Raw genomic sequence first — 251,068 nt, 5'->3', positions numbered from 1 at the left:
ACAGTCTCTGTGCCAGTGTCTGCTGCTGCCTCAGAGGATAGCTTTTGAGCAGCAGGGCTGTGCTGAACACAGCAAGGGTACTGCTGGAGAAGCCATGCCTCACCCAGGGCCTCCACCAGGGGCCCTTCAAGCTGGTCATCTCCTTGCTCTTTCTCCAGTGCCCCTGCACCTCCCTGGCCCCGTGTCCCAGGGCTACACAGGTTCACACCCCACCACCACCCAGAAAATCCCAACACCACCCATAAAACCCCTGTGTGGAGAGGCCAGTGCTGTGGGAGACAGAAGAGCATGTGCTATGAAAGTGGCCAGTCCCTCAGGGTCCCAATCCAAAGACCTGTTCTCCAGACCTGGAGCTTCTCTGCATGCACATGTCTGCAGCAGTAAAGTGCTGGGCACAGTAGCACATGTCTGATCCCAGCTGCTGGGAGGTGGTGGTGCTGGGTCCAGGACCAGAACTCAGGGGTAGAACACATGCCTGGTGTGCATGAGGCTTTGGGTTCATTCCCAGCACCACAAAAAAGGTATATACATAAAAAGTAAATAAAAAGGGCTGGGGATGCAGCCCAGTGGTAAAGCATCCCTCGGTTCAATCTCCAGTACCAAAAAAAGCTAATGAACATGCTATGGCCTTGGTGGCCTCCCTCCCCATAACATCTCTAGGCGCCTTGGATTCAGTGGGTCCAAGACAGATGTGCTGCTTTATTTTCTACCCTGAATCTGCTCCTTCTTGTTGCTCGTCTCTGGGGAGGGCAGCACCACTTGCCCAGCTTCAGGCCCCCTCTCTGCCAGTGCCCTTGGAGATGCACCCTGCTCTGCCTCTTTCAGGCTAAGATGACCTCTCCCTGCTCCAGCATCTAGCTCACACTCCCTACTGCCCATTCTCCATGTTGTGGCCTCTCTTTGTCATTCAAATGCTGACCCTGCCAGGACTCCCCTCTTCTCTGGAGAGGGCTGTACCCTTAGTAGTGCCTTGTGATATCTACTTCTGATACTTAGAGTTCATAGCTGCAGAATGTGAATGTATAAGCTCAGAAGAGTTGGCTCTGGGCTTGTTTCTCCCAAGGGGACGTCCCTGGGGGTCACTTCAGCAATGGCCACTCAAGGTCAAGGACACAGGAGTGGAGGACTGAGCAGTAGCTGCCTGTCTCACCAGGGCTTCAGAGCCATAGAAGACAGAGTTCCCATGGGGCTGGCACTGAATGAGGGTCTACTGTCTGGGTGGACCACAGTCTCCTGGTCCATGCCCTCTCAAGGGATACCTAGGTCTCACCAGGTTTTGGCTACTGGGAATAAAGCTGCTGTAAACAACCATGTGCAGGTTTTTGTGTGGCTGTGGTCTTCAACTCCTTGGAGTAAATGCCAAGGAATGTGACTGCTGGCTTGCAACCTGCCTTCCAGAGTGACCGCATTATGGTGCACCCTCCCAGAGGCAGATGCCATGCAGTGGTGCTCCCAGGAGTGGGGGCCCTGTGTCAGGTGTGTGTGGGGGCTCCTGTTGCTGCTCTGCTTTGCATCCCCAGTGACCTTTGTGGAGGCCTCTGAGTGCTACTCTGCACACTTCTTTGTGGAGGCCTCTGTGTGCTTGCTGCTCTGCACACCTCTGGGAGGCGCCTGTTCAGGCGGGGCTTTTGCCCACCAGTTTTGTTTATATGTTATAGTCAGACACAATACATATTTATTAATTTATTTATATGTGGTGCTAAGGATTGAACCCAGGGCCTCGCACGTGCTAGGTGAGTACTCTATCACTGAGCCACAGCCCCAGTCCCCAGTTTTATTTTCTTATTGCTGACTTGTTTTGTTCTGGGTTGCAGGTTTTTGTTTTTAATCTTGAGATGGGGTCTCCCTGTACCGCCAGGCTGACCTCAGACTCCTGATCAAATGATCCTCCTGCTTTTATCGTTGAGTTTTAAGTTTTAGGAGGTTGGATGGTTGGTTGGTTGGTTTTAATTCATGTGTTTTGTATATTAGTACTTTATCAGCTATGTCTTTTGCAAGCATTTTCTTCCAGGCTGTGGCTTGTCCTCATTCTCTTATGAAAGATGTCCTCGTCTTTCACAGGGAAAAATAAAGTCCCATCCCTTTTTTGTGATACTGAGGATCAAATCCATGTCCTTGCATTTGCTAGGCAGACTTTGCCACTGAACTAACCCCAGCCCTCTTCTTGGAGCTTTCCAGTTTGGCGTCTCACACCTGGCTCCATGGCCCATCCTGAGTGATCTCGTGGAAGGCCAGGTTTGTGCCTATGTCCTCGCCATTGTGGTTTTTTTTTTTTTTTTTAATATTTATTTTTTAGTTATAGGTGGACACAATATCTGTATTTTATTTCTATGTGGTGCTGAGGATCACATCCAATTCCTCATGGATGGTAGGCGAGCACTCTACCTCTGAGCCACAACCCCAGCCCGCCATTGTAGTTTTGGTATGTGGATATCCACTTGTCCAGCATTCTTTTGCTAAAAAAGGAGTCTTTTTTTTTTTTTTTTCTATTGCATTTCTTTTGCTCCTTTGTCAAAGATCAGTCAACTGTATTATGTGGGTCTGTTCTGGGAGTCTCTGTTCTACTTGACCATGTATTTATGGTCATGTATTTATCTATTCTTTTACCATACTGTTTTGATCACTAGAGCTTTATATTAAGTCTCAAAGTTGAGTAGCTTCTGTCCGCTGTCTTTTATCTCTATAAAGTCTATGATCACTTTGTTGGCATCCTCAAGACAATTTGCTGGGATTGCCTCAAATCTATAGTTTAACATGAGTGCTTTATACATTTAATAGGATACTACCCTTATGCAGTGGTCATGCCTATAATCCCAGCAGCTCAGGAGACCGAGGCAGGAGGATTGCAAGTTCAAAGCCAGCTGGGCAACTTAGCGAGGCCCTAAGCAACTTAGCAAGACCCTGTCTCACAATTAAAAAAAAAAAAAAAAAAAAGGCATGGGGGATGCTGGGGATGTGGCTCAATGGTTAAGTGCCCCTGGGTTCAATCCCTGGTACCAAAGGAAAAGTTAGGACACTAGCTATCAGTGATCAGTGCAACTTCTTGCTTAGGTTTTCAAGTAAGTGTAAACACATTTAGTAGGTTGAGCAGTCAGTCAGGAGATGGTGGCTCATGGTTCTGTACACACGGAGAAGTAGAATGGAAGGTTCAGAGTTATTACATGCAGTAAAGATGGTATTTTGGGAATTTTTTTTTTAAATTCTGGAGGTTGAATACACGCACATTTTACTACTGAGCTATATTCCCAGCCCTTTTTTTAGGAAAAAAAATTCTTTTAATTGTGAAACAGGATCTTGCTAAGTTGCCCAGGCTGGAGTAGACTTTATGACCCTCCGGCCTCAGTCTTCTGAGTTGCTGGGATCACAGGTGTGCATTACAGGTGTGCCTGGTTCAGGAAACTGTGATTGCAGATCCCAGTTCAAGAAGTAAAAAATATTCTTTTTTGGTGGATTTCATCCTTCATTAAGCAGTGTCTCTTCTTTGATTTATCTTGTGTTATTTGGTTTTGCCCTAAATTCTAGTTTGATGTTAATATTGCTATGCTAGCATTTATTTATTCATTTTTGATTGATAGAAGCCTTTCATATTTTTTTTCTTTTTTATTTGTTTTTTGTTGTATCTATGGTAAGTCACAAGTACTGTATTCTCTTTAATTTATTTGTTTTGTGGTACGGAGGAGCAACACCCAGCGCTTCACCACTGAACTACATCTACAGCCCTGTTAAAAAATTTTTTTTAAAAAAAATTGAGTCAGGGTCTCAATAAATTGCCCAGGCTGGCCTCAAATTTGGGAATCCTCCTGCCTCAGCCTCCTGAGTAGCTGGGATTACAGGCATGGATCACTGTATCTAGCTTTTCTTTTTAAATCCATCTTGTGATCTTTAGTCTATTACTAGGATAATTTAATCCTTTTACATTTATTGCAGTTATTGGTTTATTTGGATGCATGTCTTTCATTAAGTTGTTCCATAGGCTGAATTATTTTTGCAGAATTTTCTCTCTCATGTGCTTGTCTGTGCAGTGCTGGGGGTCAAACCCAGGGCCTCACACATGCTGGGCCAGTGCTCTACCGCTAAGGTACACCCCTAGACCAGGAATTTTCTTGACTTATGTTTTTTTCTGCATTGGACTCTGCCTTTTCTTTCTTTTTTTTCCTAAAGTGCTGATGACTCTTGACTTTCTTCTTTCATGTGATGGCTTTAAAAAATTTACCAGGTATGGTGGTGCCTCCCTGTTAATAAGTAAATATATAAATAAAATGTTCATGAAGTATATGGCACGCCTCCCACAAAAGTTGGGGGTCTAATTCCCCACCCCTTGGTTTTGGACCAGCCTGGTGACTCTTTTTTTTTTGGTACTGGAGATTAGACCCCAAGCCACACTGAGCCACATCCTGTGCCCCTTTTATTTTATTTATTTATTAGTACCAGGAATTGAACTCAGGGGCACTCAACCACTGAGCCATATCCCCAGCCCTATTTTGAATTTATTTAGAGACAGGGTCTCACTGAGTTGCTCAGTGCTTCACCATTGTTAAGGCTGTCTTTGAACTTGCGATCCTCCTGCCTCAGCCTCCAGAGCCTCTGGGATTACAGGCATGTGCCACTATGCCTGGCTTATTTTTAATTTTTGATACAGGGTCTCATTAAGTTGCTTAGGGTTTCACTAATTTGCTGAGATTGGCTTTGAACTTGTGATTCTCCTGCCTCAGCCTCCGTAGGTGCTGGCATTACAGGAGTGTGCCACCACACCTGGCCTTGGGATTCACTTTTGAGGACTAGAATGTGGCAGCAATCAGGTTGGACTGGGAGAAGATGGTGGAGTTTCCATTCACCCTTTCTCCCCTGCCCACCATTTTGGACTTCAGCTGTTATTTTGGGTGATCTCGTAGAAGTGGAGGTAGGTGCTTAAGGAGCCTCAGGTGCCTCCTACTGCAGAATCCACCTCTCTGGCTGAGGATCTGGGTATCATAAGACCAGCTGACTTTTGAGTCTGTGCCTGTGTCTTTTGTGGCCATCATGGAGGGTTGTTTTATGTCTGGGTTTTGGGTCACTTGTCATAGTCATACTGACTGGAACTTGCTGTCGTAATCAACTTTCCTTCTGAACCCAGGTCCTGCTCATTGTTTGGTACCTGAGGGGATGCTCCGTGGTGTGTAGTGCTGGACCCTCTCTGTGCAGAGGGGTTGGCATGGGGCAGTTCCACCTGGGCCGGTTGGTTCTATGTGCAGCTCCTGCACCATGAGGGTAGAGTGGGTGTGTGCAAGTTCTGATTGCTGCCTCTGGCCTGGATGGATGCCTTGCTTGGTGGGCAGGGTGGGCTGCCCAAGGCCCTGTCAGATCCATCTGGCTCCAGCTCCTGACTCCATGAGGGATGGGGTATGTGGCACCTTGGGCTCCCCAAGCAACCAGAGGCCAGTATCGACTTGAGGCCGGCCGGCTGCACTCCTGGTGCACTGTTCCTTCTTGATATCTGGGTGAGCAGGAAGTGCATAGCCACACATGCACACATACAAATTGTGCTATGGTGAAACGTACGTTCAGTGAAACACACTGAACGTACGTTTCACCACAGCACTCCGGAGGACTGTGGCTGAGTCTCGGCGATGGACAGGGAACTGTGGCCCTGGCTGAGGTAGGGCATTCCCTCCTTCCCCTTCCCAGCCACTCCCCACTCTGCCACCATGAACTGGTTCACAGCTGCTCCTTAGCGTCATGTAATGCAACCATACATCGAAAATGTCTGTGTGTTGTTGGGCTCAGTGGCCAGGTCTGCATCTCAGCTACCAAGGAGGCTGAGGCAGGAGGATTGTAAGTGCCAGGCAGGCTGGTAACTTAGCAAGATCCTGTCTCAAAATAAAAAAGTAAAAAGGGCTGGGGTGTAGCACAGTGGCAGAGCACCCCTGGGTTCAGCCTTCAGCACCATGAAGGAAAGAAAAGGAAAGAGAAAGTGCAGATGTGTTTCATCTCCTTGGGCAGGTGTGGTAGGCATGCAGTTGTTTAGTCATGAGGTCAATGTTCATTTGACTTTGCCAGAAACTTCCAAACTGGTTTCTGAGCTGGCTGCACCATCTGGTGCCTCCTCCATGCCTGGGAGGGTCCAACTTCATCCAGGTACACAGCCTCACCTCAGGAGCTCTGGTTTGTGTCTCCAAAGGACTTTATGTGGAGTGTCTTTTTGTGCTTTTGGTCATTTTTATATTTTTTGTGTGAGGTGTGTCTCAAATATTTTGTTCATTTTTAGAAACCAGCCTTTAATTTTTGAATTTTAAAAATTTGAAACAATCTCAGGCAAGGGGTTAGCTCAGAGGCAGAGCTTGTCCAGCATAGCAAGGCCCTGGGTTCCATCCCTAGCACCCAAAAAAAACAAAGCAAAACAAAAAACCAATACCTGCTCTGGATTCCTTAGTTCTGTTTATTTTTACTATATCTCCTCTGTTGATAGTTTACCTTTTCATTTTTATCACTGATGTCCTTTAAAGAGCAGGAGTTCTGATATTTGTGGAAACAATTTACCAATTTTTCCATCAGTGCTTCCATGTCCTTTCAGAGAAGGGGCTGCCTCCCCAGGCTGTGAGGAGCTCTGGTTCCCACCATCTCACTCCATGTTCAGTTGGTCCTGGGAGCCCTTGAGCTGGGGTGCAGGTCAGGCCCGGCTCCCCGCCCCCGCAGCTTCAGCTCAGTGGTCCCAGCACCATTGTTGAAGACACCCTTCTGCTTGGCCCTCGAGGGGATTCTAGCTGACACCTGGGTCTGGGCTGGCTCCCCACACTGGCAACTGTGTCCCATCCAGCTTCTACAAGCTTGGGGTCACCCAGGCAGCCACACTGGGCCACAAGTAGCTACACAGTTCTTCCTGTCCTCTGCACACTGGCCAATCCCCAGTCACAACCACAGGCCCTAGAGGTGCCTGGTATGCACAGGGAGTGGCAGTGGAGCAGACACCCTGGAAGGTAACAGGCAGGTATCACAGTGAGGGCTGAGGCCAGAGGCCAGGAGTATGGACTTGACCCTCTGGGTTCCTAGAGCAAGCCACGTCTAGGTGTCCAGGGAGGAGCAGCACAGGGAGGCTGTGGGGGAAGGGAGGGTGGACTGTGTCCACTACCTGACTTCTTCCTCTGGGCATGTCATCCCACAGAGCATGAGGGGAGCCAGGCTCTGCAGGACCAAATGTCCAGGAATTTGGAATGGTCACACCCCAGCCCCAACAGAAGGGATCCCCCATGGCCTCGTTGGGCCTGCAGCCGCAGGCTGATGTGGTGGGATACTCCTGCCCACCCGTCTCCTTATACTGAGCGCATCCCCTCTCCCAGTCATTCTAGAGAGTTGGCCATGGAGTGGAGCACTCAGAATGACAAGGCAAGATGCCACCTGGGGGCATGGGCCCTTGGGGACACCCATGACATGCTCTTAGGAGGGTTTTGATCAAGCTATGAGTCTAATGGGGGTGGGGAAGCCCAGGCTGGCCACTGTGGGTGGGGACTAGCAGGGAAGTACAGCCCCCCCCTACTGGGGACTGATTTGAGGCATGCAGTTTGGGGAGGAGTGAGGTTGGGTTGGAGGCCCTGCAGAGATGCTGAGGGGGCAGGGCAAGGGGGCATCTGGGAGCACCCAGGGCCTAGGCGCTTCCTTGGCAATGTCTGTCTGGTACAGATACAGCCCCTCCCCTGATCCCAGGAGGAGGGGATCTGTGTCTTTCCCTGGCCTAAGCCAGGATCCCCGGGTGCTGACAAAATCTAGACATTACCACACCACAGCCACCACACTTGGCCACCTGGTCACTCCTGGATGAGCTTCTGCCAGAGCAGAAGTTACTGGGTGGGGGGAGGGGGACAGGTATTGGGTGCTGCTTAAGTGTCACAGCCAGAGCTGCTTAGAGCAAAAGATGCCCCTCAGAAAAGCTGGGCCTTGCCCCCAGACCACAGGAGACCTGGGCTGAATTTCCTCCATGGCTCCTAGCACTGGCAGAGGGCAAAGCCAGGCTAGGCACCGTTGACTCTGGGAACAAATGGTTCAGGAGATGAAGCTGAGTGGGGGATGGGAACGCACTTTGTCTCTTTTTAATTTGATTTTTTTCCCATACTGGGAATTAAACCCAGGGCTTCACATGTGCTAGCCAGGAGATAGGCAGGTGCTACACCACTGAGCTACACTCCCAGCACCTCCTCTTTTTTTTCAGTACCAGAGATTGAACCCAGGGGTGTTAACCCCTGAGCCACATCTCTAGCCCTTTTTTATATTTTGTTTAGAGTCAGGGTCTTGCTAAGTTGCTTAGGGCTTGGCTAAATTGCTGAAACTGGCTTTGAACTCATAATCCTCCTGTCTCAGCTTCCCGAGCTGCTGGGATTACAGGCGTGCACCACAGTGGCCAATTTCTAGTTCCTTTGTGGTGCGTGCAGTATTGTATCACATGCTTTGCCTACTTTTCTCTTAGACTGGATATCTTTCTGAATTTTTAAGATCTTTGAAATACTAAATCTTTAGATCTCTAAAATACTAAAGAATTGAGAATCTCACTGTGACATGAGCTAGGCTTGCTTTGCTCTTGTGTGGCTGGACCTGTCAGCAGCACACTGGTAGATGTTTAACAGCTGACTCTCTGAGAAGGAAAGAACTATTGAACACTGTCCCTCATGGTCTGCTCGGAGTAGAGTCCCTGAGTCCTGAGTGGGAAGGAGTATGCCCAACATGCTGGCTGCAGGGATGGGACCTCCTTTGGAAGGCCAGTCCTATACAAGACTACTGACTGGCAGACACGTTCTGCCTAGGTTTCTTCCAGGGTCTCTGTGGTGGTTGCGTTTCCTGTTTTAGTCTTCTGCCTGTCACTATTTGCATCAAGGCCTTCCCCACTCTGCTGTTTTTGTTTCAGGATGTGAGGATCGTTAACCAGGCTTGAACAATCTGACTTCCCCTGTGGTCTGAAGCGCTGCCACTCTTCACAGGTGACACTGGCATGTGCTTGGGTTGGCTTCAGGGCTCTCTGCTAAGCCCTGAAATCTGCTGATGTGCTTGTGCTCGTGCTCTCCCTTCAGGGGTTTGCAGTGCACATGCTCGGGATACTCTTTCTAGTGATTGTCCTGCCTGTTCTTGTTTATGAGATGCTTTCCCAAAAGAATCTTACAACCAGCATGTCTACTATGCCCCATTTCCTTTGGCACTTCATTGTAATTTGCATTATTCAGACAGATTTAGGGTTAGGTCTTCCTGTGTGAGAACAGAGCCCTCTTGCTGTCTCAGCAGTGCCCCATGATCCCCAGGAGTACCCGAAGATCTTGCATGTTTCTCAACTTCATTTTTTGTGCTGCTCCTGTTTGGGAATCTCTTTCTCATCCTCTCTTCTGATATCTGTGTGTTCAGAGGCTCCTGGTTATTGGTGTGTGCCCAGAGGTAGAGCTTCTGCTTGTCACTTGCCTGGTGGGAGGGAGATTGGAGACAGATGTGCCTTATTGTTTGAGGGACCACAGTGCTGCATTAGCTATCAACTGCCGTGTAACAAGCCACCCAAACCCAGTGCTTAAAACCACAGTCAACATTTATGATCTCGCTGCTGGAAGTGACAAGGTCTGGTTCCGGCTTGGCGTCTACTGAGGCTGCAGTCAGGCTGTCGGCCAGGGCTGGAGGTTGGCAGGAGCCTCAGTTCTCCCCGATATGGCTCCCCTCTGGGAGCAGTGGTCCTGGGGTGTCCCCCAACATGTGTGGTCAGAGAGAGCAGGGAGGGAGGAAGTTGGCAGTCTTTTTTGATACCCAGCCAGTTTTGTACCAGGCTCCCTGGCTGCTCAGGTTGGCCTTTGGAGTGGGCGAGATCAGGATCCTGTGCCCACAGTTTCCTGGCTCAGCTGGGGATCAGCTGGCTGTGTAGCCTTTGGGGTGACTGCTGCGCTCAGCTGATGGTGGCCCTTCTCCACAAGGCCAGGAGGTTAGGCACAGCTCAAGAGAGGTTGTGTAATGCTCCTGGCTCTTCAAGTCATAGCTTGGACCTCTTCATTTGTTTTAATGGGTTGGATGTAGTCACTAGAGCCTCAGAGGGATGTTTCCTTTTAGGAAAGGGCCCCTCCCCCTGCAGAACTCTCAGCCCGTTCCCCCTCCCCAGTACTCCTTCCTAGCCAGAGTGCACTTGTATGGGCTCCGGGGTCTGCAAGAAAGTGCTCCTCACCTCCACTAGGAATACCTTTTAAACCCCAAATGGGCATGGCACCATTAGCCATCTGCCCAGGTTGAAACGCCCCCTCCGTACATCCAAGGCTACAGAAGAATGTGTGTGTGAGGCTGGGGCCAAGAAGAGCTGACCCCAGGGTACCCCAGGACTCTTCCTACTTTCATCCACAGTCCAGGGAGCTCCACCAAGGCTGGGAGGGGAGGTGTCACTCGGGGGCGGGGCGGGGCGGGGGCGGGGCAGGGGTCAGTGAGGTAATTTCCGTGATCAGGCATCTGAGGTTTGAGCCGCCCCAGGGGCAGAATCGAAAGTGATCACTGCTGGAGGTTGGTGCTGGTGAGTGCAGGGTAAACCCCTGGTGGTAGCTGGAGCCCAGACGGGAGGGCCTGCTGGGGAGGGGAGGGATGCTAGCGCCCCGTGAGTCCCGGGAGTGAGCCAGCTGCCTGGAAGGCCCCCCACCCCACCCACAGCAGCACAACCAGACTCCTTTGCATCTCCTGCTAGATCCAGCACCTGGTTGGGGTCTTGGCTCAGTTGGGCTCAGAAATTTCCACTTGGGTGCAGGGGTTTTTCAGACCCTGGGTGGCTGCCCTAGTCATTTTCCTTTCTTTATTTTTATTATTTATTTTTTAGTTGTAGTTGGACACAATATTTTATTTATTTTTATGTGGTGCTGAAGATCGAACCCAGGGCCTCGCACGTGCTAGGCGAGCTCTCTACCACTGAGCCACAACCACAGCCCCAGTCATTTTCTTTTAAAACATTGTCTTCGTATTACCCCAAAGTTTCCTGGCCAGCAGAGTGTGCAAGGAGCTTTCACCTCCCTCGTCCCAGCTGGGGTGGCCCCAGCTAAAACTCTGGGTCCTGGGCAGCCCCCTCTCCTGGCATCCCTGTAGGAACTCTGTTATCTGTCCTACCTGGAAAGGGTTGGTCCTCTGCAGGGCTGTGTCCTCCCCACCCTGGGTCCCCACTGCCAAGACTAGGGGTGCAGTCACCCTAAGAGACACTGTGGACTCTCAGAAAAGAGGTATAGTGTCTGTAAAGGAGATGGAAACCTGGGAGTCCCAGGCCTCACTGGGCCCAGCTTCTGTAGCCTCCAGGGTTCTCCTGCATCCCCAGCTGTCACTTCTGCTTCTCTTGAGCAAGCTGGAGACCCTTCAGGGGGAAGGGGTTTGGTGGGTCAGGCCAATAGCCTTAGCTTCTCCATCAGTCAAGGCCACTGCCAAAAGTTCTCTCTGTGGGTTGGGTTAGGCAGGATTCTTTACCCTGGCCTGGGGGAATGTGTGGGTGACCCTCTGACCTCTGCCTGACTTGGGTCTCCTGTCCCAGTGGGCCAGGGAGTCTTGAATGCCGCCCTGAAGAGCCTGGTCAGCTTCAGACATGGCATCCCCGGGGCGTGGTCCGTTGCCCGCCAGCCCTCTGGCCACCAAGGGGCCATCTCTAGCCAGGCTCTACGCCCAAGTGGACCTCTATCTGGGTTGCCCTCGCTGTGCCCAGCGCCTCAACGAGACCACCTATGTGCTGCAGAAGGTGGAGCATGGCTGCCCCCGGGAGATTCTGCTGGCCCGCTGCAAGTGCACTGCCAAGAGTAAGGTCTGGCGCAGGGTGGGCCGCAGGCCCACCTTCCCAAGGCCTCTGTACTACAAAGTCTGTCGCTACTACAGCCCAGAGCTGGGCTGCCGGCGCCACCGGAACCAGTGCACCTTCGCCCACAGCCGTGAGGAGGCACTGGTCTGGACCTTCGAACGCAAGCACAACCTCTCCCGTCTGTGGCTGAAGGCTGCCTTGCAGGGCAAGAGGGCCCAGGGTGGGCCACCTGGGGCGGCTGACACCATCTGTGCAGAGTTCGGAGGCCATTTCCAACTTCTGTGTGCCCACTGCTTCAGGCGCTGCCCCCCACACCTTAGCCCTATGGGCCCCCAGGGACGGTGCCCTGAGCATGGAACCTGCCACTCACTCCTCACCCATGTCAGCACTGAGGGCCGCAAGCGGCAGTTTGTAGAGGTGCGGCCGCAGCCCCAGAATCGCCCCCTGCTGAACTACTGCATGTTCGTAGGGCGTGGGCAGCCGTGCCGCCATGGCGCTGCCGGCTGCCAGTATGCACACAGTGCTGTGGAGATGGCCGTGTGGAAGGCCGAGCGGCTGGATGGGCTCCGGCGGGAGGACCTGCTCACTCACCCTGTCCTTGGGGAGGCACAGTGTACAGCGCCCCAGGGCCAGCCCCCTGGGGTCCAGCTGTACTGTCACACCTGCCTGGTCACCTGCCACACTCAGGAAGCCTTTGAGAACCACTGCTCCTCCCTGGAGCATGCACAGATGGTGGCCTACGACCAGGCTGTGCCCTGGGAGTACCGCAGCCCACCCATGGGGTTGTCTACATTTGAGCTTTGCCCAAGGTAAGGACAGCTGGGTGGGAACCTAAGGCGGGGGACGAATCCCCACCAGCCAGCACCAGGAAATGCAAGACTCATGGTCCTGGGGCTCCCTGCACCTGCCTCATCCTCTCCCAGTGGGTCAGCACTACCTGGCCTCTGAGGACCTGTGTAAGGAAAGTCCCTTTCTTGGAGCTGCGTGACAGGCCTTGTCCTAGGGGCATGGGAGTAGACATCAGCAGGCAAGGTCCATGCATGCCCCTGGCCTGGGAGGCCTGCCTTTTAGCCCACCTTTCGGCTGCACCTCCATGTAGCCCTGATGACCTCCCTGCCCCCAGGCCTGACCTCTGTGAATATGGGGACATCTGCACCAAGGCACACTCAGCCCAGGAACTGCAAGAGTGGGTCCAGCGGGCACAGGCCCTGCGGCTGCGGGAGCAAGAAGCCTGGAAGGACGGGTTGATGCCCTACCGGGCGCAGCTGCTGGCTGAGTACCAGCACAGCAGCAGCGAGGTCCTGGTGGTAAGTGGGGGCTGTGCCAGGGATAGGGGGAAGGTTCAGGCTGCCCTGCTAAAGGCCAGGTCTTCCCTGCAGCTGGCTGAGACCGTCCCTGGAGTGTCTATTACTTGCCACCAGCCCCTAGTGCATCAGGCCCAGGAGAAGAAGACCCAGCACAGCTGGACGTTCACTGTCCACTCTGAGGTGAGGGTTTAGCATAGATCCAAGGCCTCGGACCTTGTGGGCCAGTCTATCCCTGGGTGAAGGATGCCCCAGGAGGTGAGTACCAGAGATGGGTAGATGTCAGAAGCCTGGGATCTGGACCTGGGCAAGTTCCTTAGTTTTCTGCCTTGGTTTCCTTACCTGCAGACAGGGCATCTCAAGAGCCCCCACCCTGAGGGTCCCTCTGCAGCGTTCATGGGTTAGCAGTGTCTGGTGCCCCAAGAGGGAGGGTGGGGTGGGCCCAGGCTGCCCATCCTGCCTATGCTCACATCCACAGGGCCTAAGGCACGTCCCATGACCGCCCCCTGCAGAGGAGACCAGGGAGGTTAAGCAGGCATAGGTTCTACACCCAGAGAGTGGCTGGAACTGCCTCTTGGGAGGGAAGGAGACTGGGATGATGCCCAGAGGTTGGGTCAGGGCCTGGGGGTGCACCTCACATCCAGTCTCTTCTCCTAGGACCCCCTGCTCCACGTGGCCCTGCTCAAGCAGGAGCCTGGAGCAGACTTCTCGTTGGTGGCTCCCTCCCTCCCACGGGGCCAGCTGTATGCTCAGGGGCAACACTTCCGTGTGCCTGACACCTCAGCTGAATTCCAGGTGGAGGTGCATGTGCAGGCTGCCTCCTTTGGTACCTTCGAGCAGTGGGTGGTCTTCGACTTTGGCCACCGACCAGTTGTGCTTCAGAAGCTGGGGTTGCAGCTGGGCCAAGCACAGAGCCTAGGATTCTGTGGAAGGCCAGCACCTACCTTCCTCGAGGAGCGGGGCCGCTGGCACACAGGCAACCGCCACGTGGTTCCTTGCATGCCACGCACAGCTGAGCAAGTAGCCCTGGTGGCCAAGTACAAGGCGCCGGCCCTGGCCTTGGAGTTCAGTCACAGCAGCCTGGCCTCAGGCCCCATCTCTCTTAGCAACTATCGGCAGAAGATGCACAACTTCCTCTATGAGGAGGAGGCTGCTCAGCAGCGGCTGGTGGCTAGGTGAGGCAGGCAGCAGGCGGGTGGGCAGCTGGGCAGCTGGGCAGCTGGGAATCTGAATGTGAAGCCAGGTCTACAGCTGTGACCTGGGAGCTCAACACCAGGTGCTCCCACCAGGCTGACCATGCAGGTCCAGGTGTCCCTGAAGGCGGCTCTGCAGACACCAGCACTGGGCATGCTCTTCGCACCACAGGGAGCCCTCTACGCCGAAGTCCCTGTCCCCTCCTCTCTGATGCCAGATACAGACCAGGGCTTCCTGCTGAGTCGGGCAGTAAGCATGGCCCTCATAGCCCCTGTGCCTGCACCTAATGACACAGTATTCGAAGTGCAGCTGGAGACACGGGCCAGCTCAGAGCAAGCTCTGTGGCTACTGCTGCCAGCACACTGCTGTGTGGCCCTAGAGCTAAAGCCTGAGGACAACCCCCTCTTAGAAGTGCAGTTCCAGATTGACCCAATGCCGTTCCGCCTCTGGCACCAGGCAGTGGACGCACTGCCCAAGGAGCACCTGGTGGTACCGGACCTGCCCAACTGCACTGTGCCCCATCCCAGGCCCATCCCATTCTCACTGTGTGGAAACCACAAGCAGAAGATGGCTGTGGGGCTCATTGCAGGCAGCAGCCCAGGAGGCATGAAGCCCGTTCCCCCACTACTCATCTATGGGCCCTTTGGCACTGGCAAAACCTACACACTAGCCATGGCCTCTCTGGAGGTGGTTCGGCAGTCCCACACCAAGGTACTCATCTGCACACACACCAACAGGTGAGCCCAGGCCTGCCCAGTGTCCAGCCCTCTGTGGGGACTCTCCTGAGGGCCAGCTGCCCTGGGGTGATGGGTCTGTTATTGGCTGAGGGACCGGAGAGCCACCAAGAGGCCATGTACCATAGAAGGGGAGGTGGGTGGCAGTGGTTGGCTTGCTCAGCTTTACATGGCAAGGCCCTTGATTGATTGTGTTTTCTATAGAAACACAGATTTCTCAATAGGGAAGTTCCCCTCTGGTTGATGTGGTTTTCTTGGTTCTCTAACATCATATGCTGGCAGGTTTCTGGGTCTTCCTCAGCCCGGCATCAGGAGGGAGGATGCACAGGACAGGGCCACATGCCCTGGGCCAATCTTCTGGGCTTAATGTGGGGATCACTGGGTCTTGGCAGTGTCTGGGGGGCTAGTGGGGCCAGGTATGGCTCACCTGGAAGGTGCCAACAGCCTTTCCTTTGCCTCTTGACCCTTGGACTCTGCCCCTGAGAGTTAGGGTACCAGTTCTTGCTGCCTACTGCTGACAGAGCCCAGGAGCCATGCTCAGGTCAGGCCAGCCTCTGGTCACCCTGGGCTACTGCAGGCCATGGCCAGCTCCTTCACCTTCCTCCCTGCTTTGCCTTAAACCGCTCCCCCTCTGAGCCCTCCCTGACCCCGCAGGAGCTTCTGCTCCTCCCATTCCTGTCAGGCTCTGACCTTCCTGCATCTTTGCCGTGTGTCTGTTCCCTCTGGGGATGCCAGCATGCCTGGCAGGACTCTGTCCACCTCCTTCCAGGACCTCCAGGTGGGGCCAGGTACATGGGGCATTTTAGCAGACAGTGGGAACAGCTGCATGCCTTGTGCCCCCGCAGTGCTGCAGACATCTACATCCGGGAGTATTTCCACGCCTATGTCAGCAGAGACCACCCTGAGGCAGCTCCGCTCCGGGTGATGTACACAGACCGCCCGCCCAGCCAGACTGACCCGGCTACGCTGCGGTACTGCTGCCTGACAGAGGACGGCCGGGCCTTCCGCCCACCCACCAGGGCAGAGCTGGCACATCACCGCCTGGTGGTCACCACCACCTCCCAGGCCCGAAAGCTGCAGGTGCCGGTCGGCTTCTTCTCCCACATCCTCATTGATGAGGCTGCCCAGATGCTGGAGTGCGAGGCCCTCACCCCACTGGCCTATGCCTCACCCCACACCCGTGTGGTGCTGGCGGGGGACCACATGCAGGTCACGCCCAGGCTCTTCAGCGTGCCCAGGGCTAGGGCGGCCAGGCACACACTGCTCTACCGCCTCTTCCTGCACTACCAGCAGGAGGCCCACAGGGTTGCCCAGAAGAGCCGCCTCATCTTCCATGAGAACTACCGCTGCACCGGGGCCATCATCAGCTTCGTCTCACGCCACTTCTACACGACCAAGGGCAACCCCATCCAGGCCAGTGGCAAGGTCCCACGCCACCCCCAGCACTACCCGCTCATGTTCTGCCATGTGGCGGGTACCCCTGAGCAGGACCTGTCCAGGACATCCTGGATCAACGCAGCAGAGGTCGCTCAGGTGGTGGAGAAAGTGCAGGAGGTCTACAACACCTGGCCCCGCTGCTGGGGTGGCCGGGAGCAGAGACACATCTGTGCTGTCTCCCATGGTGCCCAGGTGAGCCCAGCCTCTGGCCTCCTTGGAAGTTTACCACCTGAAGTTCCAGAATGGGTGCTGCTTGGCGGCTGAGGGTGCCCAGGTCTCTGGGGCCCATCGCTGGTGGGGCACCGACCCCTCATGCTCTGACCTGTTGTCTCCAGGTCGCTGCCCTGAGGCAGGAGCTGAGGAGAAGGAACCTGGGCGAGGTGTCTGTGGGCAGCTTTGAGATCCTGCCAGGTGGGTGGTCAGTGGCACGGGCAAGGGGCACCTGGCTGTGGGGCAGTTTCTGACCTGCTCCTCAGTCTTGCTCCAGTGGGGGGTGCAGCTGAAGATGGAGGTCTGTCCACTGTCCTGCCTAGCAGCTTGACCCCTATGTCCCCTGCAGGGCGGGAGTTCCGGGTGGTGGTACTGAGCACTGTGCACAACTGCCTCAGCCTGCTCGGCCCCAGGGCACCGGCCTCCGAGTTCTTCACCGAGGCCCGTGTGCTGAACACGATCATGACCCGAGCCCAGTCCCAACTGGTGGCCGTGGGGGATGCAGTGGCCCTCTGTTCCTTTGGAGCCTGCAGCAAGCTCTGGAGGAGCTTCATCCACGAGTGTGTGGAGCACCGCAGCATCTGTCCCGAGAGCCTGTCGCTAGAGCAGATCGAGCAGAGTGTGGCTCAGAGGCGGCATTGGGCCCCTGTGGCCCCCAGAGCAGAGGCAGCTGGGGCAGCAGTGGCCAGGGACATTGTCACAGAAGAGACAGCTGGAGGCCCAGCCACAGAGCACGTGGCTATGGCAAGGGTTCTGCCCGAGCCCATGGCCAAGGGGCGTGAGGTCGCTGTGAAGGTGGAGGCAGGGGACGCAGCCCCTGGGGATGCAGCAGCAGGGCGGACCCTGGAGGGCAGGAGGCCTGCAGACCCCGAGGACTGGGAATCTGACTTCTGGCCTTCCCACGGGGAGCTTGACGCCGAGGATGCCATCCTGCAGGAGCTCCTGGATGAGAGCCGACAGGTGACAGTGACCGTTGGGGAGGATGGGTTGCTGGACACCGTAGCCAGACCCAAGTCTCCACAGCAGACCCAGCAGTACACCAACCTGCCCCCAGCCATGCTGTGGGAGCTACTGCACTCAGAGCCTGAGCTGTACCACCACTGCACGTTCCTGAAGGAGACCTTCCAGCGGGCGTCCGCCATGCCGCTAAGCAATGCAGCCTCCAGCCCCATCCAGATCAGGGGCCGTCTGAACTGTGGGATGGCCTTTACGGGGGATGAGGTGCTGGTGCAGGTCCTGGACCGGGAGACTGGTGATGGGGACATGACAGGACGGCTGCAGGGCCGTGTGGTGGGTGTGCTGAAGAGGAGGAGGCATGCACTGGCCTTTGTGTGCCGGATGGACAAGTGGGATCCCCGGATCATGATCCCTGTGGACAGCTCTGTGACCAAGATCTTTGTGGCTGAGCTGAAGGATCCGCTGCACATCCCCATTCACCGCCTGCTCCAGGGCCGGGTGCAGCGTGTGGGGCACAAGACCCTCTCAGCTGAGGCTCGGCACACCCAGCTCTTCTGGGTCCACATCGTCCTGTGGCGTGAGCGTTTCTACTACCCACTGGGCATAATCCTGGATGTGCTGCCTGAGGCCACCACCTGGGAACAGGGCCTCCGCATCCTGGACCTGGAGCATGGCCTCAGGACCCCCATGCCTGACCTAGCCTCCATCACCAAGGTGCTGGAGAGATACCAAATGGAGCTGGACTCTGCTACTGGTGACCGAGAAGACTGTCGCAGCCTCCTGACCTTCACTGTGGACCCCCAGGGTGCCTGTCACCTAGATGATGCCCTCAGTGTCCGGGATCTGGGCACCAGGTGTGAGGTAGCTGTGCACATCACTGATGTAGCCAGCTTTGTGCCCAGGGATGGGACCCTGGACGTGGAGGCCCGCCGGCAGGGCATTGCATTCTATGCTCCCGATAGAGAGCCAGTGCTCACGCTACCAGTCAGAGTCTGCCAGGAAGTGCTCAGCCTCCTGCCAGGCCGGGACCGCCTGGCTGTCTCCCTCTTCCTCACCATGGAGAAGGGCAGTGGCCAGCTCCAGAGCCTGCGCTTTGCCCCCTCTGTGATATGCTCTGACCACCAGCTGTCCTATGAGGAGGCTGAGGCGATGATCAAGGGATTCCCAGGCGCCGGCCTGCAGCTGCCAGCCCACCTGGGCTCAGTGGAGGCCTGTGTCACAGCCGCCTGCTACTTCTCCCGGGTGCTGCGCCGACACCGCCTGCAGACTGCCTGTGACTACGAGCCCCCGCAGGAGGACAGTGAGCTGGGCTTCCGCGCAGCCCACATCATGGTCAAAGAGTACATGATCCAGTTTAACAGACTGGTGGCTCAGTTCCTGGTGCAGTGTGAGCACACAAGGACTGTCACACCCCTGAGGTGGCAGCCCACACCTAGCAGTCTCCAGCTTAAAGCCATTCGCGAGCGGCATGGAGAGTTGGTGGCCCTGTCACCGCGCCTCCAACACTATCTGCATGACCACAGCACCCCGGGCATGCAGTTGCATGTCCTGGCCTCCCTCTGGAAGCATGTCCAGCTCGCTGCCCGTGCCCAGGACTACGACCAGATGGTGGACCTCATTGCCACGGATGACATGCACCCTTCTCTGGCTCCTGCAGGCCTTGCCTTCCGAAAGGCCCTAGATCGCTCGGTGTTTGGCCGCTCCAGCCAGGGTGAGCAGCAACTGGCCAGCCACTACTCACTGCAGGTGGACTGGTACACATGGGCCACATCGCCCATCCGCAGGTACCTGGACTTGGTGGTGCAAAGGCTGCTGCTGCTGGCGCTGGGCCATGGGGGGCCTGAGTACTCCACCAGGGACATCGATGGACTCTGCCAGGACTTTGGCAGCCAGTATGCATGTTCCCGGAGCTATCAGCGGCGGGCCCGAAGCCTGCACCTGGCCACCCAGCTCAAGGCCCAACCCCAAAATAAGCTGGGCTTCGTGGTGGATGTGGAGATGGGCACCCACTGCTTCAAGCTCCTCTTCCCAGTCAACCAAGAGACACTGCCTGATCCCTACCCTGTCCACTATAGCTCCCTGCAGCTGGCTGACCACCCCCGAAGCCTGGAGAGTCGGCCAGGCCTGCGGTTGCTATGGCGACGCCGCATCTACTCGGTGCAGAGGTCCATGCTATCCTCCCCACTGCCTGGCACCTTGCACGACCCATACACCCGGGTCATGGGGGCAGCCCTATGGAAGCAGCTGTTGGTGCTGATGGAGGAGCAGCGCTGGCCGGAGGCAGCTGCCCTCATCCAGGAGCAGGGCCAGGAGGAGTCCCCAGGGCGGGAGCCTGTACACGTGCGCCAGAGCCCCTGTGGCCATTTCATAGAGGTTGTCCGGGAGCTGGGCAGCGGGGACACCCTGCAGGTACAGCTCAGCACCAGCCTGCAGCGTGGCTTTCTGGCACCAGCCCTGCAGCTGTGGACTGTGGTGCCCGGCCTCAGCCTCTGCCTGGAGCACGTGGAGCGGCCTGGTGACTGCTTCTCTGGGCGTGTGCTCCAGGCCTCGCAAGACTGGTACCGTGACGAGGATGAATACTCCCGCGTGTGGGAGCCACTCTGCAGCCTGGAGTCGGCCACCAATGCAGTTGCAGAGAACAGCTCCATCACGCTGCAGCATGTGTGCATCAACTGGGATGCGGAGCGCACCCCCCAAGGGCAGCTGAGGGGCACCTTCCTCCTGGACGCTGCCTTCCTCTGGGAGAGCTGCATCCATGTCAACTTCAGCTGCTGCTACCTCTGCATCCGGCTGGAGGGGCTCCAGGCCCCTTCTGCCAGGCCCAGCAGCCTCAGGCCCATACTGAGCATCGATCCCCCTGGGTATGCCTGGGTAGCGCACGGGTTGACTGAGGACTTGGACCAGGAGGGCCAGGAAGACCGGCAGGAGGCCTTTAGGCGGGTGCACTTCTTCATCCACCAAATGGCCATGGAGAAGGTTCCAGAAGAGGTGCTGAGGCCCGGCACTCGATTCACTGTGGAGGTGATGCCCAAGCAGCTTCCCGACCTGTGAGTGGCTTCCACCAGGCTTGCCCTGTGAGGCCAGGGCAGGTGTGAAAGGTGAGCACGGTCTCTTCCTGGGTGGGGGTCCTCTTGACTTCCCTGTGTCCCTCTCACTCCCAGGCGCAAGGAGGAAGCCGTGCGTGGGCTGAAGAAGGCATCCCCCCTGGTGGTCAGCATTGCTCTGGGCTGGTCCAGCCCCAAGCCCCACCCCAGCTCACCCTCCTGCCCCCTCCCTGCCCTGCATGGGTGCTTAGGGAGGCCTGGTCCCCAGCTCCCAGTGGCTGCCAGCAGGCTCCTGGAGCTAGAGGCCTATGACATCCCCGGAGGTCACCACAAGTTGAATTCTAGCCAGATCGAGGCCGTAAGGAAGGCTCTGGAGAAGCCCTTCACAGTCATCCAGGGCCCACCAGGTGGGCCCACATGCAAGGGGAGCAGGGCTGTCCTGGGCAGGCTGGGCCATGGGCCATGGGGATCCTGGGAAATAGGGTGGGCTCTGCTTACCCTGTGCTCTGACTGAAGGTACAGGGAAGACCGTGGTGGGCCTCCACATCATGTTCTGGCTGCATCAATCACACCAGGAGCAGGAGTCCACCAGCAGTAGCCCTGGTGGGGCAGGGCAGCCGAGGGGCCCACACATCTTGTACTGTGGCCCCTCCAACAAGTCAGTGGATGTAATGGCAGGTATGCTGGGTACAGTGCATGGGGTGGCCAGGGGCTGCCTGCACAGAGGAACAGCCTAAGCTCACACCCCACCCACCCCCAGGACTACTCCTGAGCAGGAGAGCAGAGCTGCAGCCCCTGCGAGTGTACAGTGAGAAGTCCGAGGCCACTGAGTTCCCAATTCCAGGTGTGGGCCGCAGAGGCCTGCTCAACAAGGCCCACCAGGAGGGGAGGCCAAACCAGACCCTCAGGTGCGGCCTATCTGTCCTTCTGAGCATGGGTGGAGGCTGGGCCTGAGCTGGCCCTACAGTGGACTGCGGTTTACTGAGGCTCTACCCTGCAGGAGCATCACCCTGCACCACCGAATCCGACAGGCTTCCAACCCATTTGCACCAGAGATCAGGGCATTTGACGCCCGGCTGCAGAGAGAGGAAGTCTTCTCTAGGGAGGACCTTGCCTCGTAAGTGGTGGGCTGGGAGGTAAGCCTCCTGCTGGGGCGTCAGGATGACAGGCTGTGGCCCACACAGGTACAGGAGCATCCTGGGAAAGGCGCGGAAGTTTGAGCTAGACCAGCACTCCATCATTCTGTGCACATGCTCCTGCGCAGCCTCAGCCAGCCTCCAAAAGCTGGACATCCGGCAGATCCTCGTGGACGAAGCGGGCATGGCCACCGAGCCGGAGACCCTCATCCCCTTGGTGCGCTTCTCCAAAGCTGAGAAGGTGAGGGACAGTCAGTGGAGAGCCTGTGCCCGGGCTGGAGGCCGAGGTGTGAAGGACCGCACTGAGCAGGGTCTGGAGTGGCCCACAGGCTGGGGTACCTCTGGGCCAGGTCAGGACAATGCCCCTTGTGCTTCCAGGTGGTCCTGCTCGGGGACCACAAGCAGCTACGGCCTGTGGTCAAGGACAAGCAACTGCAAAACCTGGGGATGGATCGGTCTCTCTTTGAGCGGTACCACAGGGACGCCTTCCTCCTGGACACACAGTACCGCATGCACCAGGCCATCTGCACCTTCCCCTCCATGGAGTTCTATGGGAGGAAACTGAGGGCCTGGCAGGGCCTGAGGCGACCAGCCAGCATTCTGGGCTATGCTGGCAAGGAGAGCTGCTCTATCATTTTTGGCTATGTGCAGGGCCAGGAGCAGAGCCTGCTGGTGTCCACAGATGAAGGAAATGAGAACTCCAAGGCCAACCTGGAAGAGGTGGCAGAGGTGGTAAGCATGAGAGAGACCCTCCCTGGTGCCCCCATGGGTCAGGACTGGGGTGTCTTCCTGGAGGAGGAGGAGGAGGAAGAGGAGGAGGAGGAGGAAGAGGAATGAGGGAAGACTTCCTGGAGGAGGAGTTGGGGTTAAGAAGGGCTCACTGGATGAGGGGAAGGAGGAGGAAGTGTCAGAGAGGCCTTCTAGAAGGAAGAGGGGCCAAGGGAACTTGAGGGAAGCTCATGTGCCCTAGGCCCAGATGGCACCATGGTCCAGCTCCACCTGCCACTTTGTCCGCTCAGGTTCGGATCACCAAGCAGCTGACCCTGGACCGGACAGTAGACCCCCACGATATTGCTATCCTCACACCTTACAATGCACAGGCTGTAGCCATCAGCAAGGGCCTTGAGAGGGAGGGTGTCACTGGAGTAACTGTGTCCTCCATCACCAAGAGCCAGGGTGAGGTTGGATTTGGGGGAACCCACACCTGGGGGTCAGAGTGCAGTGGGTGTGGGAAGCACCTGCAAGCTCACCTCTCACCCCAGGGAGTGAGTGGCGCTATGTGCTGGTGAGCACTGTCCGCACGTGCCCCAGGAGTGATGTGGACCTGCGACCGACCAAGAGCTGGCTCAAAAAGTTCCTGGGCTTCGTGGTGGACCCCAACCAAGTTAACGTGGCCATCACCCGGGCCCAGGAGGGGCTCTGCCTGATTGGTGAGGGTGTGGGGGCCCAGGAGAGGACTGGGGCTGCTCCCTGTGGGTACTCAGATGGGCTGGAGCTGCTTTCCTCTGCCCACAGGAGACCACATCCTGCTGTCCTGCTGCCCTCTCTGGTGCCGTCTCCTGGACTTCTGTGCAGCCCAGCAGAGCCTCGTGCCTGCTAGCCAGGTGCAGGTCCGAAGGAGGCCAGCAATGTCTTCCTGAAGAGTCCCTCTCTGCCTAGCTCAGGATATGCTGGTGGAGAGCACGGCCCTCGCCCTACGGTGGACTGGGGCCCAGGGCAGGTGGCCGTGTCAACTTGCCACCGTGGCTGCTGGGAAGGCCCAGGGGGCTGGCAGCAGCTGGTGTTGACCTCTTCCTGGGGGTGATCTTCCTGTTTGTGCCTGAACTTGGAAGGAGAAGAGGGACTGGAGTGAGCCCCTCTCTGTCTCTGCTGTGCTGCTCTCCCGGGATGGGACTTTGGGTGATAGGACAGCCTCTCAGCAGCCGACCACTGAGACCATATTGGCAGGAGACACCCCTGTCACCGGGAGGCCTCAGATAGGAAGGAGACCGCTTTGAGGCTGCATTTTGACCTTCAGACCCTCTGGGATCACCCTGGCATGGCATTTGACTTCTTTTCTAGTTTTAAATACACCAAAGCCAGCGTCTTCTACTGGGACCACAGGCAGGGCCAGAACCTCCCTTGGAGAGGGGCCATTTCTCTGCCCTCACTGCCACTGTCCTGTAGAGACACCTGCCTGTCGGGGGAAGCCAGTCAAGCCAGACAGCATACAACACTCCTGCGGGTGGGTGGGCCAAGGGCCAGGAGCAAGGTGCTCCAGACACTCTGGGTTGCCTCCACCCCAGCCACACTTGTCCAGGCCCAGAGCCCTCAGGACAACCTGCCTGGGAGCCCCTTTCTCTGCAGGGTTGAGTGGGTGCAGTCTCCCTGCTTGAGCTTGCCCCCACCCACCCACCCACCTGGAAGCAGCTCTCCTTTGTTCACCCCTCTCCTGAGTCTTGAGGTGCTGACAGCAAGTCCAAGGAGGTCCAAGAGCCCTCCCCTGGCCTCTGCAGAGCCTTCTGTGGGGGAGTGCCTGTCTGCTGATGTTTTTTACAAACCAATTTCTATATTCCAATTTTCAACCTTTTCTCAGATTCCACCTCATGATCAAATTTTTTAAATATACTTTTTGTTGTTGATGGAACTTTATTTTATTCATTTATATGTGGTGCTGAGAATTGAACCCAGGGCCTCACACGTGCCAGGCAAGTGCTTTGCCACTGAGCCCAGCCCCAGCCCCTCATGATTAAATATTAATGGTGTTATAAAGACCCCTCTGAAAGCTGCTCTCACTTCTGGGTGCTTTGAGGTTGGGCAGGGGCAAAAAGTGTTGTCCTTCATCTTCCTCAGGAGGTGGCTGTGGAGGTCACCAGAGGTTCCCAGTGGACAGATGCTGGACCTGGGAGCAAGTGGAAAGGGTGGCAGCACCCAGCTTTATTACCAAGGGCACCAGCTGTACTGCCTGAAGTCGTCTGTGCAGGGACAGTGGAGGAGGGGGACCAAGTTGGCAAGGATGGGGAGCCTTGTCCAGAGCTGTATGGCCAGCCTCATGCTCGGTCCCCAGACTGGGCTGACCCAAAGTAGCCCACGAGGCCAGGGGCCAGGTCCCTGCAGCTGTGGTCTGCATAGCACCCTGCCTTGTCTGAAGTTGCTCCTCAGGCTGTGGGCACCCCCAAGCAGACCTGGGCTGTGACAGCATCCTGCTTGTTTGTGGCTGGCTCTCCCTGGCCTCCCCTGCACCCTCTGTACTGCTCTCCCTTGCCAGCAGAGAGATCAGATGGGTGGGATGTGGCAGAGAGAAGCTGGAGGGAAAATAGGTCCCCTGGAGGGAGGTGCCGTGGGAGGTGCTGCTCAGAGAACACTTCTAGAGCAGCTGTAAAAGAATTGCAGAAGCCGGGCACAGTGCCTAGGCCTGTACTCCCAGCAACCGGGGAGGCTGAGGCAAGAGGATCACAAGTTTGAGGCTAGTTTCAGTAATTTAGCCAGGCCTTCAGCAACTTAGCAACTCTGTTTCAAAAATAAATAAATAAAATAAGAAAGGCTGGGAATGTGGCTCAGTGGTTAAGTGCCCCTGGGTTCAATCCCTAATGTGACAACAAAAAACTACTGCAGAGTTTTGGGGTATCTCCTGAGACTGGAAGGTGCCCCCAGGCAGAGGCAATTGGACCTCACCAGCCATGAGGTGCGCTTCCGGGGAAGGTGTCTTGAAGACCAGGGGGAAGCCAGGACTGGACCACTGCCAGCAACAAGGGTTTAAGGAGACCATGTTGGAGTGAGAAAGGCGCTTGGCTCCTGCCAATTACAAAGGTGGGAAGCCCCATGGAGTGAGTCTGCGGGAGGGAGCAGTACCCAGGGGCAGGACCTACTCAGCATGGCTCCGCTCTGAGCTGCTGCCTCGGGGCCTGCTGGAGGCATGAGGCTGGGCCAGAGTGGGGGCCCAGGGCAGAGGGCAGAGGGGCCAGGACCCACCCGGGCAGCCCTCCAGTGGGCATGCCGGAGTCCTGGACCCAAAGACACTTCCCTTGGCCAGCCCTACCCAGGCCTCCCCTCTCCAGTGGGTTGGGTGTGACACAGCACAAACCCCAGTCCTCACTCCACAAGCAGCACAGGAGCAGTGGCATGCTGACCCTGGACATCTGGGATGGCCTATCCCTTAGGACGGCCAGAGGCAAGTCCCCAAAGCCACATGATGCCATAGTGACAGGCATGGAGGGCTCACAGGAACCATGGGTGGGCCTGCAGCTGGAGAGCCCTAGGAAGGGAGCTGGGCTGCTGAGGCCTTTCTGACCCCGCTGGGAGCTGCCCATCCTTTGCAGCAAACCATTCCTTTGCCAATAGAAAAAGGGGTCCCTGTCCTTAACCATTCTAGCCCCTGCCAGACCTGAGAGCACTGATGTGTGTGGTGGGTGGGAAACTGGACGTGTGTGTGCTGGTGTGGCTCTGGTCCCTGCAGTCCGCCCCCGCCTTGCCTGGGTGCAAGGTGCACCCTGTGGCCTTGGAGGTGACCAGGCCTGCATCCACATCTCCTGAGTCAAGTGGGCTGTGTTTGAGACCATCTTCTGGCTGCACCAGGGTCACACGACCAGGCTGGAGAACATGGACTCTCGAGTCTCCTCGGGTAACATAGGAGTCTGGTCACCTGCATAGGGAGAGACCACCAGCAGCTGGCAAGGAGGGTTGGTGGGCAGAGGGATGGCCACCCCACAGGAGCTATGGTACTGGCTAGCATCTTGGGGAGGCTCCTGGTCAGGCTCCCTTGCCAGGACCCTCACCCACTTTGGGATGGGGGTACCGACGAACTTCAGCTTTTCTTGGGGAGAATATAAGACGTTTATCTTTTATTTTAAAAATAAAATGTGGGCTGGGGATGTAGCTCTGTTGGCAGAGTGCTTTCCTGGAATGCACAAGGCCCTGGGTTCAATCCCCAGCACTACAGAAAATAAATAAATAAAATAAAATGTCCTCTTGGTCTCAGGCACCCTGGCTCCAAGGAAGCTGCAATACTAGCGTGGGGGCTATGACTGCCCCCGTGGTGTCCAGACAGGACCCCAGGGTGTCACCCTCTCACGCAGCCCCAGCCTGCCAGACAGGTGAGAAAGCAGAGACTGGTGTGGTGGTGGGGATGGCAGCCAGGTGCCAGGGGCTGGCACTTCTTGCTCCAGTGGCCATCTGTCCTGGAGGTCCAGACTGTGGCTCCCCTGGAAAAACAGCAGGACTAAGGGGGTCCTGGGGCTTGTGGGGTGCTGGACCATCAGGAAAACACTCATGGCTGCTGCTGCCTTAAAACCTAAGCCGGCTTGTTTAATTCTCTGTGTATACTCCTCTTTATTAGTGGATAAATATTAGAAAATCATCTCTCAGAAGGTGCGGTCAGGGGCGAGCTGGGCTTGCCCAGCCGACTGGGGGCAGGCCCTCCGGGGGGCCCTGGAGTGGTCTGCAGGGTAAGGCTGTCCCGCCATGGTTCATACACCAGTGTGTAGCTCTCTGCCCTCTTGACAGTGAACTTGTAGGTGCGGTTGGGCAGCAGGTTGTGGACATCGAAGGTGCAGGTGGCCACAGGGATGATGCCACACTGCGTGCATTCCTGCTGCGTCCGTGGCTCCAGCAGCTTGAAGCGCAGCTCAAACTGCTCTGGCACCGCTGGCTGGATGGTGACAAACCAGCGCAGGCTGACCCAGTCCTGGTGGGCCACTGACTCCTTTCGGTCAAACATGACTGGCATCTTGGTGCTCAGCATGAGCCGGATGTGTGGAATCTTTGTGGCCCCAATGTCGGATACCAGGCGGTGCTTGATGTGCAGGCGCCCTGGCACCATCATGGCCAGGAAGTTGTCCATGACAGCCGACAAGTCTGCCAGCTGCTGCTCCACCAGCCCCCAGCCAGCCAGGAAGGGCCGTGGGTCTGGGGACTCGAGCAAGGCATCCAGCTCTGCACGGCCACGGTCCAGCTGCTCCAGCAGGTCTCCCAGCAGCAGCAACTGGATCTTGGTCTGTGCTGTGCCCACCTTCTTCATGCGCTGGAACTTCCAGGGGTCAATGAGCTGGAACATGGTGTTGGGCAGCACCAGTGGGTTCTGGTCACCCAGGGCCAGGTGCTTGGGGAGGACCTCAATGTAGTAGGAGCACTTCTTGAGCAACTGCATGCGGGCATGGTGGCGCTTGAGCAGATGGGGGCTCAGGTCTGAGGTCAGGAACTCACGAAGCACATTGCGGTGCTCCATATAGGTCCTCCAAGCTTCTGGCTCCAGCAGCTGCTGATCCTCCCCCTCTTCCACCTCCTCCGTGTCCAGGAAGGACTGTGGACTGTCCAGCCTCATCTTGTCCAGGCCCAGGCCCGTGACCTTGAAGTTCATGGTCTGGAGCTGGGGGTAAGGGCTGGCATGAGCTGCAACAGTCAGGCTGGCTTAGCCGCCCACCCAGGCCCTCTGTCCTCTGCCCTCTGCCCCACACTGGGCTTCTGCCCTTCCCAGAGATACAGCTTTTTGAGAAAAGGCTATCTCAAGGGCCTGACAGGAAGTCTGTGTAGCTGGACAAAAGTGGACGTTGGGGGCAGAAAACCTCTTACCAAGGGGGCAGTTAGTTGTCCTTTGAAGTGAAGAGTCAAGTCAGGGCTGAGAGAGTAGGCTGGGGTCAGAGTGGCCCAGGCGAAACCCCTGTCACTGACCAGCTGTGGGTCTGGTATGAGCTCAGCTCCTCATCTGACACAGGGAGGGTGCCCTAGGGCTGTAGAGAGGACTCAGTGACCCTGAGCAGTCCATGACTCTCTCTTGGGGCATTTGTGGTGCATCCTCACCTACTGGTTCTCCCTGAGGTTGCAGAGCAAAGGAGCAGGTCTCAACGAGGAGAGTGCTCTGAGGAATCAGCATTGTATTAGTCCTAGTACTGAGTATTCCCATACTGAGGCTGGTGGCACAGAAAAAGACCCACAAAAGGATAGGTCCTGTCACCAGCTTTCACAGATGGGAAGCCTGAGGCTAAAAATCTTGGTAGTTTAGTCTCCTTCCAGGTCTTAAAAAAATCAGTTATTTATTTTGAGATGAGATCTCATTATGTTGCCCAGGTTGGCCTTGAACTCCTGGGCTTAAAGTATCCTCCTGCCTCAGCCTCCCCAGTAGCTGGAACTACAGGTACTGCTCCTGGCTGCCTCCTTGATCTGAACCATCAGCCCCAGAGTCTGCCCTCTGCTTCTCCCAGCTCAGGTTCCAGCTCTGTGTTGGTGGGGCTGGTGTACCCCATGGCTGGGTGCTGCCACAGGCTGGCCCTGCTGCCAAAGCTCTCTGGAGAAGAGGCCAATATCCCTGGCTACCCTCAGCTCCCAGCAACCCCTGAGCTGGGCCAGTGGCTTCAGCTGGCATCCCTGATGTCATAGCCTTCTGGGGTGAATGGATTACCTAGGAGCGAACTGACCCAAGGCCATACAGGTCTGTGGTCAGAGGAGACAGTCTTAAGTCCTTAAAGGCCAACCTTGCTCTTCCTGGAGCAAAAGAGCCAGAACAGACCCCTGGAGACCCAGGGAGGGTTTCTGGGGTGAGGTGCAAGCTGAGATCAGGACCCCAGGAGTCCTGGCTGGAACCCTGCTCTGACTGCAGGCCAGCACACCTCACCACCTCCGTGCACAGCAGCCTCCCAGCTGGAAGGCTGCATAGGGCTGCCCATGAACTCTAGGAAGGGGCATCCCCAGACCTATCCTTCCCCACCATCCTGACCCCATTATGCCCCTGGCCACAGGCCACTTCCCTTAAACAGACTACCGGCACCCCAGGCATCTCCACCCTTGCGCACTCCCCTCGCCTCCCAGCCCCCATGCCCACCTCCCGAGTCCCTGCACCTACCCCTCGTTTCCCAGAGCCCTCAGCCCTCCTCTCCAAGTGCCAGCTGCCTCCCCAGCCTGCGCCTGGCTTCCCGGCTGAGCGAAGCCCTGCTGCCGACTGTCAAAGCCCTCCGCGCCGCCTCGGCCCCGCCCACCAGCAGGTTGCCATGGGGACTGCAGGTCATTGTGACACCCCGCGCGACGGGATGCCTGCGGACACGACGTGAGGGTTGAGCGTAGACGCCGCGGGCGAGGGTGTTCAGCGCCCCGCGGACAGAGAGTAGCGGCCCTCAGCCCCGCCCCGTGCGCCACGAAAGCCAGGCTTGGCGCGGGGTGCCCGGAACGCGAACGCGGAGCCTGAGGCCTACCGCCTTCAGCTCGTGTCACTGCTCACTGCCCTCGCGGGGATCAGCACTGGCACCTGCGGACCCTTTTTGGTACTGGGAAGGGCACCTGCAGGAAGTCCCAGCCCTAGCACCGCCTTAGGGGTCTCCGAGGAATTCGGTGGAGGTGACCAGGAATTGGTGACCGGGTCACCTTAGCCAGCCGTCAGCAGGGCCAGGGGTGACCACTTCTCCCACGCAGGCTTCCTCTCCACAGGGATTGCCCAAGCTTAGGCCATGTCTGGTCTGGATAAATGGGGTCTCCATAGCTCTAGGGAAAGTCTCAGGTCCCCATCCCATCCATACACCCTACACCCCCCACCTCCCCCACCTCCCCCTCTAGCCTTCAGACCTGCGGGATCACCACCCATCCTCCTATTGCTGGGAAGACAGCCTGGAGTTTTTCTGGCAATAGTCTCAGACACCTAAAGGTGCACTTGGCCACTTCCGTCCCCACATAGGAGCAACCCCTTCCAGGATAAGACTTTGTCCCCAACTCCTCTTAGCCTGTTCTGTGGCCACAGCCCTTCAGCTCCAGCTGACTCTGTCCATTGGTTTGCTGTGCCCTCCCAGCCTAAGGATGGAAGCCCAGGAACTGACCGGACAGGGGTGGTGGGTGCTGATTCTCTCCTCGCCAGGACACTAAAGGAGCCGGAGCAGGGGTCATTGTTGATCTAGAGATTCAAGGGAGATCTAGATTATTTGAAGAAAAGGCACTGCGGGGGTGGGGGGTGACTGCTTCTGGGAAGGGGAAGTGGGTGAAAATCAGCAGGAGGAAGACCCTCTAACCCCAGGCCTTCAGCTCTCCCCTAGAGGAGGAATGTGGGGACAGAAACCCCTCCTCTTCAGGCATGTCCTGATTTCTGCCCTCTCCTTGTCCCCCCCCCTCACCTTTTAAAATATTTTTTAGCTTTAGGTGGACACAGTATTTTATTTTATTTTTATGTGGTGCTGAGGATGGAACCCAGGGCCTCACACAGGCTAGGCAAGTGCTCTACCACTGAGCCACAACCCCAGCTCTCCAAACCCTTTTTGCTATTTCTAATTTCCCATGTAAATTTTTCCCTAATTTCCCATCTACTTTTTAATCAGCTTTTCATTTGAGATATGTGGATGGAGATATGTGGTTAGTAGGGACTAACAAATCCCACGTACATGTACCCAGTGTCCACAGAGGGAGACCTTTTGGAAAGCTGTAGCAGAGGATCACACTGGGACACTGATATTGACTGACACAGGGAGATCCCTCAAAGGAACTCCTTGGTGACTCACCCACCCTTCCTTAGCCCTGCAACCAATGACTATGAATGTGTCATTTTAAGAATGCTGTACAGGGGCTGGGGTTGAAACTCAGTGGCAGAGTCTTGCTTAGCCCACACACAAGGCCCTGGACTGAGTCACAGTACCTGCAGCCTTTGGGGTTAGCCTCTGAGGTTCAGCGGGTAGTTCCTGACTGTTCGGACTATCCTGTGCACTAACAGTTGCTCTGTCTCATTGCTGAGTGGTGTTCTGTGGCCGGGATGGCCCTGTTTGCTTACAGTCTTGTCTGACCTTGGGTGGGCAGTGAGCTGATGCTGGTGGAAAGTTTCCCTGGGAGCAGTGAGGTTCCACTCCTGGGGAAGGGGGAGCACACCCCAACCATAAAGACCCTGGAAGCTGTGCCCTCTGGATATGGATGGAACTCTGAGCTCCTGCAGCCAGCCTCAGCCTGACACCCAGGATGCTGCCCCTCACACCAGCACACTGATGATGAGCAGCTTTTGCCCCCTCCAGGGACCTCCACTCTCGAGGGCAGCAGGGCGGGCAGCAGGGCCGGAGCTCCAGCCTTTCTCTTGTTGCACTTGCAGGGCGTGGTAGGGAAGCGCCGCTCCCTCCCGCCGGGCCTGCGGAGGAAGACTGGGGCCGGCGCCTGCCGCGGCACCGCCCACTCCATCCCCCGGAGCCTGTCCTCCGCTGCAGCCCCGCCCAGCTGCTCTCAGCACAACCAGACGTCACAGCGGTCCTCGGGAGGGGCTGCGGGTGCTGCCCTTCGCCCCACCCGTCATTTATTCAATCTAGGAAGCAGGCGGGGAGCTGTGTGCCTTGTTTAGGGACCCTCTGGAGTGACCCTGTCTGTCACCCTATACCAGGTGCCAGCTAGGGACCTGCGCAGGAAGTCCGCCCAGCGGTCCCACCTGCCCTTCCAGTTTCTCCTTCGCACTCTGATGGCTTCGGCACTCCGCCTCCTCTGCTGGGGGGCCCTCGGCCGGGTGTGCTGACCCTAGGGCTGCCCCATGCACCTCCAGCGTCAGCCGAGCCCGACGCCCCCCAGGGGCACGGAGCCCTTCCTCGGGAAGCGTCTGGCCTTCCTGTCGTTCTGGGACAAGATCCGGAGGCGGGTGAGCCAGAGGACAGCATCCCCGGGCCCCGGAGCCCTGATGCCGCCGTCGCCGGCCCAGAGCCGTAGCCCCCCGCCAGCCCAGCGACCTAGCCCCCCGCCGGCTCAGCGACCGAGTCCCCCACAGAGCCCTGAGTTGCGCTCTGCGCCCCGCGCGCAGCTCTTTCATGCGCTCTACGACTTCACCGCGCGGTGCGCGGAGGAGCTGAGCGTCACTCGCGGGGACAGGCTCTATGCCCTCAAGGAGGAGGGCGACTATATCTTCGCCCGAAGGCTCTCCAGCCCGCCCAGCACCGGGCTAGTGCCCATCAACTACGTTGCCAAAGCCACGCCTGAGATGCTCTCAGACCAACCGTGAGTACTTGGGCCTGAGCCCCAGAGCCTGTATAGGTCTGGGGAATGGAGTAAGACAGGATTTTAAGTGGGAATGTATGCATGTTCTCTGACCCTCCATGAGGTGCCTGTTGCACCAGGATGAGCAGGCAGGTGAGCTGGCCACTGTGAAACAGATTAACTGCACTTCTTAGAGGGAAGCACAGGAGTAGCAGGTCCAGGTGATGGACAACAGGTCAGGTGCTGAGCATGGCAGCACTCCAGGACCCTGCACTCATGCAGGGACCCACTTCACGAGTGTTTACTGAGTGGCCCCTGCTTAGAGGGCAGGGCTTGGGCTCTGATATGTGCCAGTTGATTCAGGCCTCACACCATTCCAGGAGCTCTTCGGAGGGCTTCAGGTTCCAGGTGTCCATACAGGGACCCCTGGTACTGTAAGGGCACTATACCACCTGTCCACATTCTCCAAACCCCCCAACCGGGGTCCAGACATGCCCTGGCTTGTTTAGGAAGAAGGTGCAAGGGGGAATGGATGAATTCCTGAGGTCCCCAGGGCTGGTACAGACCACCAGTGGCAAGTGGCCAGTGTGGATACCTGGTTGTTTGCACAACACTCTGGGATTTGGAGGGCAGGTGCTCTCCTGGTTGGGTCCTCAGAGAAGCCCAGGCTGAGGGTTCACTGGGCTGCATAGCCTCCTGGGTTGCAGGCAGAGACTAAGCGCTCCTGTGTGCCAGCTCCAAACAGGGCCTGCTATGTGATGGACACAGTGCTGTGGTGTCAAGTATTGGACCCAAGTCCTAGGGTGTGGTTCCTGCCTGCCTTTCCCCTAAATGCTGTTGGTCAGCCCAGATTTTGTGGCTATTGCAGTCGCCATTATCAAGATGTGGCAAGCTCTGGCCCAGTCTGGGGATCCTGGGAGGTTTAGATACCTCCTTCAGCACCAGCAGGTGGGGAGGGTCTTTCATCAGGCACATGCTGGGATGAACAGGTGGAGAACTGGTGGGAAGCAGCTTCCCCTGCTCCAAGGCTCAGCTAGTCTGAGCCCTGGGCCTGGTCTCTGCAAACCAAGTTGTGTCAGCATTGCTCAGGGCCACCTCCAGCCTTCTGGGGGGCCCTTAGTATTCAGTCTCCTGGGAGATTTCATGTGACAGGTGAAGCTGGAGTCATAGGAAGGTGCCTGATGAGGGGCTCCAGCCCTCACCCATGCCAAGGAGGCAGGTCCCAGGTCTCCCTGTTCTGAAGGGAGAGGGTTCACAATCAGTGGATATGGAAGACAGATCCTGTGAACAGCTCCTGGAGGCTGCTGGCATGCCAGGCAGGCAGGGAAGGGTGCCTGGTGGGCAGGGCTGCTCTTGGGGAGAGCTAATGATTGCCTGAGCCTGGAGATGAAAGGCCTGACCACACTTGTGGCATCATTACTCTAACACCTGGCTCCTTGTCCCCGGGAGAGACCTTTACCTCTCAGGGTGCACAGGGTAGTCTCAACTGCATTTGCAAGGGTCCTGACGCAGGCTCCTGGAGAAGGCTGGGGACATGTTGGGGAGACCCTCTTTCTCCTGGCTCCCACACCCTTCTGTTCTGGAAAGGAATGTCAGAGGCCCTTCACCCACAGAAGGTCTTGCTGGCCTGCTGGTGGACCTCCAAGGCAGGGGCTGTATTCAGAAAGCATTCAGTAGAGCCAGCCAGTCTTGTGGGCTGTACCTTTGGCTTCTCAAATGAGTTTGTGGTCTTCTCAGAGCCTGCTGCATGGCCAGTCTCAGGAGGGTCCAGCCCAAATTCCAGCCTTGTCCTTGATTCTGTGCCCTTCCCTCTGACTTCAGCCCAGTCCCTTGCCCTGGTCAAGCCAGTTCCCTCACCCATGGCTCCCCAGGGTAGGGGTGCAGGCTCCTCTGGTCCCATGTGGGCTGCTCTGAGTCGCACTACGGGTCCTCCAGGATCCCTTCTGGCCCTACTCTCTGGGTGGTCTCATGCCCCTTGCTCACTGTGCTTCCTGCATCTGAGTGAATGAGATCCCGTGCTCATAGGGCTGTTCCCACGGGGCTGTGGTCCCGCGGGGCAGGGCAGCATGCTTCTCTTGGCTGGGTCCCTGGAAGGTCCCAGAAGTAGGAGGTCGAGGTGTGAAGCTGAGCCAGGTGTGGATCCCCACCTGGACCCTGGACAGCAGAGTCACCCAATGGGGAGGGGGCTGGGAGCTACTTCTCCCTAAGGATGTCACTGGCTCCCAGGAATGAGGGGACCACATGGCGTGACTTAAACGACTTAGGAGATGGCCCCTGACCTCTAAACTCAAGTTTGTGGACTCCTGTGTCTAGAAATCTGAGGAGTGGGCTGGGATTGTAGCTCAGTAGTAGAGCATTCACCTAGCATGTGTGAGGCACCACATATAAATTAATTAAAGTCCACCAACAACCAAAATAAATGAATGAATAAATAAATTGAGGAGTGGGTGCCGGGGAGCCCCTGTCCCCTGGTGTTCACAGAGGCCCAAACACCTACCTGGCTCAGAGGGGAGCGTTCTACGGACAGAGGTCAGGTAGCTCTGGGCCACCTTCCCTGGGCAGGACCTTGAGAGTGCAAGATGCTGTGAGCTTCTCCTAAATCCCTCACTGGTTGTCTCTCCCGACCTGCACAACCTGGCTCAAGTCACCTGCTCTAGGAGCTCCCAGTCACCATTAAGCCACCTCCCAAGGCACCATGCCCCGTCAGATGGCACCCATGGTCCTCTCCGGTCATACTGGCAGCCCAGAGGGTGCTACTGGGGCAGTTTGTTGGGGACCTGTTCCTGTGAACCCCCATAGGGGATCATCAAAGTTTCAAGTTTGGTGCGTTCAACCTATGGCCAGGGCTGATGGTCAGCCTGTGGCAGGGACTAGTGGTCACTTGATGGGCAGGGAATTGGAGGTCATTTGTAGCAGAGTTAACTGAGAGCTAGTGGTCCGGGTGAGTGAACAGTCTCTCCTGTGGGAGTCAGTGTTCAGTTCACCTGTGGTGGCTGAGTTAGCCCCGTGCCAGCCTCAGTGGTCCCCTTTCCAGCTCTGAGGACTCTTGAGGCCAAGCAGGGGACAGGGGCTGGTGGAGACCCTGAGTGGGACCCCAGATTGGGCACTGGTTGTACCTTGTCCCCAAGAGATGTCAGGACAACTGTGGCCTGAGGCCTGGCTGGGGTCACACAGTGTTGGACTTGCAGTGACCTTGCCCACTGCTTGCAGCTGGTACTTCTGTGAGATCAACAGGACCCAGGCCCAGCAACTGCTCTTGTCCCCTGCGAACGCTCCAGGGGCCTTCCTCATCCGGCCCAGCGAGAGCAGCCTTGGAGACTACTCACTGTCAGGTACAAAGGCAGTGCCTTATGGCTGTCCCACAGTGGGGTGCTGCTCAGCCCCCATCAGCTAGCACCTTGGAGCTGGGTGGCGGGTCCCCAGGCAGTACCAGCCTCTTGACCCACGCCTGGGGAACATATGTGTCCTCTCCTCCCTCTTTCCCTTCCTCTTCCCTCCCTTCACTTAATCATGGACTCCTTCATCCAACAAGAATCTATCAAGCACTGGCTCTGTGCCCCCAGAGCTCGACACTGCCTCTGCCCTGCAGCTGCCACACCCACCCCTGCACACAGGGCTGGCCACCTCAGGAACCCCGGACTGGTCTGAGCCAGGCCACAGGAGAGGTTGAGGTGGGGACGCCTGCAGCAGAGTCCCCAGTGTCCATCTCTGTCTCCCAGTCCGGGCCCAGGCCAAAGTCTGCCACTACCGCATCAGTACAGCCCCGGGAGGCAGCCTCTACCTGCAGAAGGGCCGGCTCTTCCCCAGCCTGCAGTCTCTGCTCACCTACTACAAGGCCAACTGGAAGCTGATCCAGAACCCACTGCTGCAGCCCTGCGTGCCCCAGGTGGGCCTCACTGGACCTTGTTCCTGGGAGCCACCAGGACTCAGTCTCAGAGTCGCTCAGCCAGTTCCTGGGCCTGCCCCACCTGGGGGCAGTGAGAGCCCAGTGACTTCTGTGCCCTCCACTTGGGGTGGCACTCTGGCTGTTGGAGGAAGGATGCGGGGATCACTGTGGGGGATATGGGTGCACCCCACTCTGCAGGGCAGGAGGCAGTGGCAGTGACCAGTTGGGGAAGGCACCCACAGCTGTCCCAGGCCCTGAAGGCAGAAGTGTCGGGAGGAAGTGCTAGCCCTCCCATGGGGCTGCATCCTGGAACTGCACCAGAGCTGTGCTCCAGGGCAAGGGCAGAGCAATCTGGTTTCTGGGTCTCATGATGACAGCCCAGTCAGGAGCAGTGATGAATGTCTGTGGCGGATGTCCGGCCGGCTCAGGAGAAGGCGCCACTTAGGTCCCACAGCAATTAGCTCCTGCATCAGGGCCAGTCTCACCAAAGGCCAGCATTGGTTTCCCTGTGTTCCAGTCCAGGCCTGGGGCGAATGAGTCTAGGGGAAAAGAGATGCCCAAGACCTGATGTGGGGGCTCTGTGCAGGAAAAACCAGGAGACAGGGCCCTGCCAGAAGCCCCCCCTGCCCAGCTCTCCTGTCCACTTTGCCAGGGGAGTGGCTGGCAGGGCACTAAGCTGCCTTCCCTGCAGAGGCCCCCAGCACAGGACAAGTGGGAGAGACCTCGCTCAGAATTTGTCCTTGGGAAGAAGCTGGGTGAAGGCTACTTCGGGCAAGTGTGGGAAGGCCTGTGGCAGGGCTCTGTGCCCGTGGCAGTCAAGACCATTAAGTCAGGTGAGGCCCTCCGACGGAAGCCAGCCTGGGGCGGCAGTGGGGGTGGCATGGGTGGTCCTGGTGCAGTGTCCTCTCCTGCAGCCAACATGAAGATGGCTGACCTGGCCAAGGAGATCGAGGCGCTGAAGACCCTGAGGCACGAGCGGCTCATCCGGCTGTATGCGGTGTGCTCCGATGGAGAGCCTGTGTACATCGTCACGGAGCTCATGTGCAAGGGCAGTCTGCAGTCCTATCTGGGCAGTGAGTGCTGCCCTGCCATGCTGGCCATATCCTTCTGGTTGAGTGTGGATGATGCCCTCCCCTCTGCATGGAGGCTGTCCCTGGGGCCCTTGGTGGCAGGCCATTGGTGGTGGGTCAGGCCTCTTGATTGAACATGTGTGGCCCAGGCTGCAGACACCAGTTCCTGTTGGGTCTCTGGCCAGCAGGGAGTTGGGAGCCAGGATCTGGGCCAGGGCTGGGCTTGGCTGAGGGACAATCAGAGACATGTGTTTCTGAGGCTGGGCCTGGAGTCTACCGGGAACAGGGGTCCCACATGGGTTACCAGCTCTGTATAAGGTCTATGGACCCAACCCAGCCCCCGGGCACCCCATCCTCCTCTCTTGAGTCTCTACCCTAGAGTCTCAGGGTTTTGACTCAATGGCCAAGAAACAGCTTGCATTGAGCAGTCACATGGAGGCACAGGACTTGCTCTTCCTGTCCTGCTCACTGCCCACTTTGGCATTACTGGGCTGTTCTCATGCCATCTTAGAGAATAGGAGACTGAGGCACAGAAGGGTCAAGAGGCTTGAGCAGGCATCTGCCTGCCTGACTCTCATGAAGTCCATTCTCTAGCCTTTGGTCCCTGAGCTGGTTTCCCTTTGCAGGCCCCGAGGGCCAGGCCCTGAGCCTGCCGCTCTTGCTGAGCTTCACCTGCCAGGTGGCCGAGGGCATGGGCTACCTGGAGGAGCAGCGTGTGGTCCATCGGGACCTGGCTGCCAGGAATGTGCTCGTGGGCAATGACCTCACTTGCAAGGTGGCTGACTTTGGCCTGGCCCGACTGCTCAAGGTCAGTGGGGATTCTGGACTCCTGAGCCCACGGTCAAGGAGGGCACTTCTGCTCCTGCCCCACCACTGGCCTCCCCTCACCCCCCCAGGATGATGTCTACTCCCCAAGCAGTGGCTTCAAGATCCCTGTCAAATGGACGGCACCTGAGGCCGCCAACTACTGTGTCTTCACCCAGAAGTCAGACATCTGGTCCTTTGGCATCCTGCTCTACGAGATCTTCACCTACGGCCAGTGTCCCTATGAAGGTGTGCAGCCTACCCAAAGAGAGCCAAGGCCTCTTCTGGAAGAAGTTTGATCTGAGGGAGGAGGCTCATCCGGCCCTGGGAGGGCTGAACCTTGGAGGGTACCTGGCTTCAGCCTGTGCTCTGAGGCCTGGAGGGGCTGGTGGAGAGCAGGCTACTAGGCTGGGCAAGGTCTCCACAGCGAACCCAGACAGAATCAAGGTAGCTCCCACTCCATATCCACCCCCTCCCCAGGAATGTCTAACCAGGAGACACTGCAGCAGATCAGCCGAGGATACCGGCTGCCTTGCCCAGCCGCCTGTCCAGCGGGGGTCTACACACTCATGTTGAGGTGCTGGAAGGACAGCCCTGAGGAGCGGCCCACTTTTGCCATGCTGTGGGAGAAGCTGGGCACCATGCACAGGCGCCTCCACCTGGCCCTCTTGTGACCAGGGCTCTGGCCATGGGTGGCGGCCAGGGCCAATGCTCTCTGCAGGGTGACCCCAGGTCAAGGCTGCACAGCTGGGAACCCAACCAGCCACTCCAGCTGTGGGCCTCCTGTGCTGACACGTAGGGACCTGGACACCTGCAGATGGAGCTTAGCCACCCACACCCACCCAGATGGCAGAGTGTCCTTTGCCTGATGTGGCCTGTGTGCTTGGTGTCTCCAGGACAGAGGAAGCACAGAGTAGAGCCTCAGAGGCACTGGGTGGAGAGGCCGCAGCTGGCCTTGTGCGGGTCCTCCTTGACTCCTTCCCAGGGTGAAGGAGGGGAAGATTCCCCCACGTCCCACTGTGAGTTTAAGTGGCCAGTGCTGGGGCGCCCAGGCAGACCCAATGGCACATGTGTGCACATAGGGCTGGCACTGTCTCCTGCCCCCTGTAGGCACTGGCAAACCTGGCACATGTGGCTACACCCAGTAAAGATGTTCTGATTGACTCAGACATGGGCATGGATGTGTTACACGCTGACCCCCAAGCCCAGAACCAGGCGCTGGAGCTGAAGGAGGTCCATCCTGCTAACAAAGGTGGAAGAGAGAGCAGAACCCCCAGGACACCCTGGTGCCCAAAATGAGCAGCCACAGAGTGAACTCGGTGGATGTTGGCAGGAACTGACAGGCTGTAGGTGTCAGTCACAGCCCTGCTCTGGGCTGGAGCAGAGCCAGTGGGCTGGGCTTGAGGTGGGAAGTCTCAGGACCCAGGAGGACAGGCTGGGTTGCTGGTGGACAGCATGAGACTGTTTCTAGGGCAAGCGAGCTGTACTTGAGGTCTGTTCCCAGGATGGGTAGTGGGCGGAGTGGGGCAGGTGCTGTGTGTGTGCTAGCTGCCAGCTGCCAGCCCACTCCAGGGAAGACCAAATCCCAGATGGGCATACTCTTGTCGGGGGTGGGATTCTTTGGGAACGAGGAGCTGGGCAGGGCCGTGTGGCTGGCCCTTGGCTACCCCACACCACAGGATACCAGGGGTGGCACACAGAGGCTGGGGGTTTCATCCAGGGTTTCCTAAGATCACCCTCTGTCCCTGGGAGCCCAGGTTTGCAGCTGTGCCCCTAAGGCTGTAGGGACAGAAAGATAGCTTCAGCTCACCATCTCCTAGAGGGACAGAGCTCAGGCTTAGCTCTGAGGCCGGTTTGCTCATTATCACTGATGACAGGCCATGCCCATGTGCTGGCATAGGAGGAAGCTGGGAACAGGAACCCCTCTGTGCGAAGTGACCACCCCCCAGGCAAAGCAGTGGCTCCGCAGGGCTGGCACAGTCGGCCTCCTGGAGGGAGGCAGAGTGGTCCCAGGGGACCAAGGGCAGGGCAGCACGTACAGAGGAGAGCCCTGGAGGCTTGTCATTCTGGGGACGCAGCTGAGCCTGGCTGTGCTGGGTGGAAAGGGGAGATCTAAGTGCCTTGGAGGCCACACTGGGTACCAGCCCTGTGGGTGGCGGCAGCAGAGGGGTTTGGGCTGAGCCCTTTTGGGGCCCCCACTCCCGACCTCTGGGCCATACTTCTGCCTGGGCCTGCAGCTCCCAACCCCCCCACCCCAGGAGGGTGGGGCACTGGGCTGGAGAGGCAAGGCCCTGAGCCAAAGTCTCAGGCACCTCCCCAGCACATAGCCAGGGTGGCCTGGGCTCTGGGGTGGCTCAGCCTGTTTCTGGAGTTTGGGGACCTGGGCTGGCACCTGTTCTGGGATGGGAGGCCTCTGCAGGAGGCCATCCCACAGAGGCAGGTTTGTTTGTGGCCTGGGCACATTCCTGGGTGTCCTGTCAGCCATGGGTTGGGCAGGTTGACCCTTCTGGGTCCCCAGCAGGGGCTGGGGATTCCTCCTTCCTGGTAAATCTTGGAATCTCCCACACATTTTCCCAAGGACTTGCAGAGGCTTCTGGACACAGCTCAGGTCCAAGGCTTGAGGGCACTGGAGCAGGCAGGGGCAGAGGCCGGTGTGCAAAATCTGTGTTCCCCGGGCCAGCTGGACATCCAGACACGCCTCCCCTTGATGTCCTTCCCCTCCTCGTCTGACCTCTGACTTGGGTCCTCTGCAGCCCCTTCCTCACCTTGGAGAAAAGTGAGCTGGGCTGCCTGAGCTGTCCATGAACCTGCCAAATAATCCACATTCCTTCGTCTCAGATGAAGTGGGTGGAAGTGCCATTATTTCTCTTAAAAAAATATATGTCTAAAGGCTGAACTGTAGCTCAGAGCACTTGCCTGGCACAGGTGAGGTCCTGGCCTTGTCCTCAGCACCACCAAAAGGAAAAGTTCAATCAGCTTAGCCCGTGATTCCCCTGGTCACTCCGCACAGACTTGGTGACTTCCTCTCCCCACCCCCTCCTGTCCCCTTCACAGCTGACCTCCAAACCCCTGGGGAGGTGCTCCTGGAGGAGTCAGGGCAGGGTCGGCAGGCTAGGAAGATGGTCTAGGTCACCCCGGGAAAGGGAGCAGGGGCAGAGTGTCAGTTTCGCTGCGGGGCTGGGTGGGGGCTGGGTAGTGGGAGGCTGCTAGGAATGGGGAGGTGGGGCCAGGCAGGGTTGGAGGCGGGTGCAGGGAGGGAGGAGGGGTTCCCTGGCAGTGAGGTGCTTCCAGGCCGCAGCTCATGGTCTTTGGACGCCCCCATGTGTCCTTGTCGGGAAGGGTACACCCTCCTGGTCCCTTGGCCCTTCATGTCCCCATCCCCTGTTGGTCTCCCAGCTGCCTGAGCCCTGGCCCAGCCTTCCTTTCCAGGGTGGCTCCGCAGGAGGGATTATCTGAGTGTCCTCACAGGGCGGGCCAGAGCTGCCGGCACCCCCACTGGCTGTATGGACACCCAGGCCCTGGCATGCTGCTCTTGGCCCTGGGCCCCTCCCCCCAGGCGGCCTCTTCCTTGAGTCCACCTCAGTCCCCTCTTGCGCCCCCCCAAGGGTGACCCTGACTGTGGGGGCTGCCCACGGAGGTGCCCCCTGCAGCTCCCTGCGTTAGTCTGTGGTGAAGAGGCAGCTGGCCACCTCCAGCGATCTGCCCACCTCTAGCGATCTGCCCACAGCCCTCACTGATGCCTTCTCTGGCCCCCTCCTACTGCCCCTGGGACCCAGGACTCACCCCCAAAGGTCCCTGGCTCTGCTGACACCTGCATGAGATGTCCTGGTCCGTGGGTGGCTCCGCCTCCCTCCCATGTGGCTGCTGGGCCAGCAGGTGGGCGTGTGAGACTGGTGGGGCTCCAGGGTGGAGCCCGGGATAGGCCAGCCCCCGTGGGTGCGGGTGTGGCTGGCCTGTCTGGTGATGAGGAAGTGACTGGGATTGGCCTGTCAGGGACAGCTTTCTGACCTTCCCAGCTCACAGCCCTGTCCTGCTACTGTGCCTGCTATGGTGTCCCGGGACCAGGTCCACCTAGGCCCCAAGTATGTGGGCCTCTGGGACTTTGAGGCAAGGACAAATGAGGAGCTGAGCTTCCGGCAGGGGGACATCTTCCACGTGACCAGGAAGGAGGAGCAGTGGTGGTGGGCCACCCTGCTGGACTCTGCAGGTGCGGCCCTTGCTGAGGGCTATGTGCCCTGCAACTACCTGGCAGAGGAGGAGGCCAGGGAGTCTGAGCCGTGAGTGTCCCTGGGCTGTGAGGGCTCGTGGCAGGGCAGGCAGCTGTGTGCAAGAGTGGACAGGGGCACTGGGGGCCTGGGGAAACTGGGAGTGTGAAAACCCTGGCTCTGTCCTTCCTGTATCCCATGATGGGCCGTGCATCCAGATGGGCCCTGTCTCTGGACCCTCCTGTCCTGGCACTTGGGAGAGCTGGGGGTGTGTGGCTCTGTGACATTTGGAGACCATGCTTCCCTAGGACACCCCACAGCCACTCTCTGGTCATGGGAACTGCTCTGCTGGACCTGGAGAGGACAGAAGGGTCCAGGGTGGGCTTTTGGGGGACTGGTAACCAGTGGCAAAGTCTATGAGGGAGTCCAGGGCTCTGGGTGTAAAGTCTGCTCACTTTCCCAACAACTGGAACCAGACATGCAGCCTAGTTATGGGAGCAGGAAAGCACCTAGGCACACCCATTGGCCTGCCAGGGCCAGGTATGGGAATGCGTCTGTGAGGTGTCCCCTCCCAGCAGCCACGCTGGCTGTCCCTGTTCCCACCACAGTTGGGTGCCCAGGAGGCTTTGATGGATTACAGGGCAGCTGAGGTGGGTATGTCCACAGTACCTGAGGACCATGGCTTCTGGGGTGCACTTGGGCCCCCTCCCTGAGCAGGGCCAGGCCAGAAGTCTCCATTGGCAGGGCTGATGGGGACATGTGGTCAAACAGAGCCCCCAGCTGGATCCACTTACCTTGGGAAATTACCTTAAAGGCCACTTGGACCTGGTCTTTCCAGCACCCTTCAAAGACCTCCCTAACAGGACGGGTCCCTGCTGCCTGTGTTTCTGAGAGCCCAACTCTCCTCAGCACCCACATTGAGCACCTACTGCATGCAGAAGATTGGGAGTATGCATAGGGAGATGCAAAGCAGTGCATCGAGCTGCAAGTGGGTCATCTCAGAAGCAGAGGGTGTGAGACGTGAAGGGTTGTAGGGTCCAGGTGGCCAGCACACAGGTTCAGTAGCCCTTAAGCCCAGGACCCAGCACGCATGAGGTGTGCAGAAGAGGCAGGGTGGGCAGAGGTAAGCACAGAGGAGATAAAGTTTCATAGCAAATGAGGGGTCGACCCCTAGGGGTTCTGGATCAGGGGTGTCCTCAGGGTGGGCCATAGCTCTTGAGGGAGTCAGTGTCACCCAGGGAAGGGCAAAGGTCACCTGGGAACTCTGAGGGCCCCACCCTGCAGTCCACAGTCCAGGGCTTGTCCATGCCCTCATGCTGAGAACCAGCATGTGCTGTGGGAGGGTGCATGTGAGCAAAGCTACAGCCGTGTCAGTGTGTCTGCTTGTGTGTGCTTATGTGTGCATGAATGTGCAAGTGCATCTGTGCACACGAGCTGAGCGCACACACGCTTTTGCATGTGTGTGTGCCCTGGTGCACTGTGAGCACACTGTGGTCACATGTGCACATGTGTGAGTGCAATGTAAATGTGTGTGGTGCCTCAGTGTACTTGTGCACATGAGTGTGTGTGCTCAAGTGCTATGTGTGCCTGGGAGCCCTGCTGCTCAGCTGAATTCCTAAGGCTGGGGCTGTGCATCTGTGCCCTAGTCCTGCAGCAGAAGGACCACAAGCCTACTGGGGGTTCTGACCACAGACAGGGCATTGGGGCAGGATGGGGAGTGCCTACCTTTCTCCTGCCTGGGTCATTGGTATCCAGAACCAGCTACTGGGGACTGCGTGGGTAGAGGCCTCTGCAGGGTCCGGGCAGCATGGGAGGGCAGCTTGTTCAGGGCTGGGATACGGGGTGGGTGGGGTTGGGTCAGCTGAGACACAGGCTGTCTCCTCCCCTGCAGGTGGTTCTTTGGCCAAATCTCCCGTTCAGAGGCCGTGCACCAGCTACAGGCGGAGGGCAACCCCACTGGTGCCTTCCTGATCCGGGTCAGCGGGAAGCTGGGAGCAGACTACGTTCTCTCTGGTACAGCCTTCTTAGCCCTCCACTCGCCTGTACCTGCTTGCCAGGGCTCCTTGGCTTTAGGACCTCCTGGCCATACACACCCAGCTGCCCTTCGACTTCGAGGTGTGGGACATCTGGTGCTCACCCAGGCAGCTCTGAGCCTCTCCACCTGCCTCCTTTGGGGCAGAAGCCCGAGTGACTCTCACTGATGGGAGAAAGCTCTCTTGAGGTCCTTTCCTGCTGGCCTTGCCTGTGGCCGTCCACTGTTGGGAGCATTGACCCACAGGTGTCCAGCTCTGCAGGGGTGTGTGGGGAGCAGATTAGCCTCCGCTGGCTCTGGAATCTCAGTGGGGCTGGGAGTGTGGGCAGCCATCATCCAGGCAGAGTTGGGAGGTCATCCTGGGGCAGGGCCCAGCAGGGCCCAAGGAGGGTGAGTGCTGTCCAGCAGCGACCGTTAGACCCTAGGCCCTTAGAGCAGGTAGGGTGGAGAGCACGCAGGGTGGGGACGGGCTGATGGCTTCCTCTGTCCTGCCACCCAGTGCGGGACGCTCAGGTTGTGCGGCACTACAGGATCTGGCGGCGCTCTGGCCGGCTACACTTGAATGAGGCAGTGTCCTTTCCCAGTCTGCCTGAGCTCCTGGACTACCACAAGGCCCAGAGCCTGTCCCATGGCCTGCGGCTGACTGTGCCCTGCTGTAAGGTAGGCCCCTGTATTTCCATGGTGTGGTTGCTCAGGGCCAGGCAAGGTACAGTGCAGAGCACGGGTAGAGTGGGACCAGGAGATGCCCCCCTCTCCTGGTCACTTTTATAACCTGACCCACCAGAGGTCAGCTGAGCTCCTGCTGGGTCCTGGCTCTGGGAAGCCAGGGAAGAAGGTCACCCTGGCCACTGGCCTCAGGAGAGTCACTGGTGGGGGCAGGAGAGAGACATGTGCATGGGCCACTCAGACTCCTGAGCTGCCCCAAGGTTAAGGATAGACCAAGGCTCTTCCTGAGTGCAAGCCAGTGGCAGGGCCAGTGTCCCCTCCCTTCCTGTGCCTCCTGCCTGTCCCTCCAGCACGAGTCGGAGCCCCTGCCCCACTGGGCCAACTGGGAGAGGCCAAGGGAGGAGTTCACGCTCTGCCGGAAGCTGGGCGCTGGCTATTTTGGGGAGGTCTTTGAAGGGCTCTGGAAAGACCAGGTCCGAGTGGCCATTAAGGTGATTTCCCGAGGTGAGTGGATCCAGCTGGGGGCTCTGTTTACCACATGTCCCCATCAGTCCTGCCAATGGAGACTTCTGGCCTGTCCCTGCTCAGGGAGGGGGCCCCAGTGCACCAGCTGGGGGTACCTGCAGCATGCCCGAGGGGTGCCACCTGTGTCCTCACCTGAACACACTGATTACAAAACAGAAGGTTGAATTCTCAAGGTAATGGAAAGCCACTCAAATGCATGACTGGAAATCTGAAAAGGTCCACCTGAAATCTGCCACAGTACGTTTGGACCCCACCCTGAGGAATCAGGGCCTGACCCAGGAGGACCTGGGAGTGTCCAGCTCTAAGGCTCTGGCTCAGGCAGGGAGGGACGGAAGCAGATGGGGCCCCCAAAGCCTGGGTGCTCCGGGCCTGACTATGGAAGTCGGTGTTTCCTGAGCGACCGTGTCGGGGCTGGGCCTCTTGCTGGGAGCCTCTCTATGAGGGATGTGCCCACCAAGGCTGTGCGTCCCCAGACAACCTCCTGCACCAGAACACCTTCCAGCGGGAGATCCAGGCCATGAAGCAGCTGCGGCACAGGCACATCCTGGCGCTGTATGCAGTGGCGTCCCTAGGGGACCCCGTCTACATCATCACGGAGCTCATGCCCAAGGGGAGCCTGCTGCAGCTGCTGCGGGGTAAGTGGGCAGGATCCTGGGCCCTCTTTTCCCTGCATGAGAGTGACACGGGCTTGCTGGAGGCCCTGGGCAGCAGGTGAGAAGTGACCCCAGCCAGACACCCAGGGAGCTCTAAGACACACATCATTGTTTTCTGGTTTAAGAAATGACCCAAGAGGGGCTGGGACTGTGGCTCAGAGGTAGAGCACTTGCCTAGCCCGTGCGAGGCCCTGGGTTCGATCCTCAGCACCACATAAAAATAAATTAAAGATATGTGTCCACCTATAAGTAAAAAATAAATATTAAAAAAAGAGAAATAACCCAACATATAACAAATCTACCATGTGCTCCTTGTGAAAGTTTCACTAAGTACAGACAAGAAAAGCTGTGTCAACCGAGGCCATTTCACAGAACACCTGGCACAGCTGGCAGCCCTCACAGAGACCTGCTTCAGTCCCCAGCTCGTCTCTCCTCCTGGACTGTGGTCCCTCCTGCTGGTGTTTCAATGTGCACATGCACTAATGTGCCCCCCCATGTACGCATGTGTGCACACCGACCATGCATTCTTACACACATGCACATGTACATGCATGGACATGCCCACATGCTTACACGTGTGCACACCCACAGCCAACGCATCATACACGTGTATGCAAGAGGACATGCCCACACAGGGACACGTGCCCACACAGGGACACGCATCTTGCTTTCCCAGGTCGTTGTCAAAAAGCTCCCGTTTCCTTCAACACAAAAGCCAAGCTAAATGCTGGCCACTAAGATGGCCTAACTGGACAATGAGATGGGAGGAGACTCCCCAGGGTAGGGTGCCACCCAGCAGTGTGCACCTGGGGTGGATATGTCTAAACACCACCACTCTGAGACACCCAGGCCTGCAATCTCGTAGCCCACATTCTCACGCAGGAAGTGACCACTGCAGGTGGTCTCTGTGGGATCCAGTGTTCTTCAGAAACAGTCTGGAGTGTGGGGAGCCCTGCTCCTCCACCTGGAGGAGCTGCAGGCAGAGCCGGCTGCCATGGTCTCCGCCTCTGGAAAGGCTGCCCACAGCCACACTGTCAACCAGGCCAGCTGCCCTTGGCTCCAGCTGAGGAGCAGCCCCCTGCAGGGCCTCACAGCTAGCAGGTGAGGACTGACCTTGGCCTCCTGTTGCCCCACAGACTCTGATAAGCAAGCCCTGCCCATCTCGGAGCTGGTGGACCTTGCATCGCAGGTGGCGGAGGGCATGTGCTACTTGGAGTCACAGAACTATGTTCACCGGGACCTGGCTGCCAGGAACATCCTCGTGGGGGAGAATAATATCTGCAAAGTGGGGGATTTTGGGCTGGCCAGGCTCATCAAGGTAGGGCCCTCAGTGGGCAAGGCCCAGGGCAGGGACCTCCTTTCCCATGGGAACCCAGAATGGGCAAGATGAGTTGGTTACCACAACTGGCAGGGGTTCTGTCCACACAGCATGGCCTTAAATCAGAGCACTCGGGGTCTGAGCCCTCTGGTCTAGCAGCAGTGGCCACCAGTGGCTCAGACAGTGGTCAACACAGTGTGTTGTTGACTTGCCTACCCAGACCTTAGCTCCTACGCCTGTGTGTGTTGTGGGGAGATGGTGCAGGCAGTCCTCCATGGCCCACCCTACCCTGTCTGATTGCAGGAGGACATCTACCTCTCCCATGACCACAGCATCCCCTACAAGTGGACAGCCCCTGAGGCACTCTCTCTAGGGCATTACTCCATCAAATCTGATGTCTGGTCCTTCGGGGTCCTCCTCCATGAGATCTTCAGCAGGGGTCAGACACCTTACCCAGGTACGGCCCCAGTGTTCCTGACTGGGCTGGTCCTGAGTGGCCAGCGGGGCTGGCAGGAGGTGCTTCCTTGATAGCCTCATCTGGAACACCACACCTGTACACTGGCTGAGCATTCAGGAATGTCCATCCCTGTGTCTGGGGCCACTTCCTGGAGTCACTGTCCAGGGGAGGTCGTTAGAGGCAGACTACGCTGGAAAACGTCCAGCACACAGTGGTGGTCATGCTTCAGAGAAGGCTTCTGGGGAGGGGCGGCAGGCCACTGGGTGTGGCTTCCAGGTGGTGGAGGGTGGGCACTGGCCTCCTGGTTCTTCAGCCCCTCTTGTCCCACTGGCAACAGGCATGTCCAACCACGAAGCCTTCCTGAGGGTGGACGCTGGCTACCGCATGCCTTGCCCCCTGGAGTGCCCACCTCCTGTGTACGGGCTGATGTGCTCCTGCTGGAGCAGGGACCCAGAGCAGAGGCCTTGCTTCCAAGCCCTGTGGGAGAGACTCTCTGGCTTCACCAGGTACGAGAACCCACTCTGAGATGCCTTGGGGGCTGCCTGGCCAGGTCTTGGCTGTCCTGGACCTCAACTGAGGAGAAGTGTGGTCCTTTAGTTTACTGACATGATGGTGGGCACAGCAAACACAGCACGTGGGGACTTGAGGAAGCAGCAGAGCAGCTACAGGACTCTGACAAGCAGCAGGCTGCAGGCCTGGCCAAATGCCCTCACTGGCTGTCTCCCCAGCCACCAGCCTCCAACGTGGTCCTTTGGCCACAGATGAACATACCCAAGACCTCTCAAGAAAAGCATCCTTTTGCCTTTGAAAGCTTTCTATGCCATCTCCTCTAAAATGTTAGTTGTCGTCTTAAACACAGACTTCAGGGAAGTAACCATCGACGCGAGAAAACTGAGATGAAGTCTAAGAAGTCTTTTCCCCAGAAAAGCGGCACAGAGCTTTATCCAGTCTGGGCAATCGGAACCTCTCATTTTTGGACAAAAACACAACTTGGTTAAAAATACGGGTGGAGAAAACCCACCATGTTTGTCTCTGGGTCACTGATGGTCTGAAGGGAGAGCCTGGTGCGGCCTCCCAGATATGAGTGGCACTGCCCTCTAAGGGCGTCCCCACGGTGGTCTATAAAACCCCTGGGAGGAGTTCTACCCAGATTGCTTGGAGAGAGTGAGTGTTCATATAAGTATCCCCAAACTCAGAAACACAGTCAATGATTCTCTTTTTTTTGTACCAAGGATGGAACCCGGGGGTGCTTAACCACTGAACCACATCCCCTGCCTTTCTATTTCTTTAGTTAAGTTGCTTAGGGCCTCACTAAGTAGCTGAGTGAGGCTGAGGCTGGCTTTGAAGTCGTGATCCTCCTGTCTCCACTCAGTGGTCAAGTGTCCCTCGGTTCAATCCCCAGTACCCCCAAAAAACAAAGCAACAAAAACCCACCGGTCACCCTTTACCCAGCACCTGGGTGGCTCCCCTGTAGAACACTAGCACACCGGTGACAGGGAGATGCATGCGCTGGAGCTCCCACTTGGTGTTGGGGTCTCAAGAGATGTGGAGCACTTGAGTGCAAGGGGTCTGTCTGCAGGTGCAGCGGCTGTACTGAGGACGAAGGGATGCACTGGGAACTGGCGTCCCTCTAGTGGAGGCTGGCGGGTGTGGTTCAGTTACTTCCTGGTTTCCCTGAGAATCTAGGGTTTCTGAGTTTGAAATCATGGTTTATAGTAGTTGAAACCATTAGAAATAACAAGGAAACAATCCTGTATACGACGTACACAAGAGAAGTATGATGCTCTTTGATTGGCTGAGAGGTAGCGATCAGCCTGTCCTAAAGCAGAGGGACTGGTTGTCACAGGGGTATTTAAAACATAAAGCATTCACGGAAACAGACCCTCCCCTCCTGTAACCAAAGCTCACTAAATCAGCCTCAGGGGTGACAGCACAGAGGTGCACTGGAGCTGGCTCTGTGAAAGGCCCTTTGTTATGCCTTGGTGACTGGCCAGGAGACAGGACTTTGCTTAAACACAGCTTCTTGGGCTTCACTGCTTTTACTAGGTCTTCGATTACTGAAAAGCATCTTCTCATGATCAAGAGGGCCAAGTATGCTAAGTCTGTCTTTAAAAAAAATCTTTTGTCAATTTGATTAAATCAATTACCAAATCTTTTGGCATGATTGACAACGTCTAAAACCAAAGTCTAAATCAAGTCCCTTTGATCTTGAACTTTGACCTTGAGTTTCCAGAATGCCCCCTGGACACAGCCAGAAGTGGAGGTGTGTACACTAGCAACCCAGGAGGCTGAGCAGGAGGACTGCAAGTTCAGGGGTAGCCTCAGCAATTACAGTGAGGCCCTGACTCTGAATAAAATATAAAAAAAGGGCTGGAGATGTTGCTCAGTGGTTAAGTGCCCCCCAGGGTTCAATTCCTGGTACCCAAAAATAAATAAATAAAAATAAAAAGGGCTGGGGATGTGGCTCAGTGGTGGAATGCCCTGGGTTCAATCTCCAGTATACAGAGGGGTGAGAAAGTCATCTCAGCTTACACAGGAGAAATTAGGTTCACCAGGCTCATCTGTGCTCCCCTCACAGCCAACCCTTCCCTGGGCTGTATTTACAGTAGTCTGTGCTGCAGTTGGTGCTGATGAGTGTTGCAGAAACCTGCTGTCATGTCAGCATGCTGTTGCCATAGAAATAACCACATTTCCTTGTCAACTGCATAACTGATGTAATCAACTCATCAGATCCTTAATCATGGCTTTCTTAAGTTCCTTCACATTCACCGACATCATAAGGAAAACATTTGCAATCAGCTATGGTCCAAATACTTCTCCTTCAAGGTCCCATGGAGACTGACAGGTGCTCTGGTATAGGCTTCTGGCAGTGTCAGGGGGACAAAGGACCCTGGAGAGAACTGAGGGCTCAAGGCTGCCCCAAGATGAACCCACAAGGATCACCAACCCAGAACAGAATCAACTGGTGACCATTTTTTTTTTTTTTACGATTTTAACATTGCTGGTCCCTTACTATAGTTTTCCTGATTTGAGAACCCCGCCTGCAGCAACTTGGGAAACACTTGTGAACAAAGGCAAAATATTTGTGCTTTTTTTCCCTGATCCTTCCAGAAGTCACAAACTATTAGCAAGCATCCCTGCTTTCAGGGCAACATAGCCATCTGTGTGCCAAGGCCCTGCTTTCCCTGGGACAGACACAAATGTGGATGCTGGCTGTTGCCAAACTTGGGCTGTGGTGTCCTGTTTCCAGCTGCAACTAGATACATGGACCTCATGGTCCTTGGGAAGAACTGGCATGGGACCTTGGAGACATGATGGCCTCAGAGTGAAAAAGGATGTTGCTTCCTGCAGGCCTAGAAACTCAGAGATGCATTAGGGAGACTGGTAAGAGGACCCACCCCACCCCACCCCCTGCCACACCCAGGCCACAGGGGCAGGCCCAGGGCTTGGCTTCCTAAAGCAGCAGCATCATGTCCCTGTGTTCTCTTGATCCCGTTATCCTGACTGCATCCTGAATACTTGTCTCCAGTATATGGCTACCACTCTCCACACCAGCATTTCCAAATTCCAAGATTATAGCTTAGAATCACTAAACATTAAATCCGCCCCTTTCCTGAAGCTCTAGAAACTGTAGCTGGATGACTTGGTAGTGACTTAAATCATGACTCATGTGTGGACCACCTTGGTGATACACCAGCAGCAGACCAGAAAGCCTGCCAGGTGCTACCTGAAGATGCTGCAGGCCCAAGGAGTAGAATCTCTGGGCTCGACAGGCCTTCGAGCTACTCTTACTACAGCCTCTTCCTTGATCCCTGACCCCATGGGGCATGCACAGAGCCCAGCTGTGGGGAAGCCAGCACCTCCGAGAGGGGACAGACTGTGTGCTCCCTGCTCTAACCTGTTAGATCTTTGGCTCTTCCCAGGAAGTTCCCAATGGGACTTATGCAGCTTGGAGAAAACAGAGAGGACAGTGGCAGCAGGAGGCGGCAGATCCAGGGGCATCACTCTCTGGCTTTCTCTCCCAAGGCTCTCACAGGGTGGGCCTCTTGTCCTATACTGAGTTGGAGCCCAGAGCTTCGGTCCTGAGCACCTGGGATTTCAGATCACGGACACTTGGCCAGTGGTCTTGCAGATATCTCCATCCAAAAAAATGAGTTTGAAATCAAAAGCATTTCAGGTTAAGCTTTTCTGGATGATAACACCCAGATTACTGTTTTGGGTCTTCATTCTTAAGGATTCCGTATCACACAAAACTTGAACTGTACAACTCTGTATGCTTTTCTCTCGTTAACGTGTCCACTGTTATAGTGTCTCAAGAGGTAAAACTTGGGGTGGGTTTCTACAGCTGCCTCTGAGGGCCTTGTCCAGATGCTGTGGCTAGAAAGACTTACTGGGGCCCAGGCTACTCCTTGGAATACCCTCCCTTTCCTGGGTCCATCTAGGGTGGGAAGGAGTCCCCACTTGCTCCAGCACTAGCCGCCTGGCCTGGGAGTCTGAATGAAGCTGCATCCACACTACAGGAGCCTGGACTCCTACGGGAAGGCAGGAGGGAGGCTCAGCTATCAGGGACCATAGGCCACTGAACTTCCATGGACTCTGGTAGTTATTTCTAGCATAGGGGACAGGAAGGCCTGCTGAGTCCATCCACAGCTCTGTTCCCTGCCTGTGGGGGCTCCCTTACCTCTGCTGGCCTTAAGTTACCCTGCCTAGCTCTTCTGTCCACCAACTACACTGAGGCTACCTGAGGAGCCTCTCCACCCCACCCCTCATGCCTGCAGCCCCCAGTCTCAGCCTGTCCTGAGCATTGTCAAGGTTGGGGACAACACCTCTGCAGAAAGCAACTGAGAAGGCCAGCCTCAGTCCTAACTACCCCACCACCTCCCTGGCATTAAGGGATGGCCTTGTCAAACTCTTCCCAAAGGAGTTCTTCATGGGACATCGAGTTTCTCTAACAGAGGGGTCCCAGACACATAGCCAGGACCCCAACCTCCCACAGTGGCCACAGCAACTGCCCTGAGTTGTCCTTGTCCAGCTCCAGAACTACCTGCCATTCTGAAGCAAGGTACCCCATCTGCTTGGGCCCACTTGTATGGAACATCTCATCAGACCTGAGATGGGGCCTCACTGTAAGGTCCCTGAGAAAGGCCCCCAGGAAGGTCTGGTAAACAGGACCAGCCACTAACAGAGGGATCAGGAGAGACTAAGAAACCTCTCAGACACACCACTGGGGCTGCCCGCTCTTTGGAGTTTATTTTCTGCTTGAGCAAGGCACAGTTATGTGGGTCAGAAAAGCCCACTGTGATTTGGAAAGAAGGGGTCTCTTGCCTGGCGCCTGCCATCTCCATGTGGAAGAACCCAGCTGGTCTCTGCTTGCTGTAGCCCATCTACCCTACCCACTGGAGTGGGCAGGATTTGACCTAGCACCTTGGAAGCCCCAATCAGGTCAGGACTGAGACCCAGTGCTGGCCTGGCTCGGCTGGTTGACTGGCTGCTGCTTCCTGGTTTCTGGAGCCAGGCCGCTGGTGACCATGCTGGTGGAGGCCTGGGTGGATTCCGAGCTGGGGGAGAGCAGGAATTGTGTCAGAAGCTGACTTTGTTTTTGCTGCCCTCCCACCCCAGGAAGGGGGACTCACTGCTCTGGAGACTCCACCACTGTGGCCATGAACGGAAGAGTGGACTTCCCGAAGAAGAAGCTGGCCCACCAGTGACCTGGGTCGGCCTTGGGGAGACCTGAGAGAAGCAGAGTGGGTGACGAGCCTGCTCAGGACTAGACCCCTCCCCATGCTCCGCCTGGCTGTGCACGCTGGACCTGCTCTCACCCGGGTGGTGGGGGATGGCCTCTCCAGGGTACTCGGCACTTCCGCAGGAGCTGTTGCTGGACGCGGAGCCCAGGCGGCCTGGGGACGGGAGGACAGTCAGCAACAGGGACTTCGCCGGCAGCACGGAGCAGTGCTGGGCTCCATTAGGCAGGGGTCGGCAAGGGGCTACTTACGCCGGTAGTAGTCGTGGGTGGCCACGAGCGAGCCGCTGGAGGGGATGGCTGCCATGCTTCGCCTATGGGCTGGTGGAGACCTGCATGGGGCGCGGCCCTGGTCACACGGCTCCCACGAGCGCTCGCTCGGAGGGCCGTCCTCCACCCGCGCCCAGCGGTGCTTCCGGGCGGCTCCAACCAGTCCCGGCCGGTGCGAGTCCGAACAAAGGCGCTTTGTGCGCCGCCCAGCTCGCCCTGGCCCAGCACCCGCCCGCCTTCCGCCCACGCGCCCGTACCTCGGAGGCGACCCCTCGCAGCCCCCGGTGCCCGGTCACCGGTGGCGGGGCCTGGGCGCTAGGCCGCGGAGCCCATCGGTAACAGAGGCCCTAGGACACGGCTCCTCCGTCCAGTCCCGGGCGCGAGGTGCGCACGCGCGGAGCGCTACGGGGCGGGGACTCGTTTGGGCCCCGCCTCTCAAGGCCCCGCCCTGTCATGTTAGCCCTTTCCCGCCCGTTGCGAGGCCCGATCAGCCCCACCCCGTTAGGCTCCGCCCCGAGACCCCACCCAGCCTGTTTGGCTCCGCCCCGGGCTCGCCTGTTTTAGCTCGCCTCCAGTCTGCCTGAGGCCGTCGGGGGCGCGTCCGGGCCTGGACCGGGACTGGAGTGGTTAAAGGACAGACCCTACCCCAGTACTAGGACTGGTCTCTGCTCCCACTCTCGCCAGGGAAAGAGAGGGCATTTGCCCATGCATGTCCCTGATGCTGCATCTCTCTCCCCAGCTGTGCCCACTGCGTGGTGCCCAAAGGTGCTTCAAGTCCTCCAGCTCGACCCTTCTGGGGCTGCCTGTGTGAAGCTGAGGAGCCTGCTGTGTCCCTCACTGCTTTAGAGCCTGCGGCCCAACCTGTTCCCCAGACCCCGTCTGCAACCAGCCGCCCATGGGGCCGGGTGGCAGTAGGGCAGTGGGGCAGTGGGGTGGCAGGGTAGGAAGTGGAGGGCACAGAGGGGAGGTCATTCCTGTGCCTGAGGCCTTCATGCTTGGGGAGGACCAAGAGCTAGTCGGAGCCCCGGGGGAGCACAGGTAGGCTCTGACTGGGACCCTGTACCTTTCTCTTTGTTTCTTGCTCCAATTTGTTTGGACCTGCTGTGTGCCTCCCAGTGGACAGAGTAGGGGTCAGGTTGAGCTGAGGTCTGAGGAAGGAGGGAGGGTAGCTGACCCTTTTCAGCAGAGTGAGAAGCTCAGGCAGACACCCTGAGGCATGGTGCTGGCTGGTGGTGAGGAAAGCCAGGAGGCCAGGGCCTGGAGTAGGATGGGAGAGGTGGGTGGGGCTACCGAGTGCCACTGATAGGGCAGATGGTCCTCTAGGTGATACTGTGAGGGCAGGATTTTTTGCAGCTGCTTGTGTGCAGGCTCTGACAGACCTGCAGCTCCTACTTGGTTTTCTTGGACTCCTGTGGTCTGGCAGAGTGGTCCTGGAGCATGGGGCATTTTCTGTGGCTTCAGGGTCCAAGGAAGCCTTGAGAGGCCTGTCTTGAGAGGCCTGACTGGGACTTGACAACACAAGCCCTCAGAGAAATCCTTATTTTGTTGGCATACAGTAGGTGCTCAAACACAAATGCCTAATGCTAATGTCCATATTATCTATGCCCAGCCTGCTCCTTAACAGCATAGCAGGCTCCTGGAGATGGAAGGAGAAATAGCATGTCCCCATACCAAGCTAGAGACAGGTGTGTCCCCCAAGCCTCAGAGGTGGCCCCTTGGCAGCCCTGGGCTCTTTTCTGTGATGAGAGGTAGGGGCTCCAGCAAAGGTGAGCTGGAAGACTCTTCCTTGCCCATCTTCTCCCCAACTTCCTCCAGCTGTGAGGGCCTGAGCTCACACAGGAGGCCAGAGGAAGGACATTCTCAGAGCTACTGAGGAGCAGATGGGGAACCCCAGGGCAGGCCAGGCCAGGCCTGAACTGCACATGGGAAGTCACTGAGGGTGTAGCCTTTGCACCCCCTAGCTCTGTACCCAACAGAAGGACCTGGCTCCAACCATCCCATGCCCACAGCCCAATGTTCCTTCTGCCACAGGGCCTTGCACCTTCTGGTCTTGCCACCTGGAGCACCACTGCCCTCCAGGTTCTGAGTGCAAAGAGCAGGAACTGTGCTCACCCATTTAGTGAACTTTGACTAGAGTGTGTCCTGCTCACATTGATCTTGCAATTCTGGCTGCCCAGATCCTTCCTCAGCCACTTCAGCCTATATGACACTGGCCCTCTCTGGGTGCAGATGTGTGCCAGGTGTGGATGCTGGGAAGAACTCCTGAACCCATCCTCTGGGTGGGGGTCAAGGCCAGCTGTGCCCCTGGGGTTGCCTGTAGCAGGCCAGGTCTGGGACTCTGTAGAGGTGCTGAGGCCACCTCCTGTCAAGGTCTCTTCCTGTGGAGTATTCTATTCGGGCCAGAGACTGAGATGGGGTTTGGGATGCAAAGGGCTGCTGACCATAGCTTTTACCTGATGGCCAGATGTGCCCACTCATGGGGAAGTTGTTGAGTGGAGGAGAAGACCATGAGCCACTGCTGACCATGCCCAGCATCAGCAATGAAGACTGAGTGGAGGGTTTCTTCTTCCCTCCCTGCTTTCCCCCCTCCTGCCCCTATTTGCCTCACTGGGTTGCCCAGTCTGGCTTCCAGGCCCCCACCCCCACCCCGCTCAAGGAGCCCCCGGTGCTAGGACTACAGGCACTCACCTGGGTTCAGGACACTCTTCAAAATGGAGAAGTACATGCCACCCAGAAGGTGGAGACTCTGAGACCCTGTCCAGAGCAAGCCAGAGATGCTGGATGGTGACCCTGGTGCTTAGGGTAGAGAGGGTAGAGAAGGGTCCTGGGGCCTCTGTCCCCGTCCAGCCCACCCCAGCCTCCACAGAGACTACATGCAGGAGGGCAGGGTGGTGCTCACCCCTTTCTCATCGCTTCCGAGGAGCCCAGAGGAGGCTGTTCCGGCTCACTGTTCTGCTAAGGGGCTGCCAGCCTGTCCCAGGGAGGGGCTCACACTGGGAGAGCCTAGGTGCCCACAGGCCCCAGGCTGGACCTGTTCTGCCTGTTGGGCAGTGTGACTTTGCCAGCAGCTGGCGCTCTGAGCTTAGCTTCTTTGGTGACTGTTTTCATGGTCAGAGGGGACCCACACCAGGTGGGAAGGTTGAGCTTCGGAAAGGTCAGTGTGTCTCCACTGCTGGGCATGTGGGGTGTTGTCGGGTATTCAAGGTCTGCAGGGCTGGCACTGGGTAGGCTGGTGCTGGGTCAGACGCAGGAGCAAGGAATGGACATGTGCTTGAGCCTCCACTATGGGGAAATGGGGACAGAACTACATGGGACAGAGACTGTCAAGCACATGCTGCTGGAGGCTGACTGGCCCAGGTTGCTGTCTGGATGCAGTCATTAGTGGGTGGCATCAGTGGAGATGTCTCTCCTGGGGAAAAGTGGCATAGCTGGTCCCACACAGTGCTGCCTGCGACTTGGGAGCCTCAGGCCTCTCAGACAGGGCCAGGGAGGCACCAGCCTACACAGGGCATTCCTCAGTAACCAGGAACTGTTGCTGCCACCTGCATTCCATCCCAGATATGTAAGGAGTGAGGCAGGAGGTTTGCAAAGCCTGCAGCCGGGGCAGGAGCCCTCAGAGCCTGAAAGTGTGTTTGCTGCTATGATCTCGGTGGCTGGGTCTCTGCTCTTTGTCCTGGTGTTGGGAGGCTGTGCCCTTGGTGATTCTCTGGCAGGCGCTGGTGCCTCCTGTTTTCAAGAGAAGGTGAGATGCCTGAGTAGCAAAGCACTTCATGAGTGCATAATGCAGGAGGCACTTGTGTGGCCACATGAGGTCCTGGGCAGCAGCCTCTGTGCCCTTCAGTTCCTTGTCTGTAAAGTGGGGACTACAGAGTCACAAGGCTATTTTGAGGTGAGGACACACCTCACAAATGCTCAGATAAGTACCTGGCACACAGTAGGTGCTCAGTTAAAGTTAGATATTATAATGGTTTGTATACTGTCACTACTGGGAATAGCCTAGTGTGTTCACTTGCTGGTTAAGCAAGATCTGCGGGGCAGAGACTGCGTCTCCATCATCTGGGGCCCGTGGCTAAGAGAGAATCAGCCAGGCTTTTGATGAACATGCTTGATCAAGAGTGAATCATGTAATAGAAGATGGGTGACTACCAGAGTGCATGGTAAACTTGGAGGAACAATGATTTCAGTACTCTGATTTAGAAAGCCAGAGAGGGCTTATTCATCAAATTTACTAAACTCCAGGATAGAATCCAAAATTACTCAGCATACAAGAACTAGGGAGACCTCCATTCACACAGGAAGTGGCAGCCAATAGACGCTAACACTAGATAACTCAGGCGTCAGGCTCATCTCTCAGAGACTGTAACAGCAGCTATTATAAATAACAATTAATAAGCAATTGCAAACCCTCTTCTATCAAGTAGTGGAGAGTTAGCATTGGATAAAATCCAACATCCATCATGACAAACACTCTGGGCAAAGCCAGGACAGCAAAGAACGTCTCCAGGTGCAGGAGGAACATTACAGCCAGCAGGGGGAGGATGGGGGTCCACGCTCACTTCTGTCATCAACAAAGTAATGCAAGGAAAACACAAGGCACAGAGCTGGAAATGGAGAGCTGACAGGCCTTTCACGACGACAGAGAAACCACGGAGCCTGGGAAGAGCCACCTGGATGAACACAAGGTCAGCAAGACCCAAGGGTCCCCCGGCAATCCAGAAGCAATCGCATGTCTGTAAACCACTTCTGGTTCAAGGCAGAAGAATTTCAAATGACATAAGAAATTGAAGGAGATGGTGAGTGCTTAAGCAGATAGTGTCTGTGGGCTGCAGACAGTGGGGCAGGCTCAGGCGAGCCCGGCAGTCCTCACCAAGTTCACCTCTGGATTTAACAGGAACACTGAAAATCTCAGTGTTTGAAAGATATAGACAAGTAGGTCCTAAATTTAAGTGGAAAGATGAATAAGTTAGAACACCATAACAATTTTTAAAAATAAGAATATAGGGAACTGGTGCTTTTCCAGTTTTGGTGGGGGGTACTAGAGATTGGACCCAGGGGGGCTCTGTCACTGAGCCACATCCACAGCCCTGTTTTATTTTTTGAGATAGGATCTTGCTTAGTTGCTGCAGCTGGCCTTGAACTTGTGATCCTCCCACCTCAGCCTCCACAGTTGCCATGACACCCCATTTTTTATTTTAAAACTCAAAGTAAAATTCACATATCATACAATCCACCATGTTAAAGTGAGCAGTCCAGCTTCGCGATCCTGCCTTCCCTCTCCATGCTAGGCCGTCATCACCTCTGTCTAGTTACAAAGCGTTTTATTGCCCCCAAAGCAGCCCATGCATGAGTTGGCCCTCCGGCCTGTCCTGCCCAGCCTAGGCAGCCCCTCGCCTCTGTCTCTGGTGTTACCACTGCACAGTTCATGTTGATGGAATCACACCATCTGGCTGCTTTGATCAGGTTCAAAGCAGCCTGCGTCCTGCCAGGTGTGGGAGGTCCCTTCTCTCTCGAACTGGCCGAGCCCCCATCTGCAGTGCAGCGGTCTCTGCTCAGCCCTGGACTGCCCAGCACTTTCACCGCTGGTTGCTGGAACATCCCACATTCCAGCTGTGGTCAGGACGCCAGTTTTCGGCCCTTCTGGGTCTCTGCCCAGGAGAGGAAATGCTGGGCTTTGTGGTGATTCGAGGTCTGCCTCTTCGAGGAACTGCCCAGTGTGGTCCGCGGGCTGCACCGTCCTGCGGAAGGCTTTGCTCTCCACACCTCTGCCAGCTCTGGCTGTTTCCACGAGCCTGACGTGGCCATCTTGGTGGGGAGGCTGCTTCTCACTGGGTTTCAGTTCGCGTTTCCCCAGGGACTAATGATGTCCAGCATCTCCTCAGGCCCTTTATTGGTCCCTTGCACGTCTTCTTTGGAGAAGCCTTTCTTCAGAGCCTTTGTTCTTTAGTTGGATTGCCTCTAACAGTTCTGTGAGAGCTTCGGTGCTAGGCTGGCTTTTTTTTTTTTTTTTTTTTTGAGTACCAGGGATAGAACTCAGGGGCACTTGACCACTGAGCCACACCCAGCCCTATTTTGTGTTATATTTAGAGACAGGGTCTCACTGAGTTGCTTAGCACCTTTTTCTTGCTGAGGCTGGCTTGGAACTCGAGATTCTCCTGCCTCTGCCTCCTAAGTGGCTGTCACAGGTGTGGGTCAGTGACTCGGCCGATGGCTGAAGTGGTTGGAGGTAAGGGTCCCACTTAGACCTTTCCCAAGCACCACTGGTTGAAGAAGTGCTCTTTCCTGATTGTGGGAATTGCAACAGTGAGACCTGTGGTGCTGGAGAGGGGAATACCATAGGTCAGCATGGGCCAGTGGAGCCCACAGAGGGACCACACTGTGCTGTGTTGTCACAAAGGTGACCACGTGGGAAAGGACGTCTTTCCAACAAGTGCTTAGGGAGAGCAGGACGTCTGCAGGGGAAAAGAGTCTGACTAGCCTACCCTCAAACCGCCCACAGATGGAGGCCTGCCACCACATAGGACAGCCAGCGATGGCCGTGCAGGGAAACTGTGACACTGCTAGAAGTAGGCTCAGGAGATGACCTTTGTGACTCGGTGTTAAAGGTCAAAAAGAGGATTCATTACAAAATATGAATATATTTGACTTAATCAAAATTAAAAGCTTTAGTGTTTTTATTTTTAAGTTGTCGTTATCACTTTATTCTTAAGAGGCAGGGTTTCACATGCTGCCCAGGCTGGGCCCAGTCTCCTGGTTCCGGGGATCCCCCTGCCTCAGCCTCCTGAGACTCCTGCACTGTGAGTGCTGCTCTATCCTTGAAACCATGCGTCTGACAAAGACCTCACACGGGCCGCGGGCACACTCTTGCCCAGTGAAGCTAACAGAGTGAGCGACCTCTTTTCAGTCTTCTCCAAGGAGCCTCAGCATGGCCGGTCCTCAGGGAGCTGCAAACCCAACACAGAGGGCCCCTCAGACCTGCCGCAGGCCCTGATCACAAGCACCTGCTCCATGTCTGCTGGGAGTTCAAAGCCACCACCCCGGGGACCAGCCATGCTCGCTGATCCCTGATTAATCGCGAAGGGAAAAGGCACAACCATACTGTGAGAAACCCGCAGGCGCAGCCCAGCGAACCACAGGATATGGCGTCAGTGCTGCCAGGTGGGCAGCTCTGGTGCACAGGGAGGGACAGTGTGGCCCCCGGCATGCCTGCCAGAAAGGACCCCTGACCCCGTTAGAGCAGAGGGGTCAGAACACGGGTCGGGAGGTCCTGAGAGAACTCCCAGCCCTGCACACTGAGGGTGGACGGTGCTGCCGGAGCCCAGAGAGGAGGTGTCCCCGAAGGCTGAGTGAGTCGGACGAGAGGGCTCCGGGTGCCAGGGCTGCGCCCAGACCTCCTCAGCGCATGAGGCCCCTGACAGGGACCAGGGTGTGGCTGGAGGAGCGGGGTCACTGGGGGCGGGCTTCGGGTGCGCGTTTCCTGAGGTGCAGCGCCTCTCCCTCCCAGTGGCGTGTCCTGAGCTGCTTTCCTCTTGCACACCCTCTCGCCACCATGTTCTGCTCCGTTTCGGCCCAGAGCAGTGCAGCTGGTGACAGTGGGCCGAAGCCCTGAAACTGGCCAGTGTCCACATCTAAGTGGCTCTTGTCCAAGACAGGAGCCTGCTTGAGCTGCTTGGGCTTGGTCTGTCCCCCAGGGATCATGTGGGGGGACTGTTCCCCAGTGTGGCAGGACCTTGAGAGGCGGGGCAAGGGAAGGTGACGAGTTCACTGGGGGCCGGTGCTGCTCTTGCATGGCTGTTCTCACGGGCCTGTCAGGGCAGCAGTGCATGATGTGACCCTGGTCACTCAGGAGGCTGAGGATCACAAGTCCCAGGCTGTCTGAGCAACTCTCTCTCTGGCTTCCTGTCTTGTCTTGTGGTCTTGCCCTACACATGCATTCCCAATACAATGTGGAAGGTCTCTAGCCAAGTCTCTATCGCCAGAAACTGATCTGAGGGGGCTGCCTGACTTTGGACTTTTTCAGGATCCAAAACTGTGACCCGAATGAACCTCTTTTATTTATGAAGTACTCAGCCTCTGGTACTTTGTGATAGCAACAAAAACACCAAGACAGTGAGACCAATATGGGATCCAGAATTGGGAGAAAATAGAGCTATGGAGGCTCACTGAGGCAATTGGGGTGTAACTCGAAGAAGGAGTAGAGTGTTGAGGACCAAGGCAATGACTTTTGCAGGTGCTTCTCACATGCTTCAAGAAAGAGAATGCACAGGTAAAGATGAGGTAAGGCAGGAGCAGCAGCCCGTGCCCCTGGGTGAAGGGTGGGGTCTTGATATTGTTCTTGAACTTTGTCCTCAAGTTTGGAATCATTTCAAAATAAAACATCATTTCCCTTTTGGTGTGGAACCAACCTCCGCTGATGACTCCACAGGAGCTGCAGGTGCTGGCACCCCCTGCACAGAGAACCGCGGCAGTGGACACAGACCCCAGCCCCGAGGACCCCGCTCGCCCAGCCCCTCTGGAGCACAGCTTCTGACTGTCACTGCAGTCCACCTCGGCTGAGCACGGGGTCCTGTGAGAGGCAGGGGCCAGAACAGGCGTGGCTGCGTGGCTGGGGGCTGAGCTGTGCCTGCTGCAGGCTAATCGTCATCTGTCACTGCCCAGCAAACGACACTTAGTGGCTTTAAAAAATATTCCAGCTTGGGGCTGGGTTGTGGCTCAGCGGTAAAGCACTCGTCTAGCACAGTGAGGCCCTGGGTTCCAGCCTCAGCACCACCTAAAAGAAAGAATAAACAAAGATATCGTGTCCAACTAAAAAATAAATATCTAAATCTATACACACACATGCATACCAGCTGGAGTGGCGGCACACCCCTGTCATCCCAGGCAGGAGGACCACAGCCTGAACAATTTAGCAAGACCCTATCTCAAAATAAAAATAAAAAAGGACAGGAGATATAATCAGTGGTAAAGAGCCCCGGGGTTCAATTCCCAGGATCACAAAAACAAAGCAAAACAAAACACAAAAACACATCCTCTCCTTCTAATCAGCTCCCATGGGGTCAGGGTCCAGGCTGGTTCGACTGAAGTGCTCCGTGTCTCGAGGGTGCCACTGAGGGTGCCACTGAGGGTGCCACTGAGGGTGCCATCGAGGCCTCCTCCTGTGACACAGGTCACAGGGCTGCTGGCAGAACACTGTTCCTCTTGTTGGCAGAACTGGGGCCCTGAAGTCTTGCCGACCGACGGCCTGCACCTTCCCGGCTCAGAAGCCCAGCTCCTGGCCACTGGCCCCCATAGGCCTTCTGACCTGGCAGGGCCTTCACGGCCCACTCTGCAGCACAGTCCTGAGAATGGAGTGGTGGTCCCCACTGCTTCCGCGTTCCATGGGCAGACTGGCCACAGGCTCCCTCTGCACCCAGGCAAGGAGACCACTCTAGGTGGTCCGCAGGTCCACCTCAGGTTGTGTCCAGTGAGGGTGGAGGAGATCCGAATCCAGAAGACAGGAAGTTCTGGGTAGCAGCTTACCCAGTCAGCGAGGGGAGGACATTGGCTCTCAGCTATCCACGGGGCCCCTCAGAGACTGCAGGAGAGACCAGGGCAGAGCTCCTGCAGAACGAGGCCCACCAAGCGGGAGAGTAGGTCTGCACAGGCCCAGGAGAGGACGAGGAACAGGAGCCCCGGTGTCCACAGCGGTCTCTACTCTCCAGTCTGTGAAGGGGGAGGAAACGCCACCAGCGGTGGCAGAGAAAGGCCTGCCCGGGCTGCATCCGAAGCGGAAGGCTGCGTTAGAGCCGAGAGGCGATGAGATGCCCCCGATTCTACCCCTGGGGATAAGCCCGACACCCCTGCACGGTGACACACACGAGGGCTGGTGGCAGGTCTGCTGTGGTGACTCGGACCTGGAAGTGGGTGATGCACAGCCACGAGAGCAAGCCAGTGCTGCTCCATGGGACACAGGGTCGCCACCAGCAGATGCCACTGGCAGACACATGGAACGTTTGATTTAGACCTGGCATGTCTCCACAGGCCACATGTTCCAGGGTGGCAGGACTGGGAGGCGGGACCCCAGCCCCTTTGCTCTCTGCTTCCTGGCCACGAGGTGGACACCATGTCTTTGTGTCCTCCGTGATGTCACGCCCTGGACCCTGGGCCTTCCCAATGAGCCAGAGCCCCTTTTCTTCTCACCTTCGTGCTCCGTGTGTTGGATACAAAGCCACTAGGGTGCCTGTGGGAGGAGCCAGAGGTCGCAGGCTGCTGCTCCACTCCTAGGACAGCTGACGGTGGCTGGACACCACGGTGGGCTGCAACCAGGGCTGGGGGCATGCTCACAGGGCATGAGGGCATGTTCCCATCCTAGTAACTCAGCAAGTGCAGCTGCCCAGGTACCCTCTGGCGTGCTCACCCAGGATGCCAAAGGGCAAAAGCCCCCTCGCGTTCCTGGTCCTCTCCCTGCCGCGGCTCAGTCTCCCACTCTTGGTACTGTGGGGAAGCCTTCCAGGGCGGGAAAGCTCTGGGTCTTCCCACAGATGAGGGGGATGCACCCAGGCAGCTGACTCAGGAGCTCATCCTGGCTGCTGGAGGCCAGTTACCCCTGCTGCATCCCAGCTGACTGTGGAGGGCAGCTCTTAGAAAGGAGTGAAGAGGGCCTGCAGTGGCCAAGCTACTTCTGGGTCATGTCCTACCTCAAGAGACTTCACCTCTCCTGGAAACTGTTCCAGGCCTACAGTCAGAGACTGACCTCTCCCCCTAGGTCCCTGGGAGGAAGCCCTAGGGGACCCACCTGGACTTCTCTGTCCTGTGCTGCTCCACAAGGAAACACAGCTGTTGCCCTCTCCCCTCCCTTCTGTGCAGGGTCCAGAGGAGACTGAAGGGCAGTGGGCCTGCAGATGCTCCTAGAACTCCTGTCTCTGGACACTGGAGGGTACAGCAGCCCTGCTCCACCCTGAGGCTGCCCTGCACAGGCCAAGAGGGCCAACCCTCCCCAGTCAGTGGGTGCCTCGGTTTGGCCTCCCAGGCCATGGTGGGCTGAGTGGGGACCACGCCGAAGCCCAGTGGAGACTCCTGCCGGGGAGGACAGACAGTGCCCTGAGGGGTGCACTCCTCCCCAGGGCTGGCCTGCGCTCACATGGCAAAGGCCCCTGCAGCGCTGGGCTTCCCCACACTGAGCTTTGGGGTGGCGTGTCTGGGGGGCCCTGGCTGGTCTGGCTGCTCTGTGAGTGGCCCCTCCTGGCCCAGCTCTTCTGATTTGGGAAGACATGACCTTGCTTTGAGGAGGGAACCCCAGAGCCAGAAGCTCTTCTCTCCCATGGAGACAGTTTAATCTGCTGCCTCAAAGGTCTGTTCAGTCCCCTGGGTGCCCCGCCCTGAAGCTGGCCACAGGGGAGGGCCTTGTCCCAGGGGCTGTCCCGGATCCTACTGCCCAGCCTGGCTGGTGGATGACAGGCTCCGTGCCCAGGGACTAGAGGTATGCAGACAGGCTGAAGCCAGGGGCGCCCCAGCCTGACCCACCTTGCCCCCCAGCCCACCTGCGCTGTCTTCTGGGCTCAGCCGTCCGGCTTGCAGCCTCCACCTGCCGGGCAGTGACTCCCAGAGTGCTGGCCTGGCCACGGCCGTGAGCAGCACATGCCAGGTGGTTTGCTATGCACTCTGGGCTATTCTTATCCTGACAGTGATGTCACCAGCAGCCAATGGGAGGCAGGTTTATTTCCAGGGCCGACAGATTGATAATGGTTAATTTTAGCTGGGTCTTCATTGCCGAGAGGCTCCTGAAACCTCAGCCAGCGAGGAGGGGGCAGCCTGTGCCTCTCCAACAGCTCGAGGATGGGCTTCAGGCTCCCAGAGGGGCTGAGTAGGGCAGGGCCTGTCCCTTTTCCTTCTATTTTGCTCCCCAGAAGCAGCCCTGGTAGCCCTGGCCCTCCTGGCCTGCCCTTCCCCCACCCTTGGCTGCTCCCCACGGCCACTGTGACCAGTGACTCAGATACAGAAGGAGGGCTACTGAGGGGCCTGAGGCTGGCTTGGGGCAGGGACAGGGGAAGCACAGTCCATGCCATAGGGCTTCTGTCTGGTAGTCACAGTGGTCTGACTCAGGCCTTCTGAGCACCTACTGCAGTGTGACCTGGAATAGGATCTTAGCCTCTCTGGCCCAGATACCTCATGGGTTCACAGAGTCCTGAGGCCTGCCTTGCAGCCCTTACCCCACAGGCGAGAGCGATCAGGACTTGGAGATGGCTGTTCTATTTGGCATGTGATGGAGTTACTCAGCACTGCTCAGTTCCTGGTGGGCCAAGGGCTGCTGACCATTCAGAAGTTAGGGTATGTCTTTGTCTTAGTCTGGTGCTATAACAGAGTTCCTGAGACCAGGTGATTTATAAAAGACAGAGATTTGCTTCTCACCCTCTGAGTGAGTCTGAGATCAAGGTGTGAACATCAGATCAGGCCTTCTTGCTGTGTCATCTCATGGAAGGAGAAGCAAGAGCAGAGGAAGACCCCCCCCCTCAAGCCCTTCTCACAGTGGACCCCTCCCAAAGGCCACCTTCTAGCTGTGCTGCTCTGGTCAAGTTTCCAGCCCTAAACCTGGCACCCAGAGGCAGTAGCGGCTATGGGAGTTGTCCGGTGCTACTCTGAGGCCAGCAGCTGCTCAGTGCTGCCAGTGTGGGCAGGCGCTCAGCACCATGAGCCTGACGTTGCAGTTACCTTGTGTAGACCCCCTTTCTGTGCATTCTGAACATCTCCAGTGCCCGTGGGGGCTCGTGGCGCCCTGCAGGACTGTACAGCTGCATGTCCTGGAGACCCTGGGGGACCCCTGGCCTACTCCCCTGGAGTCAGTGCTCAGGTATTTTGGGGAGGGTGCCATGTCCTGCCACTCTGGCCATGGCCTTGAGCCATTCCAGGCCTGCTACTCCCCAGAAACACACAGTAAGAGCAGTGGCTCAGACCCTAGCCGGGGCCCTCTGAGGCTGAGGGCAGCCCAGAAGCCTGCATGCTGACAGCATCCCAGGGCCCTCTACCCCTTTGTGTGGCCCAGCCAGCCTGCAGAGCCCTAAGCCCGCCTAGTCTTCAGGCAGGAAGGGGGCATGGAATAGAGAGACTGGCAGGGCGGGCGGGCAGGAGGTCTCGCTGTCTGCCAGGCGTTTATTTTTAATTCCTGGCTCCCAACAGACAATATCAGCAGCACTCGGAAGTGTCCGGTCATCTGAGAGAGCAACCCTGACTCAGGCCAGTGTGAGCCCTCCCCTGCTGGAGGACCCTCCCCACCAGCTGGGGAACCAGCCTTCACCTTTACTTCTTCTTCACACTGCCTGCTCCAGCGCCTCACCAGACCTCACCCAGCTGGAGGCACTGGGCCCTGGTCTGGACCTGCCTTGTCTAGACCCAGTGGACATTCACTGGGACAGAGGGGACGGGCATAGAGTGCTGTCACTCACTCCTCTCCCAAGACCCCCTTGCTGTGAGCCTGTCTTCCCAGCCCCTGCAGTGACAAAGACCCCAGTCAGACGGGGATGGGGTGGCAGCCTGGGGGTGAGGGTGAGAAAGAAAACGCAAATGCCTGGGTGAGATGATCAGATGGACGTCTTCACATGAAGAGGCGGTCACTTCCTCTCCTTAAAGCCCAAGTGGATACCCATACCTGGCCATGACCTCAAGGACTCAGTCTTACAGGGCCAGGAAGGAGGGGCAGACCGGCTGTGGGGGCCTAAGGCTGTCTGGGCTTGCTGCCCACTGCCTGGTGCTGTCTGCCTCCCTTGCCCTCGGAGCGGCTTTCAAGGGAAGCACATCCGGGGAACAGGGACCAGGTGGAAAAAGGCTCTTCCCCGGGTCTCAGAGGGAGGAGTTTCTGGGCTGGGCCTGCTGAAGGAGCCTCCTGCTCAGGGGGCCATGCCAAGCCCATGTGGTCAGGCTCCTGGGACAGAGGTCCCCCCAGTGGGCCAGCACACCCAGGCCCACCACATCAAAGGTGCCCCTCAGAACGGGACTTCGTTAGTTCCTTGGGCCTCAATCATGAGCAGGGCTGCGGGGCTGGAGACATACAGACCCCGACCTGACGTGTGGCCTCAGCATCCCGCCTCCCCTCCGCCACCTGCGGCCCACGTCCCCGTGTTCCTCCTCCTCCTCCGCCTGGACGTGTTTAAACACTGGAAGAGCCTTTCTCCGCTCTCCAGCCGCGGGTCTCCGGTCACCGCCCCCCGCCCGCGCCCCTGGCGGTTCCTCCCGGCCCTCTCCTTGCCTGCCCCTCCCTTTCTGGCTCCCGCTCCCAGCCCCCAGCTCTCCGCGCGCCGCGCTCCCTGTTTCTCCCTCCCCGCCCGCGCTCGCTCGGGTGCGTCTTTGCCGCTGGCTCCTCGCTGCACCCTGAGTCCGCGCCGCGCCCGCCCGCGCGTGCGTGGGTGCGCGGCCCCTGCATCCCGCTTCCCTCGCGCCCGCCCGGCCCCGCCCTCCCCCCGCCGGTACCGCATTGCCGTACTGCAGGGGCGCAGTGCATTGCGCCCGCACCGTCAATAGGTGGACCCCCTCCTGGAGAGATAAAACCGCCGGCGCCGCCGCCGCCAGTCCCTCTGGCTGAGACCTCGGCTCCGGGTAAGGACGCTCGGTCTGGGTGCCCGGCTTCGCCCCAGCTTTCCGCAGAGGGACCCCTCCCTGGGGACCGGTCTTGGGGCCGAGAGGGGCCGGCACGGCGTCCGGCGAGCTGCGCAGCTAGACTAGGGGCTACCCGCCCGCTGCAGCGGGATCCACACGGGTGTACCCCGAGGGCTGCCGGGCGGTGGGTCCCCGCGGCACTTGTTTACGCGGCGGCGGCCACCGTCTCCTGGGCCGCGCGGCCGCCCTGCCGCCGTGACCTTGGGGCCCTGAGCGGCCGAGACTAAGGTTCTTGGGGCTAGGGACTCTGCCGGCGCCGCGCGATGCGCCCGAACAGGGCGCGGGGTTGGCAAGACCTGGGGTCTCACGGCCCCACCCGGCGGAGTGCCACCCCTAGGCACCTGTGTTCCTGCCCTTTCCCCCTCTTGCCTCCGGTCCCCTTCCTGGGCTACCTGGGCTCCCCGGGTGAACTCTGGGACCTCTCTGGGGCTGAGACCCAGCGCAGGGACCAGAAGGAAGTTGGGGAGGGTGGGGGGCCCTGGTGCCCCTGTTGGGCTGAGGGCATCCCTGCAGCATTTGCTGAGCTTGGGGGGTGCCCTTTCTTTTCTCATCAGAGCAGCACCCCGCTCCTGCTGTGCCCCCTGCCCAGGTCTGGGGGAGGCCTGGGCTATTCTGGGCCCTACCTGGGCACCACATCTGTCTCCCAATGCCAGCCTGCAGGCAGGGACAGAGAAAGATGGCGCCCTCCCTCCGAGGAGGGGAGTGTGGGTGCTGACCATCTCTCCCCCGTGGCAGCAGGTGGGGGTGGGGTGCAATGTCCCTGGCTGGGGCGGGCAGCATCTAGGAGGACGGGAGGACAGGGCACTGGAGAGCCAGGCAGGGTGACTCATCACCAGCTCTGGGCTGCTCGTGGGGCACCTCCAACCCGCTGTTTCTTGCTGTCAGATGGGGTTAACCTCTCGGTAATGCGCGCTGACACCCAGACATGTACAGCAAATTGGACCATTTTGGCTAATGTGTGGGGTGGGGGGAGCACATGGTCTGTGATCAACTGGGTCAGGCTGCGCTTGGGAGGTGGGGGTCTTGGCCTGGGCTTCAGGGCAAGGATTGAGGGTGGGGTGTGCTCACAACCTGTGCCCGTACACTGTCTCTGCTGGCTCCCTCTGCACCTCTCCATCACCTGCTCCCCCCTCACTGACCCCACAGAATCCCTGCTCAACACCCAATCGCCCTGAGCCAGAGCCCCAATCGTGCCAGCCCCTCTCCCACTAGGGCAAAATGGGCAAGGAGAAGACGCACATCAACATCGTGGTCATTGGCCATGTGGACTCAGGCAAGTCCACCACAACAGGCCACCTCATCTACAAATGCGGGGGCATTGACAAGAGGACCATTGAGAAGTTTGAGAAGGAGGCGGCTGAGGTGAGCTCTAGCCTCCCCCCCCCATGGCTCCTGGGTGGCAGTTGAGCCTGGTTCCCTGACTCCTGGGTGTCTGGGTCAGTTTTCCTCCTTCAGAGCAATGGGCACACGTGTCTCTGGGGGCCATATGGGATTTGACAGCAGTGTGGGGGTGAACGGGGTCAACCTCTCTCAGAATGTGCTCGGTGGGGGTGGTATTGAGCTGCCAGGTCTGCCGCATGGCAAATGAGAAGTGTCCTTTCCGCCCTGCAGGGTCCAGGACAGGGCTCTGTACTCTGCCACAGTGGGCCAGGGCTAGAGGGCCCCTGAGCCTTGTCCCCTTGTCCCCCAGGGGCAAGGCTGGGGCTGGAGGTGGTGCTGCCCTCGGTTGTCCCAGGATTGGGCAGGACTCAGGGCTGCTATTAATAGCTGATTGACGGGCAGTGTGCCTGCCAGCTCCATTTTATTGTGCTGGGCTGTGCAGTCTGCCTGTCCAGGGTGTTGTCCTGGGGTGGGGGTCCTGGTGGCCTACAGAGGATGAAAGGGGCCAATTGGTTGCCTTCTTTCTTTGTGGCTGAGACCTGTGGGTGGGAAGTGGCCATAAATGGGGGCCTGTTCTCTGCCACCATCCCCTCCCCCTGAGCTCTGGGAGAAGCCCACTTGGGAGGGCCTGGGGGAGGGTCTGAAGAACCGGGAGGATGCTCACCTGGCACCCGGATGAGGGGGCCTTGGGAGGGCCTGGGGAGCCTGTGAGGACCCTGGGAGGACCTGGGGGCCCTGGAGAACTTGGGAGGGTGCTCAGCTGCACCCGGATGAGGGGCTGTGGCAGGGCTGGGCCAGGGGCAGCCAGTGTCCTGGGCTGAACCCTGCCTGAGTGGTGGTGGGGTACCCTGCATACTGTCACCCCAATATACATCACTCTACTTGGGATGGTGAGGGGAAGGGACCAAGGGGCTGAAGGACCCCTGGGTCAGCTCCCAGATGGGGCCTAGTCCTGTCTAGGGGAGCCCCTCCAGGCGAGACAGCCTCCCTGGCGGGCAGAGGCCTGTCCCTGTGAGGACCGGGCAGGAGCCGGGCCCAGCTGGGTGACAGCTGCACCTTGGCCCAGGTTGTGGGGTCCCCTAGCCCCAGTACCCAGGTGTTTGCAGACAGTGGCCAGCCTTGCTCCTGGGGGAAGGCCCTGCTTCTTTGCTCAGGGGGGAGGGAGGCACCTCAGAGCCCTCTGGGAGATTTCATTTGCCATAGAAAGAGCTGGAAAGACAAGCCTTCCTGGCAACCTCCTCTGATTTCTGTTAAACACACAGGCGTGAGCGCGCGCGCTCACACACACACGCACACACACACAGGGATTTTCACACTGAGGTTTTCAAACCCAGTGGTGTTATTGGTCTCTGACTTTGAAGGGGTGGGTCCCCCAGCTTCAGATGCAGGGGTGCTCTTTGCTGAGGAGGGGGTTCATTGCGGCTGGCAGGTTCCAAGCCCTTGCGCCACCTGCTGGTGGACACTGGCCATTTGGGAAGCGGTGAGAGGAGGGCCCTGGGAGGCATTGTGTGGACACTTGGCAGGGCAAGGTAGGGTGTGGGTGTCACCAGAGAGGGGGTGCCAGAGTCCCAGGGCCCAATGGGGAGTAAGGGGCAAGAGCCCTACTCCTGCTTCTCAATGCTGCTCCCAGGACCCAGGGCAGCCCTGGCCAGGGACGGTGACCCTGAGTCTTGGGCCCTGTCCTGAGCTGTGTGCCTGCCCTCCAGATGGGCAAGGGCTCCTTCAAGTATGCCTGGGTGCTGGACAAGTTGAAGGCAGAGAGGGAGCGTGGCATCACCATCGACATCTCGCTCTGGAAGTTTGAGACCACTAAATACTACATTACCATCATTGATGCCCCAGGCCATCGCGACTTCATCAAAAACATGATCACCGGCACCTCCCAGGTTGGTGGGGCGAGGGAAACTGGGGACATGGGGGCATGGAGTGGACCCTTGTCACCACTTGCCCCACCTGGCACGGAGTCCCCAAGAACTGAGTCAGTACTCTGCACTTAGCTAGGTGGGTGCCTGCAAGGATACCAGCCAGAGGGGACAGCTGGTGTGCCCTTCATAGACATGCAGATGTAGAGACCAGGATGGGGACAGCTAGAGGTGGGCAGCACTGCACATGATTAGACTGGACAACCGGACATTCCTGGTGTATTCACACAGACAGGTGGGGGAACAGGACTGGAGGCTGAGTGACTTCTCAGGGGACACACAGGTGGTGGAGCCAGTGCCCAAACCTGTGTCTGCTTGACTTGGCCTGATGGGGGAGACTCCCCTGCCCCTGATGAGAGACCCCCCCAGGTTCCTCCCCCAGGACCTGCTCAGGCCCATCCCAGTTAGGGCAGGGCCAGAGGCTCACTATCCCCACCTGCTGGGCAGGCGGACTGCGCGGTGCTGATCGTGGCTGCAGGTGTGGGCGAATTTGAGGCGGGCATCTCCAAGAACGGGCAGACCCGAGAGCACGCACTGCTGGCCTACACCCTGGGGGTGAAGCAGCTCATTGTGGGCGTCAACAAGATGGACTCCACGGAGCCCGCCTATAGCGAGAAGCGCTACGACGAGATTGTTAAGGAGGTCAGCGCCTACATCAAGAAGATCGGCTACAACCCAGCCACGGTGCCCTTCGTACCCATCTCTGGCTGGCATGGAGACAACATGCTGGAGCCTTCACCCAACGTGAGTGCCATCTGGCTGTCCTGCCCAGAGCCCAGAGCATCAGGATGCTGGGCCAGGTAGATGAGGGCTGAGCAGGGACATCAGAGGGCCCGTCCCCAGCTTCCCTCAGTCCAGCTTGCTTTCCCTGAGCACTGGAATGGTGGACACCAGCCTCCTGGGGAGGTCATGGCCTGTTATCAGGGTCCAGAGTTCTGCCTCTCCTGTTCAACCTCTCCATGAGTCCATCAGAGGCAGCTGAGGTTCCTTCTCTGGCTAGGGAAGGACCCCCAAGCCAACCCTGCAGGGGCAGTGGCTCATGTGTCTGGTTTCCAGGATCCCATCACAGAGGGGTTAATTTCCATATCCCCCTGGAACACTTTCCTGGCCCTGCACAACTTGCAGGGTCAGCAGGGATGCAGAACCCCCCTGGGGTCTGGAGTGAGGTTGGGCTTTTGGCAGTGTGCTTATTCCTGGGCTGGTGGGGAAGGCCGAATGCTGGCTCTTGACTGGTCATCTGGGAAGCTGAGGCCCAGGGCCTCAGCCTTGTCAGAGACAGTTTTGGAACCTGGGACTGTACTCCTAGGACTCTGTCCAGCCAGAGGAGATCCCTGTCCTAAAAGGGCAGCCACTTGGTTGTGGCCAGCTCTGTAGCCACCTCAATTGAGAGAGTTAGTGTAGAGCTAGACCTGGGGGGACAGCGAGGTTGTCTTGGACCAGCTGTGTGGAGTGCAGAGCCCATGGCCCAGGAACGTAGCTGGGCAGGAAGGGGCTGCTCCCCACCTCTCTTTCCAGGCTGAGCACCATACCCATGGGCGGGTTCCCTGGTGGCATTGGTGATGGGTGAGTGACCTGTCCAAGGACTCTGTCCTGCACTGCCCACAGGCCTGAGGTGTAATAGGATCTAAGGAGGCCAGAAGAGGCTCCGTGGCAGGGAGGGCTTTCAGCCTACCTCTGGAGAGGCCCCTGAGCTTGGAGATAACATGGTGACCAGCAGAGCTTCTGGGGCTGGGGCCAAGTCTGGACTCTGTCCCTAGCCTGGCCAGCATGGGAGGTCAGGCTGGGGTCTGTTCAGCGTCAGGAGCATTGCCACCGAGTCTGGGCCATTAAGGGGCCTTTTCTCAGTGCTCCTCCCTCTTTCCTAAGAGAAGTTTGTCCAGGGTCTCTGTGGGTTGGGAATGTGGGCTGGGGGTTGGGGGAGATGACAAGGAGATCAGCACCTGGAGGGGCACAGAGCAGTTTAGTGGCAAGAGTCAGGTACCAGCTGCCTGGGGGAGGGCCACTCCCCAGGCAGAAGCCACTTCTAGTTCTGGGGCCCTGGAGGCCAAGGGCCTGTGGTCTGCAAGTGATTGGAGTGAATGGAGCCTCCCTGCCCCCGCCCAGATGCCGTGGTTCAAGGGCTGGAAAGTGGAGCGCAAGGAGGGGAACGCAAGCGGCGTGTCCCTGCTCGAGGCCCTGGACACCATCCTGCCCCCCACACGCCCCACGGACAAGCCCCTGCGCCTGCCTCTGCAGGACGTGTACAAGATTGGCGGTGAGTGAGGCTGCTGTGCTGCCCCACAGCTCCCCTGCAGGCCTCATCACTCCTGCCTGCCAGAACAGGGCCCCAGCTGTCCCACTCCTTTCCCACAGTGCATTCTGGGGGACTGTCCATCCCCTCCGTCCGCCTTCTGTCTACTCACTGTCCTGTCTACTTGTTGACGCATCCTCTCCTCCCACACACCCCACCCAGACACCCATCTGCCCAGCGCTTGCCAGGGTCTCCCTCCCTCCAGGGAAGTGCTTAGCACTGTGCCAGGAACTGGTAGCATAAGTAGGAACACAGAGATGACCCCCTCTTCACCCAGGATGACTGTCTCATGGGACACAGTCCTCCTCTAGGATTGAGAAACACAGGCCATGGAGTGCAATGGAAAACATGGTGCACACCTGCAGTCCTGCCTCTTGGGAGGTTGAGGCAAGAGGATCGCGGGCTCCAGGCCAGCCTGGGCAACTCAGCCTAACCTTGAGACTCTGTCTCAAAACTAAAATCAAAAAGCCTGGGATGTGGCTCTTGCCCAGCATCCATGAGGCTCTGGGTTCCATCCCAGCCCTGCAAAAACAAACCAGCGAACAAAAAGACGAGAGCCCCCAAAGGGAGAATGGTGGGTCCTCCTGGCTAGGGCCTGTGGCCGAGGTGGTGTGAGTGCCACCTCTTCACACAGAGGGAAGCCACCAGCCTCAGGCCCCAGCATATGGAGGCCACAGAGCCTCTGTCCATCACAGCCCAGGGAGGGTGGAGAGTCCCCAACCCTGGAGGAGACAAGAAAGTCTCAGCAGCCATGCAGGTGTTAGCAGCCTGTGAGAAATGCTGGGGTACAGATGCCCCTTAGTGACAGAGACCAGCAACAGTACGGTGGAGCCCACGCAGGGCCACGGGTCGATGGATAGAGCAGTCCCAGAGCTGGTCCATGCCTTGCTCTGGTGCTGTAATCTGGGGGCCACAAGGAGGGGTCCTCAGAAAGAGGAGGCTCCTGTGTTGACGCTGAAGGAATCCCTTCCTCTCCTCCTCTTTGCCCCTCCCTGTCTTTGAGTCCTTGGGACCTTTTTCTCCAGTTTCAGGTTTCCCTAATGGGGTCAGGCAGCCGCTGCTTCTGCTGAACCTCAGTGTTAGCCTTGCCTTGGGTCTGCTCCCCAGATCCCTCCACATGGCCCGAGCACGCAGCCCAAGCTGTGTCTCCAGGGTCTCTGCCCACAAGTCTCACCTTCCCAACTCCTCCCTGCTGCCCCTCACAGCCCCCTCCTCTTGGCCCAGGCATAGGCACTGTGCCCGTGGGCCGAGTGGAGACGGGCATCCTTCGGCCGGGCATGGTGGTGACCTTCGCACCAGTGAACATCACCACGGAGGTGAAGTCGGTGGAGATGCACCATGAGGCGCTCAGCGAGGCCCTGCCTGGTGACAACGTCGGCTTCAACGTGAAGAATGTGTCCGTCAAGGACATCCGCCGTGGCAATGTGTGTGGGGACAGCAAGTCTGACCCCCCTCAGGAGGCTGCACAGTTCACCTCCCAGGTCAGTAGCTTTGTTGGGGTCTGGGGCCTTTCCTGCCCAGGACAGCAGCAGGGCTGTCCTGGGGGAGGTGGCTGGCAGCACTCAACCTGAGGCCTGGGAGAAGACAGCCCCTCCTTCAGCTGCAGGCCACCCAGGCTGGACTCTTGTCACTCAATGCAGTCCTCATCTGCTGGCCACAGCAGCTGAGAGGTCCAGCCAGTGAGGCCTACTTTTGTCCTGAGAGACATTTTTATCAACTCACTGCCTCAAATGTCCCCATAATGCTCTGTTCTCCTCAGTGTCCTGGCATTCTTTGACTGCCTCTTCATGTGGGTCACCTCTTTACTAGGAGTAGTGGAAACACAGTAGTCAGGTCCAGTTTTGCCACAACGTCCAGGCTGTGGCTGGGGTTTGCAGCATTGGTGTTGGCTGGCTCCTCCAAAAATCTAGTCATCAGTTCACTTCAGGGTTTGCCCCTGTTCAGTGAGGATGCTGGTGTCCAGGTCTGGAAGTGGGAGTCCTGTGGCATGGGCTTCCTTCATGGTTAGCAACCCTGGCCTAGAACCTGGGAGATGAGCTCTGTGATGGAGCCCCCACCCAGCGCTGCCCTCCCCAGTGGTCCCTGGGAGCCAGGCTCCAGACATGCTTCATGCTGGTTGCAACTGTGCCTCAGGTCATCATCCTGAACCATCCAGGGCAGATCAGCGCCGGCTACTCGCCGGTCATTGACTGCCACACAGCCCATATCGCCTGCAAGTTTGCCGAGTTGAAGGAAAAGATTGACCGTCGTTCTGGCAAAAAGCTGGAGGACAATCCCAAGTCCCTCAAGTCCGGCGATGCAGCCATTGTGGAGATGGTGCCTGGGAAGCCCATGTGTGTGGAGAGCTTCTCGCAGTACCCACCTCTAGGTGAGAAGGATGTTTGAGGAAGGTGCAGCCATCAGGTGACCCCTATCCCCACTGAGGGCAGAGATGGCTGGGTGGGGTACAGTGGGCCTACTTCTTTATCAGAGTCCTTTGCTGAGGTTAAGCGCAGAGGCTACTAGGAGACAGGGGTCTGTGTGTCACCAGGCAGGCCTGATGGTAATTCTGATGAAGGCAGCTGGCCCGAGGTCTACAGTCAGACTTAGTGACCGCCCAACAGTATGACCTGGCCCGTCCCCAGGGCCAGCGGCCCTATGCAGGGATGCCAGGCTGAGGCCGCTTGTTTACTAAGAGGCTGCGGTCCTCGCTCAGAGGGGGCTTCGCGCGCCCAGTGCGCCTGCGCGCTGCATCCCAGCCTGGGGCGGAGCCGCTGCTCACGCGCTCCTTTCCGCAGGCCGCTTCGCGGTGCGCGACATGCGGCAGACGGTGGCCGTGGGCGTCATCAAGAACGTGGAGAAGAAGAGCGGCGGCGCCGGCAAGGTCACCAAGTCGGCGCAGAAGGCGCAGAAGGCCGGCAAGTGAAGCGCGGGCGCCCGCGGCGCGGCCCTCCCCGGCGGCGCCGCGCCCCGCCCCCGGCCCCGGCCCCGCCCCCGGCGCGGGCCCGCCGCCCCGCCCCCCCGCCAGGCGCACGTCTGCACCTCCGCTTGTAAGAGGCTCTGCGTCAGCGACTGGATGCTCGCCATCAAGGTCCAGTGGAAGTTCTTCAAGAGGAAAGGCCCCCGGCTTCCTCCAGCGTCGCCGCGCTCAGTGCCCGTTCCCCAATAAACGGAGCGACCCGAGCCGTGTGCGCCTGCTGCTGGGGCCCTGCGCTCGCCCGTCACGCCCCGTCGTCCTGCCGGCCCCCTCCCCCGCCGCCAGGTGACCTGGCCAGCTGTCCTGAGCTATGCAGGGTGGCTGGTGGGGCCTGGCCGAGGCGGGCAGCTGGCCTGGGTAGTCCAGGGGTTGGAGGTTGCTCACCATACAGGGCTTGAGTGCTTGGGGTCTGAGGATGGATGAGAGCGAGATTCCTTCCCCACGTGTGCTATATCCGTCACTCCAGTTCCAGGGCTCCCCTTCCTCCTGGCACCCACGGCTGGAGCCAGCACAATGTCCATGCTGTCTCTGGTACTGGGAGTGCAGGAACTGCCCTGGCAGCCAGGAAGACAGTGACCTGTCAGTGAGATTAGGGGCTTTGAGTCCTCACCAGTGTCCCTGGTCCATCTGAGCAAAATGTGCCCTGACTTTGGTCAGCAAGGACAGGGAAGTGGCAGGACAGCTTTGTCCATCCATCCCTGCTCCAGGACCTGTTCTTGACGATGTGGATGGACACCAGATGGGGAGTGAGCAGATTCCTTTAGCTGGGCTCACAGTGCCAGGGCTGGAGTCTCCCCAGGGTCCCAGGCTGTCCTGCCCACAGTAGTACTGAACTGTGCGGGTTTCCTGAGGGTGAGCAGGCAGGCCACCCCTAAGGACCCAGAGTTTTAGTCTCCCAGGGCCACTGTGCAAATGACTGGTCACATGATGTGCTTTCTGGAGGTCAGCCAGAGGCAGCACTGGGGAGCAGAGGTGTGGCCCATGGCTGTGCCCCTTGCTTCTCGCCTCTCCCAGCTTCCATGGCTGCAGTCACACCTGGTTGTGGCTGAGTCACTGTCTCTGGGGTCATGTGAATTCTTCTGTCGGTGTCAAGTCTCTTCATAAGGGACCTATGACTGCACTTGGGGCACCCCTGGACAACCCAGGCTGACCTCCCATCCCCAAATCCTCACCTGAATCACATTTGCAAAGTTCTTTCTTGCACACACAGTTGTGATCACCAGGTCCCAGAGTCAGGTCCATGGTACCTTGGGCAGGGGTGGAAATGGCTCAAGAGAGGAACAGCCCAGTGGGCAGTGAGGAGCCCAGTCCAGGGGCACCCTCCATGGGTGAGCCCCTCAACACCTGATGAAGGAAGAGCAAGAGGATGACCCAGAAGCTAGGCAGCAGTGTGATTTGGGAGCCAGGTCCCCAGGACTGTGCTGGCCACCTCCAAGAGAGAGGGCCAGGCTAGTGGGTACAGGATGCTCAGTCAAAGCTGAACTGCAGATGAGCCCCAAATCATTTTTAGTAGAGTATTTGGGACCTATTTAAACTAAAAGGTTTTTGTTGTGTATCTGAAATTCTTATTTGACCGAGTATCCTGTATTTTTTCTGGGGACCCTACTAAAGGACACCAGGGGTTTTCCAAGGGACCCCAACCTATCTTGGGGCTTTCCTGGACCACCACTGTTGGTGGGTGGGACTTAGTGTGACCCCGCAGAGCCTGTTGGCCCCAGAAGTTGTCCTTACACACTTTACCACTTGGCCCTGTTAGAACTGGGGTCGACCTGGGGAAACTTGTCAGCCTGATGACAGCCAGGATGAGTGTAAGAAAGAGCCCCTGCCTGGAGGTGAAGGAAGCCCCTAGGTAGAGACCCTGAGGGGCTGTGAGGTCCCCTCATCCTCCTGTTCCTGGTTGCTGTTGCAAATTCATGTCCTCTGGGAACCCTTCTCACTCAGATGCTATAGGTCAGCCAGGGTTATGTTCTCTGCCCCGTTATGTTCATTCTGCTGGCCAGCAGGCTGGGCTGGGGCTGCATTGTCCCCCACCAGGAATGCTGGGCATATTCCTGGGGTGGGAAAGGGCATATCCTGATGGTCCAGAAGGCAGGCCTAAGGACAGAGGTGGGGACGCATCTCATTATTCCCTTCAGAGTTCTTGGGAGGGATCATCTTGGCTGGGGGGGGGGGTTCTCTAAGCCCTGGGCCCCCTTTTGGGGTGGGTGATGGAGGCAGACCCAGGAAGGGCCTAGAAGGCTCTGGGCCTTTCTGCAGCCCTGGTGCCAGGTCAGAAGGGACCTCCGAGGTGGGGGTGGGCAGAGCTGAAGGAAACAGAAGTCTGGGCTGAGCTCCTGGCATCTCTCAGGTGCCAAGCCCATTATCAACTCTGCAGAGGGCAGGGGCTTGGCCTGCACTAGGCAGGAGCCCTGGCCCTCTGGGGAGTTGCTGGAACTGCCACGCTTAAGCAGAAGTGCTTCTGAGAGGGCAGGGGACACTGGCCACATATCAGGTCTGAGAGGCAAAGATGGCTGAGATGTGCTTGCCAGTTACAGGGAAGGCATGGTGTTGGCATGAGGTGACCACACAGTGACCAGCATCCTTCTGATACCTCTGCTGCTGCCTAAGCTGGGGCTGAGATGGAGGCAAATTTGGGTGGGACCTAGGAGGCAGGCACCGCATTGAGCCAGTGGGGGGGAGCAGGGAGGGGAGAGAGCCCACAGGGGCTCAGACAGCCCCCTGGACATCATTTTGGGGAGCCCATTGGGCAGCCAGGTAGGTGGTGGTGAGGTGAGGCAAATCACCAGAGCTCAGTGCCCTGGGTTGCAGTTTGGCTTAGGGACCCCCAAGCCAGAGGAGGCCCAGCTGGCAGCCACTGGGGTCCTGCTTCAAATCTAAGGCAGCTGACCTCAGAGTAGCACCTAAGGTCAGGGATTGGGGTGGAACAGAGGCCAGAGGGACTCCACCTTGTGCTAGGTTAGTGGAGACAAGGACTTCGGCCACCTGCACTTTGGACACTTCTGAAAACCCTCACAGTGGTGGCCAGCAGTCCTGCAGGATCTGTCTCCTGGCCTGTCCCCTGGGGGCCTCCAGCTGCCTTCTGAAATCTGGGCAGGAGAGGCCTCCCTGTCCTCCCCAGGCTCCTGGGGTACTCCTGGCAGTGACAGTGCTGTGCCCAAACACAGCTTCTGGGCCCCCTCCAAGGGGCTGAGCCTCATGGCCGCTGTGACCCCAGCCTTGGGACTTGGGTTTCTCATGCTGAGACTATGGGAATGACTGTCCTCCCGATAGTTGTGTCCCCTCCTGTTGCCTTGTAGTGGCTCTCAGAGAGGGACTATAGGCATGTAGGATTAGCGCCTGTCCCACGTGTGTTGTGTGGACCTGGGTGTCTGTGTGCGAGTGGCCAGGTGAAGAACAGTGCACACCTGTGAGGACTGGGGGGCTAGGGGAGTACTGGGGGGTTGTCTCAGAGCCCTTGGAAGCCAGGACAGGGCCTCTGTGCACATGTGTATATGCATGCGTGTGTGTCCCTGTGCACACATGTCTCTGTGTGCTCTAGCTCTGCTGTGCCACTGGCTGCTGAAGTCAGACTGAGTTGCTGGGTGGTTGGACCTGGGCAGCACTGGGCAGTTCCTATCCTGTAGCCATGCAGGGAGAACTAGCAGGGTAGTGGGTGGGACTGGTAGGCACATGAGCCTCAAAGCGGCTCCCAACTCTGGTGGTTGGGTGTCCTCTTGTGAGATGGTCAGTGAGGGACCAGGACTGGCTCCTGGGAGCTGTGAGGTGTTGCTCACTTCTGGCTTCATTTGCCAGTCCTGCTGTCTCACTTTGGGAGTCAGGTGGGGAGGAGAAAGGAGAGGGCCCTGGTATCAGTGAGGCCAGATGTGGCATGGGACTGACAGCCACTGGTGTGGAGTCAGCCAGTGTGGCAGCTCAGCATTCCTGCTTGGGCCAGGGTTGGCCCATGGGGACCCTAAGGCAAGGAAACCAGAAGGAAATGAGAGAGGGTCACTTTCTCCTTGTCCTCTGTCCACTGCCCCCCAAGTCGAGCAGCAGGAGGAAGGAAAAAGAAGGAACCCTTTGCTCCTGGCTGCAGTTATGGAGAAGGCCAACATGGTGCCAGGAGTCAGGCTCCTCTCCCCGCTCTGGGCCCTCGACTCAGCTCACTGTTACTGAGGACTGAGGAGGGCAGCAGCTCCCAAGGTCTGCATCTCCTACAGGGTATGGGCTGGAGCCAGAACTGGGGTGCAGTGGGGCAGAGCTCTGGGGATGGAGATGGAGGGGCCGGTGGGTCAGGAGCAGCCTTGGGCTGGGCTGGTGCTAACTTTGAGCTGATGGACAAGGATTCCTGTCTCAGATGCCCCCCCGCCCCCGGCTCTGGTTGAGGTTCACTGCCACTGCTTTTTGAAGTTGGGCCAAGCCAGTCAGCTGGGTTCAGGGTTCAGTGGTCTAGAAGGTGGGGGTGCTGCACGTAGCACAGGAGGGAGTCTAGAAGGTGGGGGTGGTGTGCATGGCACTGGGTGGGGCTGTGAAGTTTCTCCTCCATCTCCTGGTCCTGAGTACACCTTTTACTCTTGGGGCTGAGGAAAGGCCAAATGGGGTTCCATAGGCCTTCAGGGCTGGGCCCTGGGTTTGGTGGCTCTCTCCTGTGCCTGCCATTAGGGTGCCTCCACCTGACACCATGGCTGCCCTGGGACCTCTTGCCTCTCCTCTTTTCTCCGTGTGTCTCCCAAAGCCCAAGGTCTGCATTTCGAGGAGGAGGCAGGCGGAGCACGGTGGCAGCGGCAGTGGGTTCGTTTATTTTTACTTCCAGGCTTATGTAATGCCTCTTCCTGCAAGGCCCGCTCTAGTGCTGCATGAGCCCTACCCCACGCCTCCATCACAGTGATCCATTTCTCAGGTAAAGGAACTGAGGTACAGAGAAATCCGCCTCAGCCAAGGTCACGTGTGAATCAAACTCAACATTATGAAACAGGAACAGCTCCACTGCCCTGAGGCAGCCCGAGGCAGCACCCCCATGAGGCTACCAACTCGGGAGCCACGCTCTCTAGGGTGACCTCTCACTTGGCCCTCCTCACACTGGACGCAGATGCCTGCCTGCCCTACGCCCCTCCTGGGCACCTTACCCGTCTGGCTCCAGCTTCTTTCCATGAAGATTCCTACCTCTTGGCTTGGGTGTTCTCAGGAGTTACTGGGAGGAAATCTGTTCACTGAGGCCATTCACTGCTAGGCTGTGCATGCTACGACAGGTGTGTGCATCTTAAGAAAGGGCGTAGTTAGCTTCCATATCTTAATATCTCAGCTGGGTGACTCTGTAGGGTGGGGAGGGCGTCCTGTCACACAGGATGTTGAGCAGCACCCCTGTCCGCTACCCACTGGATGCCCAGAGGACCTACCCCCAAGTCTTGACAACCAGGTAGATTTCTAGCCATTGCCAGATGTCCCCTGGAGTAGAACTGGCCTGGTATGGACGACTAGCCTACATGGACATCATCTCCAGGGGGTCGGCAGCAGGAGTGACCAGGTGGAGACTGGTAGGGGTCGAGGCAGGCCATCGGGCATAGGGACAGACACAGTTCTCTCTTCAGGTGGGACCTTGGGAAGGCCTAAGAGGAGGAGGGTGTGTGGCCGCAGGGAGGGAGGTCTGCTGTGTCCTGCTTCCTGCTGCTGAGAGCTGGATGTGGCTGGGCTACTTCCCCAGCTGGTCCGGGAGGCATGTGGTGAATCTGCTGCTCAGAGGGGTACCGTGAGGTTCCCTCCGAGGTGCCGAGGAGGAACCCTGGGAGGTATCCCTCACAGTTCTGGTGCACAAGTCTGAGGGCGAGGTCCCGAGGCTGGATCGGGTGAGGTTGGCCTCCAGGCTTGCTGACCCTTCTTGTGGCCTTGAGTGGCAGACAGCAGAGAGAGAGAGGGCGCAGACCCCTTCCTGGGGCTCTACCTCACGGGCCACTCCCCCACAGGGCCCACCTCCTGCCATCACTTGGGTCAGGACTTCAACAGATGAGTTTTGGGGACACAAACATTGAGTCCAGTGCAGGATCTGGACAGTGACCCAGACAAGCCCATGGCATCTGCCCCCAGGCTGTACTTTGTGACCTGGAAGACAAGCTGCTGGAGGCTGGAACGGAGTCCTCGAGTTGGCTGGGGAAGCTGCCCAGCAAGGCCCTGGGCTCCTGACGTGTCCCTGTCTTGCTGCTCAGCCTATCTGAATTATTTGCCTGTTGTGGCATGTGGTGACCTTGTCCAGGGTGAGGGCCTGGGTGGGGGCAGGAACTCTGACAGCCCCTGGGCCCTGCCTCAGGCTGGCTGGCTTTCTGCCCACGGCCTGCAGGACGTTTGGCCAAGTAATGAGCTCCATGAGCCTGGGCGGGCAGCCAGGGCATAGATGTCCACAGCCTGTGCGTGGGCAGGCAGCTGACCACTCTGCCAGCAGGAGACTGTCTCCACGTCCCTGAGTTCTAGCTGCCCACATCCTCCCAGGGTCTACCCAGCAGCCCTCAGCCACACCAGTGCTGGGCCTCTCATCATCCATGGTGACAGAGGCTCTGGGTGACATCAGCCCAGGTCAAAGTGGCAGTTCCTGTGAGTTGCCTGCTGAGCCCCTCTTGTGGGCTGGGCTGCACTTCAAGGGCTCCTCTGTGGTGGAGGCTAGCTCTACACAACCACATACCTGGAAGATGGAGCTGGGTAGGGGGTGCCCACGCTGTCCACCCCAGACCAGGAGAGGCAGCAGCATTCTGGGCAGAGGGATGCGTCCATGAAAGCCTGCCCACTGGCGAGAGGGGCACCAGGTGGGTGGGAGCCAGGGGCAGAGGTCGGAAGGGTCCAGAGCTGTGCGGGTTGCATCTTGCAGGCAAGTGGCTGTGGTCTGGAAAGCGTTCAGGTAGCGTCAAAGTGCCAGGGAACTGCACAAGGGTCTGGGTCACGCCTGCAGAGCCACAGGCCTCTGTGTCCTCACATTTTATCTGCAGCAAAACGGGGACAGTTTTACAGCTGCTTCTGTCTGGAGGTATGGGAAAGGCAGGCACATGGGTGCCAGGTGTGAAACTCTGGATCACCACCGACAAGATGGGTTTCAGGATGAGGGCCACTGTGGGGAATGCCCTGTGGGAAGCTCCATCCCAGGACACTCCCAGGGCCATCCTAACCCTATGCTGTCTCCAGCTGCCACTGACAATAGGTCTCTGACAGTCAGGTATTGGCAGGTCCATTCCCTTGCTCTACCACATTAGCTGGTTTGCCGGGGGGCTGCGGAACTTGTTTAGAGCTCTAGTCCTTTTAAAAAAACTGTAAATTAAATTTCTATTGATTTTAGTCAATAAGCATTAGTGTGAGATATTTACACTCCCCCCCCCCCCCCCCGCCGCCCGTCCCCAGACACACAGCCTTTCCTCCTCCTTGGAGGAAAACTCTTGTCCAGGTGGGGGACTGGGCCTCTCTGCCCAGGAGGGCACTTCCTGTGGTCCAAGCTGTAGGATTGTAACAATAGCAGCCCTGGCCAGGCTCAGCCGTGAGAACCTGTCCCTTCTCGTTCTCCAGAGTTAGTCTTGTTTCTGGGCTGGTGAGTCTGCTCCAGCTGCTCCTCTGACACCCAGGGCCGTGGCTCTCCTTTTCTTCTGGGAGGAGACAGAGTGGGGACTGAAGTGAAGTGGGAAACTACTTCTCAGTGTTGAGTGTGCTGTTGTCTGTGCAGGTCATTGGCCCACAGGACTCAGGTGGCCGGACACCTGGTGTGGCTGCCATCCCTGTGACAGCAAGGGCCTCCTTGTGGGGTGGTGCTGAGGCACTTTCTCCTGCACACAGTCTACGGAAACTCCCTGGGTTCTCTCCCTTGGTGTGCTGCAGCTAGGCTCCTGGGACAGCTGACCCACCGACTTCCTCTGTGCTCCATGTCTGCCAGGCCAGAGTCCTGACTTCCAGGGTTTCATATCAGCCTGAGCAGCAGCAGAGCAGTGGGTTTGGGGGAGGTAGCGGGCCTGCCCCTACCTGCACCATGAGGAGAGGGAGGCTCACCACGCAGCCTCTCCAAGGAGGAATGATCCAGATGCGCTTCAATTTGACTTCCACCATAAGCAGCCACAATATCAACCCATCTCAGGTCCCTGTCTGTGCCAGGCTGTGGGGGACACTGGGCAAGATAGGCGCAAGCCAGGGACAGCTCGGCTGGGTGGCAGGTGGTCATAGCCTCTACTGGTACATTTCATGATGGGGAAAGAAGGTACAGGAAGGATCTGTGAGCTGCTGGCATTTGCTATGGCAGTAGTAACGTCCATGGTCCACCTTCTTTGGCTGCTGAGTGCAGTTCAGTGAGGTGAGGACAGGAGGAGTCCCACCGCTGCCTGCTCAGAGGAGAAGGCACGAGGCAAGGGCTGGGCTTGGAAGGTTCTGGGAGACTGGGCAGCATCCGAGGTGCTGAAAGGACAGCGCCTGGCTTGGCTGCAGGGCCTCCCGCCTGCTGCTGGCAAGCGCTCTCTGCCAGCAGGAGTGGGGCGTCCTGAATTGGAATCTCTGAACTCTTCTGCTCTGGAATTCTGTCGATGCAGTCTTGGCAAAGATGGATTGAACCTGAAAGCTTTCCCCATCTTCTTCTTCTTCTTCTTTTTTTTTTTTTTTTTTAAGTTTCATCATAAGATAAAACACCTTATTATTATTTTTTTAAAAACCTGTGTTTTATTTGTTTTTATGTGGTGCTGAGGATAAAAACCCAGTGCCTCACACATGCCAGGCAGGCGCTCTACCTCTGAGCCATAACCCAGCCCTCCATCTATTTTTAAATGAAGTGGAATTCCTGTTGCATGCATGAAATTTTCCCTAACTGGGAGCTTCTGTGACCCTGTTCACTGGGTACAGGTTGGGGGACATGGTGGTGGGCACTGCCAAGAATGTAAGGCACAGCATTTTGAAGACATAAATGATCAATGAGCCAGTGTGTTGAAGGACACCCTAAATGGAGGAGACAAAGGATTCCAAGTCTTGCTACAGGGTTCACTTTCTGGAACCTTCTGAGATGCAGCAAAGCTGTTGGTGCAGACACCATTGGTGGAGAAGACCACAGACGGCTGTGGAGGCAAAGATACGGTGCACGCTGAGAAGGTCCCTCCAGCCTCTCTGTGAGAGGAACCCCACTTTCAGCCCCCCATAAGACTGGAGGGGCCAGTTGATGTCTCCTTAACTTCAAGGTTGTGTTCTCCCTTTCTGCTAAAGCTGAGATGAGCAGGTGTCCCTTCCAATGTCCTGGGACCCCAGAGAGCCTTTAGGTTTGCTCTCATCTAAGGGCTGTGCATCTGCTAAAATGACACCTGAGATGCCTCTATCCTCTGTGAAGCAGTCCCAACCGTGGGTCCCATTTTGGTCTGACTTCAAGCCTGAGAGTTGCTCCCAGGAGAATCAAGCATGGGGCTTCCCCCAGAAGGATGGGGCAGCCCAGGCCTCCCTTGGTTTTCACATTTGTTTGGTCTTTTGCAGAGGGAGAATGAGGGTGACCCAAGGGCAAATGGCAAGGCCAGCTAGCATGTGCAGGGGGATGGAGTGGCACCTGCTTCATCTGGGACTCAAAGTCCCTTCCTTACCCTGAGCCAACTGGGCTGAGCCTCTTCCCTTAACCTTTCCTGGGTGGCTTTGTAGGCTTGGAGGGGGGCAAGCCACTTACTGATTGTGGCTGATGCTTGGGCCTGGAGGCAGGGAGGCAGGGGCCAGGCTGTGCCCTGGCTTGTCCTATGCACCGTATGCACACCTGCCTGCAGAAGCTCCAGTCCACCCCAACATTCTAGATAATCGACAAGTTAGCACTGTGCCCACCATATATTTTCAACCTAATTGAAAACAAACAACAACAAAAAAAACCAGGCTCTATAGCCATGAGCTCTGGAAACTAAAGGACTGACTCAGTATGGGGTCTAATGCCATTTTATAAGCAAGGTACTTAAGTACTGCTACGCAAGAGGAGCTTTCTCTGGCCACAACACGTGGTGCTGGGGTGGGATGGAGATGGGAAGAGGCTTGGTGGAGCCAGACCCCCAGGTGCAGAGGAAGGCTCCAATGGGCACTTGGTGAGGAGCTGGCACGATGCGCAGGAGCTTCAGGGTCTGAGAAATGGGTCCCTTGGCATCCCTGCTGCAGGTTCCAGAGGGCCCTCTCCTGGGACACCCCCTGACCTGTGGAAAGGGAAGCTACTTCTGCCCACTCCTCCCTGAAAGGGGACATCCTCCTGCCTCTGACCAGAGCCTGCCCTCTTTTATCCTGCACTAGACACTAGTGTCTCCACTGGCCTGTGTTGGCTTGGGCCTCAAGGCACCAGCTCCTTGCCCTGTGGCAGGACCCTCTGAGTCTGCAAAGTCCAGGTCCCCTGGGGACTTCCAGGCCCTCCAGGGGTGATTCTCTAAGGCCTGGATACTCTGACTGCTCCTCCCACTCCTTTTCCTAGAGGGCCTCCCTTCCAGGACCCTTCTCCAGGTCCCACCCAGGCGACCTCTCAGGAAGAGTCCCCTGATTCTCCTTGCACATCCCAGTGAGGAGTTGGCTTCCAAGTGCCCCGTCTACCCTGAAGCCGGCTGAGATCCATTCAGCCCAGGGAGCAGATCAAATCAGAATTTGGCAAGAGCCAGTACCCTCCTCCACCGGAGGTGTCCACCCTGGAACCCGGCTGGCAGGAGTCCAACCAGGGTCAGGCGCTTGGCACCACTTTGGGATCCCAGGGAGAGCTCAGGCCTGGTCAGATGGCTGGCTTACGTGGCCCCGTTTGCCTCAAGAGTGACCGCGGGGCTGGAATCCCTGTCAATGCGCACATGGCGGGTTGATGGGAGAGAAGAGTCCTTGAGACCCAGAGTGGCCCTTCCCTTCCTTTCCTCCCTTCCGGGGCGCTGCCGCGCGGTGTCGCAGGAGTTAACGGAGGCGGGGCGAGGCAGCAGGCGGAGCCGGCGCGGCCGCGGGCCGGGCACCGAGGCGCGCGCGGAGCGAGGTGGCCGCAGCGTCCCCGCGCGCGGCCGGGACCGGCAGGAGCGCGGAGCCGCTGCCGCCGCTTCTGCCGCCTCGGCCATGCGGCTCCAAGGCCGAGGGCCTGGCCTGGGGCCTGCGCCTCCCCCAGCACGCCGCCCCCGCTGAGCCCACGCCCGGCCGGCCGGGGCGCCACCCGGCACCATGGTGCAGAAGTCGCGCAACGGCGGCGTGTACCCCGGCCCTAGCGGGGAGAAAAAGCTCAAAGTGGGCTTCGTGGGGCTGGACCCCGGCGCGCCCGACTCCACTAGGGACGGCGCTCTGCTCATCGCCGGTTCCGAGGCCCCCAAGCGCGGCAGCATTCTTAGTAAGCCGCGCGCGGGCGGCGCAGGTGCCGGGAAGCCCCCCAAGCGCAACGCCTTCTACCGCAAGCTGCAGAATTTCCTCTACAACGTGCTGGAGCGGCCCCGTGGCTGGGCATTCATCTACCACGCCTACGTGTGAGTGTCCGGCGGGGCGCTGCGCACAGCAGGCTGGGGGCGACCCCGGCTCGGCCGCGGGTGGACTTCGGGCGTGGAGCTGCCGTGGATGGAGTGTCCCCTGTGTGCGTGTCCGCATGCCCGCACGAGTCTCGCGTGTGCCAGGGGTCTGGGTCGGGGCACTGCGTCCCTTGGTTAAGCCAAGGGCAGAGATCAGAGAGTGATTTTGGAAAGCAGTCTGGAAGAAATTCGGGGTCAGGGCGGTTCAGGTGGGGCGGAGGCGCCCAGCTGAATTGCACCAGCCCCTCCCCCGCAGGACGAGCTGCGCTGGCGCCCCAGCCCCCCTTAGCGGGAGGCCCCTCCCCACAGCCCCGCTAGCTCGCGGAACAAAGGGCCGGCGGGGAAGGAGGGCTGCGTGGTCCTGGGTCCAGAAGACTCTGGGGGCTCTGCAGCTGGGCCCCCACGCAACCAAGCGGTGCGGCGGGGCTGGCCTCTCCTTGGCCATCCTTCCAACTTCTCACTCTCCGTGGGAGCTTCTGGGTTGCTGAAATGGGGAGGGGTCTAACTTCACCAGCCCAAGCCCTGGGCCAGTGCCCCACTGGTGCCAGCCCTCATCCCTGATCCTCACACTGAGCACAGTCTTGGCCTGCCTTTGCACAGCAGCGGGTGCCCCCCTGCACATTCAGAGCCTGGGAGGAGGCCCGCCCAGGACCTGGCTATGCCCCTCTTGTGGGGCCTGGCGCAGGCTAGCGGGGGCTGCCGTGTTCTGAGTGTGGTATTGTGGGAGTTGCTGGGTGTGCAAGTGCGTGTGGGAGTGTGTGTAGGTAGTGAGCAGAGCCTCCAGTGTGAGGGCGCTTGCTCTCCCCTTCCAGCCAAGCCAGGGACAGGAAAGAGCCCCGAGACTCGGCCATTTTGTGTGGAAGAGGCATTTTGGGTCTGGAGTGAGGAGCGGATTCTGGGAAGTCTTGGGCCAGCTGCCTGCTTGGGCTGCGAGGGGTGTGTGTGCTAGAATGTGGTTCTGGGACGGGAGGAAGGCCCCTAGAGGGAACCCCGGCTGCCTTCAGGCCCCCAGTAGGCAGTGCTGGTGCTGCCAGTGTGGCCTCCACTTCCCTCAGTGAGAGGGATCTGCTTCTTCAGTCTAGGGTCCAGGCAGGGTCCAGCACCTGTCCTTATTAGTCCAGCAGCACCCTGCTCCCTGCCTTTCTGGGGTTCAAAGGCTTCTGTGGGACCGGCTCTGGCCATCCAGGTCGTGGCCAGAGAAGACTTCTGGGGTATGGACGGGACAGAGTCCCCCATGCAGTATCAGCATTTCCTCAAGGTCCCCTTTGGGTCAGGAGCCCTGTGTGGGTCCCACCCCTGGGTCCTTCCTTAGAGCTGCAGCATCCTGGGTGAGTGGCAGGCTGTGGGGTCTGTGGGTCGTCTCCTCTGGAAAGCCCCGAGTCAGGACCATCCCCTTCAGAGAGCAGCTTCTGCTATGCAGCTGGGGGCGCTGGGGGTGAGACCTTCCCCAGGCAGCCGCTCTAGCCTGCTTCAGGCCTCTGCTTGGCTCCCTCACTGAGGCATGGGACTTCCGGGGCTCCCTGGCAGGGGAGGCTGGTGGGAAGCGGTGCCTTTCTGACAGGGAGATTTCCTCTGGCAGGGGGTAGGCAGGAGGGAGAGTGTCTAAGAACAGGGCCTCTGGGAGGTGCCAGGCCACACGCTAGGGTCTGCTTTCAACCTCTGCAGGCTTCCATCTTCTTGTTGGTAAAGGGGTGCCACCTCTCCCTGTCTCTTGGGCCTTGTGAAGACCCACGGAGAGGGGTTGTCCACCCTCTCCAGGTGCCTGCAGACCCATTGTGCCAGGTGGGACAACTTGTATGGCTGTTGTGGCTCATCACCCATGCCCAGGTCTCCAGGGTGGGACCCTCCGTGCCCAGCATGCCCCTTCCCGACTCAGGAGGACTGGTGGTCTGAGCTTCCTGACCAGGTGGCCAGTCCTCATGTCCCCTGCTGGCCTTGCACGACTGGCCCATGTTATGTATCAGACGCCATTCGGTTTGTCCATTAATTCATAATGAAGATTGAGTCCTTCCTTGGCCCTGGATGGCCAGTGTAGGACAGGGCTGTGGCTCACAGTGGAAGCTAGTCCCACATCTGGCAGTGTCGGGTCCCCTTGGGCCAACTTCCTTCTGCCTTTGGCCACCAAAGCCTGGTTTCTAAGGGGTGGAGCTCTGTCAGTCTCTTGGCCATCCTTGCTGGGCCCCTGAAGGACAGCTGCTGTCCAGGGTGGGAAGAGGCAGCTGCTCTCTGGCCCCAGGGCTTGGTGGGTAAGGTCAGCCAGGCTCACCAGCCATAGGACTCTGATAGGCCTATGGTGGAGCCATCGCACGCCGCCTGTGTGTCTCTAGAGCTACTTCCAAGCTGGTGGACACCTGCCCCCCAGCCCTTTCCCGCAAAGCACTGTAGGGCCTCTTGGAGCCTGAGTGCAAAGGGTGGTCCTTCCTGGGCTGCCTGCCAGGCATGCTGCTCCCGAGGGGCAGTCACTGGTCCCCCAGCCAGCCCCCCAGAGGGGTGTGTGGGAAACAGGCTGAGAGAGCCTGTCCTGCCCAAGGCTGGGGCCTCCACCTGTGCCATGGGTGGCCTGGGAGAGTGGCACTCAGAACAGGCCAGATGGAGCATCTGGAGTTGGGAGGAACTGTGCCTGGGGGCTGACCCACTGCACCAGCTCAGCACTTGGGCTGGTCAAGAATTCCTCCATCCCTAGTGTCCCGATTCCCTGTGGAGGCCTCTGGGGTCCCAGGCCTGTGGCTGTGGACGCCCCACCAGCTTCATCTCCCATTCAAACAGCAAGAGCAGATCCCAGGGTCAGGGCTTTGCTTGACGCTCCTTGGGCACCCAGCTGGGGCTCCTTCCTCTGCCCGGCCCAGGATAACAGTGGGGCTGAGTCCAGGCTGCCCTTGGGCCCCCTCCCTCAGCCCTGCTTGCCTTTAGCTCTGAGGCCTGTGGCGGTGGGCAAGCCCCCGCACATCAGGAGGTACAGCCTCAGCCCCACATGCAGGCCCTCATGTCTGCATGTCCTCCATCTGGCTGCCTGCGAGGGGCAACTGCAGGCCAGGCTGCATGTAGCACACGCAGGAGAGGTGGCCGCTTACAGGAGCAGGCTCTCTGGTCTCTGCTGACCCAGCACCCCGTGTGCTGGGAAGAGACCAGAGTCACTGAATGGCGGGTTGTCAACTTCTCCAGGCCCCAGGCCTTGCTGCGGCTCTCCTGGGAGGAAGTGTCTATCGACTGAGGAGTTGAGAATCTTATGGAAATTTCCCCAAAGGCAGAAATGCCTCAGAGTTGTGGTTTCCAGGGAACCTGCATTTCTGGGGGGCCTGAGCTTGTCTGTCTGCGTGGCCTCTTCACAGGATTTCCAATCCTCGCCAGTGCTTTGAAGTGGAATTACTCCGGAATGGTGGGATATGTTTAACCTCTCTGCTTACTTGTGGAGGGAGTCTGTGAACGTTCTTGAGTTTGCACAGGATTGGAACACACAGTTGACCGCAGGTAGGAAGCTCTCTGGCGGGTTCACAAGTTAGAGTGGGGAGAACATGTGTGTGTGGGGGTCAGGGTGGGTCAGACTTTCCAGCCAGGTTCTAGAGACTCAGGAGGACACACAGCACAGCCAGCACACCTGGAGGCCTTTTATGTGGACCCTGCGTGCCCCCCGTGAGGCCCCTGTATGCCAGCCACGTGGACGGGGGGCCTGTCTCTACTTCTGAATGTTCTTGAACCCAGGATGGTCCTGAAGCGCCTGTGATCCTGGGCAGAGTCCCACAGTAGACACAGCGTCTTCAGTGTTTTTCCACTTTGTGTTAGCCAAGAATGAAACAGTGGACCTCTGCTGGCCTGTGTGCTCCTGGCTGACCACTGTCTGGGCTGAGAGTGTCCATTTGATGAGAGACCCCAAGCACCTGCTGGTGGGAGTGCTGGGCTGGCCCCCAGCAGAATGAGGACCTTGTCCTGGTTGGGATGTGGAGGGCCAGGAGGGATGATGGCTGGCCCTGTTCTGAACAGCCTCCCACAGCCTTCCACCCCTCAGCCTGACCTTTGGAGAGTTCTGGTCCCATTGGGTGATGGTGAGCATTGAGGGGTTGGTTGATTTGGGCTGCTGTTTGCTCAGAGACACATTTGGACCTGACCCAGCTGCTTGTTTGTCCAGCAGGGCTGGCCTCAGGTGCTGGCCATTTCCCTAGGATGGGTGTTGGGATACGTCTTCCGGCTGGGCGCCAAGTGGTCCGTGTTCCTGCATCCTCTGGATTGGGGCATGGAGAAGCATGTTTTGGCCTGAAAAGTGCCATTGTGTGTAGGTTTTGCCAGGGAGCCCCTCAGACCTCACAGGACCAGCCTGTGGACATTTGGTTCCTGTGCAGATTGTGTCCCCACAGCCCTGTAGCTAGCTGGCAGGGCTGAGCCCATCTTAGGACGAGCCTGCCCCCAAGTGCAGGCGCCTGCCAAGCAGGGCGGCTTCCTGCGTGGCGGGAGCTCAGCTGTGGTGACAACGCTTTGCTGACAGCTCCGGGAGCTTCTTAAGACAGCGTTGGCTTGTGGTGACGTGTGGCGCCGGGTGGAGGAGGAGGCCTGCCCGGCGGCAGCTGAAGCAGTTGGCTGGACCTGGGGAAGGGGTGGAAGGCCAGGGCTGCCCTTTGCCAGCCAGGCCCTCCTGCTGTCCCTGTTGTGCCCATGAGCCCTGCTTCTCTGAGTACCAGGACATATGCTCCTGTCAAGAGTAGGCAGGTGGGGGCTGGTGTGGTGACTCAGTGTAGAGCACTTGCCTTGCATTGTGAGGTCCTGGGTTTAATTCTCAGCGCTGCATGTAAGTAAAGTAATAAAATAAAGGTCCATCAGCAACTAAAATATAAATAAAATAATTAAAATAAAAAAGAGTGGGCCGGTGTGAGCATCGCCAGTGGGGCCCGGGGCTAGGAAATGCCAGCGTCCAAGGTTGTGGCCTTGTGTAGTATGTCCTCTGGGAGATTTGCCTTCCCTTCATTATCCCATCCCCAGGTGCCTCTTGCTGTGAGGGAACCAGGGTGCCCAAGGCGAAGGAGTGGGCCCCCCTGAAACAACAGGCCCTCCTCAGCTGGGGTGGAGAGACCTGCCCACTAGGGGGCGCTCTGAACCTCCCCATCCTCCAGCAGAGCTGCAGCTTCTTGCAGAAGAGTGAGGACAGCAGCTGCCAAACAGGAGGGGGAAGTGCTCCCCCACACTCGAGGCCATTGTCTCGGGCACTGCTGGTTACCCCACTGGAACAAAACCAGGTCTTCCGTCTCTTGTAGGATGACTGGGAATTTTTTGAATGTCCAAAAGAGCAGTTGTTCCAGAATATTCTAACAGGAGTTGCTTAGAAACAGCGTCTGCAGAGATGCTTCGACTGCCTCATGCGTGGTCTGTTGCATGAGCTCTGAGCTGCCCGGGATGCAGGCAGGGTCCTTTCTGGGCGCCCTGCTATCTGTGGAGGGGCTGCGTTCTCTCCTGGCCCACCCTGGCCCAGGGCCTGCCTGGTTCGTCCCACCCCTGAGCACTTACCCTGTATCTTCACAGCTGCTTTTCTATTTAGGAAGAAAATGTATGGGGTGAGTAGGAGGAAAAGACCCAGTTCCTCCTGGGGCCCCAGGTTTGGGGAGGAAAAGCCCAGGAGCAAGGTCAGGACTGAGAACTGAGAGAACTCAGAGGGGCTGTGGAATGGAGGGCTTCCACTTGCAGCACTGCTCCTGCTGGTGGCTCTGAGCCTCGCTGCAGACACCCCGAGCTGGGCCGTGAGAGGGACACGCTGGAGACTGGGCAGCCCATCCACCCACCGTGAGCAGCAGACCAGGGCGGGGGCAGGACTAAGCCGCCTGTGCTTGTGTCCCTTGAGGAGACTGACCAGGGCAGTGGGGCTTTTGCAGCTGAGCCTCCAGGGTGGGGTGGGAGGCAGTCTGGTGTTCTCTTTGTAGACCAGGTGGGTTATTAGGGCCAGTAGTGGGGGGAGGCTATCCTCTTCTTGTCCCCTCCTTTCAGAGTACATCAAATTCTCATGAACCCCACACCACACACACACCACACAGGGGAAACTCTGGAGTATGTAAAACTATCTCCAGTGAGTCCCATACCCCTCCTGTCTTCTGCCCAGGTCCACTGTGGCTCCTGGTTTCTTCTTTCTTCCAGAGAAGTTCTTTGCCTGTGGTCTGCAGTGCATTGTGCTGGTCCTCATGCTGCACACAGCTCTGTGCTTGCCACAGCCTCTTGTCTGTCCTTCCCTGAGCTTGGGGAGCCACCTGCGCCCCTCCAAGGTCCCTGCACCCCTGCTCCAGGGTACATCCAGGGTCCCCTGTTGGCAGACACAGAGGCCGTCTCTGGGATTCTGCCAGTGCAGAAAGTGCTGCCGTGAGACCCCCACAGACCTCTTCACGTGTGTCCAGGCCTGGGGCCCGTTCCTAGGAGCTGCCAGCCTACTGCAGAATGTTCTTGTCCCAAAATGTTTTTCTGTGTCCAGATGTGGAGAGTTGCGGATGCCTGTTATGTGTTTGTGGAGAAGTGTCCGAGAGGAGACGGCCGAGGGCTCTGGACCCCGCCGGCTCTCCTCCTGCTCAGGTGGCTGGTATGGGCAGGCCTGCCAGGTAGGAGGTAGGGCTGGGCGTAGTGGAGGGAGGGTGCTCTCCGTGGTCCTCGTCCCGAGCCCAGGTGGCCCTCCTTGTGGGTGGAAGGCCCCACTCCAACCCCAGTGTGTGTGGCTCACCTGCCTGGTGGAGGCCCTGGGGACCTTTGGGGCCAAGACAGGGGCCTTGGTGGGGGCAGCTCTCTGAAGAGTGCTGAGTGGGTCGGAGCTGCTTGTGGACACCGCTGGGGGCAGGCGGCACTGCGTTCCCCAGGGCCAGCCTTGCTTCCTTTCTCCCAGCAGCTCCTGGCTACCGCTGTTTCCTCTGGTTACAGAAGTCACGCTGGCCCCTTGCAGGAGACAGCAAATGCTGGGGAACCTGGGAAGGAGCACTTGGGCCTTCCTGACGGGTTTCCTGGCCGTAGCCCTCTGCACATCTGAACAAGGAGGCGTCAGGCCCTTGCTTTTTCCCGTGCTAAGGGCACCTTGTAGGCTTTCCTCCTGGACTGGCTGTGCCATGGCTTGGCCTGAGACACTGGGGTCAGGTGGGGTGTGAGTCAGGGTGCCGTGCCAGGACCCTGCATGTGTGCCTGTCCTTGGGCGTCCTGTTCAGTTAGGACGCCATTCCTACACCCCCCAGTGACACCTGTAGTGGGTGTTGCCTGGGCACAGAGCATCCAGAGCCGCTGGCACTTGGGCAGTGGCCCAGCTGTGGGTGGTGTTTATGGCCTTGACTGTTTTTAAAAATGGAGGAGAAAGTCTCCTGACAGCCTCTGGGAAGTGAATGGCTCCATAGCCTGGGGCCACCCGCTCATCCAGCAGGGAACTTTGTCATTGCCCTATCCAGACACCCGTCCCCACCAGTGGTCACTGCGCAGCTCCTACCTGGTCCCAGCACTGTGCTCTCCTTCCTGCCTCTTGGATGGGCCTGTACTGGACATTCCGACCAGTCTGTCCTGTGTGTCCAGCTCATCTCCCTGTGTGTGGCCCCTCCAGTGTCCCCCCACTGTGGTGCCTTGGAGTCTTGCTCCCCTGTGCCCATGGATATTGGGTTGTCCCTGTCCTGGGGCTGCGGTGGGCAGCGCTGCCGTGGGTGGAGTGCTGGTGCTCTGGTTGAACGCTGCTTCTCTGGGGACGTGCCCTGTTTTCAGTGGGAAGCTTCTGCCCATTGCAGGCTTGGGCTGGCCAGGCTCCCAGGCCCTGTCCCACCTCCCTCTACTTCCTGTTCATGGGGCCTGGCTGCAGCTGGGCTTGGGCTGCACCTTGTAGTCACCTTGGCAGGGCAGGGTCTTGCTGCTCAGGTGCTCAGGTGGGGAGGCAGAGGGCTGAGGCCCTGCCCACGGTGAGTGAGCACATACCTGCACTGGGCAGTGCTGGGTGGGGTCAGTCTGGAAGGAAGGCGGCAGCAAGGAGGAGGCCTTCCTGTGCCCACGTAGAGGGGCACTCCAGGCAGCAGCAAGAGGCAAGCAAAGGCCCTGGGCAGAGAGTCGGCTTGGTGAGGCTCAGAGCAGGAGGGGAGTGAGGGCAGAGGTGGGCATGTGGGGAGGCCAGGCCAGGGCAAGGGTGTGAGCAGGGCTGCCTCCTTGTGCTTCTGGGATTGAAGTGTGGTCCAGTGGGGGATGCAAGTGGCCTGAGGGGGCTGTGAAGCAGACACAGGAACAGCATGTTGGAGGCAAGAGCCCGAGAAACTCTGGGAGGGTCTAGACCACCTGTGTTGGGTGGAGAGGGTGGTGGACCTGGGGAGAGCATCCAGGCCAGCCCTGCCCTGTGCACCCTGGTCTCTGTCCAGCACCTGTGGTGAATAGGGAGCAGCTTAAGTGCATGGAGCTGCTGTCTCCAGGGACCCAGGCGCCAAACCTGCTGAGCTGGCGCGTGTCCTGCCAGCCCCGGCCCCGCCGGCACCAGATACCCACCCTGTCTGGGGAGGGCACAGGTTGCTGTAGCAGCACAGTGGCCCTGTGAGCCTTGAGTTTCTGCTGGGATGTGTAGTTAGGGAGCCGAGACCCAGGGGAAGTACCTCTGAACCCCTCTCCTGGAGACAGCTGTTGCTGACCACCCGAAGCCACTGGTCGGTGGGCATGGAGAGAGCACCTCTTGCCCTGCCACTGGGAGGAGGGCTGGATGGGGGGCTGGTGGGCCAGGGGTGTTTGTGGGGCCTCGAGGGTTCCTGAGCTGCACCTGCGGGTCCCAGGCACTCACTGAGCACCTGTGTGAGGTGTGCCCCAGGCCTCAGGCTCCCACAGGCGCTGTCCGTCTGGGCAGGTATGAGGGCTACGGCCCACGCAGCCTGTGGGCAGGACAGCTGCATGGTGTGCTTGGGAGAGGCCACAGCGGAGTGTGGCTGCTGCCCTTCCCTGGCCGCAGACCCAGCAGCCATTCTTCATGTCCGGTTTGTGCCCGGAGCGGCCGTCAGCACTCCGCCCTCCCCACTCCTGAGGCCAGAGAGGCAGAGGTCCTGCAAGCCGAGCAGTTTATTAGGGGAAATTAGATTCCAGGCGGCAGTGCCGGCTGCGACTTAGTGGACAAGGCGGGAGGATGTCCCTGGGGAGCCTCCCTGAGTGTGGGCCAGAGGGAGGGACTTTGGCGGCTCACCCCCACCTCGCCCTGCGGTGCTCCCAGCCCCCAGCCCAGGGAGTACGACTTTATTGGAATGAGCCCTGTTCTGAGGGGCAATTTCTGCAGGGGACCCCATAAGAACACAGCATCTGTTGGAAGAGGGGTGCCAGAACAGGGCCGTGCCATTGGCTCAGACCCTCCATTTCCTTCTGAAAAGTGGGGTTGGAGCACCTTCCTCCTGTGGGGACACTGTGTGCCCTGCGGAGTGGACAGTGCTGAGGATCTTAGCCCTCCGGCCAGCCCCTCCCGCCCATCCCACAGCAGCCTGAGGGCACTCCCCGGCCTGGGGAGTAGAGCGGGGTGCTGGGTTGGGCCTGTCCTGCTGCTCCTGCGGTCAGTCTTCACCACATTACATATGTCAGATGGGAGTGGAGCCCCGGCCATCTGGAGTTGGTCTTTGGGAAGGTGCCTGGCGGAAGCACAGTTTTCACAGTGGGGGTCTGGGCAGTGTCTGCGGGCCACTGGAACAGCCTCGGGCTCTGTCCCCCAGCCAAGCCCTGCCAAGGAGACGGGTTGGAATGAGGCGGCAGCGGCTTTGTTGGATTTTCCAGAAACATCAGCTGCAGCAGACTAGTGGGGGGAGGTGAGGGGACAAAAGAGGGGCTGTCCCTCACCAGGTGGGGCCCACTTGCCCTCATGCCTGCAGTCCTGCACTGTTGGTCCCTGTTGCAAGCTGCCCACACAGCTGTCATCTGGCTGGGGTGGGTGTCCCCTGCTCTGTGCTAGGGCCTCCTTGCTCCCTGCCCAGCCTCCTCCTTGCACTCAGGCCATGTCAAGAGGGGACCCCCACCCTGAGCTCAGACTGTGTCCAGAGCCCTCCCTTTCCTCTGGGAAAGATGGTCCATGTGCTCTGGATCCCAAAGGGCTGTGGCCAAGCCTCCCTCGTGGCCTCTTGTGCCTCTTTTTGGGGGTCCTGGGTGGCCTGATCCCCATGGGTCAGTGGGGCTGCCCAGGGCCATCTGAGGCCCGGGAAGCTGGGGCCAGGGACCAGTTGCTTGCAGTGCTGGTCTCCTTGGTGACTGCTACCAGGGGAGCATTGAGTTGGACCTATTGACCATAACGGGTCGGGAAGCCCCTGGTGCTTCCGTTCTGGGCGTGGGAACCCCACCATTCTCTGCCGGAGGCGGCTCCTTTCTGTCCCTCAGGCTTGGCTGGACTGTGGGCCTTTCTGGCTCCTGTCCTGCTGTCTGGCCACACCTGAGTGAGCAGAGCACCAACTCCCAAGTCTGATATCCCCTCAGAAGTAGCTACTGTGGGGTTCTGGAAGGCTCTGAGCACAGGGGCGCCCACGCTGGTCCCTGAACCTCCTGAGGTCTCTCTGCTCTCCCTGGGGAAGGGAAGGGTACTGTGCTGACAGCAGCCCTGCACGTGAGCCAGCATGGGCCTTGTCCCCTGGCTGTCCTTGTGCTGTGGGGCTGGGTCTCAGGGTGGTCACTCCCACGCTGTCCTGCTGGGTCAGTCCTCCCCAACTGGGGGGCTCCAGGGATGGACCCTGTCGGGTCCCGTATCACTGAGACCTCTGTTCCAGGGACCTAGGGCCATAGGACAGGGAGCCCATTCTTACCCCTCCCGGGGACAGAGGCAGGAGGTGGCAGAGTCGGGCACCTCAGAGCTTCAGCCTACATCTCTGAAAAGCAGGGGAGTGTGGGGCGAGACCTCTGCTGGCTGGCACTGGTCACCCAGGCACCTTTAGGTGGGAAGGGGCCCGGAGAGCTTCTCCCACATTCAGCTGGACATGGGGCTGGATGTGGGGTGGGAAGAGCCGTAGTCTAGGGAAGGGCCCTGGCTGCACCTGGGATGATCTCCCCACTCATCTGGGCCTGGAGCCCCGGGCAGCCAGGGCCTCTCCTGGGGAGCCTCAAGCTGGGGAGGAGGCCCTGCAAGCACAGTGGACGCTCCTTCCTCTTCCGGGCCTCCAGGAGTGCGTGGGAGCACTTCCCTGCGTGCCCGCCGCCAGCCACCCCTGCACAGCGCCCCTGCGGAGCCATCTGTGCTGTCTGTTCAGAAAACGTAAAAACAAAGCGTGAAGCGCGGTGGGCACTTCTGGGCAGGCTGCTCGAGGCTCCCGGCACCACCTCTGTGGGCTGGCCAGGTGCTCCCGCTCTCCTCCTGGGCGACTGGAACCGGGCCTTCCAGGGGCTGAGCTGCTGCGCCCCGGCTCTGTGCTGGCTCCATGCTGGCTCCATGCGTCCCAGGCTGCTTGGAAGGGCTCTGATCCACAGGTCACGGCAGTGTCAAAGGTGCCCGTGTCTCTGGGGTCTCCTGAAGGTTCTGAGGTGCCCAGCCAGAGCCCTCTAAGAGCCGGCCTGAGGCCTCCCCTGTGCTTTAACTTAGAGGAATCTTTCCGTGTGAGGAGCTGGACTCTGTGATGCAGTTCGGAGACACTGTGGACTCAGGATCCGGTCTGCGGGCTGTCCTGGGCCCTGCCCTGTTTCCAGGCCTGGCCAGACCCCCCTCTGCTGAATGCTGGACATACCTGTGCTCCCCATCCTCTGGGCATTGCTCTTCTCTCTGCCGGACACCCTCCCTCCTCCTCCCCTGCTGCTTCTGGCCCAGGCACATGTCTCCCTGGGTTCCCTGGGCTGTCTGCAGGGCTGAGCTGGTCCCAGAGCCCTTTCTGTGATGGGGTGGGTGCCTTCAGGGCCCCAGCCTTGGGGACCTGGCTCAGGCCCAGGAGCCCCTGTCCTCCCTCAGGAGATCACACCATCAGGCGGGCACAGTGGCCAGAGAAGGCACACGAGATGTCTGCACTTTTTTTCAGGGCTCAGTTAATTGAATCAATTGACTAATGAGCAGAGGAAATTAATTGCAGTTTTGAAATGTGCCGTTTCTTTGCGCGTGTGGTCTGTGCCAGAGGGCCCCGCCTGTGCTTCTGCTGCCCGCTGCCGGCTCCTCTGCCAGGAGCTGTCCTTGGGGCCACGCCCTGGGGGAGGGGACTGCTCTGGTGGCTGTGCTTCAGGGCCAGTGTGTGTGACAGGGTTAGCCCAGGGGACAGGTGCTGGCAGGATGGTGCACCTTTCCTTGGGCTTCAGGAGCAGGCTGCGTCTCAGAGTGCTTGGTGATGGCGTGCTCCCCCTGCCCTGGAACCAGCGGGCAGGGCTGGACCCGGGCCGAAGCCCATGTCCCTGTGGCCAAGCTCAGGCTGGGCCATGGGGATCCTCAGGGGCCCACTGGGAGACTAGTGGCCCCCACTCTGAGCAGGCAGTGGAGCTGGCAAGGGGCAGTTCCCCTGTGGCCCTCAGGGCCCCTCCATCTTCTGCGGCTCTGGAGCTTTGCGCATCCTGTGCAGCCCTGGCCCCTCGGCCTCGGCTGCAGGGACTCTGCCTGAGTGCCCCCATCCCTACTGTTCACCTTGGGTACCTGCACTGCTGGCCTGGCAGAGGCTCCTGACCCCCAGTCAGCTGTGCTGTTCCTCTTGGGAGCATGTGCGGGTCGAAAAGCAGTGTGCCCGTGGGTGTTGGTGAAGGCCAGTTGTGCCTGGAGACCTGGGCTGGACGCTCCTGGCAAGAGGCCTCCATGCCCCAACTGTCCTAGAGCATCGACTGGGGTGTTCCCTCCTGAGCTGCTGAGTCAGCGGCAGGCCCAGGCCCTGGCTGAGGCCGTGTCCTCTCATGGTGACTGGGGTGTCGTGCCAACATGCCCTAGGAGTCGCTGTACTTTCAAATGTGATTGACACTTCAGCTGTGACTCTGAGCAGAGCTGAGGACCCTCCACACGGTGCAGGCCCTGGGGTGAGGGAACGGCGAGGGACTGGTACTTTGCATGGGCAACCAGCCTGGACACGGTGGGCTTGTGAGAGCAAGTGGGCAGAGGGCCCCAGGGCTGCCTGCTGGGTTGCGGGGCAGCCAGGTGGCACAGTGCAGGAGGGCGGGCCCGGGCACCTACTGTGTGTGGCACTGTCCAGTGGCCTCCTTGAGTTGACTTCCCTGTGGATGAACGCTTGGCTGGGGATGCAGAGGCTGGGCTGGGGGCCGGGCTGCATGGCTGACACCCCTGGGTCTGTACTGCCTGTCCACCTCTGCTGCAGCAGGGCCCAGCAGTCTCCTGGGCAGGGAGCCCAGCTTTGGGGTTTGGGCTGACCCCAGGTCTCCCGAGACACCCATGGGCCAGCTCCCGTGGTGCTTCAAGGGCTTTCTTTTCTTTATTGGTGGTCCTGGGATGAAGCCAGGCCCCTCGTGTGCTAGGTGAGCATGGCACTGGGCTGAGATCAGCCCCAGGGCGCCTTCTTCCCAGAGAAGGAAAAGAGCAGGTCACCAAACACTGGCCTTCAGCCGGTGTGCCCAAAGGCTCCACACACCCAGGACTTGTTCCCACTGACCCAAGGCTGCTGGGCCGCCTGCAGCGTGGCTTGCCCTCAGGGATGAAGAGAGCTCAGCAGCACGGTGGTGTGGGACGAGGTCAGCAGGACCCTCCATGCCTCGGCCTTCACATCCTGGAGAGCTCTGGTCTTCTTTCTGCAAGGGGCAGAAACCATGTCCAAGGGCATGAAGTTGCAGGCTTCCCTAGTCTGAAGTCCAGGCTCAGGCACAGCTGGATGCTGTCTAAAGGCAGGAGTGTTGAGGCCCTTCTCTATCCTCCACTGCTACCTCCCTGTGGCTTCATCCTCCGGGAGGCCTGTGCCTGGGGCCTTGCACCAGGCCCCAGGCTGCAACTAGGGTCATGGGGCCTCTTTTCATGTGGCTTGACTTGAGCAAAGGTCCTGGGGCTGATGATGCCAGTGCTGGCTGGCAGCCTTGGTACCAGGAGCACCCTGCACCCTGGCTGGAGAGGCTGGTTGAGGGGCTGGTGGTGGGTGCTGCACAGGGTGATGTCTAGTGGCATGTTCTGCCTCTCTGGCACCAGTGCCTTGAATGATGGGGTGTGTGGAGCTGGGAGAGACTCCCTGCAGCCAAGGGAGCTTATGACCAGCCCCCGGATCCACAGGTGGAGGGTGCCAGAGGTTTCTTATGTCCAGTGGGGAGAGGAGGCTGGCCAGAGCTTCAGGCAGGCCTGGGAAAGGGACGCTGTGTGGAGGGAATCCGACCCAGACAGGCTGACATGCAGCTGTGACTGCAGCTCTGTGCCCTGGGCTCTGGTCCCTCCACGTCACTGTTAGCAAGGGTCACTGTGGCCAAGGGGAGCCTCTGTGCCATGTGACCAGAGCACGTTCATGGTGAGGATACGCCCCCTGGAGGTGGACACGTCCCTTTCCCATTGCGAGTGGCCACCTCAGCGGCCTCAGTGCAGCAGGAGCTGCGTCCTTGGGAGGAGCTTCTGGCGGTGCCTCTGGTTAGCTGCCTGTGCCCCAGCGGGGCAGCCTGTGGCTCCCAGGGAGAGGAGCGGGTGTGGCGGCCTCCGGCAGGGGCCCAGGAGGCAGAGGGGGTCGGGGGTCACATCCCTCACTCTTCCCGCTGTGGGCTCTGACCTGCGGCTCTCCGTGTCCTCCAGGTTCTTGCTGGTCTTCTCCTGCCTGGTGCTGTCCGTCTTCTCCACCATCAAGGAGTACGAGAAGAGCTCCGAGGGTGCCCTCTACATCTTGGTGAGCCAGCACCTGGGGCCAAGGGGAACAGGGTGGGGCTGAGCCCAGAAGACAAGGCCCCTGGGCTGGAGAACCTACCGGGCACTCTGGCCTCAGCCCTGCTGCCCATGTGTGCCTGGCCTCCTTAGTCCAGGGGGCACCCAAATATGTGGCCTTGCTCCTTCCAGGTGGGTTCTGTGAGGTGGCCCTTGAGGCCCTTCCCAGGCTCTCAGTCCCCAGCACTGGTGACGCCACCTTGGATGACAGCACCCCTCCACCACCTGGTCCCTCTCCTCACTACCCTCTTGGTTGTGCTGGAGGTGTGGGTGCTCCACTGGATGTGTGGGGTGCGCCCCAGCAGATGTGGCACATGGGTGGGGCGTGATGCTCACAGCAGCCCTGTGCCAGGGCAGGGTGGGCCCCAAGGCAACGGGAGTGTGATTTCTGTTGCCGTTGGTAACGGGGGTGGCTCTCAAGGAAAGTGGGCCCACCAGGAGGCCCCTCCCACACCCACCCTCTGTCCCAGGGCTGCCTGAGTTTCACGGAAGCTGTTTCCTCACTGTCACCTGGGACCCTCCCTCAGCCCTGCCATCGCCCCACATTGTCACCAGCTTTGAACAGGCAGAGCCTAGTCCAGCCCAGACAGTGAGGACCCCCCCAGCCCAGACAGGACCCCCCAGCCCAGACAGGAAGAACCCCCCAGCCCAGACAGGAGGACCCCCAGCCCAGACAGGGAGGACCCCCAGCCCAGACAGGAAGGACCCCCCAGCCCAGACAGGAGGACCCCCAGCCCAGACAGTGAGGACCCCCCCAGCCCAGACAGGAGGACCCCCAGCCCAGACAGGAGGACCCCCAGCCCAGACAGGAGGACCCCCAGCCCAGACAGGGAGGACCCCCCAGCCCAGACAGGAGGACCCCCAGCCCAGACAGGGAGGACCCCCCAGCCCAGACAGGAGGACCCCCAGCCCAGACAGGACCCCCCAGCCCAGACAGGGAGGACCCCCCAGCCCAGACAGGAGGACCCCCAGCCCAGACAGGACCCCCCATCCCAGACAGGGAGGACCCCCCAGCCCAGACAGGAGGACCCCCAGCCCAGACAGGAGGACCCCCCAGCCCAGACAGGAAGAACCCCCCAGCCCAGACAGGAGGACCCCCAGCCCAGACAGGAGGACCCCCAGCCCAGACAGGGAGGACCCCCCAGCCCAGACAGGAGGACCCCCAGCCCAGACAGGAGGACCCCCAGCCCAGACAGGGAGGACCCCCAGCCCAGACAGGATCCCCCATCCCAGACAGGGAGGACCCCCCAGCCCAGACAGGAGGACCCCCAGCCCAGACAGGAGGACCCCCCAGCCCAGACAGGAGGACCCCCAGCCCAGACAGGGAGGACCCCCCAGCCCAGACAGGAGGACCCCCAGCCCAGACAGGACCCCCCATCCCAGACAGGGAGGACCCCCCAGCCCAGACAGGAGGACCCCCAGCCCAGACAGGGAGGACCCCCCAGCCCAGACAGGAGGACCCCCAGCCCAGACAGGACCCCCCATCCCAGACAGGGAGGACCCCAGCCCAGACAGGACCCCCAGCCCAGACGGGAGGACCCCCAGCCCAGATGGGAGGACCCCAGCCCAGACGGGAGGAGCCCCAGCCCAGACGGGAGGACCCCCAGCCCAGACGGGAGGAGCCCCAGCCCAGACGGGAGGACCCCAGCCCAGACGGGAGGAGCCCCAGCCCAGACGGGAGGACCCCAGCCCAGACGGGAGGACCCCAGCCCAGACGGGAGGAGCCCCAGCCCAGACGGGAGGACCCCAGCCCAGACGGGAGGAGCCCCAGCCCAGATGGGAGGAGCCCCAGCCCAGACGGGAGGACCCCAGCCCAGACGGGAGGAGCCCCAGCCCAGACGGGAGGAGCCCCAGCCCAGACAGGGAGGAGCCCCAGCCCAGACGGGAGGACCCCAGCCCAGACGGGAGGAGCCCCAGCCCAGACGGGAGGAGCCCCAGCCCAGACGGGAGGACCCCCTAGCCCAGACGGGAGGAGCCCAGCCCAGACGGGAGGACCCCAGCCCAGACGGGAGGAGCCCCAGCCCAGACGGGAGGAGCCCCAGCCCAGACAGGGAGGAGCCCCAGCCCAGACGGGAGGACCCCAGCCCAGACGGGAGGAGCCCCAGCCCAGACGGGAGGACCCCAGCCCAGACGGGAGGACCCCAGCCCAGACGGGAGGAGCCCCAGCCCAGACGGGAGGACCCCAGCCCAGACGGGAGGAGCCCCAGCCCAGACGGGAGGACCCCAGCCCAGACGGGAGGACCCCAGCCCAGACGGGGAGGACCCCCAGCCCAGACGGGAGGAGCCCCAGCCCAGACGGGAGGACCCCAGCCCAGACGGGAGGACCCCAGCCCAGACGGGGCAGATGAAGACCTCTGTGGTTTTCAGGCCCCTCGTGCTCATGGCTGTGGCCCATGGGGCCCTGTGTCCTGTCCAGGGGTAGACCCTTGCTGCTGGGCCCTGGGGGCCTCCTGGCTCTAGGCTCCTCCCTAGGCACAGCTGCCTGTGGGTGTCCGTCAGGCTGGGGCCTCAACTGTGGGCTCCCCGCAGGAAATTGTGACCATCGTGGTGTTTGGAGTGGAGTACTTCGTGCGCATCTGGGCCGCGGGCTGCTGCTGCCGGTACCGCGGCTGGCGGGGGAGACTCAAGTTCGCCCGGAAGCCTTTCTGTGTGATTGGTGAGGCTCATGGGGTGGGGTCGGGGGCGTGGGGTGCAGAGACTGGCCTGGAAGGAGCTGGTGTCCATGCCGGCTGCAGCAGGCTGGCCAGATGCCAGGACCAGCTTCTTCTGGAAGTTTCTTCTCCCCATAGGTAGAGCTCATGATTGGCGTGGGCAGGGTGTCAGGGGAGGGACAGGAGCCAGGCAGCCTGCCCCAGACCCCACAGGCAGGGTGCACAGTGGAACAGCCCATCCTAGGGCCTGGCGCTGCCCAGATTCCTGTGAGGCTCAGCATGCACCACCATGTCCACCTGTCCCTTCGGGGTGGGGGACGGTGGCTCTGAGGGAGGGAGGCCATGTCCACCTGTCCCTTCAGGGTGGGGGATGGTGGCTTTGGGGGAGGGAGGCCATGTCCACCTGTCCCTTCAGGGTGGGGGATGGTGGCTTTGGGGGAGGGAGGCCAGGTCCACCTGTCCCTTCAGGGTGGGGGATGGTGGCTTTGGGGGAGGGAGGCCATGTTCACCTGTCCCTTCAGGGTGGGGGACGGTGGCTCTGAGGGGAGGGAGCCATGTCCACCTGTTCCTTTGGGGTGGGGGATGGTGGCTCTGGGGGAGGGAGGTCATGTCCACCTGTCCCTTTGGGGTGGGGGATGGTGGCTCTGGGGGAGGGAGGTCATGTCCACCTGTCCCTTCAGGGTGGGAGGTGGTGGCTCTGGGGGAGGAAGGCCATGTCCACCTGTCCCTTTGGGGTGGGAGGTGGTGGCTCTGGGGGAGGAAGGCCATGTCCACCTGTCCCTTTGGGGTGGGGGATGGTGGCTCTGGGGGAGGGAGGCCATGTCCACCTGTCCCTTCAGGGTGGGAGGTGGTGGCTCTGGGGGAGGAAGGCCATGTCCACCTGTCCCTTCAGGGTGGGGGGTGGTGGCTCTGAAGGAGGGAGGCCGTGTCCACCTGTCCCTTTGGGGTGGGAGGCCGTGTCCACCTGTCCCTTTGGGGTGGGAGGCCGTGGCTCTGAAGGAGGGAGGCCGTGTCCACCTGTCCCTTTGGGGTGGGAGGCCTTGTCCACCTGTCCCTTTGGGGTGGGAGGCCGTGGCTCTGAAGGAGGGAGGCCGTGTCCACCTGTCCCTTTGGGGTGGGGGTGGTGGCTCTGAGGGAAGCCGTGTCTACCTGTCCCTTTGGGGTGGGGGCTGTGGCTCTGAGGGAGGCTGTGTCCACCTGTCCCTTTGGGGTGGGGCGAGGCCGTGACCCTGCCGTCTCTGCAGACATCATGGTGCTCATCGCCTCCATTGCCGTGCTGGCCGCGGGCTCGCAGGGCAACGTCTTCGCCACGTCTGCGCTCCGGAGCCTGCGCTTCCTGCAGATCCTGCGCATGATCCGCATGGACCGGAGGGGGGGCACCTGGAAACTGCTGGGCTCTGTGGTCTACGCCCACAGCAAGGTGAGTGGCCCGGGCTGCAGGGCCCAGCCAGGCCCAAGGCCGCTGCCACCTGAGTGCTTCCTGGGTCCCTCTGCCCTGGGCCCGCTGCAGGGCTCCTGGCCTGGGAGGAAGGGCTAAGGGCTGGGCCGCTCAGGTGTGGAGCAGCCTCCCTCCCCTTCCATCTCGGGGTTTCTCTCTGGGACTGGACCTGATTTTGTCATCTGCCCCCGGAAAGCTGCTTTCCTGCATGGCCAGCCAGCTGGGCCCCTCCTGGAGCCGCTGGCTCTGTGGTTGGGTGTCTCATTTCCTGGTTTGGAGCGCCTGGATCGATACACGGGTGGAGTCACCTGCCGGCTGGCTGTTTAAGCTGTGGCTTGCGTGGCTGCTGTCTGGGGGACCTGTGGGGTGGCTGCAGCCACATGCCTGTGTTCCTGGGGCCTGAGGCCCCTAGTGGCCAAGACCCCCGTCCTGCCAGATTGTGCTGTAATGTAAACTTGTGTGGCTGGGTTATTTGCCTAAGTGGTCCCTTCCCGTCTTCCTACCTGCCAGAGCCCTGTGTGGCCGTGCCAGCTTTGGGGCAGGAATCAGGCCCTGGGGGAGGTAGGCTCCCTATTGCCTGGCCCCTGCTTCCTCCCTGATGCTGGGGTGGTGGGATGCAGCTGGGTGGGCCAGCCTCCCCTGTGGCGCTGTCTGGAGGGCTTTCTCCAGGCCTGCCTGTGTTGGCAGACACTCCAAGACCTGGGTGGGTGCTAGCCCACGGGCCACGTGCTGCTGTTCTTCCAGGTCTCCAAGTGCAGATGGGGGGCCCAGCTCAACAGAATTGCACAACAATGTCCCCTCCCATCTGGGTTGTAACCTTCCGGCCAACCCCTGCAGGGGCAGTGCTGGTCTGCCTTGGGGGTCAACCCCAAACTCTGGAGATGCAGAGACTAGTAGGCTCCTGGGCTGGACGCTGGCCAGGCTAGCTGAGCACTGCAGTGATGTGGCCCGTCTTCCCTGCAGGAGCTGGTCACTGCCTGGTACATTGGCTTTCTCTGCCTCATCCTGGCCTCATTCCTGGTATACCTGGCAGAGAAGGGTGAGAATGACCACTTCGACACCTACGCAGATGCACTCTGGTGGGGCCTGGTGAGTCCCAGCCTGTGGACCTTGGGTCAGCGTTGCTTCCCTGAGTGTGCACAACTACCTCCTCACACCCTCCTGCCCAGTCCAGAGGCTGCGCCTACCCTCAGGGTCTGCAGAGGAGACCCACCTGCCCTTGAAGAGCAGGCTGGCCACATCTCTTGGGGGCCACCTGCTGGCTGCCCATGGACAGCCTGTGGAGGTGGTGGCAGAGGTTGGGGGTGGCTGTGGATGTGCGCACACACGTATGTGTGTGTGTATGTACACATGTGTATGCATATGTGCGTGGTGTGTATGTATGTGTGTGTGCGGGTGCACATGTGTATGTACATTCATATGTGAGCATGTGCATGTGTATAACATACATGTTTACACTGTGTGTGCACAGGTGTGTAATGAGTGTGTAATAAGTGTGTTTGTATGTGTGCATGTGCAGTGTGTGTTGTGTGTGCAGATATACATATGCACATGTGTTTGCACATGTGTGCAGCATACATGTAAGTGATCTGTATGTTTGCACGTGTATGAGTGTAATGTGTGTATGTGTGCAGTGTGTATGTGTTTGTGTGTATACATGTGCATGCATTCACCTGTGTAATGTGTGTGCATGTATGTGCTTGTGTATGCACATGTGTGTGTGCATGTATGCGCATGAGTCATGTCTGTGTGTGTGTGTGTGTGTGTGTGTGCATGCACCAGCACTGGGAAGAGCTGGGCTCTCTGCCCACTGACAGCTCACCTGCTCTTTACCTGTGTGCCAGGGTGCGTGGGAGGAGAGAGGATGGGGGTTCTGAGAGCCCTGGACAGGTGGGGCTGTCTTGAGGCTCCCAGATCAGGGGCCAAACCCAAGACCTTTCATTCATTTGGGGTAGGGCTGGATGCTTGCCTGTCCCAGGACATTCCTTTCTGGACTCCCAGCCTGGCCCTGCCCCCCATGGTGAAAGGGACACTGCTCTCTGTGGCCTCCCTGGGCTCAGCCTTCCAGGCTGCCCTGTGCAGGGTGGTGTGGACCCTGGGGACCGTGGTCCTGCTTGCATGGCCACCCCTCCCCAGGGCCACCCTCCTGGTCCCACTGCTGCTCTGGTGCCCAGACTGCTGTTCCGCACTGTCCACAGCCCCCAGCCTCTCTCCGTCTGTCCCTCCCTCCTGCTTTTCTATCACCTTTCACTGCCACATGTTGGGGAGTGGCAATAAATCAGTGTTTTGTGTCTTCAAAAATAAGTCTTGGTATGTTAAAAAGCTGCACGCGAGGCCAAGTCTGTGGCAAAGCCTCAACTGGGCGGGTTTGTGGTGGGCAGTGTCCCACTGGCCCACTGTTCCCTGCACCAGCTTCCCAGTGCCCTTGGTGTCCAGAACCTTCTCTGCAGGTCCTACAGCTGGCTGTGAGGGGCGCTTGCTCTCACTGCTCTGCACCCTCACCAGGGCCACAGCCACCTCGGCCACCTGGGCTGCTGTCCCTGACCTCAGACTGCCCAGTTTGCTCTCTGTGCCTGGGGCAGATGCCTGGAACCTGGGCCCCTGGGCCCCGTGAAGGCGCCATCCTCTCAGGGTGGTGGCCCACCCCTGGTTCCAGATAGGGATGTCCTCTGTTGGCCCCTGTGGTCCTGGTGGTGGGGTTGTCGGGTTACCTGCAAGCACCTCCTGTCCTGGCCCCCGTCACCGGGCTTCCTCAGGGTGCTGTCATGAGGGGCCACTCCTGCTGCCCTGGCCTTACTGGGTGGGTGCCGAGGCAGCCAAGGCCCCTTGTTGGTCCAGCTGGGTTCTGAGTAGTCCCCCAGGGGTGTAAATGAGCCTTTGGGTGAGTCCCCAAGTGCTCAGTAGCCCAGGGTGGGGGGCCTCCATGGGAGCCACTGCCTACCTGGCGAACTGACCCAGCCCCTGCCCCACAGATCACCCTGACCACCATTGGCTACGGGGACAAGTACCCCCAGACCTGGAACGGGAGGCTCCTGGCAGCAACTTTCACCCTCATCGGTGTCTCCTTCTTCGCCCTTCCTGCGGTAAACCTCCACGTCTTCCTGTGGGGAGGGACCAGGCTCCCCAGGACCCTTGACAACAGGCCTCCCTTGTGGGGACCTCACCCCGGGCTGCAGTGGAGGCTGCCCTGGCTAGGACCCCGTGACCCTGAGCTGGCAGCCTCCCTGTCGTGCGCTCCAGGGTCCCATGCTGTGACTTCTGACCAGCTCTTATGGTCACTGTGACTTCTGTCCAAACACCTGGATAGACAGCAGCACTGCAGCATGGTGACAGCTCCCCTGTCAGGCTCCCTGGGCTCCAGGCCCACCCCAGGCAGAGGGGTGGGGGCTCTGCTGAGCCTTCACAGCACCAGGGTGGGCAGTGGCCAGTGGCATGGGCTGTCCTTTGGCTTTGATGTGGGCATGCTGTGCCTCCTGTTGGCCAGCGTGTTCCTTGCCCCCAAATCAGAAGGCTAGCCCTGCCTGGTCTCCAGGTGGTTTGGGGTTGGGAGATGGAGGGTGGGACTCTGTGGGCAGGCGGGAGCAGTGGGGTTCCCCTGGGTGTCGGCCGTGGGTTGGGGGTATAGGCCCACAGGCCTGTTCCGACCCTGGTGACTTGCAGGGCATTCTGGGGTCTGGCTTTGCCCTGAAAGTGCAAGAACAGCATCGGCAGAAGCACTTTGAGAAGAGGCGGAACCCGGCCGCAGGCCTGATCCAGGTGGGTCTCAGCCTCCCACCTTGGGGACCAGGGACAGCCCCTGTCTGGCCTTACTGGTGCAGAGTGGAGCCTGCTTGGGGTGTGCCTGAGGGTGGCTGTCCCCAGGACAGGACCACAGTCCCTGTCTCTGCAGGAACATGCGAGGCACCAAGGTTGCCTGGGCCAGTGTGAAACGGGTCAGTGCCTGAGGCTGCGCAGCCCAAGGCCCTTGTCCTGGGGGTGCTCTGCCAGGCCCGGTTGTCCCAGGCCCTGTTCTGCAGCTGTGGGGCCCATGCTTGGTGAGTCGTCACTCAGGTGGCAGGTGGTGCCCCCGCGGTGTCTGTGCACCTCTGAGCCTGACCTGTGCGCGGGGTGTCCTGAGTGCGGCCAGCCCGTCCCACCACGCAGGGGCAGGTGGGTGTGGCGGCCACCTGGATGTGTGGGCAGAAGGGCAAAGGTTCCTGCTGGACCCTCGGGGTGACGGGAGCTTATGGCCGGCCAGGCGTGGCCTGCCTCTGCTGTTTCCTTCTGAAGATGTGGCTCTCTCAGTCCAGCCTGCTTTTACGTGTGTGTGTGTGTGTGTGTGTGTGTGTGTGCACGCGCGCCCAACTTTTACCTCGAAACTCCACATGGCCATTTTGTTTGTAATTGCAAAAGAACAGACACCCGGAGTCAGCCGCTGCCTCAGGGGCTCAGAGGTCACTCAGGGCAGAGTAAGCAGCCCCAACTGCTGCTCCTGGAGGTCACTTTAGCAGCCAGAGAACCCCGTGCCAGCAGAGGGCATTGCCATGCTGTCCCCCCGTGTGTGAGAGGTGAGAGGACACTCACCTCTAAGGCTTGGCTCTCAGGGCTCCCCACGACGCTGGGCTGTTCCCAGGGTCTGAGGAGTGGGCACAGGATGGAGGCCCTGGCAGAGCAGCAGGTCAGAGGGTTCTTCCTCTGGGGGAAGCTGACCAGTTGTGGGGACGGAAGCACAGCCCTCTGAGAGGTGTGTGACCTGGTGGACTCCAGCCCCCAGGGAGGAGACGCCCTGGGGAGGCTCCGGAGGAGACCAGGCACTTCGTGCCCAAGGCATAGGGGCTGCTCCTCCGGGAAGCCAGCCCGCCAGGCCGCGGTCCCGCTGTCTTCCCCCACGGTGCTTGTTCGCTGGGCAGTGTCAAGTGCTAAGTGAAGGCGCTCCATGTCTGTGGCTGGAGACAGTCCCGTGGGTTGGTCTTGGTGAGACTGGTCACGGACTCGGTGGCATCCCTGCCCCGAGCCCAGGGCCCTGTCTGGAGCTGGAGAGGCTGGTCGTAAGGCTCAGGTGGAATTGCAGTGGACGCCAGCTCCATCAGGCTGGAAGCAGGACAGCCAGACTTGCTGCTGCGGCTGGAAGCACTCTGCCCTGGTGGGGACGCACAGGTCAGCGGAACAGTCCGTCGCCGACCCTCTGTCTGAGGGGCTGATCTCCAGCCAGAGCCCCATGTCCACCTGGGCAGGAAGAGTCCTGGCACATGCTACCAGGACAGCTGGTGTCCTAGGGCTGGGCCGTGCTTTTGCAGTGCTGGGCTTGAGCCTGGGCCTTGCATGTGCTGGCCGCGTGCTCCGCCACTCAGCTGTGTCCCCGGCTTATTTTTCAAAGATCCATTTTAAAAGAATGGAACTTGTCACTTACCTCACACCATGTACAAAGATCAGTGGAACGGTCATCAGAAACCTGAACGCAGGAGCCAAGGCCACCGCAAGTCCGTGGAACAGTCACGCCCCCTGGCCTGTGCTTCCTGCGACACAGCGGCAAAGCAGGGAAGGGCCAGAGGCTCCTGGAAGCTGTGTGCTGGGTGGGGAGGGCGGGAGACCGCAGCACAGGGCCCAGCATCCACTGGACACAGCAAGTTCGAAGCCCAAAAGGTCACGAGCAGAGGATTTCCAAGAAGATAAGTGGACAGCCAGCAAGCCAGGTTGCTGGTGGCCAGGAAGATGCAGGCTGTGCCCGTATGGGGCCACTCCCTGCCCACAGGGGAGGCTGAGTGTGGGTGGGAGGAGGTGGCCCTTGCCCTCTGCTGGCGGGATGCACAGAGCCACTCCAGGGCTGCCTGGAAGCTTGGCAGAAAGCTGTGGCTCACCCTGCAAGCTACTTCTAGCCACTGGCCAGGAGAACTGAGTCAGCAGGTGGCGTGCCCAAAGCAAGTGCACAGATGTGCACAGAAGCAGTTTACAGTAGCCCTGGGGGGCAGACAAACCTGTCAGTGGATGAGCGGGTGGTCAGGAAGTGGTGCTTCCACACAGTAGAATACTATTCAGCCATCAAAAAGGAACAGTACCCAGGGGCTGGGGCTGGGGCTCAGCGGTAGAGCACTCGCCTGGCACATGCGAGGCCCTGGGTTCGAACCTCAGCACCACATAAAAATAAATAAATAAAATAAAGGTACTGTGTCCAAGTACAACTAAAAAATAAATATTAAAGAATAAAGAAAGAAAGAAAAGGAGCAGAGCCCAGGCCTCAACGGGGGCCCCCTGAGGACGTTTTGCTCAGCAACCGAAACCACACGGGGAAGGCCAGAGTGTGGGTCTCACACTAGTCAATGTCCAGAACAGGAGTGGGAACGGTGGCTGTGGGTCCTGGGGAGGGGACAGGAGCAGGCATGTACGTGGCCCCCGGAAGGTGAAGCAGCTGCGGGGACCAGCAGGTCACACTTGGTGCCCCCATAGGAGGAAGTGCAGGGAGCACACCCCTAGGCAGGGGTCAGCCTGGAGGACAGGCCCACAGCCTAGCGCTCAGTGCGCCTTCCTGGTCCCTGTGGTGGCCTGTTAGGGCTGGGGGCGGACGGAGGTGGGTGGGGCGGGCGGCCTGGCGGGAGCGGAGCCGCTGAGCTGGCCTTGCCCCCGCAGTCGGCTTGGAGGTTCTACGCCACCAACCTGTCCCGCACGGACCTGCACTCCACCTGGCAGTACTACGAGCGCACCGTCACCGTGCCCATGTACAGGTACCCGCGCCAGCCCCGTCCCGCGAGCCAGGCGTGGTTTTGATTTCCATCTGTTCTTAAGCCCCATTTTCTGTTGTTCATTATTTTGACGGATTTTTATTTCTCTTTTTCTTTAAAATGTATGCATTTTTCAAAAAAGAACCGTGTGTGGTTTATTTCAAAGCATTTATTTGGTTCCTTGTTTCCATGTCTCGGCTTTTGTTTTGCACCCCACCTGCCCCTTTGCTTTCTGTCCTCTGCTATGTGTCCCCAGTACCACCAGCTGAGTGTTGACCACAGTGCTGGGTGCAGAGTCTTCCATGGCCGGTAGGCCCCAGCTGCAAGCTCTGGGGGTGATGGTGACCCCAGCAAGGAGCAGGGGTCCTGTGTGGGGGAGGGGAGAGACCCCCAGACCACAGGGGGGCACTTGGGCTAGGAGACCACACTCTCCAGGGGTCCCAGGTGCCCCCAACAGGACAGAGCACAGGACACCCAGACCTGGGAAGGAGGCAGATGGGCCCCTTGGCCTGCTGGTCAGCTGTCAGGGTAGGATCTGTCTATGCTGGGCTCTTGCTTGGGTTGAGGTCTGGGTGAGAGGAGAGCGTCTGTGCAGTTGGGTGCTGCTGGCTAAGTCCCTCTGCCCCGAGGCCATCCTGCGGGATGGGGTCCTTCCAGCTTTCTCACCTGCTCCGGGGTGTTTCTCCCCACCCGGCCCATTCGGGTGGGTGCAGAGAGCCTGGTGGGGATCTGAGGCGGGGCTCACCTGAGGGCCCTGCAGCCATGGGTGGCCCGGCCCTGCCCTCACATCCACCCGCTGGTGCCTCTGGAGCTGAGCCCGGGAGCCTGCGCCCTGGACCACACGCATGCAGCGACCGTGCGCCGTGCCCGGGCCGGGCAGCGGCGGGGCTGGGCCTTGTGCTAATTCTCTCTGTTCTGTTGTCCCCCTCTTCCCTGACTATTTTTTTTTTTTTCGTTTTCTTTTTCTTACCCCGTTCTCTCCCACGTTTTGGTTCCTTTCCCCTGTGTGTGTGGAAACTTGAAAGCTCACAAACTCAAACCTACGGGGCCTCCAGGTAGGAACTGCATGGCGGAGCTGTGTGTGTGACGCCTCCCTCCAGTCTGCCGGGCCAGCCCCGGGCGGGGTCCTCACGCAGACACCCTCAGGTCTTGCTCCCTGTGGCCCTCCCTGCCTGGAGCCCAGCCCACCCCTCACCCCTCGCCCTGCCCCCTTGGAGCTGCTTCCTGTTGCTGGCCCCTGTGTCCCTGGCCATCTTTCGTTCTTGTTCTGCTTTGTGCCTTGTCTCATAGCTGTGGTCCCCCGTCCCTGCCCCACCTGCACCCCACGGCCCTGCTTGTGAACAGAGTTGTGGATGTGGGGCCACCGTGTGGCTCGGGGACTGTGTCAGGCCCAAGAGCGTATCCCAGACAGAACTCCAGGCAGGGGAGGCCATGCACACCAGGGCACCTGCCCTGGCAGCCTGCCTCTGGGCTCTCCCCGCCCCCCGGAGCCTCTCAGTTGCAGGGTGGAGTCCAAGGCCTGGGAGCCTCCCTACTGGATCAGTGTGCCCACACCTGATGACCCTTGCTGAGTCTTGCCCCCTGTGGGGGCCTGTGGAGTGACCACAGGAAGCTCCTCCTCACATACGGTGCCAGTGCAAGGGCCCTCCCCTGACAAGGGTGTGGGCCTGGGCTGGATGAAACCACGTCCCTGTCCAGCTCCTCTCCAGAGGCCAGCAGGGGCCTGGTCGGTGGGCCCAGGTCCCCCCTGTGGAAAGAGGCCTGCCCAGGCGTGGGGTTGGGTGAGGAGGTCACGCTTAAAGAGTGGGGCTGCTGTGCTGGGCAGAGGTGGGTCAGGCCCCATGGGCATTACCCCCAGTGTCCTCTTCCTGGACCCCTGGGCTCCTTGCTCCCTGGAGTGACGATGCCATGTCTCCCTCGGCCCTTGTCTAGCCAGAACTGCACCCAGAAGTAAGATGCACCAGTGTCTGCAGAGCCCTGGCCTGGCTGGATGGGGTGTCCCCTAAGGCTGGCGGACCATCGTCCAGTCCATGTTCTCTCCGGGCACCCCCACCCCTCCCTAGCACGCAGTGCCCTCGTCCTCCATGACTGCTCCCAGCTACCCTGGGCTCTGCCGGGCTCTACCTGCCTACCCTGGTGCCCTGCCCCTGGTGTCCCAGGCAAGACACCTTCTCTGGCTCCAAGGATGGTGTCACCTTTCTTATCTAAGCCTGCATGTGTGGGGGCCCAGGGCAGAGTGGTCCCCGGCTCCCTGCTCCAGGCATCAGTGGGGTAGGCAGGGAGGGGTGGGGAGGCCAGCTGGGTCCCTGTGGACAGACTCTGCACCCTGCTGCCTCACCTGGTTACTGGCCCCAGCTTTGGGCTGAGCCACTGGACATTGGTAGCCTGGGGGGGGGGCAGGCAGGGGAGAGCTCACAGGACCACCCCTCCAGGGCCTGACTCTGCTGGGGGTGCAGGGGCAGCCGGGCCAGGAGCCGAGGGGTTGTGGGAATGGCAGTGTCTGTTGCAGGTTGAGCCGGGGAGGATCTCTGCGTGGAAGGGCCAGGCAGATGTGAAATGAGGGGGTGACTGTGGGCCAGTAGGATCAGTTGTCCTTTGACTTTGGGGCCAGGGGAGTCACTTAGTGAGAGAGGCAAGGATGTGGGCCCATCTGGAGGACACACTCGGGTGGGGCTGGGCAGAGCAGGTGGCAGTGGTGGGAGGGTCCAGTTGGGGCTTGGCAGAGCAACCAGGAGGTACTGGAAGGGTGTCCCCAGCAGACACTGAGGCCATGTGGGTGTCAGAATGGGTGAGGGCTGGGCAGGGAGGTTAGTCCTGCTCTGCCACTGAGGACCAGGAGGACAGAGGTGAGAAGGGGTGAGGGTTCAGGGCCGGGGTCTCGGAGCTTTGTCGGGGCTCCACGGAGCTGGGGGCTGAGGGGGCAGCGAAGGCTCTGCAGAGTGAGGGTGTCATGATCAGGGTGGAGCTGAGTCAGGCCAGGAGTGAGGGGTGTCGGAGGCCAAGAGCCAGGCAGCTGAGGTGGGTGCAGAGGGAGAGGGTCGCCCAGATACGGGGAGGAGCCCCGCCTCCCAGGCCGGAGTGCATTTCCCCGGTCAGTCTGCAGGACCTGTCCCTGGTTGTGCCAGGGCTCAGGAGTGGCTGGATGTAGCGCGGGCAGGTAGGGCTGGCGCGAGGCTGCTGGGCTGTGTGTGGCCAGATCTGGGGAGAGGGGAGCAGAACCGGGTCACTTGCCTAAGTTCCCAGGGCTTGTCCCCCGGCTGTCTAGGCCACTCATCTTCAGACCTAGAGATGAGCTTCTCTGATCGGGAAAGCCCTGCAGTGGCCTTGGCTCCTGCCCTGCCCCAGCTTCCACAGGGAACGTGGCTCTGCAGCAGGACTTGTGGCCTGGATGTGCTGGGGTGCAGACGTGCAGCCGGCTGCCCCTTGCGGGAGGGCGAGGAGGAGGACCCTCACCTGGGCCTGTTCTCTTGACCCCTCCACGCTGCAGTGCTGGACTCTCACAGACAGCCTGGCACCTTCCCCTCTGCTGTTCATGTTGGGCACTGCCCATCTCCAGGTCACGAGGCCCCAGGGACAGCCTACAGAGTGAAGGTAGTACTGGGGCCTAGAGAGGTGGAGACACAGAGCCCTTGGAGGTCTGGCCACACCCCACATCTCTGGCATTTGCACCTGTTCCGGGTGCAGGGTTGAGCCTTCCTGGAGGCCAGTGTGGACAGGAAACTCACTCCCATCTCCTCTCCTGCTCAGACTCATCCCACCTCTCAACCAGCTGGAGCTGCTGAGGAACCTCAAAAGCAAATCGGGACTCACCTTCAGGTCAGCTGCAGGTCTCCCAGGCAGGGGCTGGAGCTGTGGGGCAGGACGGGCAGCTTAGGCCTCCTGAGGGTCCCAGCTGCCCTGGCAAGTGGCAGGAAGCCTCCTGGGATGTGCTTGGCCATGAGTCTTGTGATATTGGTGCTTTCTGCTTCTGCTGACCTACTCAGCTCCTGTCCCGGAGAAGATGGGTGGGCATAATGGGAGGGATACAGGGTGAAGTGTGGAGCGTGCATGACTGTTCATGGCTGTGCTCGGCACCCAGGTGGTGGCACCTTTAATTACAAGTTCTACTGCTCACTTCTTGCAGTGCTCTGGCACATCACTGATGTGCTGAGGGCCTGTGTGCAGGCAAGCACCATCTGTCCTCAGCAGGGCAGTGGGGTGGCGGTGTGTCTTGTGGCAGCCTCTGCTATGCAGAGGTGGGTTCATGCTTTTGGTCCTATAAATACGACCCTTGGCATCTGTATCACACCTGGGTTGGCCGAGGGGCCCAGGTTCCAGTGGCATGTCCTCATCACAAGGGGGATATTTGAGGACACAGAGAGGGACAGATGTGGGCAGAGGCTGAGGTGATGCTGCCATAAGACAAGAATATCTAGAGCCACCGGAGCTGGAGAGGCAGCAGGGACTCCCCCAGAGCCTTCCTTGGAGAGTACAGCTGCCAACCTCAGTGTCAGGCTTCTAACCTGCCAGGCATGAGAGGGTGGCTTCCAATATTCAGCCACCATTGTGCATTCTGTTATGGCAGCTCCAGCAAACCTGGGGGGCTCTGCTGTGCACCAGAGCAGGCAGGTGATGGGCAGGGGGCTCTGAGGTGCAGCGCAGGGGACAGGTGAGGAGCAGGGGGCTCTGAGGTGCAGCAGAGGGAGCAGGTGAGGGGCAGGGGGCTCTGAGGTGCAGCGGAGCGTGTAGGTGACGGGGAAGAGGTCCTAGGTGCAGTAGAGCAGGCCCTGCTCCCTGAAGGTGGTGGGTGGAAGCTGTGCTGAAGGTGGTTCTGGTGAGCAACATAGGAGAAACTTTATGTCATTGAGCAATTACTTGTATATCGTTACATACAAATGGATGTTGCCAGAATTCTGACTGCTGCAGTGCTTCTGGTGCTGCTCAGAAGGAAGGGAGCAAAGGATGAGTTCCTGCAAACCAAGGAAAGCTGGTTCTCACTGCAGGGTGGCAGAGGCGTGGCTGGGTCTTCTTTTCTGTGGAAGCAGAATCAGTGATGAACTTGGGGACTTGGCCAAAGAGGGTTCCTAGCCAAATGTGGAAGTGCCGCCTGGCTGCTCTGTACTAACAACAGTGAGGCTGGAGAAGAGACGTCCAGGGGGTGCTGCTAAGAGAAGCCAGAACCTGAAGATTTGGGAGTTTCCAGCTGTCCAGGGAGCAAGCCTCATAAATCAGGAGGCACTCTGGGCAGGCTTGCCCAGAGCAAAGCCCGCAGGTGAGGCTGGACAACCTGCAAGGAGAGTGGGCATGTGGCTCGTGGACCCACTGAACCACCTCAGCAGAAGCCAGGAAGGAGCCCTGTCTTACAGCCCTGAGAGGAGCCAGAGGATTTGAGCCACAGGAGCACTGCCAACACCCATGAAAGGAACAGAGGCTGCCGGCTGCTGGATCGTCCGGCAGGAGTGCGGCTGCTGCAGTTGCCCAGCTGCAAACCCCAGCTGCCCTTCAGAACAGGGACCTCCCAGAGCTGGGGGAGCCGATGAAGGCAAATGCCCTGGTTGTTCAGAGCTCGAAGCCCGGACATTACCAGTCACACTTTCACCTTGGGTGCAGGGACCTCCGTTACTTCTTCCTTCTGGAACTGAGATATCTGCTCTTGCTGTCTCTCCACTGTAGCTTTTAAGCAGGAACCTCATTTGGCCATCAGATGGCTCACAGGAGCCTTGCCTACGTGGCTTAAGTGGTTTTAGTTGAGACTTGGGACTTCCTATGCTAGTGGCATTTAGATGACATTTTAGATGGGGAGTTGGCACTGCACTGAGCAGAGACCTCAGGGTGGGGATGGGGCGAGCGCACTCAGGACATCCGTGGATGGGGACTTCTGGGAGCACCCCCAGTAGGATCCTGGCCCAGAGCCTGTGAGTGTGACTCCTCTTGGAGGAGGGTCTTTGTGGAGGTCATCAGTTAAGGGTCTTGAGGTGAGGTTGTCCAGTGAGCCTCAGCTCAAGCATAGCTGTCCTTCAGGAAGATGGGGGACACAGGGCCCAGAAGAGAGCTCTGGGGAAGCCAGAGGCAGGGACGGAGAGATAAGCCAGGAGTCGAGGGACAGAGGGCCCAGAGCTGGAAGAGGCAGCAAGGTTTCTCGCCTGCACACAGGGAAGGTGCCTTGCCCCTGGCACCTTGGCCTTGGGTCTGTGGCCTCCGGACCAAGAGAGGAAATGTCTATTGTTTAAAGTCAGGTTTGAGGCAATTTGTTGCAGTATCCTCAGGAAGTGAGGGGTGACCTGAGCTCCTGGCTGGAGTGCTGGGGCCTGCCTGTGGAGCCCAGCACCCTCAGCCTGCTCCAGATACCTGAGCTTTAGCGTGCCCCAGGATGGGCCTCCTGTGAGGCATGTTGTTCCTGGGGTACAAAGGCCCGCCAAGGTGCTCTGGGCTCCTTGAGGACCCCTGGCCAGGCAGGAGCCTGGCCACACCCTCCTCCTTTGCAGCTGCTCGCTAGGCCCAGGTTGTGGTACCTGTACCAGCTGTGCAGGGTGCTTGAAAGTGCACAGAGGAGCCCCAGTACTGCAGGAGACTGGCCTGAGTGCTCTGAGGGGTCACCCCCCAGCCTCTGAGCTCAGTGGGGGGCATCAGAGCCGCTGGTCTAACGTTCTATTTACAACTAACATTACCAGCAGAAACATCCACCTCAAATTGAACCACCATGAGCAAGAGGGCCTTGGGAGCAAGACCTGGGGTCAACTGGCCACATCTCTGGCCAGTTCAACCCACCGCTAGAAAACTGCATGAAAGAAAAATGGCATTAGGAGCTTTCTTCCGAAAACATTTTCTTTTTGAGATCTGTGAATGCCCAGTGGAAGTGCGCTCTTGGTGGGAAGGTGGCGGGCCCCTTGGGGTCCCTGCTCCCCCTGACCCTCCCCTGGTCCCCAGGCACTGCTCTCTCACAGGGCAGGTACTCTCAGGAGGGCAGCATCTCTGTGCCTCCAACCTGTGGGAGGATGGGGCCTGGGGCATGGGGGAGGCCCTTGGGTGGGTGCAGGTCCCCACTCTGGGCCACAGGTGCTCTGTGGGGGCCAGTCCGAGTGGGCAACTGCTAACTCTCTTGTTCTCTGTTTGAAGGAAGGAGCCCCAGCCTGAGCCCTCTCCAAGGTCAGTGCCTTCCTGCCTCCAGCTGCCTGGCGTGTCTGCTGCGCGCACCGTCTGGCCTTGCTCCCTCTGTGTGCACCGCGTGTCCTGGGGCAAGGGCTGCTGGGCGGACCCTGTGTGTGCTTTTGTGTGCGACCACGTGACTGAGTGTCCTGGCCCACCCTGAGTCACCCCTTGTTCACAGCCCTCTCCCAGTATTTCAGATGTACTGTGCAGCACTGTGGGCCTGAAGGGCTTCTCTGGTGGGCCTCCAGCCTACCAATCCTCCTGGGGACACTGAGGCAGGGTTTTCTAATAGATCATTCCCTCCAAGCACTCGGCCCAGATTTGCAGCTGGTCTGAGCTGAGCCCCAGGTGAAAACTCAGAGTGGGTGGCCCCCTCCTGCCACTCTAGACCAGGCATGGAGGAGAAGCCAGGCCAGAAGCTGGTGGAGGGCCTTCAAGTCCAGCCTTGTGGAGGACCTTTCTCCGTGGACAGTCTGGAGCAAGTGGGAGTCAGTTCCTCCTGTCCTGCAGAGGCTGGGCTGGGCTGCTCTCTCCCCACCTCACACCTCCTCGCTGGAGACCCTGACCTCACTGGGTTTTCTTTGCTGAGGTCAAGGTAGCCAAGGGGCCATCCAGGTGCTCAGCCTGGCTCCCTCCCTTTGGACTTCTGCTGGCCACTATGGGGCTATTTGGCCAGGAAGTTAGGGCTCATGGGGCCAGTGCTGCAGAGGTAGAGAAAGGCCAGAACTGGCTGCTGTTTCCTAGTACTTCACAGAACACCATGGGAGCCACCATGACTCCCTGTGACGTCCCCAGCTCCTCTGAGCTGGGTTGTATCCCCACCCAGTGCCCTGTCCACCCGTTCCTGAGCTCCTCTGAGCTGGAGTGTGTCCCCACCCAGTGGCCCTTCCACACCCAGTGGCCCCTCCACACCCAGTGGCCCTTCCACACCAGTGCCCTATCCCCACCCAGTGTCCCATCCACACTCAGTGTCCTGTCCACACATTTAGAATAAACCCGACACCCAGCCCCTGTGACTAGGATGGATACCTGCCTGGCCCCCTCATGCCCTCCTGGACCACAGGGTGATCCAGCTGGCCGGATGTCCAGGAGCTGCTCTGGTGGGGGAAAGGCAGGACTGGGCCAAACCCCTCCTCTCTGTCCCCTGGAGAAGGAGCTGACCCTTCACCTTCTAAGCCCCACAAGAGGGAAGAATCACTGGTGCCCTGAATTGGAAAGACGGGCAACACTGTTGCCTGATATCAGCTGACAACAACCCCTAGCAGCCCCCAAAGAGGCCGAGAAAGCTGCCCTTGGAGCCAGAGGGGAGGAGGGTCGGCCCCCGGCGGTGCTGGCTGGTATGTGGCTGGCGCTGTTGACAGAACAGGGACGAGAAGGGGGTGAAACAGGAAGGGGCACCCTGTTCACGTTGGGCTGCCGTCCAGAGGGCACCGTTCTCACTGTGGCTGTGGCTGACCTCTCCCACACTGCCCTCCACTGGCCTTGGGGCTGGGCATTGGCTGGAGGGGGGAGCCCTGCACAGCCATGGAGGCTGAGGCTGACCCTTGCGGGGAGCGACTGGCCTGGGGCCTCCTGGGCACCCCACCTCCCGCTTGTTGCCATGGCTTGGGCTCTCCCCGTCTCAGCCTGTCTCTCTTTCTCTCCCTCTCCCGCCCCATCTGGAAAATCTTGCTGTCCCCAAGTGCTTTTAATCACTGTCACTGCCCTTCTGGGCCCCTTTCTCGTCTGCTCTGTCTTTTGGGATGAGGTGCTGGCCCTGAAAGCAGGACTCCAGGTGAGGACCCACGGAGCCCCTGGCTCTCTGGTATGTTCCGTGGCTCCCTGCTCCCTGTCCCGCCACTCCTCTGTCTCCCCGCCTGTCGGTGGTCCCTGCCTGCCTGTGCCTCCCCACGCCCTTCCCGGAGGGCAGCGCCTGCTGAACAGCCCTCCTGGGACGCCCCTGGTAAGTGCTCAGTTGGGGCAGTCGATTTGGGGCTCCTCTGTTGGGAAGCGCTCCCAGGGTCTCAGCAGCTGCACCTGGCTCCCTGCGGGTGGAGGCACCAGGAAGGCCCCTGGGCGCTGTGGGTATGAGGAACAGTTTCTGTCAGTGAAGACTATGCACCCTTCCCCGGGAAGCCCTCCTGCTGGACAGGTAATGGTGGGTGGTGTCCGTCCCCCTGCCTGGGGCAGCCACAGTCCCCTCCAGCAACCAGCACACAGTAGGTGTTCAGGAAGCCTGTTACTTGGGTAACAAGCAGGGGCGCCTCAGGGAGCTTGGCTCCCAACACCTCTGCTGCCCCAGCTGGGCCATGCTGTGGGAGTCCCTGCCCCCTGAGGGCCGCGCTCTGCTCCTGCCTGCCAGGACCTGGGCCGGCACCAGCCACGCTCTCCAGTCCTGGTCCAGGTAGCCCAGGGTGCTTAGCCTGGCGATGGTGGCACACCCCTGATCTCTCGGGGTCCTCGGCTCCTGAGGAGACCCACGAGACTATGTGGAGTTGTTGGGGGTGGGGGTCGGGAGCCAAGGCAGGCGGGGGCTCTGGCCTGTGCTGCTCTGCCCCATTCTCTGTGGCCCTGTCCCCTTCCTTACTGCCTCCTGCCCCCATGCCTGTGGAGCCCTGTTCCCTAGCATTGCCCCTCGCCATGGGGGCCTCCCCTTCTTCCCAGGTGGAGGCATCTGTGTGTGGTGTATGTCTGTCCTGTCTGGTCCTGGCCAGTGTCTGTGGGCATCTCTGCCCCCAGGGTGCCCCAGAACTCCCGTGGTCTTGCTTGCTGCTCCTGCCTATGGACTGGAGGTCTGATGGGCAAAGCCCCACTTGACTGATGGGGGCAGGGAAGGGCCAGTGCCATCCTCAGGCCCAGGGGGAGTGCACAGCATCATTCTGGCCTGAGTCGGGATCCTCAGTACCCCACCGAGCACGGGTAAAATCAGGAGAGCTGAGCCCTGAGGAGGGGACCCCCTCCTCTCACTCTTGTTGGGCTCTCAGACTAGGCTGTCTATACGGGACTTGTGTGTAAGACCCTGGGCACAATTCCTGAGTCCCCAGTGTTCAGTGGCCACAACAGCAGAGTGTGCAGCTGCTGAGCATACTCTCCACTCCCCAGCACTGGGCCTCAGAGCCTGGAGGTGCATCGTGGGCAGAGTGCCCAAGGGCTCAGAACTGGGGACTTACAAAGGTGCTGGGAACCAGGAACCTCCTTCGCCGTCCTTCCCCATGGGGTGGGAAAGATCTCCTGAGGATCCTGGGCAGCAGCCTTGTGTTATGGCCTGAAGACCACAGTGGGCAGAGGGGGTCAGGGCTTTGCTTGCTTGGCAGGCTTGGGTGCAACTGGTGCTGAAGGCTGGCAGGGTTTCTGAGAGCGGTGGGGTACTGTGGGTACCACCTGGGGCCAGATAACTGGGTGCTCTGCTGACAATCCTCCTATAGCAGGTGGCCAGCACATGGAGTCCAGCCATGGCCCTCCATCCTCAGGGTGACTGGGGAGCCTAAGCCACCTCTCTACTTAGAAGCTAACCCATGTGAGGGCTTGGGTAGAAGCCCCTCCTGCTCAGAGTCTTGCTGGGAGACGGTCCAGGGCTCCTGGCCTGTCTGGGCAGCAGATGCCCTTTGAGCAAGCCCCCAGCCAATCACCTACGAGTTAGTGAATTGCATCCTTCATGCCTAAGTGGAGAGAATTGTGTATGGGCAACACAGAGGGCCACCATCAGTGTTAAATAAATGTGCAAAGGGGAACAAGCCTGGGCGCTTTCCCCCTGGGGCTTGTGCGCTTCTGACTTGAGGCCGTCGATAACACTGGGGTCCCCAGTGCAAAGGTGCTGTCTCAGAGGGACCTGGATGTGAAGGGGAAGCAGTGGCTTGGAAGAAAGGGAAGGATTTCTGTAATCGTGGATAGTTTCTGTTTTTATTTAAACACCTGAACGTTTGTTGGTAGAAATCAACCCAAGGGCATGGGGGAGGTTGTTGGGAAGTTGAACCGAGGACCCTCCGCAGGCTGGAAGAGCTCTGCCTGCAAAGGGCCTTAGCACAGAGGCGACTTGCCAGGTCCCAGATGAACTGACTTGGTGAAGAAAGTCCTTTTAAATCTAGGTGTCCCTGAGTCCCCTTTTCCTTGTCTTCCCTCCAGATAGGGGCAGCCACTGCCTCCTGGGTAAACTGAGGCCACTTCCAACTGGGCGACAGACTGGCCTGTGGGAACCTCACATTTTTCCTCCCTAGACTGCATGTTTCACTGGGGTCACTTCCAGGATCGTGTCCATCCAGAACCAGCTCTTTGCAAAATCTTAGCACGTGTATTATTTTTTATTGGCATGAATATAGCAAAAAATAATACATCTCTTAAGACATGAGCTCAAACTCTGGCTTTGGAAGGAAAAGGTATTTTTGGAGGAAAAAAAAACACGAATTATTTTTCTCCAAAAATAGGGGACAATTCTCTTTTCCAGGCTGCGGGAGACTTTCGCCAGCAAATCCCTTTCGCTCTCCTCGCTCAGACGCAAACTCCCCCTGCAGCTGGGGGTCTGCGAGCCCAGAACCGCCCCAGGGGGCTCGGGGCGCCTCAGGGTACCTGCTCGGGGCGCCTCAGGGTCCTGTTGCCGCCCCCGGGACTAACTCTGCTCTCCTCATTTCCAGTAAAGGCAGACCGTGCAGAGGGTGCCTGTGTGGATGCTGCCCCGGACACTCTAGGTACCGCGCGATGCTGCACGGACTGGTGCCCCGCTGCACGCTCCTGCCCTCCCTGCTTATTAGAGGTTCGGACAAGCGGGCCGGCGCCCGCCCAATTCTGCCCGCTCCCTGGGGCCACAGACCCCGAGCGAGTGCAGGCGCCTCCTTCCGCCTTACTGACCCCGCCCTGCCCGAGGGTTGTTGCCTTGGAAACAGTTCCTGCCCTGGGCGAGATTCCTCTGGCTGGTCAGTCTAGCACCTCTACTAGGCACTGAGGCCCATCCTTAGCGCCCTGCTGGGGGAGGCAGCTACTGTGTGACACCCCACCCCAGAGGCAGAGGCCCTGGCTCTCCCTTCTGACTTACAGGTCTGGGTTAGGGCAGACTGGAAACAGGACGGTGAAAGGCCCCTCCCTGCACCTTGACCACACCTTTCCTGTCCCTGTCTGCTGTTGGGTGTGTGAAGGCATCTGTCCTGCTTGCTCTGGGGGCCCCTTGCCCCTGGTCTTCCTCTCCTACCCATCCCCTTCCTGGCTGGTGCAGCCCAGCTACCAGCAGGCAGCTGTGAGGTGCCCACCGGTGGGAGCGCACCTTGTCCTGTGCATGAGGTCGGTCGGTGCCGGGCAGCATGCTTGTGCATCTGCATCCGTGCATGCTCCATGCTCCGGATCCTTCTCCACCGGGAGAGGCTGCAGGGTCGCCCCACCCTGCCCCACAGGGCCTCTCTGCTGCCTGTGTGTTCTGGAGGTGGGCGCTTGTGGGGGAGGCTGCAGCAGCCCCAGAAAGGGCTGCTGAGGGAGGCGGCCTGCTCCGCCCTGGCTGAGGCTCTCCTGCTTGCCCAGAGTGTCTGTGTCCAGAGCGCTTCTGGCCACAGGTGGACCCTTGGGGCAGGGGCTGAAGTCAGGCTGCTTGGGAACCAGGAGGGTTTGGAAGTGTGGGCAGCAGGAGCCCCGCCAAGCTCTGCCCTGCTGTGTGTGTTCTCACAGAATGCCGCCTGCCCTTCCTGGGCATCATCTGTCCAGATGCAGGCTGGGTAGTTCTCTGTGGATGCCCGCTAACTGCATTGCTGAGCTGGACCCCTGTGTGCTGACCAGACAAGGGCCATCTTGCCACTGGTTCCCACTGGAATCTCACCGAGAAGAGGGTGACAGGCAGGGACAGGCTGGCCTTGTTCTCTCTCCCAGGTTCTTCCTGCCCTGTAAATGCCAAAGCACCAAGCCTTGACACAAGAGGGGGCCCTGGCCGTGGGCAGTCTTGCAGGGCAGGTGGAGGGAGCTCTTCCTTTGTCCTGGCTTGGGAGGGGAGGCAGAGTCTCAAGACTCTTGGCTACCCTCCTGCCCAAGTTGAGGGAGGCTGGGTGGGAACCAAGTGTCCCCCAAGTGTCAAACCCACTGTCCCTTCCTCCAGCACCTCGCCCACAGGCCTCAAGTGGGAGGAAGTCTGAGAGCTGGGGAGGGAGACTCCTTCCTTCCCTGAGCTCTGCCTTCGTGGGTCTGGAGAGCCTGCTGGCTCCGACTTGGTGGGGAGGAAGAGACTGTAGGAAGGAGGTCGCGCTGGGGTTCTTGCCTAGAGAGGCCTGCAGCAGTCACCCCCAGCCCCGCTTCCCCCAGCCCCGCTTCCCGCAGCTCCGCGCAGCCCCTCTCTGGGCAAGGCGTGGTCTGGGTGGCGGAGGGATCTGTGCGTTGCGTCGCGGAGGAAGCAGGAATCTGATGCGCACCCTTGACACACACATTCCTGACTCTTCAAGACCCAGGAACCCAGGAGGATGTGGGGCACCGCGCTTCACCGTGGTGACAGAAGAGGAAGGGCCAGTTCCTTCCCCTCCCATCACTCTTAGGCTGGAGGGGGAGGAGAGGAAGTAAGACCTTGGCTTCCCACTGCCCTGGAGCCTGCCCAGAGGGGCCTGGAGGGCCTGTTTTCCTGCACTTGAAGTGGCTTGTTGAATGTGGAAGACGGAGCCCATAGGAGGCAAAAGATCATTCCAGAAGCCAGAATCCTCCTGAGGACAAGTCTGGGTGCCCAGTGGGCTTTGGTGCTCCTGTGGCCCCTCAGCCTGGGATGGTCATTTATAAATGGCTCCAGCATCTGGCTCTCTCTGGACCAGTGGGGGTCTCTCTTGGGCTGGAGACCAGAAGGTCATCTGGGTCCTGGGCCCTACCCTTCTGTGTTGGCCTCAGTGGAAACAGGCAGACTCAGGGCCAGTGTTCTGAGCACCCAGATGCCAGTGGTTCCTGATATGGGGCACAGGATGCCTCAAGACCACCCGGCCCTCTGCCCTTAGTGGGCTCTCTGTCCAGGCACAGGCCCAGGGATTTCTTTCTCTGCCTCTTACTTAGAGTCTTGAGTAGGCACAGGTGTTCTCTGAGGTTGTCTGCTGTCCAGGGGTGGGTTGGGGAGGGGACATGGGCTCTATCTGCGGTGTCCCTGCTGGGTGGACTGGGCTCTGGGACTGTCTTTTCTCCAAGGTGGTTACCTCTGCTGCCTGCTTCATGTGTCTCTCTGGCCGTGTGTAGCAGCTGGGGCTGCTGTGGTGGGGGTGGAGTCAGAGACACTAGCAAGTGACACTGGGCATTGGGGCTTCCTCTTGGAGGCCTCTGAATTTCGTCAGGCCTCCTTGATTGCTGTGCTCAGCAAGGGCCCTGCTGTAAGCCATCCTGGGAACCTGTGGCTCCCCATAGCTGGCACGAGCAGGTCCTATTCACAAGGACCTGCTCTCCTCTGGGGCAATGCGGAGTCACAGCAGAAGGAGGGAGGGCCTATCCTGGACCTAAGGCCCAATGGTTCCCAGAAGGAAGAGTGGAGGCCATGTCTGCCTGGAGCAGCCCTATCATGGACATCCATGTCTCCTGCTGCCTGGGGGATGTGGGAGCCCGTGAACACGGGTGTCTGCCATGTGTCCATGGTTTCCAAGAAATGCAAAGTCTAGGGAGGCCCAAAGACCTTCAAGTCTGGAGACAGCAGCCTGACTGGAAGGACTTTCTGGGAGTGGCCATTTCCTCATATCCTTGCAGCTGCCTCTGCCCGCCCTGGGGCTGGGGCTTGGGGGAGCAGGCCTGGGAATACCAAGGCCAGCTGGGGCACCTGGTCCCAGCTGTCTTCCCAGAGCAGATGTGTAGTTGTCCAGGTGTGAGCTGAGGAAGATAGGCCAGGCACTCAGAGGAGGCCAGGTGTGCCAGGGTCCATCAGGAAGGCTGGTGACTGGACAAGCATCTGCAGGAGCCTGGCCCCTGACCCCAGCAGGCTGTAAAGAGAGGGAGGGTTGCTCCTGGGAGTGTTGGGAGGGCCTGCGGGAAAGTTGCAGGCAGGGCTGGTGCAGACTGAAGGTCCCAGGGACGAGCCTCTCCCTGGGGCGCCTGGCCACTCTCTGGGTGTCACTTTGAGGGGATGGCAGGACAGTGTGCAGAAAGCTCTGGCACTTGGCAGTGGCTGCTGAGTGATGTAAGCCGGGGGGGGACACCTCCCCACTCCCTGGCACGGCGCTCTGGCCATACCTGTGTGGCCCCTCCCTGCGCGCCCTGGCTTCACCATGGTGTGGTTGGTTGTTCTTTGGACCTGAGTCTTCTCTGGTCTTGTGGGACAGCACTGGTCGCGAGCACACATGGCCCATGTTCTTTCCGGAGTGACTTCTCTTGCTGTTTTTCTGTGTCTGTCTGTCTGTCGGTTCTCATGGGAGCAGCCAGAAGGTCAGTTTGAAAGACCGTGTCTTCTCCAGCCCCCGAGGCGTGGCCGCCAAGGGGAAAGGGTCTCCCCAGGCCCAGACGGTCCGACGGTCACCCAGCGCTGACCAGAGCCTCGAGGACAGTCCAAGCAAGGTGCCCAAGAGCTGGAGCTTCGGCGATCGCAGCAGGGCACGCCAGGCTTTCCGCATCAGGGGCGCTGCATCCCGGCAGAACTCGGAAGGTGGGTCTGCAGGCTGGGAGCCTGCTAGGAGTGCCTGGAGCTCAACTGGCCGTAGAGCACCAATGCAGCTCTGCCGCAGGGAGGTTCCTACCCCACCCCAGGGGAAGTTCATGTAAAATGAGCTGTTTTAACCACACTGCTCAGTGGCATTTCAAACCCTGGGGTTCGCCACCATCATCCCTGCAAAGGGCCCCATGCCCATCCGCAATCTCCTTCCACTTCCCCAGCCCTGGCCACCACTGCCTGCTGTGTTTGGTTTCTGTCCTGTGGGGTCGTGCAGCTCCTGACCCACGGTGACTGCTGCTCCCCTGAGCGAGGTTCCCAGGTGCAGCCATGCTATCTCGTGTCAGAGCCGTGTTCCCCTAGTGGCTAGGCAACGTGCTGCGTGTGGAAGGGCCACTGTGGTCAACTGCCTCTGTACCAGGGAGGCCCTCTTAAGCCCTCACACCTGTGGGAGAGGAAGGGCTGCAGAGAGGCGTGATGGGCAGGTCTGCAGGGTGAGGGGCCTGGTGGCCATGTCCACTCACATCTGCACATCCTTCCACCTAGAAGCAAGTCTCCCCGGGGAGGATGCAGTGGAGGACAACAAGAGCTGTACCTGTGAGTTCGTGACCGAGGACTTGACCCCTGGCCTCAAAGTCAGCATCCGAGCTGTGTGGTGAGGGACCTGCATGACCCCCCTTGGTGCCCATGCAAAGCCCCTCTGCTGGGCCTCCCGTTTGGTGCTGGGCCCTGGCCACCGAGTTCACAAAGCGGGTGTTGCAGACACGGCCTAGGTGCAGTGGGGGCTGAGGCAAGGAGGTCGGGAGCTGCTCGGCTTGCAGGTCCAGGTGGACAAAGGTTGTCTGTGATGCTGGGCACTAAAGTGGCTGGTGAGCGGCCTCCAGCACCCACAGTTGCAGAGGTGCTGGGAGGGTGACAGGCTGGTGGACACTGGGTCCAGCGTGTTCTCTGGCTCAGAGCTCATGGCTCTACCTGGCCATTGCAGTGTCATGCGATTCCTGGTGTCCAAGCGGAAGTTCAAGGAGAGTCTGCGGCCCTACGACGTGATGGATGTCATCGAGCAGTACTCCGCTGGACACCTGGATATGCTGTCCCGCATCAAAAGCCTGCAGTCCAGGCAAGAGCCCCCACCTGCCTCCCAGCCCAGGACCTTCGAGGGCCTTCTGGGCCAAAGCCCAGGGATGGCTAGAGGGCCCCTGGGGGCCGGGCCGGGAGGGTGCAGGGCAGGAGCAGTGCTAAGGTGGGCCTCCCACCGCCGGCGTCTGCCAGCTTTCTGCCCTGTCTTCGCAGTCTGTCTCTAATATTTTTCTGTCTCCCCTCTCTCCCCCAACTTCCCTGCACTGTGGTGGGCAAGTTTTGTGTGTGTGTGTGTGTGTGTGTGTGTGTGCGCGCGCGCACGTGCACATGCACACTCACATGCATATCTGTGCACATGCATGTGTGTGTGAATGTGCACGTGAGGGTCTCTGGATGAGGGTGCACACGTGTATGTGTAGGTGCATGTGTGTGTGCATGTGTGTGCCCATGCATGTGTGTGTGATGTGCGGGTGTGTGCACGTGTGCCTGTGTGCTGTGCCGTGTATGCACACGGATGAATTGGTGCATACACGTGTGTACACATGTGCACGCGTTGGGAATGGAGTTTCCCTAGGAGAGATGACTCTGCCAGGCAGCACACACTGCCATCCCTTTTCTTCAGAACGTGATTGTCCACCCATTGTAAAGGAGTTGCCCCACTTCCTGAGTGCATCTAGGCTTGGTGGTAGCTGGGCACCCGCTGGTGTCTGTGTGGGGAAGAGGCTAGCTAATTCCTGGAATTCCATGTCCATGCATCACAGCATGAATGGGGGCCTGAGCACATGCATGCACAGGTCTCTGCACATGTGCACACAGGTCCACATTCTGGCCTGTGCTCTAGCCTTCACCCCCCAGGGTGCTCACAGCCAGTACCTGCACACATATGTGGCCACACATGTGGTGGCACCTGTAGGGAGCCGCATGCTGCAGGAGTTTCTCCTGAAGGAGGTCCTAGACTCTACTGGTGGGGTCCTCCCATCCAAGGCTTCCAACAGAGGCTGTGGCTGTTGGTGCCTGGAGGTGCAGTTGGGTCCAGCTCACATGGAGAGGGTCTGGACAGTGAAGGGCAGCTTGGAGGCCATGGCAAGCTCTGATGGGGAGGTTTGGTCTCTCCTGCTTCAGGTGACAGTGGGGCCTCTCGGGCCTTAAGCTACTCCCAAGATGGGGTTCAGGGAGGCATCTCCTCCTCCGCTGGGCTTAGGCTGGGCCTCTCCTGGCCTTCCCAGAGCAGACTAACTAACAACTGGGACTCTGTGCCTCTCCTGCCCATGCTGGTCAACTGCCTGGTCAGCTGCCTGCTCAGCAGGTCCTTCCATCCACCTTTCCCCCTCTCCTTCCCTGTCTGAAAAACAGACCAGTCGGCCTGGGGAAGCCGGACGGCCCTCGTCCGTGATGCCCCATTCATGCTGTGCAGCCCCGCACCTTCTCTGGGATTTGACTCCCAGCACATGCACCCATTTCCATACCTACCTGAGCTCCCTGGTGAGGCTGGGCTGCCCACAGACCAGCTCCTGGAGCGAGCCCTGTTCAGCATGCCCAGGAGCCATGCGTGCGGTCAGCCCCTTTCTGCTGGGCACACAGGTTCCTAGGAAAACTGCTGCCGTCTGAGTGGGGCTGTCCCATTGCTAAGCTTCCAGTGACCCCTCTTGAGCTGCGTGACGATGCGTTTTGCTGGTGTCTCTTTTCTTGTTTACGCTGCCAGGATAGATATGATTGTGGGCCCCCCACCCCCTTCAACTCCCCGGCACAAGAAGTACCCCACCAAAGGACCCACGGCCCCTCCGAGAGAGTCACCCCAGTACTCACCTAGGTTAGGACGCCTCATCTCTTCCCAACCTGTCTTGTGAACGGCCAGTGCCTTCGCTCCAGGCCACATGACGGCGGCACCGCATACTGTCCTTTCCTCAGGACAGAGGGCACATCCAGGCTTTCTGTTCCTGCAAGTGCCCTGCACAGGGGAAGGCTCTCTCACAAGGGCCCCAAGGGGCGGTGAAGGGAGTCAGGACTACCCAGTGCCCTGCAGTCCTCTTGGGGGCAGCCAGGGCTCCTCTCTGTGGGTGTCCTTCTGAGGTTCACCTGGGGTTGGGGGACTCCTGGGCAGAAGCAGAGGACATCAGTGACCACACAGGTGTTTCCTTGCCTGGTTGCAGACATGCCCTCAGGGAGGCTGAGGCCCTCCCTGGTCTCCCTGGGCACTGACTGAGTCAAGCCCCCCAGACCTGCCTGTGACTGGGCCGACCCCCGGACACACCTGGCTCACCCTTGGGCTGTGTGCTCTGAGCAGCTGGGGCTGCTTCCCAGGCACAGCAGCAGACTGCTGCCTGCCCTCTCACAGTTAGGAGAAGAAAACGAGGAAGCCTCTGCCAGGCACCACGGCGGGTGCTCCAAGTGAGCTCTGGAGTTACTTCAAGTTGTGGCCATGGTCATTAATAGTGACAAGGAAGATGGCAGGACTGCCCCCGCATCTAACAGGCAGAATAGAGGTCAGGGAACAGCCAGATGGCACACTCAGGCTCTTCAGGGGTCCGGTGAGACCCTCATGGCCTCTGGCTTCCTCTGACTCCAGCAAGTCAGGCCAGCGAGAGAGAAGCCCCTGGGGCAGGCCAAGAGGACAAACGGCATCTGGACAGAACCGACAGGCATAGCGTCTGTCTACCCCCTTGGCCAGGGTTGCTGCCCAGGAGACTGAGGTTCATTGTGCTGGGCTTCTTCTCAGCCCAGCAGCTTGATTATGAGAGTGAGTCCCAGGGAGCAGGCAAGGTCGTGTCTGCTGCATCCTGACTCGGGGTGACCCCTGACAGTACCTGATGAGTCCACTGCTTGGCTGCTCTCTAAGACTTAAGCCTTGTCCCTGGGGCATTGCTGCAGGAGATGGTGACTGGGAGTCCAACCAGTAAGCCAGGAAGGCCCTGCTGGCCCTCAGACCTCTCAGACCATTGCAGCCAGGGACCTTCAGGTTCACCCCAGGGGCGTGGAGCATGTGGGGCTGAGTTCAACTCCCCAGCTGAGCCCAAGAGGAGGAGGAGGCAAGGTGGTTCAGGGTCCTTGGAAGACCCTCTCCCAGATGCCGCTGCAGCAGTTCTAGGCTGAGCCCTGGGCTGAGGCTCCCGTTGGGACCCACCAGGCAGGCAGCCCGTCATGTGGCCGGGGTGAAAGTGCTGTGCATCTGTGCCTGGACTATGTGACACTGGAACACCAGGGCCCGCCCCCTCCATTGCCATGGCGTCTGCTTGGAGCCAGAGGCCCCCTCCCTTCGTGCATGAGTCTAGCATGAAGCCCGTGGAGCATGAGGAGGCTGCATCTGGCTGCCGCAAGTCTGGCCCTGTTCTGTTTCATGTGACAGAAGGAATATGCCCGGCTCCAGAGAGGCAGGCAGGGCATTCCTGCCTGCAGAAAGCAGCTGGGCATTCTTTGTGCACAGGCTGCTGTCCAGAGCTAGGTGGGCTGGTGGCCTTGGCCTGGGTTGGTCCTGCTCAGTCACCCTGTCCTGAGCTGCCATTAGCCCAGTGGGGTTTGTAGGCTCAGCCAGCATAGCATCTTGGTTTCTGAGTGGGTGTCCCACAGCTGCAGTTCTCGGCCCACACCTACGCCCCAGCCCCTGCCAGCCCTGCAGGACTCACTGTGGATCTGTTCAACAGGAGCTGGTCTCCAAGGGTGAAGGAGCCTCCTTCCCTTCTTATGGCATCAGTGACCTAGGCCTCATTCAAAACCAGCTCAGCTGAATTCCATATCCTGCATATGAACACACATGCAACACACTCTCACTTGCATACATGTCCATGTGCACACCCACTCACACACATGTGGACACATATATGATACATTCACATGCATACACACCCACATGCATAGCCTCTACACACATATTTGTGAACACATGCCCAGGCACATAGTCATGAGCACATAGATGTATGAGCACATGTACAATGCACTCATACCCATGCACACCCATGAATGTGCACACATGTACAATGCACTCACATGCATGAGCACACCCATTCTCACACATACACACACTGGTTGGTGGCGGCTTGTCCCAGCCCTCCTCTGGTTGTGTGGCTCTCTTCCCTTTATCCTTGTCCTGGTGCATGGAGCTGCAGCCCTCACCGCCTCCTGCTTTTGTTGTCCCTGCTGCAGACATCTAACTGTCCCTGTCAGACCCTGTTGGGGTTAAGGGCCTCAGTGGCACATTATGTAGGAGTAAAGCTCAGGGATGGGATGGCTGTGGCTTCTGGAGCAAGGGCACATCACGCCATGCTCCCAACCTCTGGCTGGATGCCCACCAGCTTCCCTGACTTCTGGGCCTCAGTGTGCTGGGAGGCCAAGAAGCCACAGGCCAGGGAGGAGAGGGACTGGGTGGGCAGGTGGGATGGGGGCCCGAGGGAGGACGGGGACTCTGCTGCAGAGGAGCTGGGGGTGGACTGGCCCCAGGGGAAGCTCCTTTACTTTACTCCTCTTAATGTGCCAGACCCCACTGGAATGGAATGGATAGGAACAGGACCCTGACGGTGTCAGAAGGCAGGCAGGAACGTGAGGCACCAGTGTCCGTCTGTCCTGGCACCTACTGCCCCCTGGTCAGCTCTGGGTTGGGCCTGGAGCCCAGATCTGGGGGCTGTGGGCTGACCTGGGTGGAAGGGGCAGGGGCCAAGCCACATCCTCCTGAACTCATGCTTGGGGGCCGGGTCTCTGTTCCCGGTAGAGTGGACCAGATCGTGGGGCGTGGCCCGGCGATAACGGACAAGGACCGCACCAAGGGCCCTTCCGAGGCGGAGATGCCAGAGGACCCCAGCATGATGGGACGCCTGGGCAAGGTGGAGAAGCAGGTGGGAGGGGCTGGAGAAGGCCTCTGCTGTATGGAACCCTTGTTGGCTGGGGCGGGGAGGGGAGGAGTGGGTGTGGCCTCTGCTGTCTGAGCCTCCATGTTGGCTGGGGGCGGGGCCCGGATCTTCAAATCCACCGGGTCCTGGTGTAGGGTATTTCTGGAGCCAGCACTTAAGTCAGAAGTACCCAGAGTTTAGGTTCTTCCCTCCATGTCCTGGGTGGGGTAGCTGGGAGGCAGGATTTGCATTTGAGGATCCCCTGGGGGAAGGGATTAATCTGCTGTAGAACTTGTCAGAAGTCACACCTCTCTGGCCTTGCGACCCTACCCCCACAGCCCTCTTCCTGGGAGTGGTTCATAGTGGTTCATCAGAAACCATCACACCAGACCCTTGGGTCTACTGGGAGGTAGGCCTCAGCACGGGCCTCAAACTGACTGGTGGGGTCGGAGGCCCAGCTGCTGAGTCCGGGTTGAAGGAGGGGCAGCTCCCGCCCCCTCTCGCCCCTCCTGGTCCAGCAGCAGCACCCTCTTGCAGGTCTTGTCCATGGAGAAGAAGCTGGACTTCCTGGTGAGCATCTACACGCAGCGCATGGGCATCCCGCCCACAGAGACCGAGGCCTATTTCGGGGCGAAAGAGCCAGAGCCAGCGCCGCCATACCACAGCCCCGAGGACAGCCGGGAGCACGTGGAGAAGCAGGGCTGCATCGTCAAAGTCGTCCGCTCCAGCAGCTCCACTGGCCAGAGGAACTTCTGCGCGCCCCCCGCCCCATGCCCGCCGTCCACCTCGTGGCAGCAGCAGAGCCACCAGCGCCATGGCACCTCCCCCGTGGGGGACCACAGCTCGCTGGTGCGCATCCCGCCGCCGCCTGCCCATGAGCGGTCGCTGTCCGCCTACAGCGGGGGCAATCGGGCCAGCACCGAGTTCCTGAGGCTGGAGGACGCTGCGGTCTGCAGGCCCCAGGAGGCCGCCCTGCGGGACAGCGACACGTCCATCTCCATCCCATCCGTGGACCACGAGGAGCTGGAACGTTCTTTCAGTGGCTTCAGCATCTCCCAGTCCAGGGAGAACCTGGACGCCCTCAGTGGCGGTTACGCGGCTGCGGCGCCCTGCGCCAAGGTCAGGCCCTACATTGCAGAGGGCGAGTCCGACACAGACTCGGACCTCTGCACACCCTGCGGACCCCCGCCGCGCTCTGCCACGGGGGAGGGCCCCTTTGGCGACGTAGGCTGGGCCGGGCCCAGGAAGTGAGGCCGCAGGACCCGCCCACGCCGCTCTGCCTGTCCCTTTTGGGGGCGTGAGCTCTGCGGGGTCTCTTCTGGAGTGACGCGTTGTGGGGCACCTGTGGGGCTGTCAGGCCCACTTCCCCGTGCAGGCAGCAGGGCTCCTTGGCTGGTGCAGTGACATTTCGCAAAAGTTCTTTTCCAACCAGGGGCTGAAGGAGCACCCTGCAGCAACAAGCTGCTCAGCAGGGACAGACCTGGCCCGCTAGTGAGGGGGAGGTCAAGTGACCAAGGGGGCATGGCTATTGGGGTGTGGGCCGGGAGCAGGGCCCAGGGAGGGTGTGGCTGGGGCAGACTTCCCCCTGACAGTGGTGGCCTTGAGTTCTGGTGGGTGCCTAGCGAGGGCTTCAGATTCAGGAGAGTGTGACAGGCCACTGGGCATGGCCTATCCTGGCACCTGACCACTTGTCCTTGGGTTCCTCTGTGTGTGAACAGCTGGGCAAGACCCCCACCCCTGGGTGCCTGGCTGGAGAGCTGCCGGCCAGCATCCCCGGCCCCTGCCAGCTCTGTGGGTCTTGCCAAGGGAGCTGGTTGGAGTTCAGGACCCCTTGCCTGGAGCTGAGAAAGGAGTGAGGCCGTGGGGACAAAAACCAAGCCCAGAGTCACTCTGTACCCTCCTGACCTTGGCTTCTCCTGAGAGGCCCACCCTGCAGCCTCCTCGGATAGGGAATTTCAAAGTTCGATCTGCCCTGACCCGGGGTCTCCCAAGCCCACAGGAGCCACAGCTTCCCAGCCACAGGAGTTCTGGGTGAATCCCCATGATGTGTCCTTTCTCCTCACTGCCCTGGCTGGGTGCTGGTCACCAGGCTGTGGCTAGCCCTTTGAGCAACCCACACTGTCCTTAGCCAGGATTCACCCTGCTGGTCCCGCACCTGTGCTCCAGCAGACCAAGGCAGGGCTGGCTGGGGCCATCGCTGGGCAGGAAAGCCCTTTGGTCAGCTGGCTCACCCACTGCAGATGGCTGCTGTTTGTTCTTCCCACTACAGCTGGCCATCCCAGTCATACTCTCCACGGGTGGGTCCCTGGCTATGGCCTCCCAGTGTTTTGGGAGTTGAGACATCCCTTCCCTGGGCCCTAGTGAGCAGGGACCTTGCTCCCTCCTGTCTGGGTGCCTTGGCCCACTGGGTATTCAGCTTTAGGGGCCTATGTCCAGCCACCAGGAGGCAGAGGGGGATGTTCTGGTCCTGTGGCCTTGGGCCTAGCAGCCTCTGGCATTCTGGCGATGGCATCATGGGGCCTGGATGCTCTGAAGCAGCAGCACCCCCAGCTCTTGTCTGGAAGGAGCCCTCTTGCCGGCTGGAAGAACTTTGAAGCAGGGTTAGGGGGTAACATGCCCCTGGCCATTGGAGGTCCTGGGCACTTGGGGACCTTGGGAAACTGTCATCAGCAGTGGGTTAGTGGCTGTTGCAGCCTCAGTGCCCCTGCCAGGGCACCCAGGAGCTACCTGGGGCACATGGATGGGCTGCCTGTCAGCAGCCACAGACACATTCTCCTGACAGATCCACATGGCACTTTGGTTTTCAAGGACGGTATCATGTGGCAGAGAGCCCTCCAGTGGGGAGAAATGTCCCTTCCAGTGTGGGTGGCCACCCAACACCAATCCCTCTGGCTACGTCAGGCCTAGGATCTGAGTCCTCCTTGGTGTGGCACAGGGAGGTTCCAGCTGGGTCCACTGGCAGGAGGACAAGGTCAGCCAGCTCCAACACACCGCCAGCCCTAGCCCACTCCCCGCTGGGGCCCAAGGTCCCAGGATGCTGTCAGCCTGTTCAGGCCCCAGGACCTGGAGGAGGGGACTCTTTCCCTGAGGGAGGTTTGTTCCTGCCTTACCTGTGGCAGCATGCTGTGTGCCTCAGACACAGTGGGCACCTGAGGAACCAGGGCTGGGGCTCTGCAGGGTGAGTATGGCGGACAGTGGCCTCTCTAGAAGCCCCAGCTACTCTGCAGGACAGCAGGATGGCATTCCTTAGGTTGCAAGAGGAGGGGTAAAGGCTACACTGTTGGCCACTCTGCATCAGGAAGGAGGGTTGGTGTCCTGGCCATGCAGTCTGACCTCTGGGGAAAGGAAGGTGTTGGACTCTGTGGGATGGTCTGGGGGCCCATTCTAGGCAATGAAAGGTAGAAGCTCCTTCTTGGGCCTGCAGACCCAGGCCTGAGTAGCACAGCTGTCCACTGCCCCTGGGCAGCTGTCCTACCCTTAGAGAAGGAAGCTGGAGGTTTGTGTGAGAAATGTGTGCACTTTCTTGGGGCCAGTGGCCACCCTGTGGCACACGTTTCCTGAGATAAGACATTGTTAGAGCATGCATACCCATGTGCCCACGTGCCCACTGACACATACAGGTCTGCATAAGACTCCCCTGCATGCTCACAGACCACGCACGCCAGATGCACACTTTCACACACACATAGCATATGTGCACTCACATGGACACACAAAACTCACATGTGCACACAAGTGCAAGCTCTTAGCAGGTGCACTGTCACACGTACATATAAAGCACACTCACAGGCAGCACATGTACATATACAACCACATGTGGCCAGTACACAATCATGCCCACACATGCTCACACACATGCACATGTAAGCGCACAGTCTGCGTGTGCAGACACATGCACACACCCACCACGACTCCGATTTGGGCTGCCCTTTGTCTCTGGCCTTTGTCTTTGACTTTTCCTGATTTAGGCTGCCCAGGGAGGGAGCCACAGGAATTAATGACTTTACACAGAAGCTTCTAGAATGCTGAACACTAGGTGGGGATTCCCACTGTCCAAGGCTCCTGGACCAGTGCCAGAGGGGCCACCTTGAGCCCATTAAGGGCCCCATACTGCCTTCTCCCTGGCTGGCTGGGCAGCTGACCAGCACTTGTGGCCTGCTGAAGGCCTAGGGAAGCCAGGTGGGGACCGGGGGTTCCAGCACCCTCTGGTGTCCAGACCTGTTCCAGCTTAGCTGTGCTGGCCACCTGTGCCATTCTTAGACATGGCTTGGCCTCGTCACCCCAGGTCCTGTCTCAAACAGGTATTGCATGTCCACCATGACATTTCTGTCCCCCTGGTCACAGACTTCGAAGTCCACCCCATCTGCAGTGGCTGGGACACCTGGAGGGTAGGCCACCTTCTCCCACCTCCTGCTCTAGGCAGGGAAGGTGGCAGGGCCACGCCAGGTTCTAAGGAAACCTATTTAGGTGGGGAGGTGGGGATCGTCCCCGATGCTTCCTGAAGGCAAAATGGGCCGAGGGCTGGGAAGCCTTTTGGAGACACTGGGGTGCGTTTGGGCCACCCCGGCTGTAAGTGGTGTGCAGAGTGGAGGCTGTGGATTTTTGATGGATCTGGGCCTGCACAGCCAGCAGATAACACTTCAGCTGCCCTCCATGGTCACAACCCTGTAAAACAAACATGGTGGGGGTGGACAGCACAGCCCATTCAGAGTAGACTTAGAGGGTCTGGGTCATCTTGTGTCCCAGCAGGGTGGGTTGGCTTCTGAGTGAGAGGCTCTGCCCATGGCCCCTGTGGGGCCCCAGTGCACATGGCTGGGGCAGACCTGGCACGGCCCTCAGCACCCTCAGCCGTGGTGCAGACTGCCTGTCCTGTGCCAACCTCCTGGGCTACCTGCTTGTGTATGGGATGTGAGCTATGAGGCACAGAGGGCTGGGCATGGCCTCAGGGTCCACAGGCCAGAACTGCTGCCCAGGGACCCTGGGCGGCTGTCCCAGGCCAGCTGCTCTGGTTCTGCCTGGGCCCCAGCTGAGGCCCAGAACCACCAAGGAGGGGAGGTGGTGGTGGGGGCTTCCCTACTCAAGGGCAAGACCCCACTTTCTCTCCCCTCTCTGAGACTTGAGCTCCTCCAACTGCACACGGGTGGTTCATTCTGTGTGCCCAGAGCCAGAATGAAGGGGGACGTGGTTTGCTATCTAGTGAGGTGGGCCTAAGAACCAGCTCAGGAAGAGGAGGGTGAGGGAGAGGGCAGCAGAGGGAAGGCGCTCTGTGGGAGGTGAAGCCCTTGCAGTTCTGCAACTTTGGTGCCCACAGCAGGGTGGAGTGAGCACTTGATGCTCGCCTTATACCCTGGCAGACCCAGGGTGCTGAGTCTTAGTGGCCCTGCCCCAGAGTTCTGCAGTGTCTGACCCTCTGTCTGGTGCCGAGAGGAGGGGATGGTTCCTGGGTCTCCTGGGCAGGAGGGCCCATTGCTGAACGCCGCACATCTAACTTGGACTGGGTTATACAAAGTCGTTGCCTTAAAAGCATTGTTGACAGAAACTCACTGAGGTCAGCCCAGACCCCTGGCCTCTGTCAGGCTTGGACACCTGGGCCCCGCCTCTGGGTCAGGCAGCATGGGGCAGTCGCGAGCAGCAGAGGTCTCTCGGTTGCCTCATGCAGAGGCGCTCGCATTGGTTGTCCCTTTTGCTGCTGCCATCCGCCCAAGCCAGCCTGGTGCACCCCATGCCCGCACCCATGCGCTGCAGTCTGTCTGGCCTGGGTGACTGCAGCTCCCCACGCACCCTCCCGCCATCGGCCGCCTTTGCACTTTTGTTCATGCTCCAAAGAATTCTTCATGATGCCTTTGTGCTGACGCGCACCTCTGCCCACTGCGTGCACCTACGGACCGTGGCCTCCACCCTGCTCGTTTGTGAATGTGTTGCCGCTGCACACTCGGAACTAGAGCTTGTGTCCCATCTCCTAGGGACAGACACCAGGGGACAAGCACTGGTCTTCTAACGGATTAGCCGAGATGCCAACTCAGCACGGACAGGTTGATGCTTGTGTTACATGAATGGGCCAGCTCAGGCTTGCCCGGGGGACTCTGAGTGCAGAATCCCATGCCAGGGATGCACATAGACAGTTCTGGAAAGTTCTGCTGCCATGGGGCCAAGTCCAGATGCCCAGTGGGCCTGTGCACTTAATAAATGCAGTGATTCAACCTGGATTGTGAGTGGCCTCTTTGTTCTCCTGCCTTGTGCTGCTGGTTGGAGAGCTGGGGACGTGGCTGGGAGGAAGGCCCTCTCCCCAGCCCTCGGTCCTAAGCCCTGGGGCTGCCTTCCAATGCCACAAACCAGGTTGCTATTATTCCCTGGCATTCTGGAGGCCAGAGATCTGAGTCACCATGACATTCCCTGTTCCTGGGCTGCTTCTAAAAATCTTCCTGTGTGACCTAGACCCCACAGGGCCCTGGAGGAGCACAGGTGAATAACCTGAATCCCAGTGGTACTGCCTGTCTCCATCCAGTCCCACATGCAGTGGGAGGACAGTCTTGTCCACTCCCCTCTGCAGTTCTTGAGCTGTTTGCCTCACTTCTCTGTGTCCAGAAGATTCTGTAGGACGTGATTCTGCAGTGAGACTTCCCACTTTTACTTATATCCCACCGGCTGGAACTTGTCACATATTGTAAGACCAGGAAACATTCTTTACAACAGGCACCGTGTGCCTGAAAAGCTGTAGTCTGTTACTAAGAGGCTAAGGAGCGTGGTGGGGCTTCCAGCAGCCTGTGACTCAGTGGTCCCCAGCCAGGGTTCTGCACACAGCAGGGCTCACATGGCCTGGAGGTGGATGCTAGCCAGCCAGCTGGCAGCTCTCAGCAGAACAGAATTGAAGGATTTCTTCCTCCAGTTGGGGCCACATCTGCCCCCTGCTTGAGGTATGATCTCTGCTGACCTTGGTCTCCTGAGGTGCCCAGGCCTCCTGCTGCTCCAGATCTGCACTTGGCCGCAAAGCCATGTGTCAGGCTGTAGGGTACCTGCACAGAGTTCCCTGCTCCATGCCACCACCGTCAGGTAGGACCATAGCGCAGCCACCCCTGCCACTGAGCAGAACACAGAGGGCATAGGTGGTCAGTAGGGAAGGGCAGGAGCTGCATCCTGCAAGCCCCCTGGGGCTGACCATGCTTTGGCCCCCCTGTGGGTCTCTAGGTCTGTCCCTGGGTCCTCCGGACCCTGGTCCCCACCAGGCAGTCACACTTTGCTGTCGCCTGTCTCTTTTAGGCAGCCATAGGGAACAAAGGCCAGAGCTTGTTGTGTCAGAGCTGGACAACTGGGAACAAACAGGTGGCTCGCAGAGCCCAGGGCAGGGGTGATGTTGGGGATCAAGGCCCAAAGACCCTCTTCTCAGGGCAGCAATGAACCTGGACCACTGGGTGAGGCAACCATGCTCTGCTCAGGCACCTCCTGCCCCTCGGCCTGTCTGCCCACCCTGTGTCCACACGGACACCTCCTGCCTGTTGGCCAGTCTTCCTGTGCTCTTGTCTGCCATGCCCCTCCCTCCTATGTGGCCCCGTCAAGCCCTCTGGGTTTGGGTGGACCTAAGATGTGAGCTCCGTGATAACATGGATGTTCCTGGGTACCCGAGGGTATCATGCTGCCCCTTCTTGCTGTGACCCTGCATTTCACCTAGACTTCTGGCACTTGTCCCCAGGGCCCCTTTATGACAGGGAACATTTGAAGATGCCTCCAAAGTGCTTGAGGCTGAAGAGGACATGGGGTCCACGGGCACCTGTGAGCATCTGGGAGAGCAGGGGTGGGCAGGAGGGACAGAGAAGTCACCTGCCCATTGAACTTCTTCAGGGATGAAGGGCCCCTGGAGCTCAGTCCATGCCCAGGACTCCCACCAGGGGGCAGTGCTTGCCTACAGAGGGGCTCCCCCAAGAGCAGACCTCAGGACCTGCCCTGCAAAGAGGCCATGCTTTGGCCTTCCCACGACCTTCTGCTTCTTGGTATTCAACCTGGCTCAGCAAGGTGGGCATGGTGTGGACATCCACACAGATCAGTCTCAGGGCCCTGTCTCCTGACCACTGATGTACCTGGAGCAGGGCCAGGGACCAGAGGAGGAGCCCAGGGCCTCGCAGGCTCACAGACTCACAATGTGGGGTTCTTGTGGCCCGAACCTGCCAGGGTCAGCCTGTCTGGCTTCAGGACAGTCTTGAACCTGGACCCTCAGAATCTCAAACGGACCTAGGCCAATAAATGTGCAATGCAGGGAGCCGGCCTCATCAAGAGCCAGGTCCAGGAGGGCACCGTGTAAGGCCAGCCTGATTCCAGACGGTAGCAGCAGCAGCTCTGGGCAGCCCTGTCCTCAGCTGTACCTTGACTTCAGCCTGGAGAAGGAGGGGGACCAATTTGGGGGAGGGATTGAGGTGTCCTGTGACTTCGGAGGCCCTGCTGCCCAGGGGAATGGTGATGGTTTCTTCCAGAAGCTCAGGAGCCTGTGTCCCTCACTCCTCCTGGCCCAGCTCAGATCCCTGGAGAAGGCCAGCGGGCAGCTGAGCTGACCTGGTCTGCCGTCCTCTCAGCACTGAAGGCCTCATTCCTGCTCTGGAGAAGCCTGGGGGTGACCCAGCTCCTACTCCTGGAGTCCTCTTTTGTAGGACCAGTTTGGGGTGCAGTTGGATGGGAGTGGGGGTGGGCAGGGGTGCTGTGAGATTCTATATGGGGTCAGCACCCTATTCTCTCCCATGGGCCACTCCTTCCCACTCCATGCCCTGGGATACTCTATCCACCTCGATCCTGTCCTCTTTGTGGACCCTCTGCCCTGCTCCACCAAGTGCCCAGCTCTGGGATGTTTCCACTGGCACCCCCCCCACCACCAAGTGACTAGTGCTATAGACCTCTGGACCATGTGGATTCGCGCAGGCCATCGGCGGCTGGGTACAGAGGAAGGTCTAGGGTCCAGGCCTCCCTCACCCTCACAGCTGAGCAGTCTTGGGATCATCTCCTGTGCTTCCTGGGCTCACGCCTGCACACTCAGCCCTGCAGTCGACTTCTGTGCCCACCGAGCCTGCTGCCACCTCTGCACCTGCCTCCTGCAGCTGCCATGATGCAGTACAACTGAGTTGTAGAAAAGGCCACAGCACCCATCTGCTCAGTTAAGGAACTGGAAACTGAGGCCTGAGAAGCTTAATGACTGGGCCCAGGCCGTGTGTGGGCAGAAGCCAAGAGCAAGGGTGGCGTCTTGTCTCTCTGTTCCTGGGCAGACACGGAGTACCACCAGGTCCTTGGAACCCTGTGGGGTCAGGCACCATGGAGCAGGTGTGTGCCCTCCATGAGACACGGGGACTTTGAGGAGAAGAGGCCTCCAGGGGAGCCTTGCCAGAGTCAACCAGGGATGAGTAGAAGGCCCCAGGCTGTGACCTGCAGGCTGCCCCTCCTGGCTGGCTTGGATGCAGCTGAGTTTCTTCTGTGATGCAGGAGCTGACCTTCTGCACCACATCTTGTGCTGCCTCCGTCCAGTCTCTTCTGGGTCCTCCTCCACCTGGTCAGCTCCCCTCCTCCCACATCCCCAGTGGCCCCCTTCAGTGACTCCTGGGACTCTGGCACTCTCCCTCTCTGAAGCCTTCGGTGGCTCTTTCTTGCCCACAGGGAAAAGTCCCAATCTTCGACCCATATCCAGATGTGCCACCCCTTGCCATGCCTCCCCTCCTCCCAACCTTCTTCTAGAATCTTCCTGCTCCTTCAAGGTTCACCTCAAACCCTGTGTCCCCCTCTGCAGCTCTCCTTGACCCCTCCCTCCTCTTGAGGGTTTTTTTGGGTGTGACCCCATCCTTCCAGCTGGGGTCAGGTCCTGGGCTCCCAGGTTCAGGAACTCGCTGAGTGGGGAAGGCCAGAGAAATTCTAGAATCCAGGCGTTGGGTCCTTGGGAATCTCCACTCAGTGGCAGCCATATCTGTTTTAATAAAATGTGAAAATATTTGAAAATGAAATGAAACCTTGGGTTCAGTCCTCAGCGCTGTAAAAGGGAAACTGGCTGGAGCCACCCTGGGGGGGACCCGCCAGGCCTGCAGTCAGCTTGGAGAAGAGCACCCAGGCCTCCATTGTTGCTGAGCGCACACAGAAGCACCTGCTGCATGCATTTCCTGGCATGGGGAGGGGGTGAGGAAGGGAGGAGGCAAGGCTCCACCTGGCAGGCATTGTGTTGTGTGGCTGCTGGATCCCTTCCTCGGCCACCTTCAGCCCTGGGAGGAGGGCTCAGCCCACCTTCTGCACATCCCAAAGCCCTGCAGAAGGCCCTGCTGAGGGCCCTCCCCATACCCCTGAGCGGCCCCAGCACACCCCTTGCAGTGGCTGTGGTCCAGCCCAGGAGCTGGAGAACACAGCTTGGCCCTGCTCCACCGCGGAGCTAGACGGCGGCGGCTCCCCTTGACATTCAGTGCTGCGGAGGCTTCTTGTGCACACTCGCTAGCCTGGCATTTGCTTTCGGATGGATTTGTGCCACTTCCTCCCTGTTGCTGGCAGGGAGCCCAGGTCCTCACTGCTCAGGTAGCGGATGCAGGACAGCCCATGTCACTGCCCGCCTGCTGAAGGAGGCTGGGGGCTCAGGTAGGGTGCAGAGCCCTCACCCCACCCCAACCTCTGCCCTCACCCTGACTTGGGGCTGCTGTGCCCAGAAGGGCTCAGCTCCCTCTCCTGCTCAAAATCTTGCTTGGGTGGCACTTCCCCCTTGAAGTGTCCCTGGCTAACCCTTGTCACTGGGCCCCCTCTCCTGATGAACTCCAGCCAGGCTCTGCTCCTGGCTGTCTCACAGAAGTAACCTGTGTGGGCTCCCTTAGGGCAGGGCTGCCTGGATCCCTTCTGGGCACCAGCACCAGTACAGGTTGGCACCCACCAACCCTCATGGCCCAGCCCCTGGAGCATCGTGAGCCACCATGTGACCCAGGCACAGTCACTCTGCCTGTCAGGCCCCAGGGCCAGGCGAGGTGTGCCCTGATCCCTGCATGAGGCAGTGAGTGCTGAACAGCTGCTTGCTTCTTCAGGGGGACAGACGGGCTGTCTGTCTGCAGACACTGCCACGCCCGAGGCCCAGCAGTGCGGGTGCAGCTCGCAGCTCCTGGGGGTTGGCCAGGAGCCCCCTGTTGGTACTTTCCCAAGGCGAGAAGCAGGACAGAGGGGTGTGGCTGCCAGCCAGCACTCACCCTACTGGCCTTATGAGGTGGGTGGGGTCTGCCTTCCTTCCCCTCTGCCTGGGTGGCCCTCCTGGGCAGGCCCTGGCTTGACCTCCAAGTCCTGGGGGGCAGAGGGGCCGTCTGGTGCTTTCTCTGGAGTACACTGCTGGAAGCGGTGTGGTGTCCTGTCCAGGCCCAAGTCTCTGCCCGCAGCCAGTGCCAACCACCTCACATGGAGAAGGAGCCTTCAGGTCCTCTGGGCCCTGGATGTTGGGAGCAGAGACTAGCTGTCTCTCGGGGGCTCTGTGCAGACCCCTGACCTGCAGAACCTGAGAGCTACGTCATTTTTAAGCCATTAGGCTTTAGGGTAGCTGCTGCGCTGCGGAGGTACAGCCGCGGATCCGTGGGAGACGCAAATCCCAGCCCTCGGGTACAGCTGCTTGGCTGGGCTGGGCCAGCTTGCCCTTCTCTCTGAGGCTGGTCTGTGCCATGTGCTAAGAGCTGGTAGGCAGATGGCTCCCAGGTGGCTGAAAGCTCGGATATGAGTGGGTATCAGTTCTTGTACGATGCTTTTTTCTAAATCATGGAGAGATTTTTCCTTCTTTGGTCTGTTGGTGTGTTGAATCACCTCGAAAGCTTTCCGAAGTTTAACCAGTGGAATCCTTGTGACGTGTTATCTTTGTATATATTGCTGGCTTCAATAGGCTAAAACTTTTTGAGGACTTTTGAATTTTGCTCTGTTGGGTCAAGGCTGGATATCAGGCCGTGAGTTGAAAGTGTTTCTCTTCTCTTTTCTGAAGGCAGCAGGTGACGTTGACGTGCTTTCTCCCTTGTACTTTACAATTTACCAGTAAAACAAGATGGACCCACGTTGTCTTTCAGAAGGCTCTGAACTGCGAGTTCGACTTCGGTCTCCTTCAGAGCGTCGGAGCTGTGTCTTTCAAGGAACACGTTCCATCCCTGATAGAGGGTCCCTCTTCCCCTGCTCTCCCTGTAATGATGGTGTCAATGGTGACATCTACCCTTTCATTTCTAATATTTGTGTTTTTTAAAACAGTGGTCAGAGCCCCGACCTAGATAGAGGCTTATCAGGTTTGTTTTCCAAAGAGCCAGGTTTGCCCATTGCCTGCCCGTTGGCTTCTGTCTCTCCACGAGCCCTTTCCTCTAGCTTTTCACACGCAGCTTCCTCTCCACTTTAGTTTTTCAGTTTCGTTAGACGGGAGCTCAGCTTCTCTGGAACATGACTTCCTCCCTGATGTGACCATTTAAAGCTACAAATTTCCCTCTGTAAACCGCTGCACTGCCTCCCACAGATTTTGATACGTTGTTCTTTTCATTTTCAGTTCAGTGCCAAGTATTTATAAATGTTTTTTGAGATTTCTTTTCATGGTTTATCCTGAAGCTACTACTTAACCTCGTTTGATTTCCTACTTTAACTCCCTTAACTCCGGAGCCCATACTTATTGTGATTTCTGTCCTCTTAAACTGGCTGAGGTCTATTTTGTGACCTGTGTGTCTTGTGGAGTGCACTGGGGGTCTGGGTGGCTGCCCTTCTCTGGCTGCAGTCAGGTCAGGCTGGTTCCAGTTCAGGTCGTCTGGGTGTCACCAACTTCCAGCCAGCTGTCCTGTCACCTGACGCTGGAGGTTGGACTCTCTGGCCACGGCCAGATCTGTTAGCCCTGCCGCAGGCCTCCTGAGATCATCCTGTGTGTCCTGAGACAGGTCAGGTGCGCACACTGTGCGGGCCCCTGCCCTGCTGATGCCCTGCTCTGGAGTCTGGGCGACCCTGACTTCTGGTCAGGTTGGCCCACAGTGCCTTCCTCCACCCTGTCCCCTGGGGCTCTCCTCTTGACTTTAGAATCACAGTCTTCAGGCCTCGCAGCTGGTCTGGCTCCTTTCCCCCCCCGTCTGGCCATCTCCTGCTTCCCACTGGTGTCTCTGCCTTGACAGGTCGCAATGGTCAGCATGGTGCTTGTTCCATGGTGGTCCCTCGGCCTCTGCTTCTGTCCTTCTGTGCTGAGAACAGCCTGTCCCTCCTCCACGACTCTGTGAGCTGCGTCCCTGCATGTTTTTGGTTGCTTCTGCTCTTGCTTTGCACCATGGGTCACCTTCTAGAGCACGTGTGAGCAGGTCTTTAGAGAAAGATGTCATCCTTGTATTTCGTTGGGTAATTCTGCTGACTGTCAAGTCCGGGCTGATCTCTGCTAGTTCCACCCCAGGGTGGTCCTCACGCCCCTGGGTCTGAGGTGTGGCCTGGGGGGCCTGAGTCAGGCTCCTGCACATCCTGTCTGGTCCTCATCCTTCCCGGCCTCTCTGGTTTCCTCTATCTCTTGTTTGCTGTTTGTCTCTGACTTCTTCGGAATTGGCCTGGCCACTCTTCTTCTAAGGAGTCCCCCCCCTTCTCCCTCGGCTCTGGGCTGTGCTGAAAATCCAGGTGCTGGTTGCTGTGCTGCTGGTCTGCCTTGGGTTCTAGGCTCTCTGGGTGGCTGGTTCTACCTATTGTGTGCTGAAGGCTCTTCCGGCCTCTGCTGGGCTTTTGTTTGAAGAACTTCCATCTGGATCTGTGGTTTCCGCCTCTCTGCTGAAATTCTCGTGTCATCCCACACACTGTCACATATCTGCACGCACTGTTGCATACCTGCGTGCACTGTCGCTGCGCGCACTGTCACCTGTCTGTGCGCACTGTCACCTGTCTGTGCGCACTGTCACATATCTGAATGCCCTGTCACCTATCTGCACACACTGTCACATATCTGTGTGCACTGTCACATATCTGCACATTGTCACATATCTGCGCACACTGTCACCTGTCTGTGCCCACTGTCACATATCTGCGCACACTGTCACCTGTCTGCTCACACTGTCACATATCTGCCCACTGTCACATATCTGCACGAGCGCTGGCGCACTGCTCATGGATATTTTGAACTCCATGCCTGGCAGTTCTGTCCTCTGCCACATCCGATCTGGTTTGATCATGGCTCTGCCTCTCGGCAGTGTCCTCCCTGGCCCTTGTGGCTCTTGGTCTTGTGGGGAGCAGTCTGCATGGTTGGTGACAGGTGGCCATCCTTCCCCAGGTCCTGAGAGCAGGTTCTGTTGACAGCTTGGGAGTTGCTGGGGCTGAGGGTTCCCTGAGTGCACTTCAGCCAGTGCTGTGCATGGTGTGGATGGCTTTCCCATTCCTCAGTGTCTTCCCCTTGGTCTTGTTTGTTTGTTTGTTTTGGTCCCTGTTTGTCTTGAGCAGAGGGTGGGGACTGTTTTCTGACATTTCAGTGAGCTTTGTCTTAGGGAGTGCCACTCCCAGGGTCTGCCCTCCACTTTCCTCCCTGTGCTCTGAGGCGAGTCCCCTTCCCTGTCCCCTTCGCCCAGCTGCAGGGTCCTCCTGCACCACCCTGAGGGGCAGCTTCTGCAGCTCCTCCCCTCCCAGGGACTGAATTCCTGCCTCCCCAGGCCATGGGCGGGGTCTGGACTCATTCTGGGGAGGCTGCTTCCCCTTCTACTGCGCCAGCAGAAGGATCCTCTGGACTTCCCTGACCCTTCCTGTGAGCACACAGTGAAGCCACCCTAAATCTTCCTTCCCAAGAAGTTTCACAGGGCTGCCTGAGCCGCCAGCGTTGGTGAGTTTAGCTGAGTCTTCTGGCAGGCTTGTGGCATCCAGCATGTGTGTGGTGGCAATGCTCAGGCCTGTTCCTTGTGCCAGGAGCCTGGACTCCATGACATGGCAGTGCTGGGTGCACGATTGTCCCAAGGTCTCAGTCTTCTGTGGGGTGGGAAAAGGCATGGATGGGTGGGTTTCTGGTCTCCCCTCATTGTGAGGTTGGAGTGATGATCTCTTCAGCTGCACACTGGGCTGAGATTGGGAGTCTTGCCTTTGTCTCTGAAGGACGATTTGCTGGGTATAGAATTCCAGGTCGACTTTTGTTCCTTTCTGGTATTTTAAAATTGTGGCCCCAATGTTGCCTGGCTACGTTGTTTCTGATGAGAAATATGCGGTTATCCTTTACTCCTGTGTGTCTAACCAGGCTTTCCCCACCTCTAATTGCTTTATTAACTGATTTTATTGATTTTGCTACATTTTATTACTGATTTTGAGCAATGTGATCATGATGTGTCTTTGCATGGATTTAGTTATGCATACATCTTGTGATTAGAATGCATTAAACTTGGATTTGTGGAATTGTATTCATAAAACTTGGAAACTTTTGGCTATAATTTTTTTCAAATGCTTTTTTTTCCTTCTCTCCTGCTTTGAGGACCACAGTATACTATGCCACTTTACATTGTCTCACAGATCACAAATGCTCTTTTTGTTTCCTAAAAAAATCTCTTTTCTCCTGTCTTCAAGTTCACTAAGCTTTTCTTCTGCGGTGTCTACTCTGCCATTGATCCTGTTCATTTTCATGTCGGCCTCTTGGGTGTTTTTTTCCCCTCTGGAAGGTATGTATTTTTTTTTTCTATATTTTTTCATGTCTCTACTTAAGTTTTTGAGTAAGTTAAATATGCACATAAAAACTTTAAAATGTTCTTATCTACTAATTCTAACAATTCTATCAGCTTGTGGTCAGTCTCGATTGATTCTGGCTCACTTTTTTTTTCCCATTCCTGGTAATCTTTGATTTAATGCCATAAGTTGTGAATTTTAATTCAGTGATTTTATTGGTATGTGGGTATTTTTGCCTTCCTAGAAATGGTTTTGACCTTTGTTGTGGGCAATGTTATGTTGTGATTTGGGATACTCTGAATTTGGGGGTCTTATTTGGGGGACTTGTTCACGAGCAACAGATCAGCATTTACTCCTAATCATTCCTTGCTGTTGAGAACTCGGCTCAGCCCTCCCCTTCTAACTCTGCCTGTGTCCATGAACCACAGGTCCTGCAGTCTGGTGGGAAGAGGCCCCTGGCCCTGTGTGAATGCCCCGTCCCATCCTTCAGATCCCTGTGGGGTGCATCCTGGGCCTTGGCCAGCTCCAGGGCACATGCAGAGCAGGTGTCTGTGGTGCACTCTGCCTGGCGTCTCCTTGGAGGCCTGAACCTCCTCTCCTCCCCATTTCCACCAGCTGCCTGGGCTTCTGCAGAAGCCAACTCTGCCTCTGCAACTCAGGAGCTCAGAGGACAAGCTAGGTGACCTTAGGGTACCCCTGTTTGCCGTCTATCTCCCAGGGCCCCTGTCTTTCTCCCATGGCCCTGGTGTTCCGTGCTTTGCTGGTTGCTCTGGTGGGAGGGTGAATCTGGCCTGCCAGTGCACTTTGGCCAGTGCCTCTTGAGCTCACAGTGATGCCCTTTGTCCACAGCAGCTGCCACTACTTTCCTCACACCAGTTCAGGGGGCTGAGCACCTGCCCAGCCCCCTGGAAGAATCCCACCCATCATGGAGTGTCCTGGATGTCTAGCAGCCAAGAGCCATTGTGAGTGTAGGGATGGGGTGGAAACAGGGTGGGTGGGGTTCAGTTACCGCCAGGGCTGGGGAGGGGGCCACTTTCTGGCCCTTATGGTTAAGGACTGGCCCTGCCTTTAAGTTCACTGCATCAGGTTGGGGACATGAGCATCTCCATCAAATCATGTTAAGTTGCCTTAAACCCACCCTTCCTGGCCCAGTGCCCCAAGCTCACCAGGGAGATGGCCCGTTCCCAGAATGGGCACAGTGTGACTGCCCCCAGCCCTGGGGCACCAGTGGCTATTCCTGCTGGACAAGCTCACCCTGCTCTGCCGCCACGTCCCTCACCTGCCTCCCTCTGCTCGCTTCCCCTCACTGAGCAACAGAGCCCCGGATCTCAGAGCCGAGGTATGTTACAGCTGCCACAGTCTTTGCCAGAATAAATCCTGCATTGCTCTGGAGAAGCCTACCCACCTTCCTCTGGCCACGAGGCCCTTCCCTTCTGGAGGCCAGCTCACCTGTGTCTCCCAAGGTCAGGGGTCAGCCCTTCCGCTTCAGGAGGCCACCTCACCTGTGCAGCAGCCTGGAGGAGTGTCATCTCTGTCACCTGGCGTGTTTGCCCCTCCCCTGGAGGGCAGAGGGCCTCCACTCACCTGGCAGGTGTTGACACCGGCTTCACTTCTGTGTGGAGCCCAGAGACCTGACCTGCTTCCCCAGGGATGCCTGAGTGCGGCCCACAGACCCCTTCTGAGCAGGCAGGGATTGGATTCGGGGCCCACCCTAATCCAGGATGTCCACCTGCAGATCCCTAGCTTAACCACAGCTTCCAAGATCCCATTTCCAACTAGAGCCACTGTTATAGGCAGCAGAGTTAGGAGGCCTGAGTGGGAGGGTGGGGCGCCTGCGGGAGGGGCTCAGCCATCATGCGGGTTGGGCCCGCAGAGGCTGAGCTGGGCTGTGTTCTGGAGCCCAGGGGTCCCCGCTGGGAGTGTCCTGAGCTGCCCTGGTGGTGGCTCGGCCTTGCCCACGGGCAGCGCTGCAGGTGCCTGGGGAGGAGGTATGCCCCGGCAGGACTTGGGCACACAGGAGGTGCCCAGCCGACAGCCACTCCTCTTGTCCGCCTTCCCCATATCCAGAACAGCTCCTGACCCCTAGCTGACACCAAAGCTTGTGAGACAAACAGACTCGGCCCTGGCCTTCGGGTAAGCAGAGTGGGTAAGACCCTCACAACTGTCCCGGGCCTCGTGTGTCCCTTTCCTAGGAGCTGCAGCCACAGCAGTGTCCTAGAAACAGGTCTTCAGTGGTGCCCATGGTTTTCCCAGGGTCTGGGTGGACGCTTTAGCTTCCAACCAGGCTGGCCGCAGGCTGCTATGCTCTGGGCCTCTGGGCTGCGGACACCCTGTGGAGGCCCATAAGGTGGATGCTTCCTAGAGCTTTCATAGGCTGGTGTCCTGAGGCCCCAAGAGCCCTGGCTGCCCTGAGGCACGGCCTCCCAGCCCTTGGCTGCAGGGAGGCTGGGCAGGGCTGGCCTGGAGTGGCAAGGGAGACTGCAGAGGCGGGTGGCTCCTGGACCCAGCCCCGCCAGGCCCCTCTGCGCCCTGCTGGTCCTGCGCTCCATCCCCAGCTGCGGGAGGAGGCGGCTGCAGCCTCGCTGCCCAGGAGGTGTGGGCCTGTCTCCTATCTCCTAAGCCTAGCACGTGCAGGGACAAGAGGGCCTCTCATCCTGAGACTGGCTAGAGCTGCACTGTGCAAGGTTTTGTGATTAAACAGAAGGAAGGGGGCAGCGTGGGAACTGCGGCTCTTGCCCTCGGGGGAGGCTCCATGGGCTCCGGGGGAGAGCCAGACCCAGCCAGTCCTTCCCTCCAGGCGGTGGGATGGGAGGGGCTGGGTAGCTGCTGGGAACACGGAAATGAATGTCCTGTCCTCCAGGCAGTGAGAAACAGCCAGGGAAAGGTTTTGTGCTTAAAAAAATAAAATTCAGCTGTGCTAGTCAGACAGCCTGCAGGACTGACAGCCTGAGACATGGCAACCTAGTCTGGTCACTGTGGAAGAGTCTGGCTAGACTGAGGGTGTGGTCCTGCCTGCCTGTCACTGCCTGCTCGAAGAGGGGCCAGGAGGCAGGTGTCCAGCCATCCTGGGCAGCTAGAGGTGACTTTGGCTGCAGGACCCACACCCAGGGCAGCCCCAGCCCTGAGGGAAGGAGAGATGGGGTCAGGATGGAAGAGGCCAGGCCTGGTGACTGCACTGTGCAGCATCGGGGTGGGGGCTTGGGTCCTGCTGGCACCATGCATGTGTGCCCACATGGGGGATCTCTGGGGTCTGGTCCAGGGGCTGCCGAGTTCACCAGTGGGTTAGCCAGCATCTCCCCAGGTGTAGACAGAGGGGACCTCTGGCCTCACACAGGTCCTCAGCCCAGTGCCACCCAAAGAAGTTTAACCAGCCCTAAGGGTGGCAGGGCCAGGGCCACGGGGTCTGTGCTGCCCCCTCCAGCAGGCAGCACCAGAGCTCAGACCTCCACAGAGCCATCTTGCAGGAGGCACCTCCTGTCCGGAAGCCAGAGGGCCCTCCACTCTCTGCTCCACCATCCTTTCTGCCAGGGGCACCACCAACTCTCCCAGCATGGCCTTGGACAGGTGTTCACACCTGAGGGCATGGGGGCCCCTTACAGGGAGACTGGCCAAGATCCAGATGTGAAGTCGGGGCTCACAGCTGTACAGCATGACCCCGCATCCTCACCCAGAGGCGAGAGGCACCCCAGCAATCTCCAGCAGATGGCGTTGTGGGGCCGGTACTGTGGTGCCTTGCGGTCACTGGCTGTCCAGGCTCTGCGGTGGGCCTGGAGCTGGGCAGGCTCGAGGTCTCCCTCCAGCATGTCTGTTTTGCAGAGGAGGTGGCCAAGTGAGGAAAACACACCTCACCATAGGAGTCTGGTTCCTTCTTAGCCTGAAACCGACTGTCTCATCTGAGCCAAGTCAACACGGGGCCCACAGGCCTGAGTTCTCCCCAGGAGCCTCTGTTCTTGGTGTCAGGAGAGGACACATGTCCCCAAGGCAGCTCCAGGCTAGCCCTGCCCACTGAAGCGCCGGCCTCGGAAGCGCTCGCTCCAGCCTGGCTCACGCGTGGCCAGGAGAGGCCGGCATCACCGGGAGATAAGCAGGGAACCCAGTGGGCAGGAGCAGGCAGTGGGTGACGCTGGGCTCCAGTGGGAAGTGAAGAAGGCTGGCAGGGTGCCAGGCGCAGCTGCCTGACTCCGTTTCTCTGAGCTGGCACAGTTGGAGGGGTGGGGGCAGAAGCTTGGCCCCCTGGGTTCACAACTACACACCCACCCCCTCTTTCTCTGATGAAAGCTTGGGGCTCCAGGGAAATGAGGCTGAACCTCAGGTGGGGCCGGCCCAGGAGCACGGCAGTGCACCCCCAGCCACCAGCATGGGCTCCCCCACTCCTGCTTCAGCCTCCTGCATAGTGTGGGGCGCTGGAGGCAAGAATGGAGCCAGGCCCAGTTCTACCGCAGGGCAGGCTGCACACACTGGGCCCCAGGCAGGCGGGTAGGAAGGTGGGGATTCACGGGCGTCAGAGGGCCCCAGTAGCAGTGCCTAGGTTTCCGGGCCCTTCCCCAGGCAGCCTGGCTTGAACTCCAAGGGGCCTCTTCCTGTACAACTCCAGTGCCACCCCCTGGTGAGCCAGCAGGGAGGGGTGGCAGGGCTGGGGCCATGGGCTTGGACATGATGGCCTGAGCTTTGATTTTGGAGTAAGGCTGAACAAATGATTCTTCCTGTCAGAAAATCCAAGCTGGGCCCAACAGGCGGGGCCAGGCTGCCCGCGAGGAGCCAACCTGCTGGGGACCAGAGGTGCCATAGGCCTGGCCCACGTGGGGCTGTGGCAGAGGGGCTCCAGAGTGCAGGCACAAGTCAGGCGTTGGGGAGCCCAGGGGCTGTTGTGTGTGTGTCCCTGCCACGTGCTCCCCACCAGGGCACCACCGCCTCGGCGGTCAGCACCTTGGAGAGCTCTCCCACACCCTACAGACGCCAAGGCTTCCCACCTGCAGCTCCAAGCCAGGGGCCCAGATGCCACAGTGCCCCCGAGGGTTTCCCCGGAGCCCCATGGTGCCCCTGCCCTCCCACTGCTCTTTGCCAAGCGTCAGCTGGGAGGGGACGGGACGGCCAGAACAGGAGAGTGAGAGTGAAGAGGATCCAGGCCCGGACTGTGAAGGGGCAGTGGTCCCTGCTCCTCATCCCTCATGCAGTAAGCCCAGCATTTCTGTGGGCAATCTGCATCAGAAACAATGATTTTACCACCAAAACTTGGAACATGGAGCCTGGTGTGTCCGAAACAGCACACTCAGCCACTACCGGCTCGGGATGGTCTAGATCGTGACCGAGAAGGTGCTAGAAAGCAGTGATGATGGCTTGTGGGTGAGAGGGGCCGCTGCTCAGGAACTGCCTCCAGAACCAGAGTCCACGCTGCTGCTCAACAGGAAGGGCCTCACTAGCCACCTTCCCAGCCTGCCAGCTCCGTCCAGTGGGGGACAGCAGAGGGCCCTGCCTCTGGCCTCTAACCCAAGGACAGAGGGGTTAGGGAGGGAGCGTCCACCCCGTCTGTGAGGGCGCCTCTATTCTGGGGTCAGGGCCTCAAGTGCCCCATGAGGCCAAGAGCTGGCTTCTCACTGGACAAAGCCAGACCCAAATGCCTTTGTCACATGCTGATTCATAGGAGGGCCTGGCAGCTGCCAGTCAGCATGGGCCCCTCCCACTGCGGCTGAATGGAGGGTCCCTCCCCTGGGCCTCAGTCTCCCTGCCTGTCAGATGGTGGCAATCCCACTGTAAGACTTACTGAGTGCAAGGTCAGGGTCAGGGTGGGGGTCAGGGGCAGAGGACACGCTGTGGCCGCTGTTCTGGAGTCGTGGTCCTTCGCCCGTTGGCCCTGTTGTGGAGAATTCCAGTGAGGCCAGGCCTTCAAAGAGCCCACACAGTCTGATGAAATGTGATGGACAGGCACAGGCAGGTTGCTATGGAAACACGCACAGGCTATTTGGGATGGGGGATGGGTCCCAGAGGGTCCCTAGGAGGGCGCTGGAAGATGAACGAGTTTTCCTGAGCAGAGCAGGGCGGGGTGAGGGCCTGGGGAAGCCTCCCATGAGATCAGCTGTCCACGTCCACACAGAACTGCCAGTTTGCTTAGAAACATCTGAGCAAAACCAACTGTCGGGCACAAACCTTGCTGTCTCGGGGCTGCTCCGGGCAGTGGAGACAGCAGGGCGACAGCTGCTTACTGAAGTGTGATCTGTGAATACATCTCCTGCTCCCAAGCCTGGGCCCCAGCTGAGGCCCAGGAGAAAGACCTGAGCCCTCCAGGGTTCCCAGGAATGAGCTGAAGGGAGGGTCCCTCTGTCCCACCCTCCCGGGGGGGGGGGGGGACCTGTCCTGGCCTCCTGGGGATTCCCCAGGCCCTAGTCCTGGCAGCCACCAGGCGGGCTCTCAGAGTTCCCCTGCTCTGCCCTGCAGTCCAAGTGCCCTGGCTGGCTCACCCCAGGTAGAGGGAGGTCAGTGGGCCCTCCCTTGTGTGCCCTTGGCCCGAGGGCCAGGGCCACCAGGCATCCTGCTGGGCTGGGGCTGCTGGGTGACCTGCAGGACAAGGCAACAACAGCTGGGGCGGGGAAGAGGTCCTTCGGAAGGAGGCTGTCAGGGCACAGCCTCGGCCCCTGGCCTCCTTGCAGGGACCTGGGTCTTCCCCAGGCTGCTGGAGCCCTCGGCCTGCCACACCCTGTTCTCTCCCTTAGGCACCTGGGATGTGGAGCCCTGATTTCAGGAGAGGGGCTCAGGACAGAGGCTCTGTGGGCACCTGCAGAGACCCCAGGGGGTGTACACAGCAGGGCGGGGCCTGCTTGTCAGGACTCCAGTTTCTCCACCCCTCCTTTTCCTGGGGAAGCCCTCCTCCCTCTAGCTGGTCTCCAGCCACCGGGCAGAGCAGGCTCTCCTGAGGCAGGTCTGTCCTGAGCACAGCTCACCTCTCCTCCCTGGGACCCTTCAGTCCAGGGTGGAGCCGGGAGCCTGGCCAGGGTCGGGAGTGCTTGCTATCCTGCCTTCCCACTAGTCCCCCAGCCTTCTTGCATATTCTCACCTCTTCTGCCTGGAATCCTCTTTTAAATCTCAACAGTGTGGGCTGCAGGTGCACAGACCTTCAGAGGAGGCCAGAGCAGGCAAGGTCACCCAAGGTCACCTCCTTTGTAGTTCAGGGTAGTTGTAACAAGACCCTCCCAGTCCTGGCCTCTGTCCTTGGACTTCTGGCTATGGCTTGCACAGGTGTGGGCCCCTGAAGTCACCCTCGGTCCTGCATGCTAGGATGCTCGGGGTGATTACTGGGTGTTCTCTTGGTAAGGCATGGACAGGCCTGCTACAAAAGTTGGCCGAGACAGACCTGGCACAGATCCCTCCAGGTGCCACCACCCTGACCACTCTGCCTGCTTCTCACTCCTGGCTGACCTTCTGGAGCACACAAGGAAGTTGGCTTGGGGTAACAGTTTCATGCTCTGAGGGAGGCCTTTAAGAGGGAAAAGGAGGGCACAGGAGCGGGTGGCCTGAGAGCCAAGATGGCTGCCCCATCAACCTTGCATCCCTGTGGAAGGGTGGGAGTCCCACTACGGACTGAAAATCCTCGCTCTCTCCTGGGCTCCCGACCTCAGGATATCCTACAGCCCAGTCAGTGTGTGCAGGGCACCCTGCCCCCCAGGGTACCTCCAGCACGACCTGCACTTTAGAGCAGCTGATAGATCTCACTTTATCTACATTTGACCGCAGGCCACTTGTCCAGCGTGGCCCATGGACTGCCCAAGCATCCCTGGAACATGCTGTCCTGCACAGAAGCCACAATCTGAGCACCACACTGGTCTGACTAGGGTGAACCAGCTCTGGGTGGGCTCCAAAGCTGCTCTGGACACTGGTGACGGGGAGAACTGTCTTGGAGACCCAGAGTTGCCCAGTCCCCAGGCTGCAGAGGCTTATCTGCACTCTGTTGTAGTGCTGGGGTGTCACCTGGCGCGGTTGCAGGCCTTCAGTGTCATGCTGTTGCGTGGTGTTTCTGCTCAGCGCTAGTGTTGTGCAGCTTGACAGTGTTACAGCACTGCAGAGTCACTCAGGTTTGCAGAGAGGCTGCACCCAGGACTGCATTGCAGGCACCAGCTCCAGGCCGGGCTGCAATCCACTGGCGAGGAGAGGGGGGCTGGGCAGTACCCTCTGCCCGCTGAGGGCTTCACTGTCCTCCAGCGAGCTCACAGAAGCCATTTGCTGGTATGAACAGCCTCCCTGGGAGTCGCCTGGGTATTTCAGTCTGTCTTCTCAGGGCTCAGCCTCACTCCTGAATGAGGCCCTGTAGGGTAGGGCACAGCCTTTCCCTTCGTGAAGCTGGAGATTGGGTCACTGCTAGTTCATGGGCAGGGTCACCTAAGAGCCGCCACATACTGCCACCTCCCACTGTAGCCATTCAGGCAGGCCTGAGGTCACCAACAGAGGACAGCAACCAGAGGTCAGCAGCCATGGGGGAGGGGAGGGAGGCAGGAGCTGGCAGGGATACAGATGTTCCTGTGCTGAATCGATGGTGGCCAGTCCCCCTCCACGGGGAGACTGGATGGCCTCACTCTGGTGGGGGGTCCAGGAAGTTGGGGTGGGAGTGGTTGAGAGCTGGGGTCCAGTGGCCTTGAGCTCAGGTGATCCTGCTCACTGGCTCCCCTCTGCAAGATACTGTGGGGCCACTCCAGATGAATTGCGCCTTCCATCCTGAAGCGAGAGGCTTTGATTGGTCAATGTAGTGACCTGCACGTTGTCCTGGTCCAGGACGTTGAGGGCATGTCTTTAGGTGTAGGTGTCACCCCTGGGGTTGAGCCACACTCACCTCTTCCTTTATAATCCCACCCCTTTGCCGTGTTTGGGATAGAATGTTCCATGGAAACACTCTTTGTGTGTCCCCTTCTCTTGCTCTGCCCTTGGGTGTGGCCTTCCTGGATGTCAGTCAACCTGCTGACAGCAGGCCTCACGAAGCTAGACCCAGTCCCCTGAAACCTGACCCCTGGCCTCATTTGAATGGCTTCTCCTCAGTAAAAGGGGTCAGCACGTGCTCTCGCTCTCTCTCTTTCTGTGGACCCTTGAGGTCAGAGGAGCTGTCACAGTACCCCAAAGAAAAGGTATCTCTGTCTCTTGTGTGGTTATTTTGCACAGCCCACAGCTGGGGGGACTTCTGGGCCTGGGACTTTGGCAGATCTGTAGCTGTGCAGCTCACCCGCTGCTTCCCCTCTGGCTGCAGGCGGTCTTCCCTGATGCCTCAGCTAGGGCCTGGGTGTCCTCTGGGCGCCCTGAGGGCCTGGCACTGAGGGGCTTGCAGGTGTGCGTGCTGTGTCCTGGGGCAAGCTGTTCCTGGAGCTCTGCTCAGAATCCAGAGGGAGTTCTCGCCACAGCGTTCTCCCTCAGAGGTGAGAGATGGGGCCTGCTTGGTGCATTTCAGTCCTGGGGACCTCCTGACAGGCCTTCGACATGGACCAGTGGGGTGTTTGCTGCCTGGTACCTGGTATAAACACAGCCAGTGTAATCGGGTCAGCCAGCATCTGCCCAGTGCTTACTAAACACTGGGTAAGGTGCTGAGCACTTTAAGCCCGCTTATCCCTCCCTACACCATGAAAGGATATTCTACAGGAAGGAAGAGGAGGAGTGGGAGAGGGGAGAAGAGCCGTCCGCAACCCTGGGAAGCAGTCACACAGCCTGGTAAGCAGTGGGTAGGACTCTGACTTAGGACCTGGATGTGGCATGCTTTGTCTCTGGTTCATTTGGGGTGCTGTAACAAAGGCCCTGAGACAGGTAAGTCATAAACACCACTTATTGCTCCAGTTCTAGGAGCTGGAAGTCCAAGACCAACGCTTCCGTGGACTCCAAGACTGATGAGGACCTGTTCCTCAGGTGCCTTCTGTGCACCCTCATGTGGCAGGGGGACAAGCTCCTCAGGCCCCCTCCTAGGGCCCCGATCCCGGGCGTGAAGCTGACTCTGGTTGGGGGGTGGGGCATGTCCACCCCACCTCCCTGTTGACAAGCAAAACCCGGGAAAGACCAGAAGCAGCTGTTGAGAACACTGAAGGTGAACAGAGGAGGGGAGCTGGGGACGAGGCTAAGAACCAGAAACAGCTCAGATGCAGCCGCGTCTTTCCTTTCCTCTTTCCTCCTGCGTCTCATGGCTCTGCCTCAGGAACCTGGACCTGGAGCCACTGGCCCTGGACAGAGGAAGCTCTGGGACCATCTAGGCTCATTCAGGGTGGCTTGAAGGTAGTTTTTCCAAAAAAGCTCATGAAGGAGCTTGGTCCCCAGAGAAGAGCATCAAGAGATGGTAGGGACTAGGGAAGGGGACAGGATTGCAGCCACTCAAAGGGTCATGTGGCTCTGTCACTGTGTGGTCCTGGCCAGTGGGGGTCTCCCACGAGCACAGCCCTGCGCCTGGCTCTGCCCTTCTGCTTCTCCATGCTACAATGCAGGAGGAACGTTGCAGAGGACTTCCCAGCACCGAGTGGTGAGACAAATAGACCTTTTTCTGTAGACCTCAGGTGGGCAAAGCATGCTTTTCCTCTCCCAGGTGTGCACCAAGGCAAATGTCCCAAAGGGACATTTCTGTGGCAGTGGTGACGGGAGCAGCAGAGCCACATGGGACCTGACTGAGAAAGGGGCCTGCCTGCATGGCCAGGGGGCCTGGAAATCCCAAAGTGGACCCAACTGTGGAAAAGGTGAGACACTGGAAGGAGCCTAAAGCCCTGCATTTCCAGCCAGAAGATCAAGAAAAGGGACTCCAGGAACCAGGGCGCCTGGAGAAGACAGGAAATGGGGCCAAGGGAACCAGGCCCCATGCTGGGGACGAGCCCGGGACGCTGGAGCTGCACTGCTGTGCATGGACTGAACTGGGAAGCCCGCTGACCCTGGGACAGGGCACAGAGGGCAGAATGGGACGTGGACCTGAACTACCCGAGCCAACTGTCTACTTAAAAAATCCTCCAGGAGATTTAAGAAAGACCCATGTTCATCACCTGATTTCTGAAATGTCCAGAACACCGTCTGTAATAGTCACACAGAAAGAATCAGGAACTTCTTGGTAACCTGTGAGGAAAAGACCACCAAGACCACCCCTGGAGGGAACTGGGTGTTGGATCACCGAGGGCTTGGCAGCCTTCCCAGGCACAGGAGCCGAGCTCAGCACTCTGAAAATGAGTGGAAGCAGAGAACAGATGCCCCGAACTGGAAAATACAGTGATCAAAATAAAAATCCAAAGGATGGACTCAGAGAAAGTGGATCACCGGAGAAAGAGTGGGCAGAACTGAGGGTGGACAACCAGAAATTACCCATCAAGAGTAGGAAAAACAAAGGAACGAAAGAAGAGCCTCAGAGAGTGTGGGGAAATGTCAGAGGCCTGATGTCCCATCACTGGAGTCTCAAGGAAAGGAGAGAAAAAATGAAAGCAATGATGCCTGCGAACATTCCATATTTGAAAGACATAAGTTTACAGATCCAGGAAGCTCAGCAGAGCTCATACAAGATAAGTGGAAAAGAAAACCACATTAATACACATCATAATCAGATTGCTAAGAATCAAAGATGAAGCAGCCACAGAAAAAGAGTCCGTGCTGCACTGATAAGTGACTCAAAGGTCTTCATCCCCATAGCAAGCCCGAGAGGCCCAAAGTCAGATCTTTTTTTTTTTTTTTTTTTTTTGAGAGGGGGTACTAGATATTGAACTTAGGAGCATTTGGCCACTGAGTCACATCCCCAGCCCTATTTTGTATTTTATTTAGAGAAAGGGTCTCACTGAGTTGCTATTGCCGAGGTTGGCTTTGAACTCATGATCCTCCTGTCTCAGCCTCCCAAGCCACTGGGATTACAGGTGTGCACCACTGCACCTGGCTCAGATTGTCATTCTTAAACCAGGAAAGAAAACAACTTTCTGCCCAGAAGTCGACATCCCATGAAAATCAAGGCAAAACAAAGATGTTCTTACATGGAGAACCTAGAAAACCCATGGCCAGCTGACCTGCTCTAGAAGGAATGCCAAGCGGTCTTCCTCGGGGTGGCAGTGAGGGAGGAACAGAAACGTTACCCTCTGGGAGCGCAGTGGGCGTGTTTTGTCTTCTGAGTTACTTAAAATGTGTCACAGCTGAATGCAGAAGTCCACACTGCCTGGTGACGCCCTTGCTGTATGCAAAGGGATGACATGTGACATTTTCAGCATGGAGGGTCCTGTGTCACAGCAAGTCTTACCTTCCGCTCCAAGGGGCAGGACATTAATTCCGAGCAGAGAGAAGAACTAGGTTTGTGTGCCGTAACCACAGAGCAGTCACTTAAAAACACAAGGACATTCAGACCAGACAGATGAGCCATTGAAATGGAATTTCAGAAAGTTCTCCAAGAGCCAAGCAGGAAGGAGAACAGAGGCTGAGAACCCAAACAGAGGAGAAAAACAGGCAGCGAAGGGCTCGCTCCGGCCGCTCGCACACACATTAGTGGAGTGCTCTGTGGATCCCAGCTGAAGACACGAGCATCCAGTTCTATAAAAAAACAAGGCCCCGGGCTGGGGAGGTGGCTCAAGTGGTAGCGCGCTCGCCTGGCATGCGTGTGGCCCAGGTTCGATCCTCAGCACCACATACAAACAAAGATGTTGTGCCCGCCGAGAACTAAAAAAAAAAATAAATAAATATTTTAAAATTCTCTCTCTCTCTTTAAAAAAAAAAAAACAAAACAAGGCCTGCTGTGGAGGTGGTGGTGTGGACAGGTCGTAAATAGGACAGGAGATGCTACCATGGACACACCCAGAAGGAAACCTGGGTGGCTGCCGCAGCAGGGGCCACTGACCTCAGAGTGAGAATTGCCAGTGATGGGGACCTGCCACAGGCAGCCAGGGATCTCAACACAGGGACATGGCCACCCTAGACATGGACACGCTGGACCTGCTGTGAGATTTCACTCGTAGGAAGCAGCCCACAATCATCTGGCTCCAAGGCTGGGGCCCCAGTAGAGGCAGAACATCATGGCAGAAGGGTGTGGCGGAGGAGAGCTGCTGACCTCGTGGTGACCAGAAAGAAGAGGGAGAGTGCTGGAGTCATGGTCAAGATCCTGAGGCACACCCCACTTGCCTCTCACTCAGCCACCTCCCACCTGCCTGCAGTCACTACCAAGTTAGTCCATCCCGGTTGCTAATCCATCAAACGGACTCACCCTCTGATGAGTAGTGGCCCTCATAATGCAGTCATTTCACTTCAGAATGTTCCTGAGCTTTTGGAGGACACCTCACATCTAGACCACCAGTACCCACATAAATATAGACGCACAGTCCTGAACCAAATGTTAGCAAGTGAAATCTATACAGGAAAGGCAAGATGGCTTCATATCTGAAAATAAGTCAATTAACTCAGCAGACCAGCAATGGAATGAGGAAGAGCACAGGACCGTGTGGGCAGGTGCAGAAACAGTGCCGGGCAGATCCAGCACCCACGTCGGGTAAAAACCTCAGCAAGGTCAGGTGCCACTCAGTAACAGAGCACCCACCTGGGCTGCCCTGGGCCCTGGGATCAGTCCCCAGTACTCCCAGACAGACAAAGGAACAAACAAGACAACCTCTCAGCCAGTTAGGAAGAAACGGGCTTCCTGACCTGACAAGCAGTGTCTCTGACCCGGAGCCGACACCATGCTCCGGACGAAGACTGACACTCCTGCTTGAAGAGAGGAGCAGCAGGGCGCCCTCCTTCTCTTTCCATCAGGATTCCGCCACCCTTCATGACCCCTGGCCAGCATAGCAGAGCAGGAGGAGAAAGGAAAGGCGCGTGGATGAGAGAGGGAGAAGTAAACTCACGCCTACTCCCATGGGAAAATCCCGGGCAACCCACAGAAAGCTCTTAGAACTAACAAGGGGATAGGAAGGTCGCAGGTCTTCAGGCCACAGTACCAAGGCTCCTTGCATTTCTACATGCTACCAACGGACAACTGGAAACCAAAATGGGAGTCTGAAAAGCACAGTCCCAAGCTGCAGACCTTGGCTAGTGAGAGCCTGAGCCAGCCACCGGCTCTGAGGTCCTGGCTGGCTGCTCACTGGCCTTGAATCAGTGACTCAGGCCCTGCCTTCCTCAGATGCAAAGTGAGGCTGCCAGAAGATCAGAAGCCTGCCTTGGCACAGGGTCCCCCAAACCAGCAAGCAACCAGTAAGTGGTCGCTGTTCTTATTAATAACCAAGTGGCAAAGCACAGAGCACAGTGGCATGTGACCCATCAGTGGCACCTACAAGAATTCTTACTAAGGTGCCACTGATGGGTCACATGCCACTGTCACATGTGATGGATCACATGGTGAGAGCAGGAGTCTGAGGCTCCTGAGCCAATCTCTTCCAGGACAAGAATTTGCAGCGACTGCTGGGGTCCATGAGGTGCTGGCTCCTATGATACCATAATGATATGATAGGAGAGGCTCTGGGATTGGAGATGTGCTCTGACGTACCTATGCAGGGAGACAAGAAGAGAGAACCTGAGGCAGCTGGAGGTGGGGTCAGAGAGGAACTGGGATCATACATCCTGACCATCACCACATCATCACCATCTCCATCACCATCATCACCACCATCACCATCACCACCATCCTCACTGTCACCACCACCACCATCATCATCACCATCTCCATCATCATCCCCTTCTTCACCATCTTCACCACCATCTCCACCACCATCTCCATCATCATCACCATCTTCACTATCTCCACCACCATCTCCACCATCTCCACCACCATCATCATCTCCACCACCATCATCATCACCATCACCATCACCACCATCACCACCTCCACCACCACCACCATCACCATCACCATCACCATCACCACCATCACCACCTCCACCACCATCACCATCACCATCACCAGCAGCAGCATTTTCTCAGAACCTTGTGCCACACCATCAAAAGAAGGTCTGTATCTCCCAGGACTTGTTTCCTGGGGGTGGTGGCACTGGGGAACCAGGGCGGGCAAAAGCTGGTTATCTTTGTCACACACCTGTGCTTCCCTGGCAGAGGTTCTAGGCTCTGGAAATCCACCAGAGCTTGGAGCTCTCTCCAGAGTCAAGTGTTTCCAGGCAACCCATAAGACCTAGAGAAGCCCCCAATCCTCTGACTCGGGCTTTGTCCAGAGAGAATGGGCTCTGGCACTGTGTCCATCCCAGCCCTGGATGCACGGCCAGAAGCATTCTGCCACCTGTGTGTGTCTTGGCTGATTAACAACCACATAGGGCACTTCCCTTCATCGCTGCATGTGGCCCCCGAGCCTGCTGTGCCTCTAGTTGACACCTGGTGGTCTCGAGGAAAGGAGATGTGGGAGTCCCAGGATCAGCCTGCCATCCAGCTGCAGGGCTGGAACAGGACTGTGTCCTTTCCTAAGTCACACCGTTGTGGATGGCTGCACCTTTCCCAGGGGCTTTGGTTAGTACGGGGGTCAGGCCCCTGGGAAAGAGAACATGGGAGTGAGCCTAGGAGTACCTCATTCACGAAAGTGGTTGAATTCCCGTCACTCAGAAAATTAGCCAAAACCCTGAGTCCCCAGAAGCAGAGCCGGCAGTGTCTGACCTGCTTTCTGGAGTCTGGCATCTGGGGAACTGTGGAGCCCGCGCAGGGGGCTGTGTGCTGGGGGTGGGGGTATGGGGGATGGGGGGTGTGGTGGTGGTAGTGCTGGTGCAGGGCTGGTTGGGTGTGTGTGGGGGATGCAGGTGGAACGAGGTCGGGCTGCTTGCCCTACTCAGAGGCCCCAGTGTCCTCTCGAGGCAGCTCTGCCTTTTCTGTTTTATAAATAGAAGCCCATCACACCAGCTCTCCTTTGAAGACCAGTCCTGTGAGCAGAATAAAGTTGCCACCTCCACTTGGAGCCTGCAGTGCCATGTCATCTGTCCCAGAGCCTGGTGGGGGGACAGCCCCTGAGCTGGGGAAGGCCGTGGGCTCCAGAGTGGACACCAGGTATGTCCTAAGCCCTGGAGAGGGGAGCCCTGCCAATCTCTGGATGTACCCTGGGCCAGGGAAGCCATGCATTGCTGAAAGGTCACTTTGGTGAAACCCTGGGCACCCCAGGAGGCAGGGGTGGGGAAGAAGGCACCCAGCCCTTCCCTGGGGTCTCTTCCCACCTGCACGCTTCCTCCCTGGGGACTGCCCTGGGCATAGAAATCCTGTTAAAATCACACATCTGAGTGCAGCGTCTCTGCTGCAGAGCCAAGTAGGCGTGGCTGGTGTGCATCAGAGCTTCAGGAAACGAAGGAGCAGCTCTTGCCTGGCTCAGCCTCCGAAGAGCCCGCTGGGGCAGAGGGGGCGTTGCAGCTAATTAAGCCAGCAAGTGAGATGCCTGAGGCTTAATGAGGAGTCCCTCTCTGAGCCTCCCTCTGGGCAGCTTGTTTTGAATGCAACTGGCTGCAGGCTGCAGCTGCCTGGGAAGAACCAGCAGGCTGGGACCCTGCTCCCGCTACCCCCAAACCCCCACCCTTTACCTGATCAGGACTGGGTCCCTGCTCCCCCTCCCCCACCCCTCCCCTGATCAGGACTGGGTCCCTGCTCCCCCTCCCCCACCCCTCCCCTGATCAGGACTGGGACCCTCCTCCCCCAAACCCCACCCCTTCCCTGATCAGGACTGGGACCCTGCTCCCCCTCCCTCACCCCTTCCCTGATCAGGACTGGGTCCCTGCTCCCCCTCCCCCACCCCTTCCCTGATCAGGACTGGGACCCTGCTCCCCCCTCCCCCACCCCTCCCCTGAGCAGGGCTGGGTCCCTGCTCCCCCTCCCCCACCCCTCCCCTGATCAGGGCTGGGACCCTGCTCCCCCTCCCCCACCCCTCCCCTGATCAGGACTGGGACCCTGCTCCCCCCTCCCCCACCCCTCCCCTGATCAGGGCTGGGACCCTGTTCCCCCTCCGACCCCCTCCCCTGATCAGGACTGGGACCCTGCTCCCCCTCCCCCACCCTCCCCTGATCAGGACTGGGACCCTGCTCCCCCTCCCCCACCCCTCCCCTGAGCAGAGCTGGGACCCTGCTCCCCCTCCCCCACCCCTCCCCGATCAGGGCTGGGACCCTGCTCCCCCTCCCCCACCCCTTCCCTGATCAGTACTGGGACCCTGCTCCCCCTCCCTCACCCCTTCCCTGATCAGGACTGGGTCCCTGCTCCCCCTCCCCCACCCCTTCCCTGATCAGGACTGGGACCCTGCTCCCCCTCCCCCACCCCTTCCCTGATCAGGACTGGGTCCCTGCTCCCCCTCCCCCACCCCTTCCCTGATCAGGACTGGGTCCCAGCTCCCCCTCCCCCACCCCTCCCCTGATCAGGACTGGGACCCTGCTCCCCCCTCCCCCACCCCTCCCCTGATCAGGGCTGGGATCCTGCTCCCCCTCCCCCACCCCTCCCCTGATCAGGACTGGGACCCTGCTCCCCCTCCCCCACCCTCCCCTGATCAGGGCTAGGACCCTGCTCCCCCTCCCCCACCCTCCCCTGATCAGGACTGGGTCCCTGCTCCCCTTCCCCCACCTTTCCCCTGATCAGGGCTGGGACCCTGCTCCCCCTCCCCCACCCCTCCCCTGATCAGGACTGGGTCCCTGCTCCCCCTCCCCCACCCCTCCCCTGATCAGGGCTGGGTCCCTGCTCCCCCTCCCCCACCCCTCCCCTGATCAGGACTGGGACCCTGCTCCCCCTCCCCCACCCCTCCCCTGATCAGGGCTGGGACCCTGCTCCCCCTCCCCCACCCCTCCTCTGATCAGGGCTGGGACCCTGCTCCCCCTCCCCCACCCCTCACCGGATCAGGGCTGGGACCCTGCTCCCCCCCTCCCTCACCCCTCCCCTGATCAGAACTGGGACCCTGCTCCCCCCCTCCCCCCACCCCTCCCCCCACCCCTCCCCTCATCAGGGCTGGGACCCTGCTCCACCTCTCCCACCCCTCCCCTGATCAGGACTGGGACCCTGCTCCACCTCCCCCACCCCTCCCTGATCAAGGCTGGGACCCTGCTCCCCCTCCCCCACCCCTCCCCTGATCAGGACTGGGACCCTGCTCCCCCCTCCCCCACCCCTCCCCTGATCAGGACTCGGACCCTGCTCCACCCTCCCCCAACCCTCCCCTGATCAGGGCTGGGACCCTGCTCCCCCTCCCCCACCCCTCCCCTGATCAGGACTGGGTCCCTGCTCCCCCTCCCCCACCCCTACCCTGATCAGGCTGGGTCCTTGCTCCCCCTCCCCCACCCCTCCCCTGATCAGGGCTGGGACCCTGCTCCCCCTCCCCCACCCCTCCCCTGATCAGGGCTGGGACCCTGCTCCCCCTCCCCCACCCTCCCCTGATCAGGGCTAGGACCCTGCTCCCCCTCCCCCACCTCCCCTGATCAGGACTGGGTCCCTGCTCCCCCTCCCCCACCTTTCCCCTGATCAGGGTTGGGACCCTGCTCCCCCTCCCCCACCCCTCCCCTGATCAGGGCTGGGACCCTGCTCCCCCTCCCCCACCCCTCACCGGATCAGGGCTGGGACCCTGCTCCCCCTCCCCCACCCCTCCCCTGATCAGGACTGGGACCCTGCTCCCCCTCCCCCACCCTCCCCTGAGCAGGGCTGGGACCCTGCTCCCCCCCCCCCACCCCTCCCCTGAGCAGGGCTGGGACCCTGCTCCCCCTCCCCCACCCCTCCCCGGATCAGGGCTGGGACCCTGCTCCCCCTCAACACCCCTCCCCTGATCAGGACTGGGACCCTGCTCCCCCTCCCACACCCCTCCCCTGATCAGGACTGGGACCCTGCTCCCCCTCCCCCACCCCTCCCTGATCAAGGCTGGGACCCTGCTCCCCCTCCCCCACCCCTCCCCTGAGCAGGGCTGGGACCCTCCTCCCCCCCTCCCCCACCCCTCCCCCCACCCCTCCCCTGAGTGGGGCTGGGACCCTCCTTCCCCTCCTCCCCCCTCCCTCCCCTGAGGGGGGCTGAGACCCCCCTGGGTCCACTTGCTGGAGCAGGTGTGGCCTGAGGTTTATCAGCCCCTGGTTTTTAGGGGCGGCTGTGTGAAGGCCCAAGGAAGACCGCCTCCTGGCCAGGGTTCAGCAGTGCTCTGCTTTTAAAGCTCTCCTTGTCTGCATGTTGGGTTCTCGGTTTTTCTCAAAATGCAGTCACCTCTGAGTGACTGGCCATCACCTGGGCTACACCCTACTCGGGAGCTAGGACTAACTACAGGAGGGCAGAGTGGTGGGTCCCCATCTGAGCCCAGGGCCTTGGAGTGGCTCCACTCTAGCCCCTGTGTTTCATCTTCTCTGGATGTCCCTGGGGCCTCCCCTCTTGATCCCAGGATTGAGTGTTCCACTCTCAATGGGGAGCTGAGTGTGACAGAGGAGACATCTTCCAGTACTGGGGAGGTGAGTGTCGGGGCTGTGTAAGGGACCGGCGGACGACGGAGGAAGAGACCACCAAGAGACCCACTCATGCAACCGCAAAAGGGGGTTTATTGAAGTTCCAGCTAGCTGGGGCTCCGTGCTCACTCAAGAAGGGAGAGCGGCCAAGAGCCCCTTAAGTACACTTAAGTACACTTTTGGGGGAGGGCGGGGGCTTTGCATACATCAGAGCAAATCATCATGAGGCGCGGGAAAGTCAAACAACAACTCTCAAACATGATTAGTACATTCATTGGCGGGAACAGGTCGGGCGGGGGTGATAGGTCAGTCCTAAAGCGGGGTGTACATTTAAACTGATTGGTTTAGGCCCTGAGGTGCCTACGTGCTGAGCTGCACAGGGTCCAGGTTGTTAAACAACTAGGTGGTCAAGGGGGGGGGAATTTCGACACATATCTAATGGGCAGTTCCGGGTATTGTCTTTAACTGACACAGGAATTTCAGGTTCTGAGTGCAGTTCAGAAACTTTACAATACCTGGTCCTTTACATTTTAACTCAGGCTTTGCAGCTTAGAAGCAGCTTTACAATGCCTGGTCCTTCACATTGTAACTTCAGTTTCTTTTATCCTTTCAGTTGGACTTGCCATAGGCTGGATGAGTCCAGGCCCTGGCTGCTGCCCATCAACTGCCCACCTGCCAGGTGGAGACTCAGTTTTCCCTAGGCCACACACATGTTCTGTAGAAGCAGGGGACAGGTGGCACTTACTTCCAATGGGCTCTTCCCAAATGCTTGACTGACCCCAGGGACTCTTTCCTCCACTCTTTGCAAGTGTACAAGTGACAGCCAGGGGTGGGGTTGGCCGGGCAGGGAAGAGGAGGAGGCTGCTGCACCATGGGTGTGGGAGAGCTGTCTCCAAGTCCCTGCCACTTGGCACAGTCCAGACCAGGGCCAAAACCCAGGGCGCAGCCAGTACCTACTGCAGAGCCTCTTGGAGCCACTTAACTGAGGGAGGGAGAAGATTGAGGTCAAGCACCTGTAGACATCTGGCCCATGCCCAGCTCCAGGGCTCCCTTCTGGGGTGCAGGATTGATTTCCTGGGGCAGATTTTCTACCTAAAATGTCAATTTTCTGTTTCTCCTGTTACACCTTCTGGGTTGTAGCCGGCTCTCCTGTCAGGCTGCCGGAGTGCGCTGACACAGGGCTGCTCCCCAGCAGGTACACCAGGTCACATGAAGCCTGTGCCAGCCCCACCAGGGTGACCAAGGCAGACGCAGGTGCAGCCCAGGGAGGAGAGCAGGGCCCTGTCCTCTAAGGGGCGAGAGAGAACCCCTGGGGGGGCAGCTTCTCATCTAGAAGCTGCAGAGGAGCACCCAGGTGTCCAGGGCTGGGAGCAGGGGCAGGCGTGTGGGGAGGGCTTTGCCATCTTCCAGAACCAGCCATGCACCTTGGAGAGCAGAGAGCAGGGGAGCACATGACAGCGCAGGCCCCTGGCTCCTCTGGGGCTGAAGACGATGAAATCATTGCTCCAGTTGTCTCACCCTTGGCCCCAAAGATCACCCTGGACTGAGCTCTGGTAGGTGGGGAGGTGTCGGCTTTGGTTTAGTCTCCTGCGGGGACATCCAGGTGTTCGAGAGGCAGCGACTCTCCCCACGGCCAGGCTCGGAGCTCTAGTGTGTGATGCCCATGGCTGACTTGGTGCAGACTGCCTACTGGGAGGGAGCTCTTTGGCCCTCAGAGTAGACATGGCCACCCCTGATGGGGCCCGGCCAGAGGGAAGGGGTGCGTGCCAGCCCATCAAACACACCATGGCCAAATCTGTGTTTCCAATGCTGAAAAATCGTATTTAAACTCTGCAGACGGACGTCAGGGTAATTATCTCCACCAGTACTGGACAAAGTCCAGGGCTCCCTGAGAACGGGCAGGGACCTGGCGCGTGCCTCACAGAGAGAAGCAGGGAAGCAGTGGGCCCTGGGATGGCAGAAAGATCTGGGGCGGAACAGAGTGTGATGGACTCTGTTCAGGGCGAAAGGGAGACTCCAGGAGGGCCTCCAGGCCGTGAGTGCCCGGGAGCTGGAGCCTTGCTGGGAGTGGCCCTGGCACACCTGCGCTGGCTCCTGGGCTCTCTGGGTTAGAGACAGAGCAAGCTGAGAGCCGCCCAGAGCTCCTGGCACAGCTCAGGTGAACCAGCTTTTCTGGGGAAGGACAGGCAGCACAGGCTCAGAAGCTGCTGGACACAGGCGCCCAGGTCTGGGGAGAGGATGCATCCAAGAGCTGTATGAGGAGGTGGGGAGAACCTTGGCCTCAGAGGGCTAGGGTCCCTCTCTCTGGTCAGGTGGCCTTCGTTTCCATGATATGGAAGTAACAGAATAATAATGTCACCCCAGATGCTGTGACAACCCATCTGGCATGACGAATGTTAGACTACACCAGAAAGTGAGGAAAGCATCATGCAGCAGAGAGTGTCCCAAACCCAGGCAGGGGAGTCTGAGCCACTCGCCCCGGCAGCCTGCACTGCCCGCCCCATGAGGGCTGTGGAAATCACAGGCCAAGCCCCACACTCCATCCACAGGGACGAGACCAACTGGGCCCTCAACGGTGAGTGCCAAACCTCCTCCAAGGGCACCTTCTCCAGGGCTGGCTCGGCTCCCGAGCAGGAGCTGAGTGTCCAGGTGCCCATCCTGTGGGGGAGGAGGCAGAGACCCCAGCGGAACCTCCCTGCATCATGGACCTGGGCCTGGTCTGGGGCACCTTGGCCACTCGGAGCCCCCCATGCTCTCTGAGGCTCCCCACCATTGGCTGCTTCACTATCCAGGACTCTGGGGATGCCACACTGGCCCCAGTGCTCTCCCCAGATAGGTCAGGACATGGGGGTCAGCTCCCTTGCCATGGAGAGGCTGGGGATGCCATCCAGCTTCACCCCTCCTGCCCCACAGGAGATCTCTACCTTCAAGCCGTGAAAGGTGTGCCCTCCCGGCGTGTCCTACTGAAAATGGGTCAGCTGCCTCCGCGGTGTCGGAAGCCCTCTGGAACAGTAGGACCCTGAAGTTTGACAGAAGCCCCCAGCACAGGCTCCTCAGGCCTGGGCAGCCTGGAAATGAGTCTGCCAGAGGGACACAGGGGGACACTCCTCCTCCAGTGCCATCCACTGTGCTGCAGTCTGGCCAGCACTTGAGGGCACTGGGAAGGAGGGCACACCAGTGAGGGGACAGCCCCCACGTGGGAGAAGCCTGGGGTCTGGGGTGGCTGGAGTGTGGCCACGGTGGGTGCTGGGGAGGGCAGTCCTGGGGAGGGTGCCACGTGCAGGAAGACCAGGTGGGGTCTGGTGGTTGGGCGGCCTCACACGCAGCCCAGCCGAGCTCATCCCAGCAGCACCTGTTTTGCTGACAGCGCAGGTGTCTGAGCCGCAGGCCGTGGCTCACCAGGACCTCTGGATCTCAGCCCCCAGTGCTGGGAGGAGGAGAAGGCCAACATGCCTAGGGACACCCAAGGACACTGGGGAGGTGAGGACAGGGCACTGCCCTTCCTGAGGAATGTGCTGATTTGAAAATCCAGCTGCCTGACAAAGGAAGCGTCTTCTTTCTGAAATGAGCCCCTGGGCCTGGAGACCTGAGATCCACAATGCAGGCTGGAAAGGGCAGCTTGTGGGCCCCACACCACGCCAAGGAAACCAGTGTGGAGGCTGAGGCTGGGGAGGAGAGCCGTCCTCCCCTGCAGGGCCCCGCCCAGAAGAGCTGGGCGTGGGGTGGAAGTGGGGTGCAGGGCTGTCAGGACACAGCTCACCCACAGCCTGGGCACATAGTCCACCACACACGCCCTGAATACATGCCATGCATGCACACGGGCACATGTTCCTGCCGCAGTCTGGCTGGGCACAAATAACCGAGCCGCCACGAAGCACTTGTAGGTTCAAAACAGCAACTCTTTACTGCCGAACTCCAACAGCACTCCACGCACACTCCCCGGGAACTCTCCCGAACGCCACCCACGTGGCCCCTCTCAGGCACCCCACACCCACCGGAACTCCCTCCACCGGAACTTTACCAACCAACACGAACTCCCCAGGAATCCTTGCGAGAACTCCAAAGTAGCGGGCGACCCAGGCGGACAGCAGGAGTCTATATACAATTGAATCAACCCAGCATCCTCTTAAGGCTCGCCTCTCAACCATTACTTCTGGCAAAATGCCAGGGGCCATTCCGACTCGGCTGTGGCTCTCAACACATTCCCGTGCACAGCCACAGGAAACAGACCTGGGCTCCTGCTATCCTGACAGCCCCCAGCCCTCAACCATTGACTGGCTTTGGTAGAGAGGCTGAGGCCTGCCCAGGGCTTTCTCCCCTGTCGACTGCCAGGCCTCATCTGGCCGGAGCCCCAGAGAGACCCCCATCCCTGACACCTGCTGGAGCTAGCTGGCTGCCCAGCCTGTGCCATCTTTGTAGGGCAACAGAGAGCAGGCACAGCACCAGCCTGGGCCCTGGCCACTGCCTTCTCCAAGCTGTTTGTGGAACCCGGGTCGCAAGGCAGTGACCTAGAAGGTCCAGCAGGGTTGCCCAGTGCTCCCCTGTGGCTTCCAGGAGCTGTGCTGGTCCCAGGAAAGCTGTGGCAAGTTTTGAGAGGTCTCAGCAGGACAAGGGTAGGGAAGTGGTCAGGGGCCACCAAGCTGGCACCCTTCCCGTAGGCCAAGTCCACCTGTGCCCAGACCCTCAACAGTGCCGGCACCCCAATTTTGCTGTAGTAAGGCTGAGCTAGGGGGTGGGGACTTGTCCAGGGCCTATGGCTGGAGGAGGCAGAGTCAGGCCTGGGCCTGGGTCTCCTGACTTGGGGTCCTGTGGCTCGCACATATGCCAGAAAGTCGGGGGTGGAGATGCTGGGCCTGGGGGTAAAAGGGATGGCTGGGTGTCGGAAGCCATTCTCACACGTGACTGGGTGACTCCTGGTTAGGGTCTGAGGCGCTCTGGCTGTGTTGGAGCTTTCCCGGCCCTCTCCTGTTGAGAGAACCTGTCCGTGTGGGGGTGTAACTGACCACTGACCCCGGAGGCCCAATCACTGACCCTGACCTTGGAGTGCGGCCCCCCCTTCAACCTTCATTGGATGGAATTATCCCCTGAGTTTCTTGCTCCCCAATAAAAGGCTACTCCCTGGCGTGCTCGCTCTCTCTCTCTCCTGCTAGCCCTGAGTAATCCTTGCTGCCCTTGGCGGTTAGAGGAGGGAACCAGAGAGGGGAGCCGTCTCGGACCTGGTCATAGAAAAAGGTAACTGAGTCTGTGTGTTTATTTCGATCTCGCTAGCTAACTTTTATGCCAAGAACCTCATTAATGAAACCATTGCGCTGGCCGCATGGTAGAGCTGGGAGGCTCAGTGGTGCCCCCTCCAGCAAACAGACTCCCCCCACATCCTGCAGCCAACAGGGGGCCTGACTCTCTCAAGGCCCTGAGGCAGGTGGGCAGTCTCTGAGGTTCAAATCCTAGTTCCACCTCCAGGAGGAACCTCCTGAGAGGACCCTAGTCTGGGGACCTCCAGGCAGTGGCTGAGCCCTGGTCTGGGTAGGACATGCTGGTGAGAGCCCATCCCTCCTCCCAGATGTCCTGTAGCTCTCAGGTGACCTCTGCATGTGGACTGTGGGGTGAGGGGTCCCCACAAACCAGTGATTCAGGTCCCTGTGGACTGGCACACCCAGCTCTTGCCAGGGCTCACAGGAGGGTGGCTTGGACACAACTGTGAGCTGACATGTGACCTGATGAACCCAATGGAAGCCAGGTCTGCCCCAAGCACCAGCCCAGGCCCGGCTGGCCCTCTCTGGGCATGTGGGAGCTCTGGGCTAAGCCCAGACATGGTGCCTCCACTGCCCAGCAAGGCCCAAGGTGTCCAGGCATCAGCTCCTCGTGAGTTAGAGTCTCTTCTCCACCCGGTGGCAGGCCCGGGGCACAAGAGGACAAGGTGGCCACAAGGGTGGCTCACAAGGTGACTCAGAGGGGAAGGAGGAGGAAGAGAATTTAGCAGGAAGACAGCGCTCTCTCTGGAGGGTCACTCAATCCTTGGCTGGCCCAGGGACTGTCACATGCAGAGACTGGAACAGGCCCCGCCCCCTGCAGGGAAGTGCCCTCAGCCCTCCCCTCCCCCGCTCTGCTGCAGGAGGTGGCTGCTGAAGCCTTGGGCTGGACATCACTCACAGCAGCGGCAGTCAAGACAAAGGGCTTTCCTGGGCTGGTGGCCTGTCAGGACACAGTTCCTCACAAGGAGCGAGACACCCTCTCCTAGCCTCAGCCTCAGTGCCAGCCACAGGGGCCGGGCGGCAACCCCCAGACTGGGGAGTGGGCAGGTGTCGGGAGGCCTGTGCTGGGGTCCTGGGGTAAGCTTCCTGGGGCTGAGCCCTGAGTGGGGTCTGTGCCCCTGAGGGTCATGGTGGGTGCTTGGCAGCCCAGGTGGGGAGGCACAGGCTGGCTGCACCAGGCCTGGCCTGGACCACAGGTCGTGCACCTGGACTCCTAGGGTTCCTGAGTGTGACCCTTACAGAGAGCCCTGCTTACACAGCCCGCACAGGACCTCCCCTGAGAGCACAGGGCTGCCCCGTGGTGCCAGCAACAGCCCAGGTCCCAGCATGCCAGCACCAGACCATAGCTCCCTTCCTTCCTCATCCTTGTGAGGGCTGGTGACCAGTGTCACCTCAGGGAGGTGAGGGATGTGCCTGAGGTCACCAGGGGGCAGGGCAGAGCCCCCGGTTTGAACAGCAGCACTCCCTGAGCCAACAGCAAGACTGGGGCCCACCCAGGCTCCTATTCATCACTTCGAGAGCTCCTTGGAGTGTTTATAGATAATTAACCACTTAGGAGAGGCGGCAGGGGGTGGGGGAGGGCAGGCAGCTGGCCATGCTGAAGCCCAGCAGAGACAGGTCCATACACAGGAAGCCCAGTGAGGTGAGGAGCCCTGGGAGGCCCTGGGCTGGGGGAGTGAGGCTGCAGAGACTCCAGCTGCAGCAGGAAGGACACCAGGGGCAGCTGCTGGCCCTGGTGTCATTCCCCTCTGCCCCCAGGCCAAGGCTGCAGGGATGCCAGGGACAGGGGCTGGGAGGAGCTTCACCACAGCTCTCTTCAGGGCCCCAACCAGAACTTGGGAGGAGCCTGGGGTCGAGGACCTGGGCTGTGCTCCCTCTGGAGCTGCCCACTGCTCCACATCGGGGCTGCAGGATGTGGTGCTGACCTTGCAGTCCCTGCCATCAGTCCAGCATCTCTGCAGCCTCTGCGGGCCTCCGAGGCTGCCCTGCACAGCCTGGGGTGGAAGGAGCTGCAGTGGGGGCAGCAGGACGGCCTTAGGAGAAAGTATTGCTGCTTTGGAGGCGTTGGCCCCAATTCTCATATTTCTTTTGCATTTAACAGTTTCTGAAATTTTTCTGGAAAAAAGCAGAGGCTCCGTGGTCCCCTCTCCCATTGGCTGAAGGGAGGCACTTCCTGCACAGGGCGTCGGCTGGGGCTGAGAGCAAGGAGCCAGCCCTGGAGAGAGAGGGCCTCCTTGACCCAGGGGTGCCTGTCTGAGTGAACCAGTCATGGGGGGCCAGGCTGGGCATAGCTCTGTCCACTTGTGAAGCCTCTGGGCTTGTCTGCACACTCATGCCCCCCACAAGGGGGCTAGCCCAAGGGTCTGAGCCTAAGACCAGGCCTGGGCACCCAGAGAGAGATCCCCAGAGAATGCCCAGGAGCTGGCCCGGGCTGAGAGCAGCACTGGGGTGGGGACAGCCCGTCCAGGGGAAGGTGGGAGGCCATGCCAAGCCAGAGCTGCTGCACCACAGAACTCATCACAGGGACACTGACAAGGGGCCAGGTACGGGTGCCCATCCTGCTTAGCCAGACGTGGTTTCAGCTCCTCTCTCCTGGGCTCTATGACTCTCCTCTTCTCGCCTGCCCATAAGCTGAAGACCAGCCCAAGCATGGACCCTCTGAGCCCGAGTGCAGTTAGGTGTGCACAGGACAGAGCCCACTCTGGACCCAGCCCTCAAAGCAGGGATGCCCTCGTGCCCACCCCTCCCTCACTCATTCTTACCCAGCCTTGCACTGGACCACGTACCCTGCCTCACTAGGAGCCCCTCTTGTGTCCTTGTGGGGCCTGAGTCGATGGAGTCCAGAGCTTGGGTGTGAAGAGGGCCAGGAAGGAGATCAAACCTGCTCCTAGGGCAGGGCCGGCAAGAGAACATACCTGGGGAGACTCACTGGGGGAGCACTGGGCAGGCTCTGCCTACTGCCCAGGGCTGTGGGGGCTGTCCAGGGAGACTAGGAAGTTCCCAGGTGCAGTGTCCCCTGAAGGGCAGAGGTTTCCACAGGAGAGGAAATGGACTGTCCCCTTCTGTGAGTGGAGCCTGGTGAAAGGTGGAGGGCGGAGGCCCTTGAGCCAAGGAGAGCAGTCCCAGCAAGCCCCTGCACTCGTGGGTCAGCGCCCCTCACCGCTGAGGCCTGGTCCTTGGTGCAGCCTGGCTAGAATCGCACCGGCTGATGCTCCCCAGTGCAGCCACCTTTACGTGAGTCCCTGTTCACACCAGCAGATGGTTACCATGGAAATGTCCTTGCACAGGGTGGAGGGTAGAGGGCAGAGAGAAGGAGGGGCCCTTGGAGACCAGCCTGCAGAAACTACTGTCCACTGTCAGTGGCAGCCTGGAGGGGCAACAGCACAGGGGTGGGGTGGGGGGAGGCATGTAAGGCCTGCCCCACACCCTTCCGCCAAGGGGTGCATAGCTCTGGACGCAGCCTTTCCCCAGAGCAGTCTCAGGACCTTGTGAATCTGGGCTTTTCCTTTCTGGGGCCTGAAGTAAGAACCGTGTTCATCTGCTATGATTACTAGGTTCCTGCCACAAGGCTTTCAGGCCAGCAGGTGGGGAGGGAAGGGCCTGCAAATTAATGAGTTAGACTCAATTAATCCTTCTGCATTAGCAAATCCACAGGGAGAGCCAACCAGGCCGGACAGATGTGTGTGAGCCGGGGCACGCAGCCTGAGGGCGGAGCTGACCCTAGCCTGGCCTTGGAGAGACGGGCCTGCTGGCCTCCACTGGGTTCTGGGTGCAGGCACCTATGACTTAGCTTGAGGGCCACTGTCTGGGCCTGCAGGGCCTGCAGATGGGCTCACACCAAGCCTGGAGCATGACCAGCCCACTCCAAGTCAGTCTTTGCAGCACATGGCCTAAGGCTCCTGCTTCAGAGTTGTTAGAGTGGGCTGTGAGAGAGCACAGACTGGGGCTGTATCCCAGAGCAGGGGTCTCTAAAAGTGGGTGTCAGACTCCCCAGGTGGGTTCCAGTGCCCCGCTGGGAGTGGCAGCTGTGTCCTTGTGTGCTCCTCCTGCAGTGAGCCACCCAGGGCTCCTAGCACTCCCCACACCTTCCCTGACTCCAGCAGGACACTAAAGGAGCCCAAGGTCAACAAGTCCTGAGAGCCAGGGCCTCCTCACCTGGAGAGGCGTTGGTTGATTTCGAATGAGGGACACAGCAGCCCTTGGCCTTAGCGGGCAGACCTCACCTTATTGACAGCAAGGGACTCTGCCCACGCCCACCTTCCCTCTGCCAGAGCAGTTGGCAGCCCTCTCATGGGGGACTCCAGGAAGGACCAGAGCACGCTGGCCTCTCTGGTTAACAGGAGAGTGTGGTGTTCCTCTGCACTGTGCCCAAAAAGGCACTGTGGATGTGACCCTGGCAGTGGGGAGCAGGGCCGCTTCATGCAGGAGACCGGGGCACACCAGCCATGGCTCTCTCCAGGAGGGCGTCACCAGCCTCACCACCCTCCCACCTTCCCTGAGGAGGAGGTGAGGAGGTGCCAGCTGCTGTTGGTCCACATTTGCAGACCACGTGAACTTCCTGGTCCCTAGAATGGAGTCGGCTCTTGGAGGGGCTTGATCAGCCCTGAGGAGCCAGGTAGGCAGGGCTCTGAGGGTGATGAGCCCGGTGCATGTGTGCAGTCCAGCATCTCCTGGCTCAAGGAGAGACTACAGGAGTATGGCCAGAACACCAAGGATGTGCTCACCTGAGGCTAGGAGACCAGGGTGTTGACCCTGAAGCAGGGTGGCCTGCTTTGGAAACCCACAACTGGATGTGTGACCTTGGACAAGTTGCTTAACCTCTCTGTGCTTGTTTCTTCTTGGGCAAAGCAGGGATAAGGAAAGAGCCCATCCTCAGAGGGCTGTGGGAGTCCAGTGGGCCAGCATCCACATCACTTGGGCCAGCACCTGGGAAGGCAAAAAGGGGAGCGATGGCCATGTTGAGGGAAGGTCACTGTTGAGCTGCCCCTGAGTGTCTGAAACCTCTGACAGCCGGTCTTTCTCCTACAGACACAACCCTCTGGCGAACAGGAAGAACACTGGCGTCCCAGAGAAGGTGTGTGGGTATAAAGTTACCTCGTCCCCAGAGGACGTAAGGGCTGGGGCACCAGAGCAGGGACGGGCAGACAGGATGGAGAGCTGCAGAGGGAGCTTGGGTAGGAGTAGGAGCAGCCTAGGGAGGTCCTGAGGGACATTCTGCACGAATAGCTGTGGCCTTGGAGGGAAGAACGGGGATCTCTCTAGCCCCTTCACCCCAACCCCTGGACCTGAGGTCTGGTCTGCTGGCTGTGGCAGGTGGCTGTGCTGCAGAGCCGGAGGGGGTAGGCACAGGGTCCAAGGGCCGGAGGTTCTGGAGAGCCAGCCCTCTCCCTCTCCCTGCAACCAGGCTGTCACACAAAGGGCTCCCGCTCCCCACCTGTGCATATGGGTATCATCTGACACCCGTGGTGAAGGTGGAGACCCTCCCTGGCAGCCAGCTGGAGCATCTCCATACAAGCCAACCTGCCAAGATCTGTTCTCCAAGCTCCTGGGACCCTCCCCTGTGGCCTCTCACCCACTGCCCACAGAGTGCGAGAGGGAAGCTTGCAGGCTCTGCTGGGGTGGGCAAGGAAGGGCTTCAGACCCTGTTTTCAGGCTGGATCCCGAGTTTCAGAGGCAGAGTTAAGTCGGTCTTTGCCCAGAAAGGTTGAGGGCAAGGCCTGGGCTTCTTGGCGCAGGGGGTGTGTGGAGGGGTGGGGGGTCGCAGGCCGGTGAGAAGGGGGCTCTTTCCCCAGAGTCTGCTGGGGAAGAAGGTGAAAGACCTGTGCTTTCTGAACTGCCAACTCGTGCTAAGGCAGCGTGGGGTGATGGTGGAGTTACCAGAACCGTGTGGGGCGCCCTCTTAGCGCCCAGAGGCCCTGGACGTGCGCCCTCCACCTCCATGCAGGCTCGGGGACCCAAAGCTGGAGACGAGGGTGGAAGACCGCGGTCCAGACTGTCTGGGATCCCCGGGGTGCCCGCAGTGACCAAGGGTTCACCACCCGGGGCTCGAGCAGGTCCCGAGCCTCGGTGGGACGAGGTAACTTTACCCCGGCGCAGGGCCAGCCTCAGCTTCCACGTCCCCTCCGGTGCGTGATCCGCCCCCTCCTCCTCCGCTCCCTCCTCTTCCCCTCCCTCCCCTCCCTCCCCTTCCTCCCCTCCCTCCCCCTCCTCCCCTCTCCCCGCGGCTGGAGGCGGCAGGTCCGGGCGGGGCTGCGCCGCGGATCCTACAGCCTCGCGCACCCGCCCCGCAGCCGCCGCGCCCCGCGGGACGAGCAGTCGAGTCGGGCTGGGGGACAGTCGCCCGCGGCGCGGGGCATGAAGTTGGGTGCGCGCGGGCCTTGGAGCCGGGGCGCGGCGGAACCCGGAGCCGCCCGCGTCTAGCGCCGGATCGGTGCGCCATGGAGCTCCGGGGCCCCAGGGCGCCGCTGCCGCTGCTGCTGCTCCTGCTGTTGGAGACCGGCCTCCTGCCTGGTAAGTTTCGGGGCGCTGAACTGGCCCCATTCGCCTCGGTCCGGCGCCCGGGACCCCGGAGCCAGAGGAGGGAAGGCTCCTGGCTGCTGTGCCAAGCCGCGGGCAAGCGCAACGGCGAGGCCACTGAGACCCCCCTCCCATTACCCGGGAGAGGCATGGGCTGTCCTGCGGCGCAGGCTGAGCCCTGGCGCGGAAGGAGTCAACCTCCCGCAAATGCCGAGAGGGGTTTGGGGTGGGTATGTGGGGGTTCCCGCAGCATTTCCGGAGCTGGACCTAGAACCTCCAACTTGGACAGAGATGGAGCGCAGGGGTGCATCCATCCAGCCAAAATTCCCTGCAGATCACGCACCCACGCATGTCTTCTTGCTTAGGGGGTCAGCGGTGGCCTCTGCACTTGGGGCCCCCACACCACCTTTTCTGCTCCTGCAGGCTCTCTCCACCTCTCTCCCTTCCCATCCTCTGGGCAGCCATGCACCCCACCCCATTCAGGAGGGAATATAGGGAATTTAACCCCCTGGCCTCTTGGTGAAAAGCCGTCTGCACTTTACTGGTCAAAGAGACCAGGAAGAACAAGATTAGGGAATGATACTCTGGGCCAGAGGCAAGGGTCCCAAGGGGTCTAGAAGTGGGAGATCCCCAGGATCTAAGCCTCCTAGGAACCTGCTGCTGAGTCTCAGGTAAGCAAGATCCAACAGGAAGCAAGGGTTTCTCCTCCCTCTCCCCAACCCCCTCCAAAAGGCAGCCACCCAGGGGAGGCAGGGAGGCCCCCAGACCACCTGGGGAGAGGAGAAGGGGAAAGGAGGACTGAATGAGGGATCCCTCCCCAGGATGCAGAGTTGGGACTCACCCAGGGCATCCCTGTGCGAGAACACCGGTTGCCTACAGCCCCCAGGGGCCAGGCTCGTTTTCAGGGTGGGCTCCGACTCTACCCCCCCAGACCTCAGAACACAGCTCCTTCTGAGCCACAACTGTGTTCCCTGCCCCTCTGGCCCCCAAGTCCTTGCTCCCACCTGCTGTGCTGCTTTCTGCCCCTGCCCTTTGTCTCTGCTGGTCACTGGAGATACAGCCCTTCCCTCTGAAGTTACGGTCAGCTAGGGAGAATACCCAAATCAGTGAGATGCAGGGTCAGGAAGACCTGACCCAGACTGAGTGGCCTGGAAGAGGCTTCCTCGAGGAAGGGATATTTACATCCAGGGGCAGGGGCAGCCCAGGCCAGAGGGCAGCATGTGCAAGGGTGCTGAGGTGGGAGGTGACTGTGAGGGATGGAAGGCAGAGGACATGGGAGGAGGGGCTGGCCTGAGGATGGAGGACAGCCTGGATGGCCGCCGCCTGCTCCTGCCCCCGGCCACTCGCCTGCCTCTCCCTGCAGTGAGCAGGCCTGCAGAGACCCGGGCCCATGCGGAGGAGCGGCTCCTGAAGGCACTCTTTTCTGGCTACAACAAGTGGTCCCGCCCGGTGGCCAACATCTCAGATGTGGTCCTGGTCCGCTTTGGCCTATCCATTGCCCAGCTCATTGACGTGGTAGGTATGGGGGCCTGGCCATCACACATGGATGACCGTGTCTGGCCACGGCTGGTGGAACAGCTCCACATGGTCCAAAGCCCAAGGACTCTGTGTGGGAGGAGCAGTTGGAGAGTGTCCTAGCCAGACAGGTGTGCAGCAGGAGGCCCAGGAACTCTGCCAGGCAGAGGTGCCCAGCTGCATGCCCAGTATTTCCCAGCCAGGCCTAACTAGTTGGGGTGGGACCCGTCTTGAGGCAAACTGGCCTGGTGGCTTTGAAGAGCCTGGATGGAGCCTGAACTGGGGAGGGGGAGACATCTGCGGCAGGGGTGCAGCATCCCACAAGCCTGGCCCAAGCCTGCCAGGATCGGCCTTGTGTCTGCTGGTGAGGGAGGGGCTGCCTTCTGCCACCCCGGTGTGCTGTCCTGACTCACTGAGGGCAGCTGTGGCATACCAGGCCGAGTGGGGAGCATGACAGGGTCTGGACGTGTGAGGGAGCCCAGGCTGCATGGGACATGCACAGTACCTGGAGACCCTTGTCCCTGTTCAGAGCCAGCACTGAGACCTCCACCCTCAGGTGTCCTGGCACTGGCCCTCAAATGGCTCCTGCAGTGTCCCTGGCTGGGGCTCAGCCAGGGCTGGGGCAGGATGCACAAGACTCCTGGTCTGTGACCACTGCCTTATCTCCTGCCAGGCTTGTTGGGGTCATGCCATTGTCCCTTGCAGCCCAGTACCTCCAGTTTGCCTAGGAGACATTGAGGCCCAGAGTCCACCCAGGCCAAGTCTCCAGCAGGGGACATGGCCCAGCCCTGCTGTCTGCCCTGGAGCTGAGATGCTCATGAACTGCGCACACATGTGCTGGCCCGAGGGTACTGGCTGAGGCCACGGCCCTCCATGGGTGGAGGGGTGCCTGGGTCTGCCTGCTGTGCATGCCCCCCAGGTGCTGGGGTATGGTGCCCCACCCGTGTCCCTTTGTGCATGATTGCTAGGGGTGTCTTGTTTGGGGTCTTAGTCTGGGTGGGGTGGGCTTGTGTGTGAGCTTGCCTGGCCCAGTGCAGAGTAGGCTGCAGAGTCCCCAGAGGTTTGTGCTGAGTTCTCGTGAAATGTGCCAGCGAGTGCAGGGATACATCTCTAGGTCCCAGGGGAACCTGGGGACTGACACTGTGTGACAGGAGGGTCCTGCCCAGCCACTGGGTGGAGGAGCACCCAGTGCCATGGGGCAAGCTGCCTGCCCGCTCCCAGGCTCCTTGGACACTGCTGGGATGTGTGCGGATGAGGTTGCGGGCAACGCAGGGCAGCAGGTGCACTGAGGCCAGGCCTTGGGATATGCGCTCTGCTCCACATCCCACCCCTCAGTGTTCTGCCAGGGAAGGGACTGGCTTGGGCAGCTAGGTGACCTGTTCAGTGAGTGACAGGGAGTGACATGGGTGGCAGGGCTCACCTACGAGCAGCCTGGAGCCCATCAAAACACTGGGGGGCCATGAGGTCAGACAAGCTTGTGCCCAGTTTCCTTCAGGAAAGCTTAGGGGCCTGTCCCCCATCCTGAGTCCCCTCAGGCCACCATCCTGAGCTTGGTTGCCTCCAGGGATAAGGTGCTCACTCCTTTCTGAGTCTAGTCCTGGCCAGTGTGTGCTGTGGCTGGGACTAGAGAGAGGTGTCCCGACCCTGAGGGGCCTCAAACTCCTTCCTGCTTGTGCCTTAGGATGAGAAGAACCAGATGATGACCACGAACGTGTGGGTGAAGCAGGTAAGTGGGGAGGGCCACCTGCCCCACCCTGTCCTCGGAGCCCCCCTCACCCTGCTCCCTCTGTACTTGCAGGAGTGGCATGACTACAAGCTGCGCTGGGACCCCAGGGACTACGAGAACGTCACTTCCATCCGCATCCCCTCCGAGCTCATCTGGAGGCCGGACATTGTCCTGTACAACAAGTGAGCCCAGGGCCTGGCAGGTCGGGTTGGGCTGGCAGCAAGGGGAGCTTGGAGCCAAGGGGTCAGGGCTGGGCCTGGGGGCGGTGAGGGGAGCCAACAGTGCCTGAGTGTGCTGACTGAAGCCCTGGGATCTGGTGGCCTCTTCCTGCTTCCAGTCAGTGTCTCCCCCAAGGGCAGGGAGGTTGGACTCCCTGCCCCAGCGATGGCCCCAGACTCCAGGGTGCTCTGCTTCAGGCTGCTGTGGCCTTGCCCTGCACCCGTCCCCCATGCACTCTGCCTCTGGAGGAAGGTGAGGCTGGGGAGGCTAGCACAGCCTCTACCCATCCCAGCCCCCAGTCCCCAGCCCCCAGCCCCCAGCCCCTAGCCTGTGCTCAGGCCCGGGGAAGCTGGGCCAAAGTCTCACGTGGACAGTTTGCTGTGCTTGGAAGCCAGGGTGGCTTTCCAGGGACGGTCGTGGCAGGGAGTGGCCTCCAGAGCACTTCTGTGGGCCTCTCTGGGGACCCCGGTCCCTGAACTGGGGCAACCTGCTGTGTTTGATCAATTTGATCTGAATCCACCCAGGGATGGTTCCCCAGCCTGCGGCTCTGGCCAGGCAGGGTGGCAGTTCCTGCAACACTTACAAATAAAGCCAATGGAAGCCCCTCCACCCCCTGGTCCCGACCATCTGCCCACAGCCCCGTCCAGGCCCCAGGGTGTCTGTCTGACCTACAAACGTTCCTATTTGATTAAGAATGATTGGGCTCCTCTTCCTGCTAATGGAGTCCAGTAATGGCTGCGGTGTTGGTGTGTGAAGGGGCTCCGGATGGTCTTCCAGATGCATCATGGGAGGCAGTGAGGGGAGGGTGGTGGTCATTACTCTTCCCTCGGGATGGACTCTCTGTCCTTAGCGTTGCCCAGTTTGAACTTGGGGCCTGGAAGTCACCGGGCCTTCCTGGGAGCCACATCCAGCCCAGACCCCACCCCTGGGACCAAGTCTGCCTGGGACAGCCTGTCTGACCCGTGGGGACATTTGTAGAGCAGGAAGCCTGAGGAATCCCCTGGGTGGGACTGGGCCAGGCAGACACACAGGTCTGGGAACCTGTAACAGCCCAGGACCAAATCCCCCAGAACAGGGCTCAGGAGACCCCCTCCTCAGGTCACCTGTTGTCTTCCCTGCAGGGACTCATGGAGACACTGGGGTAGAACCGGCCTCTCTGTGGGGTTGGGGCCAGTGCCGAGGCTTTCTCTGGACAGGATTTGAGGATGGGTGAGGGCAGAAAGGACCCTAGAGTGGCTGACCCTGAGATCTGACCAAAGCCACCAAGGAGGCCTTTTTCTAGGGGCATCTAGCAATTATTGGCTAGGTGGTCAGTGCAGCTGCTGGGCAGGGGAAGACCCTAGCTCTTCTGTAGGCTCAGGAGCCCCTCAATTGATGTCCTTGTCTACTTGGGGCTTCCTTAAGAAGGGTCCTTTGGGGCAGGAACCTAGAAGTTCCTGACGTGATACTGGGCAGAAGGGCAGAGGGTCTTGCTTGGCCTCTCAAGAAGTGCAGTCTCAAGGCATGGCCCCTACCCCCAGAGCTGACCCAGGACCCCCTTCTCCGGCCTCTGGCCTGTGGCAAGTCCAGAACAGGCCATGGTCGGATGGTCCAGCCCAAATACCGGTACCTTTCAGGCTTCCTGGGACATCTGAGGTGCCGGGTGGGGTGTGGGCCTGGGACCTGCAGGGTGCACAGCTGGCCTAGGAAAGGCCTCTGAGGGTGCTGACAGCTTGCTCTGAGAGCCTGCTCTGTCCTGCCCACAGCTGGCCTCTGCTCCTGAGGGAGTCTGCCCTCGGCCTCTGTGGCCAGTGCTCTGCACTTGTGGTTGGAAGGAAGCAGCTCACTCTCAGCTGAGTTCAGGGGGTTGTGTCCCAGAGCCAGGACTGGAGGAGACGGGCGCCCCTGCACACCCTCTCCTTCCTCAGGGAGCCACACAGTAAATGCCTGCGGATGCCACCGCGATAGCAAGGCCACGGTGGCCACAGCAGGCTGTTTCTCCTCACAAGCTCCCCGGTGTGAGCTGGGCTGGGCAGGGTGGGCAGAGCAGCCCTGGGCTGGGCAGGGTGGGCAGAGCAGCGGGGTGCAGCTGGGGCGAATGAGCCAGGCTGTGGCTGCCAGTCCTGTCCTGCTGCAAGGCCAAGGGCAGCTGTCGTCCCCGAGTGTGGGGAAGCCCAGAGCTGGCGCCGCAGCCTTCCACTCACACCCTCCTGCAGAACGTCTGCTGAAAAGGATCCGCTCACGGTGGGAGAATATTCTAATTTGTGCCTCAAAAGGGTGAGGCTCTGATTTGGGGTGAGATGGGGACAGAAGGAAGCAGACCCAAGCCTGATTCCACAAGGGCTGGGATGTGCAGCAAGATCTACCCTGTGCCGCTGGGGGTGTGGGGGTGTTCACGCAGACGCCAGGCCATTCCTGGCTGGGAGGCCTCATTGGGATGCGTGTGGAGCTGCCGTGGCGTCTCCTCCTGCAGCACAGGAACGCGGTGAGAGGAACCAGGTGCTGGTCCCAGGTGAGTCTGCAGGTTCAGAGGTGGGCTCTAGTCCTGCCACTTTGAGGACCTTACGCCAGCATGGGTGGCACATGAAGGGAAGGGGCCTGGTCCCAGGTGGCTTCCAGAGCCTCAAACTGTCAGAACCTGATGGTGCTAGCTAGGGGTGCAGGGCCAGCTGCCAGATGAGGCTCAGCTTTTGCTGCCTGTGGACCTTGGGAAGCCCTGTCCTTCAAGCTGGGCCCTGGGGACAAAGCAGGTGAAGGAACGACTCAGGGCCGGAGGCTCAGGGCTGCGCCTCCTTTCGCCTCCTTAGGTGCCCTCAGTGGGGGTTACTCAGGGCCAGAGGGCTCACCAAGAGTAGAATGAGGTCTCCATTAGCATTTCTGAGCCAAGGCTGGCAGGGACTGCCCAGAGGGGCTCAGGCATTGCTTTCCCTCTGCAGGAGACCTGGGCCCTGGGGGAAATAGAGGTCTGGCAGACAGGTTACCCAAGACAAGAGACATGTGGGCTGGGGCCTTGGAGTCAAGTGGGTCACCCCAGGAGCAGGGAGGGGCTTTGTGGGGGCTGCTTGCCTGGGTGCCCTGGTTGCCATGCCCAAACAGGCATCACTGTCCCTGAAGCCAGGGACCAGGACTGGGAGCTCTGCCAGCCACAGAAAGGGGCTGGAGGGAGGGACAGCATCCCCTTCCTCCTCCATCAACCCCCGGCCTATGGACAAGACACCAATGTCCCCTGAAGCATCAGAGGCAGAGGCTGGCCATCAGACACTGACCCCCAAGTCAGCAACTTGAGTTTGTGTTCAGCTCCTGTGTTGTCCCCCGCAGTTGAGGCACCATCCTTGCTTCTGGGGCCACAGTGTCATCCTCACCTTCAGGGAGATGGCAGCTAAGTCCCTCGGCTAACAGGAGAAAGAGCACCCCTGCTTGGCCATCTGTGGCAGAGGTGAAACCAGGCACCACCCTGAGCGTGGTGCCAGCCCAGAGCAGGGGCCAGCAGGGGAACAAGGCCTTGGCTCCAGGAGGTGCTTATACATTCTCCCAAGCGTGCTTCAGAAGCTGTTCCCGTGTCCATGGTCCTCAGCACAGACACAGTGGGCAGAGGCAAAACCGTCCATCCCCAGAGGGCCCTGTTGAGCAGCTGCTCGGCCACACGTCCTCACAGGCTTTTCAGCCAGGCAGCCAGTGTGCACTGGGTGGGGCCAGCCTTCAGTCCAGTGGCTGCCTGTCCTCCTGGGACAGGCCCAGGGGACCGCTCACTCTTTCCTGGAGACACGCAAGCTCCCATGCACAGTGGACCGCCAGGTCCCGCGGGCCTTCAGGCTACCTGCTAGTGCACTGCAGGACTGTGCCTGCTCCAGGACCAAGGAGGTTAGGAGTCTGCTCCTCCGCTTGGTGCTCACGAGGCCTAGGGGAGGGGAGGGGAAGGCAGGGCAGGAAACTCCCTCCATGCTTTGAACAGTGAGGCCCTGGGGCTTCCTGGCCCCCTCAGACGTACAGGAGCCTGGAAATACCAGGAGCCCCAAGAGAGAAAGCTGAGGGACTGGCCCCAGCCCCCGGGACTATAGTGATCACCAGCAGCAGCAATGCTCTGCCCGTGAACCAGGCCCAGTTCGTCCCTCTGAGTTCTCAAAACCATGTGCTATCTCTGCTCAGGTGGTCAACTGAGGCACACAGGTGGGTGACGGCCCAGGGCCATGGGCTCAGCTGGCTGGCTCTGCAGGAGCGCCCATGAGTGCAGCAGGTGCGAGGGTGGGTGTGTACAGGCCTCACTCTTCTCTCTTCCTGCCCAGTGCGGATGGGGACTTTGCGGTCACCCACCTTACCAAGGCCCACCTGTTCCACGACGGGCGGGTGCAGTGGACGCCCCCCGCCATCTACAAGAGCTCCTGCAGCATCGACGTCACCTTCTTCCCCTTCGACCAGCAGAACTGCACCATGAAGTTCGGGTCCTGGACGTACGACAAGGCCAAGATCGACCTGGTGAGCATGCACAGCCGCGTGGACCAGCTGGACTTCTGGGAGAGCGGGGAGTGGGTCATCGTGGACGCCGTGGGCACCTACAACACCAGGAAGTACGAGTGCTGTGCCGAGGTGTACCCCGACATCACCTATGCCTTTGTCATCCGCCGGCTGCCGCTCTTCTACACCATCAACCTCATCATCCCCTGCCTGCTCATCTCCTGCCTGACTGTGCTGGTCTTCTACCTGCCCTCCGACTGCGGCGAGAAGGTCACGCTGTGCATCTCTGTGCTGCTCTCGCTGACCGTCTTCCTGCTGCTCATCACTGAGATCATCCCGTCCACCTCGCTGGTCATCCCGCTCATCGGCGAGTACCTGCTCTTCACCATGATCTTTGTCACACTGTCCATCGTCATCACCGTCTTCGTGCTCAACGTGCACCACCGCTCACCACGCACACACAGCATGCCCGCCTGGGTGCGCAGGGTCTTCCTGGACATTGTGCCCCGCCTTCTCTTCATGAAGCGGCCATCTGTGGTCAAGGACAACTGCCGGCGGCTCATTGAGTCCATGCACAAGATAGCCAATGCCCCGCGATTCTGGCCGGAGCCCGAAGGGGAGCCCAACATCCTAAGTGGTGTGCACAGCCAGGGACCATCACCTGCTCTGTCCTTCTGTGTCCCCCTGGACACACCCGAACCCCAGCCTGCCTGCAAGTCACCCTCCAGCCAGGTTCCTGCTCCACAGCCCTTGGAGGCCGAGAAGGCCAGCCCACGCCCCTCACCAGGTCCCTGTCGCCCACTCAACAGCCCTGGGGCCCCAAGGCTCACCAAAGCCAGGTCCTTGAGTGTCCAGCACATGTCCAGCCCCCACGAAGCAGAAGAGGGTGGCATCCGGTGCCGGTCTCGGAGCATCCAATACTGTGTTCCCCGAGATGGTGCGGCCTCCCAGGCTGATGGCCAGATGGCTGGCTCCCTGTCCTCCCTGAAGGCCCACTCAGCCGAGCTCCCACCTCCAGACCAGGTCTCTCCATGCAAATGCACATGCAAGAAGGACCCCTCCGTGGCGTCCCCAGTCACTGTGCTCAAGGCCCGCAGCACTGCAGTGCCACCCCGGCACCTGCCCCTGTCACCAGCCCTGACTCGGGCAGTGGAGGGCGTCCAGTACATTGCTGACCACCTGAAGGCAGAAGACACAGATTTCTCGGTAAGCCTTTGCCCCAACCTGGCTGTTGTGAGGTCCCCTGGCCCACGTGTGTGAGGTCCCCTGGCCCATGTGGGATGAGTAGTCTCCCTGTGTTTCTGGCAGATGGTGCAGATTGTGGCTGCTCTGTTTGGGGCACACAGCATGGATTTTGTCCAGAGTCTTGGAGGTCCCTGAGATGAGCCAGGGCCCAGCAGGGCAGGTGGCCCAAAGCAGCTGGTGCACAGTGGCCCAAGCTCCATTTGGGTGCTGGGTCTCATTATCCTGGCGGGTGGGTGAGGGGCAGCCACCAGCAGGCCGCTCCAGCACACGCGCTCCTGAGGGCCTCCAGGGCCTGGGTCAAGTCAGAGGCCTGGGGTCGTGTGGGACCCAGAGGACTGCTCCTGCATCTCAAACTGCCTGCCAGCGGGGCTCAGGCAGTGGTGGAGCCAGAGCCCAGAGTCAGGGACAGGCCAGAGGGAATCCTGGGACCTCCACTGTCAGCATCTGTCCTTTGCATTGACCTTGCCCTGGACAGGCACCTGCCACTGTCCCTGACACTGCCGTCCCTCCTGGGGACCCTGATCTTGTCGGCTGCCCATCCTCCTTCCTCAGTGGAGGGCCTGCCTGGCCCAGGCTTCATCTGAACTGTCTCCCTGGAGCCGAGTGGCCTGGAAAGGAGACATGTCCTGCTGCCCTCAGAGCCGCCTCCTGGCCCTCAGGAGCCGTGACATCATTCCAGGGTCTCTGAAGAGCTCCAGGTTGCAAAGACTTGCCTGGGCAGAGGCTGGGACTGGGGCCACATTTGGCTGAAGCTATGGAAACAAGAGACGTGGGGGGTGGGTTCTGCGGAGTGGCTAATGGGGGTGGGTTCTGTGGAGTGGCTAAGGCCAGCAGAAGTTCAAACGAGCTCTTTCCACAGTCCCGGGACTGGAGCGCCAGGCCTCCCCTCCACCACTGCCCAGCTGCCGACTGTTCTGGCTGCCTGACCTGGTTCTGGGTCTGGGAGAGCAAAGCTGACCTCACAGGATGGCCTGGCCAGCAGGGGAGCTGTGGTCTGCTTCGTCCTCAGACTGGCTGGGCACAGGCACAGAGAGGGGCAGTTCAGGCCTGTTGGGAAGGCAGCGCTGCGGGGCTGCGGCCCAGCTTCCTGGAACAGGCGTCCTGTGGGGCTTATTTAACAACGACTCTGCTACTTCTGAGGTTTTCCACAAGCAAACATGGCCATCGGGCCTTTAAACCATCAGGATACCTGTAATTGCTTTGATAAATCAGGACAGATGCCCCAAAATGAGGAAACTAAACTCCACCCAGGCCCACTCATCCCTCAGCTGGCTGAGCCTGGACCATGTCCTCTTCTGGCCACTCAGGCACAGACAGGCCTGCTGGCCCAGGTCACCTACTCCTGGCCCAAAGGCAGCTCCTATCAAGCCTGGGGCTACCAGGAACTCCCAGGTACCTGACTGTCCACCCAGGGAGACAGTGAAGCCAGGGACAGGGCAGCAGCATGGGCAGCAGCTGCCTGGGTGCCTCAGGGCTGCTTGAGGCTGTCTCAAGAGTGACCACTTAACTCCAGATCTGGCCGGGCCAGTGCAGCACTCTCCCCTAACCCTTTGGTCCCAGTGGTCTGCTGGTGTGTGTGTGGGGGGTGTGCTGCATCAGTCCTGGCAGAGGCAGGGGCTGGGGTCCACTCTCACAGAGGTGTGACCGTGGCTCTCCCTTGGCTGCTCACGTCTCAGTGTCCTTGTTATGGGGCAGTCCGGGTGAGGCCGAGTAGCTGCAGGTGGACATACCTGGTATGGTTTATGATGCTTGCTGTTTTCAGCCACCTTGCTTCAGATCTCTTCCACCACCTCCATGAACTGTCGCCCAGCAACGCTGCCCAGCCCAGTTGTGCCAGGATGTGAGCACTGGCCCAGAGTAGGAGGGCAGGTGTGGATGGTCAGGCCTCGGTCCTTGTTTTTAGGCCCTCCTCCACCGTGCGGCTCAGTGTGGGGGTTCTTAGTGATCAGACCTATTGCTCAGCATGCTCCTGGCCCTCGCCCTGTGCAGCCGGTCTTGTGGGTGGCCCCTCTCGGGCCCTGCTTTCACCATCTGCATATGGGGATAGACTAAGCCTCCATGGCTCCCCCGGATGTAGGACAGAGTCCCTCAGGAAGCTGGACCCTGCCTTCCTCCACAGTGCTCTCCAGCTGGTCTCCTGGGCTCAGGTCAGGTCAGCCGGGGACTCCAGGTGGACCTGCCTCCTGTGCAGCACAGGATACCCTCTGCTTCCACATGAGCGCCTGTGGTACCCTCTGCAGATATCCAGCCTGCCCTCGGGGCCTCTCCCCACCTGACCCCTGCAGCAGCCACTGTGGGTGGAATGGAGTCCTGGAGTTCCCTGGCTATCAGGGGCGTGGCTAAGGTGTGCTCCTTCCCCGTGTCACCTCAGTGTGCATGTGTACCTGAGGGGAGACAGGACTGCCACTTGGGGCACATGGTTCTGAAGCTTCTCTTGTTGCCCGTGAGGCTGAGGGCAGGGGCTAGAGTGACCCTGTGTCTGTGTTTGCAGGTGAGGGAGGACTGGAAGTACGTGGCCATGGTCATCGATCGCATCTTCCTTTGGATGTTCATCATCGTCTGCCTGCTGGGCACTGTGGGCCTCTTCCTGCCACCCTGGCTGGCCGGCATGATCTAGGGACAGAGCCAGCAAGGCCCAGGCTCCTGCAGGACGTGTAGGGCTGGGCCTGCTCCTCCCTGGTCCTCCCACTCTATGGGGCTATGCTGGTGGTCACTTGTCCCCCATCTCCTGTCCCTTCTGTCAGATGGCTTGGAGACATGGCCCCTGGGGAGTCAGAAGCCTGGGGGCTGGTTTTGGTCAGGTGGTCCTGGGGCAGGGGCTGGAATGTGGTTGTTCCGTCCACAGGGTGGTGTCACGGGCAGAGCCCTATGAATGCATCCCCAGCACAGGTGACCTGGAAGCCTCCCGATCTGCAGATGGCCAGGTGTCCTCGTCTCAGCAGTGGCAGCCATCCCACCTGTCCCACAGGGCCGTGAGGCTTTGTCCCCTTTCAGCCCAAGTGGCCCCAGGCCTATGAGGCCTGGCATTCCGGCATCTCCCCCCTGCACCTTCCCTGCCCCCCAGGACCCAGGCCTGCTCACCTGCCAGTCCAGGCAGAGCAGACGCTCTGGTCTCGTGCTCACAGAGGCCCCAGCTGGCCGCACTGTGCTGGTCTGTGAGTTAGGGAGAACCGAGCACCATGCTGAGAGGCCTGCACAGTTCCACTGGAGGGTATCAGGTGCGGCCCCACAGTGAGGCCCCTGGCCAGGAATCCAGCCACCCCTGCCAGGTCATAGGGTCTAGTGAGTGTCCCAAGGACCCAGCAAGCCCCAACCCTAGAGGGCACTTGGGTCGGGGGATTTTCCAGAACCATGAGGAGACCTGCAGCGTCCAGGCCCCTGGCCCCAGCCCCGGGTTCTTCCCCAGCACCCTGAGGTTCCGCCTCTGCACAGCCCAGGAGGCCCTCTGAGACCTACAGACTCCAGGAGGGGCTTCCTGTCATAGTTGCTGTGGCGAGGCTACCCCAAGCACAGCTCACCCTGAAACTGGACCGTTGGCTGGTGGGTCCAGGAGAAAGGCCCTGAGCCATGCAGTGGGGATGGCCTCCCTGGGCTCCCTGACAGGCTGGGACCTTCTAGCTGGTCCTCTGAGGTCATAGGCCAAGTAGGACCTAACCAGCTGTCCACCTTGCCCCGGAGGTGGTGGGGGAGCTGAGGCTTGCTCCCCCAGATAGCACCAGGTGGCCCGGGGTTCACCTCTTGGTGAGGGGAAGAGGCACTCATGGTGACCACATGTATCCCCTACAGCTGAGCCATCCTGGTCCCCACTCCAAGGCATGGCCTTGCCAGTGGGCAGCCCTGTGCCCACTAGCGCCCTCAGCCATCTTGTCTCTGGGTCTCAGAGCTGTGTCCCTGGAGTGTCCTGGGGGAGGTGCCTGAGGACTGAGAGAGCAACTGGGGCCCTAGAGCCACACAGCAGGCCTAGCAGACACAGCCGCTGCCACAGAGGCATTTTCTGGTCCTAGCTGAAAGCTGGGAGAGTGACATCAGGATGAGGGACGTGGCCTCACCCACCCCCACCCACAGGCAAACCTGCAGGGCTGAGCACAGGGCTGCCAGTCACCCCTGCCAGTGCCTGTGGAGGGGACCTCAGTGGAAGATCCAAGGCTGGGGGCCCAGGAGTGGATGCAGAGGCCTGAGTGCCATCTTAGGCACCCCAGGCCACCCAGTGTCCCAGGCATGAGGACCCCGCCTGGCAACCTGGGTCTGCACTGGTTCCGTGGGCTGTCTTATTCTCTTATGCCTTCCCATCCTCAGCTGGAGCCCCAGGATGTTGGGAGAGACCCAGGTCGCTGAGCTCGCACAGGGACTGGGGGCCTGGCCTTGGAGGAGGGTGGCGGGTGCAGAGCTCAGGGCCTCAGGACATGGTTACATCAGCAGATCCAGCTGCCAGATGTGAGGGCAGCTGCAGAGCCCCTGAGCAGGGCAGCTGTGGATGCTCTTTTCTGGGACAGGAGAGGGGAACGTCTGGGACACTCCTGCCAGGACAACCCTTCTGCCACCAGAGAATCCGGGAGAGAAAAGAGCAGTCCTGTCCCCACAGAGCCAACCGTGACACTGTGCACGCATTTGTCTGCAGTGTTGACTTGTGACTGAGGTGAAGTCTGCTCGTGGCAAGTGCATGGTCCCAGGCCTTCGAGTCACTCAGCTTTAAGGAATGGGACGGCGCCACCCCAGACCCTCGATGGGTACCACCACCAGGTCCTGCCCTCCCTGGGCAGCAGGCTCCTGCCTGCCTGCCTGAGTCTGTGCTCCCAGATACTGTGGCGGGGGTCACGCCCAGACTGGCTTCTCTGCGGGGCGTGGGATGAGGGGGTCATGGGGTGTCCTTGCCCACTGCTGTGGTGTGTGTGGGTTTTAGTTGTGGAGCCTCTTCTGTCTGAATAAACAGAGCCTTTTCTGGCCTTTGTCTTCAGTTGTGGCTGCTGTGAGTGTGAGCTTGTCCAGGTGGTGTATTCACACATCTCTGTGTCCATCCTCTTACCCTCTGGTGCCCTTGCATCCTGGGGGCCTTCCACACCCAGGCTGCCCCCTGGGGCCGGCTGACTCCAGGGTATGCAGACAGCGCTGTGGGGCCTGCCCTGCCTCCTCACCAGACTCCACACCAGGCCCAGGCTCCCTGCCCTGTGTCGCCCAGAGACCAAGTCCTGCCCGAAGCAGTCGGACTGGTCCGCCACACACTGTTCGTCTGCCCAGTCTGATCTTCTTAGGAGACCCCAGAGCAGCCTCAGCCTTCCCTCGGCCTTCCCTCGGCTTTCCAGCCTCCTAACAGGCCTGGTGCTCCCCGTGTCCCTGCCAGACACGGGGACCCCTCCTCTCAGGGAAAGCAGCAGCTGATGTCCTTGAGTGGCGCTGGCCTCCACGCTGGGCAGAGCAGTGGCCCACCGAGCCACAGCTCCTGTGTCTGGCCAGAGTGTGTCATTAGCATGGAGACACACAGCGACTGAGGGCACTGCCTGGCTTTGGTGCCGCCTCTGTTTTAATCTGTAGAGAACTGCTGGTTGCAACCAGTGACATCACCGTGGCGACGTCTCGACCCACAGTGGGACACACACTGCCATGGGTGTGCGCCTGGCAGCTGCGGTTGACCTGGGTTTGTGCTTGTTTTGGAGATGTGCAGAGCGCTCTCCACAGACGTGCCATTTACACTCCACTGTCCCCAGGTGGAAGCTTCAGAACCCTAATCCTGGCTGGCATTTCTTGGCATTTGCCTGCCATTCAGACAGAGTGGGGCCCGTGGTTGCACGGCTGAAGGACCTGCATGCGTGACAGACAGCACCGGGGATCCCGCCCACCAGCCCTCCCCAGGCCAGCCTGCTCGCCCAGCTTACCTGGGGTCGCTCGCAGTGTGCTCTTGAGCCCGGCCTCCCTTCCTCGACCTCCTGGGCTTCTGCAGCCTGCAGGTGCTCCTGTGGGCGGCTCCGCGTTATCTGCCCACCCTGCCAACGCACATGGGGGTGGTTCCTTTGGGCGTCTGCACAGTACAGCTGTGAACAGGTTGGGGTGTGCACAGGGCAGATGGCTCAGCTGTAGGGGTGCATGTGGTCAGGGCAGCAGTGGTTACCCACCTCCAGGGTTTGTGCGAGAACCTCGTCTGACCAGGATGCCAGGGGTCCCGTCTACACCAAGGCATCCTGACTTGGCCGGTCGGTGTGTTAGATGCTGCTCTCCTCTCTGTGGCCCAGACCACACTTCTCCAGCTGCTCATGAGGTCGGGCATCTCCCGTGAGGATGTCAGCTGCTCATTCCCATCATCTGCAGTTTCCCACTTCTCCCTTGATTCCGGGTTGAAGGCCTTGAAGTCGAGGGCAGCAGTTTGAGCTGACCCTTCTGCACTTGTCTCCCTTGCTTTCACTCCCTGCACGTGCGTGCTCTGATGGTCAACAGGTCTTGTGTGGGGGAATGTTCTAGAAGTGCTGACCAGGTCAGCCAGGTGACAGTGTGCTCAGGTCCTCTCCGTCCTTGTGGATTTTATGTCTGCTTTCTCCATGGATTCTGGAGGGGAGGGTTGACGTCCCCAAGGTGACTGTGGAGCTGCGTCCCGGGATAGCCTCGAAACTCTACTTCTCTTTCCAGTGTGTCTGCTTCACACTTGGAAGCCCAGCAGTGTCCAGATAGGGCTCTCATGTCCATCTAGGGCCATCGAGTCCCGGTCATGTCATCATATCACTGTAGGGCTGTCGTGTCCACTCGGACCTGGTCCTCCCTTGGTGGCTTGCCCCTCGATGCCTCCCTTGCTGCCACAACGTGCCATGTCTCGAGGCCTGGTGTATCTGACAAGAGTGGCCCTTCCCACTCCCCTCTGGTCTGATGGCAGGATCTGTCTTCCCTGCTGTCCCCTCTTCCCCAGCTCTGCGTGGTGCACAGGGAGGTCTGGGGACATAACTGCCGGCCTGCCAGGGTGTCCTTCCCCTGCGAGCTCCTCCTGCCTCTTCGCAGCCAGACCAGGTGTGTGCCCTGATCTCTGTCACACACTCTGTGCACACTAGCATGCTGCTCTGTGTGGCTCCTGCTGGCTGAGCCTTGGTTCATCCCCAGGTGCATTTGATCCATTCACCCTGGTGGCACTGGATCACGTCCAGCATCTGTCGAGGACAACCCTTGTGGACGCTCATGCAAGAGTTTCTGGGTGGATGTCTGCGTTTGTCCTTTGGGTAAATGCCTCGTGTTGCTGGGTCTCTTGGGACAGCCATGCTTTTATCTTTATGAAATCCCACCAAAGCCGTACGCGGTGATGTACGGCTGTGGGCATCATGACCTGGGAGCCGAGGCAGGAGGATCTCAGAATCCAGGCCCGCCTCAGCAACTCAGCAAGACCCTATCTCAAAACAGAAAGCAAAAGGGATTGGGGTGCGGCTCAGTGGTAGAGCACCTGGGTTCAATCCCCAGTGCAAACACAACAAGAATAAGTCGAACTTTCTTTTTTATTCTCCGTGGGCTGCTAACTTAACACATGCTTGTTTTTCAGGAACTCACTGAGTTGGCCTGCAGCATAACTGCCCCCACCCTCCTCCAGACGTGGCCCTGGTGCGCCAGGCAGCAGGACAGCCGAGCTCCTCTACCTGTGTGGTCCAGGGTGGCAGCTCGGTCACTCCACCACCTGGAACTTGGCGTGGCTTTGTTCTACCAAGGGATTCTGCCGCATATTTGATGGCTTTCTCTTTTGACAGAATCCTTCCTCCAGAGGGCTTGCAAAGGGGACTTGGGGCGTCACAGCTGGCAGCTCCAGGGCCTCGGGGTATCTCCTGCCCGTTCTCTGGGGTGTGATTTGGGTACAACTCTGTGTGCTCGGCACGTGAGGTTGTTGCCCTTTCCGCTCCCTGCCCTGCTTCTGCCCTGCTGGGGCTCCCCATGTGGTCCTCTGGGCTCTGCGCAAGAGAAATGAAGGGTGCGTTGGAAGTCCATCCCCTGTGGCTCTCGGGGCCTGTGTTGGTCAGCTTTTCCTCGATGTGACCATAAGGCCCAACAAAAACCACTTAGAGGAGGAAAAGCTTATTTGGGGTTTCAGCTCATGGTTTCAGAGGCCTCAGTCCACAGATGGCCGAGTCCAGGGCTCTGGGCCCAGGGTGCACGCCAAGGGGGAGGGGCCCAGCAGAGGGGAGCTGCCCCCTCCACAGCAGCCAGGAAGCAGAGCAGAGGGGAAGGGGCCACAGGGAAGATGCGCCTTCCAGGGCAGCCCCATGACCACCTCCCACCACGCCCACCTGCAGTCACCACCCATCAGTCCACTCCAGCCAGGTGGGCTGCTGAGGTCACATACATGGACACACACACACACACAGGTGCACACGTGAACACACACACAGGGGCACACGCAGACACACACACAGTGTGTGCTCGCAGAGTCTGTGCCCCATGGTTCTCGCTGCTTCAAGGTGGTCTCCAGGCTGGGCTCTCTGGTGTGCCAGCCCTGCTCCGGCTCCTCCGAGGCTGCTTGTGAGGGCCAGGACATCTTAAGCAGCCACTGCTGTGGGGAGTCCGGAGTTTTTCTAGAGACTTGTGTATTTAACATCCGTGCGATCGAGGCCGGCAGGTTTGCTGGCAGACTGCTGCGGGCCCCTGGTTGTCCACATTCCCCTTCTGCTCCTAAGGCCAGGGCCCCTCTTCTGGGCCTTCCTCCTGGGGCTAGCACTGATGGTGGACCCAGTGCCCCATTCCTCTCCTGCCTCAGGGAACAGCCCCTGGATCTCTCCCAGGAGGCCCTCTGTCCTGCAACCAGGAAAGACCCTATCCCAGTTCCCTTGAGCCGGGTCTAGCATGCTGTCCTCCTGGGGTCTGTCCTTCCAGGACCAAGGCCAGCCCCTCTCCACCCCTTCCTCCCTCTTGCCATCTGAATGTGACCAGGCAGCTGGAACTAGGGCAGGTGTCCCCAGTCAAGGGGGAGCAGAATGGCAGGACGGGAGCGGCACAGCTGCCCTAAGCACCTCCCTGTGCCTCCGTCTTGCTGAAGCCATTGTGGTTCTGTGGTTACTGTATGTAAAGCCACGTCTAGTCCCAAATGCACTTGATTATTTTGTTGGTGATAACCTGTCTTTTGGGCAGGGAGAGTGGCAGTCTTATCTCCCAGGTGGAACCCATGCTAACTATTATTTTTCTGAATATAGATCAGGCAGCTTGGCAGGCATGACCCCTGCCCCTTTCCCCAAGTGGGGATGTAACTTCTGGAGCAGCAGCAACCATTGTGTGATAAAGAAGAGCAGCTGAATGCTGAGGATGGCCAAATGCCTGGGTTCCTGAAATTTCCATTCTAGCTCTTAGGACAGGGCCAAGCCACTTAGATTTCATTAAAGGCAGCTAAACACAGTCCTAACAAATGCATGCTTCTTGAGGGTTTGTTTTCTACAATTAATAATGTTTGTATTGCTGGGCACAGTGGCACACATCTATAATCCCAGTGGCTCAGGAGACTGAGGCAGGAGGATCATGAGTTTAATGCCAGCCTCAGCAATTTAGCGAGGTGCTAAGCAGCTCAGTGAGGTCCTGTCTCAAAATAAACAAATAAAAAGGGCTGGGATGTGGCTCAGTGGTTAAGTGCCCCTGGGTTCAATCCCCAGTACCAAAAAAAAAAAAAAAAGCAGACCGGGCAGCTGTGGCTTGTGTATCAGGGGTGCAGAGAGGGGCTGGCTGCTCGGGCTCACTGCTCAGGAACAGCTGTGCGGTCCAGCTGAAGGGGCAGGCCTCAGGGACTGACCCCAAGCTGCCTTTGCTATTTTAGTTGATTTCCTGGTTGTGGGGTGGCTGTGCCTCACTTTTGAGACTGGGGCAGCAGGAACAGCAGTAAGAAGCTGGCAGAGGCTTGAGATCCCTGAGCTGACCCGGCCCTGAGGGCTCTTCAGGGGCCCTGGGTGCCCTTGACCCTGGGCTTGATTCCTTATGACAAAGGTCTGTCCTTGCTCTGCCTTTCAAGAGCCTTCTTGGTCCTCTGGGGCTGTTTAATTCCGGTACTGAAGAAAAAGAGTGGCCTGGCCCAGTTGTGTTTCTGGCCCCCAAGCAGAAGCCCTGGACGTGTCAGCTCAGACAGTAGCCAGACAGCCCGGTGACCTTCCTGAGGGACAGGGACCCCACCCTTGCTCTCGGACCCCACCCCATCTCTGCTCCCTGGCCCTGCAGCTGTAACTCCCCCAGGATGCCGCCTTTGCTGCTCCTCTACTCTGTGCTCTCACTGTCCCTCCGGACCAGATCTGTCCTTGTGCTGCCTCAGCGTCCTTGCCCTATGACTGGTCTGTCCACAGATCTGAGAAATCTCCGTGTGGTGGGAGCTGGCACTTCCGGCTGGTAGCCACATGTCTCCCATGGGGTGTAGGGTGCTCTCCTCTGTCTCACTGGGCCCTCTGTCATTCCCAGTGTGTCCCCAGGTTTGGCCAGTCCTCCCTGTGATCATGGACTGAGTGTCGGCCCCGGAGCTTGTCCTGCCTTCAGCTCTTTGGGGCGGTGTTGGTGGCTGCGTGCAGATCTACGCCTGGAGTCTTGGCAGATGATTCCTTTTATCAGGTCTCTATTTGCTCCTTTTTAAAGTTTTTTTATTCTGATCTCCCCCCCCCCCCCCCGTGGTTTTGGTACCTTTCTCGTTTACCTACACAAATGGGAAGAGTAGATTTAACTATTGAATATTGGTTTGGAAAAGAGGGAGTCTCCTCTCTGGGCCACAGGATGGAGCACAGGGTGCTGTGAGCTCATCCCACACTTTCTCAGACCCCTGCCTGGGCACAGATAGTGAAGCCAGGGCAGAATGCAATGCAGGGCCAGGCGCCCCTGCTGAAGGGTGGCCTTACTCAGAGATCCTGAGGCCAGGAACACAGTGCAGGGGCTGGTGAGTGAGGGGGCCACTCACACAAGGGTCTGGACTCCTTGGGCTGAGGACAGAAGGGGGACTAGGCAGACAGGGCCTTGGCATCATATCTGGATGCAATGGGGGCTGGGGTGGGGTGCTGTGAGGAGGGCGCTGCAGTGGGGCGACCACCTGGGGAGCAGCCCAGCAAAGGCACAGTGCAGGTGAAGATCATGGGTGGGCACAGCAGGAAACCTGCCACGTTCTGGAGCTGCAGGCAGAGGGTTTGGATTTCACTCCCAGCAGGACTGGAGTTCTAGGCAACCTTCTGGCCACTGTGTTGGTGAGCATCTGCTGTCTTGGGTGAGGGGTGGCCACAGGATGAGCTTTGAGGAGGCCTGAGAAGCGGGGTGGGAATCCTGGCCGGGTTTTGTGTGAGCCAGAAAGTGGGGTGGGAAGACCCGGCCTCAGCAATGAGCAGGCACCTCGATAGATAAGCAATCAGCCTTTATCTGAACGTGGAAATGCTACAGAGAGAGGCCCTGGATGTGCCGCAGCCTCTGGCTCCCTCTGCTTTTGCCCGAGGTTCTTCTTGAGGTTCTCCTGGGCTTCTTCAGGACAGGTTCTGCTTAATGTTGCCATCGGGGTGGGAGGTGTAGGGTTACCTGGGGCAGCACCAGGAATGTCCTGGCAGGAGACAGGAGCAGACCCATTGGGAGGGGCCCTGGAGAGCTGAGCACCAGCTTAGGACTCAGCAGCCCTGTCTGCCTGGCTCTGGTCTCCCCGAGAATCCCAGCGTCCTGGCTCTCCACACACTAGGTGCTGCTGGGCCTTGGGCAGAGCAGAGCTCCGAGTCACTCTCTGGTTGGTCTGCTGAGAGGGAACAAGGCCTTGGGGCCCACAGGAGCTTCCCTCCCCTGCCCAGCACCTGCACTACTCAGTCCTGCTCCTCAGCTGCCTTGTGCCTGCATCCTGAGGGAAGGCAGAGGTCATCTGTGCCACAACCTACACCCTCATCCCACCGCTCTCACCCACCTCCCCAGCACTCCTCCCCATGTCCAGGAGCCCTCCAATGGGCCTCCATGGAGGAGGAGCCAGGTGTCCTGGGTGCACACCCTCCCAGCTGGGCTAACCCTGGTCAGGACTCCACTCCCACTGCTGGCTCCTCCCAGGCCCAGGGCTCCAGCCATTCCCACTACTGGCTCCTCCCAGGCCCACAGCTCCACCCACTCCCACTGCTGGCTCCTCCCAGGCCAATGGCTCCACCCACTCCCACTGCTGGCTCCTCCCAGGCCAATGGCTCCACCCACTCCCACTGCTGGCTCCTCCTAAGTCCACAGCTCCACCCACTCCCACTGCTGGCTCCTCCCAGGCCCACAGCTCCACCCACTCCCACTGCTGGCTCCTCCCAGGCCCACAGCTCCACCCACTCCCACTGCTGGCTCCTCCCAGGCCCACAGCTCCACCCACTCCCATTGCTGGCTCCTCCCAGCCCCACAGCTCAACCCACTCCCACTGCTGGCTCCTCCCAGGCCAATGGCTCCACCCACTCCCACTGCTGGCTCCTCCTAAGTCCACAGCTCAACCCACTCCCACTGCTGGCTCCTCCCAGGCCAATGGCTCCACCCACTCCCACTGCTGGCTCCTCCCAGGCCCAGGGCTCTACTCATTCCTGCTACTCCAATTAGCACTCTGTGGCTCCCCCACCCCTGCTGCCCCAACTCTGGGGTCAAGGTTGGCCCTGCCTCCCCTCCTGAGGCCCACCCCTGCCTGCGCTGTGGCCTGTGCTCAGCTCCCACTCCAGGAGCTATCACCATCAACCTTGGTGGTGGGGCCCAGTGCTCCTGCCCCCCAGGTGGCCACCCCACCTTCCAAGTGCCCCTCATCCCACTGCCCATCTTCCTGATGTGTCCCTGGCCAGTGCTGTGACCCAGGCTCACCTGTGCCTTCCAGGGAACCTGGAGGCTGGTTCCCCTGCAGCCCAGGGCTGCCCATCTGACCATGGGCTGAAGGCTCACCTGAGAGGAAGGGATGGGCCAGGAGCAAGGGTTGAGGTAGCCATGGGAGGGCTCCTGGACATGGGGAGGAGTGCTAGGGAGGTGGGTGAGAGCGGCGGGATGGGGGTGTAGGTCATGGCACGGTTCTGTGTAGAAGGGAAGATGGGTGCCTGGGCAGGGCAGCAGGTCCAGGCTAGTGCTGAAAGCTCAGGAGAGCAGCACCTTGGGTCCCTGAGCCCTAAATGGGGCTATCTTGTGGCCAGAGCAGAGGGACCTCAGAACTCCTGGGAAAGATGGGACCTGTGGCTCCCCCCAGTTCCCTGAGACAGCGTCAGGTTCAAGGGCAGAATTCAGCCAACTCCTCACAAAGGGGAGACCCCCAGAGGCACAAACCCCCAGAACCAGGGACCAGCCCTGACTTTACCTCAGGGCTGGGAACCTAGTACCTGGGCCCTCAGTGTGGTGTCCCCCACGCCCCTGTTCTCCAGGAAGCAGGGCTTTGCTGAGCGTGTTGGGTGTCCCTGGGGGGCCATGCCCTCCTGGCTTCACGGCCTCCACCAAGATGGGCATCGGGGGCCTGGTGCTTCCGTGGAAGGAGGACTGCAGTCTCAGCACATGTGCTGGGGAGGGGGGGCAGACCATGAGGGGGAGCTGGGGAGGAGGGGTGGGGCAGGCCATGAGTAGGAGGTGAGGACGGGTGGTAGGGCTCACTCACCCTGGATGGCCGACTCACAGGCCTGGCTCACCAGCTGGAAGATGGTGGCCAGGGACTGAGGTTCGCCCTGGAAGGAGGACATGGCTTTGGGACCCCAACTAGTGCCGCCCAGGAAGACCCAATAGCAGGAGCTGAGCTGAAGACCCCAGGCTTTCAGCCTCACCCACCTTCTCTCCTTGCTCCCCTTTGGGCCCGGGCAACCCCTGCAGCAGGAGGCGCAGAGGGAACAGGCAGTCAAGAGAGGAAAGCAGCTTGGTGCCACACGTGCAGACAGTGCCTGGGCACTGTGGCCCCGAGCTGAATCCCCAGACCCGGGGAGCGGCCACACAGGGAAGGCAACTGGGCTTTTCGTCCTGCAGCGGGACGGTCCTCAAGTGGGCTGGAACTGTGCTGCAAAGGACCTGCCCTGGCTGTGGCCTTAGTGCTGGGGATGGAGCCCTAACAACCGGAAGCTGCTGGAGCAGGCCTGCGCTGGAGCTCTGCCTACCACCCTCTTCCCCCAGCTCACCAGGCCCTGGGGCCCACCCAAGGGGCTTGTGGGGCTGCCTCCGCCTCCAAGTAAGGTGGGCCTCAGCAGCTCCCCAGGGGTGAGGGCCCCCTGAGAGAGGGCTGCTGCTCTGTTCTCTTCTCCCTGAGTGTGGCCCCAAGGCCAGGGAAGGGCAGAACCAGCCCAGCTCCACTGGCTCCACACAGGCTCCAAGTGAGGAGCAGGCCAGCCTCCCACAGGAAGTCCTGAGCTTGGACACCTGGACAGGCTGTGCCTGAGCCCCCTCAGCTGACTGGCGGGTGGTGGGAACTTACTGTAGGCCCCACGGCTCCTGGAGGCCCTCGTTCCCCGTTGGTGCCCCTGGCCCCTACCAAGCCCTGGAAGCCCTGCAGAGATGCAGAAGACAGGGTTTGGCTGGCACCCCCAGTGAATCTGCCCACCTCTGTCCTGGCTCCCAAACAACGGAGTCCCCAGCCCCACTGCCTGGTAGAGGCCATAGCCCTTAGCTCCACCCCCTGCCTTCAAGTTTCAACATTTCCGCTAACTGGCCCAGTTCTGCCCCCAACCTGGCACCCAGGAAAACCTCACCTCATGCCCAGGCAGACCCCCGTGCCCCTCACCCAGCTGTCTATCAGTTCCCTGATGCACTCCAGAAACCGGGGGACAACCACTCCACAGGGGGGTCCTTGTGGGAGAGCCCAGCAGTGTTTCAGCAGCTAGCCTGAGACTGCCCTCAGGGTCCCCCAGGCACTGAGTTCACAGCAAAGACCCCTGGGAGGTTCGACCCGGGGGAGAGAGTCCTGTCAAGGCGAGGGAGCCCCAGGTTGCCTTTCTGATCTGGCTGCTGGAGAAGTCTGCCCAGAGGGACAGGGGCCTGGGGCCCCTCCCTACAGCCAGCCTAGCCTATCCATCCCTAGCAGGCCCAACCAGGAGCCCTGGTGACCCCTGTCCTGTGGAGTTGGGTGGAGAAGGGGGTGGGTCTGCATCTCTGCCACAGGTAAGGAAGGCCCATGTGGTGGCTGCTTCAGTGCAGGAGAGAGGCCCCCTCCAGGTCACCTCTTGGGTTGGCCTGGTCAGGAGCCAGAAGTGTTCCATCCCTTCTTCCCAAACTGGCCCTGCCCAGCTCCCAGGACCTCAGCATCTGGGTGAGGGCTTGTGGAGGAGGTGACGCCTACCCTGGGGCCAGGGGGGCCAGGCTGGCCAGCAGGTCCCTCTAGTCCTCTCATTCCCTGAAGGGCAAAGGCAGGGTGAGCTGGGGTGTGGCTTGTGCCCACACCTCCTCCCAGGGGAACAGCCAGCCCCACAGCAGCAGCAGCAGCAGCCTGCACACCAGGTGAGCCACACCAAGGCAGCGGGACTCGCACCTGCCCTGGAGAGAGCGCAAGCTGCTGCCCCGACCTGACCCTGGTATGGGCTGGCCCCTCACTCCTGTCCCCGCACCCCAGCCTCCATCTCCAAGACCTTCCCAGGCTCTCTTCTCTCCCAGCGCACACACCTTCTGGCCCAGAACAAGTACCTTTGGTCCCTGGAGGCCAACTCTCCCAGGGGTGCCTTGTTGGCCAGGGTAGCCCTGGAAGGGAACAGAGGTGGCCGGCCAGGCAGGGGCAAAGGTTATACCCAGAGGAGGAGGTCAGCCCAAGGCCCTACCCAGCCACAGCTCAGCCCATACTACCTGTAAGCCTGGGAGTCCCTGGTCTCCCTTCTCTCCTTTTGACCCTGGTGGACCCTGGAGGGGAAGGTGAACTGGGTAGCAGAGAGGAAGGGTGGAGGGGAGGTGGGTGGGGGTGGGGTACACCTACCACAGGTCCCTGGACTGTGCGGCCCTGGGTCCCTGGTGACCCCTGCTGACCTCCAGGGCCCTCAGGTCCTGTCTGTCCGGGTGGCCCTGGCTCTCCCTGGAAACACAGGCAGGGGGCTTGGGCTGAGAAGGCATGCTTCCTGACCAGCCCAGACCCAGGCCACACAGGCCCCTCCACTAGAGGGTCAGAAGCACCCTGATGCCCTCATGCTCCCCTGGGTGGGTCCCCGTACAGCCCTGTCTACAAGCGCAAACCGCGGAGGTCGCTTCTCCAGGACCACAGACACAGAGGGGAGCCAAGCCAGTTCTGTGCACCCGCTCCCTGGCCTCCCCACCCAGGCAGCTGGAGCCTGAAGCCAATCACAACAGCCAACCACATCACCAGGGCGAAGCCAAAGAGTGCAGCAGCCAACTGCAAAGGAGAGGTGGGAAACCTGCCCAGGCTCTGAACCCCTCAGGGGCCCTCTGGTCTGGGAGTCCCATCTTGGACAAGTGGTCCCAATGGGCAGGGGCACTCTTTTCAAATTACTTTTTGAATTAGCATATGAATGTTCCACATTCTACTAAGCAGACTGCATGGTCTTGTTATGAGTATCAATGCACAAAAGTAAACACAGGGTCAGAGAGAAAACATAAGCTGGTGGTGGGGACCCAGAGCCCAGCTGGCTTCATCTAGCGACATCACAAAACAAACAGCACACATCTTCCGGAGAAAAGTATCTGACAGTGCCCATGACTACTGCGCAAGCACTACATGGCATCTCATGTCCACTCTTGATTTTCAAATCTCACAATAAATTTGAGTAAATGGACTTTACTATCACATGAAAAAATACATGCGGGCTTTCACATGCACCCTGCACTGGACTGTGCAGCCCTGGGTCCCCCAGCGCCAGGAGGAAGCTGAGACACCTGCACACCACTGGGTGGGCTTCTGCAGGGCTCACCAATACCACTAGGCAAGAACAGAAGTGAGAGTCAAGAAAGACCACCTGAAAACCAAGAATCACACAGACAAGCCATTCAGAAAGCTGGATAGGAAAATGTTGCTCAGAGATGACGGCCCTGCAGAAACCACCAGGCAGACACTGCGAGAGGGAAGGGCCTGGTGACAGCTGTGACGAAAAGATGCAAGGTTTGGGGTGAGCTAGAGCCCAGGCCAGATAAGCCACTTCTCGAAAGTCTCGTGGAGAGTCACAAAAGAAACCTGGACAACAGAAGAATGCCAAGTTCCTGGGCAAGATTCAAATGAAAAAAATGCTACTTGTTCCAGGCACGATGGTGCACACCTATAATCCCAGCAGCTTGGGAGGCTGAGGCAGGAGGATCAGGAGTTCAAAGCCAGCCTCAACAATTTAGGAGGCCCTAAGCAACTTAGAGAGACTCTGTCTTAAAATATAAAAAGGGCTAGGGTGTGGCTCAGTGGTAAAAGTGGGCTCAATCCCTAGTACCAAAAAAAAAAAAAAAAAGGAGAAAAAAAAAGTAACATCTGTGTGAAAATACTTGTCACAAACAAGGCCAAAGGACACACTGCAAATGGCAAACACAGTTGTGACTCCTTCGCAGAGTGAGGCTGGCGCACAGTATGTGAAGCACCCATGAAGAAACAAGCCAGCAGCACCCTGGAGCCAGGGCATGCTTCCCACAGGAAAGGCTGCCTGCTGCAGACAAGAGGGACAGGGACGCAAGGTGGCAGCCGCTGTGTCAGCCAGGCACCCTGGGTGCACCCCTGCTCTACAGAGGCTGCTCCGCCTCGCCTGGCCTCCAGGGGGCAGCGTGGCTTTCTATACCCAAGCTCTGTGCTCTTGCCCTTGCCCTGGCAACTCCAGCACCAGGCCCGCGTGGTTGGTGGTACACAGGGCGAGGCGTGGGCCGTGGAGGTTCACGACCTCCCCCTTCTGGTGCAAGCTGGCTACCATCTGCGGCACATGCTTATTGTGAGGACCGGGCCAGCCTGCCAGGACACACCTGCCAAGGCAGGTGCAGGGTGGGACGCAGGGTGTGGGGCTGGAGGGAGGCAGCCTCTCAGCCCCTGCGCACCGAACATACTGAACATCTCAGAGCCCAGCTGGGAGCGCCTCCCAGGACACACGGGTGTGGTGCTGTCACTGGGGCACCATCTTCGGTCTCCTCTGCAGAGCCAGACCCTGCCAGACACCCACAGAGCCCGCGACAGCACCAGTGTGTGGGGCCAAACAAGTTTATACTTGTGGCACCTATGCCCCCTTGGTCCAGAGGCCTTTGGAAAGTGTCTGTGGAAGGAAATAGAAGGCGGCCTTCAGAGCCAGACAGGCCTGGGCCCACCGACTGGGCAAGGGCCTCACCTCCCAAGTCTGCTTCCTCGTCTGTGCCATGAGTTGACCCTACCCGTGGGGACAGTGAAGAGGGAATGCTCACTAAGTAGCAAGATCAGGTTCAGGTGGCCCATAGGTGACAGAAGAGGCCAGGCCAACCCCCTAATTGGGGACCGGGCCTGTCTGCAGCTCAGGGAACCCTCTCTCTACAGGAGAGGGTGACATGAACTGCTCCTGAGTTAAGATCCAGACAGCCCCTGGGCCTCACAGACTTACCCTGGGCCCGGGGAGGCCCTGTCCTCCTGGGGTGCCATTCCTCCCAGGGAGGCCCTGCAACAGCACAAGTAGGGCTGAGTCCCCAGTCCTACCCCAACCCCGAGCCCCACCCAGCCCTGCACCCCTGTCCACATCATTGGCATAGGCTGGATCAGGAGTCTCTGGATCCAACCCTAGCCCCGTATGCAACCAGATCTGCCCAACCCCGTCCTGAAGAAGTGCTCCTGACAGAGGTCTGGAGCCTCTCAGGCCATGCCCCCGGGAGCGCCTGCCTCCTGCAGGTGAGCTGAACACCAACCCTGGGGCAGCCAGAACAGAGCCACCTGGAGGCTGACCCTCACAGCTAGCCACGTCATACCCCACCAGCCACCACCAGCAGTTCTCCGGAGACAGGGGACATTCAGGAAATGCCTGAAGAGGGGTTCGTGCCTGACATGGCAGGAGGATCAGGGCTTGGGGAGGGAGGCCCAGCCAGTGGGAAAAAGGGCTTGGCCACGGCTGGGCTCGTGGCCTGGAGTGATACAGCAGAGGTGACAGATGAAGGGCGTCCCTCTGTGGGCAAGCCTCGAGTCCTGCTGGTTAATGGTGCCACACCCCAGGGCTATGCCTTGGCCTGGAGTTTCAGTCACCCCCAGGGTAGAGGCTACTGGACTCACTGGAGGGCCTTGAGGCCCTGGGGGCCCGGGAGTCTCTGAAGAGCAGGTGCAGGCAGAAGGGAAGGCAGGGCATGTCTCTCTGTCCCTCTGGAAGAAAGGAGACTGATCATTCATGGACCCTCTCCTGGCTCTCATCTGACCCTGGGGCTGAGCACAGAAAAGACGCCTGACTCCAGGGAAACACTGTGTGGGGCACGGCGGGGACAGTAATGCAACAAGGTGGGTCTGGACTCAGGCCACTGAGTCCCTCTAAGAGCAGCTGGATCCTGGGTGCCTCCTCCCAGGTGCCCATACAGACCCCAGGCAGGTGGGTAGCTTCCTCCCACTCCCCTCCGAGGCCCCCAGAATAGACAAGGCCAGTACCAGGCTCTGAGGGGACCAGCAAAGGCCCTGCATGTGGCTTTGGGTGTGGGGTCCCTGCAGGTCTGGGAGACCTCCACCTTGCTAGATGAGGACTCCTGGCCCGCCTGCACCTTGCTGGGCCTACCGAGAAGGGGAGCAGGCTCCAACAGAACCACTGCAGTAGGGGCTTCCTGGCCCACCCCCAGCATCTGTCCTACCCAACCACCCTGGTCCCCAAAGGCCACCTCCTCCAGGAGACTTTCCCTGATCTCCCACAGCACAAGCTTAGGCCTGTCTACCTGAGCCTCTGTGACGTGTGGGGTGGACACACTCAAGGCTGGGATGGTACCCAGAGCCTCACGGCCACCTACCAATGCAGGAAGCTCACAGCACCTGTCCTCATCTGCCCAGGTGTCACTACACACAATCTGCAGCATCTGAAGCTGGAACTATGGAGCAGGGGCATCAGCCAGATGCAGGTCCCTGGAGACAGCCCTCACCAGACCAGCAGGACAAAGACCAGGCTCACCGTAGCTGAGTTGCTCCGGGGACCCCTGGCCTTGGCCAGCCTTCCCAGCATGACAAAGCCAGAGGTGGGTGAGCTAGCCTCTCCGATGGGCCTCTCAGCCACCTTCTGGCAGTCCACATACAGTCTGACCTTGGAGTGTCCCACGGCCACATGCACCTGTAGATGTTGCAGGGTCAGCACCTGCCTAGCTGCCAGGCCAAGGTGTCAGAATAGGTGGAACAAGAGTCGCCCACCTGGGACCTGGGCAGGGTCCTGATGGTACCCACATCCCATGTGACTTCCAGGGCAATTCCCAAAGCAGGTGCCTCCCAAAGAGAAAGGCTAGAGTGCACTTTGACCCAAATTAAAATAGGGCCACTGAAACAAAGGGACGTCAGTGTCAGAGGCCCAGGTGGGTTATCGCCTGACTTTCAGGGACTTGTGCTGGTGCTCCAGGGCAGGCAGCTGCACATGGGGACAGCTGGCAAGCGGGACGGGGCCCGTAGAACTAAGTAGAGTTCCCAGGACCTTGTGGTAGCTCCCGAAGAAGATCTTCTTCACCTCGTGCAGGTCAAAAGTGGCCACCTGCAAGGCAGCTCTGGGGTCATGGTTGAAGTAGGTCAGCGACTTTCTGCCAGCTGCCAGGGTGAGGTGAGCAGCAGGTAAGCATCTGTCCTACCCAACCACCCTGGTCCCAAATGATGGGAAAGGACAGACTGTGAGAGCTGCAGGACCCAAGGCCATGCCCAGGACCCTGGCAGGTCTCCCCCGTGAAGGGCAGGGGTGCAGCTCTGAGGAAGCTCAGGAAACCTGGCTCTTGCTTAGGGTGGGCACTAAAGAGAGGGTGAAGCCAGGGCTCCCATTCCTCCCAACTGCCGAGGGTGACCCGGGGCCCCAGTCACCATCCAGAAGAACCCCGAGGATGGGCTGGAAGTCCTCAGCCGTCATCTGCCACAGCGCAAAGGCTTCGCGGGGCGTCTCAGGGAGCAGGCGCACAAGGAAGACAATGGTGTGCTCAGGCGGCAGGGCCACTGGGTGGATGTCGCTGGGGGCATGGGAGGGGGCGTGAGCAGAATGGAGGGTGGCTGGGCTTGGACCAGGCCTCCCAGGCACAGGCTCCCTGCAGCCCCAGCCTCACCCTGGCGCTGCTCTGCTGACCATGGTGGAGCCTGCACACACAGCCTTCCCAGCTGTGGATGGAGTGTGGCAGCCGTCTGTACCCCAGAACACAGACTGGGGGTACATACAGCCACGGTCTAAAGGCCAAGCTGGGGTCTCCCCTGCCTCAGTGTCCCTGGGAGTAACATGGGGTATGTAAAGGACAGAATTTCTTCCAAGAAGCTTCAAGGCAGCTGGCCTGACACAGCCCTCTACCTCCCCTGAGGCCTGGCCAGTGAAGGTCACCTAGAAGGGGCTCACCTAGGCCCTGTGCTTCAGGGTCCCTGTGTGGCAAAAGACCCACCAGGAGAATCCCCAGGTTACTCCTGAGGGCCGGGAGCCCACAGGCACACAGGCAGCGCTGCCCTCAGGAGTTGGCCCACTGACCACAGCTGTCCTAGTGCTCAGACTGGGGGCTCCTGGCCAGGACCTGTGCAGACCCAGGTGCACTGAGAGGCAGGGGAGGGGTCTCTGGTCACACAATAGAAGTGCTCCCCAGAGCCTGCAGCCTCCTATCTGGCCTTCACGTGCTCTTGGGATAAAAACCAGGGGCTGGGAAGACCCAGCCCCACCACTTCCTGCAAGGCTTTAAGCACCCTGACCCCAAGGCCGTGGCACTGCTGCTCCTTCCTCCTGAGCCCTCCCCCACTCTCTGCCCGTGGTGGCTCTTGTCTGCTGTCTCCTTGGGGACCTTCCTGACTGCACCACGGGAAGGACCTTGCCAACTGGGCAGCCTGAGACCCCTCAGTGCAGCTGCCATGGTGCAGATGCATCTGTGCTGGGTAAGCACACCTGGGAAACCTCTGTCCCCTTCTGGAGCTCAAAAAGGAGAGCAGCCAGCACTGAAGCACCGTGTGCCCTGCAGGCTGGTGGCCGGCACTTCAGACGGGTGACTGAGGAATGGTGGCTGGGATGCTGAACACCTTGGTGCAAGGTGGGGCCAGAGGCAGGGGGTGGAGACCAGGGCTCCAGGCAGTGGGAGCATCCCACCCGCCCACCCAGCAGAACAGCGGTGAAAGCCCAGACGGGAGGAATGGGGCCACCGCTTCTGCAGCAGCGCTTCCACACCACCCTACGAAGAAAATGGGGGCAAAAGGGGGCAGGAGTCAGCGACCATGCTCAAGAGAAGACATACAAATGGCCAGCAGGCAGCGGAACAAGTGCCCGGCATCGCTGATCATCTGAGAAGTGCAGGTCAAAGCCACCCCTGAGGCAAAACAGCTGTTACCCAGACACAAGGTCAGTGCTGGGGGGGAGGGGCTGCACAGGGTGGGACTGTGCTGAGCACAGCCACCGGGCAGCAGGGGGAGCTGCTGTCCCCAGAGGTCCAGAGCAGGTCCAGAGCAGGTCCAGAGAGGATCCTGCCCTCCATGGTCACTGTAGCACCACCCACAACAGAGGAGCCACCCAAGTGTCCACCTGCTGAGGACAGAGAAGGACACATGGGATTAGACCCAGAGAAAGGCTGATGGCCACAGGGAAGAAGGGGCCTGCCATTCGTTCGCAGCAACCTGGGGAAGTGAGGTGGTCTCTCTCCTGCGGCAGCTCTAGCAGTGGCTCTAGAGGCAGAGGGCGAGTGCTGGCTACCACACCCACGCCGCAGGAGAGCCACGCAATCACAATCATGGGAGAAGAGAGGTTTGTCTCCTCTGTAATGGGGTGAGAGCGTTGGAATGCGTGAGGGGGCAGGAGTGCCTACCGGACCCAAAGACCTCACGACTGTGCTTGTATGGAAACACCACACCGTGCCCCGTTAACAGGCACCATGTTTATGTGTCCATGCATCCATTTAAAAGCATATTTAAATTTAAAATAAAATGTGGTTATTTAAAAAAACAGTGGGTGCAGTGGCATGTGCCTACAATCTTGGGAGGCTGATGGCAGCCTAGTGAGACTCTGTCCCAAATAAAAACAAAAAGGGGCTGGGGATGTGGCTCAGTGGTAGAGCACCCCTGGGTTCCACTCCTAGAATCACAAAAATAAAAATAAAAGGATAAAAGAACAGACCACCCCTGAAGGAGACGCCTCTAGCGCGAGCACAGCAATAGGAGGCTGCGCTGCCCGTGGTGGATGGCTGTGCCACGAGGCCCAGGGACCTGGCAGCTCCAGACAGTGCTACCCTGATGCAGCCTCTCTACCCTCTTCGCTGGGCCCCCAGGCTGGCTGCAACCTGCACCTGTGTGGCCCAGAAAGCAGGGACCTGGAGAAGCCTCCCGGCCCTTCTGGCCACCTGCTCAGGGCCACGGGCCCCAGTGCCCCTGCATGCCTCAGTTAGACCCTACTGGTAATTTCTGGCATGTGGCCCTGTCAGTCCTTTGGGGATCTGGGAAGTCAGCGCCTGCTCTTGCTGTTACCATGCCACGTGCACTGCAGTGCAGGTCTGTGACTCAAGATGTTGGGGTAAAGGGGGATCACATGCCCTCTACAGCTGCTAACTTGGCAGGCAAAGGCAGTCAGCATCGTGGACCATGTTCAGGACGCAGCTAGGGGACCAGTTCCCAGGCCAGGTGGGGAAAGACACATGCATGGCTGCAGATCATGCTGAGGGGCAGGCCCCATTCCATTTGAGATCTGCTGACTGTGAGATGAGAATTTCTAGCACACAGGTGAAACCAGTCGGCAGTGTGATGAAGAGATGCCAGGGCCAGTAGGCTCTGGGAGCCAGGGATGTGGTCAGTCTCCTTCTTGTGCCCACCTCTGCCCACCTGACTTCCCACAGCCCCACTTGCAGTTCCAGCCCCATTGGCCCCTCATACCTAGTCCGCCGTGTCAGCTGGGCATCCTTGAAGAGTGTGAAGGTCGGGGTCAGGCCCAAGGCTGAGGGTTCCATGGCCACACCTCGAATAGAGGCATGCTCCTTCTCCACCAGGCCAAAGGCTGCCATCAAGTCAAATCCTGGTGGACAGGGAAGGATGACAGGCTGGAGCAGAGGTCCAGACTGGAAGGTGAGGCAGGAGAAGGGGCTATGCTGAGAAGGGGTGGCCTGGCTGCGGGAGCTGGAGAGCAAGGGTCTGGGGCAGCCTCTGGGCCAGTTCCACCTTGGCCCCTTGGGAGAATCCAGCCCCTCACTCTCCTTGCCCACCCCTACCCCAGACCATGACTCCTTTTCCCTGGCTAACTGTTTCAGTGTGGGAGGCCCAGAGATGGAAGAGGTGGGACCACTGGCACACAGCCCCAACCATGACCCTAACTCCCATCTCCCCCAACAAGCAGAGCCCTAGCACCCACACCACCCCACCCAGCTTCCAAGTTTGTTTTCCTCTCCAAGAAGGGCCTTGCTGAGTTCCCCTTGTCCAGCACCACAGCCATACATGGTCCCTTCTGCTGCACATGGCCTGAGGACCCTCCAGGCCCCTGATCCTTCAGGGCTGGGCCATGCCCTGAGCCAGCAGAGTCATGGGAACCTGGGCAGGTCCTCAATGCAGCTGGTCCTTCTTGGGCATGAAGTATGGGGTGAATCTCACCTATGCTGGGCGCTAATCAGTGCCTGGCTGACTAGCAGCCCCAAGCAGGAGGCCAGCAGAGGCTCCAGCCCTTTCAAGGTTGCAGTCTCTCCTGCCTGCTACCCACTGGCCCTGCAGGCCCAACAGTGGGCCCAGGGCAGCCACAGCCTGCCCCCCAGGTGGACGCACAGCCTTCACATGGCTTAGCACATCTGCCTGCCACCGTCTCCCTACTGGGCAGAGTTCCCCGGCCACGTTCCTGAAGCCAAGCATCTACTCTCTGAGGAGGACCTCAGCCCTCGTGAAACATGAATGAGGACCCCTCAGGCTTGGCACCTGGAAACCCAGCTTCCATGCAGCAGCAAGCTCCACAGAGGCCAGAAAAGCCTAGACTCAGCTTTGCTTCTGCCCTGCCCAAGCTGACACTAACCTGGGCCAGCCTCTGCTCCCTTGTGAAGCAGGAATGGAACTGCCCTGCCAACCTCAGGGGGCCATCCGAGAAAGTGCAGTCTGCACCCGAAATCCTATGGTGGGTCTCCAGTGGGCCTCCCTCAACCCCCACTCCTCAGGAAGAGCCTGAGAGAAGAGGGGAGAGCGCACTGGCCACAGGTGGGCAGGACCTACCTGGGAGGGAGCTGTCCGGGTGGAGGCTGGGGCAGGCTGCTGCAAGGAGACAGAGGGTCATGAGCCACTTCAGCCTGACCAAGTCACCAGGGAGCAGCCGCTGCATGGTGACACCCTGATCTCTCTTGTGGACACAGGTGGTCTGTGCTGCATCTCCACCTGCCTGCCCCCTTACTGCACTGAAGGCCTGTGGTACCTGTCCCTCTAGGAAAGGGACAGGGTAGTCCCGCCACCTCTGGATCTCACTGAGTGAGCAAGTGCTCCACTCTCCCTGCAGGGCTCAGGGCCAAAGATAAGGGCTTCTCTGGGTGCAGCACCCTGAGAGGGTGCTGGCTCTAGCTGCAGGCCCAGGAGATGTTGAGTGTGAGGCAATCAGACTCAGGAACACAGGTCACTCTGTGGCTACTTCTAGGGCAGGTGTGGGTGAAGGAAACATGTCCACTAAGTAACGAGGATTCTGCCCCTTGGGCTTTCAAGCCACAACTAGATGACCCTGCAGGGATGTCAGGGGGGAGTTGAGGTGAGGGAATGCATGGCCATTGAGGGCCATCTGCTCCAAGCAGCTGTAGCTGACCAAAAAAACCAGTGCAAAATAATAGCAAGAAAGGACTCTTCTTGGCTAGGTCCTGGCCATGCTGGTGGGGGGTTCCAGGCCTGGTGGAGACATGTCCATGTCCTAAATGCTTCAAGGCAAGCTCAGCCCTGACTCCCAGGCTGCTCCTTCATGTAACTGGCCTCCTTCATGTTTGTGCTCAGCATCCCGCTCACTCTGCCCCTTCACATCCCAGACACCCCAGTACCAGCCAGTCCTGACGGCACCAGCAGGTGAGGCCAGAATGGGAGCGCTGACTGCAAGACCTGCAGAGCTCCGTTCTGATTGTTGTGCTCTAACCTGAATTAGGTCATCACTTTAGAATGAGATGGCTTCTCAAGGACACCTCCATCTCCCTTCTGGGGTCTGGCTAGATCTGGGTCTGTCTGGGTCTGGGGTCTTGGTGCCCACTTACCTGTCCAGCCCATGGCAGACACTGCCACACTCTCCCCTGCTCCGTAGACAGCTGAGACCAGGACCTTGTATTTGGTGGCAGCTAGCAAGTCAGAGAGCACGGTGTGGCTCCTGGGCCCTGGCACAGAGATCTGAGGGGCAGGAGTCACCTAAGTGGGCTCCTCCTGGAGGAACTCACTATGAGGCTTGGCTTTTTTTTGTCTGAGGCCACCCTCAGCACACAGGATGGGCCACATTTCACCCACTGACCTCCCCCACCCTAGAAGGTCCCTCATTGGGTGGCTGCTGCTCTCCGCAGACTTACTGATTGCTCAGGTCCGGAGCCTGTGGCAGGCGTGTAGGTGAGCCGGTAGTGGAGAACATGGCCACTTGGGGGTGTCCAGCTGACCTGAAGGCTGTTGGGAGTCTCCGAAGACAGAGCCAGGCTGGAGGGGGGACTTCTGCTTGCTGCAGCTAGCAACAGCAGAGGCAGTGTGGGGCTCAGGGCCCTCCACAAGGGGCCACTCTGCAGGCAGGGGACCTAACCTGTGCTGAACTGGGCACTCTGCTTCCCAACCTGCACCATGCCCCCATCGCCCCCATCACTGCACCATACCCCCAGTGCCGCACCACACCCCCAGTGCCACCCTAGGCTTCCCAGTGCGGCACTCAGACATCAGCCCCCACAGCAGGTCCTGCTGTCCCAGCACAGAGCTATCACCCATGCCTGGTGATTTGGACCCTTGGTCAACTCTGGAACACCTGTCCTCCACAGGAGCTCACTGAAGCCCCACAACACAGCAGTCAGGCCCAGGGGTCAGGGACTTGTGGACTCTGCCTGCCAGTGGTTTGGGGTCTGAAGTCTCAGGGGAGTCGGGGTTCTCCTTTAGGTTGGTCTTGCCCCAATCTAGAAAAATGGAGAGAGGACTACCTACAGGGGGAGTAGCGGAGGGACACAGGGTCACTGCGGGCTCCGTCCCTGTAGTAGGCCAGGATGGTGATCTCGTACTCTGTGTGCTTCCCCAGGTCAGGCAGGATGGCTGTGCTCAGGGTTCCTGGGACAGAGATCTGGAGAGATGAGAGTCTAGGTGTTCACCGGCTCATGGGGAACCTCACGCTGGGGGCCTGGATCCCAGGCCCCGGGCAGAGAGGTGTCCCCAGGATGCAGAACTCGGGTGGGCACACAGGGCCCAAGCCCCCGCTTGGCCTCAGCACCTGGGGCGGGAGGGTCTCCTCTGAACAGCCAGCCTGCCCTCCCTACCGCACCTCATGGGCCTGCCCCTCTCCCAGGGGTGTCCACTTGATCTGGTAGACCAGTACGCCTGATGAGGCTGCCGCTGTCCACACCAGCCTGACTGCATCTCCTGGCAGCTCTGTCACCGACAGCTGGCTTGGGCTGGGGGCTTTCCCTGGAAGGTGAGGCAGCAGCTGGGCTTAGAGTGCTGGCCAGGAGCCAAGAGGGACACACAGAGGAGTATCCCTGAGTCCCAGGCCACTGTACCCTCCCCTCACACCTCTCCAGCCATTTGCCCCACCTGGCTCAGCTCTGGCCCAGAAGAGATGCTCAGTGGACGTGTGTTGATTTAAATGGTCCACTAGAGCAGGATCAGCCCATCCATCTCTCAGCCCCAGACCTGACCTCCCGATACTCACTTGTGGTCACACGGCCAGTCAGCGTGGAGGAGCCTCCCCCAAGGTAGAGGCAGGTGATACGAACAGTGTAGGTGGTAGAGGAGAAGAGGGGTCCCAGAGCAGCCCATGTAGCATTCCCAGGAGCCTCTGTCTGTAGGGGGCATGGGCAGACCCAGTGGGCACCCAGAGCCCCTCTCAGGGCAGAGATCCAAGCCTGGGACCTGCAGCCACCACTACTCTGTGGCCCCAAAAATGCAGAAAATGGGGTGGACCAGAGACCCAGGAAGCCCCCCATAGACCCTGAAGTGGGGGCACCTACAGCTGCTCCATGGTGTCACTGCATGTACCTGTATTGATTCTCTACCTCATGTCCCTCCAGATCCCACTGGAGTCCCTCAGTGGCCAAGGTGGGGCTAAAGACATGAGCCCCCAGGTCAGGTGTCGGGGACTGGGCAGTCATGGGCACAACACGCCAAGCAGGGAGAGGCCTGGGAGACTACATGGTGGGACTGAGGGTTCTGGGCCCCCCCACAGTCGCACGTGCACCCTGGTCCCTCAGCAGCTCTCACCACACTTGAGCCCCAGGCAGGTCCTCTCACCTGCCCTGAGTGACCACCATCACTGGAGATGTAGCTGACCCTGACCAGGCGCATGGGCCTCTGGGTGCCCTCCCAGGACACACGGGCTGAGTCGTGGCTCACGTCTGAGAAGCCCAGGTGCCTTGGTGGGGCCAGGGCAGCTGCAGAGCACAGCCAGGCTTCAGGGGATGGCATGCCACCCTTGCCCCGTGCCTGAGGTGAGGATGGGAGAGGACAGAGAGGTCTGGGGCTCCTACCATGGAAGCCTCTGGAACCAGAGGGGACACTCACGGGTCCTGATGTGGATGCTCCGGGCCTCGCTGGCTTCTGGCCCTTGCAGGCTCTGCACCAAGATCTGGTAGTCCCTGCCTGGTTCCAGGCCGTCCAGCAGCACCTCAGGCAGCCCTACCTGCACCTGGGGAAGGGAACAAGCTGTCCCTGTGCCCAGCCCGGCCCCGATGCTCCCCCACCTTTCTCCTCCCCTGCCCCCAGGCGCACCTCCTTCTCTTCCTCCTTGCCCCCTGGGGAGGCTGATAAGCATCGAACCAGGTACTGGGTAGCCCCCGCAGAGGACTGCCAGGCCAGGCGGAGCGTCCTGGGTGTTGCTGTCACCAGGGTCAGTGCCCGCGGTGGAGGCAGGGGTGCTGGGGAAAGGCGACTGTCAGGGGCACTTTGGGAACGTGGCATGTGCATAAATCATGCCCACTGACAAGGGGGCCCTCCTCTAACCACAAAATGATTTCTCTAAGTCCAATTTTAGGTGTTCCTCGTAGGCAACATCGTGGGCCCCAGGAGTCTAAGCACTTTTCCAAACTTCACTGAGGCCAAGTTTTGGGGCTCGTGGCTGTTGGGGAGTTGGACCTCCCCACAGGTCTAAGGCCATCTGCCCCAAGGTTGGGGGGTGCAGCCTCCCGAGTGCTTCAGGGGCCTCCCAAAGGCCCCGGGGTATGTGGTGTGGTGCTGTTTCTCTGAATGACAGGACACAGAGCAGAGAGAGGGTGCAGGGCTGGGCAAGGGGCTGAGCAGGTGGGGAGGGAAGCTGTGGTGACAGCTGCCCATCTCTGGATCACTGCCAGCCCCTGCACCATCCACTTTAACTGGGTCCGTTGGTGGCATGTGGCTCCTCTGTCAGTAGAACTGTTAAAGGGGCACTCCTGGCAACCCTTTGGAGGGGGCTGGAGCTGCTAATTAGTGACCTTAGCCATGTGCTGTGGCCAGGCAGGGTGGGGGCTCTGAGAACAATGTGAGCAGGGAAGCAATGGCTGAGGTGTGGCAACAGAATGAATGACTCTCCTGGTGTTCAGGGTAGAGGGGCCCAGGGACTGAGACTTGTAGGGATGGTTCTGACCCAGGTTTGCCGACCGCACCTCCCTGCTGGTGCCAAGCCCCAAAGGAAGAGAAGGGGCCACATGCACCCCACCTACCTGTAGTCACCAGACCCTGCAGGCCCTTGCCAACCCTGTCCTTGTAGACAGGGAGCACAGAGATCAGGTACTCGGAGCTGGAGGTCAGGTTGCAAAGCTGCACAGATGAGGCGGGCCCTCCAACCACCAGCTGAAACAGAACAGAACTGGGCAGCATGGGGCACAGAGGGACAGGGCACAGGGCAGGAAAACTGCTGACAGGGGTGTGGATGTCTCCCTTCCTGCAAATCAGGGTTCCCAGCCTGGAGCAGAGCAGCAGCCTGCTCTGAGGGAGCATGGGCAGAAGACAATCACTTAACCCATCCCCTGCCAATCAAAGCCACACCCCTGGGTCCTCAGCCACCCCCGATGGCCCTGCTCGCAGCTTCTGTGGTGCACATGAGCAGGGCCAGCCTGTCTCGGCTCCCAAGCCCAGGGAGGCCGTGGCCGCTCCTGCCTTGACTCCAGCTCAGCCTTATCAGATTCCTGCCTGAGCCGAGGCTCGTGAGCCCCGTCAGCTGCCCTGCTCCGCGTGGCTGGGGGAGGCCAGGATCCCTCTCACCTCTTGGGGGGTGCCACCCCTGGACGACTGCCACACGATCAGATACTCAAGGGGCAGCTGGGGGGCTGGAGTCCAGGACACGTGGACGCTGGAGGAGGTGATCTGGGTCAGGACCAGGCTGCTGGGCCCTGGGAGGGGTTCCAGGGCCGGAGCATCTTCTGGAGTGACTGTGGGTGGGCAGGGTGGTGGTCAGGGCCCAAGTGGCCAGCTCTGTCTGCTTCCCTGGTGGCTACTGAAGAGGGACAGGAGGATCACTCCCCCAGGCCCTCCACAACAGATGCCCCAAGTGGGGGCTCAGGCCCCTCAAGGCTGTGGTGCACCATGTGGGAGCCATGGCCTCCTGGCCCTCTGCCCACAGCAGCTGGCAGGGCCTGGAAGGGCCCCACCCCCTCACCTGGGGCCCTGCTTAGGCTCCTGCCTTGCACCTTCTGGCAAATGAGGCGGCTGAGCAGGCCAGCCAGGGTGGCCAGTTGGGGGAAGTCCAGCACATTGTGCACAGTGATGTCCAGGGGCTGGGATGCCAGGACCTTCAGTTCTGCCTCATCAGCATTCTTCACACCTGCTCGGGGGCAAAGGGAGCAGGTTGCCATCTGTCTGGCTCCTCGTCCAGCTTGATGGAACTACAGAGGGGCCACATGCCTAGGACCCCATGGGGCCCAGTGAGAGACAGGACCAAGGCCAGGCTGAACCTCACCCTGGGCCCATGCCAGGTGGGCCCTGGAGCTGGGCAGATGGTCAGACCATATAGGTGCTGGGTGGAGTGCATATGAGAGACTAGGGGTTCCCAGGAGGACCCCCAGTCTGCAGTTTCTTCCCCATAGGACAGGGTTGAGTATCAGGCAGTGCAGAGGCATGACCCTCCTGGTGGCAGCCAGGGCAGGAGGTGGGTGGGTCGCCAGGCACAGAGGTGCTGGCCAGGTGAAGGATGGGCTTGCAGGCTGCTCAGTGAACATGGCACAAAACCTAGTAGGGTGTTGGCAGTGCCCAAGTGTGCAGATGCTGGCTCCAGGGTACACCCCAGAGCAGGGATTTACTGCCTGGGCACCATAGCAGTGGAAGCTGAGGCCCAGAGGCCAGGCCCACCTGGTTCCACAGCCATGAGGGTGAAGCCAGGGTGCAGACTCATCTGCTCTCCAGAGCCTTCTAGCTATGAGAGAACTCCAGCCCAGGCTGCACAGGACTCACCCACAGCGAAGACGTCAACGTCCAGGTCCTTGAGGACACGGGCAGCAGTGTGCACATCATCCTGGGACTTGCCATCCGTCACGAGAATCAACACTTTGGCTGCCTCTGGACGGAGACCGGCTGAAGGTTTCAGGTTCTGCCCCAGCACATGGGTCAGGGCGAGGCCTTGGGAGCAGTAGGAATAAATGGCAGGTACTACCGGCTGTCAGTGGCTCTCGGGTGCCTCTTGGCCTTGGCTGTTCCTAGGCTCTCAGTTCATCCCCCGCCCCAGCAGTCTAACCCCACCAGGCTGAGGCACCCAGGAGCAGGAGGCTCCTCTTCTTCAGGAGGGCGTTCATGGTCAGCACGGCAGCGCCCAAGTCCAGCTAGACACATGCAGGGGTGCTGCAGTAACTGTGAGGTCAGAGGGGCCACTCACTTTCAGCAAGATGTGGGAAAGAGGCCCACGTTTTTGCCAAAGACAAACAAAGAGTGCTTCTGCCCTTCATGAAGGTATTTCCCCAGCTTCTCACAAGTTTTCAGGGTGTGAGGTGGACCAACAGGGCAAGCAAGGGTTCAGGGTCCACTCATCAGACGTGGGGCCAGGTGGTACCTGTGAACGTATTCCCTCCCTTGTAGCGGAGGCCATGCACAGCTGCCAGCACCTCCCCACTGCTGTGGAAGGAGTTCAGGTCCCACTCGGTCTGGGGGTCTCCACTGTATTGAGTCAGGCCTGCAGGGAGGGGACTGTTGGGCTGTTTTGGGTCAGACCATGCAGGCCAGGACCCATCCCGAGGTTGCCAGCTCTGCACACAGCCTCCTGGGGTCCCCTGGGGATACAGTTTTGCAGGGCCCAGATTGGCCTGCTGGGGGCAGCCTATCACGCAGACGAGGTTAGTAGCCCCAGTTGGAGCAGGGGGCTTGGCACAGGGAGTGGGCTGCGTGACCCGCACAGACCTCAGACTTCAGCCAGCAGGGAGCCTCTGCCTGGCTGTGGGCAAACCTGGAAGGCTAGGGCTTCCCTCAACCGGAGAGGCCTTGTGAGGGCTGACCCTGGGGCAGACTGAAGGGTAGTACCCACCTACTTGGACTTTATCGGGCCCAATCTCAAAGGGTGAGATGACACTGGCCAGGAAGTTCTTGACGTGCTGGAAGTGGCCACGGCCAATACTCCAGGACCCGTCCACCAGGAAGACCATGTCAGTGGGTGTGGGGGGAGTGCAGTGGAACTCAGGGCCAACTGGGGCAGGAGGGGGTGAGATGCTGGGTGAGGCCCCTGAGCTGCTCTTGGTCTGGCTGCAGACCCCAGAACCACCTTCCCTGAGGTTGGCTGGGTCTTGAGGGGACAAGGGCTTGGAGGATTGCTGAACAGAAAATCCCATGGACGCGCTGGTCAGTGCTCTCAGCCCCTCTAAACCCTCCAGAAGGAGAGCTGACTGTAGCCTTAGCTCTGGGGGCTGCTTCTGCCCTCCACTAGTGTCCACGCAGCCTGCCTCCCTGCAGCCGAGATGTCTGCATCTGCCCAGGCCCAGATGCCCATGGGTTGCTGAGGGGTGAGGGGGTCAGTCCACAGACAGCTCAGGTACAGCCACCTGAGCAGTGCTGCTGCTGCCCAGAGGAGGCCAGCTGGGGCTTGTCCGGAGGCCCCACAGCTCCATGGAGACAAGGAACCCCTGTGTGGTTTCCCTGACAGTTGTGCAGGGACCATGCCAGGCAGGCTGGGCCCCCGAGTCAGGCAGACTCCAGGGACGAGGCCCCCAGCATAGTTGATGTGCTCCACCCCTGGGGATCAGACCACAGTCTGAAGCGGGAGGCCCAACCCCACCCTTAGGGCCCTGGTGGGTGGGGTGTAGTCCGACAGGCCCCAAGTCACTGGAACACACAGTGGAGGCACAGGGCCCTGGACACAAGAACTCCCTTGAGAGGGATGGTGCCAAGGGTGACAGAGCCCTTCCCTCAGCTCCAAGCCCAGGGGCAGGGGCAGCCCCTCCCTCCGAGGAACCCATCGACAGGTCAAGCCTGGAGGCATCCGGCCCTGCACGATGCCACAGAGCACCCACTTACCTAGCTTCTCTCTCCTTCTGGCCGGGGCCACAGAGTGGCTCTGCCTCTCCAGGTCTGGGGGCTGTTGAGCAGGATCCTGCGCCATAGGGCCCCAGGACCAGTGCTGCTCAAGCTGCTGCTGACCCACACTGGGTATTCCTGGGGGTGGAGAGTCAGCCGCCACCTTCACCTCCCAGACCAGGGGGCTCCCGAGGGATCCGCTACCTCTGCCCCCAGTGCCTGGGTTTGAGAGAAGCTAGGAGCACGACAGACAAGCTGAAGTTAAAGCTGGAGAGTGCTCTGTCAGACATAGGGAAGAACTTCCTGGCTACATGGTGAGAAAAAAGAGACGCCCCAGGTTGCTCCCTTCCTCCCCAGCAGCTCACTCTCACTCCACTTTGACACACCGAGAATGGGAGGGTCTTGGCTTGGGGTGAAGGTGACTCTGGAGTCAGAGGTCTGCTCAGGATCTGGGGCTCCCCTGTGGGAAGGGGTGGGCTCCAGAGCTGCCCCTGGTGGCCTCTGGCTGCTCTTGCCCAGGGAGTTACTCTTCAGGTCTTCAACTGCAGAGAGATGAGGGGCTGTCAGGACACCACCCTTGAGGCTGAGAGCTGAGGGCCTGCACACACACTCTTCCCAGGAGAGCACACTGTGGGCTCCACAAACCACCCTCTGACCCCGGGGTTGGGCAGAGACATCAGGAGCAGGAATCAAGACCCAGAGGCACCTCATGGAGTGAGCCAGGGTACCAACCCAGGTCCCACCTCTCAGCCCAGAACCCTGGCATCCATGTCCACCCCAGACTGGGATCCAGGGCAGGACAGTGGACTTACTCACAAACTCCCTCTGTACCAGGGGGACAGGCCCAGAGCCAGTGAGCTTGAAGATCTGCAATGTGTAGCCCTTGGAGGGGCTCAGGCCCCCCACAGTGGCCTTGGGGATCTTGGTAGTCAACATCACTTCCTGCTCCGAGTCCCCTGCAGTGGGAGTGGGAGAGCCGTTGAGACCACCAAGGTGGGTGTGCATGTGTGTGCTTACATGCATGTGCAATTGCACACCTGTGTGCACGTGGGGCAAGAAGCCTCCAGGCGGCCCCCCAGCACCTCCCTGGAGGCCAGGGGAGAGAGGAAGGTGTGGGTGTGACAGGAGGGACTTCCTCCGGTGTGAAGGCCTCTGTGGCAGAGGAAGCCGACCTGGGACGAGTGTCATATGCCCTGCTCTGAGGCCCCTCTTCTGAGGACAGCGGCAATCAAACATGGAAAACAAAGGCGGGACCCAAGAGGACCCTGTCCCCCCTCAGAGGGCAGAGCCCCTGGCCCCAGTGCCAGGATGGGAGGAGGAGAAGGGGGCCACACACACCTGGGGAGGGACGCAGTGAGGACATGAGGACACCAGGCTCACTCTTGGCTGAGTGTCACGGTGGCATGAGGTGTGAGGGTATGCAGAAACAAAGGGGGCAGGTTCCCGCTGTCAGCCACTAGCCTTTATTGAGCACTTGCTGTGTTCCTGGCCCCAGCCCAAGCCCTTCAGGGGGATCAAATCATGGGGGCGTCACAACCTCACCACACCCATCTTGCAGAGGGGGATCTAAGGCAACAGGGACCGCCACAGCTACTCAGTGCAGAACAGGACTTAAACCCAGGAATGCACACCCTTGACCTATGATGGTCCAGCGCCCTTAACCTCATTTGACATTTGATTGCATTGGTAAGTGTCACAGGGCACTGCCTATTTTGTGGAAGTGATTTCCTGATAAGTGGGAAGATTTAACCAGTAATGTTTCCTTTCATTCTTGTCCCCTCCACCATGTCATGGTAGCGCCAGGCCCTCCAGATGACCATACTATGTTCTTGGGCTCCCAACCTCCAGGGCCATGAGCCACATAAGCTCCCATTGTCTACATATGCTGTCACAGCAGAAAGGAACTGGACACAAGCCCACCAGCAGCAGTGTGCAACAGCCTACAACTGGGATGCCTGAGATTTGACATAGGTACAGAGCTACGGGGTGTGGAGGGTGCATGGGAGTGCTACTCTGAGGCTCTCGCACCCCTGGAGAAAGGCCACAGCTGCAGTGGACATAATGGCTGGGGTTTCCCAGGTGGCCACCAGCAGGGTAAATTAACAGGTAACTTCTAGGCTGAGGGGACACCTGTCCACGTCGCACCCCTCTTCACTAATCTTAACTTCACACACACACAGTCAGCAGCCATTGTTGGTGGCCCAGCACTACCGCCAAAGACTCTTGTCAGCAAATGTTCTCAGACTGTAATCTAGGGACCAACTTCCAGTCCACAGGAGACAGCCTCACAGGGACGCCTCTGCAGAACAAGAACCCCGCATCTTGTTTCTTCTACAAATAAGTGTCAAGGAAAGAGCAAGAGGTGAACTATGCAGATGAGAAGTTACTTGAGACGTAGGAGCCCAACAAGATGTGTGGATTCCTAGGGGTCCCAATTAAGTCAAGTCAACTGTAAAGGCTAGAAAATTAGGTTAGAAAATTCAAACAAACTAAATGTTTAACAATTCTGAAGCAGTAATACAGTGGGGTCATTTGAAGGGTAGTGGGCTGTTTTCAAGCCTGTTCTTTTACAGGACATACTGAAATTTTGAGAGACAAAATTACATGACACCTAGGATTTACTTTAAGATACCAGTGTATGGAGGGAGTTGAGGGGCGAAGTGAAGTGACAGTGGCTGCATGTTGCTAACTGGAAGCTGAGTCTCAGAATAGGGGCTTCATTGTGCTACACTTCCTTATGAGTGTGTTCAGATTTTTCCATGAAAATATCAGCTCAGAAGTCAAGAAAGGAGAATAAAATCGACAATGAGAATAACAAAAAGGAAACAAATAGGAAGATGGTAGATTTAAACTCAAATCAATAATTTCACTAAACATAAATGGTTAAATTTTATCAATTAAAAGGCAAAAATTGTTGCACTGGATGAAGATAACGCCCTACGTATGCCACTTAGAAGAGAGGTCAAGAGTGAAAGAACTAGAAAGGATCCTTAATGTGAACACTGCCTGCTGCAGCAGACTGACAGACAAAAGCAGGAATAGGGTGAAACACAGCTCCATAAGGGGCCCTCCACAGTGGACAGGTCCTGTCTGCCAGGAGACGTGTGGTCCTGGTCATGTTGCACCAGACCAGGCTTCTGCATATGAAACAAGACCTGTGGGGGACATATCCACAGCCACAGTGGAGACACAAAACGCTTCTCACTGACGAACCAGATAAATGGACACAAAATCAGTAATGACACAAGAAGCTTGAAACATGAAATAAATAGATGGGCTTAATGTGAGCACTGGAAAGTGTTACCCAGCAACTGCAAACTGCATGTACTTTCAAAGTCAAATGGGACATTAACCAAAATTGACCATACAGGGGCCGTAGAACAAGGTACCTTCCAATACATTAAAATCACATCAAGCATGTCTAACCACACACAATTAAGAAAGAAATTCAGAACAAAATGTAGGTAGAAAATCCCTCCTGTTTTAAAACCAAGAAATTTACTTGTAAGTACCTTATGGGTCAAATAAAATCGTCACAATAAAAATTAGTAGATATCTTAAATTGAATAATGACAATTTTACATATCAAAATGTAGCTGCAAGCTGGGCATGGTGGTACACTCATCCCAGCAGCTGAAGCTGGTGGATACAAGTTCCAGGCTAGCCTCAGTAACTTAGTAAGACCTTGTTTCAAAATAAAAAAATTAAAAGGGATAGGGTTGCAGCTCAGTGATAGAGCACCCCTAAGTTCAATCCCTAATACTGAATAAAAATAAAAAAAACACCCTTTAAGCAAGATATCTGCAAATCAACTCAGCAATACAGAATGAGGATGAAGAACACTGACCTAAGGGTTGTTGGGCTGGGTATCCTGTGGTCTGAGCCTGCACTGGCCCTTTAGGCATCATCGTGGTCCCAGCTCTATCACTAGAGTGGACACTTGGGCCAGGCACTCTGCCCTTATTTAGCCCACATACTTGTTGGCACGCAGAGTCCGGACCATTCTGAAAGCCTCTAAAGGCCCCGAGGCTCATTTTGAGGAAATAGTCCTTGCTCAGTATGTGTAGTTCTGAGCACCTTCCGTGTGCTGTGTGCCAAGGATGCGGATGGGACACAGAGGTGTACGTGTCCAAGGGAGAGAGGAAAAGAACACAGAAACCACAGGGACTGCATTGGGGGTCATGGCCCACCATACAGGGGTGAGGCTCAGGAATGGAGGAGGGGAGTTGCTGGCCTGCACGAGACAGTGACCACCATGCTGACACCCCAACACAGGGAAGGAAACAAGGAGGAGAGAGGTACAGACCCCTTACCTGCCATGGGCTTCACCTGCACCAGGTAGCCCAGGCCACTCCCCACTGACTCTCTCCACTTCATTTGCAGCCGGTCCTCAGGCAGCACAGTTAGCCTTAGGTGGCCGCTCACTGCGGAGACAGGAGGGGGAGGTCAGGACTGACACCAGTGCCCAGCCAACCTCCTCCTCCACTGTGCCCAGCTGTGAGGAGAGTGAAGAAGACCTGCCTTGAGATCTGAGGGGCACTGTCCCATCTTGGGGGCTCTGGAGGGACGCAGTGTACCCTGGGCATCTGAGGCCTTGTCCCCTGGGGAGCTCACAGGGAAATGCCTGCCTGGGGCTGAGAACCAGCCCTCCTGTGGTCCTCGGCAATAGGACTGCATTGGCAGCTTCTGGAGAGGAAATCAAATCCTGCCCTGGGGTGCCTCTGACCCCTGAGGTTGTGCTGAGGAGGGCAGCAACCGCTTGGTGACAGAGGTGCCAGCCCCCAGGGCACTGTGGCAGCCTGGGATTTCCCAGTTGCCAATCAGTCTCAGGAGAAGCAGCTGTGCCTCCAGACTCCCTGGAGTTGTCAAAGTCACTACCAGGTTGACTCATTCCTTGGGGGCACTCTGGGTGCAGAGTCCCCACCCAGATGTGTGTGCACATGATAGCTGCGTGTGTGCACAGTGTGTGTGTGTCTGTGGATGCACACGCACGTGCAGCCTCAGCCCCATGCTAGAGAATGACTCCTACTGGGCAACAGGGGTGCCCATGACTGGTGGGAACAAGAGGGGCAGTGTGGGCCGGAGCTGACCTCCCAGGGAACTTCTGGGCTCTAGGGAGTGAGCAGCTATTTTTGGAACTGGGGACAGAGATGGGCCTCTTCTGGCTGCCACACTGGGAACTGGAGTGCATGGGCCAGGCAGGGGACACCCAGCAGACACAATAACCCATTCAGAACAGGAAGCAGCTGAGCTGGTCTCTAGATGGGTCCAAAGGGTCCTGGATGCCCGGGAAGCCTCCTGCTGAAAGGCAGGATGTGTGGGGATGAGGAGGGGGCTCTGAAATACCAGCTGTGGGCAGAGCCCCACTCTTGCCCATGAAGAACCTTTTGTTCCTCCACTCTGCCTCTGACATGTTGGGGGCCTGCCCAAGCTTCCACCCTGGGAGAACCTGCACTAGACAGGGTGACGTCCCTGCCTTCACCTGAGCACATTGTCTTGGTAGAACTGCTTTGTGACTTGGCTCGAACTGACAAGGGAGGCTCCTTTCTAACTGAAATCATGGTCCTTGTCCAAGATTTATCTCTTTGGGTTATTCTGAGCAGGAGGAGCTAAGGTCAGTCCAGGTGCCTCCCCACCAGAGAGTACTGGCTGGGAAACCAGAACTGGCAGGGCCCCAGACCAGACCTGGGTTCGAGTTGCCCCATGGCTCCATGGTGGGCAGGTGGGAAGCGGGGCCAGATGTTGAGGTTGACACAGAACCTGCAGATGCAGACAGGGACAAGGGGCCACCAAGAATGAGAGCAGCAGTTCGTAGAGCCTGAACTGCCACAGAGGGTCACTTCCACCCCATCAGGGAAGCAAGGTCCCAGCATGAACTGAGTTACAGTGGTTCTGTAGACAGAAACTCACCTCCAAAAACCCACTGGGCCAGGACTTTTCCCAGGGAGGCACCTCCAGCACATACCTTCCCCAGGCTCATGTGCTGTTCCTCAGGGGGTCAACACTGAGAAGCTGACAGCAGACAGGTGGCAAGGGCCAAGCGGAGGTGTCCCTGCCCCACCCAGAGACCTCAGAGGACAGTGCAGGAGAGGCAGGGGCCCCTTATCAAGATGTGTGCTGTCTGGAAACCATGCTGAAAGGCAGTCACGACATAGCTAAGCAAAACAGGAATGTGACAGAGAATGAACAACTGCAGAGAGGAGGGGATGAAAAGAGAAACAGAAAACACAAAAGCACCCCAAGGCCGGGGGAGACTGCAGGCCATTGTGACGCTGAGGTGAGACTCAACGGGAGTGAGTCCCCTCCGCCTGCCTGCTCTGCCTCTTAACTGAACAGCCTTGACTCTGAGAACACTCGTTGGAAGGAAGCCATGAGCCAGCCACAGAGGACTTGTCCTGCAGGGGTGGGGACTGTCCCCAGGACCCCCTTACCTTGTCCCAGCCCATGTGCCAAGGTGGTACCCAGCCACAGCCAGAGGCAGATGTGGAGGTGGGCTCGGGGGCTCATGGTGCACAGCCTGTGGGAGGAGAAGCTTTGACTCTTCACCTCCACCCACCCATCAGTCCCTACTGACCACACAGCCGGAATTTGTCCTCCGCGCCTCTGTGAGCCATGTGGACAGGTCCCATAAACCCTTCTGGGGGCCCAGAGGCCAGTGACCTTTGGATGCTATTCCCTGCTGCCACCCAAAGCTGAGGCTGCACTGGGGGCCTTCCCATCCTGCTCCTGGTGTTCACACCCACAGCGGATGCACACAGCTAGAGGACAACAGGACCTTGAACCCCCAGCTGCCCCTCGCCCCAAACTATGGACTGCTGCTCATGGGGGTCTTCAGGCTGGGGACATCATCTGACCATCGGACACATGGAGGGTCTCTGCCAGGTCCAGCCTCAAAGCAGAAAGGGTATCTTGAGACATTAGGAGGTGAGCGAGAACAGCAGCAGGTGTTTCTGGGACAGCACCTGCCAGGCCTGTGTGAATGTGGGAGGCCTGGGAACCAAAGTTAGACAGGGTACCCAGAGGGCTGACAGTTGAGAAGGCCAGGGAGACCTAGGGACTTCTACAGGGGCAGGGAGGGGCCAGGGCACAAAAACAACCTGGTCTGGGACATGCGAGCTGAGGCGACCTGTCCCCAGGGCTGGTGGACAGACCCGTGCTGGCTGGCTGGGATGAAGGCCCTGACCAGCACACGGATTCCAGCCTTAGGGAAGAGTAAAGCACTGCTCACAGATGAGGCCCCCAATCCTTTGTGCTGAGCAGAGGACAGGTGACAGCACAGCCCACAGCCTCCAGGGTGGGGCCAGGGTTCTCCTCCAAGTCCTGACTGACCCAAACCCTCCAACCCCACCCAGCTGAGCAGCAGACCACCCACTGCACACCTCTCCCAGCTTGTGTCCAGGGGTATCCCCACCAAGCAACATCCCCGCACCCCCACCTGCCTGTGGAAAGGCTGCTAGCCACACGGCCCCATCCTGGACCTTATTCCCTTCCTGGGAATTGCACCAAGTCTGGGGTGCCAAGCCAGTACTGAGCCACCAACAAAAGGAGACCCTGGCACCAGTGGCCTGAAGGAGAGACAGCTATGGGCTGGGTCCTATCTGGCCACAAAGGATCCGGCAGGACAACCCCCAGCACTCCTAAGCCCCTGAACTCCACCTAAGTCTGAAACCTCCCCACCCTTTCTGCTGGAAATCACCTTCCCTGTGAGAAGGGTCAGTGAGAGCTCAGGATAGCCCAAGTCTCCAGGCTGCACCCTGGCCCTGCTGCCCACCTAAGAGCTCATCTCCTATCCCAATCTTTCTGAAAGGTCAAGGGCACCCTCACAGACCTGAGTGGTTCCCCTGTCCACTCAGCCGAGGACTGCAGGCAAGTCACCCACCTCCTCCTGCTCCAAGCACGGCGTTCCTCACTCCCCAGGGCCTTCTGATACATTCTGGTCCTGCTGTGGCCACAGTTAGGACAGGGCTTATGAAAGGCCCCGCCCCCAATATTCAAGCCCTGCCACCACCAGTCCCCACCCTCCTCTGTGCTGTTGCCTGGGGCATATCCAAGGAGAGACAGTGGTCCCAGCACAAAGGACCCCAGTGTACATTCAGGGAAACTACCAGGGATAGCAAGGGCTAAGCACCTTACTCCTCATTCCCTGAGGGCTTATCCCCTGAAGAGCTCCTCACAGGTGAGGCCACTCAGAGACAAAGGCCACCACATGCAGCCCTGGGCACTGAACTAGTGGGTGCTGGATGTTAGGGTTCTCTGGCAGCTTATCTGAAGGGCAGAGGCTGGAACAGCTCTCACACTGCCATCAGGAAGAGGCCACCCAGCCTCTACTCCCTTCCCTCCTCCTGTGTGCCCCAGAACCTGAAATCCAGTGTTCCCCAGGACCCTCCACTCTGCACAGGTCTGGTGAACACTGCCCCCAGTGAAGCCCACCTAGCACCTCCCAATGGCCCACAGTTCCCCTGCAGGCCAGCCTGTGACCAGTGCATAAGTGGACCCCCATCCCCTACCAGACCCAACAAGAACTCAGTCTATCTGTCCTGGGCCACGTCCCTGAAGATACTCTGCGGAGTCAGGGGGAGGTTAATGTCTGTAGTCACAGCCATTGTGGGGTCCCCTAAACCTTGGGGGCTGGGGTAGGCTGCTCAACCATAGCTGCCCTCCCCCAGGAGAGGCTTGGGAGTCACACCCAGCCCCCAGCTGCCTGGCCAGTGACTGGCCCATTAGGGAAGGACAACCTGCTTCCCTGATGCCTCACTGATACCACCCATGTCTCCATGTCAGCCCAACAGCCCCAGGCCCTCACGAGGGACTGCAGAGATGGCCCAACAACCTCAGGCATTTCTGGCTCACAGCAGTGACTTCATGTGGGGAGTCCTGTGCCTTTTCATCCCCAGACCTGCCCAGAGATCCCTCAAAGCTCCCACAGTGCCCCTCAGACCTTACTTGTCAGGCGAGCTCTGGGGTCACATGCCAGAGATCCCTCTTCCTCTATCCCACCAATGGGGGTAGGGTAACCCCAAGGGCCTGCAGGAAAAGCTCCCATGGACCCTCAATCCTCCTGCCAGCTGGTTGGAACAGGGCAGGACCAGTCCTCCTTCTAGCTGCCCCTGTTCATTCACCACGCCAATCCTACCAGGCCATCTTCAGCTTGGTTTTTCTTCCTGCTGGGCAGCACCTGGGCCCTGCCTGCATGGGTTAGTTGGGGCTGGGAGTGACAACACAGTTGAATGGGTGTAATGAGGGGCTGCCCAGTGGCTGCTCAGAATGCCAATCTATTAGGAACTCAAGAAATGGCCTTGAGAGTAGGCATCTGGGATAAACAGCACAGGCCCACGACATGGACAACTGCTGCCTGGGAGGTCTGTGGCAACCTCACTGCCCCTTCTAGGACTACACTCCATCAAGTTCCCATCCACCCATAGCCATGTAAGAAGCGACCCTTTAGGGCTCACCAGGGCCCTCTTCCCATGTGCTTTATGGAACTCCCTTTGGTGAGGGATCAGACTCAGCAAAACCGTCTGTCCTCTCCTGTGAGGGGTCTTGGTAGTGGCCTCAGTGCTTCCTAGAAGCAAGCTTAAATGGGGACCAGCCAGCGGGTACCATCTTCCACTCCCAACAACCCCAGGGCAGATGGTCCATTTCCTAAGGAGTGCTGGTATACACTGCAGACCCTGAACCAGGGAACTGCACCCTTCCCACCTGAGGATAGGCCTTGGGACAGGGATGCAAGCTGTGCCCAGAGCTCAGGCAGCTGAGGCGGCTGCTCCCCCAGTGATGAGTGGTGGACACACACACACACACCCACCCAGCTCAGGAAGTCCTGAGACTGTATCTACCCAGCAGGGCTCTCCAAATTGAAGGCCCATCTTAGACCCAGATAGCTACAAACCCTCAAGGCGGACACACCCAGGACCTGGTGGCCTTGCCAGCACTGTGACAAGCACAGCTGTGGCAGGACACAGCAGAGCGCACACAAACCACACAAGAAGCACCAGGTGCATGCACTGCTGGTAAAACTGAGGGTCAGTAGGGGTGGGGGGGTGTGAGGAGAGGCCCAGTGGCCCTCCCGCCAGGCACGCAGCAGTAACCCACGGTGGGTCTTGTCTGCAGGGCACTAGTGCCTCCAGTCCCCAAGCTTGCGCTGCACTTGCTTCACAGTCCAACAGGCTCAAGGCTTGGGTGGGCTCCACTGCGTTCAGTGAGACCCCAGTACCACTGTGCAAGGCAGGGCACACAGGAGGGAGAGCCATGGGTGCAGCCACCAGTGTAGTGACCCTCCAGATGCCTGGGACAGGGAAAAGCTGACCATGGTGGACACAGCAAACAAAACACTGGCCAGTGTTGTTCCTGGGAGGAGGGTCTCCAGGGAGGCCCTGGAGTCCCACCTGCCCTCTTGCCAGCCCCCAGCAGGATCCTCACAGCAGGATAGGCAGGGGCCAACCTGCAGAGCCTGCTACCCCAGCCTACTCTGCTCATTTCTGAGGTGTCCAGAGTATTCCAGGATGGGAAAGTTCAAGGGATGAGGCCAGAGCCCACTGAGCCTCAAGCAGCCGTCTGTGGAGGGCTTTTCTGGCAAATCAGGGGCTGGAAAGGGCTGACGGGATGGCCAAAGATCCCAACAATGACCTTCAGAGCAAAGGCCACAGGAGATGTGGACCAGCCAGGGGCTGGGCAGTAGTATAAGCTCCAGTACTGCCTTCAGTGTGTCCATCTCGAAACTCCAGGCATTTTCTTCAAGGAAAAAAAAAAAAGAACCAGCTCAATTCTTTAAAGGTAAAGAGCACTTCCACACAGACTGGACAGCCTGATGGTGCTGGGTAAGGCTGTGGTCCTGGGGCCTGCCCCCAGCAGCAGCAGTGAGCCTGGCTCTCAAAGACACCTGGTCCCCAGGTCTGATGAGCCTGAGAAGCTGCCCGGTCCTGGAGTCCCATGGGGCGTGTGCACAGTGGGCACGTGCACAGCAGGCATGTGGCCTTGAAGAGTGCGATCCCACACGATCCCACATGTACACCCCCCTGCAGCACCAACAATTCTGGCCTGAGACACTACCTTTGTGCTGTGGCTGCTGTTTGTTGGGTCAAGAGGAAGGAGGAACTAGGATGAGGGCAAAGTGCAAACACAGCAGTCGCCCTGGTGGGGCTGGGAACTAGGCTGAGGGTCCTACCAGTTCTGGTTGTCCCAGCCATCGTCTGCTACCACAGACGGCACTGCCCTCTTGGTGGCCTTGGCTCTGCCCTCACCACCAGCACCCTCCCAGCTCTCCCATCCATCGCTGTTGCTGTTCTTGTTCGAAGCAGAGCCCGAGCCCCACACATCCCAGCTGTCCGAGCTCCTCCGCCCTGTGGAGGCATCTGCGCAGGTCCAGCTGTCGCTGCTCGGGGACTTGGCCTTGGGGGGCTCGGTGCTCCCAAAGGACTCCCAGAAGCTCTGGTCTATGGTGCCACTTGCGAAGGTGTCCCCACGGCTGTTTTGGTAGCTGTGGCCCTCCAGGGGTCTTTACAGAGAGAAGGAGGAACTCAACAGAGATGGCAACACCACACTCGAGCCGTTGGTGGCCCCAGGCTGCCCAGCTGGGGTGACTGTTCTGTGGGCCCAGCCCAGTGCTATGCCTAGACGGGGCTGCCGGCCCCACCAAGCACTTCCTAGCCATGCTTGCTGCAGCAGCACCCACCAGGGGGGGAGTGTTGCTCTCACTGTAGAGCAGAGGGAAGTGGGCTGGGGGAGGGCCACTGTGGGGATGGGCACAGAACCCACCAGAGGACTCAGGCTCTTGCTGCCAGAGCCCACACTTTGTCAGTCACTAGAACTGGAGGCTATTTACCAAACAGTGAATCAGGGAAGGGAGAGAAGTGGCTTCTGCCCATGAGCAGGGGCACTGGGAATCAGGATGCACCGAGAGCAGAGCCCTGTGGACACAGCGCCTAGCAGAGGCAGGTCCCTAGGCTCAGAACGCTAATTGCCTCTCAGAAAGCCCATGAGAAGTGGGGCCAGGGCAGTGCCGTGAGACACAGGATCCTGGGTGGGGTGGTCATGGCATACCTACCTGTCAGAGGGGTCTTCTGCCTTCCCAGAAAAGAAGGTGGTGACGTCTCGCCACCCCTTACTGCCAACTCCCTGGACCTGGAAGACAGAGAGGAAGGCTAGCCAGGGCTCTTCTCTGCATAGCACAGTGGCTCCAGGGTCCTCCAACACAAATGCAAACGTGCACTACTGGGGGCTGGGGACGTGGCTCAAGTGGTAGCACGCTCGCCTGGCGTGCGTGCGGCCTGGGTTCGATCCTCAGCACCACATTAAAACAAAGATGTTGTGTCCGCCAAGAACTAAAATAAATAAAATAAAAAAAATATAAACATGCACTACTGGGAAGACCTGACAGTTCAGAAATAAGGGTGCCACGCACCCACACTATGCACACAGCAGCACACAGTGCCCAGGCCCCAAGCGGAACCTGCCGCTGGCTGGCTGCCTTTCTGCAGAACTGGGGACTGAACCCAGAGGTGTGTTTCCACTTCACTGCATCCCTAGCTCTTTTTATTTATTTTCTAGACAGGGTCTTTCTAATTGCCAGCTGGCCTTGAACTTGCCATCCTCCTGCCTCAGCCTCCTGAATCACCAGGAATACAGGCATGCACTACATGTCACCATCCCCTACCTTCCTCACAGTTCATCCTAAGCAAGCTATTTGCTGTTGGAGATGGGACCTTGTGTGGACAGTGAAAAGCCATGGCCTTCACAAGCTCACAGTCCACACTTGGGAGGAGAAAGGAGACGTGAGTGAAAGCTGCTGGCTAGCTCAGCCTTAATCATGGTGGATGGAAGGTCCCCAGTGGCTTCCCCAGCCCAGGGCCCCCAGGCTGGGCACCAAGACTGCACATACACCCCACACAGCCTCTATAGAAGTTATGGGGCTGGCAATAGCTCGAGGCAGGCATTGGCACTTACCAAGGGAAAGGCCAGAGGCAGCAACAGGAAGGGAAAAAGCAATAGGTCAGTGGCTGCCAAATCCCCATCAGTCAAGCTGTTTCCATATTCCGCAAGCCCTTGGGCACCAAAAGATAATGGCCAGTGCTTCATGGATTCATGAGGCACAATGCACCAGGCCTCGTCCCCCACTGTGGGGCCCATGCTAGGGCCTGGAATATGGAGACTGGCTTCACCATGCCCACACACCAGGTGGGACTGCCCTACCTTGGATGCCAACTGAGAGACCCCACTGGACACATCATCAAAAATCCTTCCCTCTTTCACCTGCACAGATCAAAAAGCATCATAAGGGGGGGACAGAAACTTAGGGGGGGGTGTGGGTTGCCAGTGTGAGACCCCCTGGATCTGTCACGTGGATGACTATCATATACAGTCCCACAAAGGAGACAACCCCAACACCTTGGCTTCCTGGGACCATATCAGTATAAGGACTCCTCAGAGGGGTGTCTCCTGCCCCAGCTGCTCTGTGGGCTGCTGGCCACACCCTTACACTCAAGCCTGAGGACAGGCTCTTCCATGCCTGTGGCTGGGCTACTGGGGTGTGAGGCAGACAGGAGGTGGGCTCAGGACTGACTGAGCTGAGGGGGGTCCCAGGGAGGGATGGAGGAGGCTGCTGGACCAGAGGAACAGGTGGAAGCAGGGCCTCACGGGTTCAGGAACAGGTGGTCTGCAGCCCCCAGCACATGCCCACATCCCCTAGCAACAGAGGGTCTGGTAGGACAATAAGCACTTGGCCTTTGGTGCTGCTCTACCTTCTCCTGCGCAGGCTTGAGGACATTCTCGTTCAGGCTGTGGCCTAGCTCCGAAGCCTGTGGAAAAGGACATAACGTGAGCCCGGCAGCACTTGCCATGGCACGTGGCTAACATACAGCCCAACACAAGTTCTGCTAACAGAAAGGAAGGCAGCCAAATGAGGGTACCCATGGGGCAGGGTCACAGCAGACAGGAGACACTGCTGAGGAAGGGAGTTCCCTGGGCCCCAGCCTGCTTGCCCATGGGAGCAACCTCCTCGAACCCATGCTCTTGTCATGAGGACACTGGGCTGGCAGTGGCAGGCTGCCTGCGGGGCCCTGCCTTCTCTCCCAGGAACAGACTTGGAGGCACACTAGGAAGGGAGGTTCAGGCAGAAGCAGAGGAGAGCCACTGAGGAAAGACAGGCCTCTAGGAGACAGAGCTGCCTGGGGTGTGGCATGAATTCCCCCTTCTGGCAAGGCCAGAAAAAAGCAGAGACAAAAGAAATTAGGGGGAATGACTACACACACAGAAGGGTCCTCCCTAGCAGAGTGAGATTTCTGGGATGGTTTGGGTGGAGCTAACTGAACCTAATGAAAACCACAACAAGCCTCATTTCCTGGAACTCCCCCAGGTCCATCCAGCGCACAGGATCTGGCCCTGTGGGGGAAGCTGTGGACTGACTCCAGCCCAGGGAGGTAGAAGCGCAGCATACAGGGGGACAGTGCAGGGGACAAATGCGGGCAGAGTGAAGCAGGTTCCCAGCAGATGTGGGTGGCATGCACCAGCAGATGTGGGGCTTTACCGGCTCAGGCTGCTGCTTGTAGCCCCAAAACTTGACCCAGACGGCACGGAGACAGGAGAGCAGGAAGAGAGCGGATGGGAGGAGCAGTGTTTAGCACACCAGGCAGCAGAGGGCACACCCTCAGCTGAACTGTTCTGATGGTGGCCCTGGGAAGGTGTCCCCAGGCCTCGAACCAGCCTGTGCCAGGGTCTGGATGGACACTTTTCTGCTCCAAACTCACCACATTCCAGAATTCAGGAGTGAGACTCAGAAGCCTGACACAGGCTCTGGGACAAAGTGAGGACACGATCCTGGTGGGCACAGCTAACAATGTGCAGCAAGAACCCCTCTGAGGAGGAAGTGCCCTCAGGCAGCGAGTGCTGCAGGCCAGAGGGGCCTCCTGGGAACTGGACTCCTGGTGATAGCCAAAGGGCAGACCCTAAAATCCTGCCAAAGCACAGTGGAGGACAGCCCTGAACACCTTGTGGCTTGCTGGGGTCACGCCAGGCGATGAAGATAAAAGAAATGAGGGGTAAGCCCCCCCATGGGCTGCATTGCTAATCCCTGGGCCAGCAACCTGAGGGACAGCCACACACTGGGCAGTCCCTGGCAGAGGCAGCCTCTGGTCCCCAGCTGAACTGTGCAGACACTGAGGTGACCCCACTGATGACGTGAGGCCCTCTGAGCCACGATCCCTGGGACCCAGGCACAAGGCCAGAAAGCTTCCAGACCATACACGTGATGGCACAGTCTCCCATCAGAGTGTTTTAAACCTCAAAACTCTTTACCTTTTGACTTGCTTGGGATCCAAATTTTGTAGCCTGAAAGGAAAAACAAAGACAGGTCTTCTGAGTCAACAGTCTGAACCCTAACCATCATGCCTCAGCTCCTGATGGCTACCTAGACTGCCAGCACTGACCCAGCAGCAGCTCCAAGGTACCCAAAAGAGTTGCAGAGAGGCCAGCCCCTCATGTTCCTGGGCCACGCCAGGCTGGGCGAGCCACAAGGTGGCTCCATCTCCCAAAACAGAAGCCAGGTCAGCAGCCAACCAAACTGTCTTCTATGGGCCTTCCCACTACCTTAGCCCCATCTGCCCTGATGAAGGGGCAGCTTGGGACCCAACATGTATAGGCCAGCACCCCAACTGCTGACACTTTAAGAAAGCAAAAAAAAGCCTGGCCACAGATACCTAGGCTGGAAGTCACCTGGACCTGCCCTGGCTTCGTCCCCTCTTTAGAAATAAGAAGTGGAGACCACAGCAGGTGCCAGCAACTGCCACGTGGCAAAGCAACAGTGAGCCAATCCAGAGGCTCCAGTTGTGAATGCTGCTGGCCTGTCTGCTCTGGATCAGTGGGCAAAGCCACCTTTGTCCCTGTTCCTCTCGGAGCCATGGCTATCTGGGCAGCCCCATGCCCAGAGCCCCTGTACCTGTCCAGTTCAGGCTGCTCCTTCCTCAGCACTGACCAGGTCATTGTGGGGCCCGGCATGCTTCCCACACAGCACTGTTGTCTTGCCCAAGTCCCCAGCTTTTCCCCTGATTTCAAGCAGAGGCGAGAGGGAGACCCTAACCTATCCAGTATGACTCTGAAGACTGGGAGGCAGAATCTGGGGTACAGGCACCCATGACCTACTCGCTGGGACAGAGTGGAGCCTAGGGACCACAAGGGCAAGTTCACTTCTGCAGGCAGCTGGTCCCTGCCAAGGAGATACCTGCCACTACAGTAAGGACTCCCAGGCAATCTGCAGTTGCCAGGGCCCAGGCTCTCAGCTGAGGCCCAGTGCACGGTTAGAGGTCCCAGGAGCCTGTCTCCCAGGCCTCCAGGCCAGTGGTGGCCAGCATGCATCCTGAGGTGACTTACACCCTCTTTAGCCGCAGAAGCAAACCTGCTGGCTCCCGTGGTAAAACTGCTCCAGCCCTGAGAAAAACAAACAACAAAAAAACACGTCAGGTTCAGAGCCTGTGCACAGCACCCCGACCATCCAGCAAGGGTTTTTGCAGAGAAGAACTCATGGAGGGCACCTCAGACACCTCTGCAATCCCTACTCTGGGGAGAAAATGAGGTGCCTGCTTCCATGGCACCACTGCCCCAGCTGCAGTGCTCAGCACCCAGCACACATCACAAGTGGTCACCATGAAAGGACTCAGGAACTAGCCTGCCACAGGGCAGGGCCGCCAAGCCCCATGTGCTCAGTTCATGCCGGTTACTCTGCTTGCTCCCTCTGCCTCCTGTAGAGGAGCAGACAGGGGTGGGCAGAGGTCACAGGCCTCCATGTAAGTCAAGGCTATTTTCTCCTAAGCCTTCCAAGCTAAATCAAAGCTCTTTACAAAAAAACATGTCATCGAATCACAGCTACAGGCTGGGGACGTAGCTCAGTGGCTGAGCATGAGGACCCTGATTCAACCCCCAGAATTAAGAAAAAAAAACAACAACAAAAAAAAACACCAGCTTACCCTGCTCCAGGTGGAAAGCAGGCAAAGACCTCCACACCTGAGACAGCTGCATTCGGCTGTCTTCCCAGGGAGACATCAGCAGAGGGGAAACCAGATGACAAAGTGACATACTAGAGGGGTATGTCTTTGTAAACACCCACAACGGGCTTCAGGCTAAAATCTACTATTCCTCCCCAGAAAGCACTAGTAGCCACTACAGGGGAGAAGGACCTCAGTGCCAGTGCCCAGACAGGCCACCTGCCAGGTCTGACTCAGAGGTCTGAAGCTGGGCTCTGGAGACCCTGCAGTGGTGTTCCTTGGAGGGGAAGATACAGCTTGCAAGAACTTCTGAGTGAGAAATCCACTTGTTTTTTAAATAAATATGCATGATTCAAAAGCAGACAGTACAGAGCACAGCCTGCCACCTGTGCCCGTCAGTGGTGACCCCGGCACACACCAGACAACAGATTCTTGGTTTTAACCCTTCTCACACAGGGCACCGCCCTCCCGGCACCTTGCTTATTTACTTAATGTACTGTAACGATGTGGTCTGTCATCTTTTCCCAGGCAGTGTCCAGGAATGGATGCACCACCTGCCACAGGCTAGACCCCAGAGGCATTAGTATTAAAATCGCAGACCAGTGTGTAATGAAAAAAAAATTTTTTTTTAAAACTAGTTTCCTTGGAAAATGAATGGTGACAAAGTATACTTCCAAAACTAGCAGCAAGCCCAGGATGTTGTGCACTGAATATCTGGCCTGGAACTCCTGGGCCATGAAAGCAGGACCACACACTAGGAGGCTGAGCACTGTCACCCAGGTTGCCAACACCTACGAAGCCTCGAGACTGTCAGCCCAGGAACCTCACCTCCTGGCCAACCCACACAGCACAGGTGGCCAGCACAGGGCTCAGGGTATTCCCTGGAGCGAGGACAGCCATGGAGGTTCTTCAAAGAAATGTACTTTGAAATAGATGTTTTGTTGTATTTGGGATCTGCATAATTTAAGTCATATTTTTATAAAAGAATACTTTGCTGAAGGTGAAGGAGAAGGGTCTCCAATCAGATGAAACAAAGAGCAGGTCATCCCAGGCCCGCCCACACTGCCATGCCAGGGTCACCCTGCCTGTGGCAGGTGCTCTGCAGGGCTGGGACCCTCACCGAGTACAAGGATGACATGGCATTGTTGAGGAAATCATCTTCCTTCTTCTGAGGCGGCACTGTGTTCCCGAACCCCACGTAGCGATTCTCCTGAGCCCTGAGGGTGAAGCACAGACAGGCAGCAGCTGCTGGCATGGCTCTTGCTGCTCCTGGATAGCGGAGACCTCAGGCCCCTGTAGGGTGTGCCACTCCTATACAGGACAGGCTGTGCCTCGAAGCAACAGGCACACCAGCCACACCCTTCAAAAGCCCTCCTGCCACATCAGCTGAGGGTCCCCAGCAAGACCCCAAACCCAATACCAGGGTTATAGGAAGAAGAATCAAAACAACAATCTCATAGCTCAGGGATTAAAAATTCATTCATATATCAGGCAGATTCAAAGGAAAAAAAGAGATCTTTTTCTTCTAAATATTAGGTTTTCTCTATCCTCATGATCCCTGATTCAAACCTGGGCTGACCAGGGCTTGCCACAATAAGACCCTGCATCACAGATGCTCCAACCCTACACAGGCCTAGCCCACCCCAAAGGAAGCAGTCCTAACCCTTTAGACTCAGTCCTCAAGAGGTGACCTACTAAGATGCCCTAGCCTAAGAGGTCTTACCCTGGACAGGAGCTGAGGTCATCATTCAGCCAATCTTCAAAAGCCTTATCTGCAGAGGCTGTCACGTTCTGTGGCTGACCAGAGGGTCTGAAATAGAGTAAAGTCGGTGAGGGTTGGGTGTAGTGGCACACGCCTATAATCCCAGTGGCTTGGGAGGCTGAGGTAGGAGGATCACAAGTTCAAAGCCAGCTTCAGCAAAAGCAAGGCATTAAGCAACTCAGTGAGACCCTGTCTCTAAATAAAATACAAAATAGGGCTGGGGATGTGGCTCAGTGGCCGAGTGCCCCTGAGTTCAATCCCAGGTATTGCACCTCCTGCAAGAGTCAGTATGGCCAGCACTGAATGAAGTGGCATGCAGAGGCCTGCAGTGTCAGGGTTGCTCCAGCAACACCAGCTGGAACCACCTAGTCATGTGAGAAGGGCCTTCACACCTGGAGTCAGGCCAAAAGTGGCCTGTGCTGGCTGGCAAGGGCAGGGAGGGTCCAGGGCCAGGCAACAAACTGCAGCTGTCGGGGTGCTAGGACCTCTGCCTAGGTTCTGCAGGGAGGAGCCTCTGTGGCCCAGCCACCCACATCCTCCTCCTCCACACAGGATGCTCCTGTAGTGGGATGTGCCATCCTGTAATGGCCTGTGCTATCAGGACCCCTCCTCAAGCAGACAGAACTGTCCACACCCCCAGGAGGCCACTGCTCATGTGGCCACACAAGACCCCCATGGGAGAAAATGCAGCCTATTGGAAGCAGGGGAGATGCTCTTTTATCTGCAGGCTTATCTTTACCAGATGAATTTCTTCTAGAAGCTTGTGCTACTTTGGCAATTTTAAAAAGATGCATTTCACACTGACTTTTAGGAAGAGCTGGCAGTTGGAGCCATTTCCATGACAGAGGTAAGCAAGGTTCTGTGGGGATCCTGCATAATGGCTAAGATCACAGTGGAGCTAAGAACAGCGCTGAGGCTTGACTGGCAGGCCAAAGGAGTTCCTACCGGTGGGCAGTGGATGACAGCATCTTGGGCTGAGGCGGGGTCCAATTCTGGGCAGGTGATGACTCCAGAGACCACTCTCTGCCTTCAGCCAGCGTGGCCACCTAATGAGGGGACATGAGATGTCACAGTATGTATGTGCCCACTCAAGCATGTCCAACCTCACAGGCCTGTGCTACTGCAGACACTCTACAGACCCTCCAAGGTTTCAGCAGCTGTGGCTCAGGCTGGTATGCTACGTGTGAGCACCAAGGCCAGGCCTCATGATGTGATGAGCTACAGTGCTGCAGAGCCCTGATCTCATGGCTCCCATTTTTAGCCTCAAAAGACAAATTCTATGGCTTCTCTCGGAGGCACTGTGGCCAACACACACTTGAGGAATTACGCTCATGGTTCCCTTTCTCCTGTTAATTACCGTCTGCTTCCCTTGGGACAGCAGAGCCTGCTCTGGGTGGGGTGAGGGCCACAAGTCCTCACCTACACCTGGACTGTGCTTGGCCTCAACAGGTACGTCTCTACTGATGGGAGAAGCCCAACTCCGGAGTCAAAGGAGCCACACTCCAGCTGCCACGAACGGAGGCACGGCCCAGGCAGCAGGGCACATGCAAGCCGGGCCTGCCGGTACCTGATCCCTGAAGAGCGCAGCAGCTCTGCTGCTGTACTTGTCCTGCAGGGACCAGCAGGGGTCGTAATCCTCCTGTGACTCCAGGAACTCCCGGAACTTGGCATTCCCACCAGCCTTCATCTTCTCCAGCTCGATGTCCTTCCACTTGTCCATAGTAACAGAGCGCACAAAGCTAAAAACCAGATGCCGGTCTGATCACCAACTACCCAAGGATATGGGATCCTCCCCACCCGAGGTCAGGCTGTGAACTGGACAAGGGTGCCTCCTGAAGCAAGACAGAAACCAGAAGAAGCTACACAGAGGCCAGGCGGCCAGCACTGGACAAGCTGGCATACCTGGTAGGGTGGGGAGAAGCTCCCAAGCTTCCTAGGCAGGCAGCACTCTGGGTGACAGGCACCCCCCCCCCAACATGAACACTAAATTAGGTGCAGGATCTGTGGAGGCTGAGCGGAACTGACCTGAGGTGCACCCCAAGCCCACGGTGTCTCCCCGAGCACTCCAGGCAGATCCAGATGCCATAGGTCACGCTGACCCACTGAGGGTTGAATGCGCCGCACTCAAAACAAACCTGAAAGGGGGCCATGTACAACTCACCAGGCAGCTTAGGCCAAGGCTGGGGACCCCCAAAGACCCAACAGGCAGTCCCAAGGGGGCACAAAGGAGGGCAGGTAAATGTGCAAGGCCTGCATGAGACAGCTAGTCACTGCAAGCCCAACAGCGCTGCTCCAGGTGGCCAGAGGGCACAGGGTCAGAACGAAGCTGAAGGCAGCTGAAAACTGATGTAAGGGGAAGATCCTCCCACACAATAAAGATTCAGATGGAGGCAAAGCAGAATGTCCTGAGCACAACCTGGGCAATGTGGCAGGAGCCCCGAGCCCCACTCCCCACAGCCCTACTGACGGTGAGCACCAGGAACAGCCAGCAGCTCCTCATGATGCTGGTCAGCTTCGCCGATAGCCAGCTGTTTCAAGAAGGGCACGACCACAGCCACAAGTGACCCAGGAGGGCCACTAGCCACCCAAAGTGCTGCCAACAGCAAATACTCACGTTGTTCTCATCTTGTGCCCTGACTTCTTTAAGAACTTTCCTGGTTCTTGGGCTGGCCATGATGCTGCAGAGGAGGGAAACAAACCTCAGACTTACACATGGGTCGCTGTTACTTCACAGACAAGAAATAACTGGTCAAATACTACAGTTCAGGCTAACTCCACAAGAACTCTTGCTGAGCGGCTGTGAAGGGGGGCGTAACACTGCCTCTGCTGGCCATGCAGGGCCATCCACTGAAGGATACTTTTCACACTCTGTGATGCCTCCAGGCCACCACCGCAGTGGTTAGGGACACTGAGATCACTGGTGCTGTCCACTCTGCTTAACTACTGTGTAACACTCAGACTTCACAGTCTATTAAAAAATAGTCCTCGGAGACTGGGGATATAGCTCAGTTGGTAGAGTGCTTGCCTCAGATGCCCAAGGCCCTGGGTTCAATCCCCAGCACCGCAAAAAAAAAAAAAAAAAGTCCTCTTTTAATGATGAACTCATAGCCATGGTGGCCTTCACAAAACACACAGATTGGTTGCTAACCCTGATTTCCCTACTTGAAAGAGCCATACAACAGGGAGCCCAGGTGCTCAGCACATCGCAACTCAGCATGGAGAGATTCCCAGTCTGTGACAATGGGCAAAGGGGTGTCCCTGACTGATACTGTGAAAAGGCCAGCCTGCTGGAAGGTGTGTGGGTAGGTCCTCTGTGGAGCCATCCTGAGAGATGGAGGTGACAGATGGTATGGCCTCAGCAGGACAAAGACAATGGCCCATGGAGTATCAAACCTATCACATGACTCACAGGGACACTGATGGGGACAGTAGTAAGGTTCAGTCTGAAGAGAAAAGCTACTTCTTTCTTTACAAATCTACTAGCTTTAGCAAAGTTCAACTTCAATTGGTGGCCCATTTAACTCATGACCAGGAATACCAAAGCTGGAGGAAGGCAGTGGTGCCAACCACAGCACGAGGTGCAAATTACCCCACTGGTCCTGCACACGCCAGAAATAGGAGGCCTGGAGGCAAGACCTGGGCCTCAGGCCTTCCCTACCTGCCAGCCTCAACTGAGAGTGCCATCGCTCTCATCCACCTCTCAAACGAACCTGTGCTGCTCCCTCTAATTTGCAGGACACCACATGTGGAAAACACAGGGCACGCTGTATATGACAGAGGCCACACACAGGCTCACAGCTGACATTTTCAGTGCCATCTACTTCCCACTCTGCCGCTGCACTGAAAGTGTCGGCTTGGACTGGTATTCCTATTAACGTTTAATGTGAGACACAGCTTAAAAAAAGCAGCAACTGGTATGACCCCTGTTCCATACTTCATTTTAATCTCAAGTTTGCAGAAGTAAGGCCTTCATGGAGGGGATTCTGCCTCAAAACACCACTCTCTGAGTGGATCAGCTCCTGCTTCTGAATACTCATGAGGACCACTTTTAAGCAATTTGAAGTTAGAAAATACTGTTTTCTATAACTGATTGAAATGAAACCAAAAGTTCACCCTAGGCTCCCTCCCACTCAGAATTCCGTGCCAGGGTGGTGTCTGATTGTGAAGTGAGTGCCTGAATGCATTCATCATGCTAAGCACGGTCTCATCAGCAGCACTGAGGCAGACACAGGGAAACCCACATCTGGAGAGACCCCCTGGTGAGTTTCAGCTGTAAAGCCCTTTGGACACAATCTTCTAATGACCACATGCAGGCTCCAAGTGGGGCTGGTGTACAGGGGCAACAGATGTGCAGACCCACACAGATGTGCTCTCAACCTGCCTCTTTCCACTGCACTGTGGGCCCTCAGGGGCTCCTGACTTGCTCAACAGAGGCAAACCAAAGTCAGAACTGGTGAGGCTGCTTCAAATTTCTAACTTAGGAAGAAGGGCATTCGTAGGACTATCAGAGAGAGAAGGTAGAGACATGACCAGTTTTGGGTATGAAGGCCTTATTTCTCTAACTGAAATGCTTACTTTAATAACATGGAAACAAATACCTCCTACTTTCAAAAGCATGCTCATGGTTTATGTTGAAAAACAGTCCAAGTCTTAACACATGAAACTAAAATGATAAAAATGTCCCTCTGTCTCTAAGTGGACTAACTTCAGTAAATGCTCAGGTAAATAAGGACACTTTCTGAGTCCTCTAAGCCACTTGCCAGGACATTCAAGCCTTGAATTGAGGCACCCTTATCCTCTGAGACCAAAAGAGACACCCATGTAAAGACATTGCTTAGTCTCAAGGCTGTGGAATGGGTGACAAGGAGACAGGAATCTTTCTCAGTGGAGCCATCCTGAGAGATGGAGGAGACAGATGGTACAGCCTAGGTCAGAGGCACCCTAAGAATACAGGTTAAGAGTAACAGCCCTTCTTGGTAAAGCGCATGTACTGCTGCCCTGACCTCGGCAGGGATACGTCCCAGAAACACCCCCGCCCCAGTTCTGTCAGGGTCCCGTTTGGCGCGGTCAAAGGCCCTGTAGGCGTACCGGGCCCGCAGACGCAGTTATTTCCCAGAATCGGTGGCCTGTGGTTAAGCCACGCAGTTCCTCCAGACCCAGGGAGACCCAGCCAGGCTTCAGGGCCAGTCCTTGCGTCTTTGCCTCCAGCCCCCACGCAGCGTGCACGTCAGAGACTGAGAAAAATGGTAAAGCAGGCGGAGGCTGGGAGGCTGGCCTTCCTGAGGCCGATGCTGGAGGGCGCGCGAAACGGCTCGCGGAGCCCCGGGGTCTGCGCCGGGCCCGGCAGCAGGGCGGAGCTAGGGAAGAGGGCGCTCCGGGGGCACGGGTCCGGATGCGGGAAGCACGGCGGGGCGGGCCCCGGGCGCACAGCCGCGCGCTTACCTGGTGAGGCGGGCAGGACCGGGATCGGGCCGGGGTCCGGTGGGGTCGCGCCCGGCCGCGGTGCCGCACAGCAGCGCTGGTCGCCCACCGGCCGCCAGCAGCTTCCGGCTACGTCGTGCTTCGCTAGGCCTCGCGGGAGACCGACGGGGCGGGACTTCCGTCTCCGAGCCGGAGCCCGGAAGCGCGGCCGCGCAGTCGCCATGGGGACGACTTTTCTTCCGGTGCGCGTGGGCGTGGCTTTAGGCCCCGCGCGGCGGGGTCTCGGTGCTTGGGTGGGTGCTCTAGCTGGTGTTAGAACCAGGAGGCCAGGCAAGATGCAGACGCCACGGACCGTTTCGGCCATTGTTCAGGACAGGGTTCCACCTACGGGAACGGACCCACTTTCCTGGTGGAAAATGAGCCTCTGAACGAAGGAAGGGCTTGGGCTTGTATGGGTCATCCTGGGCGGTGGTCGAGGGGGCATGTCAGTTTTCTTGGGCACCCAGGAATTTGGGCTTCCTTCTATCAATCAGTGGAGGAGTCCGTTGGAGTGCTTAGGAGTTTGAGCTCTGAGATCAGGGGTCTGTGCTCCGCATCTGGAGAGGATTCGCTCCGAGGGCGGTCAGTGCCCCTCAGAGGCTGTCGCCTGGTGTGATGAGACCCCTCGTTCCTGCCTGCAGTTAGCGCCAGGAAAACATTTGCTTTCTGAAAGCTGTCAGTGCATGGCTTTCCTTTTTACTCCCCTTTTCTCAGGCCACATTATTTTGGGCATTTTCCATTTTCCCTATCAGTTGGGTGGCCTGGGGAGCCGGCAGATGGGCGCAGGTGCAGCTGGAGGCTGGACAGCCCAGCAGAGAGGCTGCCTGGAGATAGAGGCTCCCTATCTGCAGGCGGTAAGAACATCAGACCCCTATGTGAACATAGCTCCTGCAAGCAGTCTCTGGAGGTCGATTCCAAGGGATTGGGGGTTTCATCTTTACTTCTGTATATTCTACATATCCTTCATTGCTCTTTGTAGCCGTCAAAGTGGCCTAGAGTGAACATCATTATTGAGGTCTAATCTGCAAGTAGTGCGGTGTACAGTCCGGCGAAATAGAAAGTCTGGTGGTTCACGTTCAGAAAATCATGTTCAGCCTTAATTGGATCCAACTGTAGTCTTTCCCCTTTGCTTGCCCAACTCTAAAACTAGCAAATTGGGTAGATTGTACCACTGAGCACCTCCAATCAGGGCACAGGGCCTGGCTGTGTTAGGTATATTAGTGGGTGAACTGCCAGTGGGGTGCGCTTGCAGTATGGGTGTGCTGAGGGCAGGCACCTACCCAGGGTTATCCTGCAGTGTCCACATTGCACAATTGCCAAGGCCGTTACAAGGCGCTGGAGAGCTACTATAGTCCTGTGGCTGGTCGCAGAATTGCATGGGTAAGGTGCCAGGTTGCTCCTACTTGAGGGCCCCAGGTTAGCCTTGCCACTGTAGTGAACCTCCAGGAAAGCTGCAGTCTGGAAGCTTCTGAAGGTCCCCAGCCACACTCCTTCCTGGTTAGAGCATCTTCCTGCTGCAGGAATGTACCTGCTCTCCAGAAGTGCCACTGCCTGTATCAGCCAAGCTCTCGACCCCCATTTGGACCTGCATTCATACAGGCCTGCCTCCCTCCAGCCTTCCTTCCTTCCTTCTT

At 59.0% G+C, this 251,068-nt stretch overlaps 10 protein-coding genes across 21 annotated transcripts; 6 read left to right on the top strand and 4 right to left on the bottom strand.

The window, feature by feature from the left end:
- The first annotated feature begins 10,464 nt into the window (after nt 1-10,464).
- Helz2 (helicase with zinc finger 2) lies at nt 10,465-24,422 on the top strand. Of its 4 annotated transcripts, none has more exons than XM_076852113.2 (18): nt 10,465-10,489; nt 11,483-12,549; nt 12,864-13,047; nt 13,120-13,227; nt 13,702-14,219; nt 14,334-14,975; nt 15,818-16,601; nt 16,745-16,820; nt 16,969-20,623; nt 20,738-21,027; nt 21,143-21,298; nt 21,381-21,528; nt 21,621-21,737; nt 21,805-21,997; nt 22,135-22,488; nt 22,776-22,932; nt 23,019-23,186; nt 23,272-24,422. In XM_076852113.2, the coding sequence occupies exons 2-18, from the start codon at nt 11,534-11,536 to the stop codon at nt 23,394-23,396; spliced, it is 8,691 nt and encodes a 2,896-aa protein (XP_076708228.2). In that variant the 5' UTR covers nt 10,465-10,489; nt 11,483-11,533; the 3' UTR covers nt 23,397-24,422. The 4 variants fall into 4 exon arrangements, with proteins under 4 accessions (XP_076708228.2, XP_076708229.2, XP_076708226.2 ...); XM_076852114.2 differs by having other exon boundaries at nt 21,137-21,298; nt 21,811-21,997; XM_076852111.2 differs by having other exon boundaries at nt 21,137-21,298.
- A 2,666-nt stretch (nt 24,423-27,088) lies between these two features.
- Nucleotides 27,089-28,090, bottom strand: Fndc11 (fibronectin type III domain containing 11). Its single transcript, XM_076849261.1, has one exon. It carries the CDS (start codon nt 28,088-28,090, stop codon nt 27,089-27,091), a length of 1,002 nt encoding a protein of 333 aa, XP_076705376.1.
- Nucleotides 28,091-31,976: 3,886 nt separating this feature from the next.
- Nucleotides 31,977-39,524, top strand: Srms (src-related kinase lacking C-terminal regulatory tyrosine and N-terminal myristylation sites). The gene is given in 10 exon segments (XM_076849259.1): nt 31,977-32,297; nt 32,300-32,391; nt 32,435-32,661; nt 35,851-35,972; nt 36,360-36,526; nt 37,179-37,359; nt 37,441-37,599; nt 38,223-38,404; nt 38,493-38,649; nt 38,881-39,524. Coding segments are annotated over 10 exon segments (1,575 nt in total). The 5' UTR covers nt 31,977-32,203; the 3' UTR covers nt 39,075-39,524.
- A 2,891-nt stretch (nt 39,525-42,415) lies between these two features.
- Ptk6 (protein tyrosine kinase 6) lies at nt 42,416-49,215 on the top strand. The gene is made up of 8 exons (XM_076849260.2): nt 42,416-42,677; nt 44,497-44,618; nt 45,137-45,297; nt 45,654-45,807; nt 46,302-46,463; nt 47,618-47,799; nt 48,103-48,256; nt 48,594-49,215. The coding sequence occupies exons 1-8, from the start codon at nt 42,448-42,450 to the stop codon at nt 48,779-48,781; spliced, it is 1,353 nt and encodes a 450-aa protein (XP_076705375.1). The 5' UTR covers nt 42,416-42,447; the 3' UTR covers nt 48,782-49,215.
- Nucleotides 49,216-53,605: 4,390 nt separating this feature from the next.
- Ppdpf (pancreatic progenitor cell differentiation and proliferation factor) lies at nt 53,606-54,673 on the bottom strand. Its single transcript, XM_076849258.1, has 5 exons — nt 54,524-54,673; nt 54,249-54,328; nt 54,076-54,153; nt 53,890-53,986; nt 53,606-53,814 (listed from the first exon to the last, which is right to left on the bottom strand). Exons 2-5 carry the CDS (start codon nt 54,301-54,303, stop codon nt 53,700-53,702), a joined length of 345 nt encoding a protein of 114 aa, XP_076705373.1. The 5' UTR covers nt 54,304-54,328; nt 54,524-54,673; the 3' UTR covers nt 53,606-53,699.
- A 13,901-nt stretch (nt 54,674-68,574) lies between these two features.
- Eef1a2 (eukaryotic translation elongation factor 1 alpha 2) lies at nt 68,575-77,400 on the top strand. 2 transcript variants are annotated; one of them, XM_076852110.2, is made up of 8 exons: nt 68,575-68,828; nt 70,101-70,250; nt 71,975-72,154; nt 72,638-72,934; nt 74,294-74,444; nt 75,705-75,961; nt 76,614-76,848; nt 77,258-77,400. In XM_076852110.2, the coding sequence occupies exons 2-8, from the start codon at nt 70,107-70,109 to the stop codon at nt 77,383-77,385; spliced, it is 1,392 nt and encodes a 463-aa protein (XP_076708225.1). In that variant the 5' UTR covers nt 68,575-68,828; nt 70,101-70,106; the 3' UTR covers nt 77,386-77,400. The 2 variants fall into 2 exon arrangements, with proteins under 2 accessions (XP_076708225.1, XP_076708224.1); XM_076852109.2 differs by having other exon boundaries at nt 68,576-68,828; nt 70,035-70,250.
- Nucleotides 77,401-88,551: 11,151 nt separating this feature from the next.
- Nucleotides 88,552-137,424, top strand: Kcnq2 (potassium voltage-gated channel subfamily Q member 2). Of its 6 annotated transcripts, XM_076849252.2 has the most exons (17): nt 88,552-88,847; nt 103,471-103,561; nt 106,126-106,252; nt 107,492-107,667; nt 108,649-108,774; nt 110,658-110,768; nt 111,346-111,441; nt 114,289-114,383; nt 115,406-115,435; nt 118,128-118,196; nt 121,476-121,505; nt 126,116-126,169; nt 129,824-130,047; nt 130,597-130,705; nt 131,036-131,167; nt 135,827-135,950; nt 136,482-137,424. In XM_076849252.2, exons 1-17 carry the CDS (start codon nt 88,552-88,554, stop codon nt 137,193-137,195), a joined length of 2,604 nt encoding a protein of 867 aa, XP_076705367.1. In that variant the 3' UTR covers nt 137,196-137,424. The 6 variants fall into 6 exon arrangements, with proteins under 6 accessions (XP_076705367.1, XP_076705366.1, XP_076705365.1 ...); XM_076849251.2 differs by lacking the exons at nt 115,406-115,435; nt 126,116-126,169 and adding an exon at nt 132,830-132,937 and having other exon boundaries at nt 129,860-130,047; XM_076849250.2 differs by lacking the exons at nt 115,406-115,435; nt 126,116-126,169 and adding an exon at nt 132,830-132,937.
- Nucleotides 137,425-182,534: 45,110 nt separating this feature from the next.
- Chrna4 (cholinergic receptor nicotinic alpha 4 subunit) lies at nt 182,535-194,366 on the top strand. The gene is made up of 6 exons (XM_076849249.2): nt 182,535-182,607; nt 183,977-184,128; nt 185,810-185,854; nt 185,927-186,036; nt 190,336-191,710; nt 194,241-194,366. Exons 1-6 carry the CDS (start codon nt 182,535-182,537, stop codon nt 194,364-194,366), a joined length of 1,881 nt encoding a protein of 626 aa, XP_076705364.1.
- An 8,728-nt stretch (nt 194,367-203,094) lies between these two features.
- Col20a1 (collagen type XX alpha 1 chain) lies at nt 203,095-233,188 on the bottom strand. 2 transcript variants are annotated; one of them, XM_076852107.2, is made up of 38 exons: nt 233,122-233,188; nt 231,674-231,759; nt 229,556-229,666; nt 226,055-226,198; nt 225,629-225,784; nt 225,243-225,380; nt 224,260-224,418; nt 223,792-223,911; nt 223,200-223,364; nt 222,409-222,573; nt 222,015-222,181; nt 221,474-221,603; nt 220,548-220,693; nt 220,341-220,464; nt 220,071-220,210; nt 219,493-219,622; nt 219,106-219,248; nt 218,775-218,907; nt 218,165-218,313; nt 217,862-217,991; nt 216,855-216,893; nt 215,544-215,682; nt 212,532-212,674; nt 212,158-212,267; nt 211,651-211,806; nt 211,493-211,570; nt 210,780-210,866; nt 210,124-210,177; nt 207,555-207,650; nt 207,428-207,481; nt 207,272-207,325; nt 206,931-206,984; nt 206,070-206,141; nt 205,436-205,471; nt 205,269-205,335; nt 205,000-205,173; nt 204,497-204,574; nt 203,095-203,243 (listed from the first exon to the last, which is right to left on the bottom strand). In XM_076852107.2, the coding sequence occupies exons 1-38, from the start codon at nt 233,172-233,174 to the stop codon at nt 203,218-203,220; spliced, it is 4,206 nt and encodes a 1,401-aa protein (XP_076708222.2). In that variant the 5' UTR covers nt 233,175-233,188; the 3' UTR covers nt 203,095-203,217. The 2 variants fall into 2 exon arrangements, with proteins under 2 accessions (XP_076708222.2, XP_076708223.2); XM_076852108.2 differs by lacking the exon at nt 211,493-211,570.
- Nucleotides 233,189-235,244: 2,056 nt separating this feature from the next.
- Arfgap1 (ARF GTPase activating protein 1) lies at nt 235,245-249,529 on the bottom strand. 2 transcript variants are annotated; one of them, XM_076849245.2, is made up of 14 exons: nt 249,417-249,529; nt 246,589-246,652; nt 246,000-246,109; nt 245,542-245,713; nt 244,920-245,020; nt 243,936-244,022; nt 243,333-243,429; nt 241,602-241,658; nt 240,531-240,563; nt 239,764-239,793; nt 238,979-239,035; nt 238,431-238,490; nt 237,286-237,362; nt 235,245-236,736 (listed from the first exon to the last, which is right to left on the bottom strand). In XM_076849245.2, the coding sequence occupies exons 2-14, from the start codon at nt 246,646-246,648 to the stop codon at nt 236,403-236,405; spliced, it is 1,275 nt and encodes a 424-aa protein (XP_076705360.2). In that variant the 5' UTR covers nt 246,649-246,652; nt 249,417-249,529; the 3' UTR covers nt 235,245-236,402. The 2 variants fall into 2 exon arrangements, with proteins under 2 accessions (XP_076705360.2, XP_076705363.2); XM_076849248.2 differs by lacking the exon at nt 239,764-239,793.
- Nucleotides 249,530-251,068: the final 1,539 nt, after the last annotated feature.

The sequence above is a fragment of the Callospermophilus lateralis genome, chromosome 3, assembly GCF_048772815.1.
Source record: "Callospermophilus lateralis isolate mCalLat2 chromosome 3, mCalLat2.hap1, whole genome shotgun sequence".
NCBI lineage: Eukaryota > Metazoa > Chordata > Mammalia > Rodentia > Sciuridae > Callospermophilus > Callospermophilus lateralis.
Note: the sequence above shows the minus strand (reverse complement) of the source record. Positions and strands in the feature narration are given on the sequence as shown.

Coding starts and splice junctions, on each gene's coding strand:
- Helz2 (XM_076852111.2), top strand. CDS start 11,534: ATGGCATCCCCGGGGCGTGGTCCGTTGCCCGCCAGCCCTCTGGCCACC. Junction 13,228..13,701: donor CGTTCACTGTCCACTCTGAG/GTGAGGGTTTAG, acceptor CTCTTCTCCTAG/GACCCCCTGCTCCACGTGGC. Junction 14,976..15,817: donor ATCTGCACACACACCAACAG/GTGAGCCCAGGC, acceptor GTGCCCCCGCAG/TGCTGCAGACATCTACATCC.
- Fndc11 (XM_076849261.1), bottom strand. CDS start 28,090: ATGAACTTCAAGGTCACGGGCCTGGGCCTGGACAAGATGAGGCTGGAC.
- Ptk6 (XM_076849260.2), top strand. CDS start 42,448: ATGGTGTCCCGGGACCAGGTCCACCTAGGCCCCAAGTATGTGGGCCTC. Junction 42,678..44,496: donor GAGGCCAGGGAGTCTGAGCC/GTGAGTGTCCCT, acceptor CCTCCCCTGCAG/GTGGTTCTTTGGCCAAATCT. Junction 46,464..47,617: donor CCTGCTGCAGCTGCTGCGGG/GTAAGTGGGCAG, acceptor GTTGCCCCACAG/ACTCTGATAAGCAAGCCCTG.
- Ppdpf (XM_076849258.1), bottom strand. CDS start 54,303: ATGGCAGCCATCCCCTCCAGCGGCTCGCTCGTGGCCACCCACGACTAC. Junction 54,154..54,248: donor CACCCACGACTACTACCGGC/GTAAGTAGCCCC, acceptor TCCCGTCCCCAG/GCCGCCTGGGCTCCGCGTCC. Junction 53,987..54,075: donor GGCCATCCCCCACCACCCGG/GTGAGAGCAGGT, acceptor TGCTTCTCTCAG/GTCTCCCCAAGGCCGACCCA.
- Eef1a2 (XM_076852110.2), top strand. CDS start 70,107: ATGGGCAAGGAGAAGACGCACATCAACATCGTGGTCATTGGCCATGTG. Junction 70,251..71,974: donor TTGAGAAGGAGGCGGCTGAG/GTGAGCTCTAGC, acceptor CCTGCCCTCCAG/ATGGGCAAGGGCTCCTTCAA. Junction 75,962..76,613: donor CTGCACAGTTCACCTCCCAG/GTCAGTAGCTTT, acceptor ACTGTGCCTCAG/GTCATCATCCTGAACCATCC.
- Kcnq2 (XM_076849250.2), top strand. CDS start 88,552: ATGGTGCAGAAGTCGCGCAACGGCGGCGTGTACCCCGGCCCTAGCGGG. Junction 88,848..103,470: donor TTCATCTACCACGCCTACGT/GTGAGTGTCCGG, acceptor CGTGTCCTCCAG/GTTCTTGCTGGTCTTCTCCT. Junction 108,775..110,657: donor ATGCACTCTGGTGGGGCCTG/GTGAGTCCCAGC, acceptor CCTGCCCCACAG/ATCACCCTGACCACCATTGG.
- Chrna4 (XM_076849249.2), top strand. CDS start 182,535: ATGGAGCTCCGGGGCCCCAGGGCGCCGCTGCCGCTGCTGCTGCTCCTG. Junction 184,129..185,809: donor TTGCCCAGCTCATTGACGTG/GTAGGTATGGGG, acceptor CTTGTGCCTTAG/GATGAGAAGAACCAGATGAT. Junction 191,711..194,240: donor CAGAAGACACAGATTTCTCG/GTAAGCCTTTGC, acceptor CTGTGTTTGCAG/GTGAGGGAGGACTGGAAGTA.
- Col20a1 (XM_076852107.2), bottom strand. CDS start 233,174: ATGTATCAGAAGGCCCTGGGGAGTGAGGAACGCCGTGCTTGGAGCAGG. Junction 210,867..211,492: donor GCTGTGAGCTTCCTGCATTG/GTAGGTGGCCGT, acceptor CCTTTCTTCCAG/AGGGACAGAGAGACATGCCC. Junction 207,326..207,427: donor AGGGACTCCCAGGCTTACAG/GTAGTATGGGCT, acceptor GTTCCCTTCCAG/GGCTACCCTGGCCAACAAGG.
- Arfgap1 (XM_076849245.2), bottom strand. CDS start 246,648: ATGGCCAGCCCAAGAACCAGGAAAGTTCTTAAAGAAGTCAGGGCACAA. Junction 243,430..243,935: donor GACCTCAGCTCCTGTCCAGG/GTAAGACCTCTT, acceptor CTTCACCCTCAG/GGCTCAGGAGAATCGCTACG. Junction 238,491..238,978: donor TCAAGCCTGCGCAGGAGAAG/GTAGAGCAGCAC, acceptor TGATCTGTGCAG/GTGAAAGAGGGAAGGATTTT.